The sequence below is a fragment of the Mugil cephalus genome, chromosome 5, assembly GCF_022458985.1.
Source record: "Mugil cephalus isolate CIBA_MC_2020 chromosome 5, CIBA_Mcephalus_1.1, whole genome shotgun sequence".
In the NCBI taxonomy this organism is placed as follows: Eukaryota; Metazoa; Chordata; class Actinopteri; order Mugiliformes; family Mugilidae; genus Mugil; species Mugil cephalus.
In genome coordinates this window covers 16,671,762-16,897,583 of record NC_061774.1, presented here as the reverse complement: position 1 = coordinate 16,897,583, position 225,822 = coordinate 16,671,762, and the positions used below count along the sequence as shown (strand labels likewise).

The 225,822-nt window shown below is 42.4% G+C and overlaps 1 protein-coding gene and 1 long non-coding RNA gene across 8 annotated transcripts in view; both read right to left on the bottom strand.

Annotated features, from left to right (window-relative positions):
• Positions 1-1,076: 1,076 nt before the first annotated feature.
• On the bottom strand, positions 1,077-135,555 carry unc5a (unc-5 netrin receptor A). 7 transcript variants are annotated; one of them, XM_047585064.1, is made up of 16 exons: positions 134,779-135,555; positions 71,246-71,461; positions 46,029-46,172; positions 44,331-44,434; positions 42,961-43,141; positions 37,635-37,802; positions 30,923-31,087; positions 25,372-25,602; positions 24,338-24,637; positions 20,599-20,686; positions 19,969-20,137; positions 17,628-17,861; positions 9,448-9,597; positions 7,471-7,635; positions 7,171-7,376; positions 1,077-5,032 (listed from the first exon to the last, which is right to left on the bottom strand). In XM_047585064.1, exons 1-16 carry the CDS (start codon positions 134,873-134,875, stop codon positions 4,867-4,869), a joined length of 2,784 nt encoding a protein of 927 aa, XP_047441020.1. In that variant the 5' UTR covers positions 134,876-135,555; the 3' UTR covers positions 1,077-4,866. The 7 variants fall into 7 exon arrangements, with proteins under 7 accessions (XP_047441020.1, XP_047441023.1, XP_047441022.1 ...); XM_047585067.1 differs by having other exon boundaries at positions 25,414-25,602; positions 134,779-135,554; XM_047585066.1 differs by having other exon boundaries at positions 7,171-7,349; positions 134,779-135,553.
• An 80,261-nt stretch (positions 135,556-215,816) lies between these two features.
• LOC125008372 overlaps positions 215,817-225,822 on the bottom strand; it is a 20,231-nt gene continuing 10,225 nt past the window's right edge. The window contains exon 2 of the long non-coding RNA XR_007112881.1: positions 215,817-216,309. This is a non-coding gene — a long non-coding RNA (uncharacterized LOC125008372). The remainder of the gene's footprint in view (positions 216,310-225,822) is intronic.

Here is a 225,822-nt window from a genome sequence, read left to right as displayed (position 1 = left end):
GCGTCTCGTTAGTTTAGTCGCATCTTCCATATCAACGGTTAGCCACACGAGAAGACGATTAGCATAAAAGCGAGAAGCTATTAGCTTAGCCTAAAAACAGCTAGCCTCACAACAATGTGTTGTTTGAGTGAAAAATATGTTTTTCTTCCCAGTTATTGAATTACTAACAACACTGTTAGTGCATGTCCTCTACAATCAATTGTCATTTTTTTAGGATTTAAACAATAACATCAACAGGCAACTTTTTAACCTGCTAAACAGAACCAAGATAGCTACCAGTCTTTATAGTGTGCAACTTCTAATTTTAGCTCAGGTGGATCAAGGATAAGTTCTTTTTGTGCAAAGAAGAACATGCAAATCAGTAGAATGTTCACATTTAATAAACTATCCTTCAAAAAAAGAGAAATTTCTGAAGAAAAATAAGTGCAATTTGGGTCAATTGCTGTCTGCTCTGTCCACTTCTGACTAAAATTAAGGGTAGAAAAAAAATGCCTGGTCTTCTATGTAATTTTGTCACTTTGCAAATTCATGTTATGGGCCAAATTAGACCCTCTAGTGGGCCGCTTTTGGTCCACGGGCCGCATGTTTGACACCTGTGGTCTAAGGGGTTAGAGTATGATATTTTTTCCCAGTTAATTGTGAAAGACTGCACAGCTTGATCTGAAGCCCCTTAAGATTATACAAAAACCTTTTTTCCCCCCTGAACTCAAAATCTCTTACAAGCTTTTTCAGAACTTCTTTGGTGACCAGATTTACGACCTCTTGTGAACTGATGAAAGAGAGAAAAAACCCGAGAGCACTCCAAGTCTAAGAGTGATGCTGGATATGGACGGATGAGAAGCTCCATCAAAAGTTGGTAAAAGAAAATGTACTTTTAGTCTTTAATATTTTATAACAGATTTTCTGGCTGAACAGCGCAGTTTTAAAGGGTCATCAGATAAAATGCTGGAAAACACTCGCGGGCTTCTATTTCAAATCACATAAACATGTCAGATATTATGTACATGTGTGTATATATGTGGTTCTTGTAGTGAATTGACCAACAAAATCGCATCACCAATTAAAAGATCCAGCCCTTGATTTAACAATATATAATTTATTTACAACAATTTCGGATTGAATTACTATACATAACTTTCTGAAATGTCATAGATAGATATATATACATAAGGCCAAGTAAATACTTGAAAGCACTTAGAAACGAATTTCCAAAATTCTACCCACAAATCCATATCATTGTCCAAAAAGTACTGAAAGTCTCCCTCAGCAGAAGGTTTTCCATTGCCACAAAAGTTTTGACAACAATTTACATTAACGATAAGGAACACAAAGGGTTAAAAAAAATGGAGTAAAGGAAAAAGAAAATGATAGAAGGATTATACAATTGCATAAGCGCTGTGGCATGTAATAAATACAGCATTTTTGACTTGCAGAAAGGCAAGGAACATTGAACAAAGGAACTAAATAGAAAAAAAACAAAAAAAACATTCACAAGTACAGAAGTCTATTAGCCCAGAAAGAAAACAGCTCTGTCAGAGTGACAGGGAGGTGAGCGCACACCTGGCCCTCAGTCACACACACACACACACACGCACACACTCACATACGCAAACACCTCGACACTGAATAGTAATGAGTGACACAAAAAGTACAGTGCTGAGATGTAAAATTTTCTTTCCCCCACCCGTGACACCGGGGTGAACTTACAGTATTAAAATCTCGAACAAAGCGTGACACACGTCTTACAGAGAAATATATCAGGCCCAGACTTTACCATAAAGGAAAAAAAAAAATTAAATAATCATCACACACGCACAGTAATTGCAGATTTGTTAGACGAGTTAGATAGATGCTGGACATCCTGGCGGCTGGTGAATTACATTACTGAAATGTGCTTAGGCGACACATCCAAGACAATGACAGAGGTGAGAAAACTTCACACACACAGTCTGACTGTACAACTGCGATGGCTCATCTAAAACGCGCCGTGTCAACGCCGGCTCGTCAGAGAACTGGTGTCCTCCTTTCTGGCAAGCCTCTGCATGGGCCCAGCGTGGCGACCGCCTTCCGCCGTCGTATTTAAATGCTTACGGTTAATAGAAATCACCAGGCGGACGTATGCAGAGAAAGGACGAACGAAACGTGTAGAGAAACTTCCTGCAAAAAACAGTCTCTAAACCCTTAACACTGCAAATAAGTCTTCACTGCTAGATCGCCAAAGAACAGTATATAGGCAAACACGTCACGGTTTAGACTTGACAAATGCTGCGCCAGTTAAGTGTCTTTTTTTTTTCTTCTTCTTCTGTTTTTTTCTTTTTTTTTTTGGCTTCATATTAAAATATAATTTACATTTGTTTACAAAGTGGTAAAATAAACGGACACGTATCACTGAAGAAAGAAACTCGCCTCAAGGACAAAAAGCAAGGGGATGGGACAAAGTAAAGATTTGGACCTAATATCGAGTCCGTGGGTTGAGAAGAGACATCAAATCTGACTTGTTCTACACTAGCTGCAGGTAAAAACTGTGCCCAAAACAATAGTCGAGTGGATACAATATGAGGATACAGTGGCCTCAAATGATACTCAGAAAACTTTGGTTACCAATTCTGCTGATATACAGTATGCAAAGTGACAGCACACGGCTGGTATAGAAAAAGTATTTACATATTACACGTGACGATGATCTGTTTCAACATGAAAAGATTCATTTAAGGTGGAGTCACTGTTGTTTTTTTTTGTTTTTATCTGAAAGGGGACCGATGCAGGGGTGCGGGGTGGTCGGTGTCTGTTAAGTTAAAGCGAATAAAAAAGTAAAAGTTGCATGGCATCTCTATAGAAAACAGTGTTCATTGAAGGGAGGCGTGTTTAAGTTCTAACAGGTGCGGAGATGCCATATATATAGATATATATATGTGTGTATGTGTAGATATATTAAAAAAAAATAACAAAAAGAAAGACACACTCGTCCCCCTCGACAAGGAAACAGAAATGTACATTCCAAACATCAGACAATCATAAAAGAGGCTCCGTTTAATCTTAAAGGTTAAAACCACTAAAGCTCGTAGGAAGGGCGGCCCTGGCTGTGTGGATGAGACGGGTTCGGATGGAGGGGGGCTTCCTTTAAAACTTTTAGAACAGACAGCTTCACATGCAACCCTGAGGCAGACACAGAGAGAACTATGGCTAGTTTGGGATTGCTCACACCTTTTTTTTAACCACGTGAACTACTGAACCAGTGGGCTTAAGGAAACTCTGTGTATTTACGCTGCTCGATTCGACGGATCAGTCACTAAAAGAATGGCCGCGTAAAATTAACGCAACACGGCGAAGCATGACGAGAGACTTCATGGGTCGTTGCCTGAATCTACTATTTTTTTTTTTTGTTTGTTTGTTTTTTTTTTTGCCATCCTGGCTCGAAATAGCAAACCGCAAACCCTTTCAAAGCATCTTTTGTGAGCAGGCGGGGTGACATTAATGAATAAGCCACTCTTAACGTTATCTGAGAGACGGGCTCCTCTCTGATGTGGAAATACAGTTTGCCACACAGCAAATAGAGAATTCCCACCAACATTGCTTTATGAATAATATAAACAAGCCGCACAATTACCCTTTCAACATGAGTAATCTGGTGACGATTTTGAAGAATTTGTCGTCAGATTTGTATTTTTTTATTTTTTTTTTCGTCCGCTGCATTATTCATGTGGCATAATAACCCTTAGGCCATGTTTTTTTTTCTTTTGCAGAGAATGAACGCAATTAAGTGGAAAATGTCAGTTTAGAAATGAGTTCTGACGACATTCAGTGTTCACATACGGTATATATATAAATATATATGCAGCTGGAATGCCTTTCGACCCTATGGCTCCTTCATTAGCTGTTGTTAAAAAAGAAAAAAAAGAAAAGCACCACAATGAACGCTCGGGGTAATGCAAGATGTGGAATAAACCCCCCGATGGATGAAAATCGCAGGCTTAGAAATGTCTTCTGAAATATGACTATAGTGAAGAGATTACTCGATCCTCGCTTAAAAACAGAGCCCAAACCTCACACATATAGATTTTAGAAGCTAAGACGCGTCTCACTGAATTAAGATGTTACATTCACAGTAGCGATACCGGCTTCACTAACAAAAAAAACAACAACACACAAACCAGATGAGACAGAGGTTACTTTTTTTTTGTCTTTTTTTGTGAGCTCTGACATACAATCTGTTCTGAAACCTGCAGGTCCAGTTTGTGCTACGAGCCGTCCGCGCGTCGAACAGATAGTGACATGATGGGTCGTCGTGCTTGAGATGGCGTCATGTGACCAAACTTCCAATTGCATATGTCGCCCGCACTCTTAAACCCGATACATCTGGCAGCTTTTGTACTATTCCTCTTATTTCATTTTTGAATCCGGATTTCAAAATAAAAGCTGAATTTGAAATATTCGCCTTAGTAATAGCGTCACATTTGCATATCGCTCCTTATTTATATTAACCATAAGTGGCATATTCAGTAAAAACTAACAAAAAAAAAAAGGCGTGAAGGTGATTCAATGCTATCATAATAGTAGAACTAAGGGTGTGGACTCATTTGAATTCATTCTTTGATGGAAAATAAAGAGTATTTTCTTTATTTTTCCTCATTTGGAGTCTTGCACAACATGGACTCAGTCCTACATAAACCCTTCAGTGTCTTCTAAAGTAAAGAAGAGGGGCGTTGGGACAGCTCTGCTCTTCGATTCCTGCTGCAGTTTATTGTCGCTTTGAGTGTGTATGCGTTTTGTTCTGTACTTTTCCCCTGCACCAGTCTCTCTCCCTCTCCCTCTCTCTTTCTCTCTCTCTCTCTCTTTCTCTCTCCTCCCGACTTTGTTTTTTCTGGGTTAGCACTCGCCATCAGAGACCAGAAATATCATGGCTTCCTGTTTTCCAATGTCAGCCATGACCGCGGCCAGCTGGTTGATGTTGCCGCTGTGGAAATGCTGCGCCTCCCACAGGTCCAGGATCACAGAGGTCGGGCTCGCTTTGGATGCAAAAAAACTCATGTGTCTGCAGAAATGGACGAGAGAAGGAGGGAGAAGGGGGGGGAGAAATAAATAAAGTTAGAGGGAAAGATTTTTTTTTTCTTTTTCAATTGAATCAAGCTACATATCAGAAAGGATAGCATCTCATTTTCTCTCCACCGACAGAGTCTTTGAAAAACCCCCCTTTTCGGCCTCTTACTTTATTGTGCTTCTTGTAACTCCGTCAATGTCAGGTTTTATTATCGTGTGGTATATTGCCACATCCCGATATGGCGCGTTGGAGCGCTGAGTGAAAAAACGATAAAAGGTAAAAGAACAACCTCGCTCTTGAAGCTGCCATCAAGTGCAGAATCTTTGGAAATTTTGATTTGGAGCTTAACACCGTAACCCCCGGTGGTCTTTATTTGATGTTCGAAATTGGCCCTAAATCCCATACAGTAAATCCTATATGGACTTTCGCCGCTAAGTCGGAAGTGACCTTTCCCCGTTTTAGGAGCGGGACCTTTACGATCAAATCCAATCAATGACAACAAAGCGGTGGCCCCGGCCAGCTGTATATTTGATGTTGAGTGGGACCCGATCCCCGTGGTACCTGAAGATGCTTGTTTGATTTAATGGCCTTTTTCTGTTCTCCAACTGTCCTGGGCTTTAACTGTTATGTAGAGCAACCGCGAAAGAGGAAAAGCACATGACAGAGTAAACCCCTGGCACAGAGACAGATTGTACAATGCGAGTGTTGTTGTGGGACGAGACGCGAAGCTTAAAAAGTCCTTTCCACCTTGAGAAAGGTCAGACAGAATGCGTTGCTTCCTCCTATCTCCTGTTTGCTTAGTGAAGCATTCGGTTTTAAACATGTGACCGCTTTGGCAGCGCACAAGCTCAGAGAACACGGTGTCACTCTGATATTTTGAGTCAATTGGATTTCATGGCGCACGCCGCTGCCTCTGCGTCGGGAGAGCACAACAAAGAGAAGTGTTGGTCAAAAACTGTCTGGGAATGAACCTCTGTGTCATTATTCAGATAAAGAAGACAGAGCTCGGCGTCCAACGTGTCAGCGCCGCTTATTCACCTCGCTGTGTGAAACACGAGCTTATCTTGTATGGCTCAGACACAGACGCCTGCACGGTCTTCGGAGAGAAAAGATCAAATAAAAGGTTCTTGGCATTTTAAGTTTTATTGATTGGTCCCGTTCCGCCAAGTCTGAACTCTTTACACACACAGAAACAAACACAGAAATGCAGCACGACAGAATGCCAAGGAGCGGCTGCCGTCTCAGGAAAACACGTTGTTAAGGACAGATCAAACAACGGAGCACTTGTTCCTTCCTAAAACCCAAATGAGAATTGATTATGTAGAGCAAAACATAGCTAATTAAACCTGTAGAGCATCAATTCGAGTTGTGATTAATCGAGGTAAATAACGTTGATTGGACAAATTAAGTGCACCTATTTGATTTCATTACGAGGTAGAAATTAAATTGGAGGATAGGGGATCAATGCCTGGCTCCACTCTGTTACTGGTACTCTGGTGATAAAGTACAGTAACCGTGAGAATGAATAGGTCTGAAGTCGGCACAGATCCAAACCTATTCCATCTTTTTTTCCCTCTTCTTTTTTTTTTGTCTCCCCGCTGATGGGCAGCTAGCTCGCTGCCTTTCCAATTACAGCAGTTAAGCAGAATGTAGCAGGTAGAAGTTTCGCCGCAGACTTTAAGCTGCTTACCTGTTTCTGAGGGAAAAACGTAGAAGGGGGTCATGTTTTCTTGCAGAAATGATAGCTGTATCCATCAAGTCCACATTAATCCTTTAATGTTAGCTCTGTCAGAAGAGGATTAGCTTGCCAAGGCGTTACCTTGTTTACCTGAACTTCAGAAAACACTCAACTTTGGTGATGCACTTTACACTGATTTTGTTCAAATTGCCAGTTAGTCCCAGCGACACGTTAACCTCTACCTTAGAGTGACCCTTCACAATCAGCGTGATTGCACGTTCGTTATTTTAAACAAGCCGTATTCAAGGGCTGAGACGCGCGCCGCGGTGCAGCCTCGGGGAGTTCGGATAAACGCGGCTCTGCTGAATTTCTTCTGAGCTTTTGTGTCTAAGCCGCTTGTTCTGACACGAGATCAGCGATCAGATAAAAGCGCCACGGTGAAGCTGATATTTACCTCTCAAGTTTGAGTCTTTGTGCTAGCATTCTCCAGTCGGCTCCGTTGGGACAGGGGGCGTCCAGGCTGCTGCAGATCTTCTGCCTGATGAGGTACGGGATCTGAAAGGCGCTGGGCCCCGCCAGAGCCGTGGCGTTGCTGTCCATTAGCAGAAACTCAGAGTCCAGCGCCCGAGTGTCCTGGTAGGAACGGGCAGAAAGCACAGCCTACAGACCTTTTTTCCCTCTTCTCCCACAATAGCAACAATCAAAATGTGTCTGTGAGTGCGGGTTTGTAAGGGAGTGTTGTGACAAACTCTACCTTGGCAATGTTAAAGTCCAGGCTAAAACTCTGTCCCTCCCCCTCCACCTGCCACACGCACAGCTGGCAGGTGAGCTCGCAGGTGCCGAGGCTGAGCCGCTCCAGAGTGAACGTGCAGTGCAGGTACCGCTGGGAACCGTTCCAGATGTGGTAGAACGGGATCTCCTGCAGGACGAACACAGAGCGCACACAGACGCAGCAGCGCGGTCAGAGCTCCGTGTCGGGAAACAAGCCGCTACAGGACCGCCTGCCTCAAACGCACCCAGAATATCATTAATTACGCCGACGTGAGCTGTCACCGTTTGGTGCAGGCGGCTAAATATGTCTGAGGCGGCAGATTGACAGTGTTCAAGTAAGTTAGAGTGGATTTCCTTACTGCCGCTGCTGACAAACAGACATTTAATTTGTAGTTAAAAGCCGTCAGAGTAGATTGTATTTATTACCACGCTGACGGCGGGAGCATCTTTATTCATGCTCGTTCAGCTGATTCTGCTCCTTTCGGCATGTATGCAATGTTTCTAGGCAACACTACAAACGGCGCTGATGGTGTACACGCTGAAACATCACACCACTACTTTGAATCTAAAGCACATCCTGTGACAAAGATATATGCTGCATGCCTAATAGCTCTGAGTACTGCTCCTGTAGAGCACTGGTTCCTGTCTAGCAAACAGCTACCAGGGAGTGTTTGGTAGAATTTATTCAAGACTGACAATTTCTACATCTTTTTCTCCGTTGCTGCATATTCATGTCTTATTTGCATAGCCCAAGAGAAGCACTGAGGTAACGCTGAAAGGGAAGAAAAAAAAAAAAAAGTGGGCACCTGACTCCTCGCTGTACCCTGAGTTCAACAGCTAACCTCGGTGTGAGATTGAAGTGGGGCTGCAGCGCACGCTGTTCGCCAAACGGGGGCACTGTTATCCAGGCAGACCGGAGACGGAGGGAGCCGGGTGAAATGCACAAAAGTCTTCACGGGGCCCCAGGGAGACTAAAGGCCTTTTTGACTGCACTGCTGAGAGGGGAATAACACTTCCAAATGAACAGGCACAGTCCAGAGGAATAAGCCTCTGTTCTGGGTGCATTGTTGCTGCTGCTGCTGCTGCTGCTTGCGTGCTTGGCACAGCCTGTACACTCTCTTTGGGGACCTGCTGCTCAATGCTCACATAGTTAAAGCCAGAACATTCTCTAGTTTTCTTTGAACAGCTCTTGTGTCCCCATCGTCGGGGCTGCAGTGCAGCTGGCCACACAGATGTGGGCAGCGCAGCGGAGGTGGAGAGGTTCCAAAATTCAGGTTGCGAAGCTCCAGATATTTACATACTGCTCTATATTTCATCTGTGCTCCCTTCGAGAGAGCGGCAGCATAATCAATCAGCTCGCCAGCTCTGGGTTAGTGCTGCTGCCCAGCTCCAATATGCACATCCATACACCCCGCGCACTCGCACGCACACCAAAAAGGCTCCCTCTACTCCGACAAATGATTTGCGCACACGGTGCCAAGAACAAGACAGTTATTGGACAGAGGAGTCCTGCAGTAACAGACTGAAAAACGCTCCTATGAGTGAACCTTTAAAGTCGGAAAAAACACGCTTAATTAAAGTCTGAACCTGCTTACATGAAAACAACTTTCCAGAGAGCAGAGAAGACCACAAACTCTCATTAACAATAAAAAGCTGCTCCCGACAACTTTTGATTTCTTAGTAACAGCACTTCTACCAGCACGTACAACATTCTACTCTTATTTAATTTCTCTGGATGGCTAAGTCTAAACAACCTGAGACAACGTGGATTTGAAATCGAGCACACACACACACACACACACACACACACACAAACACACAAAACTAATTTGAAAGCCCTATAACCGCTGCTACACATATTTGACAGATTCAGCCCGGCACTTGTATTACATCGCTGCGCTCCGGCTCTAATCCGGAGCGACTCCCCACCCCTGCAGCCCCACAGGGCAGCCCAACACACCTGGTAGCCGGCTAGCAGCTTGCTCCTCCAGTGCGCCTGGGGCATGTCGTGGATGGAGAGGCGCAGGTTGTGGTAGCTGTCTTTAAAAAGCAGAACGTGAGGCTCGTCAATCAGCCGACCCCCGAGCTGCCGCTCCATTTGCATCACCTCCTGATGAAAGAGAAAGAGGCAGGGTGAGGTGTTATGGCTCAGGGGGAGTAAATTTACCATCACACTTGCACGGGGGGGGGGCATGAGAAGATGTTCAAAACAATCCATAACTGTGTAGGTTTCCCGTTTACACTTTGTATGGTTCGCTTCACTCCTGCGGAATATTTTACAGTTTGAAACATGTGCAGACATTTTTTTTTAAAAAATACACAAAGACATGAACAGTGGTGGGGATATGGAAAAAAAAAACAGATGGACTCACACACAAAGGCTTACTTGCTCACCCACACACACACACACCGACAAAAACACAGCGTGAGCATGAGGCAGGGGTACAGTACATCTTAGGACAAGAAGATAGTGTCCCTGCATGTAGCTGCAAAGGACTGGACCGACTCATATCCACAGAGCTTTAATGTCACCACAAGGTTGATCCCCTGCCTCTCTTTGTGTGTGTGTGTGTGTGTGTACGCCCAGCTTTCAGCATCAGCATTAGCATGCAAATGCTGTAGCCGCCCCAGCCTACTATCTACCTGGGTTGAGATGAAGTAAGTGAACGAGCCATTAGTCAACTGCTCATTGTTCTCGCATGGCGAATCTCCTTAATTTCATTTTTGTTTTCGTGCCAGGAGAGATTTGTACATGCATGCTTAATATTTTAATCTCTGTGGGACTTGCTCAGTGGACCATTTGTTGCCATCCAAATGACCATCTGGAATGGGATGATAATATCCGGCACATTTTCCTCTGATTTATCAATTCGTCTTCGAGCTGGATGCTTTGAGCCGAGAGAAAAACCAGTGCTTTGGATAGCGCTCACGTGCTCAAACTCCAATCAGATGAGCAAATTACAATGAAGAAAACAGCTCCCCCCCCTCCCCTCCGTGAAACTAATCGCGTGAAGAGACCTAAGAAATAAGATATGTTCTTTTAATCTGTTTGAGGAGGGAAACAAGATGGCAGCAGAAGGAAAACAGGGAGCCAGAATGTGTCTTGGAGTTTTGGGAGAGTTTATCTCAAAGACAACAGCTTCAAGAGGGAGATGTGTGTATAGATAGTACCCATATGTTGAGCGCTGCATGCCAGCATGGTTGCCCATGGTATGATTTCAGCAAAGACGTCTAATTAAGGTGGAGAATGGCAGTAATTTCTATCTGCACAACACTGATTCAATTTTCTGCCCTCTTTCCCAGGAATGGGCCAGACTGATTCCAATTATAATGGAAAGGAAGCTGTTAATTATCCATTTGGAATCTCTACCTGCGTTATTTGATGTGCTCCATCGTTCACTGAACGAGCACTTTCCGCTCCGGCCCGGGAATTGAATTTCCATATTTGCTCAGCGCATAGCTAATTTCCATGTTTACTTTGTGCTTATCTTCTTGTTAACACGGATATTATGCCCCCCATGATTATTCCACTCCATTCCTGCGTTTACATTGGTTTATCATTATTATTTTTTTCAAAAAAAATAAATTCCCCGTAACATTAAAACTGCGCCGCGGTCTGACTGTATGTGGCTAGCTGGATTATATCTGCTGCACCGTCACACTGCAGCTTTGTGATGCTGCCCAGCCCACTTACTCAGAGAGGGAAGGTCAGACAATGGCTCTGAATCAAAGCGCAGAGGTCTAATGAGTTAATAACAGAGGGCACCGCATTCTGCACTGAAAACCCCTCCGCTATCACGTCTCGCATAGATACAAAAGGTGCGGGCTTTCCAGAGTGGTTCACTTAAACGGTTCTTAGGCACAATTATTTGTTGGGGGCAATTAGAATTGCAAATTGTCTGGTGGACTCTGATCGGGTCTTTGACCTACAGCAACCGATCTATAGGCCTGCTAGCAAGAGAAAGAGCCCAGAATGCCAATTATCTTATTATCAACATTTAGCAACTAGAATGAATACTAACGCACCCGTCGAGTAGTTTGTCGGGTTCAAGGCTGACAGGTCAGGATCACAATCAAACAGTGTCTAGGACACGAACCTCTTACCAACCCGACCGAGCTTTAGCGAGGAAAAACACATGACACGGGAGGATGGTGCACTCAACGGGTTCACGTGTCCTTACTTTCAAAAATGACACCGTCTCGCTCATGCATTGTTTATGTGTGTCGGCGCGGCCGTGTGTGTGTGTGTGTGCCAGAGTGTGTCTCTGTACAGGATTTCAGCATATGTTCTGGACTGAGAGAATAATGGCCCTCTTTACGCCCCATTATCCTGTTAACAAATGACACTGCGAGCGAGCTAATAGATGAGAAGCTAAATTTGACCGTATTATTTACGCTTTCTGGGGAAAACAATGCAAGGCTCTGAATTGGTTTATCAAATCACATATTAATCATCAGCCCGGGCGCCGAATTTAGTTTCCATTCCGCGGTGATAAGACGAGCGGCTTCTCTTAAGGCACAGTGCAACTATTGAGACATTAAGATGCATGAGACGGGCGAGAAGTTCAAGTACCGCAGGAGAAAAACCCCTTTTGTTCTGACGGAATTCGAGATAGCCCGTGGTGTGTGTGTGCGGAGACTGCGAATTTGGAGTCGGGCAGCGCCAAGACCACCCCCTGACATTCAATGAGGCTGGCTAAAGAGAGCGAGATGGAGCGGGGAGGAGTGAAAAGAGCAGGAGCAGGAGAGGAGAGAGACAGAGGCGGCTTAACATTTGTGTCTCCAGGTCACTAGAGTGGCCAGCTTTAGCGTGAGAGATAACAGGATTACTCCAATCACGGCCACAGTTTTCTATGACTTCCAGCCCCTCTCGTCTGTCCCACCCCGTCCCCCCACCCCCACACACCCCCTCCCCACCCTCCCCCTCATCCTCTCGGCACGGACCAGAGCTGGGACTGTGATGGACTGGGGCCCGGGCTCTACCGGGAAACAAGAGACACTCGTACAGCTAATCTCTTCTGGCTGGCGCTGACAGAAAGAGGTTAGTGGCTGCACCAAACTTTCTCTCGCAAACAGAGCCAGTCACCGGATGCAGGAGAGAAACTAAACAAATCAAAGCATTAAAAGAGGCATGTGTGTTAAGGAGCGGACTGGCACAAAGCTGCAGACTTCTTCCCTTCACGGCAAGGTCAAGCCTTTACTTGTGGTCTTCTGTTGTGCTCCACTAACTCCGACGGGGATTATGAGCAGCGTTTGATCAGTTAATTAGTCAAGCTACATGTCATCTGAAACATAGCGCGATCCACAGGCTTAAATATCCTCATAAACTCGACCCACCCCCCTCCTCCTCCGACCCCCTTCCCCTCACAGAGTCCACGTGTTTAAAAATGTGCATTCATAGCGACGATCCATTTCCAGAGATGCTCTTTTCAGGCAAAATGCATTTGTTTATAGAGAGTAGCCTGGCTATGTGGGCTCCATAAATCTGTGTATTTGTCAGCAGGATGTGACAGGCTTTTCCTCTCTGACTGAGAGTCTATCAGTCTGAGCTCCAGTGGCCGTGCCCGCTACAGTCAACTCTGATTAATAACTACAAATAGAAGGGACTTGTCGGCTCAGTTATAAATGGCGACCGTGTTTGCTAGGGAAAAGATGCACATTCTGCCTGATAAATCACGGCGCGGGACGGGAAAAAAACTGCACACAGGAACACAGAAATATAATATGGAAACGATTTCTCAGCTGGGCTCAGTGATAAAACCGACTGTCTTGTTTAACTTAATGCCAGCAATTACCGAGCTGCAGTATACTCTGTTTTTTTGTTTTTTTGCCAGAATTACTTGCCAGTAACTTCGCTGATGGAGGGATCAGAAAAACTGTTTGTATTACACGCTGCTTTCTCGTCTCCGACACATGAAAGCAGAGAGTTTATGCTCAAATGCGGCTGGCTGCTCGGGAGCTAGCAGGGAAACGTCATAGTGGGAGCACATAAACAGTTTATGAGGCCTTTTAAACACAAAATAAGAATCATGGCTCGAGGTCAAACACCGTACAAAAGAACCCAGGAGCCACTGCTTAAGCAGCAGGATGTCGGTTAAAAGCCCATTTAACGGTGGAACATACATTTTTACAATCAAAGAGACAAAGAGCTCATCGAACTGGCCTCATTACAGGAACAATGAGGAGGGAGTAAATGTTCGGGCCTCATGTAAAAATCTGGGGATGCAAATGGAGTTAATGTCTCTCGCTGTCTTATTTATTTTATCACTAGTAAATGTCACTTTTAACTCACTACAGTAATGATTAAACAGGACTAGATAAAAGTAGACATTCATATGCTAACTACCCCATGAGGCTTCAAAGAAGGCATGGCAGCCCTTTCAACTAAAGGCCAACATCAGCATGCTAACGTGTTCGCAATTACTGGGTTCACATGGGCACTCGTCGACCGTCAGTAATGTGAATAATAACCCAATCAGAATGAAGACTCACGGAACCGCCTCAATCAGAACAGACAGGCCCGCTCGGAAGGAAAACACGAGCACCTGAAAACCACGTTACGACGCTTGATACACGAGCATTTCTCTCCGGTTGGAATAAACACCTTTCTTTCTGCATGTTTGCATCACCTGGGTAAACATGTGGTGATGGGCCGCGTTTCCGGGAGGGACAGAGACATGGCAGTGGCAAAAAAAAAGAGCGTTTGAAAAGATAAATGAAACTGGACTTGATGCGTACAGTTGAAAGCCCATCTCATTCATCTTCTTCTACTGAATGAGTTGAGGGGGGAAAAAAAGGATTCTGCTTCTTCCGTTACATCTATAGCACATTATATGCTCCACATCAGGCAGAACCTCTTTGCACGCGTCTAAAAACGTGACACTCAGACATCCCGGGGCATGTAAACGCATATAAATTATGTCACGGAAGAACTTTTCGTTTTGAGGGAATTTGGTGGTGAAACACAGCTCTGAAAAGATGTGAGGATCAGTACAGTTGATCCTCTGGGCGACGTGGGTTTCTGTAGAAAATATCAGGGAAATCCATCCACTAGTTGAGGAGATCATTCAGCGTGGCCCAAAGTGGTGCATCCACCAGACCAACGCTGCCATCCTTCACCAGAGCGATGCCGAAAACCAGGCACGGGAAACAAATTCCTATAAAATATTTATCCCTATGTTGTTTTAGTATTTATTATGGTCCCTCAAAGCCTCCCGCTCAATCCAGAGAAACTGACTTGTGCTTCAAGCTCCGTAAAAAATAAATCTGACAGAATGTGGGTGGTTTATAAATCATTCTACATCTTTTTTTTCCAACTCTACAACGACACCAGCCTAAAATAAAAAAATAAAAAAAACACACACACATACAGACATGTGGGTGTAAAGGAAGGACATTTAGTTATCAATAAACCCTTGCTATTGTTAACACTATTCAAATGTGGATTATGCTCGACAGAAAAAAAAAACACTTTAATCTTTTATCTTGCGTACCAAAAGCTGACAGATTCTATCACTGATGAGCGCACAAAACAAAGTAGCTGCACCATATTCCAATCAAAGGCACCTTTGTCGGCACGCTTCCAGTTAATTAGATGTTGGCGTTAGGTGCGTCTCTCTACTGTGTGGGAGGCTTGGTTCACTGCAGGTGTTTCAATCAGTTGTGGGATGGCAGAACATCAGTGATGCTCTCCCACAGGTCTAGCTGAGAACAACCAGGAGCACAGTGAGGGCGCTACCAAACGCTGATTATGTCTCCTCTGCTGCTGTGCCAGCCTTGGCTGGGCCCATCAAGAGTGGGACACACATTAAATATTAACTTAATTGGTCCCGGCAGAGCCCTGCTAACATACGGAAAGCATCAGACGAAAATGTCACTGTTTCCCCAGAGCCCCCGCACACTTAGGATCAAAGACAATAACATTGGTTCTAATCTGCTGTAATTGGGAGATAAGAGATTCTGTGGTACCGCATATATAAGTGTGGAGTACATGCGCGTGTCACTCTCCCTGACGGAGGCTTGTCAGAGCAGACTGACAAGCCAGCGATGGGAATGGAGAGAAGAGCTCAGCATCCTATTTGGTCTCGCAACCGTTTTTATTATTTTTTTTTCTCGCCACTAAACAGCCGCAGCCATTTGTTTCATCTCCCATCAACAGAAAAGTTGACTTCCTCTAAAAAAAAACAAAAAAACAAGGTTCAGTGCTTGGCAGACTGAAAGTACAGTCATAAAATTCACATGTGCGGGAGGTGTACGGTGCATCAACACATGCATAAAAAATACACAGCTGTGCCGCCGCGCTGTACTGCCTACTGCCACTTCACCACCGTCGCACACCACAATTAACTCTAATAGCGGCTATAGTCAAAGTCTTATCATAAATGGTGTATTTTAAAGATAGTGATTAGTGATTAGACTGAACCTCTCCAGGGAAGTTTAATCTCCACTCAAAGTAGTTAATGTACTTGCTAAATGAACTGCTCCCTCCCTAACAGCACCACGAGCAGTGTGGAGCCGAGATTACTAAACAGTGTGGGCCGCGTTCTTAAATCACTCGCTAAAAACTACAAAACCCCGGAGACGCCGCGGCTTACCACAGGACCGGGTTGTGCGAGAGACGGGGAGTTAATGCACTCAAGGGCGCTGAGGGAGCTGCGGAGTATGGCAGCACAAGTGCAGGAGTCAACAAGCTCAGATGTCCTTTTCCTGGCTACGAGAGCGGGAGAATGGCAGAACAACAGCTAGCCAAAGGGAGAGGCTGCGTGAGTGAGACAGAGAGAGAAAGAGAGAGAGAGAGAGAGGGAGAAGAGGTGGGGAGAGGGGGGGGGCGGTTCTGGTGCACCAGCAGCCTTCCTGCATCAGGACGCACAAGGTCATTTCAACAGTCACACTGCAGCAAAAACAGCTCTGGGTCAACTGATGATCCGAGCAAACAGAGCCCTATCATTAGAAGTACTTACGTAGCAAGAAAGAAAAAGGAGAGAGGGGGGGTTTGGTATCCAGCTGAAGAAAGCATCAAATCTTTACGTCCTCTATGCCACATTTTACATTATTCCCCCCCCCCCCCCCCCCCCCCCCCCCCCCCTTACATTAGAACTCCCTTGAATGTCAGCCGGCAATTTTCCCGAGCACGCCTTGCTTTCATACAATAGCTGTCAGAGCGCAGAGAAAGAAAGCAGCAGGGGCAGAGCTGAGCCACGAAAAAGACAGATGTAAGCGCGGAGAGGTTTCTGTAATTCCCAGCCACCGCCGCCGCCGCCGCCGCACAGATTTCCATCTTGTTTTCAGCTCCCTGAATGTGAGAGTGCTAATTTCAGTGCCGGGCCTCCGGTGACTCCCATTGTTTATGTCCCGCAGCCGTCCATAGATTGTGCCGGTGGCGAACCTCTGCGGTGGGGGTCAGCCGTTATAGCTGCCAGGAGTGGACTCGAGCGGGGAAGTGGGCACTTGTAGCTGTGGGGTGGTGTCAAAAGAAGAAGAACAGCAGCTCGAGGAGAGAAGGGAAGGGTGTGGGGGGCTGTGAGGGGGGAGAGGCGGGGGGTGCACGGGGGTTGCTGGGAAAAGATTGGGACAGGCTCTCCTTTTAATTTACTAATTAACCATGCAAATGAAATCTTAACAGGCTACTCAGAGGCAGTCCTCGGGGGAGGGAGGAAAGCATTAGTGCTTGATTATACTCTGTCCATGTGGAGGGGAGAAGAAAAAAAAAAGGAGAAGCGAAATATGCTGTTGAACAAAGTGATGGGAAACTTCTTGGCCCACGGCAGCCAAGCAGAACCACTGACAGCATGAAAGGAATGAAACATCTCTGTTGGCATGCGCACACACACACACACGGAAAAACACACAGCGATTGTACAACGTGATTAACCTGGATATATGCATTATTTCAACTCGCACAACCCTGGACTCCACACGATGTAATCAGGCCTGCAATATTGCTCAATCTACCGTGACTGTGGCTTACCCCCGACACGTCTGCGCTGATTTCTACTAACTTTCCAATGTGACAGACAATGCTATTACACATAATAGTCCACCTATCACTCAGCTGACGCGGCCGCCCGGTGCAATCTCAGGCTTCAGAAGCGCGCCTGCCAGCCGGAATAACAAGCGGCGGCGCATTTGTCACAGCTTTACCTTGAAGACGTCCTGCGTGTCGTCCATGCAGTACACCCTGATGTTGTACTCCAGCGTGGAGCAGTACGCGTCCGAGAAGAGCACCAGCCTGAGGCGCTTGGCCGCGCCCATGTGCAGCGACTCCCCGACCAGGGCGAAGGTGCCCAGCTGCTCCGAGAACAGCCGGCACGTCTCGGCCTCGAGCTGGCAGTAGTAAGGCTCCGTCACCAGCTCCTCCCCCATCAACAGGACGTCCTGGAGGGGGCGAGAAAAAGGCGCCGATGAAAGGTCAATTCGTGCGGGAGGGAAGGGGTAATGTGTTTGCCTAGGTACCTGATGTGAGGATGTGCGGGTGTGTTTGCGAAAGGCTTGTTAGGAAGGTAAGGTGGCACAGTGGCAAGTCCCTAAACTCTCTTCTTCCTGCTGCGTGACAAAGTAAGCCATAGGTCTTTAAGGTAATGTTACAAGAGTAGCTATGTAACCGACTGGATCAAGAAAAAGAGGGGAAGCTTTGTTCTTGCCTCAGATTCCCTTTTCACCGCAGCACAGCTTCCTACCTACAGACATAAAGACACACATTCCCTCATACAAAGACACACATCCTATAGAACGCCATCAATTTACTTAATAATGCATGAACGAGGTACTCAGCTGACATGAAAGGAGAGTCGAATAGATTCCTGGCAAGAACAGATGGTTCTAGAGAGAGAAAAGATTCGTGGACTCATGGTGGATATTGGATTATTGGGATTTCTGGAGTTTCCTCCAGTATTTGTTTGAGATCTTGCGAAGGAAGGGGAAAATAAAGTGTCCAATTTATCTGCAAAACAACACTGCTGCCTGACGGTGGAAAGTGTTGAAAACTCTGACGGGCTGAACAACGATTAATTGCCACTTTAATTTGCCATGGAGGGATTTAAAAAAACCTTGTACATTCAGTCACGTTACAGAAGCAACACCTGGCATTTTCTTCAACGTTGTTATGTAGCTTAAGTCCTGTAACACATTTTTCCTAATGAGGTTGACAGGCTTGCGAATGCATCCCATTCCATCACAGTGTGGGCCACTTTTTATGAGATGATTCCACCAGTCTCTGGGCTAATACGATGGAGAAAAATTGGACCCAAGGTGACAACATTTGCTCTAAAATCCCATAAAGCCAGTTGACTGACTCTTCCCGTTAGCCAATCAAGCTGAAGAGAGCATTCTGCCTGCCAAATGCACGGCGAGGCCCTCAAGGATCGATTCAACCAGACACCATTTACGTCAATGGAATTAGTATCGACACAATTCATTTGCTATGCAACCACAATGCAGTCTCACTTTTTCATCGTCTTAATATTTCTCCGAAGTGGGACGGAGGAGCGAGGTGGTTCAGTTACGCCACGGAGCGCTTGATCTACAGCTTCTCCATTTCTGCCCTCACTTTCTCCCTCTATGTTTCCCTCTCTTGCAAATATTTCCTCTGCATCCGCATTACCTGCTTGTCTACTTCGCCTCTGCGTGCCTCCTTTTCTTCCTCCAGCTTTCCGTCACACTCTGTGGTTGTTTCCACTCTCATTCTCTCGTCCACCTGGCGCTTCTTTTCTTCCGTCGGCGGCCACGCCGTCAGGCCGCTGGGCTATATTTGGTCCGGCCGATGATTAAAAGTGCTGGTCTAACCTCTCCCTCAGACAGGCCAATCCATCCCACAGACACCCCACCGTTGCCACACGGGGGGGAGGCTGAATAATTTATGCACAATATCGAACATGAAAGAAGACCTAGTAACACTCCAAAGCCCACCAGCACCCTTTCCACTCTCTTTGGATTGTTGAGATGGGTATGCTGCCTCAAACCGCATTTGTTTGTGTGTGTGTGTGTGTGTGTGTGTGTGTGTGTGCGTAGACACCAAAGGTTCTTCCCAGCTCTATCCTGTTGGAGTCTGGCAGTTCTGGTTACTTTCAAATTTCATGGATAGAAAAACGGGGAGGGAACTCTGTAATTGGAAGCAGCGGTCAAAAATGGTCAAGGAGCACTCACAAGAGTACTTTGAGGATGTGTAATTTGCTTAGAGAATTTCTGTTTTGAGAAACACGTTGCCTAGCAACTCTCGAGCTGGAGAGAGCTACAGCTTCCAGGCTTTTGTTCCAGCCCGATGAGAAAACACCTGATGGTCAATATAATTTAAGCCCTACGGAGAAGATGAGTGCTGGGCCAGAGCTTCTTCCTCTATACGGCGCAGAGTGGTTTTCAGAGAGCGTTTCAAGCTGCTGCTGCTGCTGAGCGAGTTCGGCAAAAAGCTCTCAGTAAGTCTCAACAAATTCGCCGGGTGGCAACTTTTGTCTTTCTACAAAGGGCTCGAGTTATTGAGCGATCTCACCTCCCAAGCACCCTCGTAGTTCTGTTTCTTGAGGCGGACGGCCCAGTTGTCCAGGCATGCGTCAAAGCAGTGGTCCATGCTGAGGATAACTGGCCGGCTCAGGACCACTCCCGGAGGGCCGCAACTCACAACGGGGCTGAGGAGGGTCTGGCATCCGGCCAGGGGTAGCCTACACCGGGGGGAAAGAGAGGCAAATGAAGCCGGACGAAGTGTTTCTACTCATCGAGTTATTACTGGAGAATTTACTGGTTTCTCGTGAGCAGGATACGACAGCGTTAGTCCAGGAAATTATCTAGCAGCTGCAACAGAGAATAATTAAAGCCTGCTGGACTCGCTGACTAGCTGGCCCAAGTTGTGATAACTGAGTAATAACATAACACCATCACAGCATGCTGCAGTGACTGGCCCCCCCGAGAGGCTGCATGCAGAAAGCTAGATAAACAGCAGACAATTCATTTAACTTAAATAGTGAACATCCTGGTAAAACGCGGCGTTATTTATTTACATCCCTCCTCCACATCACTGGCACGCACTCTTAAGCCATTCCTAATGGAACAGTAGAGCATCAAAACAAACAGCCTAGTGGCATCCAGGGAAAAGTGCCAGTTAGACAGTGTTAAAGAGACCCACCTTAAATCTTCCTTCCTCTGAACAGTGAGATAAATCTCATAGATCTTTCCTCTGGGGATGGCCTCGGGAGGGATGAGCAGACTGATTCCTAATGCAAATAACAACAAAGGGGGAGAGAAGGAGGAGGGAGGGTTAAGCAGGACGGGGACAGGCTCGTTTGTTCTGACTGAGCAGCGCTTTTGTCATCTCACAAAGGGAAGCCAGCCCACTCAACAAAACGGCACGGCTGCAAAAACAAAAAAACAAATCTATCCTGAAGGTCAGAGGAAGCCTCCTTCAGGTACAGTAGATGCAAATCTGCGCACTGGCAGCCGAGGCGCTGCACGTCCCCACGGTCAACAATTAGCGGAGACAAAAGCACACGCGGCACCGCAGTTTAAATGTCCTCCGTCTGCCACCAAGTAGATAATTGAGACCATGGAACAGACTACTCCAGGAAAACTACACTTCCCCAGGAGGATGTAGGAATGCGCGTTGGGAGAATAGGGAGCACTGGTGGAGCAGTTTCAGTGTGGCGGCATTTCTGTTGTGATTTTCATGCCAAAATTACCCACTTAGGCAACCCAATTTAAGACGCAGCACAGACAGCTACTGTGTGACACAATCTTAAGAGTCCCCGGTTTGTAAACTGGGTCAAAAGAATACAAAAAAATAATCATCTGTCAGAATAAGATATAGGTGCGTGAATGCCGACAACCTTTTCTAAACCTATAAACGACGTCGGCCATGTGCCCGCTCTGAACCTGTGCTAAATGACTGTATCTCTATTTTTTTTTCTTTGTCCCTGCGAGAAGATGGGTGCCAGTGCGTGGTATAGTCTACATGCCTGGAGTTAATCCTAGCATAAAATATCTGTAAAAGAGTGGAAAAGAGGAGAAATGGAAAAAGAGGCAGAGAGAGAGAGAGTGGTGGCAAGGAAAACAGGAAAAAAAGAGACCCCTTTCCTCCTTCTCCCTACTGGCGTCGGCTAATCTGCGCAGCCAACAATGAGCCATGTGAAAACACCGTCTTCCAGTGTAATTATATAAGCGCTGAACTCCGCTAATGTGAAGAGGGGAAGCAAAATAGGCGACTAATGATGGTGGACTTTTTATATCTTGTGTCAGGCTAATCTTCACTAAGACTATCTTTATTCTTCTGTGCTCTTAGCGCACAACTGACACTTGTGGACATCAGCTGCAAATTCAACCAGCTCTGTCATTAGCGTGGGGCCTAATTGGAATAATTTGTTCTAGGTTTTATTCCAGGGATCTTTCAGGGTACAATGTATTTGGCACACGCTCATTTCATCTCATCTCATCACTGCGCTGAACTGATTTTAACTATTCATGCTGTGCTGTCTGGATGTAGGTTAGCGTTTTACAGACTCGTGCCGTTTTGGAGAACGCAGAGGCAACAATCCTGCCCCGTTTGTGCAATTTTAACGTCAGGATTAGTCACTTTTAAATAAACAAGTGAACCTTGGTGCATTTTTGGCACCCCGTCTTGTACCCCCATCACAGTTATACGCTAATTTGTGTCCCAGACAGAATGACAATTGGTGCACTAAGCCGTTTTGTATGAAGCTCTAAAACACTTTTATGTGCATTATCCTGGTGCAACCCTATTAAAGAATCCGCATGCATGAGGTTTAAGGCTGAACCGTCTGGGTCGGTTTCAACAAGACAGTGAGATGTTTATGGGACTCAGCTGTTACTGATAAATTCCCCCTTGTTAATGTCCAGACAGAGACATTAAAGCAGGTGTAGAAAGGCGAATAAAACCGACTTGTTTCGCATTATTTCTCGGCAAGCGGCAAACAGGACATCCTACAGAGGATTGTTAAAATCGCGCTGCACATACACAACGCAGACAAAAGTGTTGCAGAACTACAGAACTATTGTTATTCTTGCTGTCTAATGTCTGTAATCGTAATTTTTCTAAATCACATCAACACAATTGAAAGCAGTAAATTGGAACTTTTAAGCTGGATGCTAAAAGTTCTCACAAATAAGCCATGCACTGTCGCATGTTTCATGGGCGCCATGTTTGCTACCTCTAACCAATATTCACCCATACAAAAGTGGCCATAAAAGACTGTAAAATTGGATTAAATATGAATTGTAAAATTGTAAAATATGCCACAGTCCTCAGCTTATGGCTCCAGCACAAGACCAGGAAAACACGGGGGAAATGCCACCGTGAACAATCAACAAAAACAGAGAAAGTTATGGGAGTGGAAGGTTAAAAGGAAGAAATGGATGTGAACTGATTTCTCCCAATTATGTGAGGTAAATGTCAATGTCTCTCTTTGGCGTTTGTTAAGATTTTATGCAGGAAAAATACAGTCATACTATCATTAATGTGTACCTTGATCCCAAAAACGCCCAACACCGCTTTACAAACAAATGATATTTGAAGTTAACCAAGCTTTACGCTAGCCTTATGCAAGCTAGTTATCTGGACTAAAGGGTTAGAAAAATAGCAGCTACCGTCATATATACTGTGAAACCCATGTGTGCCTTTAAGTTATGGCCATGTAGATTTTAAAATTTAATTTACACGTAACTCTGCCCTTATGGCTAACATGCTAAACACAGCTCCATGACTGGGCTACAAAGCAATACAATTTTGGAAACTGACAGCAAGTATTTCCACACTTCACTGCCCATCATTTGTACAATTCATTTGTCTTGTCCGTTGTACCAATGTATGTAATGTTGGTTTAGACAGCAAGCGGTTCTCAGGTTATAAATAATGATGGACGGGCAGAGATAGCATGAGCTGAGCCTAACGCTCCAGCGCTCCATGGTATGTAGAGACGGTATCTAAGAGCTAAAATATAAAACACCCTCGGGCTGAGTCAAGCTCTGGAGCAGACAAAACAACTGGACCAAGGAAGGAAAGGAAGGTGTGCTTCAGATCGGACTGTGGAAGCAGAACAGACCAAACATAGGATTTCTGATAGCTGACATGTATATTTTATAATGAATTAAAAAGCTACACTGGGTTTAAAGCTTTATTATAACGAAAAGAACCAGTCCCTCCTTTATATTGCCACATCTGCACCTCCCCTGAAGCGTTTCCAACAGGTTGAGAATTTGCTTGTTGGCACAGCGCGTGACTGACCTGTGTGAGCAGACTCGTGCACTTTTAAGAGTGAGAGCATAGCCCCGTTTAAACCAGGCACAGAGGAGAATTTGGATGCAATAAAAGCACAGATATAGCAGAGTGCAATATTTAAAAATCCAAAATATCATTCGCAAACAGGCTCAACAACAAAAAGAAAAAAAGAACGACTCAGTATCTAAAAGGAGAGGGGTCATCAGGTCCGGCTCCATTCAAAGAGCTTTAATTCCTATCATTACGTCGCAGTAACACAACGTATGAACACCACGCTGTGATGGTGCCGATTCCTGCGGATCAATCTGAGAATAAACTGACATTAAACTTAAAAATCTATTAAAATTGTATCCTACAGCATGCAGTTTAGTTGGCATATTAGGAGTGAATTGTGGTGAGCACACATTACTTATCCCTGTAATGGTATGGTAGGAAACACCTCCTTTCTATTGTCTCGTACTTACCCTGTCATTTCTTCTGAACTCTTCACAACCTTGAGAACATAAACAAACATACAAGGTGCAATGCTCTGCAGCACCCACATGGCTGCATTGTGATGCAAAAGGTCCCAGATGAAGATCACTTCACATGACTCGTTAATAAAAAGTAATTTAGTTTTGGTTTATTTGAAACCTACCTGTGTTGGGGATCGTCAGCCTCCCACCTAGGAAGTTAAAGGTGCCGTAGGAGGTGTTGGCAACATCGCGGGGCAGCGTCTTGAAGTAGGTCTGAGTGGACAGGCGGCTCACGAAGTCCGAGGGGTCGGAGTTGAGCTTGCCATTGTGCAGAGTGTGCGAGCCGTTCGGAAGCGGGTCCAGCAGGGGCCCGTTGGTCATTGAAAACTTCCCGGTGGTGTCGTGGCGAGAGCGCAGCGTGCCCTGGTAGCTGGTGGTGGTGGTGGTGAGGTCAGGCTGGATGGTGAGCAAATGGGAGTTCTCTGTTTCAAACGAAACGGAGAACGGAAAACAGACAAAAGCAAATGTGTGACTCTCCGCGAGTGGCGGGTGGCGAGGCTCCTACATCACAGAGACAGGCCTCACACTCTCTAAAGCTGTCGCGACTCGCGCACAGAAAACTGAAACAAACACGCAAAAAGACACATGGTGCAGAAGAACGGAGTGCTCTTGACAATACACAAACACAAATTTCACCAGTCAATTCTCATGCCCTCTCCCTTCTCTCGCTCAGTCTCTCTCTGTCTGTCTCTTTAGCAACCACACAATCAATTCCAAACACAACTCACACACAGCTTAGCATCCAGAATATATAAAAGCTTTTTTTTTTTTTCTTCCACAGTGAATCACAGGCACAGCAACCCAGTTCCCCATCTCCATCCAACTCAGACAGTTGTATTTCTATTACTCGCTGTTAAACCTCAGAGGCTCCACACAGGCAGTAAACAGAGTGGGTACATTTCCTGACAATGAGGTGGTGGCGAAACATAATGTGTCAGGCAGGCAAATAAACAGCTCGTGCACCTCACGCACACAAAGGAACGCGCGGCATAATAAATCCTTCTTAGACCGCAAACCACTCTAAACACATTCACACCACCTCCACAACAACAAACAAACAAACAAACAAACAGGATCGGCGGTACATGTAGATGAGTGCTGCACGGTCACAGTGGAAGACGGACGGACGAGGGTAGAACAAAGAACAGTGTCCTACTGCTGTGGGGGGGAGGCCTGCGTGGCCGCGGCGCCCACACACCTGGCTTGCTGGGCTTGATGCCCATGGGCTGGAAGCCAGTGGTGAGGATGGAGGAGTCCGCCACGTCGGCATCCAGGCCCTCCTTCTTGCGACGGTAGACGAGGACGACGACGATGAGCAGCAGAGTCAGACACAGGGCCACCGCCACAATGCCCACGTAGAGCGCCACGTCCTCGGCCCCACTCGCGGCTTAAAGGGGGGAGAGACACAGAAGGAAATTAGTCGAGATTGAAAAAAAAAAAATCTTTTATTGTGTTCACTTGAGTTTAAAAGCATGCCGTTGGTTACGGATGCCTTCACTGCCACTGAACGCTGCAATGACTTAGTCCACGACTGACCCAGAGTTAAGAGCAAAGCATCAAGTATTAGCCAACCTGTGGACTATTAAAGAAAAAAAAAAAAAGAAAAAAAAGAAGCATTACCTTACTTTATTTCTGCACTAGATAAAAATATCTTAGTGAGTCTCAACATGTTCCTCCTCTCTCCTGTCTTTTTCTCTCTTTCTCTAAGCACACAACACCCCCAAGAGAGACACAGGGAAAATGAAGGATTTGCTTATGAAATTCTAGCACCTCTTATTGAACGTCTCTCTCGCAAAAGCACAGGAGCGTCTTCCTCCCAAAAGTAGAGTATGAAGATGACAGCTAAGCCCAGACAAACATCGGTGTGTGTGTGTGTGTGTGCATGCGTGCGCTTTGCAGGAGAATGGGATTTTCTACGGCTGTCTCCCTGGGCTGGGGGAATTTGGTGGCGGAGGTGGAGGACGCTCCTGGGGCCCTTGTGGAGGGCTATTGTGCCGGGGAGCCACGGGGGCGTAGCGCTGTCATCTGAACACAGTCGAGGAGGGGATGCGTCGAGCGGTGCGGCTCCGAGGGACGGAGAACAACAGCAGAGGTTAAAGTGCTGCTGGCTGAGCGTGCGTGTTGAGCTGACAACAAAAGGAGCAGGCCAGAAGCGGCGGGAGAGGAGCCAGCGTACGAGATGAAAAAAGAAAAAATTGAATTAAAAGACGGCCGTAAAGGGAAAAAAAAAGGCTAACAAGAGCACAGCGTGTGTCCCCGATTGTGCAGGGTGCATGTCAGCAGCGAGCAGCGACGCCACGTCCAAGAGGTTCGCTCGGAAATCCACCTGATCAAAACAGCGTTTGTCATATTTTGACGAACATCTTCAGGCTGCCGCTGTGTTTTTCCACCACTGTGTAATCCTAGCACTTGACAGGAACCGCACTCAACCTTGGAAACACCGATTTGACAGGTTTTAATTGGTGTTAGTAAATCTGTGACATGAGAACGGTACAATTAAATTAGCCAAGTGCTAACAGAATTGAGAAAAAAAAAAAAAACCCTTTCTCTTCTCTCTTTGTCTCTCATCTCTCTTCACCCGTGTGTTTGCCCTTGACTAAAAAAAAAGAAAAAAAAAGAAGAAAAAAAAAGAAATCCATTTCTTTGGACAAAACCGCCTGACATGGCCGCATCTTTAAGAGGAATGCCAGAATCTATTTCATGGGTGATTATCTTAGCACAATCTGATACTTTAAGTAGTGGGATTATTTGCGGCTAACGTTTACGGCGGCTCTTACTAATGCCAGAGATCTCTTGACATGTAATCAATTCTGAACGACTGGTTGAAGATAAACATAAGATGGTGCGTTTTGTACTCGAAGGCGTACAGCGCAGCATTCGCACGGACCGGACTTCATTTCATGAGCGCGGGATATATCCAGCCTCCAACCTCTCATCTATTTCGTCTGTTTGCCCGCTCGCGCCTCCATCCGCAGACTCCCCCTCTCCGTCTCGCTCTTTCCCCTCCTCGGGGAAGCGTAGAGGTGCTTAACTGCAAGCAGCCCGGCTAAACCTTCCACCTTCCACAATGAGCTCCAAAAAAGGTGGAGAGACTACGGCTGAACCCCTCATTAAGGTTCCCAAATCCAATTGTCTTGGTGAGTCAAAGGCCAGATGACGCTGTGATATTTCGACTTCTGGTGCCGCAGTCTACTGAGAGATCCGCAGCCTGACTAAAGACAAAACAACACCCGTCAGCAAGGAGAGCGCTCTCTACTGATTGGATAAACATAGCCTTAGATTGGCCGGTTGCTGTTTACTTTCTAAGGGCACACCAAAGACACCTGGCCAGCTTCAGATGCAAAGATCCGATATCTCTCCTCTTCCCTTTTTTCCGCCCTCACGCTGCAGTCTCGCGCCCAGAGAATAAAGTCAGTCAATCAGACAACTCTGCCTCTCCTTCCGCCTCCCTCTTCCTCTGTTCTGGCCGCAATCTCTGGTGGCTTATCAGAGCATCGCTGAGTGAAGTTTTATCTGACCCGCCAGGTGTCACAGGGAAACAATCCCGATGCTCACCAGAACCCCCTGACCAGCAGCTCCCCTCAGCCAACGCTCCCCCACTCATTGATTTCCATGATGCTGGCCAATAACTGAAAGGACATCCATCACACTTTAATTGACGTGGCTAATCAGGTTTTATAATTGGATGGGCTTTACTTTAGTCCCTCTTTAACATGCCCCCTCTCTTTCCACGCACACACTCTATACCAATTTACCTCTCTCCCACCCTGTCATCCGTCATTCCATCGTTCATTTCCACTTGATTTAATTGCCGGCAAAGAACTTTTGATTCTCTTTGTGTGTGACCTCTCGTTGAGATCGACACCGGCCTGGGGATAATGTGGATGTGATGAGCTTTTTTTTTTTTTTTCTTCCTAGAGCTGACCCCAGGCCAGAGTCTGTTTGCTCCCCCTGCTTTCTCTGAGCTTTCAGCTCAGCTCCTCAGACTCCCTCCAGGGCTGTCTGGCTGGTTTGGGATCAGTTTCTGAATTGAGATGGGCCGGTATAATTCATCTCCTCTAAGGCAGCGTATCCGGCTCCTGTTGGAAGTTTGGACCCTCGCCGTATTGACAGTCAGCACAATGTCCGCACCTGATAGTCTTCAACTCCTTTCTCTCTGCTGCATTGATAAATAAGAGCTTTGGGGGCTCCCGCGCCTCCTCCCTGAGCATTTATCAGGAGATCTGAGAATATATTTCATCCCATGGCCAATCCTAGTCACATGCCCGAAGATGAATAGCACTGGAGTTCTTAAGGTCAGGGAAATATGGCTACTAAAACTCTCAAAGTGAACGTGACCATTACTATTGCCCACAATACAGTCGTCCCATCCCTCAGCGGCTCCTCGTGAAATATGGTCCAAAATAAATGTTGAGCCATTTTTCACCCGGCGCCGCGACCCTGCCCTGACAAACAACCCCGTGACGAAAACATCAGCTTCTCCGCCACCAAATTAGCCCCCAAAATCCAAAAAAAGCGTCTACAGATAAATTGATAGTTCGACGTGCCTGGCACAATCATCTGAGACGCCCCCAAAACGGGACGCTGCTCAAATTAAGTTTATTACCTTCATTACACGCATTAAGCCGAATAATTGTGTTTATGTTGTCCTAATTTCCTGTGGCTCAAAATACGATGCGATGTTATTTCTCCCACTATCCTTTCTGTGCCCTCTAACACCTGGCTGCCATTTTGGCCCTGGCCTGGTGCCAGCGTGTTTATTATTTCGCCGCACAGACTTTGCATTTGCTACTTCATGCGCCTCACTTGTTTGCTTTATGAAACCGATCCCAGCTTGGTCAGATCTGTTTATTTTCACACTGTAACACAAACCTGAGATTCTCAAACATGCAATACTCAAAACAATAAGCTCATCCAATGCAATTTCTGGCTTAATGAGGGAGATTAGAGATGTCTGCGAGGACAGCTTTTGTTGCGGAGTGACTGTGGTTCACCCTGCAGTTGTTGTGTTGGATTACACAGGAAGAGAAGGGTGCCTTTTGTTTCAGGGGGGAAGTTTTCCATCTCGGCTAATAGTCTGCAGACATGGTTGAAGTATGGGAGTTGCTGACGAGCCAAAACCCATCTTGCTATTTTGCTTATTATAATACTTCACGCAGCAATTGTCTGTGGAGACGCATCTGCTGGGAACAGATTGGGACAGGCATTCTTCAGAGGACAGCACTCTGCTCTGCACTGTCAGTGTAAACACCGAGTGTCTCCGTGTGTGTTTGTGTTTGTGTGAGGAACAATGACTGGCATCTTTGTGTATATATCTTGCCTCTCTGGGGAGGAGCTGCTGACCTTTGATGATAGGCCGACTGAGCTCCCCGGTTCACTGCACCAGCCACACTCAGCCACGGGTTGACACGTGCACATGCACGCACATACTGGCATGGTGCTAACACGTATGCGCAATGCAACATTCACATGCAGCAGACCCTCTGCAGATATTGCGCGACCCTCTCCCTCTCCGCCCCTCTCCCGTGCATCGGTCCATTTGATCATATCAATCAGCGCACAATACATAATTTAGTTTATTAATTCACTGGCCCACGTCGGCCGAATCCCCATTAAAGCTCCACGCGGATCAACCAGACAGCGCACTATTTATAACATTTTCTCTGTGAGACGCCACCCCGAGACTCATCGTCTGTGGATGGGAAGCTGCAATATCTTTCTTTGATATCTGTCGGGAGTCACAGAGCTCTCCCTTCATGTCCATCTGGTCGCCAGCGGACCCTGTGGTGCCACTTTCCACTCCACTGCCGGTTCGGCCGGGATGAGCCTTTGTGGTTTCTAATCCTGACAGTGTGCACGTGCCCTATTAATGGCGCGCAGGGGAGTGGCGCCACAGTGTTCGCCGCTATTAAGCTACTTATACATCTGTGCATGTGCAGAGCATAAATACATATGCATGTCAAAATAACGACGCCCAGGCCATGTATGTTTTCACAGCTGATTTGACCCATTGCATTAACCAGATGAGAGATGCTTTCATGCTCGACTCTATTAATAGGTCAGTGAGGAACACTGCACGGAACCATGTGGTAAGGTGGTGTATTATCTTAGCAGCAAGTATCGTACCAGTGTTAATTAGATATGATCGTATGAAAAGGTCAAACAGGTTGGAATGAGCCGGCGGGCTCTACCCGTGTCTGGTGAGATGGACGTCATTCCTCGGTAAACCATTTGTGCGATCTATCACAAGATGTTGATAGTGGGGCAAATTATTTTTTTTTTATATAATAAAAGGAGGAGGGCTTCTCTTTCCTAAGTGGGAAATGTTTTACGAATGAAAATCCCATCCTTCTCTGCAACCCTCACTACAGGGGCTATTTGATGCTCATCTCGTACACCTGTTTTTCCGTGTATCGTTTGTGATCTACTTGTCGTATCTGATGAAGTCTCTTAAACTGATCAGAGTTTCATTTTGGAATACATCTTTCACTTTAGCCTCCAATGTCGCATTATTATTATTTTCTTTAATCAGCTGCATATTCTCTAGCTATAGCTTTAAAATGTTGTTCGGAGCAGATTTATTGATTTCCATTTCCATTTGCCCCTCATCAGCTAAGTTATAACGAGCAAGCACATAACAAATCAAACAATCCCATCTGCAGAGAGCAGCTAAAGAGTTTGCAGTGTGTGGGCGGTAGCGTACTCACTCTGTGGGCACTGCTCACTGGTACAGTTGAGAGACTGGAGGTCGACCCCTTGGCACTCCTTGCCCCCGGTGCCAGGTGAGGGCTGGGTGCACTCTCTGCTCCTCCACATGGAACAGTCTGCGCCGCACGCTGACCACTTGCTCCACTCGCTCCAGCCTCCGTCCACTGGAAACATACAGAAGAAGAAGAAAAATGCATGAGCACAGCAGCAAGAACCTCATATCAAACACTGACATGTGAGCGCACAGGGAAAAAGCAATCGATTTGAAAACATGCCGAACAGTTGCAATAAACCAAACCGAATCTTCTTTCTACAAACTGAACTGATCAGACTCTACAAAGAGAAGCTCAGAAGAAGCAGCAGCGTAAAAAAGCAGCGGCGTAAAAAAGCAGCGGCGCCTTCGCGTGCGAGACGAGGAGAAACGTGTTGGATAACATCCACTTCCTCTAAAATGGAAACCTGGTAAGGAGAACCTTAAAAAGACATGCAAATCCACTTGCAAACGCTGAAATCCAGCAGCTGCGCACAGGAAACCAAAGCGTGTAAAACCGCTGAGGAGAGCCACATCGCCTCTGTTCGTCTCTTCTTTGTTTATATTCGACATGGAAATCAAACGCAACGGAGTTAAACCTCACCGCTACGAAGGGGTTGTGGATGCCGCTGTGGTCTGGTGAACCGAGCAGCTAAAACAGAACAGTGAAAAGAATTTGACCCCTGGGAAATAGGCCCGGCAGCCCACAGTGAAGCGCACATGTATGCACGAATGCCTCTGTTTTAAAAAATTCTGCTATAAATCAATATTTGTGGGAGGAAACAAAGGTCAAACAAGGTGTTACTGTGGCGACGGCAGAGCTGTCTGCACTGTGACACCCGATACAGGTGGCTTTGGCCTGAGAAGAGAAGAATGTACATTACACTGGTGGTGTAACTTCAAACATCCCAACATCAGCACGAGCAAAATGAAACAAACTGAAATGGTGATAGTTTTTAGTGTGGAGGAAAAAATCTGCAGCTTTACCCTACACACACACACCCACACACACACACACACACACACACACACACACACACACACAGGGAGGCCATATTGCCTAGGTGGGGGTAATTTGCCATTGTGGCCGGCGGGGGGTGGAGGCTCGGAGTGATATTGAGAATGACACAGTGCCCGGCCTGGGGAAGGTTACCATAGGGCTAATGGGGGAAAAGACCAGTAATGAGGTCTCATGGGGGAAAAAGCCAGTGTCTTGCTCTTTCTCTCTCCCAAATGTGAGGGTGAAGGGGACCTGACGAGAATCACCTCTCTCTCACACACACACACACACGCACATGGTACGTGCACACCTCTATGACGGCAGCAACCCTTCCCCTCACCGACCTAAGGGCAAGGAAACCTTAGTGCTCATTAATCCGAGCAATAAGAGAGTTGCAGGGGGCATGACCCCCGAGGAGCAGGTCTGACAGGTCATGAGGGTTTGGTTGATAAAACACAAGTGAGATGTTACTGTGGGCGAGGCTACCTATTAGCGCATATCTGCTTTTTTTTTTTTTTAAATTTTGTCATAATGCCATGCCCTATTTGGAAAACCAGATAAAAGCCTCTGTGAAGCGTATTGGAACAAGTGCATGAATTAAACCCTGCTCCCACACGAGCCTGTTTGTCTGTGCGTGTCCTCGAATGATTCCTGGAAATGAGAGCGAATTTGCAGTGAATCTACATGTGTGTGTTTCGTGGGATGCTGACACAGCTTGGGCTTTTTTTTTTTTTTTTTTGCAGTCAGATCCATTTGGCAGAGAGAGCAGAACCAATCAGATAATTGTCCTTGTTTGGCATTGAGTGGACCCATCCGTGGGCCAGTGGGCTGATTATCCAGGCTGGGAATGAGAATGATTGAATAGCGAATTACAACCTAATGAATATATTATGTCGCCCCTCAGTTTATCCACACCACTGTGAAATAAAGAGATGAGATCAACATCTGCCCTGATGAGGTGATGAAATTCAACTTCTCTTTTCCACCACAAAGCAAGACTAATGGCCATGCAAATGACATTTTCAAACAAGGAGATTGGTGTGGAAACAAAGTGATGCTCATGAGGATGCGGGCGACACGCAAGCACTGTGACCCAAGGCTGAGGAAAATCAAAGAAAGATGGCGATGCATAAACAGCCCTTGATGGCCTGCGTCTCAATACCGACTGTGAGCACACGCTTTGCATATTTTCAGAAAGTGAGGACGAGCGGAGACACGGGAAACGTATGGGCAGCATGAAATGAACTTTCTGCCGGTAAGAAGTGGAAAGAAACGCAGCGAAGCGAGAAAATGAACAAGCTCCTTGATTTAGGTTGTTCAAATTTAAGGCTGGAATTAGGGCCCAACCTCATCCTCCCATTTTGTCACAATCCACATAAGAAAACCATCATCCGCAGCTACGTTTTTTTCTTATCAAATCTCCAGAAAGAGATTGTTAGCGCCACTGCAAAAGGCACCTTAGCTGATTTTCAATCACGCGGCACCGCAGGTTTCAGGTCAAGCAGGTCTCCGAAGAGGGACAGTAATACAATAACCCAGTGGCAAGCCCCCATTTGGACATGTTGCCAAGGGGAGAAGAAAAAGGAATCTGACCATTCTTTACAGGTTGGTAGGAGGGTCTGTTTGAGCCTTTGCTGTTCAAAATGACAATGGCCGCTGATGCACGCCGCCTGAGATCGCCGGACACCTGTGGTTTCCATGTCCTTGAGGGGGAACACAAGGAGCGGAGAAGTGCCACTGAGACCAGCAGGCCTCCCCTCTGCTTTCACTGTCCTGTAAACACATGTGCACAGAAGCAACCCTTAATCCCAGTGTTCAAAGGATGATGGGGGGAGAAAAAGAAGCCACAAACCCATGGAGGGCGCTGGTAGCTTAGTCAGGGAAGTGCGCGTGATCCAGCAGAGATTAATCACCAAATCTCAGCCCGCGATTCTGACAAAATCTGATGGAAATATTTATATCAGATTGTTCTTGCCGATTGTGGTGTCGACTGTAATCAATAACCCTTCTGTTGCCTAAACCGCTGAAACAAACCAAACTGAGACAGAATGAAATATGAAGAGGCTGGGCCAAAACAAATGGCACCAAATGATTAAAAATGATGCGAGGCTGTCACCAGATGGCTACCGTCTTTTCACGAGCGAACTAATGTGTTTTTCTGTCTCATTTATTAGCCATAGCCTTTATTTATTCGCCGCATAAAATATGGAGACTTCGGAGCGATCTATATTATCTAGAAACACGAGCACAATACAATTAGATTTTTGCCTGCAGTGCAGACAGTAGGCATACGGGTGCTAACTTGCATGTGTACAACACACAGACAAGCACGCATGCACAAATCCACCAGCCCCGAGTCTGTTTATTTTCCATCTAGTAGAATTCTCACGACTCCTCTGGCAAGCCTGAGGGATCAGTGCTATATTTAAATAATTCACACGAGTTAGACATCTCTTCAGGTTGTTTGGTGTTCTCTCTCATATCGGGCAACAGTTCAGCTCATTTGTGTGGGGTAGGTGTCATCGTGTCGCTTCCAAAACTGGGGACTGACTATTTGCTTTTGGCTCAGGTAGTGTTTGTCTTTGTTGGAAATGTTGGAACGATGTGACATTTCGCCATGACTGCTGGCTCCGACCACAAGTCAGTGCAGGCCAGGGGAAGAGTCAATGAAAGGGTGAGGGATGGACTGCGGAATTATGTGGGATACTTTGGCGGGCTACGCCGAGGCGGAGACAAAAGGAAAGACGAAGGCAGAGAGAGGAAAGAGAAATGGAGATAAGCCCTTGCATAGTTTGGCTACTCGATGTCTCAAGTGTTGATCTGCTCTGCTCTGAGCCTCCGGCTTTAGCCTCAGCCTCAGCCGCCGCCACCTCCTCCTCCTCCACAGTTCCCTGCGTCTCTCTCAGCATGGAGCCCATCTGATCTGCCACACAGGCCTCTGCCAACTCTCATTAAACACTTTGGAGACTTAGACAAAAATACAGATGAGCCTCTCTCGCTTCACACTTTCCGACGAGAGGTGGGAGCTCACTTTTTGACACATAAGTCATCGTGAACGGACTCGTGGAGGGCTCGGTTGCCGAACAGGCCGCCTGTGTCAGCTCGAAGAAGCCGATATTATGCATGCGTAGGAAAATATGCCTGCGTGTCCGCACTACTCGGGGAAGGAACCATGCTACTTTTTAAATGTGGAACAACAAATGGCCATCGGCGGGTCCGCGAGAACCACACAAAGACTTCGCCTCGGAGACGCAGAGACAAATTACAGCCTCGGCATGTTGTTGGTTCCAAATTTAAATTGATTTGTTTCCAGCGAACACTCATTCAGCTGACAGCGTCTTTTATCCCTAAAGGATGAATACGGCGAATCCGAGAGGCCATCAACGCGTTCAGGACAAAACAGGCTGCAGCTGCAAATAACACAGCATAAGCAGCTAAAAACAAAATCTATTTTTTTTCTGACCAATTTCAAAGCCGTGATGCTGTCAGTTAAATACACCAGAGAGCTAATAATCAACAAAAAAAATCTTAGTCTGGATAATTAATGAACTCTTGAAACAAGACCAGTATTAAATCATGCAATTTTAAAAACGCAGCTCCAAAAACAAAGACAGTGTAGAGGGAAAAAGCCTCTCAAGGCCAACTTAAAAAAAAATATATATATATAAAGTACACTTCTTCTGAATCTAAATGTCAGCCGTGTCTAAATAAATAACACAATGTCTATCTGCAGCATTACAGCTCCACATCCAATCCATCCCTCTCAAGTCTCTTTCTTCTGAAATGGACTGCAATCGCCATTCAGACATGTGACTGCTATAAGCACGGTGATAATTAAAGTTGTTATCCAGCGTGGAGTGCTCTCCGCAGGGCCGGGCTCTCGCCCCTCGCTGAATGTGAATCCTATACGATCGTCTATTCATGCATTCAGGCTGATGATTCATACACGTGTTGATCACGTATCTGATGAATCGACAAGAGGGCTCGCATGTATGCGGAGGGGTTTGGTAGCAGGGCTGTACGTGTGACAAAATGACAAGAGCTGTCAGTTCATGTTGGGGAGGGGGAGGTGGGGGTTGGTGTGACTTCAAAGGCGCGTCTGAGTGCACAAGAGCCTCGGTGCCAACCATGATATGGAACAACAGCTCGTCAGCCCCTGCCATGGGGCTGCCGCGGCTTTAGGAGGAACCTTTCCGGGTGCAGGCGGTCGGGCAACAAGTGAGAAAGGGAGGCTGAGACTACCCTCTGTTGTCGGACAACAGGACTGATGGAGGTGCAAGCGGGGTCGCGTTTCTCTAGGATCTCTCATCAAGAGAGAAAAATTGAGTTCTTTCTCCTCCGAAGTCTCTGGAAACTGTGTTCACGCGGCACAATGCAATTTTTGTCACAACGCCTTAATGGCTGAAATTACACACTTTCTCCTAGCGGAGCAAGAGAATGATAGAGGAGGGAGGGCTTTGGTCTAACAATAGCAGCTTGGACTGACATTAATCTCTTTAAGCTCATGGAGGTCAGTACCCTGCTTTGCTGCGGAGGAATGTCAAGCATCCCAAGGCACCATCTAATTCCATTACTAGTTGCTCCAATAATTTCAGATCCATCCAGATCCTGACGGAGCGTCATGCGTTTCCTCTGTCTTCCTCCTCCCGCTTGTATTCCAGAGGGCCGTGTTACTTACACTCGTGCTTGACATCTAGTGATGTCTTTACATGGGGGATGTGTAACGCGACCCGTTGATTCACTGTGGAAGATAACCTCTGTTTTAAGCGGGGAGACGCTGCCCCTGCTTGAGGTGTTGTATTTCCCTCTCTGCTATTTACCGAGCGTGGGAGATTTCTCCTGCGGTCAGCGCGGCTGCAGCGCCCCGACTATACGTCCGCCCAGCAGCCAGCTCTTGTGCACGCTCGGGCCTTTTCTACTTCTTTTTTTCAGTTCGCCTCGCTCCCTCGCTGCTTTGTTCCTGCCTTCCTTACACTGTATCTGATTCCATCTGTCTCCATCCCGGGCCTCCACCTTACACAATCCTTTTCCTGCCCCCCCCCTCTTCCTTTCGCTATCTCTCCCTCTGTCAGGGGGCTAATGTGGGACTGCAAATGAAGCAGCTTGACTTTCATCTCAGGCTAGCACAGATCAATATGTGTTGCTCACTATCAGGCAGGACACTCTCTGCCTCTCCGACGCTCTCGTGGGGGAGAGCGGGCAAGCAAATGAAATGCCCTCAACTCCTCACACGTAAACGTGGCGCGCGGGCCGCCATAATTCTGATTTTTATTGCCCATATTTACTACGCAGCCTGAGCGGCAAACAATAACAAATGCACTAGCTGGTGCGAGGCAGTACCACGGGACCATGTCTCTTCCAGCAGACACGTCTCGGAAATAAAAGCGGGGTCTGCGTACAGTGCACATGAAGAGATATGTGAACAAAGCGTTTTTATTAGTACATCACTTTCAGGACGAGGCCTTGCTGTGAAGACTAATAGGCTCCGACACTGCAGTGTAAGCGGACTAATTACAGGAAGCAACAGAAGCCTGACATCTAAGAAAGCGCCTAGGAGCTGCTGGTACAAAAGGGCAGCCAAAACAAAGATGAATTGATGACTTCTAAATGCAAAAGAATGCACAAAGAAAGCCACAGGAAGCCAAGCGCCACAGGACAAACAGGGTTGCCTGGGAGTTACCTGGACAGGTGGCCACACAGGCACTTTTCTGGACGTTCTGCCCCTCACAGGATGTGCCTCCATTCAGTGGCGTGGGGTTGGTGCAGCTCCGACTCCTCTTCTGCCAGCCACGCCCACACACGGCACTGCAGGACGACCAGGTGGTCCACGTGGACCAGCCGCCGTTGACTGTCAGACCAGTGCCAAGGGGAGGGGAGGGGAGGGGGGTGGCGGTGGATGGGTTGAGGTAGGGAGGGGATTGGGGTTGGATGGAGGAAGGGAGGGAGGGAGGGATGGATGAAGGGACAGAGCAGCCAGGATTACCCGACATGCACCAAGGAAAAATGTGTGCTGTGCTAGAATAATTGTGACTGCTGTTACACCGCAACAATTGGAAGAGCTGGAGCACGAGGGGCCGCTTCCTGTGTTCATGTGTCTGAGCTGGAATTACAACCAACTGCGGCGAAAAAACAAAATGGCTCCGACAGGGAGCGGAAAACATCACAGCTTGCCATCATTCACCGTAGGAAGTCAAAGTGACCAGTGGACATTTGAAATACTCGACTAGAATAACAGAAGGATATGATGCATAACCTTCACTGATGACATTGTCAATGTATAGACCGTGACATTTGAAAGGCAAATTTTCACGGCCATACATACATAAAACTACAAAACATCATATTTGTCCCAGTAATTCAGATCGCGTCCTTCACACGTCCACCACTGACTTCACACCACCACACATCAGTCGTCAAACTCAAGTAGAACTGTAGAGAACACCACTGTATAATTTATTCCCCTTTCATATTTGAAACTCAAAGTTCAGGCGGTTCAGAAACTGCACGGTGAATTTCCATTATTCTGAAGCAGCGGCCATGTTCTAAACCTGGTCCGCCTATTGGCACATAATTGGTGCTATATCTCTCCAACAGGGCAGGTGATTACATCAAATCATGCTGGTTCTCTTCCTGTATCTACTGTGTTTCCCTCAGCTTACAAGGTACAGAGATTCCTGATTTATTGACTTGAACAGCTCCGTCGTTCCTCCTCTGTACATACTCTCTTCCTAATTTCCCCCTAACTCTCTCCTGCGCTTGTCGTGGCTGAATCATTTCCTTGGCCTCTCTTTGCGATTGATTGCCCGCCACAGCGAGGTAAATTGCCAGGCATCTCGGCCCCTGATTACCTCTTAGCACAGAGTGCAGTCACACCAGCCAGGCCTTGTTAAAATGCATCTCTGGCCCCCTGTTGAACCCCCTTTGAAAAGTAGCGGTTATTAGGACTTTCTTCAGCTAGCTAGATTAACCAGCGTGGTAGAGGGTGATGCTTTCAGCTAACTGGATTTGTTCTATTCTGCTATAATTTTCAGTATAAGTGGAGTACAGTAACTTGTATACTTTTGACCAGTTTATAGAGTATGCGCGATTTAACCTCTATTAAAACAACAATTACGTTGCATTTGTTGTCTTATCTAACACATAGTGCAAAGAGCAGAATTAAAACTGCACATCTAGGAACCTCAGCAGTACGTTTTTCTTTTTTGTTGGGGGGGGGCAACTCCACAAGTGAAAATGATTGTTCGACAACACAAGACGGGCAAAAAAGAACTCTGTTCGCCTCCACAGTCAATTTAACTCCAAATATCTTCATCAAGCTTTTTAACAACAAGCTAATCAATTACAATCAACACTTGGAATGATTGCGCTTTTTTTTTATTTTTATGCCGGGGGCTCAGGGTAGAGAATGATAATTGTGTATCGACTGCATGGCTCAAATTAACAGTTTTCATTTGAAACTATTCACACTGAAAAGGCACGTCGGAGTTTTCAACTGCATTTACAGACGTACAGCGCCGTTTAAATGTTTGGACCCCCTTCAAGGTTTGGTTTATTGAATTAAAAATTAATCTTAAAAGGAAATTAATTGCACTGTTTTGGCAAAGAATAAAATACAATCAGCTCTGTAACAGGCTAATGCGTTATTATTGTCAAATATGGATTTGTTAATTACATTTATATAAGGAAAAATAATGAATGAGTCATATCAAATGCAATGTGTGCAAGCTTGTTCTCCCTCTACTTCATCAACATCATATACACCAACCAGGCAAAACATTATGACCAACTTCCTAATAACGTGTAGGTCTCCCTCGAGCCCCATGGGCACAGTGGGCCCTCTGAGGGAGTCCTGTGATCTCTGGCAAAGCAATGTTGTTGCTATGCGGTGGGGGTGTTAAAAATATGTAACTATGCAGTTAATATATTAACAAAGCTAGGAGCTCTTTCAATTTAATTTAATTTTAATAATCAGAAGATGGTCAATGTTATTTACTTCACATGTCAGTGGTTTTAATGTTATGCCTGATCGGAGGATTTTGGTTATAGTAAACAAATTGTTTTTTTAAATTTCCTATCAAACATAAGGACACAAACACGACACCATGATTGTGTGTTTTTTTTTTTTAATTTGAGGTCACCCAACAACCCAAAATTCAAGTACTTTAATTTGAATATGACAACTGTGTCATTTTAGTCAAATGAAAAACTAATCAAATCCATTATTCTCTTAATACAAATTATTATATATAACAAACATATACAAGAAAACTAACTCTCTTAATTTTCTTAACAAAACTACTATTTTTTTTTTCAAATAGAAGAAATTCCCGCAAACACTTTGTATTTACACGTGGCGTAAATACTCACAATGTGTCCCCCTTTCACAGCACCAGTACTGCACCACTATCTCTAAACAGGTGTGCACACGTATAGATTATATAACAAGATTCCTTTGAAATGTTTCATTCAAAATATTCACATAAATCCAATTAATTCAAGCAACATTATTGAAAATCGTATTCTGTTCTCATCATCAAGCGAATATTTCTTTCTCAAAAAACATGTGTGCTCCTGTCATTGGTAGCCCATCATTTATTCATTTATTTATTCATTTATTTATTTATTTATTTAGGAGCCTGCTTTTGCCAAGATAATAACTCTGAGGCTTCTACTATAATGCGTGCTGAGTTGGGTGAACACATGGCGTGGGATCTGAGACCATCCCTCCATGCAGCCTCTCTCCAGATCTCTAAGATTCAGAGGCCGAGGCTTGCGAACACTGTTCTTTCCCTCCCGCAGATTTTCTGAAGGGTTTAAGTCAGGTGGCTGGAAAAAACGTTTATTCAGCAGAACGGTTTTAGTGTAAGTTTATAAGGGGTCGTATCATTGTTCTGCTGGAAGTTACGTCCTAATCCTTCCTGTCAGATGCTGTCAGGTTGTCATGTAACATCCGCCGGTAACTGATACCATGTATCCTAACAAAATGGGTTGGGGTGATATGGGGGGAGACTAGACAACATCAAAGAGCCACCACCACACTTCACAGTGGGTTTCAGTTTTTTTTTTTTCTTTTTTTTTTTCTGTATGGCTCGCTCAGTCTGTCTATGCCAATCCCGCCTTTGATGTTTGTTGCCAAGAGGCTCTATTTTGGTCTCCTCTGACCATATAACCCAGTGCCACTCAGAGACACAGTAACAACTGGCAAACTGTAGACTTTGTTCTGGATTGACATTTTTCTGGCAACACACCCAAACTACCTGTGGTGGTGTGGGTGATGCCTCATTGTGGGTTTGAGGATGAACCATCGTCCTTGTTGTGCGTTCACATGTCATGTACGCCATCTTCTGTGGTTTTAAACTTCTTAATTATAACCCATACCGTGACTTGTGCAGCTCAGCAACTTTTCATCGCGCACTTATGATCTCACACCTTTCCAACGCTGGCGAATGAGAATTTGTTTCACCTTATATTTATATCCCAGAGACACAGGTGGTAAAATATATCCGGCTCGATTCCGATCGTAGGATTTTCTGTTGGTGCCGATAATTGTGCCAAACGCATGTTTTGGAGAAAAGTAATTTACTTTTAATGTCAAATCTATTTTTCCATCATAAAATCCGATTTCAATAACAAAAATAAGATTTTTGTGAATAATTTCAGTGAAAGGCTAAGGGGATAGGTTTTGGAAGCGCTTCTGCTCATATTCACTAGGGACGACAATAATTTGGTTTGTTTATTCTACTCATACCTCAGGTAATAAACAAGAATTGCTGTTGTTCCTTCACAGCATGGCATCTTTTTTTTTTTCCTGGATACTTCAGCAACAAAAACAACGACAAAAAGAAGGGTGTGCTGGGTGGCGTTTTTTTTTGTTTGTTTGTTTGTTTGTTTCGTTTTTTTTACTCACGAGTTGACTTCATGAATCATCCCCCATGTTTATATGGGATGTAACTGAGAATTATAAACCGCGCTGTAATGAATGCAAAACTTTATGCCGAGCCAGGACCCACGGCACTCTCTGTGATACCAAATATGCTGTTTCTCTGCATTTTAATAAAGGTCAGTGTGCTTATCAAGCCAAGTCATTATTTATAGTTTGCTGTTAATTCAATTTCTCTTCTCATGCTGGATCCACTACAAAGGAGGAGGGAGATGGCAGCACCGGCGTCAGAGACTGCCAGCATTCGGCCGAATGGCTGCCAGTAACATTTTAACTATAGCTAATTAATGCGCAGATACGCTACTATCACTTTAAGGCGTTATTCATGACAGTGTTGCTGAATAACAGAGCTGACCTGCGCATGTTGTGAACATATGGCACATAACACTGCACTCGATACTATTATTAAAGCTACACTGCCAAGAACCCCCAAACTGATGGAGAGATCAAGCAGGGAACCCCTACCTACTACATGCGTTCTATATTAAACTCAGCCTATTTATAAATATACACTATTATCATAATTTTGCATTCAGTACTGAGCTATTCAAATAATACACAGACTCAAATAACCTTTTTTTATTTCAAGGCTCTCTTGGCCAATTGCGAGGAAACCGACAGTCCGTGTGTAATGTGCGGCCTCGTGATTGGCTCAGCAGCGGTAGGAGTGAAGTGCTGACTGAAAAGATAACTGTTTGCTAAAACATGTTGGATTCATGTTAATGTGTATTTAAAGAAATGTATATTTGTAGGGTAAAATAAAATATATAAAAATGTCTAATCAACCAAAGATTTTGTGACCCCGCCCCCGCAGTACCTCCGCGGAACCCCTAGGGGTCGTGGACCACCTGTTGAAGACCTATGGTTTAGAGCCATATGTTACATGCGAAAGAGCATGAAGAAGTCAATGTGGGAAGGTGGGATAACAGAAGCAGCATGCAAGCATAAAATGATTCATCTGATCTGAGTTTCTGTTCTGAAGCTCAATCATGCCTAGACCTGCCATTAGCCCGTGTGTGTGTGCGCAGCAGAGATTTGACATCAGTTGAGAGAAGTTATCACCTACCATAGACTAGGACCGTGGCGGAGGTGCTTTTGCGGCGAGCGACAATGTTTTTGGCCACGCAGGTGTAGTTGCCCGTGTCCGCCAGCCGGGCTTTTCTGATGACGAGATTATGATCAGCCGTGATGAAAAAATTGGGGTCACTCTCCGGGTCGATCACATCCTCGTTTCTCTGCCACTCCACCTGAAAATATATTTCTGCGGTCAAAAAACCTCAATAGAAGCCGCACCAGGCCCCCTCCCACCACCACCCCCAGAGGGGTTTGTATGCGGACGAGGAACTTCCTTTCTGATGCAATCAAACATACAAAAAAAAAAATAAAACATGGCTTGGTCTGATACAGAGATGGATTTCATTTATTTATACGCCCTGCTGATTTGAATATTTATTCACTAGTTGTGGGGAGCTTTTATTTTGTTGCTGCTGGGTGTCTCTGTAGCCGGTGGTGGTCTGTGAGCAAAACTGATGACGCTTTGTGTAGTTTCTGCGGCCTCTCGCTGGAGCCAAAACTGATGTTATTTATTTATTTTTTTATTTTTTTTTGTGTACACTCAGATTGGCTCTCGTGTTTTCTTGCTCTCGGTTGACCTTGTGCTGTCTCGAGAAAAGCAACGGTGCGGCAGCGCTGTTGTCGGTATTACGGCCGGTTGTGATACCGCATATAATTGGACTTTCTTCCTCTTGTGCACTATCCCTTGTTTTCTCCCGTGGTGACTTCTGCTCTGATGTTCTTTTCTGCTGAACTGTGGATGGCACCTTCCTCGTCGCTGCGCAGTCTGGCTGTGATTGGCCAGTCTGCCGTGTCTTGGTCTCTGGTCGCTGCTCTGAGTGGCTGGCCTAAGCTCCTCTTGTGTTGTTATTAGAGCAGTTAGTGCCTATCTGGGACCGGGTGGACACGGCGCATGAGGTGAAACAGCTGGCCCCAGTCTGGCCCTCTAAACACAGACACACACCACTGAGAAATGTGGAAACAGAGGGAAAGAAAGAGAGACTTGAGCAGAATGAGCGTACGCGAGATGCAGCGCAGGGAGAGATATAGAATTAGATAGGGAGAGAGTGAGGCAAATAGACCCATTAATTATGGATAGGCCTTTAGAGATGCCAAACAGGGAGTGAAGCCTCCAAGCCCGTCCTGAGTTATGTGACGAGACGATGTGATATACGGCTTCTGAGAGATGTACGAGAGATAATAAATCAATAGTTGGGAATAATTAGAGGTGTAATTTATCCGTACAGGGTTTTTCTGCTCCCTGGTGGAGCGGAGAAAGATGTCGGGGAGCTGTCACTTTTTTGCGCCGTGTCCTCCCGGTGAGGAAAGGGTAAATGGATCCTGGATGTGAGCCTAAAAATATCTTCTGTATCTGTGTCTCACCTCGGCTTGTGGCACTCCCTCGGGGGGATGGCAGCGCAGTAACACCTCCTGGTCCAATGCCACCTCTTTACCCTGCGGCTCCTCCTCAAAGTTCTTTCTCAGGTCTTGGGGAAAAAAATAAATAAATAAATAAATAAACAAATAAAGTTAAAAAAAATGTGGAGAAACAAAACCAGTTAGGACGTTTGCAAGGGTTTTCTGGTGAACTTTCTACACTGGAAATGTCCACCCGTGGCTTCACTGAGCATGTCGCACTCTAGTTGGCCCCTAAGCCACACTGGGGATCGGTGGCACCAACCATGTTGCTTATTACAGGCTGCCTGGCTGGTTCAGAGATGCTTGTCTGCTGCCAGAGGGGCCCGGCATCAAGCAAAAGCAATTGCATTACCCCTCACTCCCACCCACTCTCCTCTCTCCGGCATCCGCCAGCCTCTAGCTTCCATCTGTATGACGGCTTGGAGCAGCCACATGAAAACAAAGCCCCGAGGCGCCTGGACAAGAGCTCCTGCGAGCCTGGCTGACTGCATGGGGCTTCACATTACGTCTCATTGAATACTGCTGCACCATGTCCCGCTTTATATTTGCCTGTAAGCCCCTGCTGTGAATTACACAGGTAAAATTGCAGACGCTTATTTCTCGCGCGGAAAACAAAATGCCGAACTATTTGTATCAGACGAGCCAGACGGGGCCGTCGATGGCTGGCGGGCGGCTCGGTGGAAATTTGATGTGTTCACCCCAGGTTTTGACTCAGAGCGGAGCAATGTGTTAGTGTGTGGCGAGTGGCTGACGGCGCGGCCACGAGCCACTGGTGAATTCCTTTAAACAGATGTGCGCTTGTCCTCACCGATCACGCCGAGAGAAACGTTAAGACGAGCAGAGAGTTCGACGACATTCGATTTAATTAAAGCCGATACAATGGGACTGGAGGAGACGGGAGATGTAACGGTCTTGGAAAGCTCAGATGTATGTGATGGAACACGGGTGTGCGTGTGAATATCACCAATGCGTGGTTAAGGGTCGGGCTCGTGTGCGTCCTTCTCCTGCAACAATCTCACTTCGCAGGGCTCCCAAACGAGGGTGGATAATGAATGTGTGTTTAGCGGTTTGGAGGCTGTGCCGCGTTAGGCTTTGCCTGGAATAATACATATTTATGTGGGAATTAACAGGCAGAATGCTTTAAAATACTCAAACGTAAAAAAAAAAAAAAAATGGCTCCTTCTAATAAAGCTGTTGGGGCTGCGGCGAGGGATGCGTCTGTGTTCCTGGGACAGATTTACGATTGCAGCGCGGCAATAAATTTCAAATCTGTTTTTATTCCAGTTACTTTCATTGGGATCATTGCTGATATATTGTATCTGGTGAGAAATATGCTCATGAATACTCAAATTTAATGTTTCGCTTTTTGGAAAAAAAAAGAAATAAACAGCCTTCGAGGAGATGCATTGCTCTCTTGTTCTTCTCTGTCAGAGTTTGATATTTCACAGGAAGATGATTTAACTAAACTCTAATAACAGTAATACACTGTGGTGCGTAATGTCCCTCGGCTAATTGTTAAATGAAACTCAGCCCCTCCCCAACCACCCAAAGTAAAAACACGATCTCGTTAACATCTTCTTCTTGCACACCGACATGCAACACGTAATCACCTCGTTGCGAAGCCTTTCTAAAGACAAGGCGACGGTTTTAAAGCGCACTCACAAGCAATCCTGATGTAAGCTTTTTGGCTCTTCTGGGTTCCCGTGGTGCTCCAGGCGACACACTGACACCAGTACTCATCGAGACCGAAGATCTTCTCCACCTGCTGCCTGGTAATTTCAATTGTCACCTCCATGACTGGCAGCGCTGCAAAACAAACACAGGAATAGCAGTCAGGGAGGCGCACGCGGGAGGCCCGGGTTTATCCCCAACAGCTTGTTTGACAGCAGCAAAGAGTTAAATGAGAAAAAAAAGTCTCACCGGGAAAATATAATTATAATAAAAAAAAAAACTGCAGAACATGAGCCGAACTAAAACCTTTAGTGTATTTTGTACCTTGAGCTAAACCAGCAAAGTAATTTGAATAAAAAAAAAAAAAAAGAAAGAAACAGGCAGAATAAACAAGCAGAGAACCGTAATCATATATAAACCGAGTTCTTGTTAACTGAGGAAAATGAGTAGAGAGCCTCACAGCCATCCTCGGTGTAATTTGGAGGAGGTTAAAATAGCAACAGTTGGGAAGGAACATGGAAGCGCTAAACAAACACTCCGCAAACAAAATTACTCCACATACACAGCGCTTCTGCCTAAACTCAGCGAGGGGAGAGAGTTCACAATCTACGCGCAACAGTGTCGACGTAAGTGACGAGGCATTGAAAATAGCTTCATTGTTTTCTAAGCAGAAAATAAAGGCGAGTCTTCTCTGAGCAAAAAAGGAAAACAGGGGCACGGCTCGTTCTGCTAAACCAGTCGCGGCATCTTTTGGGGTATTTGAGAAGCAATCTTTCATTTCATTTTCTCTCGACCTCACATTTGGAACGTGTAATCCAGAGGTATTTTTTTTATATATATATATATTGAGCTGCAACCTTGGTTCCCACCATGTGCCCTACTTTGTCTTCGCTCCGGTAAAGAGATTGCCTTGTTTTCCTTCGGCTCTCTACGTCTCATCTTTTCCCGTTGTTGTCTTTTCATGTGAGCGCAGATCATTTAAGAGTCGCGGAGGAGACATCCTGGAGACTGACAGCAGTCGCATATACGGCGCAGTATATTTAAATCTCAATGGAAAGCCACCATTCAGCTGTCATTTACATAAAAGCACTTTATGACACTCTCGCACTCCCCTCGCACACTTGATCTTGGTCTGCAATGATCATTTCCAGCTCCAGAGTGAAGCTCGACTAAGTGGCACCTATCACGCCATCAAACCTATACAGCAATTACATAAAGCACTTGAGCATTCATCAGACCAAAAATGGGGATATTTTTTCGTAAACAATTTGAGGCAAACTGCACGCGGCTCCGCGGAAGGCTGTGTAAAGTGCAGGCTGTCGGGGATAAAAGTGGAGTGGCTCCATCGCCGGGGGCTACACACGGTGATAAGTAGTTGCAAGGGTCACTGGCAGACCCCCACGTATTAGCGTCTAAACGTGGCAAATTTTGACTCCTTGTGATATCACTACATACGAGTGCACGTGCAGCGGATCCAGCTCCGAGTTTCAACAACACCTTGCGATGATTTGTTCTTTGAAAATGTTTATATTGGCTTTGATAAGTCTTCCAAAAAAAGTGAAAATGCTTGATTCAGTCCAAGGTTGGATTGAGAAAACCTCGTCTAATCTCTCTTTCTGAAGTCCAGCGCTTTCTATTAGGTTTGTGCGCGCAGTGATAGTGTTTGGCACAGGCTGAGAGAGCACCTAAAAGCTAAAACAAATGGCTAAAGTAGCAAAATGGGCACTACAGAGAATGAACAAGTGGAGCAGAAGAAATCCCTCTTCTTCTCCTTCTTCCAAACCAGCAGCGTTGGCCTTAAAAGAACCGCAGAACATACACGGCTGCTGACGACGGGGCAAACATTCAAATTTATTTTCTAGTCTGGCAGTTTTACTGGTTAAACGATTTCCTTCATAAAAATGAAAACAAGTATCTATTTTTCAGAGGATGTATTATTTTCTGAGTGCTTTGGGTGATTCACCGGTAAATAATATAACTATCATAACTTTAAATAATAAATAACTTCTGCCATCAATATTTGAAACTTTGATTCAAACTTTACCTTTTATCTCACGATGCTATTAATCACCAGCGTTAGACTCATTGAGCGTAGGTCTGAAGAGGAAAGGTGCCATTCAAATCATTCAGCTGTGAAGTAGCAAAGTTGTTGAGTTTGATTTGACCTCAGTGACTGGTGCTGATTGTAACGGAAGCAGCACCTGTGTTATTTATCCGAAAAAAAGATGCTTACAGCGAGTGTTCAGAGCATTTCTGCAAACTTAACAGCTTACAAGATGCAAATGTAGTGGGAAGCCGCATAGCCATACTAGCCATTAGCGTCTTTAAAGTCTTTGTTGAGTCCTTGAATGCAGCACGACAAAAAGGACACAGCTAAAACCCTCAGGCGCTGACCACCAACTAATAATAATCAATAAAAACTCACTGTAATATTCTAAATGCGGATGTGGCTGAGTTGTTGGTTTGTGGTTGGAAATTCCCAAAAGCTTGACTTTCTGTTTCCCACACAAGAATTCCCACACTTCTGAAGACTTGGTTTGGGCTTTTCCCATCATTTACAGCATGCTCGTAACTGAAGCCATTTACGCGAAGCCGGCTGTTGTACATTATAATGCATGTGTGGAATTATTATTATGCATTAGGGGTTAATCAGATCTATAAAAATAATCACCTACGGGTATGCGACTGCAAGGCAAAAGTCGTCAAATCAAGATGAAAAATCAGAAATAAAACTAAATCCCGAGGAATCCCTCCAGCCTGAGAAGTGAGGAACAACGAAAAACATCTGACGGCACTGATTTAGACCGAACTCACAGCAGTTTATGTGCACAGGAAAGAAAAAAAATATCTGAATACATACATCTGAAATGTGTTCAGTGCTCAGTATGGCTCTACTTACAGTAGGAATTCATTTGATTAATGCAAACCTTTCTTCTCGTTGGAGCTGGAGGGTGAAGGGAATAAAGATCAGTATGGAGATGCAAAGCATGAACAATAGCAACCCGAGGTGAGAAATCCTAAGAAGAGCAATTTGAAGCTCTGCTTGCCAGGGTAATTGCATTCTGTTTCCTTATCTCTTCATGTCTCCATAATTACCTGCTTTCTGTGTCTGACACCTTCCAGTAACACTGTTGTGAGTCACTCTGTCCAATTTCACTCCAATTAATAAGTAGGACAAATAATCTCATCAGTTTGGTGTACAAAATAACGGCTGTAGTATTTAAGCGGCTAATAATGATCGGACCTGCTGTTTTCCAAAGTCTCCTCCAATAGGATGGCAAAACAAAACTTCACGAACATCGATAGAGATGACTGAGGCAGAAACTACAATATTGATTCATAGGGAAGCCGTATGTCTGGAAACGGGGGTTTTGGCACGCTTAAGACTCAATTATATTATTATTGATTCATAATGCTATGCCCAGCTGCCTCAGAGGGACTACAAAAAAAAAAAAAAAAAAAGAGTGAGAGGAAATTTACACTTCCCTTCCTGCAAGATAGTGAGCGTGCACTTAACATCCCTGTTAAATGATAATTAAAACATGACACGATTCCCTCAGCCTTCGGTTTGATCTGCGGCCCATTTATAAATGAGCTCATATCCCAAACCACCTAAAAGTACTGTGAAAATTTTAAAGAGTGATTACGTGATTGACACTGTATGAATCCTGGGCTTAAAGCTGGAAACGTGGTGGGCTTATTATTCTTATTGCAGGGCGACGGGGCAACTTACTAAGTCGTGTTTAAACAGAATTCATTGTGAAAGTACATTCACTTTATAATATTACATGGAAGTCATTATGAGCAACAGAACAATACACACAGTGACGGGTGTGTACACCATTTTGCAGCTAAGCTTCCTGTATGACAAGCATTAACAAATACCGATATTCATCTTGGCAAACTGATGTGTTACCGCTCTGAGTCATATAACATTTAATTTTCAGGTTTCATTAATACACAGACAAAACTTAAAAAGCATTAATCACTAGCTGACAACTACGGTAGTATTTCCAACAGTTCTTCGGGGAGATGTAGAGTCCTTTTTAACTACATTTTTTTTTTGCCAGGAAATTCATGCATGAAAGGTGGCCGTGCCCTTTTCAGCAGTGCCTGTACACAAGCTGAATACAAACCCAATTTCCAGTGATTTGAAGGGCCACGGCTACGTTGCCTATGAGGCGAAACCCAGCGAAGAAAAAGTCAACAAATCACTCACTGCTGCCGCTTGTAAAGCTTCGGTGTTGTAGGCGCGCGGGGATAATGGTAGATTAGACCGTTAGTGGAGATTTTGGAGAGTAAATCAAAACTGAACCCGCGAGGAGGCAAGTGGGTTTTTAAAAATGACCTAATTATCCAATACAGGAATGACACTAATGATGTCCCATCATTTAGTTCACCTGAACGCACGCAGAGAGGAGGCATGCGGAGCTCGTATCTAAAAAGCACCATCTGTAAAAGCATCCAGGCTGTGGGCCAAAGAGAAAACGCCGCGCTGCCTCAAGACTTCCTGAGTTTTAGAAAATGAAACGGACGGAATGAAAAGACCGGAGGAAATGCAGAGTGGCCGGGTTCATGAATAAAATGACCTTACTATTGTATGATTGAGCTTGATGCAAGGTCTTCAGGCAATAGACTACATTACAAGCTATTACTAGATCCACCGACACACACACACACGAAGAACACACACTCACTGGATTGTGTTTTGTTCTAATCTTTGGCAAAGACGAGATTATTTACACATCCACCATATTTAAATGTGTGAGAAGAAGAATAAGAGTTAAGCGCAGACGTCTGTCTCTCAAATGAATGAATGCGCGCGGGTGGTGGTGGTGAGGGGGGGGTGGGATGGATGGATCTCCCTCTGAGCCAACAGGGGCTCAAACACACACAGGGTAAACATCATTGGACTCAATCCCGTGTGAGTCGATATTGGGCTTGACTGCGCGCAGGACTTTATTTTTCACTCCCTCACTCTTGTTTTCGCAGGCTCTGACCTCAATTCCATAGGGGTCATTTGCTTATCAAAGGCAAGAACTGGAACTCGCAGGTCCTGAGTGTGTGTTCATTGTGGCCAAGGAAATTCAATTAGGCGGTGCCCCAACTGTGCGCGTGTCTGTGTGTGTGTGAGAGACTGGGATTCATCAGTGGATATAGGAGGATTAGGGCTGGGTGACTCTACATCAGGAGAATGCTGCCTTTCAAGGGACATAGTTCACAATGGTTGAGGGGAAACATCACAGATGGACGCTTTTAAGAATGCACCGCCTGCACATCCTGGCAACCAGTCAAAAGCATACTCTAAGTGTTTCATTTCCTCCCGTGGTTCTTCTTTGTACCGGATGGCATCAGTGTCATCACCGGCGCCGCAACTGTCCTAAGCTTCTTTTCAAAGACCTAAGAATGTGCTCCTTGACGGACCAATTTACGTTTCCGACATGAAAGAGATCCTGACACTGAGTCGGGCTGTGGAAGAATAAAAAAAAAAAAAAAAAAAAACTTTGAGCTAAACTTTGAAGTTAAAACCAGTTCAGAAACAGACACCTGCCGTTCCGTGAAATATTTCCACGTGTAAATATTCCAAAATTAACCCCGCGTCACAAGGCCAACGGTATTACAGGCTTATCATGACGTCTTCAAACCTCCATTACCATATAAAGAAGCGCAGCGGCGGGTGGCCTGTGCTAGCTGATGTGGAGAGTCGAGAATGGCATGAGGCACCGTAAGTGTCTGTCTCCTAACAAGGATAATGTGGCCTTCCGAGTGAAGCATGGCTCTATTAAAGAAGGCAGCGGATGGGAATAGCACGCGCGAGTCGAGTTCACAAGGAAACGCACTAGGACCTCCCGTTCGGGGGTGCTGGTGAGGTTGCGACTGGAGTCAGTGGGACGGTGTTCTGGGTCAAGGCTCTGCCTGCGGTTATGACTGGCTTTTCAAGAGCTCCTTTTGATTGAGCTGTCCATTTTCCACAATGAATGCACACTGCAAGGCCCCCGCCGATGCTCTAAATGTCGTTACAGATTATTCATGGCTGACAAACGGGCGAGCAGGTAGCGCTCCAATCAATCCAGAAAGGTTCAGTCCAATGCCGTCCCAAGGAGACTCGGTTGGAGCTTCGTAGGCGGAGTGGGAGGAGTGAGGGGAAGCAGATAGAAAAAAAAAAAAAAAAAATGATGATGGAAGTCACGGGTCAACGTGTCTCTTCTGAAAGTCTGGTATTAAGTGACCGGTCTCGGGTTTCCATGATTCCGTGCAGAGTAAAAGTTAATGGTGACCGCACTAATCTGAGAGATCAGACTTGAAGATGAATGAATAAAATAATGATAAAAAAAAATCGAATCCGCAGCACACGATCTGAAAATTGAGAATACACTGTGAAATGCAATTTTCTACAAATCCTCATTGACTTCGCACATTCAAACTCCAGATTATTTCCAGTACAGTTTGACTTGCTCAGATCTGTTGTTATTAAATCATTATTTCCAGATTTAGCAGCACGCGTGGCACCGGGGCACCTGGCTTATAGGGCAGAAGTCATGCTTCTCATCACATGTATTTTAAATGAAATGGTCGGAGTGAAAAACCAGGGAAGTGGAAAATCTGACCCCTCCACCGTCTTATATGTCGCCTCTTTCCTTCCTTCCTGCCATCACACCGATATTTCGGACCACCCATGGATATCTTCAGCCAGAGACCAGTTTTCACGGGTCTGACAACCGGTCTAACAAGATGAAACAAGTAAACAACATGGGACAACTATGTTTACACCAAACTAATTAAATATATATATATATATATATATATATATATATAAAAAACATCAAGTCAAATTGTCAACTTCACCATATGCTGCCAGTGCCTTATTAAGCCCATACACGCACCGTGTGTCTTCAGAAACATGTGTAAACTATTGCATTTACTAGGCAGGATGGCAAATTATAGACAATGAAGTGTCTTAGAAAGCCAAACAGCATGACAGAAACCAGCTCATCTCCGGTAATGATGACACTGAACTGTCGCTGCAGGCTACACTCTCCTGTCCAGTCCATCCTGTAAACCACCTGACCTGCCCCCGTTCCTGGATCCCAAACAACAACAGCATCATCGAGAGCTGCCAAATGACAAGAGCCCTGCAGGTTTGCCTTAATGCAGAGTGTAAGCCTCTGAGTAGCACCGGATAAACACAAAACATCCACTGTTTAACACTTTATTCACTGAATGGTGACAGCTTACAGGTCGAAGTGAGCTTCTTAGATAATTATGTTTTAATTTACTTCAACACTTTATTAGGTACACCTGTAAAATCAAATGCAACAAAATACTAATGTATTGCCCCTCTATCTTGTGTTTAAATTGTACGTTTATTTTTGTTATTGTTGTATGTTTATTGTGGATCAAATATGAAAATATACGGTAGCGTGAACATTAGAACTGACAGCTCAGTCATAAAAATACAGTATAACTATATATATAATATAATATATACTATATTACAGTAAGTCTATCTAACGGTGTGACTTCATAATCTTAGTCTAATAAATACATAAATAAATGTCTATATGCGTAACCCACTGGAGGACGGGAACTGCCAACATCAAAGAATTTAAATAGAGAAAGTGGTATAGTATTTAGACATAAACTCGATTTTTCTTTTAATTTATTTTGGCATTTATTTACCTTTGAATCTGCTTTCTATTTTCTTTTCCCACTGATTTTATACTTTATCCATTTCATTTTAACTTTTGTCTATTTATCATTCATTTCTGTTATTTCATTCATTTCTCCCACCTCATTTTCTGCCCCAAATAAGCTGCCTTGTGCCTTTTTGTCTGAGGTTATTATGCATCTGTTCTTTATAATGCAAACGAGGGAGTCTGTTATTATCAAGTGCGCCACGGTAACAAAGTTTTACGTGTGATTTGGATACTCAGACAGAGCAGAAGTATCCTTTAAGTGCTCTCACCACAATGAATGGAAATTAAATCGGAGAAAAAAAAATGTGTCATTTAAACATACACACATACAAACACCAATCAGACATAACATCATGACAAACTGCCGGGGATCAAGGCTCCGGGGATCAGACTTGTTCCATCCCACAGATACTTGATGAGTTTGGGATCTAATGAATTTGAAGGCCAGGTCAACACCTTGTGTCGTTTTTCATGTTTGTTTTTTTTTTTTGTTGTTCCTAAACTGTTTTTGTGTGTGTGTCTGTGTCAGGCTGCACCCTGCTGGTGATGGCTGTGGCCATCAGGGAGTGTCACTGCTATGGGGCGGGGGTTGTCTTGTCTGGTAACATGAATACCAGGTCCAAAAGTTTCCCAGCAGAACACTGAATTGTCACAAGGCGGTTACTTCCCCTGTTAGAGGTCATAATGTTATGCCTGATCAGTATATAACTATTATTAGATGAAATTACAACGTGGTTTTCAATGGAAACATTTTCTACATTTTTCTTTTTATTATAATGCCTCTTTGAGAGGATTTTCTTTACCTTAATGTTATAAAGCTATTACACCCATTTCAAGGTCTAAAACTTAAAAAAGAAAAACCTATTAAATCTCAATAAGACTTTAAAAACCGATAGATGCCAAGAGTTTTGTCTGCAGCTTTAACTTCTTGTAGAGCAGCCACCGCACACTTCAATAAACTGACGGGGAGGATATCATCATCGCGTTTTTTTTTTTTTTTTTACCACTCACAACGTGCTGTCCTGTACCAAACCACCCAGACACAAGTGAGGGGCTCAGATGTTGAATGAAAATGATTGGATCTCCATAGTAATAAGCAGAGCAAGATTTTCACCCCGCAAGAAATTTCACTGCCATATTTGCCTGTGACACAACGCCGCGGCATGAGCTTGCGGAATCTCACAACAATGCAGAAGGCAGGTTGCGTTCGGTTTAGCCGCGCAGGTGTTCGCGGCTTTTGAACGTGATAATGAATTGATTAACAGAACTTCAGAATAGCTTTTCTGTGTCGCAGAGCAAAGACACCATGCACCTGACTTGAAAATTAGGTTTCAATTGATATTTTCCACGTCTGTGTCTGCTTTCTTGCACCATTCAAAAGCCACAACTGATTACATCAAATGGACATTAACTCAAAGCAATGGTTTTTTCTATTTACACTGTCCCTCTATAATTAGTTTGCCTAACCTTTCCTTAATAGGACACACACACACACACACACACACACACACACACACACAGTCACGCACATACGCAAAGGCAGCGCTGTGATTTACCACAGTGCCCTTACCAAAGTGCCCTCGGTGTAATTACTCTCCATCCAATATCCTGACCCTGATGATTGGCAAGAGCAGAATGTTGTAGATGCCACAGTCTTCAGGCTCGGAGCGACTGGGACCTGGCCCTTTATCTCCCACACACACCTTGTTCTACCGCGAATGAGAACACGTCAGAGGTGAAGGCCTTGAGCGCTGCGCTTCTCCTTCCACTACGTTTCGCAGAGTGGGAGGATCTGATAGAACGTTAACTCACATGAAAGCCGTGATAATTTGCTTGGACTAACGTGTTTCTCTCCCCCTTGTCTGACATGGCCTTGGGCGCTGAAGTAAATAAGGAAAGCTGCTTCAGGTAAGCCAGCCTGGCTCCCATCTGGTTGCCGAGCGCTCTGCACCATACAAATTGCATTAAGGTTTTTCCCCTCCCTTCCTTCCTGCCTCCCTCCCTCCCTGGGTCCCTCTTGGGCCTTTGGCCGGCAGTGGCATGTACATTAGGAGGCAGGGGTTTTTGGTAATCCAACGAAGGTGTGTAGGCGAATGTAAATATTCAGCACAACAGCAAACAGCTTTCAGTAAACAGCCTGGGGGCGACACAGAGGCTACGAACGTCACTCCACATTTTTTTCTCCATTCAATATTTTTGAAGCAAAACAAGAATTCGCTTTTGTTCTTCTATATTTCCTACAGTACGTGTGCCAATATTTGAGTCTCGCACTGCTGCCGTTGTTCAAAAGTCTTTAAGCTCGCTCCTAAAATTAACCGATGTAAGCGAAATGCAGCTTCGCGCGCACCTCGGCGCACGCCTTGAGCTCCGACACCGAAAAACACTCGTCTCCCAGCAAGAAAACCGAGAACAAACTGACCTAAAAACACACTAAAAAACAGCAGCGGCGACATTACAATATGTATAACTGCCGTCTTTGAAGTATAAGTCATTATTTTATTTATTTAGACTTCTTGCATAATCCACGATTTCATTAAAAGAAAGAAGAGAGGCAATTTTATTTTTTAAGCAACCGCACTGTACGTGTTAACCAAAGTATGCAAGTTTGCGGAGTAAAAGTGAAACTAATAACACAAAGACAGTGTGCACATTCAGTATTTACTATGCGGATTTGTAGACCCGTGCTATTCATGTCGACTGCATGTTCTACATTTGGCCTGATCTGGCTCCGTTGTCCCCTTTTCTCAACAAGCATGTATATTTAATATATTATGTTGTAAGTATATTTGTAGTTGGACATTTTTTCACGAGTGCCTCAAATGGCATTTTTATGGTATGTATCCACAGAGTCCATCAGTCCTACATTCTTTCTCCTGGCCTTGAAATTCTTATGCTGGTTGAGGATATTCATGTCGGATGCTCCTCATTAGCATGAAACTGAGTTATAGTCGTAATTTATGCAAACCAGGGACATTTAGTGCATCTGACCACCTCTGGAAACTCTCTTGGAAACGTTTAGGCTACCGCTGCCAATCCAAAATCGAGACAGACTCAGCAGATTCTTATTTTGGGTCTCAAACGCTCCCAGAAACACATTTGGATTAAATATTTTCGGATCGTAAGAGAAAGTTTCCAAACGAGACACCGGTTTGCGGTCCTCGAACAGACGTCCATCCAATCTGGTGCAGCCAGGAAGTGTTTGTGGGAAGCTGTAGACTGTATGTTTTCTTGGTTTGGTCGGCGTTCATGTATCTGACACAGTATCAAGCATCCAGTTAACAGTATGTTGGCGTTTATGTTCAGTTTAGATTTTGTAGTAGCAGTTGAAAGACCGACCAACAAGTTCAGTCCACGCTGACTTCTGCTGTGTCGATTGAGTTTGGAAAAAGTGACTCACAAATAAGTGTTGGCATTTTAAGCAGGAAGAAAAAAAAATACTTGAATTTGTAATTATCATTTTCTCTGCTTGTGCCAGTGATTAAACCAGAAGCCCGTTAGATAATTCTTTTGGAACATTTTTTTTTGTGCGGTAGGAAAAATCCTTGTGAATATCATGGTTTTGATTTCTTGCAATTTCAAAACTTAGTGACTAAATTCAATTAAATAAGATTATTTCGTCAAAAATTTGATTATAGAGGATAGATATAGTAGATATGAAACACTATCTTTCAGAATATGTGAATGTTTTAGCAAATACCTTTAAAGACCTAAAGTCAGACGGTAGTATTGTATCCAAAGAATGATGACATATAAATAAATAAATAAAATTTAATATGATTGAATGGATGATTATACAACAATATAATTAATAATTATTCTTGGCTACGCTCTAATCATCAATAAAGGATGCCAGACAACAATAAAATGAGATGAAATAATAATGAGTTGATATAAATAATAAAAAAAAATCTGAGCAGCAGCGACTGGAAGGAAAATGGCAGCTTAATTCCAAAACCTGACATAATAAAGTTGCAGCATGATATAAAAAAACAGTGTAACCACTGGGGCTTGCGTGAAACCTCTGGACAGTGATTGTCAACATTGTGCATCGACGCAGAAACAGAACGGTTGTCTCAGGATCAAGCTCGACTGAAAATGTTTGGAACAAAGTATTATCTTCAAGTGTCACCAGACTTAAACGGTGACAGCGGCTCAAGTACGACGTCTTAAATGAAACACGAAATGAGAAAGTTTCACTATATCCGCTTCCTTAAGATGCCGTAAGGTCAAAGGAAGAAAAAAAAAAAAAAGATGGGAAAGGGTATAATTTAAGTATTAAGGACATGTCCTGCAGTCTGAGAGACGGAAGGTAGACCTGAAAATAAAAGTAATACCTGGAAAATATTTGCAGCCTCAGCGTGTAATCCATCTTAATCCCCAACTACCCCGGCGGTCACATGATGCCGAGTTTACACGGTTCTCATTCCAACGCGGCCCTCGCTGCTGGGTCCAGAATCCACTATAACGTGACACACGAGGGGGATGAAGTGCTGCAGACCGAGCACGGATTGAGCCTTTAAATATTAATTTCTTTGTTCAAATGCGACTGAATTAAATATTGATAGAGTAGATGCAAGACAGAGAATTGTGGACTTTATAAATAACCTGACGCCAAAAATTTAGAAAATAAAAAACAGAGTGGACCCATTGAGCTTGTTTTGAAACCACAGGTTGTAGGTGTTAGGTAGTGGGGTCAAATAATTGCAAATATGCACGATGCATTGATGCAGAGAAGTAATGATGAAGTAAGATATGGAATCTCAAAGACGTGTCATCAATTAGACTATGAATGGTTTGAACCGTGGGAATTATCCAGCAGGGTAGCCGACACATTTTAATCAGACATTCTTTAAATACACGTTACCCTGAGATTTCCTGAAAGATATGTGGCAGATCAAATATAAAACATTTCCTCTGAAAACACATTGGCGGCTTAAAACAACACATATGAATTATTCATCTGAATCACATAAAATCCCCGAGACAGCTTCCTGATGGCTCCCAGGCCAGGACTTTAGCTCTGTTGTTGTCAACACGCCTCATTGAACACCTGCTCTGATGAAAAGGTTTCCTCAAACACGTGCGCCGCCTTCTCTGCATTGTCCTGCCGAGCAAACGCACTTGCGGTCAACAGATGCGAGATGTGGGCAGCGGGGGAAATGCCGACTTGGGTTTTCATGCCTTTAAACATGTGACGGAACACATTCGCTCGGTTGTTTTTCACTCACATCACCTGCCTGACACAAACTCTGACAGCCTCTATAATGCAGCGCCGAGTCCTTTCGCTGTAGATTTACTCGAGACCTCAGTATAAATAAGTACAGTACTGACTAAAACTGTTTTGGATGCCTTTGCTTATAAATCCCACCTGCATCTCACTTTGTATTTGTGACACTTCCAGAGGAGATTCGCTGTGCTCCTTTTCACATTTTGCACAAACGCTTCATGAGGAGATTGAAGCTATTCTTCATCCCTCACTGCATAAAATAGTCCTTTCAGTACAGCACCACTATCCAACACCCAGGACACCCTGCAGCTTTTAGTGTAGAAAGTCAGAAGAACGGAGAGTTGATGTTTGTTTGAGGGCCGTGTAAAATACCTACTGAAAGTCTCCTCAGGGGCCAAACACGCAAAGCATTAACTGTCAGCCACCGAGTTCCTCTGCCTATCAAAAATCTCCAAGGACTATTTAGCTGTCAGCTCCCTCGCTACACCTCCCAGCTTCACTATTTTTAAACGAATTTGAGCAGAGCAGGTGTTGATTGACACCACGAACTCCCACTCTGTCTCCCTCTGTCAGCATAACACTGCCGTCTTTCATTTTCAAGGGATGCGGTGAAGGTAAGTTGAAAGATAAAATTACATTACAGTGAAAGAAGAAGAAGGGGGGAAAAAAAAACAACAGAAAGCGCTCATTGCCGTTAATCAAAACAGAGAGGCGGGGAGGAAGCTTACCGGCTGTACTCTGCTTCGTTCTCAGTCAAACCATTCTTAAAATGACAAATTTGGAGGCACACTGTGGAATCCAAGCACATTTGCAACTCTGGTCTCCATTTGCTCAGCACAAGGGAAGTACAAGAGGTCTGGGTAATGCATGGGTAATGCATGTGCTGCAGCTTACTGACCACATTTTATTCAGACGTCTTGGTTAAGGCATGGAAAGCTCAAAACTGCGGTTCCACGGATCAGGGCCAATATTTCCATGTAACTGCTAGAACCTAGCAGCTCTCCACAAATCTTTGGACTTGCACCTTTGGAAGTGTGCTTTAAATGCATGTTACCAACACAATGCAGCAGAAATAATTCTCCGTGATCGAACCTGATCACACGCCATTATGCACATTCCTCACAAATTTCAAAGGCAGAGTTGCAGGACTATTGATAACATGTCTGTCTGCGTCTGGAAAGTATTTGCAGTGTTTCACTTTTTCCACATTTGTAAATTCATTTTTTCCCCTCAAAATTGTACATAATGACAAAGTTTTTGAGAAGTTTGCAAACTTATTAAAAATAAAAAAAAAACTGAGAAATTGCATGTACATAAATATTCACAGCCTTTGCCATGACGCAAAAAATGAACAAAAAATGGTGCATACTGATCGTCCTCGAGATGCTTCTACAGATAGGAGTCAGGCTGTGGTAAATTCAGCTGATTAGACATGTTTTGGAAAGGCACACACCTGTCTACATAACGTTCCACAGTTGACAGTGCATGTAAGTGGACAAACCAAGCATGAAGTCAACGAAATATATACCTATAGGCCTCACACCACACCTCACACAAATCTGGGGAAGGGTACATAGTCGCCTCTTTCATCCATAAATGGAGGAAGTTCAGAACCACCAGGAGAAGAGCCCTAATCAGGGAGATGACCAAGAGCCCAATGGTTACGCCTCTGTGGAAAGAAGAGAACCTTCCAGAAGGACAACTTTCTCAATCAGTCAGTCAATCAGGCTTGTATGGTAGGTACTGTATGGAGTGGCCAGACCGTAAACACTCCTTGCCAAGGCACATGGCAGCCAACGTACAGAGACATCGTGGATTAAAACCCGCTCCAGAGCACTCTTGACCTCAGACTGGGGTGACAGCTCATCTTCCAGCAGGACAACGACCCTAAGCACACAGCCAAGATATCAAAGGAGTAGCCTCTGTGAATGTCCTTTAGTGGTGCAGCCAGAGACCAGACTTGAACACGATTGAACATCTCTGGAGAAAATGCCTGTGCACCGACGCTTCCCATCCAGCCCGAAGGAGCTTGAGAGGTATTGCAAAGACGAATGGGCAAAACTGACCAAAGATAAGTGTGCCAAGCTTGTTTCACCATATTCAAAAAAATTTTAGAATGTAATTGCTGCCAAAGGTGCATCAACAAAGTGTTGAGTAGAGATATTTGTATTTTTTTTTACTGGTATTAGCCGATATGCGGGTGCATTTGCCGATATGTATACATAAGACAGGCACATCCACAGACAGCCCTGTGCTGCTGGAGACGCTGTGGACCTGTGCAGCCCATACATCGGCCCTCCCCCACTCGCGGAGTACATGCAGCCAGAAGCTGCTTGTACTCACAGGCGTGTCAACTTGGGCACCCCTAAAAAAACAGTTATCAAACAAAGATCTATTTACTTTATCACTCAGCACAAACACATTATACATTCATTAGTAACAGCCCTACAACTTTTACTGTTGTTGTTGCTCAGTAGGAGTTTGCTAGCTGACGTTTTTTTCTCTCTGGTATACTAACACAGATCGTCGATCAACCACCGTCCACAGTTCAGGTTGGAGCTGTTGTGCTGTTGTTAAGCTTTTGTTGGGAATATGTGTTGATGTTAAAGCCAAGGTGTAAGCTAAACATACTTGGTTGAAAAGACCATGAACCAAAGCAGACTCCAGCTGTGATGTCCATGGAGAAGGAGGCGACTGAGAGTCAAGCACAAAAAAATAATCGACAGATTTGCCTCTTTCAAGGTGAGGCGGAATAGACTGGAGTCTGCAGGGTCTGTTCAGTCCAAAAGGATAGAATGATGTGTCTCAGGCAGGGTTGCCGACCTTTATTGCTCCTTGTGCTCTATCTCTTCTTTATTTTGTATGCACAAGAGCTTTAAATATTCTTGAAGTTCAACAAATTAAATAAATTTGCAAAAATCTCAAATAAAAAATTAATTCAAAATTTAAAATGCATAAATAAATCATTATGGGATGCTGTGTGTAGAATTTTGAGGAAAAAAAAATTTAATCCATTGTGGAATAAGGCTGTAACATAACAAAATGTGACCCAAGAGCTGTGAATACTTTCCGGATGCACTGTAGTTGAACTATTGTAAAAGAAATAGCCACTGTGGAATGCATTCCAACTTGCAGCAAGGGCACAGCTTTTGTGAGACTGACAAATGTGAAATCATTCTGAAGAAAGCAAAGTGCGGAGCTGACTTGGGATATGTTTTGGTGGGAGGACAAAGGCTGCGCGTGTGGGAGAGTGGAACGGCAGCGTTGTTGTTTGACAAACGGTAATTATCTTTTTTTTTCCTCCCACTTTTCTTCCTCTAATTGCAGTTAATTTTAAAATTCATTATTTCCGCACGTCAAGACCAATTCAAAAGGAACAGACCCGGCGCACTCCAAATTTCTCAATAAAAACACAACTTACGCTAAAGTTGAAGACACCGAGATGCGCGGCCCTTCGTATGAGTCTATTGGCGAGATCAATCAGCACAGCTGGTTGGTTTTTAATTCTGCCTGCCTCGCTTTACTCCCACTGCTCCAGACGCACTTGCAGTTGTATCAAGGCCAGACAAACACAGGCTTCAATTAAATCCACTTTGACTCCCTTCTCGCTCTGAGGTGTGTTGCCGAGCTTGGAGAAAAGTCTGCCTGCTCGCACATAAACACACAGGCGGATGGAGATACGGAGCTGACCTGTCTGAGAAGTCTAATAGAACACGCTGGCAGATGTGTCACGGGAACAATTCACCTTGCCATCTGTTTTTCGGTGCTTCATTGCCAAATCTTTCCCCCCACCGTCCCGCAATCAAGGACAGGATGAAATACAAGTCCCATTATGGGGAGGCAGCTAATAATGCATTATCAATTAGTCCCTTTGGCTACTGATCGATGCTTAGCAGGTGGTACAAGGCCATTTCGTTCATTTAGGACTATATTGTCCTCTTCCCTCCTGATTCTCTTATTTCCTTCTGCTCATTAGATCCTGGCTTGCAGACATATCAGGTTCAGCTCAAATTGCAGCAGGGCTGTTCTTCAATATTCCATTAAAAATCTTGTTTAATTACTGTGTTGGATCTCTGCAGCACCATTAGGGCGACTCTGTCCTGACTTCACCTTGACGGCAACAAAATGACAGCGGGCCGCTTTCAAATGTCATTCATGTTGAGGGACGCTGCTTCCTTTAAAGGTAGAAGCATTTATCAGCGTCCATGACCTATACAGATGTGAAAGAGGAGGAAGGAAATGTGCAATACGGGGACAGAGGGAGCAGAGAATAGCTGAAAGTTGGTGTGAGAGAGGTGATTGGCTGCTATAATACCACGGATAAGCATTGTGGTATTAAAATAAAGGTTACAGATCATTCCGGCTAAGCCTAGCTTATCCCCTTCCTTAGATCAGAAATTAAATATGTCATCACATTATGATCCAGGATCTAGTCAATCAGAAAATACATATTTTATACAAATGAATCCTAGCTGGTTTGCAGACGCCGGGGTTAGCCCTATGGTACCATAACACATTATTAGTTCTCTTCAGAAAGTGATAGACGGCTTTAAACGATTTACTGACTACGTCATGCGTGGTATTTAGAGTTCAAAGGAGTGACAGAGGACAGGAGCCGATGCTGATAAACCTGAGGATTATAGAACAGCTCCATATTCCAGTGCTTTAAATGATACCTGCAGTTGTAGAGGGATAGTAAATTTAATAATATTTTGTATATGATTCCACTGTAAACGGTTTCATAATGTAGGGTGCACCAGGGTGTTTGACTATTTTCTCCATCATCTTCTGTTCTCATTGTAGAAGTCTTGTCGACATCCGGTTCAATCAACGGGGAAAATATAATCTCCCATCTTTATAAAGCAGTAGCAGAGGTTTATTGAAATAGGAATGTGAAATGCATGTATTTTCCACCTGAGAGGGCTTGCTGCCGGGGTGACAATGCGAAGCGTGGATCAAAATCGTTTCCATCAATGCTGGCAGATGAAATGCAAACACAATCAAATCAGCCAGGCCAATACAACAAGTCTGCGCTCAAATGCCAATCTCCCTTCTCCTCATCATGTGTCTGATGAGAAATCATAGTGTGGGAGAATCTCCTAATCTATGCAAACACACTGTCAGCATTGATTTGTTCGGAGGGGATGTGTCTTTATTAGGACTCGCCAGACGTCTCCTCTCCCCGACCTAGGGAACGTGCAGAGCTGGCCGAGGCTTCGGAAGCAGTCGCAGCCATAACAATTGAGATAAGTTACTGAGGACAGGTAATGAGAACTGATAGACTTGAGGATGGATCGATACTGGACATTGAAACCAGGAGAGGAAGGACAAATTGTGACATCCTTTCCTTGACGTTCAAAGGAGTTTCTGAACCAAGTAATCTTGTGAGTGAATGTACAGGGATGCTGGCCTGTGTGCGTTAAGGGTTGTAAGTACGTCTAACTGTAACCGAGAAGCACACTCAGGAAGTTGGTGCAACTCTTTTGTCTTTCCTGCAGTGAATCAGTTTCGATAAACACACCTGTCTGATGAGGCCAAAGGTCACGTCTGCTGTAGAGAGGGTCCACATGTCATGTCTTCCACCACCTGAGCTCTGAATACTGAGCAGTCTGCACTTCAGGCATGGCTCGGTTATTAATTTAAACCCTTCCAGTTACTTTGACGTTTGAGTCTGCTGGGACTGAACACGAACGGATGAATATTGCCTCTGCTGTGCAGGGCCAGACCGGTCCATCTCCAAGACAGCCACATTGGTGGTATTTCTTCAACTCTTGTCTGCAGCGTGAAGGTGAAGGGATTATCGATCACGGCTTTGGCTCTCTTTGATCACTTTGTTTTACCCTTTGATATCGTCCACTAACAAAAGCACGCACAAAAGTCATTAGAACTCTGGGAATCCCTTGACGGCATATCACAGAAGACGATGAAAGGTTTCTCCAAGGGCGCCGGTGATCAGACAAGCATTTGAAAACAGGCGCTCTAGTTTGAATTTCAGTTTAATTCACAGACATTACCTCATATTTTGAACAGCAGATTATCACATATCAACATTATGTTGCATCTGATCTCTTTAATATTGTAGCTTGGTAAGATTTTACACTCTGGTATCAATATATACTGCAATACAGTAATTTATCCTACAAAACAATTATATCTATTATGGGTTAATCCAGTGAATAAAATATCAATGTGAGATTAAAGTACCGATGCAAAAAGGGGAAAAAAATAATTATCGTCCAATATTTCCATAATGGAGTTTTGCTCAGTGATTTGCAACGTTACCCACACTTGTGGGTCTGATACAGTCTAATGTGAAATGTTAATGGAGAGCTGCGTTGGTATAAACAATAGACAAATTAATATTGTGCTACACAGCATATAATCACACTGCACAGTCCCATTAGTGAGAAATGTTCATTAGATTTACTGCACTTACTGTAGGTGTGAGCTGACTTCGTTTGTGACTGGACTAAACAGTCTGCAGCCAGTGGCTAGCTGGCACATACGTTCAGCGTCTGCGTGAAGGGAACCAACTCTTCTCAGAAACCTGAGGAGCTGCTAAAAGCTGAGAAGCTAAGAAGCAAGGATGCTCTACAAACTATATCCAGCCCTTTTTTTGCAAGTCAAAAAATGTTTGTCTTTCAGCTCTTAATCCCAAAATCTTCGAATGAGCACAAATTTATACACAATAATGTAACAGTCCTTAGTATAATCCTCCGCCTATTTGGTGAGAATAATTTTCAATTTTTACCAAACAAAATGGTTTTAATGAAAAATAAACGTAATGTAGCTTATTACTTGCTACTGCTAGGAGTTGTACCAACTACTCGATTAGTCGACCTTACTGCTGTGCCACGACACTTTAAGCATCATGTTGACTAATCACTGATCACGTGACAATTACAACATACGGCCGATTTAAATAGGCTATACGTATCTGCAACGCACAGTATGTAGCACATGAGCCATCTGTTCTCGGCATATGTATTCAGGTCAAGAATATAGATGTCATTATTGCAACTACTGTGCTTTATTAGTGACATCATCAAAGATTAGTTGGTGTGACTTTCATCACATAATAGCCGACTTTAAAAAATCTGAACTGATGCAATCCCCAGTTACTGCTTATCCTCTTTGCAGGAGTCTATCCCTGGTGTCATTGGGTGAGAGGCACGGTACACCGTGTACAGGTCGTCACTCTATCACAGGGCTAACGCAGAAAGACAAACTCAGAAGCACACCTACAGCCAATATAGAATGACCAGTTAACCAAACAAGCATGTCTTTGGAGTGTGGGAGGTCTCTGGTCTCAGGTCAGATGAGAGATTTAATCCCTCCATCATGGCCTGTGTCGGCCCCAAGGCCCCCTTCCAGTGGGACATGCCCAAAACAGGAGGAGTCCGGGAGGCATCCTTACCAGATGCGATAGCCACCTCAACTCACTCCTCTCGATGTGGAGGAGCAGTGGTTCAACTTCGAGCACCTCCCATGTGTCCAAGCTCCTTACCCTATATCTAAGGCTTAGAACAACCATCCTGCAAAGGAAACTCATTTGAGTCACTTGTATTTCGGTCATTACCCAAAGTTCTCGAGCATAGGTGAGGGTTGGAACATTGATGGACGCCTTTCAGCTTAGCGCTTTGGGCATAGCTCTCTCTTCACCATGACAGACTAGTTAAGCACTCGTATCACTGCAGATGCCACATCGATCTCTCACTCCATCGTACCCTCACTCCAGAATAAGGTCCAAGGATCTGGAACTCCTCCACTTGAGGCAGAACCTCCTCCCCGACAGGGAGTGGGCAATCAACCCTTTTCCAACTGAGGACTATGGCCTCAGAGTTGGAGGTGCTGACAAGTGTGAATCACACCCTTCCCATGTGAGCGTTGAGGTCCCCCAGCAGGACAATGGAGACTCCAGTCAGGGAACAGTCCCGGTGTTCATCCTAGAGCCTCCAAACAGGACGGGTACAGTCAGGACCCGTTTCCCGACCAGCTAAAAACAGGGTCCAACCCTTTCAAGGACTTCAGTTCCAGAGCCGAAGCGATGTGTCAAGGTGAGCCCACTACATCTAGTCGATAATGCTCAACCTCTTCCACTTCCGCATCTGGCTCCTTCCCTGCCACAGAGGTGACATTCCATGTCCCAAGAGCCCATTTCTGTAACCAAGGATCAGACCACCAAGGCCCTCACCTTCAGATGTATGGCCATCAACCCTGTGCATTCCTGCTCTTTGCAAATTAAAATAACTACTGTTGCAAATGGATTCTGTCTTTTCAGGATTCTAATCTTTTGTGATATTTTAAAACATGTATTAGTGTGGATACGTTTCTGGATTGGAATTTGCAATTTTTTATAACGTCGGACAGACTCGCTGTTTCTTAAAATTCCATTTATTAGTGCCATTGTGCACGTTCTCCTGATGTGTGTCTGTCTATCTTGACCAGGGCACTGTTTATAGTTTCAGCAAGGGTCTCTAGGTTAAAAAAACATAATTAAGTTGTGTTTAATTGCTCATTAAAATCATGTAGCTCTACAGTTTTGTTAATGAAAAGTGTTAAAACCAGCCCAGAAATATTATTATCATATCATTCAATTCAGTGATGTGTCCAAACTTTTGACCGGCAGCATACGACGGCAGGAATGTTTGTTTCTCTTAGTTGATTAATAATAAATCCTCAGACACACACAAACAGGTTTATTCTATAGAATATGTGCAGTCTGTTTATTTACACCTTTGCACCTTATTAGTGAGTTTTGATACAGGAAGTAGCAGCATAATGATTGAAAACTGAATAAATGGCAATGGCAACTGCGGGTGTGCACGCCATCTCCAGCAGTGACTCTTGAATGTAATGTTTCAATATTTCTTTCCACCGTTTCTTCGAGAACATTATTTCTCATTTACATAACAAAGAAATGAGGATCTTTGATGAGAAATGTCAATCAGTTTGAACATGCCAGCCAGTGAAACTGAAGCGGACATCTCCGCTTTGAGCGCTTTGACTGGTGTTAGCTGAGTCACATGAGAATATGGTATTTACATGTAGTTGCTAATAGAGAAAACGAGCGCAGATTGTACAAAGCATGGATAGTGGCAACCACTAACTCTGAAGTTTCTCTCAGGGAAATGTGTCACTTTGAGGAGGTGATTTTTCTCTGTTCCCTTAGGTATAAATTGTCAATCAATTTTTTTTCAACTTGGATATGTCGCCAAACTCCTCATCCCTGCCTCCCTCCCTCCTTCAGGCGAGATGTTGATATCAGGCTGCTTCTGATGTGACAGAAGTCCTGGTTGCTTGGTAACAGGTACGAGTTTGGAGTCCAGTGTGACTGTGACGACCGGGGTGAGAGGACAGCCTGACAAGCCGGCGCAGCACACACGCGCACGCACACACATATACACAGGCACATGCACGCACGCGCAGCTTTACTGCGGAGTTGGATGTGTGCGACTCACATGATTCTTGCGGGAAGGGGGGGATTAGACGGAGCCATCAGTAAACTCCTCAGGGCAGTGGTGACATTAAACAGCACAAGTGTTTGAGAGATCGATGTGGGTACCTTGGAGGAGCCGTACCACTGGACAACCACACGTCCTTCATAACTGCGCAGCCCCACATTTGAAACATTCATCATCAAAGGCAGCAGGGGCACAGAGTTATCTGCAGGGCACCGAGGAAACCTTGGATCTACACCGGGTTTCTAAAGACGGAGCTCCTCGCTGCTGCAGGGGTCCGTGGCGCCCAGCACGACAGACTTGTTTCATAGACAAATAAATGCTGACTATAACAGCCCATAACCACATGGCAAATGGTCCATCTTCATTAAACGTTGGCAAAGCAACGTTGCGTCAGTAATGTGATGTTCCCATAAACTCAGCGGTTTATGGGCCACATCATGTCCTTCAGCTATTGACAAAACACAATTCATAATCAGCATGTCAAAGTTAAGGAACAGCCTCCACAATGTCACCCAGAGTGAAAAGTAGTTCCTCTGATGTACTGTGCAACCAGAAATCAGACGTGTTTGTAGCTGTCGTCAAAAGTCTAAATATCACAGAGAGGGACGATGGAGGGCTGGTATTTTATGAAAATGGGGATAACAGCGAATATTTCTAGATTATCAAGTGAGACACTGACAGAGTTTCATACATGAAATCATCAAAACTGGCCAGTGGGAAGTGGGTGGAGGTGTTGGACAGACAGCACACAAGCCCCCAGCATCCAGGACAGACTAAAATGTATTATTAATAAATCTTTTCTTTTTATTTCCTGCAGATAATCAGAATAATTGATAGACGTCGCCGTGCGGTAAAAGTAAATGTTGAAAACAGTAGAAGGCTCAGCTGACTTAAGACTTCAAGAGGCCACTTCAAAGTTCCTAGGGTGTTTGTGCCAATTTCACTTGCACTTTAAATGCAATTATTTAAATTAATTATCTCTCCTTTCTGCCAGCTGCACTGCTGTCAGACTTTCCTTGGCTGCTGTCTTTTGTCATGCACATCTGTGCCTGTAACGAGCTGCGTTGAAACCTGGTTGCTCGTGCACATGGCGAAGAAATCTGTTTTCTTATGAGGAAAAAAATCTCCAGGGGAAAGATTAGCTTCTCTATTTTATCTACCCTGAATCAGGAAACCAGATCTCTCATTAGCATTATATGTAAGAAAGCAACTAATTGGATAAACTGACTTTAATCAGGTTACTTAAGTGCACGCCGACTATGAAACAACAAAGGCCTTGCTTACAGAAACGTAATAAATATGTAATTCTAATGCATGTCTAAGCAGTGTTAAGACTTGTACCTGTGGTGAGCATAATTTCCAAAACCTTTTTTTGAAAAGAATAAGTGGGAAGGCTGAATGTTATTGCTGCTGACTCACTGACAGTTTCTTCCTAATAATGGAAATCCACAAATGCTCCCCTGAGTGCTCGCTTTCCATTCTCCACACAGAACTACAATTAACTTTTCATACTCTTTTCAGCCATTATTTACAACGCTCCAAAACGGCTCCAGCATCCAAAACCGCGCCTCGCGCGCCAGTTAAAACGAACGGAGCGACAAGAGGGCTGCGTGTGAGTGACAGCGAGGTTGTGGGGCATGACAAGAGGAGCGATAAACAAGATGTGAGGCGTACCCACACAACAGCGACACAAACTAAACTGCGGAAATACGGTCATATCCCACTTTCTTCTAACTTCCGCAGCACGAGGAAAAAAAAAAACATCCCGTACCGCGGAGAGCTGAGGTTTAGATCACCCACAGTGTCTCAGAGTCACTCATATAGAGAGAATTTAAAGGAAATATGGGATTTTTTTATTTTTTTTTACTAGAAAAAAGAGCACCAAGTCAGCATGTATGCCAATCAAAGCCTCAGTGTGGCAGAATATTGTATCACAAATCCTCACCTACCAATGTTTCAGGTCGAACTGATGCTTAGGAAGTAGATACCCGTGACATTTTTTTTTAAGCAGTTTTTGGCTGCACTCGCTAAGCTGCTGCATGTTAATTGAAAACCCTGTAGACCAGATGGATAAAATGTCAACACTGCGAACGCTTTATATTAGAACAAAGAGGCGATGTGTGCATATGCATTGATATTTCTGGTAGTGAATCTTCCCTTCTGATTCTTTCCTGCTCTGTCTTTTTGAGTGCACAGACGCTGATTGGCGACTGTTATCTTTTTGTGTAGATCTCAGTCGAAGCCCATTATCCTATTTTAAACTGTGTGCTCGTTACGCATATCTGCAAATCTGCGTGTGCATTTGTGTGTGTGTGTGTGCGTGTGTGTGGTCCTGCTACCCCAGAAAAATAAATAAATAAATGTCATTTTCCCATTTCTCATTCCCAATCAGCTGTCAGGCTGTGAATGGGTGGTTTAAATCTGCAGATCGCTGCTGAATCACGCCACATCAGTGTCATACATGTTTATGACACTGATGGCGGAGGCGGGGGATTGCAGCACAACAGAGAGAAAAACAAACAGGTCTCCAAGGTGATCGAGAAGATTTCTGAGACTGAAACCAATGTGCTTATTATGAGACCGGCTGGTTAAATGGGCTGAAAGGATGAGCCAAGAGCCTGATGGAGCATGGTAATCACTAGCAAATTGCGAACCTTAGTTTCAGCGCACAAACACTTTACATAATGCATCTATGAAGTCACGCATGTCACACATTTGTAGTCCAGCAGCAGGTGAAGCCGTGGCTCATCTCGGCTGCAAAATGGCCCAGGATGAGCCCAATCAGAGACTGAAATTAAAATGAATTACTGTTTTGAGTACCTGTAGCCGGGTCAACGGTCCGCACAATCGAGTGGTCGTCTTGGTGAACCCACTCGCCGTTGCATTTGAAGTAGATCTGCGTGGCCGGGCTGGAGCGGCAGGTCAGGGTCACCGGCCTGTTCTTCACGATGTACTCGTCCTCGGGCTCCACCAGGAAGTGAGGTAAAAGGTCAGAGAAGGCGGCGGGAAGTGTCGCTGTGGCGGCATGCTCAGAACCTTACACAAAACACAAAGAAAGCAGAGGTTTTAGAAGAATGCCAAAAAAAAAAAAAAAAAAGCAGCTTTCAAAGCTTCTCAAGTTGTCATGTTGAAGGTAGTGGCTAGAGCTTTGTTTCTTTGACTGGTGCTCAACTAGCGAGCAAAAACGCAGCAAATATCTAACACAGACGTGCTGAGTCCTTGGTGAATTTCAGCTCATACATATGCATACGAATGAGGCAGGAGAAGACAGGGACAGATGGACAGACGGAGTGAAAGAAGAGAGACAAAGCTGTATGGAGTAGAGCTGGCAGTGACAGAGCTCGGCCTTGTGCGCTCTTGGCCGGGTCGCGGGGCAGTGGAGTCGGCGCCTTTACTTCAGCTCTTTATCACGGGCCCTTTAACATCACCGCTGATGGACCAGCAGCCATAAATCCCGTCCCAGCGACTAGGCCACTTCACAGTGTGTTATACGGCTCTTCAACCAGGACTCTAACTCTACCCACATTAAGCCCGACAGGGCAAGAGGCACGAAGGTTAAAGATGACTGACAGCTAGACAGCCTGTTAACTCAAAATCACTTTTTATATCCAGCAGATGTTTTTATATTCCATCAGAAACTTGTGACATACAAGACATGTGGGAGAAGGAGAGCGGAGAAGATACGTCTCCACTCTGCAGATACAGAACCTGTCCTTGCACGGACGGAAAAAAAAAATAAAATAAAATGATTTACAGCAGACTTCTGTGCTTACTGAAAAATGTTCAGTACAAAAACTGAATGACACAAAAGAGCCTACAGCGCGCGCATCCTTCCTCCATGAACACATTTCTCTCTCTAAACATATTAGCCTCGTGTGCGAGCTAGTGAGAGGACACAGACCGGAGTGGAAAGAGGGAAATAACCTCTTTACACCACCGACACTCAGGGGAGACCAGTAAATCCCAAAATAAAACCCCTTTAAAACGAGTGTAATATTAATTTACTGCAATGAATCCAATATGGCTGACAGATCAGGCATTAACAACCTTCTCCATCACTCCCTGCGCTGCAGCAGAGGACTGGAGTCCACATCTCTCATAATGAAACGGCAACACTCACGCTGACCTTTCTCTCCTCTTGTCTTCTCCTCCCTCACCCAGCCTTTGTTCATCCTTACAGCCCTGATGATGCCCTGGTCAGAGATAATATTACGTTGCATCATAAATACCGATCTTTAGATAAAGACATTATCTGTCAGCCCCCCCCCCACTACACATTATATTAATGTCTCTCTTTCCTTTCCATTTTTTTCTTTTCCCCCCTGTGTGCTGAGTTGCTAATTCATCAGGATGAGATACAGCGAAGCACGCCACCGCCGCCGCCGCCGAACCCCATTAATGTTTCGTGTACATGTTTAACTCTTAATGAAAACTAAATGTTCTGTGTCCAATGAACGGCATACATCACTTGGTGACACTTTGCCATTTTCTCATTTTCCAAGCCCATTTTCTTTATAGCACGCATTTGCAGGGACAAATATGGCAGCACTCTATGCAAGACACCCTAACTACCTGACATTATTTACTATGTATGGGAGTATGTGTTTTTTTTATCTCGTGGTGCTGAGGGAAAGGCCACAGTTCATCATGAATAGTGAATATAATTGCTCTAAAGGAGAGCCAAAACTTTGCTAATAAACAGCGTGGGACCAGTAGGTCAGGATGTTTGAAAATGTGTTGGTTCTAATGACGGAGGTTTCTCCTAATGGGCCGGCTTCCAGCTTTGTGACCATGGCCATTAGCCGGCTGAGCTGACCCCCTGTACTCCCTGCAGAATGAAGACTGCGGCTCACTAAAACAGTGGGCGAGAATCACCTCACACCTGCCAGGTTAATCATCTCATAGAGGACAGATGATGTTGAAACAGAGAGCAAAGCCACCTGAGAAGCCTGACAAGTTGCGAGGACGGTGATGAACTCCTGATGTTGTTAACTCGCCGCTAGCTTCTCATTTGCAGGGGTCACATTCAGCGTGCACTTCTGATGATGCTTCTAATTTGTGTTTGTGTGCGTGTGTTTGTGTGTGCGCGCCATAAGGGGTGGGGGTTAGTCTCCCGTTTTAGTACACATGCTTTAGGTTAATGAGGTTAAACACGTAATTTCTTGAGCGGAGTAAACTGTCGTTTTATGGAAGGGCATTCTAGTCACGCGCTGCTTTATGTCAAACCCATAATGGAGGGCTGATGCGTAGTAAATTGGCTTAGATTATTGTCACGACACAACATACTTCAAAGTCAACATGCACGCACACACACACGCACACACACACACACACACACACACACACACACACACAAGCACACGGGGAGTATCAGCCACTTAACAGACTTCTTTCGGGTCAATGCACAAATCAAATAGACATACAGCAGCACTGCATTAGATTCCACCGAGTGCGATTGGCTGAAGCCGCCATTTATCGTAAAAACCATCACAACCCATTGCCAGATCATTTTGTACACAAATAAACAACAAACAAAGGACACTAAATGTCTCTCTCGTCGATCAAAGGCCAATGAGAACGGTTTAATTGACAGAGCGAGCTGGATGCGCTGTTGTGGCCCGGTGACTGCCTCCCGTCCTCCCGCACCGTTTTCAAACGCTTCCCTGAAAAAGAATCCATTCTTGTACTTTTTTAAAAAGAAACACCACAGGTTCTGACCTGATATTTATCTGCAGCTGCTATTCTCTCGAGAGATTATTCAACTGACCAAACGCACACGCACTCACACAACAGGGGTGCACCAGCTGTCAGTGTGCTGAGCCATGATGTCCAAGGCAGATTTCCTGCTGCACACAGACCCCCGCGTCTCATCTGTCCAGCTGACCACGTCAACTCCCGGGTCAGGAACCGAGCACATCCGCAAGACGAGGGGATGATGAAGCGGTTATGATGAATATAAATATATAAATTTTTTTAAATCTAAAAAAAAAAGAAAAAAAAAAGGTCACATTCCTGTAACCACGGAAACTGTATATGCGAACTACGTATTCTTGCGCTCGGCTGCGGTTTAAAAAGCACAGAGGATTAGATTTTCACAAGTGTTGCAGCTTTGTAAATGTCTTTTGTTTCCATCCGTCTTCAATATTTCTTAATGATTTTTACTTTGATGTCACTTACTGTATCACTTTCCAGGAGCAGGTATCATTTTTTTTTTTCTGTGTAGGCCTACACACAAATCTCAAGTCTCATCTTGAAATAAAATTCCACATACGTGTCCTCACTTAACCTCTGCTGGCGCGCTGCGTCTCTTATCTCTTCTCTCATCTCCGGCGCTTGTAATAATAATAATTCTTTATTTATTTATTTTTTAACATTAGTCATATCTGTTAGGAAAAAAAAAACAGACCTGCAGAATGCACCGATCAGCAGGGAGAAAAACCATAGCATGAGAGGAAATAACCCTTTTTTGTGTTTGTCCCTCACACCACCAACACATCATGTACCCTTTGGAGCCAATTACATTACTTTTTTTTTTTTTTTTTTTTTTTTTTTACAACATCATGTCCCTGAAGGAAAGCATCATTGAGCAATCACTGGGCGTAATTTACATCACAGTGATGAACAGCAGCTATAACAAGTGTTTTATGACACCATCAGTGCCTTACGATGCCCTCTGAAATTAATTCAATTAAAGTCACTATCCAGAATATTAAACAATTTCATGTTTAGCTACCATTGACAACAGAGCCGAGATCAAATTTGCTTCAGCCACACTGATGGTTGAAATATTCTTATGAGCGCTTTTGCTTGTTTTAAACCACGGAGTGTATTTATTTAGCAATCAGCCTGAATCTAATGTACATAAGGGTTCTGGGAAATGCATTGTTCGAAATCCTATCAACAAGCCTGGGACAACATTTGCACTTGGAGCAATCAAACACATGGAAAGAAAAGAAGAAGAGAGGGGATGCTGACGGAAAAGGAAAAAAAAAATGCAGTCACCATCATATATAATCTGCAGCGTGGCTGACTGATGTATATTTGCCTCCAGATGACAAATATTTACATCACCACATGTCTGGGCTTTGGAATAAATCTTGAAACTACCACGCTTCAGCAAGCACACCTTCAACCACACATGCTTGTTTTGTGTCAGACACAGAGCACACACACACGCTCCCACATATACCGTACAATGTGCAAAAAAAAAAAGTGCATGTATGCAAACTATAGACTGCATGGATGCAAAAGAGGAAATAAAAGCTGCAAACAACTACAGCAACGAAAGGTTTACACCAAAAGGACCACACAGAGGTAGAGAGGGGAAAAAGAAAATTCCGACAGCATTCAATATCCCTGGCCATTAGGCAGGTTCTGGAAAACAATCAATTACCGTCAACGAATATGCATGTGTATGGAAACGGCTTTGGTGCATTAAATAAACATGCAGGAGAGCCGGGGCCCATAGGCACCTGAGCTCCATCACGTTTGCATCGGCGGTAGAAGGATATAGGGGGGGTCTTTACGGAAAAATGAAACCATAGGAGGAAGGACAGCTGGAGAAGAGGGACCTGTGAGGACGGGGGTTGAATATGCAAATTGTCCTCACACACGCCACGTGTGACGTTATTACAATCTTCTCTCATTTAATTGAATAGAAAATTGGCTGATGTGGGGCTGTACATCTGTTTGCACATATTCATTCAGGATACTAATAGCACGCCGTCTACAGTGGTGTCCCTGACAAGAATATTTCCCTGATAGATGCACTCCTGAAGCTTGGGGTCACATCGTCAACTTTGAGAATTGCCACCAAAAGCTGCCGACATAAATCACTTCTCCTCCAGCGTGCAGCGCTTTGAATGATTAAATGCTGTGGGGTTTTTCTTTTTTTTTTTTTTGGAGAGGTGTCATTAAACAGTTTGTCAACGAAAGAAGAAAAGTTGGAGCTGTTGTGTTGTGTAAATATGGCGCACAGCAACACCATTAATGAGCCTTACACCTTTGAACAGGAGCTTACACATCTGCTTATTCCGGTTTGTTAATTCCAATTTATTAATATTCTTGTCATCCATTCGAAGGGAACAGCTCAGCGGGTGGGACCTAGGCTTTGTGTGCGGCGACGGGGCAGAAACACCTTCGCTTTAGCTCGCGTTTCGAGGTTAACGCCGCCTTGAAAGACGCGTTCGCCTTGAAAGACGCGTTCGCCTTGAAGACTATGAAACCATTTTTAAGTACGAGAGTTGACATTTTAAAAGCCGAGTATAAGAAAGACCGTCTGAGTGTATGGGAGAGCATGTTTGTCTTCGTAAATGTTCACGTTTGTGTAAATGTGTGCATATAAATGCTTAACAACAGGGGTCTTTAACGTTTTACAGTAGGGACCGTCTACCTACTATAGACTATGTGTTCTATATTAAACTTGGCCTAGTGCAAATTATAAATACACATTATTATTATCATCATTATGCATACAATATTAAGCTATTCAAATAATACACAGGTTCAAATATATATATATATTTTTTTAGTACTATTTTTTGTTCAAGTGACAAAGCAATCCATTTTGGCCTTAGTAGTTGGCTGATGGGAACAAGCTGCACCGTTAGATTTGATTCTGCCATATCTGCAGCCAGCTCTCGGAACCTGACAGTCAGCGTGTAATATGCGGCCTCATGATTGGCTCAGCAGCGATAGGGGCGGGGCCTACTCTGTACCCCAGACCTAAATTGACAGGTGCAGTGTGGCGCTCTGTGTGAAACAGGGCCCTGTTGAGACGGATCCTGTATCGCTGAATGGGTGAAGTGCAAGATAACGTGTTCTGCCTTCATTAAACACTTTACTAAAATATGTTGGATTCATGTAAAGAAACTTAAACCCATCAGTAAGAGCCAGAGATTCTGAGACCCCAAGAGTGAGTCTCAGAAATGGAAGAAATATCCATTTCTTAAGTGTAACAGCTGATTCACGTTCATTTTTTCCACAGACTACACAGCCTCTGAAATCACATATATAGATCAGAGGCTTTATCACCATCCAATAAACTCCATCCAGCTCTATTTAACTATATCTTGAGCACTTTACTCATGTTACATACTATATGTTGTCCCTTTTAAGTACGAATCACAACGCCAAATTAAGTACGAGAGGGCTTAGCTGCTTTTTGAAAAACTTTTGATCGTGACCTCGCATAAAATGGTTTCTGCTTAAGAGTTGAAGAGCTTAGATTCATCTGCAAATACATATCTCAAACCCGGAGGAGAGCAAAGATCAAGTTGCATTTCTAGTTCTTTGAATTGTGTGCGCGACTAAAAACGTCTCTTATCACAACAGCACAAAAGGCAGAAGAAAAATAAAATAAAATCTTGTTCCAGAAATATTTTGCATAATATTAAACCGATTAACGTTGGGTACTCCAAGTCTTTAAGGTCATTTAAGCCCGGCAAAATATTCAGATGAAAAAAAAAATTCCAAGATCCAAGACTGTAAAAATGATAAGTTAAAAAAAAAAAAAAAGTATTTAAAAAATTGCTTTTCTCATCTAAGACCCTTTCCAGACACGAGACAGACATTTGACAGATTTGGCTCATTTCAGAGGAAGACTCAAAATGCCTTTCTGCAGCAAAACTCATGATGTAAATGCCTCATATTCTTCAAAGCTTCACCTGTTTGGCACTTCTCTGCATGATGTTTCTCAAAAGAGCCACAGAGATTTAAACGCATTTGACTTAATAGCTACACGCAATCCTCAAAGGAACTGAAGATATCCTCAGCCGTCAGGAGGGGCAGATGCAGTCACAGTCTTTGCCATCCAAGGCACGCACACGCTCGTGGATTTGTCGTCCCCTTAGCTGGAAACGAGGTTATCCACAAGCAAGTTGATTATAGAAGTCGGGGAAAAGAGAAACCCGCGCAGAGGATGGAAAAGAGGCAGCCTTAAATCTTTGAAATGGAAGTTGAGAAATAATGGGTGGAAGGAGGAAGAGAAAAGGCAGGAGACAATTTAGATTACCAAATTAATCCTCTAATTACTGGATTTGCCTACAGCTAACACGAGAGGTTTCACACACGCTGCATTTTACAAATGGGGAACAATTCGAAGCGCAAAGTGAGGCAGACTGCCATAATGATCAAGAGCCGCAAACCTTAAAGTTAATGGAATGGCAGCATCACTGTTAATCAATATTGTTTATGATGCTGGAAAAGCTGAACAAAACACCACAAATAGCAATTCAGTGCTGAAATGAAACTCCCTCCATATCCCATTTCTCACACTACAACGTTACTTTGAGAGTTTTAAAATTAGATAACAAGCGTTGGGTCTCTAAGCTGGATGTGCAGCACAACCCCACAGAGAAAATACCAGTTCAGGATTTGTCCGAAGAAACATGTTGGCAAGGTAACAAAGCAAACGGATATACAGTATAACTGCTGATGTCTGCAGGAGCCCCATAAACATATTCATAGTGCTTCAAGGGCTTCTGACAGAAAGCATTGTAAACACGGTCCGGCGACACTCATCAACCACCTCAACCTGCCTGCTCCTTTCTCCCATCTCATCATTCACCATCCGCCCAGAGATCCGGGCAGAGACAGAAACGGCATAAATAGAGGATGACTTGCACTTATCTAATTAGTGTGACGGAGCTCCAAGGCTCGTCTGCATCGGACTGAGAATTAGAACACAACACAAAGAGATGATCCATAACGAGGCCGAGATAAAGCTTCACCTGTTCAACTCTAATAAGCGTAGCTCCGCCGCCGCCGGCAATTCTCCAATTTACCGAGCCACCAGCTCTGTTTGCGGTGACACAATGAAACACATGGACATAACTCGTTTTTGAGAGGGAAAAAAAATAAAATAAAATCTCACTGGTGGAGATTTCCACTCTGGTATTTACAAATGGTATTAGGATGTGATCCTCTTTCTAGGCGCCTTACGCGGTGTGCACACAGGAAGAGGGCAGCAGTGATAAAATATTAATGAAATTCAGCAAGTTGAAGAAATGATGGGCGAAAATAGCTTTGGTGACACATTGTGGGCAGGTACCAAGTTGAACTGATCCCATATTTCAAGACAACAATCGATGGGAATGACAGCGGATTGGCATTAAGCTCAAACAAATTCTCTATGCGGCACTAATTTCTCCACGCTTATAGTTTGGGGTAATGGATGAATCCAAATGGAACAGCAGCATCCTTGATGGTACATTATTTTCTTTTCAAACGCGATATAAACTCTGGAAGTCCGCTAGCAAACCAACTACGGCTACAAAGCAACAGGCAATGAGCAAATCATTTATACATGGATGGAGCATCATGCGGAGAAAGAAAAAAAAACACACGGGAATGTAAGGGCCTCAATACGCACGGAGCACAACGTGAATGGAATGTGAAGGTCTGGCTCGTGGCTGGATCTTAGGTAGGTGAAAATATAACCCACACAGCCTGATGACATTCTTAAGAAAACCTTCGGCCGTGCAAATTGAGAGATGGCTTCTTTACGCCTCTTTCTGTTAGCTCAAAAAGCACGCTCAAAGCTTTCTTTCACCGAGGATGTGCCATCGTCAAGCCTGGCACCCAGCTTATTTGTAAACGAAGGTCTGATCACAACGCAGGCGGAACTGAGATAACATGAATGCTACTTAACTCCAGGTGTAATTGAAAGGGACTGTATGCCATTATCCTTATGTCACTTTCTTTACACTGGTCTGTTTATACCAGATATAACTGGGGCCTGCATACTAAGATTTTCTAGGAACTTCTTCTATTTGGTCTTAAACAAAATACTTAAGAGATTTCTCTTTTTAACTACTAAAAAACAGCGTCAGTAAATTCACCCTCTGGGCACCACACTCTGAACCAAATGCCATGGATGTCAATTCAATTATTGCTGAGATATTTAAGTCAAAGTTGTGAACAACCATCTGTTGCAATCTTTATTACCACTGAGCCAGTGTTGCGAAATGTTCCCAACCCCACATTCTAAAATCCATGAGTACGGCGACAATAACGAACACTGTAACTGTAAGAAACGCAGACTTGCCAACCCCATTATCCAAAGATGTGTTTACCACAATGCTGCATGTTCACAAGGGGGCGAAGACTCAAATCCAGAGTCTCCAGACCTGAAAGAGAAATATAACTGGGAATTATGTAGATAAGTGTGAACCTGTCTAGAAATGAAAGGCAGAGCCGTTTATCTTATATGACTTTCCTTCCAAAGCAAACCAAAGCACATCTGAACTCTACGCATGTTTAGGGTATCAGTCGAATGCAGCAGCGGCGTGCACAGGGGGAAACTCATTTCAACCTGAACAGCTTTCTGATTATTCTGTTTTTATTTATTTATTTATTTTTTATTTATTTTCCTCCCAGCTTCCCCTAGTCCTTCTGACATCACCAACCAAAAGCAAAGAGTGGCGGCTATGGCCAAGCAGCGCATGAATACAAATCGGTTTGAGAAGGAGCGCTGCTTTCATTACTTGAAAACACACCTTCTCCTCCATTTCACGGTAATCTACATCAAAAAGTGAAGTTAAATTGCACACAACGATCAGCCATAACATTATGAACACCTGCCTAATATTGTGAAAGTCTCCCTCGTGCCTTCAAGCCAGTTCTGACTCAACAGAGAATGGACATTTGCCTTACAAGGAAAATTATGTCGTTAGTGGGGACCTTTGGGTCCAATGGGTTGAGGGGAGGGGCCTGTATGGATCAGCATTATTCTAATGCATCCCACAGATACTTGATCAGTCACACTGCTCTTCAGCGGGGGTACCTGGTCTGGTCAGGTCCACAAGTTTCCCAGCAGAACATTGAATTAGATGGTGAAGGTGGTCAAAATGGATCCGGATTATTTGTAAACCGGAACCACACCTTTTTGAATCCATGTCCCAGGGTGAAAATGTGTAGAGCCTGTGCGGTTTCCATTATTCATGTGTGTGGACGCCTGATACAAACACAATGACAGCTTGTGATGGCACTGCATCAGATATTGATCCTTGTTGGGTGGCTAGGGCAGTAGATACTATTGTTTCGCCACTACGATAACCTAGGACTACAGACCGTAATCAGGACCATATGTTTGTATATGGAGCGCAGGGTTGATGCGCAGGTTCTGTGGTAGAAACAGCGCCACGCATAGGCCTAGTGTATGTACTACAGCCTTTCTACAACTAGATGCGGTTCTGCAATCCCTTGTTCTTTATCTTGGCCTATGCAACATCCACATACTATGTTCAAAAGAATGGAATAAGGATCCAAATAAGCTTCAGGCTCAACAACTACCTCAACTTAATGAATATTACGTTACCTGGCCTTCATATGTGCGTTTGCGATCATTCTTGTAATGTGTACACAAATCCTTACCTGGTCACGTGCATGAAGACTGTATCCACAGAACATGAGGTATAACCCCGTACACTGATGGGTGAATAATAAAAATAATGACGTAGGCTGTTTCCCAGTCTCTGGAGGCGTTAGATATTGATGAGGCAAAAATAAAAGAAATTGCACATGAGGCTGAACGAAACAGTAAACGGAGAATATGACCAGCTGCTTGCCAACACATCCACATAAAACAACCTCTCTCTTCCCAAAATTTAGAGCTTCTACTTTTCTTGCCCCCTCCAGACAGTCTAATTTATTTTGCCTTAACTGCATTGAAGCTGAGAGAGAGGGAAAGATAAGATGGTAGCGCACTTGAGCACAGTGCTTGTTCTGCCTTAACCCTGCAGATCAGATGTGATGTTATAGGCTTTAAGCTACTTCAGGCTCCGACTGCCGATGCCTACACAATGTAATTTCCCACACCAGTAACACGCAACTCCTAACACTTGGTCTTGAAAGAAGAATATTTCACCCCATCAATATTTCTTCAAGTAGATGCCTGAAAAGTGAAAGACTAGAATGGTTACAACATTTTAAAACATGTATTTCTAAGGATTAGAAAGGTGGAGCTGTTGAGTAACTGGCCTCAAACAAGACGATATGTGCGCTAGGGACACCATTTTTGCAGCAAATTAATACACATTGAGCGCTCTAGTGTTTGTTTATGGTCCCAGATCATTGTATGTGGACTCAGGGGAACGACCATGAGCACGTTGACAAAGGAGCATGTCACTCTGTCACCAGTATGGCTCACTAATGTGCTTCTAATAGTTTTTGGACAACAATGGAGCTCTGCGGCGCAGAGGAACAAGACGCAGCGTGTCAAGCTTCGGATAAATTCTTGATAATAGGATCAATTTACTGCTAATTTTCCAAGGGATTTGTTAACACAAGATAAACAAACAATATACCAGCAATAGCAATCCTGTGAGTCTCACACAGAAAAAAATCTGCATTAAAAATGTAAATGTCACACAAACATAGAACAGCCGTTACTCGAGTGATGTTAAAGATTTATTAACATGTTAGCAGCTCCGGAGCTACTTTACACACCTCTGTTTAAACTCGAGTTAAGCAGCTTGTTTAACTCTTTATTTTTTTTTAATGCGTTGCATGTTAAATCTCATTTGAAATACGGAATATTGTAGAATACACCAGAACCACAGCAGTGCACAGCAAATACACCAAGTTATTTTCCTCCTCTCAACGGGACCAGAGGCTGTGTGTGAACCAGATAAGCAGCACATAGGGATCCTCCTCCTGGGCCAGCGCGGCAACTGATGATCCTCTGACAGATAATGTGATGAGGTGGGACAGCGCCGCTACGCAGCTAATAACACCTCACCGCAAATAAGGGCTGAAGACATGCACCGTCTGATAACAAGGAAGCTGCTCTCACTGCACAAAAGGTGCCTCAGTCTCCATTGCTTATGTTTTTATACTCGGCACTGTCTCTACTCTTTGTCATAAAATTTTAAAAAAATAAATAAATTGTAAAGAAAAAATGCAGTTTTTCAAACGTATATAAAGTGAAACGCACGGCGCAGCGTGGTATTTTTACACGTTTCCCTCTTGTGACCGTACTGAAGATGTTTAAAACTCAATTATTCAGTTCTGTAGTAAACTAGAATGACATTTGAAAAACTCATCATGCTGAACTTGTGCGGTGGCTGTTTTCCAACACTATGAAATTGAAAATCATTTACTGTGCAGCTATGCTAAAAATGGAAAGATGTAATAACATTTCCGGAGTTTTATTTTGTTGGAAATAAACACAGCAAGTACGCCAGGGTAAAGCTAATAAAGACGCCACCCACAGCGATGCCGGCCTCCCGGCCCGTCTGTCTTTCTGCTGCCCGTCTTTCTTCCGCCGTTAATAAGCTCAACCTGAGACGTACGCAAATTTGTAATTACGGTACAATCGTATACCTTTTGTATCTTTGCTTTCAAATCAGTGCGAGTCCAACAAAGTCTCCGGTGCATCTAGCTGAGGCTGAGCTACAGTCGATTCAGACGTCTGAATTTATCAACACAGTGGTCAACTACTTCTTCCTCCACGCACTTACAGAGGGATTTATGGCCTCGCGCACAATACACAAATTCTTTAAGCTGTCCTTGAGAGCCTTCTATTGAGACTCATGCCTTTCACTTTGTCATCTGCACTGCGACTAGTGGAAAAACACAGTAAAAATTCAGTGTGTTTACTTATTGTTATTACAGTATACATGCTCGGCAAAGCAGGCCCTTTTTCTCCCGAGTTCCCACAACAATGGCAACAATAGCTGTTCTGGGGTTTTTACCCTCTCTCCTTCTCCCTCTGCCCCTCCCTTCCCAAATCCATAAAGAAGTTTGATGGCCACGCTCTACATTACAGAGACAGAAATGGCTTCCACATCCAGCCCAATAATGTGCATGAACAATAGCAAAGCATTAGGTGACTGGCAATAAATATATGAAAAGAGGCACTTCGGTCCAGGAAAATGTACCAATGGCATCCCAGCTATGGGGACGGTGGAGTAATCAAATGACTACTGCCGACGAATGCCCACAAAACTGTGAAGAACGGCGGAAAGAGCTTTGCCGTTGAGAAAGATCATTATCTAAATTAATAGCAGCGCTTTTTATGAACTGCGTCAGCATGTCACCTTGTGTAGAAAAGGGAGTCCTAGAGACTAACAGCAATTAGTGCTTCCCTGGTTTGACTGTAAAAGTATCCGGAAAATGGGAGTCGCAAAATATAGGTTCACCCTGAGAGCATTTGAATGTCATTTGGATAATGGAGGCATTCAAGGTTTTTTCGGGCGGGGGAACTGCTTTGAAATGCAAGGCAGGTGACTATCGTGGCGGGCCTACGAGGGAGGCAAAGCAGTGGATTTGGTTGAAATTGCAATTCACAATTTGAAAGAGGAAAATGTTACAAGCGACGGAGGAATAAAGTGGAGCAAGTAAAGTCAATGAATAAAATCTATTCAAAAAATGAAACAAATAAAACACAACAACAACAACAACCAAGGATGTGACCTCTTGGCTGCAGTGACGCTGCCAAAGTACATCAGGGAAAATTAATTTATAGAGAGCGGATGAAGTGCTTTCATTGTGCAAGCTATAAAAAAAAAAAAAAAATGTCTGTCTCTATTTTGCATCTTTGAAATCAATTCCATTCACCTGTACATAAATAAAAATGATCAACAGAACGTCTGCATCGTTTTCCACCGTTTTGAGGTTTGACTCAATCATCACCATCAGATACTATGCCATGGGGCACTGGTTAACAGTTAATGCAGAAGTAGCACCAACGTCTGTTTTATCAATTTTATAATGTCGACAGTAAACACCCAGAGAAGCTGCTTTTTCGAAATGGTTAAAAAAATAAATAAATAATAAGCAATTATAGAAATCAATTACGGAAAATAATTGCAATTGTTCGCATGTGGAGTGATATGCATTGAACCTCGTGTCTCCGTATCAGCTTATTATTGCAATCAACTTTCAGTTTAGTCTATTCTGACTAAATAAGAGGCAACACAACATTGTGTTGACGATCGGCACAAAGGGGAGGAGGAGCGGGAAAACGGCGAAACGCAGAGCAGAGATACTTAAGACAGAATTATGTTTCGCAGACAGCGCTGTCATGTTATTTTCATAGTTTCTTAGATCCCACGAACAAATGACAGGATTGTTAAAACATCTCAGCAGATAAAAGCTGATTGTATCCACGGTTCTCAGATTTAGTATCAGGGAATTAGTTTTTTTTTCTTCTTCTTCCCTTCCAAATTTTATGATGACCTTAGTCATAAAAAAAAAATAGTCTAGTATTACCGAGACACTGGGTTGCTGCTTAAGTTCTGTAATTAAATCCACACTCGTAATAAATGTTCTGGTTATTATCTTGTCTGCTCTGAATAAATTTAGTTTCCAGACTAAATGGTGACTGTCGGATTTACTGCATCAGTACATGAGAAACAATGAGAAATTTTATTATATTAGGTTATATATTTTAGTTGTGATCCAACTGTAACTGAATGAGTAATAATGAGATATCAGTACATTGTTGGTAGAAAAAATAAGCACCAGGGAACTGGTAATAATGAATTTGAAGCCACACAAGTTTTCTTTCTTCAACTACAAGCCAGGAGGACTGAACATTATTACGTAGCCTTCAAAACACACAGTTCTCACAATGAATCTCTACTTTCAACAAACCATAGCCTGTCTCTGTGTGAAGTACAACATAAACGATAGCTGTCAAAAGCACATGCACAAACTGCCTGGTGATCGCATACGATATATGTTAATAGTAAACAGGCTTCATTTGACGGCGCGAACACACAAGTGTAGCATGAGTGGTAGCCATAAATGACACAACCAGCCCGACACACAAGGCTGAACACCGGCTCAGTGACCACCTGGCTGCCTCCTGCAGTGATTTGAGGAAAGTGCTGCTGGTCGAGGTTATGAATGTTTGTCGTTGTGTAAAACAGACCTTTAGGTCTTTGTCGTGAAGGATCAGAGCTCTGATGTCCTGTGGCAACCTAACAACCCCCGCACCTCCTTGCCCCCCCCACTCCCGCCTCAAGCCCCTCCAGTGTAAAAGACAGATTGCCTATTTTCCTATCACCTGTGCCGGGGCCGGGCCCGTGACACCTGCTAGACGAGCACAGTTTAGTGCTCTCCCTGTCACCTAACGTATGGGTGTATTGATGTGCTGTGACTGGGCCGGGCTGATCCTACCCAACACGCATTAGGGCCAGCTGCTGTGCCTCATCTGTCTCCGTGTGTGCTCCGATAGCCACAAACAGACAGTAAACACTGGCTGCTCCAAACATAATGCACCATCTACCTTCGCCCGGCGTCCCGCCACTCGTGATGCCGTCATCCCCCGCCCCCCCTCCACCCCACCAAAACTAAATGCCTGCAGAAGTGTCGGCTTTAATCGAGTCCGAGAACGTGACTAATGGGGAAAGAAGTCGAACCACTGCGAGCATTGTAATCGCAGTCTTGATTACACCCGTCTGAGAAGCTAATTCTAGGATTTAAGATTCGGCGACACTTAATAGAGTGGTTTGTACAATTGCAGTCCGAAGAGTTAACAATGCAGCCTAAACACTACAAATCTCGTGCTGCTTTGTTTGACACTGATGATTAAGGTTAAAGAATTCGACGATGATTACAGTAAGTGCACGGAAGCAAACAAAGCGCCTTGATAAATATACGTGGAAACCAATCCAGACTCATCAAGTAATCAGCAGAAACAGCAAACACAAAAACACTACAATTTCCCATTGTAACACGAGCCAGAAGATGAGGCGAGCCTACGAGATGAGGAGCATGGGGGGAGACTCTACCTACCCTGTTGAGAAAGATGAGGGAGACGCCCTTTTCAAAGTTTGAGCCCGTGAACCCCTGAAAGGTCTGTTCGTGCCCCTGCCGGCATGAATAATCACCCCCAGCTCCCCAGTAATGTGCTGTGGATGATATATTGGGCCACATTTATTACTGCTCCGCTTCCACCTGGCTAGGAGCGGCAAGTCTTCCATTAATAAAAAAAAAAAAAAAAAAAAAAAAAAAAAAAAACAGGCCTGCAACAAGATTTCTGCGCAACCTATGACTACAGGCTTAGAGCCACTCTTAAGACTGTTTTACCTAATTGGTAAAAATTAAAATGAATATAACAATATATGATACAGAGCTCCCTTTGGGTTCTACTTGGACTGTTAATACTGGTGGATTCCTGCCATCTCAGCAGCCCTTGAAAGAGTCAAATCAAGACACATCCAGCTTTAGTTTGTCAACACACATGCGAGACATGCCGCTAGTGTCGACCAAAGATGAGCCGTGCGTGCTCATTCTTATTTGAATGGTAATATGAGATTAAAGCTAGCAGCGCTAGCAAGTGCAAGTGGTTTCACGGGATTAAAGCACCATTACAACAAATCTGCCCATTACGTAGACGTATGGATGCGGAGACATTGTTACAGGAAGGTTTTCGAGGCGAATCTCGAACGTTCACGTTGGGTCATGACAGTGTTCAGCGAGGAAAGAAAGAAATCAAATCATGAAAATACTGTATACCGCATGAGGCAACATGAGAATACATTAAAATCTTGGCAGTGTCTTCTGACAATGACTGTTATGACCTTACTGGGAAGCTACATGATCAAAAGTCTGAACAATTGGTGGAAATGAGACTTCTTTTCAACTGGGCTGGATAATTTTAAGCAAAACAAGTGTAATATTATAGAAAACACCTTCAACATCTTTGGCAGATTTACAGCAGCTTTTACACCTTCTCATGCAGCCTCCAAAGGTTGCTGGTTTTCTCTTCGCCGCTCTCCCTCTTTTCATTTCCCTGACGCTATAAGCTGCTAGGATTGCAAATACATGTCCTGCAGTTGATAAAGGTCAACATTGTTAACTGCCTGCATGTATGTGGGTATAGCCTTCAGTATTGTACTAGCTAACTCGGCGAGCCTAAAAGTAAAGATAAATCTTGCCGGCAGCAACCGAGGAGCCGTTGAGTAAATGTGCGCGCATGTATAGTGTTTGTACAACCGTGTGCACGGAACATGCGTCTGAGGTCGCAACACGAATCAATTTAGATCCGTCTTCCACAGTGAAATTATTTGTCCAATTTATTACGGAGTGTTCCATTCGATTGTGAAAGGCCACAGAATTCACATGGCTCTTGATTGAAATGATTGCCACTGGGAGAACGTGGCCAACACCCTCAGAGGAGCCGCTATTCTGAAAGTGAGTGAATCATTGATTTTCAGCAGGAAATCATCAAGGCGAATGTATGTTAAATGAGAGAGTAGAGGTGGCAAATGGTCCGGTTCAGCGGGACATTCAGTTATCACCGTATTCTTTTATAGACGGACCACGGTGTCCAGCTATTTTCAAGCTTGTGGTTAAGTGAAGACCAGTCACTCACAGAGGGTGTTAGTTCCTGCACTTCGGGAGAGTGCAAATGGAAAGCACCCTCGAGAGAACAAAATTTTCTGAGAGAGAGTTTGAAAGAAATTGTAATCTTGCTAAAAATAAAAACCAGACAAGAAAGCAATAACATCCTGAACCAACACAGAAATCCTATTGTGGGTTCTACGCCAAAGGGTTGCTCTATGAAAATGAGCTGCTTTGATGTTTGATTAAAAAAAAAAAAATACCCTCTTTCGTTGAATCCCTGTAAGAATTGTTTGAAAATTAATAAAGCTTGAATTAGGAGATAAAATAAATGGCTCAGAGCTCGAAGCCAGTTTGTTAAAAACAATGCACATTCTTAGATATGTTTTTTTTTCTCCTCAACGCCAACAGATTTGACATCATTGTGAATTAATCCCTTCTTTTAAGGACAGCATTATCCACACTTCAACAATTACTCAAACACAGCGACAGTCTGTCATCTGTTTGGTTGAGCAAGTTTTTTTTTCTTTTTCTTTTTTTTTTGCAGGACAACACAGATCCAGTCGAAAGCTACACGTGAACGTTACAAATGGCAAAAATCACTTTGCGCCAGCGCCTCCAATTAATCAAAACACTTCTTTGTCACTTGTCAAATTATAAATATTAGGCAGGAGAAACACATTAAGCAGTGACAGAAGCAGCAGACATGAGAATAAGGCGCTGCTGACATAGAGAGAGATAAAGATTAAGGCGGAGAAAGCCTCCTTGTTCTGAGCGTGGATGCCCCTTGGTATGGAAATGTTTTTGGAGGATGAAGAAACCAAGATGATGATACTTTCCAGCACCAGACCTGTTTTCATTTATCCGTGTAAAGCAAATAGCGCGGGAACGAGAAGGTCAGCGCAGGAACATAATATAGAAAACTTTTGAAATTCAGCTGATGTCTTAAAAAATGAGCTCGACAGAAGCGGCACTGATGCAAACTATGCAGTCATCAGTAATGACTCAAGCATACGAAGAAAATGCTGGGAGTGCTTTCGCATTCTAAGCTCCTTTACAACCCCATTTAAATAAATAAAATAAAAAAAAACAAACACATTTTAGATGAGCCATGACTCATCTAAACATTCAACCTTTTGAGCCTATACAACCGACTGACTTAGCTGGCCTGAGGCTACTTGTTAGATGGACCTGTGCCAAAACCTGACAGGAGAATTCACAGAAAACATATTGGTTGAAATATCCAAACGCGGGAGCGCATCGGCGTGTGAAGCTCTCTCCGTTTTGAGGTATATTTTCACGGGAGGGAAGAAGCGGTCAACAGGACAACAAGCCTTATGCTGCTCTGCACTGAGGTTTATCCCCTGCTTGCAAAGAACAATAAAAAGGGCTGGCATGCGTTATGTGGGCGTGTGTGTTATAAGTAAAAGTGATAAGCAGCAGGAACCGGGTCCTGCTATTTACAGGCTGCTTCCAATGATCGCTGGGAAATCATTGCTCTTTCTTACTGTCAGGCGGGAGGAGAAGGAGGAAAGTGTATTTAAAGGATTTTCACAGTCCTTAATGCTATTTATTACATCTCACCAGCTGCACCAAGGAGTGGTTACGTGTAATTGCAGCTATAGATCTCTTGGCTTGAAGACAACCAATCAAGATGGATTCCTTTTCAGTAGCTAGGATTGACCGTGAGTGAATCCCGGTGACTTAGAGACGGGACATTATTTAACATGGACCCAGAGTGACGTTAAGGAGCATTAGGTTCTGGGATTGTTAAAGCACTTGTCACACTCCAAAGGCATCCATCTGCAGAACGCTGGTTTCAATCAATAGATAAGTAATCGGCTGCAATGAGAGCAAGCACGCTGTATTACTCACCGGCTCTGTCCTGAAGCAGCCTCACCGCCCAGCGAGCGGAGCAGCACAGAGCACGCAGCTCCACCACGGAGGGAACTTATCTTCCAGCTGAGCATGACGGTATCGACACCGCAGAGCTAAGAGCAGCTTTGTATTAGCACGCTCTCTTTCATGTAACAATCTTTACTAAAAAGTCGATGCGACGCAACAAATAAAATGGCTTCGCCACATTTCACATGAACCATGGCGTCCAGATCATTTACATGCTGAACTAGCCTGACAAACAGCAACACAAGTGACAGCGACTTCGCCTCCTTGCCGTTTAGTTTTCTATTAGGAGGTGTGAACTGCCGCACGTGAAATCATGGAAGGAAGCGCGTTGGGAAAAGATGCCACCCGCGCTCTTGCTAAGGTGACGAATACCGCACCAACCTAACGGTCAGTGTTTGAGCGGGGTCGACGTCTACCTCCAAATCTGAGCTCCCAGATCCACTTTCTCATCAAGCAGGACATTTATAGACACGTCCAACAATTATTCTCGTACGGAAACGAAAAGTAGGACAAGAGTAATTCCTTTCCTCTTTTGGGTAACCTATAAAAAGGGCCATTATGCGAGTGCGTGATGAGATTCGGACTAATTCAATTGCACCTTCATTATAACTGCACTTCACATAATGCACATGGCATTTCACACTCACTAACGACGCATGTAGAAGCAACTAATGACATGACAAGCTTTGTTTAGGTCATCATATAAGAGCCAACAAGCTCCTTGGCACACAATGGAGCCTATTAGTTCTTCTAAAGACCGGCTCTTCTGCTTGGCTTTCATTGTGCATTAACATCCTTAGAAGAAGAAAAAATCAGGACCGAGAACTTTGATCTTCACTTTCACAGACCACTGAAAAACAAGAAAACACCATCATTGCACTTGAGCTGACATATTATTGATCAACGCTGGAATGTTCAAATACAGCTACCGCACCCTCTGACTTCTGTGGAACATTGAATCAACCTAATAGATTTTTAACAGTAATAGACGAGTTAGGTTTTAGAAACATCGCCGGGTGCAGGGCAAAACCACTTTGGTAGGCTCGAGTCAACTGTTGTTATTAATGGCTGAGTGGTGTATTTAATAGGATTTCATTTTCAAATGAAAAAATAACTTGACTCAACCCTTAATATACAAGACAAACATAGATATGCGAGGTCAACGTCTGCACCACTTCAAAACCTTGGTTCAAATGTGTTCCACTGGTTGATTTTTCCTACCAATATCGATAAATATTTTGCCCTCTTCACTCCTCAGCTTCATGAACTTCAGTTCGAACTGAACGGCGCGCTCCCTCTTATTGACCCGTAACATTAACTGGTTCTGGCTGATAAACATCTCGCAGCTCTGGTTTGATATACAAAAAAATAAAAATAAAAAAGGTCTGAGCAGGGACGCTTTTTGCAAATGATGTGTTTCTGTTGGCTCCATCAGACCGTGACCTTCACCACACACCGGGATGGTTTGCAGCCGAGTGTGAAGCGGCCTGAATGAGAGTCAGCACCTCCAAGTCCGAGGCTCTGCCGTGAAACAGTGGATTGTCCCGTCGAAGTTGGTGGCAAGTTCAAAGAATCTAGGGCTTTTATCCAGGCGAAGCTTTTTCAACTTACATTCCAACCCTCACCTATTGTCACTGTTCCTTCACGTCGAAAGTTTCCCCGTTGAGGTGGTTCGAAACATCCGGTGTCGATGCCTCCTGCCGCCAAGATCCTTGCTTCCTATTTCCTTTGTCTTTTTTCTTTTTAAGAGTTGCAAACCAGAGCTGCCAGAAAAAGCTTCAAAAAATCATACGACTTGCCACATCACAACTGTGTAGTCAAATGAGTGAAAAGTGGGTTTTGTAACGTCACCTCTGGAAAAGAAAAAAACTAAGCAATCTTATTTGAAATGAGAAAACTGTGTATCCACCCACCAGTGTCTAATGTAGGAGGCAGTGATGCCTTGAGGCTTCACAGCTTTCCGCAGAGGTCCTTCCATAGGAAAAAATGAATCTCACTGAATAAATGGCCTCAGCTTTGTGGAATGAAAAAAAACAAACAAACATGAACTTAACAAACAAAACAGGGATATCAAGAGTTTCCAAGGGGATGGCAAAAGGTTGGCTAATGTGCTCCACTGCATAAGAATGCATTAAGTCTTCACATGTTGTGCATACTAACCTTCTTCCCTACAGACATGATTACTGCAGGCTACTGTGGTCAGACTTAATGTCTGCGGCATTAAGAAAATAACAGCAGCTTTTTGAAGCCATCTGATGATGTTAAAGGGTGTACAGCGTTTATGTAAATTGTAAATTCATCCTTGTGTCTTTGTTAAGGCATCTGCTTTAAACCGTGCATTAGCATACACCACGCCATAAATCAAATTAATACCATGATGTTGATGCGGTCTCCTGCTGGGATTGTTTCGAACAGACGTGGACAGCAACGCAGCATGGAGGCTGCGCGGCAATTTACTTTAAACACAACAAATATGTGCTGGAGATTCTCCCAAAGAAAATGGAATGTCTAATTACTAATTAACGTTACCAAACCAATGTAAAAAATACCCTGGCTTACTCACGACGAGGCTGTTTGCATCGAGTATAGTTTCAAAACAAGGTCCAAATGTATTTGCCTCAAGTGTTTTTGTCAAAGACAACATTTCAGTTTGTCTTTTTAACTGCCCTTTAGTTGGGAAGGAACGAGTGTAAGGGTGTTTCACACATACGCTGCAGGCCCAAAATTTTCTAGACGTCACCCAGGGGGGCTGTATTTGAGAGGGGATACGTTTGAATCAGCCGAACCGGACATTAAAGCTGACTTTATCTTGAAAATGTCTAAAAAGTATGAAGTCTAAATGAGCCTGTTTGTGACTGTCTGGAGAATACACGGCGTGAATAGGCACGTTGATGACATTTCTATCAAGCAGCTCCGCGGAACTAAAAGAATACAAACATCTGAGGCTGATAAAGAAGGTTCATTGATGCAAAGTCAAAACAAAACAAGAAAAAGATGGATACACAGCCAGATAAAGGTACTTATGCCGGTACAGGTCGGTCTGGAAATTTTCAGGAACGAAATGAGACTTGGTTATTTATCACAAAATGACAAACTGGCTACGTGCCGTAAACAAAACACTGCAACACTGGACTCCCAAAGCACGGCCTGAACCAAAAAGGAGCTGGAATACGACTAAGACCGTCTGAAAATACAAAACGGCACAAAATGGGTCAAGCCACTCCAAGAAAATCAATGTGGTCACAGATAGGAGCAACACTATGGACAAAGCTTTAATTTTTGTTTTGGATGAATCTCATTTTGAAGAATCACACTGCTGTGCACCCCAACTGCTGTTTTAATCAATACTACAACCAAAAAAAAAAAAATAAAATAAAAAAAAAAAAAACAGGACAACAAAAAACAGCCTAATTTTAACCACACATAACATGTCTCTATGGTAAAATACAAAAACCTACACACTAATTGATTAGGCTTCTTAACAACACAATTAGACTCTGGTCGTAATCCGGCCCTGCTCTATTTGCCTTGTTTAGTAAAGACGTGCTATTCTTTTGGTGACAGTGGTTATTGATTTTCCAGACGCCCCCGCTCTAAATATCACACTTATACAATGGAATAAGCACAAAAGCTATTTTGCGGGTAAGAGCGCTGCATTCAGTATCCGCTAGGAGCACTGCTCTAGAAATTTGAAAGCATTTTCTATGTCATTCTAAAAGCTATTCAACAGGCCAATTGTTACTTGACGAGTGGTATGTACCTCTAATAGAAAGTCTTTTCAGTTGGAGACACTGGAGAACGGGAATTGTGATGTGCAAGTGTGAGGTCGCGATTAACATAAGAAAAAAAAAAAAGCTTCAAGGACTGAAACCAGTCGACTCATACCCACCGTCTCGCCCCTTCTTTCGTCCTATACTCGGCTTAACCGTCCTGCCTCGGCTGCTCTTTCCATATGTTGTAGAGATTTGATTACTTGCCATTTTCCAGCTCATTAACGAAGACTTATGCTGCGTTTGTAATGAATGTGTCCTAGCTGAAACACGATCAAGTTTCTGGCCTCACTGAGTGCTTTTCACATGATTACTTTCACCTCTGTGGTCGGTTTTACTGGTGTGGCAGGAGGAAGCCACTGCACAAGCCACTGTAAATGGAGAACAAAAACGGAATTCTAGCACAAGAACCTAATTACAAAAGGATTCTTTGGAAATGTTATACAGAAAGCATGCACGGGAGATTCTTAAATTTAGAAGGTCCTAGGATGTAGTGAAATATGATCATTTGAAATATCATACATTCAAAGTATTCAATATAGCCGGTATTGGAATATAAACAAAGCATTAGCAAAAAAAAAGAAAATCGGAACCGTGCAGTGTATTAACTTTTACAATCCCTATTTAACAAGGTGTCACATTTTATAATGACGCCAACTTGCTGACTCATTATCTCACCACCGAAAGCAACTGTGTTATCAGAACTCCGTTAGACAAACAACCTTGTAAAGCTCCCCCCCCAACAAGGGTCCTAAACAGCTGAAAAGCCAAACATTCAGCTACGGCTTTCAACCGAAATCTAGCTGTATTCAGACGCCGCAGATGTGACTGTTGATGCACATCAGCAGCATTCAGCCAGAGGCAGGATGTCAATACCGACATCCGCTTGCTTCCATATCCTCAGTGCCCATCATCCTCAAGTTATTGTTACGAACGTGTTCGGTAATTACAGCTTATACCACTTGTGATTTATTGCAAATTAAGTGATCAGAGTCTATTCTTCAGTTTCTGGTTTTTGGCGGAGATTTCTGGCGAGTTTCTTTTTAAAAAAAAAAAATAATAAAAAAATTTAAAAAAGTATCTGTCAAAACTGTTGCTCAAGTATTTAAAGGAACAGGTTGAGATTTTGGCACATACACTTTTTGGTTAACTAGTTAAGCATAAAGGATTTTTCCTAGGCTCTTTAGGTAGGTAGCTCCATCCTCTGCAGAACATCCCAAGCTCTAAATAAGAAATCGAGATCATTGAATACCTCTACTAAGAAGCATTAATATAGGGTGGAATGGTTATCGGACGGCCCTCTCTTGGCTTGTCTTGGTTCTACGGACGCTCATTTGCAACTTTAATTCCACAAATGGACTGTAAAGCTGTGTTAACAAGAACCAAGACAAGCTTTAACTGTGACAGCTCAAAAGCAGTTTCCCGGTAATAAATAGACTAATGCTGCATAATCAAGTAAGACGTACACTAATGTCTACTTGAAAGCTCTTCAGAAGCCCATGTCGTTGCAGAGTTGGATTAAAAATTTAGCTTTTGTGGTTTGTTTTATTCCTTGTCTGCGTTACTCAGAAGGAAGCATGTGGTATTAAATCAGAGCCTCGTAGCTACTGATAATAACGAGTAATAGGAAACGGGTCAAGAACTGACAATAGGGAGTTGATTGCACATGTTATTCCATTGCCCTATAGTACACCAATGTTCTCAGAGTGTAACTAAATACATCAAATCTCGGGCGGAACCCAAAATGCTAATGGCGTTTCCATCGTGACTGTTGGGTATCCCACCCCTTTTTTCTCACCGCTAAAAGCTCAGCAAGTGTGGGGTCGAGTCACTGTGGAGAATCGTGTCTTATATGTGTGCGCTGGTGATGCCAGGGTGAGACAGTGAAGAGGTGCTGGCATCCCACGCCGGAAAACTGTGGAAATTTGCAGAGCGGAGAGAATTAGCGACTCCCTGCTGGGGCCAAACTGATGGGTGCAGAGGAAAAAAAAAAAGGGGAGGGGAGGTGAAAGTTAAAAAAAAAACTCCATGGCGGTGCAGAGGATGACCTCTGAAAGGAGAAGCGCGAACGAGAGGGGCGGGGAGAGAATGGGTGGGTGGCTGGTTGGTGGGGGGTCCTCTGGGAGAAGCGCAGTGAGGGATCCAAAGTCAGGTCACCTTCTCCACAGAGAGCAGCTGTGAACACTCTGCCCCTGGGAGGAGGGTCACAGTCGAAAGCGCCGTATCTTATATACCAAAGCTCAGATTCTCTCTCGCTGCCTTCGCCCTGCACAGGTCTGCAATAACAAAGCCAATTAAGAAGCCCAAGAGAAAAGATAGCGCAGTCTCACAGTCGCCTCTCGCTGACTTGGCAACCAGAATTATGGCTCAAGAGAGTACCTTTCAACATCAAATACAGAGAATACCAGCAATTACCATTCAATACCTCCATTCTCTGGCTCCTTTTCTCCAACTGATGATAAAACCACTAAATTTATCCCACATGGATGCTAACCCAGCATACTGAAATAATGGATGCAACAGCATAACACCACGCGTATTCAAGTGTAAACGCTGCTAATCCCCGGAGGGTTTCTTGTTTGTAATGATCGGGCCGCTGTCGGGTTGTCCTTATTTACTGTACGTGGCATTTTAGGTGGCATTTGTTTCATCTGGATGTCACACTGCATGACATTAATTCAGATTCAGCTGCGAGAATCGATATCACAGTATTGTTCGGGGAGACAAAACGGGGAAGCTGGCGAGATGCTGATCTCTGCCGCACGCGCTCCGTTACCTGGAGCACATCGAGTGAAGTAATGTTACTGTTGCAGATGAGGTCGCGGCTTCGTGATGTACCTTTTGTGGTTCAGTAGCCGAGCAGCTCTGGCAGTGCGGTGTGTGGTCGACGCCATAAGGCTGGTTATCATATAGCGCCATATTCCTTCTGTTCCAGTTATTGCTTCCAAATTGTCTTTCTGTATTGTTGCAGTCCCCGTATAAGAAAAGTGATTCTGAAGAGTAAATGCAGGGCAAGATCCTTTTCATGGGTGGCCGGGCTTAGCAATGCGCTGCTCTGTAACTGTCATCTTGTAGATTTGAAATCCCTGCCCGATCGATCGTACTAAAAGCTCTAATCTGATTGTTAAAAGAGCTGATTTGACAAAGCTGTTATCAAACTGATTTAAGTACCAATCAATACTGCATTATGTGCGGGTGTCTTTTTTCTTTCAGGGGTTTGAGCAACTTTCCTGACGGACGGGTTCAGGAATGTATATTTACTCAAAAATCACACTGAAACACGCACACAGGATAACATATCGCGCCATTGTCAAGACAATGGGGGGAAAAAACTAATAACACACAACAGCTCAAGAGAACAAATCATGTCATTCCTTTGTTGATGTTTTAACATTAACTGTGTGTCTATTGAAATGGGCTTCGAACTCAAGTGTGATTGTATTACTCAGGATAGCGTAATGACCCATGCAGAGTTGTGTGCGGCTCCCCTGAAAGGAGCATTTCTCAATGAGAACGGGAACGCACATAGACAGCCATTTGATTCGCTCTTCCATCTTTTCATGTCTTTCAGCATTCATTCCACACACGTATTCAACATTAGAGGGCAAATAAATTGATTGCCAGCAGCTGAACGCACTTATCTCCCAATAAGTCAGCTTTGCACTACAGGCACCAATACCGAAACTGGGAAGCACTCGATTAAGTTGATAATTCTTTTTTTTTGTTTTTTTAAAAAGGTTTTTTTTATTGATTTTCAGGAACATACACAAGACATCAACAAATGCCACACTAATTGCATAGTAAGATGCAAGGTGACCTCACAGCACACATAGAAAATGTATAAGATAAAAAAAAAAAAGCAAAAAAGGAAGCTGTCACACTCAGTAGCCTTACAGGGAAGTGTAATCTATTACATAGGTCATCTTTTCTAATCTAACACACATTGCCATCTCTCTAATCCAGGATTGTGTAGAGGATAATTTAGTCCTCATCCTCCTGTCCCGCAGGAGGACAGAGTTGATCAGAGCCTTACACTTAGAGTTAATAGAAAAGTTATCAGGATATATCCCATTACATTGATTCCTAACAGGAAGAAGAAAAAAGACCAAACGCTGGGACAACGCCAACAGACTGCGGTCACAAACACACCGAACGCAGTAAGACCAAGATGGAGTGCGACACAATGATCAAGACCTCTGGGCTAAACTGTGTTCATTAGTGGCAGCAATGCAGAATGAATGGAGCTGCTTACGTATTCTGCAGGCATCCTGGTGGAAGTGAGCAGGCAGGAGCAGGGCTAGCCTTAGCCTCATGCTCGCCTGGGTAGTGATGCCCAATTAAGCTCCTCTCTGATGAGCCATGCCGAGGCCCGGCAAGCAATTAGGAGGCCAGGAGTCTCCGCTCATTAGTGCTGCAGAATATCGAGCATTGTCCTGCGCAGCACACCCATGCAGCCGCGAGATTCCAGAGATCACCATTAGATGTCGGTTTACATAATTCAATCTGAATAAAAGAGAAATCGCCCCGCAATAGCTGCTTTAATGGCACAATGCTGATCTGTCAACATCGGCGCCGGATGGGGAGCGCTCTCTCTGCGAGCACACCAGAAGTTGTTTGTGAATAGAAAGCTCCTTTGATTTGACATTCAGTATTGTCTTTTCAGATGTGATTTGTCAATATGATGTAGATAACCAATGAAGGGGCTGACACAAACTAATGCATCACAAGCGATATTGTCTTGTGACTGACAGCTGGCGGCCTCCGGTATTGATTTTGCACACAGTTTGGGATGCAACGCTGGTGTGGAGGAGGAGAGGTGGGGGCAAAATCTAGATTTAATACAGTCAGGAAGCCAAGAGACAGAGTGTTATTGTGAAGACAGTGAAGTCTGTTAATGGAAGTGTACAGAATGAAGTTAAGGGAGAGGATTCTCAAATGAACCATCGACATAAACGGCAAACATTTATCTTCGTTTAAACAAGGGGGAAAAACAAGCATCATTTATTGCCGACTGACGTCGCGCTCGGTTAAGAATCCTGTTATGATTTGTTTAAAACCAAGGAGTAGAAATGCACCTGCTGTAAGTGAAGATTTTAATATGCCAAGACAGGAGATGACTTTTATACCAGATGGCACTTGGGTAGAAATAATTGCATGTTTAGAAGCCTAAGTACAAATAAGTGTGATTCATTTTTAAGTTCTGTGTTTATACAGTAGTTTAAGGGTATTATAATCGTTTGCTTTTCAAAGGGCTAGGGGCAAAGATGGAATAAATGAAAGCCAAAGGTACACTAAATAGTAGTGCGTAGCTGAATTACATGCGGGCACGGAAAATACCACAACAATGTTAACACTGCTGCAGAGTTCCGCTGCTGAAAGGCTTGGGCTCCAGTCGAAGCCCTCATGCGGTACAGTAGCCATCCTTAGAAGCAGACAGTTTCCAAACCTGCCAAGGTCCGGGCGGCACTGAGCATTATCCATAACGCTACGCATAGAGGTACAGCTGTAAGAATAACGGCGAGCAATCAGCTCCAAGAGCTACACCACGATGGCGATCAATGACAGGTATTTATCATCCAAGGAAAGGACCAGTGTGGGTGTTTTTGTGCTCTTCATGGACACAGGTTTACAACAGAGTAGCATGGGCGAACAAGGCAGATCGGAAAGAAGAAAAAATGAATGTCAGTCAATGGTTTTGTGATGAAGCTCGGAGAGAAACGCCGTGGAGCTACAAGTCTAAATGCGTAGTTTGATTGGACCGCTGGGAGTACTATGTACAGAGAAGCCATATGTGAGAAGAGGAATGTGGCTTTTTCCCCCAAGAGGACTATTCACTAATACCCAACCTGTGGCAGGCTGCACATATGAGGAATCTTGCATGTACACACACACACACACACACACACAGACAGAAGAAACATTTACAAGCATTACGATAACCGAGTAGCTTTTATGAATAATTACACACAGTACTTCTTCACAAAGCACGCTACTTTTTCAAAGCACATTCACATTTGTTGGCGCTATAAAACCATTGTGCTAGAAACTGGCAGACCATAAACTCAGCATCACAGTTGTACAGAGACCAAGAGGAAGCATTTAGTTAAATAACTTGGAACATGGATCACATCGAATCATAATAGCTTAAAAAAAAAAATCACCCAAAGAGCCTTCTATCCAGCTACAATACCTGGCTGCCGACATCAAAGTAACAACATGAATTAACAGAACGTTAGCATTATACGCAGTCCAATAGCGTTTACTGAAAAGAAAAAAATAATAATAATGCGACATCGGAAATTTATGGAGAGTAATTGATGATCAAAGTACATAAGGCAACTGTGGGACCTTGCGTTCATGCTTTGGGTGCTTTTTTTTTTTTTTAAAATGGCACAGTGACTATACTGCCAATTACAGAGTTTTCATTGGACCTCATTATCTTTTTGATAATCTTCAGAATGCATTTCACATAGACTTCTGCACACATGCAATTAACTTTGCTAAAATTAGCCTCTTGAGTGGAGACAGAAGGGTTGATGAGAACGGGACCATGAGCAAGTAAAAAAAAAAAAAAGAGGGAGAGATGGGAGTCTGTGAGTGAACCAGAAATGTTCAGATTACCGACAGACGCAGCGCTCAGGGACCAACCATAAATAAATCCTTAAATCGGCTGATTTCAGATTTACTGTCACGTTTCAACACTAAACATCAGTTTAAATACCTTTTAAGGACAGACATTACGTCCTGCAGGGTCTTGTCACAGCGTCAATCAGTTACTGAATGGCATATGACTGAAAAGCAGCGAGGTGTCCAAGGGAGCGGGAGTCAGGTGCAAACGCGAACATATGGAGATTAGCATAGTTCGTCGGCAGCCTGCCGTCTCTCAGACTGTGCGCTGGGACCGTCCTACCTGATGCTGTGCCTGGCTCTGGTTGGAGAACAAGCAGCCTGCTGGCACGGCTCCAAGTTTGACTGGCCAGCTAAGAAGCTGGATGTTGGCCAAGGTCATTTGTGGAAGTTAACTGACACACTATAGTAAAGAGTGACAGCACACTTAACTAAATATAAATGAGTCCGCCTTAACAAGGACAGTCTGAAATGTTACAGCTGCTTTTTAAAGCCCGGACAACAACAGTGCCCTTTTGCTGCGTAGTCCCCACATTCCCAACTCAAGTGAAATTTTTAAAAGGAGCACTGAAGACTTTTTGAGGAGTTAAGAGGCTTTGAAGGGAGATGCATCAGTCGCTCCTAGCATAGGCTTGAGGCTGCAAGGGCACGAGCACGGAGAGTCATGATACTGCTAATGCAAAGAAGCAGCTTATTAATGCTTAAATACAGCAAATGTTTTCAAACAGTAACAACAAAAAATAACTACCTTCAGGTAAGAGGAGTTAAGTTATAAGATGAATTGCTCTGACTAATGGTAAATCTAAGGCTTTTTGCATATTATTACTGTATGTAGCAGCTTAACGATAACATTGAGTTGAAGGAAAATTAAATCGGATAAGTTAAAATTTTCATTTTGGAAAAAGAACCTTCAAACCCCAGTAGTTTTCTCTGGTGGTCTCACCCAGCTTAGTTTGATATGAACCGACTGTAGGAGGAAATGGGAAGTTAACGCTGACATCCTCAGAGCCCTGAACTCTCGCTGGTAGGCCTAGGAAGAGAAATTAGTTTGTTATTTCCAACGAAACCTCTAGACAACAGTCAGTCAAATTCGCAATTAATAATCCTTGACAAATCTAATTGTATGACATCTTTATTAAAGAAAAATAATGAATTGCCGCTGCCTTTTCTCAGCAACTAGTGTCGACTATAGCTAATCTGAATAACAGAACTCGAGGAAGGATTGTGTTCGTGTGTGTACAGGCATTTGTTCAAGCTGTTCTTTGGCTCCTGTCAGTTAAGCAGAAAATTATATATTTAAACCAAGTTCAAGTGGGTGGTTTTGTGGGATGATTTTTAATTTTTAAAACCGAGTCCCCAGACAAACGACGAGCTGAAGAAATTACAGCAGGCGCTGCCAGTTGAGCGATACCCATTCCCTGTTTACCCTGTAGGTTTAATTTCGAATTTTGATTTTTGCCCACGAGATCATTACGTTGAGCCAGTTTTAACGCTACCAACTTTACAGCAAAGTATACGCGCTACTACCCTGGCTTCACATTCACAGCCAAGTTACACGAGTCTTTTTAATAAATACATTCATGTAAGAGAGTAGGATATCAAATACGATGTTATGTAGAAATAAAAACAGTCGGGGGTGTAAATGCAGTGGTTCAGCTGGCAGCAAAGCACAACTGGAGGAAAAATAAGTCCATAAACACACCTGGCTGGATAACAGCGTCTCTCCATCACTTCATTGTTGCTCAGATTTAGTGAGAACTAAAGATCCCCTATACACGGCAAACCTTCCTGTTCGAGACATGGGACACCTCGTGTCAGTGCGGGTGTAGAGATGCATAACAACTCTGGCATTCTTCTGACAGAAATGCCACTACGAAAACATTCTGTGCCGCCTACGTCTTAGGAATGCAGAGTTCTTGTCTAGAATGTAATATTTATCTTGTAAATGTCTTGCAGGCTCAGCTTCCGCCTCTTCCTGCACTTGATATGTGTGCTTAGCTATGCAGCTAAGCACTCCATCCATGACACATTAGGTGCTCTGTGGCACAGATACAGCAACTTAAATGCAGACATTTCAGAGAAGACATTTCAACATCAGAGAGGCATCCATTCCATCTTGCACTCACTTCCTCCAATGCAGTGCTATCAGCATTGCAGGATAAACAGATACAACCCTTGGGTATTGCAGTGGGCAGAAATATTCAGTAGCACACACAAGCTAAAGTTGGAAAGGCCTCCTTGGGGCTGGTGTGCCTGATTCACTTCAGGCTGGCTTACTTCCACCTCTGGATCACTTTATGCCTCCATGTCAGAGGGAGGATAATTACGTTTCACCTCAAAGAACAATAACTATGAGGCCACAGTTTGGAGGAGGTACCACGCTGAAGGTTTTTTTTTGTGCACCAGGTTACACACCCCAATGATCCTGACTATGATCTCGCCTCCCTCTACTTCTCCCAGTTCTAATGTTCAATTCTGTATGCAGATAATCGCTCCCTTCCCCCCTTGTCACTGGGGCGTCATCTGATGTGCACCTGCACTTAGCCACCATGTGAAGGGCATGACTAAATGCAGGATGTGATCCCCGGGTCGTGGTGCCTTTCAGATTTACATTCCATTAGATGACTTGATTAAATCCACCTGCCTCGTGCACCCATTCACCCCAACAAACCTCTGCCTCTGCTTAAGCCATCTGGTAAGGTAACAGACTGTCCATTGACTGAAACTAGACGTGAGAACAAAGCAAATATGCTCTGGGTCTTGAGCCACCCCTGGCTTAAAATTATGTGATGCATTTATATATTTTTTTACGTCTATTCTCCATTTTGGATCAATGCCTTTAATCCCCCCCGTGACAGAACTCTGTGGGATATTTCATGTGGGAGCAGTGCAGTTCATAAATAGCATCTCAAAAGTTATGCTTATTTGGAGCTGACCTCAGCATGAAGAGTTGTTGTTCGGTGGAGCTTAAGAACTATACTTTGTAAAGACGGGATACAGGCTGGAAACACATCGGTGCTCACTGCATGCGGTATTTAAAGACCCAAAAACTGAACCAGGCTGATTATGTCATGGGTTATATAAACTAGATCCTCTGATGGAAATGCAAAATGGCAAGCTAATTTCTTCTGTTTGGAACGTAAAATGCCACCTGTCAGATACATCAATCAGTCAAAATATTATGACCACCTTCCTAATATTGTGTACGTCTCTAAAACAGTTGTGACTCATTACAGAACGGACGTGGGTTTTCTGAGGGTGTCCTGTGGTGTCTGACAACAGGATGTTGTTAGTGGGGGGGCTCTGGGTCCTGTGGGTTGAGGGGAGGGGCCTCTGTGGATCATCGCAGAGACATTTGATCAGTTTGAGATCTTAGTGCATTTGGAGGCTTCAACTTCTGCTGTTCTTCATGTTTGTTTTTTTTTGTTCCTTGTGTATGTGTCTGGGTCAGACTGCATCCTGCTGGGCACGGGGTGGTACATGTCTCAATAACATCCACACAAATGTCAGGTCAAATCGTTTCCCAGCAGAACATTATATTGTCACCAGATGGTTAAAGTTACTTAGCTCTCCTGTCAGTGGTCATAATGTTGTGGCTGATCTGTGTATGTTTCTCTGTTACAAAGTCCCATCATGTGAAATTGAAATAAAACTAAACTGTTAAAAAACAATCATTGTAATGCTCCTTCCATTGACTCTTTAACAGATATTATCTGTAATGAACATGTTCCTGAATAACACTGATTTACAGTAGGAACACTTAGAACAAACTGTCTCAAAACATATTAAACTAGACAAGATTTCATCCCCAAATCCTTAACGGGTGTACATCATTACCCATCATAATAGTAAAAAGTGTTGTTTTCCTGCAGCGTTTATTCCAACTAAGCAATCATTGGTCTGAACAGACGGTTACTTGGGTCGACAATGCTTCTATCTTTTCTGACTGCTCTTACATGAAAAATAAATAAAAATGTACTCAGTTTAACCTCTGGAAACTTTAACTTGTGAATTTATATATAAACACTCATTTAGTAATACATAAAAAGGTCTCACACTTTCTTCCTCTTTATGGCCCAGACTCAGTTTATTTCACTGGTGCTCTATTTGATAAGATATTTGGAAGGTTGGAGTTGTGCAGCTAAATTTAACCTTTTGAAGCACTGGGTTTCTCTTCCTCATGGGAATTCAGGAAGCTCCAAAGAGAATCCAGGACCACATGGATGTATGCCTGCTGACTTTGAATTTCCAATCAGCTCCAATAAGATCTTAAGATCTGAGGACATCATTTGTCTTCCACTCATCCAGTATTTGAGTCGGTAGACGTGGACAACACAGACATCTGGGGAGGCTGTGGGGTTTATCACAACAGCATTTGTAAGAGCAGAAACTAAACTTCCCCACCAGAGGCGGCTAATGGAAATGTGCAGTTTCTGTATTAAGAGTGGAATTGGCAATTGCTACAAAAAAAACAAAGCTAACTTACTAGAAATAATTAATTTTTCAATCAGTGGATTAACACACGAATAAGTTCCATCTTTTGATAACATCACCTGGCCTTTAGGCAACTGCTAAGGCCATCTGTCAATATTTTCTGACATTTCAAAGAGCAAATGATTAGTCAGCATTATATAAATAAAGTGAAAATACCACACTATTATGCTATCATATGACATTTGTGCTGTTTTTTTAAAGAATATTGTGTCTGCCTCTTCTACATAATCAATGATTGCTGAATACAAATGTTGTTTCTTTTTCCATAAGTCATAAATCCTGAAATAAACTCTACAAACAGGGTGGCTTCTAAAGGCAACATCCCTCAGGCACAAGTGCAGCTATAAGACGATTATGATACATGGCATTTAGTCAGAGCGCCTCAATATAAGACGGATGCATAGGTGCAGTTTTGATTTATGATGTTTTTCTTTTACATGGGTGACCTATGCGCATTAACGCGCATTAGGAAACCGTTCCCTAGTGGAAAAGAACAGCTCTTACTTTGTAAGTGTTTGTTGGTTCTTTACAGGCCTAACAGATGTAAATTAACCATGGCTGCATTTCTCAGATGCTCCTCCGATGCTTAGGATGAATGGAGACATTACGCAGAAGTGGCTGAATGTTTTTAATATTACATAGCCTATGATCAAATGGAGTTTTGTTTTTTTTTCCCTGATTTGCTCTTGACATGAATCTCCTTCTACTCGGATGCGACTGCCTTCATTGAGAGGTTAATTAAAAGACATGGCTTTATTCTGCAGCAATTAACTTCACTTCTGTTTTATGCCATTTGCTTTCTGCCACTGACTGCAATTTGTCTAATTAAATAAAACGCATTATAGGAGCTGGTAAACATTATGAGTCGGTGGTAGCAATACATGAATATTGATAAGCCTAAATAACAGTAAACATATTAAAAAGTAAAATAGCTGTTCAGCCAGTTCAGAAGGGAGACGCCTTTGAGTCATGATACTGAATGAGCCGTCACTTTTATTGTGAAATATTAATTAAAAAAAGACACAGTTCGAACCCCATTGCTTCCTTCAACTACTAAATAAAAATAATGAATACGAATTAGTAAGCTCATCTAAACCAAAAGCATTTGTCCTAATAATAGCTTTAAACCCAAACCCTTGAACCAGTTCCAGCAGCTCACAGCTACCCCACTGGGGGTCCTGATCCCCTGTTTGTCTCTGCGGGACAGAAGCACTGCAGTACATGAGACCTGGGCAAATGTTTGTGCACGGAGGCCGACTTAGATCATATTCATAACCATCTTGATTTACGAGGCTGGATTTACTACCTATGGAGCGCAATTACAAACAGCACGGGCAGCATGCAAACAAAGCCTCAGACAGCAGCCATTTTGTGCTCAAGAAAATGTGAACTAATGGAGACAAAGTGAGTAAAATGAGCAATTTGTGTCCAAGGGGTCTTTTCTAAATTCACTAATGTGAGTGTAAATTAATAAATGGCACATAGAAAGCTAGTTTGAGTATATTGGTGGGGTTCTACTAAATACTCACGGTTACCATCCAGACGTTTCATGAGCAGAGAAACGACTCTCTGTAAGGATTTATCAATACACTGGTGGATTTCTAAGTGCTGAGCTAATATATCACTGAAATAACTTTGCCCAGGCTGAGATTAACCAAACAGCAAGACATTAAGGTTGAAAACAATTAATCCATGATTTTTTTCCAGCTTACCCTTCAATCAGTCTTACAAACATTTTCTTATACTGACAAACTGTAGCGTGATTGTTCTTCTCAAATGATACAATTCATAACAAAAGCAGAACATTTTCCATTATATTATGCCATTAATTATCATGCAGTTTGATTTAACTTCAATGACTTGTCCAAAAATCTAATCAGGATCAAAGTCAAGGGGACTTGTGCTGATTGTAATTGGAAATACACCTTTATTACTTAACAATAGGTTTCCGACACCCACGTAGAGGTTAACATTGATGGAAGTCTAAAGTGTTCTGTTTTATAGGACTATATGCACAACAGCAGTGATAGTACACAACACAAACATAGGCTGTATGAAGATGAATGACTGAACAGGCTGCACATGGCTCCACTCTCAGGCATTAGTGATCCGACTCTGGCTCCAATTTCGCAAGATGGCGCCGCCGTTATCCCTTAGAAAATAGGCTTTGGGCCTAAATTTTTGTGCTTCCAAAAAACATTTTGGAAGGCCAGTACAAGAAAGATGGGTTGTCCATATTTAAGGACAAGACAAAACCCACTGTAATAGACCCCTTCATGACCTACGTCGCTGTAACGTCGCAATGTTAGCTGGAGGCAGAACAGAGGGAAGCTTGAGGCAAACAATGTCACTTTCAACCATGAAAATGTCGTCTTGTTGTATTTTTGGCTGCTGAAACTGAAAAATTAAAAATGCTAACTTGAAGTTTTATCACATACCAGCCACTGCCAGTCGTACACAACTTTGGTTTGGCTTTGCTGGTTAAAAGAAATGATTGGAGTGAGACTCACACTTAATATCAGTAAGATTAATATGTAATGTAAATTTAATGTTTAATTTAACATAATATAAATTATGTTAAATTAATCCTTACTTATCCTTACTTGTAATAAGAATCCTAGTGGATTCTTATTACATGTTAATGCTAATGCTAACCGCAAGCTACCACAGCACATTATTGGAGAGGCTTCATTTGATAAAGACAGACCAGACTTCGTCCCGTTTCCTCCTTTGGTCAAATTGTCCATCCAGTGAGTGAGAGGGATCGGTGAATATAGTTCAGTCAGAGTCAACTTTTTAAAATAGCACTCACGGTCTCGGACAGTGAGTGTACTGGTGTATTCTCTAAAATATGCGTTTTCCTCATCCACTGAAATATGCTAACCGCCGTTTACAGGCTCTAGTGTTTGAGATGTGTTGCATCCACTGAAGCCCCGCCCTCCCAAAAAAGATCACATTGTTTACAAACCGGGAAGGGGTTCGTTATCTCAGCCGATGCATCATTGGTGCACATTTCTCCATTTTCACCTTGGCTGAATTTTAAATAAAACTTTGATTTTGCTTTAAGTTCAAAGCTCTCTGTATTGTTATTGATATTTCCTTAACTATCTATTCAAATACAACAGCTACAAAATTTGCACCACCAAGTTAAAGGTTTTACAAATGTGTCCATATACAAAATACCCAAGCATTTCTAACAAAGTGAGTTGTGGCTGAAAGGCTGTTTCGAAATCTAAATGTCACTGAAGTTATTCACACAGAAAGCGTCTTCTTTGAGAATGTGGCTGTCGTGAACTTTTATGAAAAGAAATGTATCACACCATTTGCTCGATAATTTCCATTACCATCAGAGGCAGCAGCAGGGGGAGGAGAGGTCCGTGCTCCTGATCCTTAAACTCACTGAAATGTGCTGCTTGTCCATTCACACAATTCATGGATCATAGTAAGACAGATGACAGTTGCTTGACCTGTAAAAAGGTCCATCCCATTAACAGGTGTATAGCCGAACTATTGTACTCAGGAAAATAGCTCAATTTATTGCCACCTTTATATGAATTCAAATGAAGCACAATCAATATGTCCAACTCCTGACATGTCATTAATAATAAACGCGCCAAAGAAAAATGTTAACGCCAACATGAATAAAAAGGCACCAATTACTGAAGACATAAATGAACAAATCTAAATGAAACGGGCATGTTTGTAAGTGGACAATAATCACACAGCTTAATTTTAACATTGCTGTTTAGAAATCTGAAAGGTGTCAAGTAAAACAGCAGCATAATGGCTCCTGCAGTTAATTGTTATCCTGTTATAAAGCCAGATAATATCACCAACCGCTATGAATGAAGTCCGACTAATGGAAAATTTAAATCACTTTCCAATCTCCTCCTCTGTATTCTGACAGCCATTGAGATATCAGCCACAAAATACGATTTCTAAATGACAGAAAAAGATTCCTCTTTTCATGGATTGGCCAAGATAGGACTCAAGTCAAGAGGAAAGAAAATGGAGACAGTCTAACTGTAGAACAACAGCAGGACTGAGTGAGTGAGAGATTCAAGGTGGCGGCAGAAAAAGGAGGAGTGAGAGATTTATGCTAAACGTGTGCCGACTGACAAAGATACGTCTTCTCAAGGCTCTGCTGGAGATCGGCCTGAATCCTGCTCATAAATTTTATATTAATGCCAGAGGTAACCAAGGTTGTTTTTTTTTTTCCCAGTATTTCTCCAGGTCCATTAAACACATCTAATATATTTCACAATTCTCCCATTTCCCCACCTAAGTAGCTCAGCTGAATTGCAAAACTTACATGAATGTTTATTCCTCGCAGAGCCTGATGAGACTTCAGCGGCTGTGCTTCTCAGTTAAGGCTGACTGGTTTAAAGATAAAAAGCTAACACACTCACCTTCCTCTGCACCTGTAGGTACTGTAACCTTGCCGTTTCGGGAGATAATAAGACAAGCCGCCTAAGTGGGGAGGAGGTGGGTGGGGAGAGGGGGGGACAATCTTCCTCAGATCTCTCCTGCCGCTCTGTTGTCCTTTATTCCTCAGGAATTCCGACTTGATAAGATGCCACAAGATCTTTTATTCCCAGAAATTATGAGAGCTGTCATTCATCTCTTTGGCTTTGACTAAGAGAAAGAAAAGGGTGCAATTTGTTAACTTTTGAGAACAGTCGGAAGCAGGTAAAGACACGCTTCTCCCATCACACCTTTGTCGGCTTGGCCTATTTTTAAGATGCAGAATGCTTTCCCTTATTAATTCCCAGTACAAGATAGTAAATCCCAATGCAACAGAGTGCAGGAACTGCCATCAAGTATAGAGGCTACCATGGAAACTACAGCTTCCATATACACCATGATAGTAAAAACACTAAAATAGTCTGACACACCAAGTCATTAACATAATATGCCACATGAATAATAGGCCTACATACGAGGAATGAGTTCTCCCTCCCTTAGTGAACAGATATACTGCGTTCCACTGTTGTTCCCTGACAAACTATATTAGCGCATAACTTAGTCACTGCACATGCCTCAAATGCATTCTAATATTTTGCTCTAACCTACGAGGCACACGCAAGCTGGAGATGAAAGTAACCGAGAGGAAAAGTACAACATGGATTTCGACACGCAAACCGTCTCCTCCGTCAAAATGGTGGCTCACTCTCTTTTTCCACGCTCGCAAGAAAGGAGAAGGCATGTCTCCCAGCTAGACAGGAGCAACTGCGGTGGTTTGATCTCTGCTTGAGCTCCACTTTCCAATAGCTCGTCACAAAGATGTAAGAGCAAATGTCTGACATTTAGCAGCCGTGAAAAACAGTCATGGAGGAGGCTGGGTGAGAGAGAGGGCGGCTTTGCTCGGAAACGGGCCGTCAAAAAGACGCCGATAGACAAAAAAACATGCTAATGGGGAGATGCCCGCACACACACACACACACAGGCAATTAAAAAAAGCTCAGGAGACGGCGGAGTGATTGTTTATCTGCGTCGTGGCATTGAGAATTGAAATCCACAGCCGTAGATAAGACATCAATCTTCCTCAGTGGGCTGCGTAAATAAATCTGATTACGGACAGAATCATTTCCCCTTCAGAATTGTTTTATCTGCTCATTCCATGCCTCAGCACCAGATAACTCACAAAGTGCTTGGCACAAGGTGACGGTTTGCCTCGCGCTCGTCTCACATCAGCGTCGCAGGCCTGTCGCCAGTGGAACAAGTCATGATCCGTTCAAACTTGAAACTGTAAGAGAAACGCGTATCTACCTAGCTGGCATTACCACCATTATGTCTCATCTTTTAATTGTTGGAAATGAAGACAAACGCCAGTGATTCATGGACGCGTGGAAGACAGTTGGCCAAACACAAAGAATTCTATTTTTATTCATACATATAATAAATCTTCATCAATGGTATTGATTGACTAAATGATCAACCAGTTAATCCGCTGTGTCATTAATCTGAGGTGCTTCCATCCATAATAATGAGATGCTTTAATATCTAAATGTATTCTGATTATGCGCATAACTGCTGAGAAATTTGTGCATCTACAACTATTTATATCAGATGTACTTTAAGTCAGTCCTTCCAAGTGTCGCCTTATAATGCGGGCACACTTCAGGCCTCTGAATAATCAGAGCAGCCAAGGAAGAACCCCTTCACAAAACGAGATAATGTAATACTGGAACGTACAAAGCTTTTACACAAATCCCATTGTCTCTTTTCCCCCATTTTGCGACGTCCTGGAATTCTATCCCACCAAAACAGAGATCTGTTAGATCTGATAAGGCATTAAAGGCATTCAGACTGAGGTCAGCTCTCCTCGGTGACCTGAATAAGCATCGACAGCCACTAAAACGGATTTGGGCAAATCAGACAAGCCGGCAACTGAGCACATCCACAGAGCGCAAGCCTGCATTCAGCAGACAGGCCTGGTGACAAAGCATTCCTCTAAAACACACCAGATAAAGGACTAATTTGGTCCAATTTTGCTGGAGGGATGCTTATCTCAGAATTCAAATAAGGTCAAAAGGGAAAAACAGTCACAGTCAGTGATAAGATCTGGGTGGAAGAGAAAAATAAACCTTGTCACCCCTCTGAAATGAGTTATGCTCTGGATCCTTGTAGATGTGGTTACGCCTCTTATTGCCATTTACCTCCAGTGAGGACAGCGTGAGTCACCACAATAAAGGCAAATAAATAACTGATGAGGGCAATAAAACAGAAATGCAGAAGTTGGGCTTATCAGAAGAAAAACAACAGCCTAATTTCTGCTCCACAAAGGCTATGATAAGAGAGCTGGACCTCAGTGGAAATAATAAAACGCGAATCATAAATCATCACAGATGAATGTTAGCATACTGTAGTTTGCCTTAATCTCCTCAGTGGCAGGCAATTGTTGCTTCCACAATTTATCAGGAACGATGTGAGTGTGTGTCTGCAGCGAAAGGGAGAGGGAAACTTTTCTGAAACACCTCCAGTTGTAAATTCAGTGCTACATGTGGTCAGTGGGAAAATTATATATATATATGAAAGTTTTGGAATTTGTCAAACTACTTGACAAATGATGCCAAGAAAAAGGCGAAAACCGCGAGAGTATATAAACTAAACGACTAAGATCTTACAGACGCCGGGTTCATGTGCTGGCAGCAATGAGCCGGAGCGGAGAAAGTGCACAGCGAGACAATAATGGGAAAAAAAAAAAAAAAAGATGCGTTTCCATCAGCTTCACCTTCACTTTAGACAAAGACAGAAATGAAAGATTGCTGCAACAGAACTGTCTATCACTTATGAACAGCAAGCCATCACAGCAGAATTCCTTTCAGAAGACAAAAGGTGGATCGCAAGAGTTTCTCAGCTCAGTTCCTGGTTTTTGATCAATCATGAGAGATGAAAGCTGGCTGAGACACAGGAAAATATGAGTTGGAAGGAGTAGCTGATCTGGTGAAACTTTTTAGATGTAAAGCATAAGACACGCACAAAAAAAAAAAAAAAAAAAAGCATTATATAGGAAGCCGCCCTGTTATTTCTATTTATGTCCATCAATGTAGATTGACTGCTTGTAAACAATGAGGTGTCCTCACTCCTCCAACATTCATTCAAGGATGCAAAATATTACTCTGGTCACGATTACAGCTGCAATTAACATATTTTAATGATAATTAATATGTAGACACAGCTTTTGATTAATCTCCTACTCTATTGGTCATTAAAGTCATCAGAATCAATCAACTCAAGACTCACTTTCCTAAAAAAACTTAATTAAACAAAGTTTTGACTTGCTCATCCATAATCCAATTCAATATCACGTTTTCAATAGTGTACCTAATGAACTGGCAAGTGAGTGTACACTGCTGTTGCCCAACTTCCTATAAAGGTAGATGACTGGCTCTGTATGGCACTCAGTAACTCAGGAAATAGCAGCAATGAACCCAGTTAGTCAATACCAACAGCAATAAGCGCCTGTCCACCAAATTCAAAAGGCGTTTAACTAAAGGCAGCTGGATTTGTAGAGTTTTGAGGTTTTGCTGCTCATCCGAATAACTTCTTTAGCACTGAGGGAATGGTGGGAAGTTTAAACAGGAAATTCTGTGGGTAAAAAGATCTTCCCACCAGTCCCTCAGTACAGTCCAGCTGCCTTTTTTTTTGGATTACCATGACCTGAATTACTGAGAACCTTCACAGAAATGTTCGCTAATTCAATGCAACCAAACTAGACGAAATTGAATAAATAAACTCTTGTTCAAAAAAATAAATAAAACTCTGCACAAAGGTCCGCGCATTAAGTTACGGCATATTTTGTCAGACATGACAGTAACGACTGTAGCTCGCCGACATTAAGAGCAGCGCCAGCTCGGGTTATCTGCCATCTAGCTACATTAACCTAAACAAGATAACATTAACCTTTGTGATCGCTGTGTGTGGAGCATAGATAACAACAGATTCGATTTGCAAATGATGGCAACATTTCAGGAGGTTTCAGAACATAAAGAGAAAGTCAACAAGATGTGTCCACCTTGAATCGTGTACAAGTCTAGACGCCGGTTTTTGAGGTGCTCTGATGAGTTTTATCTTTTTTGTACAAATTACTGTTTGCAAACTGGATTCTTATAATGTAACACAAGTACGTAGCATGTCTCCATGCACTTCCTGCCGCCACTCCATATGTTATTGGCAGCACCATAAAAAAACAAGAATCTTGGTGATCATATGCACCCTCTACATGTGTTCTACATTAAACTTGGACTCGTGCTTTATAAATATACATAATTATTATCATCATTTTGCATTCAATATTAAGCTATTCAAGAAATGTGCAGCAGTAGGGTGACCATACTGGAAAATTGTGGGGGAAAATTTAAAAAACAATGTATAAAAAAATGTTCAATCAACTAAAGACTTTGTGATCCCCCTGCAGTACCTCCATGGACGCCCTAGGGTTCACGGACCCCCTGTTGAAGACCTATGTTCTAGTGAATTTCTATGAGCTGTACAAACACTAACCAAGCTCACACCAAATTGTAACTAGCTTTCAAAATTACATCCAACTTGTCAGGTCTGACTGATTTCAACAAAAACTCTGACTCCTTAATTTAGCCTTCTGTTGGAGTTTGGCATTATTCATGTGTCGTGGTTCTTAACAGATTTCCAACCTTGGAACCACAATGGGTATGAAAAAAAAAAATCATCCTTGTAATAAAAAATGATCATGAATCTAGAAATCCATGTTCCATAACTTCGTAACAGCTTGATTTGCTTAAAATCTGGAATCGGCTCAAGTTCGGTAAAAGTTCTCGCTAACAAACGCTGCTTCGTCTGCTTCTCACTTACTCAGCTCCACAGTATCTTTCACACATTGTTTAATTGGGAGATTTCTCCATTGTGGTTACAGTTGCTAAAAACGATGCACTCACTTTAGTTTTAGTAGAGTAGGCCAGTGGATGACTCAGATGTCCACTGTTTATCTAACAGAGAAATGGAAAAAAAAGAAAAAAGAAAAAAAAAACTAATATAAATACATTATTACAAACGTTTTAGTGGTCAATCATGTCTGCCTACTGTTTTCTGGGAAAATAAACCTAATTAGCCCACTTCAGTTTTTATGTGAGTAAGTCAGAAAAGAACAATTTTAAAGCTTTATCGTTAATCACTGGCTTGATAGCTAAACACGTACAGCTGCAGACAAAAATGACAATTAAATCTCCAACACAAGTAGCACACAGCTGCACAGCAGCCAAGAGCAGGAGGAGTAAACAGTAAACTCTCAAAGCTAGACGATCTCTCACAGCTGCTGCGCTGACAGAAACTCAGTCGGTGTGGTGGTCCATAAACTGAGAGGCGAGTGCAATTTCCCCTTGTTTTGAGACGTGCATACATAGCGCGCAAACCAAACACAAACCAGTGTATTAGGCTGCCGCACCACATGTGATTAATGATGATAATGCAAATGACGACATGCCTAGTGAGTGAATCGCTTGCACCTGTAGGCCGGCGGTCATTTGTTTTTAAGTGATTGCCAAGGGCATAATGAGGAATATGCACCCTCTGCCAGCGAGCCCGATTTGGTTTGCCCTTTGTGCATTATATGGCTGACCTGTCACAGCTGTATCACAGGGTGGTTTATTGGATTTAGATACCAGGCTGTCGCGGTTTACATCCATACCCTATGCTGTCACGGGCGCTGATCAGCATTTCCTTTGCGGCGTGCGAGTTACCGCAGTGTCCTCTCCAATGTCTCTTTTTAAAACCTGTCTGCCGTGACAGTACATGCTAATGACCCTCTGAAGATATTAGTTAGTGAATGAATATTGTTAGGACAGAATATTTAACTAGATAAAAACCTTGGCATGCAGGGCTCGTAAACGAAGCACTGAAAGAAAAAGTGACACCCACTGCATGGACCGTGGTATGAGAACATCTGAACATCAGATCTATGTCAGGCTGTTGAAGATATCGATCCAAGCAGCTGGCTTTAACATCCCACCATGCTGCCTTCAAGGAAGGCTTTCCATAATATTATAGAACCTGGCTGCAGACATTTGCTCTCATTCTGCCACATCTCTGTTGCTCAGGTCATTAATGCTGGGTGATGAGAAGTGCCAGGGTTCAAGTGTGGCCCAAACACTGTACCGAGTGGTTACGGTCCGACTACTGTGTAGGCCGGCGACAGTTCTTTAACCCCAACCCTGGAACACCATTTAACTTTATTGGACCTCGCTTTGTGTATGTTGGCACTGCCATGTTGTAGCAACGTTGCAGGCAACGTATTATCAAAGTAAATGGTTTTCAATTCTAACCTCACAAACACAGGGGTCGCAGGAGAGTTAACAAAATAAAAGCTGGAAAACATTTTTAAAATGCTATGCATTGTAATTTGTAATTGTGTGTACAATTTTGGAATTTAACACAAAAAAAACAATACAACACAAATGGTAACAATTATTACATAACTGCGTGATCACAGTCATTTTCTCTGTGTAAATAGTCTGGTTTCCATTTGCCTGTGTAAAAACAACTGGATGAAACTAACAATATTTCATCACTATTTCCATATTCTTTCCCATCGTTTGAGATTTGACTGGAGCTCTTTCAGTTGTTGATGAGTCTGCTCCTTATATTTACAGACAACAATTAGTGTTTAAGTCGAGGCACTTAACTTCTTATATGATGGTGGTGGCATGCTACAAAGCCACAGACATCCAGGCAGTCAAAATGTTTCAAAAACAAGTATTTGAAGGAGGGTGACAAAAACAATTAGATTGTTAGTTGTAATTGTATGTGTGTCCTTTTTATGTCAGGAGACAAAAAGTGCGTACTTTGCAATGTTGAAAAAGAATAGGAAAACAAATATATACAGCTACATGCACAGCCAGCAGTCTTGCACTAAATCTTCATGGAGGTTATGGTATTCAGCATTAGTAAAATAACTGAGCTGCTGATTCAACTGTTTTCATTTTGGAGGCTGTTTATTTTTTTCAGTACTAAATAAGTGTAATGAGTCGTACTGACTCATGTTTCTCTTTTTTCATTTTTTACTGCACAATCTCAGTTTAGTCAGTGGACTAACAACACAACCCACATCCTCCAAAAATGGTCATACAGTTTTCGACACTAATTCAACGTATTCGGTGCATTATAACATTCATGAATGTTAGATTTAGTGCAGGGCCATTATTTTAGGATGCATTTATTTTCACTAGTGTATCTAATGAATTACCAAGTGAATGTATATGGATGGTGGGTATCCATATTGATTTGGCCATGAAGTACCTTTAGCTACAAATTGCATAATGAGTATGAATACTGTTATTGGCAGGAGGGTAACTTGATTCCTCGCTGGACCATGAGTCATGTGTTTTTCAGGGCCACAGGTAAGCTGCTTAACTCCATTTCTCAAAGTGGGACTAATGAGGGATAATTCAATCAAGTGTAGCTCTCAGAAAGATCTTGACTTCGGGCCTCTGCCTCCTGCAAACCCTGCGCACAGCCTGAAATCTCCAGTGACAAAACGGACAGCTGTTGACCGGGGACGTGGCGCTGAGCACAACCGGATCCGAGCGTGCAAACTCATCCTGGTGCCTCTGCATCATCGCAGTGACACTGCTTAGGACCGGGAGGGAGGGAAGAGGAGACCGGAACGTTAATGTTTCATTCATCAGAGCTCCACACCCATCGTCCGCTGCAGTATGAAAACATAACTATAATGAAAATCCTATCGATCGGCGCCCCTTCCTTTTAGACAAATTGCACTGTTTTCTCAGCCTTTCTGTGTTCGGAAGGCAGATGTAAAGAGCAAAGATGAAAACCCCAAAGACATCGCCGCCGATGCTCCATCATAACAGGACGAACTTGTGTCAACTAAAGGTTCACACAAAGCCTTTTGCTGAACAGAAATCATGAGTGAACTGGCCACTCGAGCCTATAATACAGAGCACACGGCCTGAGAGATGGCAGTAATCTTCTATGTTTTATGACTGTGCTGTTTGATTAAAAAAGGATTTGAGGCAGATGTCATATGCTGGGATGTCATACATGTTTGCTATAAACCTGCATCAGTGTATTCTGTTTAAGTTAAAGTTCACAGCCAATAAGGAACGTTCACCTCCCCAAAGCCACCTAGACAATTCTGGAGGCAGGGCAGGCTTTGTGGTTAGAGAGAGAGATCACCCCCGCTTTGATTTACCTACACCCCTGCAGGGACGTCCTTGATCAGGATGCAGTGACAAGGGAGCTGTACCGCTTGCTCCCCCTGCGTGTTTGCCCCTTTGCTGCAACGCGAGCATCGCGTATCTCGGAGGAAAAGGCCTAAAAAAAGAATAAAGTTTATTTCAAAGCCACATTGCTTGTGCCAGTGCGCTGGTTAGTTAGCTGCAGTCTCAGAGGCCTCAGAAGCATCAAGATAAAAATTTCTGACTTCATCACCCCTGCCAGAAGTCATTAGGGAAAGAAAAGACAAAGAAAATCATTTTCAAGCACTGTAACACAGCTTCTTATGTGGTCCCAGAGGACGCTTTTGCAGCACTAACATGCATGAAGAAACAAGACAGACAGACAGAGAGTAGGGATAACCATCTTGCCCATGTGCAGTCCTCCCACATTTCTAAATTAAAGATAGGGAGATAGTCGGGCGGCAATCTCCACGTGGGATCTCCATTCTCTCGGGAAGTAAAGGGGCTTAAAGGAAATAGATCAACCCAGCATCTCCAGGGTCAAGGGTTTATTTAATGAAGTCATATCAGTGAAGCCTACACATTTCTGTTATCAACAAGTAGCGTTTATACCGAGGGGTTCTGTGAAGTTCAAGTAAATAAGCACTGAACTGTTATAAAGGCCAGTTTAATTATATTTGTTCTCAGTCACTTATCACGATCAGGTATTTTGATTTAAAAGAAAATGTATAGTAATGTAAGTTAATCTTCAGTCTGTACTACTTCGAAATAACTGAGCACCAGTTGCTATTTAAACCCTCAAACTTCCAACTGGGGAGAAAATTTTTAACTCAGAAACTTCAATTTCTACCGCTGTGCCGCCAACTGTTCATGGTGAAAAACAAAATGTGTAGGAGGGGAGCGCGTGAACAATCCGCTTTCTATAAACACATCGCGAACACAACTTTCGAATTGACAGAGAGAATTACAGCTTCTCCTTTTTTGGTATTTGAATGTTTATAGAAAGACTAAATGCGGAGAGACACAAAAAGCAAATAAAAGCACACGTAGTGCGGATAGCGGGCTAAAAATGACAGGCTGACATGCTGAAACTGAAAAAAGGTAGGAAAAACACAGTGTCTTTTGTGTGTTCGCATCTCTGCGTGTGGGGCATTCACGGCAACACAGAGCAATCGGTAGAAATGAAAGAACAAGCCAGAATTGGAGGATGAACTGGCACAGGAGACACGCAGTGAAATTAACCAAGGTTTTACTGTTAAACCTGCAGGACTGTGCAGCTTCCGTAGGGTAAACTTCAGATACATCATACCGGGAGCAGAGAGGGTAAAGAGGCAATATTGTTCTGCTTTTGAAGAAAAAAAGAAAGGTCTAATCTTTCGGTTGTAAATATCTGCAGCATCACTAAATTATTAAGTGACTTTCTTTAATCCCTTGAATTTTGTCCAAAACATTTGCGGCTCCCGTCCAGAAAAAGAGAACCACGATACATCTCGATACGGGGAGGGTTTGCATTTCCAGGCTCATGTTTTGACTCCAAGTGTCATGGAGACAGAGATTTAGTGTGACAACGCTGATGCCAAGTGTTGTACTCCTGCAATGCTTTGCAGAAACATGGCACATACAGCATTCCTGGTATGAACACGGGAATAGAATTAACAATGGGAAAATCTTTCTTCTCAAAGGGGAAGGGAGAAATCATAGAGCTGACAGAGGAACAAGAATTTATTTTACGAGTCAGTCTTAAAAAAGAAAGAAAATAATAAAAAATAAAAAGAGACATGAAAGGTAGTTCGAGTACTTCCTGCAGCTGAATCCGTCAGTCAATTTCCCTCTTAGTTTGCGGCTATACGTGCGGTTTAAAACAACAAGAATTAGCAGTCTTTAATCCAATTAATTTGGGATGCAACAGCCAATGACAGTAAAATATGTGTGCGGATGGAAAAAAGGCAAGATTAGCGGCTGTAGTTTAAAAATACACTCGTTGCTGACATGCTTCGTCGTGGTCTTAAAGTGTTTAGTGTCTACACTAGAAAAAAAAATATGCTATCAGTTGTTGAACACATTTAATTTGCCTCCCAGTGACTCTTCCACGGCAACCGAGATTGAGCGAAGATCAAGTTAGCGCGCTCCTGCCGTTTCACTCATGCTTTCCCTTCGGCGGCGACGCCAAAAAAAGGAATCGGCATTTTAGATTGATTACTGACAAATTTTAATACAATAAGAATTAATTAAAAAGCGAGTCATTATCAGGAGAAATATTCAGTTCAGTCAATAGAGTTCATTCATTTCCGGAAGCCACAAATTACTCTTCATAACATTTCGTTTTGTTGTTATTCTGCATATGGGTTTGTTTGCTTAACACGCTCACCTTTTCAATTCAGCTTCATGAATAAAACAACACAGGAGAAGGATAACGTTAAAATATGATTTCCCCCCTTAATTTTAAAATCTTTACCAGCCGAAAACGTCGAAAGATGACACCTGCATGTATGTGAATGCGCCTGCGTGCGTCTTTCTGCACGTCTCCGTGTGCAAGCATGCCTCTGCTGCGCTATTCATTCAGCACATTTTGCCTCTTTTTTTATGTTGTTAAAAGAACTGCCAGCTTAGCTTCAAGCACATCACCCTGTAATTGTTCCTTGGTTCATATCTGTCATGACACTTCTATAGGTCTGCAGCCACTGTCACAAACCGCAGCCTGCAGCTCCTAATGGGGTCGCTCTATTTTTTCCTTCAGTATCTCATACAACCAGCCTTTGTTCCTCATAGCACAATCTGGAGATGCCATTAGTGGGGAGGAAGACAGTGATGTTTAGTGACAGCCAACGACTCCTCTGGTCAAGAAAGTGCCCTAGAGTCACCAGAGTGACACACACACCCCCTCCACTCCAACTGAACACAGCCCCCGGCTCCCCTAGTTCACCTTTGTTCTAGCTATCTGAAAAGCAGAAAGCTAATTGTGTGACAGGGGTCGGGGCGGGCAGCGCCTACGACAGGCTGCGCTGTGCCGCTGCATAACACTGCCAGCACTTCTTGTCAAACACACTGTAGAAAAATTCAAAAAAAAAAAAAAAAAAAAAAAAACTACTTAGGCAAGTGGGGGGAGGCTCTCATTTTGCTGCAAGTGGCAGTTTTTGTCTTTGTGCTCTGTTCATGACTATTGTCATCACATTTAGGGCTGAGCTCAAAAACATGCAGAAATTCTGCAAGCGGCTGGGTAGGATGATAAGAGAGAAGCTACACGGCCTGTTTGGGGCTGATAACTCAGACTCAGCATAAATCAAACACCTTCTGGCGATTCAAATAATTTGTACAGTTGGGCATCATATGTTGAGAGGGGATTGAAGAATTCAGAGGAAGGCAAGATCATGCCTCAGTGCCCCAAAATGAAATGATGCAGACTTGTCAAATTACATCTTCCAAGTCAAATGCTAATGCCAGCATTACTGTATACTACACAAAACATTTATCTACATAGATTAATTAGAACTCCAGAATCTCAAACATCTTCCAACTAAGTGTTTAGTGATGTAAACCAATTTCTTTGAAGCTATAGAATGAGTGTAGTGACTCCTCCGTGGTTGTTTAACATAGCCAAGACAAACAGTCCATTAGCTTTTGGTTCATTTGGGAATGGTATCATGTGGAGATGACATAAAAACCACTCTATAGGCAGTTAATGGGTTTACTTGGCTGCTTCATACTTGTGGGACCTCGGGCCCTACTGTTTGCTTTAGGCGTCTGCAATTTCCAACAGGCTGTGGAGGCTCTCTGCGCCAGTGTTGGCTTAACACAAAATGGCAGTCTGCTACAGAGGGCAGGCACAGACAATGCTTTAGTTTAGGTTGGAAAAAAGTCAAAACATGAATCTCAGTGTGTGCTACTTATCTCAGTGCTGGAAATGTGTTTTGCTGAATATCTGAAGTCTAATTTGATGTTTTCCGAGGATAAAGCTGACACGGAATAGCAGACAAAAATCCAAATGATGCACTGTCGGCCTCTCAGACTCCTGTAAAGAGTGAGGAAAGCTGAGATGTGCTGTTGATTGACGTATTAGAAGCTGGTAGTGAGGCAAGCTTGAAAATAGGAAGCGCTACTGCGAGGACATGAGAAGAGCACCTTTGTGAGAAGTGTTATCCAAGTAAAGAGGTCCTTCCTTTAAACATGGTACTGATTTGTTTCACAATTTCATCTTGATCCCTTGAACATGAGTTTGGGACAAATCCTTTTATACAAATCAGGGACTTCTCTAGCAGAGTGCCTGAAGATAAAAGACTTTTTGGAGCCACATGCGATCTTCTTAAAATGATTACCCTTTTCTGTGTTAAGGCTTAGAATTTCACAGAAATCCAGGAAAGATGGAATTTAACAGTGACATTTTCAACAACTACCAGCTGGCCAAAAACAAGTTATTATTATTTAAATAATACTATTGGGGAAAATGACAGAGCAAAGCCAAATGCAGACCGAGAAATTAGAAAATAAGCCAAATTGCGTTAGGCTTTGTGATGATTCAGTGCGAAACCAATCTGTCCCAAGTTTTCAATTTGGTAATTGAAGAACCAGGAATATGATTTCAGCAAAAGTATGGGCCACTCAATTTCTCAATTCTCACAATGGCACTACCATCAGACATTTAGGAGGGTGATTCAGGGACATGGCCTGAAGTCTGGCTCCTAGAACTTGTGAAAGAAAGAAAAGAAAATGAATCATGCAAACACTCTCAACGGAGGAGCAGTGGCAACAGTGGAAAAGGTTACTCAGTAGCAAACAAAGTCTAACACATAGTAACATCTTTTTGCTTTGGCGAGCCGTGTGAGGCAAGTACACACACGTACCACACACTGTGTAAACTTAGCAAAACAGAAAGAATATAGATACAGGTTGTACAGACGGATTATCAAAAGCTCAATACATTTACCAAGCTCTCCGTGAGGAATCGCAAACATGGTGCGCCGTCATATACAACAAACACGTTGAAATGCTGCACTGCCTCGTGGTTCAAGGTAAGAGTTTTTTTTTTTTTTTGCTGTGTCTGTGTACAATATGTAGATATGTTGGGGGGGAAAAAATGAAAGCGAAGCAAGGCTTTAATTTAACAAACACAGGAAGGGGTGGGGAAGGGGTCATAAATAACAGAGAGCACGGGATAATAGTGTTCTCTTTACCGTTTCCATATAAGACACTAATAACGAAAGAGAAGGGTAATAAGACTCTCGGAAGGGTGCAGCCCTGAGCAAGTTGGTCACCCCCAAACCCTCCAGAGAGAGACTTTTCATTGTGGATTAATGTGCTTTTTTTTTTTTTTTTTTTTTTTTTTTTTAAAGTTGTCACGCCTGGAGGAGATTAAGGAGACCTGGTTGTCCCTTCCCCCCCCTCCCTCCCTGCTCATGTAGCGCCACATCAGTTTGGCCCAGTGGAGCCCCCTGGTGCCATATGGCCCAGATCAGAGGAGTATGCCACACAACCAAAAAAAAAAAAAACTTGGCAAGATTCATGTAGCACATCCCTACAACTAAATAAAAAGTAGTTCAGGGAACAGATTAAATAAACAGATGGTGATGCATAGTCACTTTACTTCTGAAGGTTGATAATTACCAACACAAAAGTCAACATCTGGTGTTTCTTGAGGACTAACAAATTGTGCGTGAGTGTCTCAAACACTCCAGTGAAGATGAAGGACTTTTGTAAAACTTGCCTGTGCTAGCTTCTGACAAGACAGAGAGATGAAGATACTTTCGTCCTCGATTGCATTACAACCGGGGACGCAAGAGAAGACCTTTGAAATCGAAGCTCCGAGTCACAAATGTTCTCCCGCTGGATTTTTATGAGGAAGGACACTGTCTTGTGTGGTTACACAGGAAAGACACATTCTGCTGATTCTTGACATGCCACCAACATCAGGAGTGAGGATTTCACAGAGCTCCATCTTGACACGGATCAAAACAGCCGTAGAGGAACGCAGCACGGCTCCGTCTCACCGTACTAGATGACTACTGTCGTCGTAGCTGCGTTTACAGCAGCTGGCAGGCTCACTGATTCAGAGTGACTGGAAATGCTGCTCAGTATACATGATTAAAAACTACACCATCAGATCAATGAAGACAGACATTTGGCGACATTTTCGTGACCACTCCTGGGCCGACGCTTTGATCCGCACACCTCACAGGACTTGTTCGGGAGCATGTGCAGATGTCTGAACAGGCTGCAAACATCAAAACGAAGCTAATCATTTATCAGGGGTTTAAAACCAAATGCACGAGCACCACTGCGCTTCAGACCTGGTATACGCCCACTGACATTTCAGACCTAATCTGCAATAACGGAGTTGACTCATACTCGAGTTTGTTTAGCATACTGAATTAGGAGTAAGGGGTTGCTTCGGTCCCTGAAACACTAAGAATGGAGGAAGTCATTAGAAGAGCTGTTAACGATATCGCATGGACCGAGCTTTGTCCGAGGCAAGCATACGTTAAATCACTGCTTGAAACAGGACACCACCTCACATTCATTTAGCGGCAGACACATCAAACAAATAACTCCTTGTAATCTTGTTTATTGGTCACCAGATGTCTGCCCGCCCCACTGCATGTTAGGCAAATTAATTAAAAGAACAAATTGAACTGAGCTTTGTTGTTTTAACCGAATGTGTCAAACAGTGCCAACTCCCAAAAGAAGCAGCGGCGAAATTACAATCAATAATCTGTAAAAGCACTTTCGAGTCCATAAACATAAGAGAAAATACACATTATTCAGTGTCCAATTAAGTTAAAGTAGCATCTGTTAGGCTAGAGTGGAGGCAGTATGGTGACATCATCCTGTCTATTTAACAGAGGAGGCCTGTACCCTGACTGCAGTGTATCTTCTATCCACCCACACGAAATTTTCAAGCTGATGTCAATAACTATCAAACGAATTGACTGCACCCAGTAGACTTAACCCGTGGCCTGTGTGCTAACGAAAGGTGTATCAACTTACTGTACACAAGCCTGCAGCGGTTTAATTAAAAATAAATGAGATGAGTTAAAATAAATAAATAAATAAATAAGACCGCCTTAGCTAACAGCCGTTGTTTCACATGGTCTATCACCACAAGACCAACCTGTTTGGCAACGTCTTTGGCCTGGTAAGATGGAATTCACAAAAACATTATCAAAAGACTGCCCAAGACCTAAAGAATCTGAGAACCATGTGGAAAAAGTTGAAAGCAATGGAGAAATATTCAACAATCTGACTAGACTTGTTAACCAAAGAAGAAGCCCTGGTTTAGTGGATTCATTTTTGTGTTTCTGATTCTGGGTCGGCCTAAATTTAATGTCAAATGTCTCAGAAAATGTCGTATAATTGTAGGTAGCTATACGAAAATTGGCCAATTAGTCATTTCCAGAGTGCTACATAATTTAAACTTTTTTTTTTCTTTTTTTCAAATTTAACAGCTGATTCCCTTAGGCTTGATTAAACATTTACCAGTGTCAGTTTTTAAATGGATTATAGCGAGTTGTGTCTCTCTAAGCGAATAGTACATATTGGATCTTGTTGGCTGCCAACTTGTAATTGAGCAAGTCCAATATGGGGATTTAATGATACAGTAAATAGTGCTAAGTGTAGGCCAATAAAAAAAAAAAAAAAAAAAAAAAAAAATCAGCCAACTGAATGCCACAAGGAGGAAGAGGACATGATGAACTTGTATTGCGCACAATTAAAAGAATGCCTTAAGTGGCCCATGATTGGTTCTTGATTAGCTGGAAAATAATTACTCACTACACAGAATAATTATGAAACGCCTCACCAAAATAACCCAAGGTTTGTATCTATCTTCCAATAACCAGTTACTCTATATCGCAAGAGTTTATCTCTCTAACATCAATACATAATCAGTATTAAGTCTGTAAATGAGTGGATAATTAACCAAATCTCAGAGCAGAGCTGCTTTGCCCTCATCTTTTAAAATGCAAACATTAGCGTGAAAAAACTGCAGGTATGACAACACTCTTTGATTCAACATGAATGCATTGTCAGTGGACATAAAAATCCATAGAAACCATAATCAAGTGCAAGGTGTGCCGTAAAAAGGAAAGCATCCAGCGTCACTGGTGGCAGTGTTGTCATGATTAATTCTATCGGAGGGAGGACTTGAATGCATTCTTCTGCGAGCCTCGTGTTCCTGATGGCCTTGCCAAGAAATCTGCTGCTTAGCTTTAAGCTTTGAATCTGTAATGTTCAGACCTCATTTCACATCAGGAAATTGTACGTTTGGGAAAAACAATAACGGAGGGGCCTACATAGATCAGAGAGGCTGTTCTCTTGCCGCTACACATTTACGGCAGATAGTAAATGGTTCATGTTTTGTGGGAAATCAACCCACAAAGCGAACCATCAGAACGTTTTCTGGAGGTGACGTCAGGTACAAGGAGGGGTGGGCGACGTGCAAAAAAAAAAAAAAAAAAGAAAAAAAATCTTGATTATGTTTTTGAAATTTTCTGATAACCTGACGATATCCTTTCTTTGCAAAAAAGAAAAATGCTGTTGAAATTCTTCTTGGATTCAATGTTTCAGAACAAGAGCTCTTGTTTATTTTCTTTAAACCTAAGCGTTCAAGCGACTCCCAGTAAAACTTAAATGTAAAGACATTAAATGGGTAAACATTCAGGTTATCTCTCCTCTGAGGTAAACTGTGCAGCATACAAGCATGAGCAAATAATACTTCATCATTTCTTAATATTGTTAACAAAGTGCCTCATCTATACATATTCTGTGACACATATCTTACGGCCTTCTTGCCGAACAGTGTTCTGGATGTTGAGTCATGAAGTTTCACATATTCCTCATACTCTTTTGTGTGGTTTGTTCACAAGCGGGGGAACAGATTTGAAGCTGAGCTGCTCTCCACAGCGACGGTTTTACGGTACATCTTGCAGGAACCGTTATTTTCACCGACGTCCGTGTCCAGTCTAGTGAGGTAGACCGACGTCTCGCTGCTAAGTCATCCACTTAAGTCGTTGCTGAGTCTGGAGATTCCTGCATATTTCCTCCACTTATCTATCATCAGCGGGTGTTATGTTGCCACCGACACTGCTTGTGGGAGATCACGTTATCGCCACGTGACTGAATCCTGGCCGCTTATTGGCTTCTAAGACACAAATTCAGTAAATGAGGATTTTCATGTACCTCTCCGCAGACTGCAGAAAATAACACCTAACTCCTCCCCTCTACAAGGTTCATCCTCCATGTGCCAAGGTCCTCTGAAAGATAAGGCGTCTGGGCATCACCAACTGGAGCGTGCTCCCCTATTGTTTAAAGATGACCTGTGCTGACATGCACCGATTACTTATATTCTCAGCCATTATCTCGGCCTTCATTAACCAACATAACTCAAGCTAAAGAAATTACTTTTCAGGACTTGGACAGGAAGAATATTAACTCAATTCATCTGTATTCTTTCAATTATCAATTCCGTACTGCAAACAAGAAATTCAACTCACTCCGTCACTGTAATAGTGTACACACCTCTCCTTTACCGTCTATGTGCCTTTTGTGTTCTTTGAGATGTTGTAAATACTCTGTTTCCGATACTATCATAGACGATCTATATCGTGCACCTCTAGGTTTAAGCGTAAAAAGAAGGCAGCTTGAAGAAGGCCATCTGACCCTAAGTTTTCTTTACATATCTATAAGTAAAGAGAAGACTGCACAAAAAAAGTGTAAAAGGGTGACACAAATAACATTAATACTGTTGTGTCAATACTGAATTATTAACAAGTTCACTGCTAAACCCAGCGTAGTCTAACCTTACATTATACAACATGGTGTCTGGGCTTGAATGTGCTCCGAAAGTCAGCGCTCTGTTGACTCAGTTGAATTGCTTGCCTAAGGCATCGGTGCCTGGACACATACACATAATTAGGAAAGGTCACTGTGCCTCCTGTCTTGTCAACAAAATCACTTCAAGATGACAAATTCTGGCTCCGACTGAGCCAGACCTCCCTCAAATACCCTTGCCAATCACGCGCCAGCAGGGCCGCCTGGGTAGCCTCAGGTGATTTCTAATTATGTATTTTACATGCCATGCTAAAGAGGGGAAAGCATAACAATGAGCCATACATTGGTTGGGTGTGTGTGGCAGACTACATTTGGAGAGGAGAAAAAATAAAGTGCTGAAAAGGTGCAATGTGAAACTCTGAAAATGTATCTTTATTAATTTAAGACATTTTTGAAATGTATTGTTTACCTGCGGATGTATGCAAAAAAAAAAAAAAAAATTTAAGAAATGGGGAGAATTACTTATTTTGTTCATCTAATCCTCAAACAGCCAACTAAACCAGAGCCTTAGGAAAGATCTCTCAATGGATGTTCAAGTCAGAAGGCTGCAAAGACTATTCTAAAAGCTTCTTTTATCTTTCTTAAAGTCGCTCAAGGTGGATCTTAAAGTATTCTCTTGGTAATTGTCCTGTTGTGTTCAAGTTTCTCAGTCAGACTCTTGACAGCCTGCATATCATGTGTATCCGCAATTTGCTGATATTAAGCCGAATCTGTCCGTCCCTCCATCCATGCAAATCCATTCCGGTTTTTCCTCCATTATGTTTAACACATTGTGCCCCCACCCCGCAGAAAAAAAAAATAAACATTTGGTGATCGTGGCTCATTTTCAACTTCATCCATCCACAGCACTTGTCATCAAATCCAGATGTTATTTTGCATACTGAGAGTACTGCAGGTAGTTCTTTCTACCGGCTCTTCCATCTACACTGTGTTTGTGCATCAGTGCTGCACAGCAGAAAGGTGCACCACCGCTCCTGTGTGAACTGCTCCTCCTTTGCAGTCTTAAGGGGTTTTTGCTTCGCTTCTCTTCCCAGCAGACGTGTAGTTCTGTCTGAAAGTTTTTTTTGTTCACACCAAATCTATTTTTCTAGCCTTCCTCCTCGCTTTGTAGGCTTCAATTGGTTTTATTTTCAGATGCTCAGGCAGTTTCACAGAGGAGGCCGCTGAGTGTTACCACAAGCTATGAAAAGTTTATCAAGCTCTGGGAATGACATCAGCCCGCAATTCCTAATGGGTGTTCTTAATCTTTTCTACGTGTCCAAATGAGTCAATAAAGGCCTAAAGAGTTAATGGTATTCAGAGACTTCCTCAACTTCCTGAAGCAAAAAGTACATCTGAACATTCAAAGAAAGCCTATTTATTATAATGTGTTTTCAGCTGGGGTTTTATTTCCTTCCTTTCAATTCAAAAACCAACTAAATCTGTAATCTGCCACAGACCAATCCACAGACTTCTGGATATATCTGTACCTGCCAGAGACACACAAAAGAGATTTAATGAAATAAAAGGAGGATTTTACACAGTAAGATTAAACTAATCAAACCTTTCAAATGCCAGCTCACATCAAATGACCTTCACACCGTTTCAGAGTTCCTTTCCCACCTCATGCACTGTATGATGAAGTGGAAGTGGCTTTCACATCACTCCCTGGTGGCCTTACTAAGGAACTATTAATCTATGGCTCTCCATATTGCATTCAGATCCACCATCCCCAGCCACCACCTGGCCTGAAGTAAAGGCCAAGAGAGGACCCAGAGGACTGGACAAGCTCTTATTATGAGCTGCACCAAGACACCTCTGGGTTTCTAAGCACTTCGTCTGACGGTGACTGATGGCCAATTAACCATTTGGAGAGGAGTATTGATCACCAGAAGAAGAGGAAGGCACTGAAAACATCTTCTAACACACCACTATTCTCACTGTACAATGTGAGCAGCCAGACAGTACATCATGTATACTAAAAACAAACTGAAGAAAGCATTATCTTTCAACACCAGTCCCCAGAGGAAGGGTTTGCCTTCCGTCCACAGCAAGGTTAACAGTTTGGAAACAAACGCGAGGCAAATGACGTGTGAAATTCTGGTGTTTTGGATACTCAACGGCCGCTTCCAGCTGTGTGGTGAAGAAGCATTATCTTTCAACACCAGTCCCCAGAGGAAGGGTTCTTAGAAGTGTCTTTGACATACATCACTCACCCGCCTACTCCGACTCAGACGGACGTCACCTTGGGCATCTACTTTCATTCTGGTGGTCTCCACAGAGAGCTGCTTAATATCAAACAAATCTGAACTTGATGGTATCTGTGATAACTGATCAATGATCTGAGTTAACACTATTAATACACAAATGCAGTCAGTGTGGTGAAGATAGCTTGTCCGACCACTCTCTGTACATCTCCTCTGCGCTGCCGGCAGCTGGTACTGATGACACTGGAACAGAGGTCAAAGTCAGGGACTGAAGCGCTTGAAGCGTATTGTGGACTGCAAGTAAGGCTAGCCAAGAGCAGAGCCGTCCAAAACATACCGGTGTTCCAGTTAACAAGATCAGCCAAGTCAGCTTTAGCATCTTGTAGTGCAATTGACTTCCAGGACATTAACCTTAACCTTCAATTGTCCCATGCTTTTGCTGAGGTAATTTTTTTTTCCCAGCATGAGAACACGTTGACATCCAAGGTGGAAGGTCAGATTTGAGTTATTCCTCCTCATGACAGTGTGAAAGCCAAGAGAGCAAACCAAAAGTGAACATTCGATTAGACCCTCTAGGGAAAGTCTCTGGAATCAGCTCCACAAACTCATCCCAACCTCTCACTGGTGGCCCCTGGATGTAATGTGGTTGGTCACTGGTGCAGGTTGGCTACCAGCAAAAGCAACACAACAGGAGAGATTGAAGGCACTCTCCCAGCTGATACACCGTTAGATACTGTGACCTTCTGTAAATGATCACGCGGGTTTCTGTGGAGACACAGGGTAAACTCATCCCGCGTCAGAGGTGAAAGGTCAGATTTATGTTACCAAGATAGAAAGGCACAGATAGTGTCTGCGATTTTCAGAAAGGAAACGGCCCAACTTCAACCCTTAAGCACTCTCACATACACCTGAATCTTAGAAATGGGGTAATTGAAACAAAAGGGCAGGGTTTGACAGAGATGTAGTGCCTTCGCCAGGCCTTTGCAGAGACTGCAGAAAATAACACCTAATTCCTTCCTTCTACAAGGTCCATCCTCCATGTGTCCTCGGCAACGCCTGTGTCCTTCCTTTGCTCCTCAAGATAGTCTTCTGCAAATGACCCCTATTGTTTAAAGATGACCTGTGCTGACATGCACCGATTACCTTTTATTCTCAGCCATTATCTCGGCCTTCATTAACCAACATAAGCTAAAGAAATTACTTTTCAGGACTTGGACAGAAGGAATATTAACTGAATTCATCTGTATTCTTTCACACAAACAAATGAAAGATATTTGATCAATTCCGCACTGCAAACAAGAAATTCAGCTCACTCCCTCATTGTAATATCGTACACACATTTATACACATTGTGTGAGCAGCATAAAATTGATAAACAGTATTTGTAGTCTTGATTATGGAAATCATTTTAATATTTTACAGCTCTTTGTGTAATGGCCTCCCCTGCATGGTATGTCCTGCATTTGTGCATCATGCTAATTTATTGCGAGTATAAGCAGCTAAGAGAATAAATCATTTTAAGTAAAATTTCCTTCCCCTACCTTTCAAATCATCCAGTTGTCAGCATCATTTGAATTCATCCCCTTTGACTAGGGAGAACAAAAACTCTTTCTGGTTGTAAATCATCGCTTCCCTACGAAAGACCACATCCCTGCAAATACATGGGGATCATTTGCCATGCATTAGCTATGGGACAAAAATTAAGTGGTTTTAAATTCCTTTGACCAGAAGGCAATTTCCCCCAATATATTATGTTAATTTTAGCTTTCGTTCTCCTCATTGCATTCTTTAGTGAGTCAATGAGGAGAGACAAAACTGGCTGCGAGAAAGACAACTCTGGGATGATTCACAATTGGAGTGATGAGAGACGTCTGGCAAAAGAATCCCTCATATCACTCCACTAAGAAATGGGAACTCGCAAAATACTGTATTATGCAATAGATTTCTGCATGTTGTCTCTTAATGGCCAACTCCTTGCATCATCACAAGGCTTACACCCCATGGAAATTGCTCTGAGGTGACTGTTCACTGAAGTAGGAAGGTGCCTGATACCAAATCCCAAGCTCCCTCGTTGAACCAGACAACAATTGCTTGGCAACGCTCTCGCCGGGCAGAGGAAAAAACAAAACAAAACAAAAAGAAATGCAGGATTCTTATTCTCTCTGCATGGATAGTTGGGTTTTTGAAGCTCGTTTCTGGAGAAAGTAACAAGAGACTAGCCAGCGGACCAAAGTTCAAATCAATTGTATACAACACCAGCAACAGGAGATGAAATAATCTGCAGATATAAACTTAACGTGCTTACGCACAGAGCAGAAATGAAACCACGGAAATCTTTGTGGAAACACCCATACGCACGCACACACACAGACACGCACACATGCATTTTGCATACTGAAAACATCAAGTGGTGTGCACACGCAGGCAAAGCAGAACAGTTCTTTGTTCCTAAGGCTGAAAGCTGAAAGCTTACCTACCCCCTCTGTCCGGGCCGTCAGATCACTCACAACACAGTGAAAGGGAAAATGCTCAGCTTGCTCAAACCTAGATTGACAGCCTTACCTTTATTACTGACTGAGTTATGTTTCCCTGCAGAAAAAAAAAAGAAAGAAAAAAAAGACAAGCCAGCTTTGATACGGACGGATGCCAAGTCAGCGCCTTGCCTCTCTAAAGAGGATAGCTCGACTGATCTCAGCCGAGACTGTCCCAGTCATGATGTAGAAAGAATTGGCAACCAAATTACCTTCAGATCCATTTCTGGAACTCAGTTTGCCCTATAAAAGTAGCCTCTGAGCTGCAATGGGTGTTTATAAGGATGCTTGCACTGGCCTAATATGACAGGGAGTGAACAAAGAGACAGCATCACACCTGTGGGACTTTGGTTTTAAAAATCGACCGACAAGTGCTGGTCCCCGGACTGTGGGAGGAAACCAGGGCACGCAGAGGAAACCAAGTGAACACAGCAGGAACAAGCTCCACAGCAAATTGAAGCGCCCAGTAACATCTTACTGTGAGGCAACAGCGTTGAACCACTCAACCACCGCACCACTCACATAACCCAGCAGCCCAATCAAGATACATCAGTTTCAGCATGCATCACGAAATGACTTGTAAATACCACCACACTTAATACCGCTACTTACTTAGCTTGATATATGAGGTCCCTCGAGCATGATTGTTTATTTAAACCTAATATATTCATAATTATGCACTAATTAATGCAAGAGAAAGGCCCTCTAAATTCATCAGCTCGGTGTCCTGGAGCAGGAGACACAATTACAGCAACTTTAACATGTTTGCCTTCCGTCCACAGCAAGGTTAACAGTTTGGAAACAAACGCGAGGCAAATGACGTGTGAAATTCTGGTGTTTTGGATACTCAACGGCGCTTCCAGCTGTGTGGTATAGTGGGGATGACATTTAAGAAGCAGGCAGGATGAGTAAAAGAAGCGTTTTTTTTTTTTTTTTTTTTTAAATAAATAAATAGTGCATTATGGAGGACAATGAAACTGTGGCCACTGATCAAACAGCTAATTTGAATTCTAGATAACTGGTTTGACAGAGCAGACCAGATATTATGGGCGAAACCTGCAGATGATTGTACTTGATTGCTGGGGGGGAAATGACCTTTACGCTGTTATGAGGCTAATACTAAAAATCTAACAGACTATCTCATAGTCTAGATATTAAATGGCTTCCATGTTGATACTGGGGGAAACTTGTCTTCGGTGTACTTCGGCTCACTTCACAGTCGGTGGCGATTGTTTTGTGCATCAGTGCACATTTGCATGCAATCCGGAGCGTCTGACCAAGAGGCTTCATCATAAAATGTAACTCATCAGCGCGAGTGGGTCGTCTACCAACTCAGTAAAGCTGTCACCATTCTGCAAATGCAGCAGGAATGGGTCCTGGCCGGAGAGAGCAACGTGGAGTTGAGGGCTTTGCAGCCAAAGCAGAGAAACCGCTTAGAGGGACGAACGATGAATGCGTCCCCCAAACCTACCCACACAGCTCGAGGATAACAAAAAAAAAATAAAAAAAATCATGCTGAATTATGTGACAGGATGAAAGCAGCGCAGCGGCGGCCAGCGCGGTCTTTTATTGCCCCCTTGCCCGTCTGTTCAATCACCTCTTATGGTGCAGATTGGCTCCTCTCAAGCAGGTGTAGCCCCTCAACTTACAGTCACGACAGCGGGGATAAAATACACGCTATAAACTTCTCCGCGCCGCGTGGTGTAAATGTATAAGCAGCAGCAGAAAAGGCAGCCGACATGTGCCTCAAGTTTTAACCTTGGTAGACGGGTTCTGAGCCGCAGACCCTCTCCGTTGTAACCTTGAAGGTGCGGGCTAATTGACTGTTAGTGCTAGCAAATTAGAGAACAATAACCACTGCCAGCAACGTGCTCCGTCACGCGCCCCTGCAATTCGATTAAAAATATAATATATATAAAATAAAATAAAACAAACACCAGCAAAACAACTTGTAATGCGTCTTGTTTGTGTGTTATCTCTGATAAGAAAACAACATTTAAAAAAATAATAAAAATAATAATAATAATAACCGAAAGCGTAAATTGAATAACTCACCACCGGTACAGGTGAAGCCAGCAAACACGAGCCAGAGCACGAGGAAGGTAACGCCGAACCCACAGCGGACAAAGGGGCCCAGAAGTAAGAAGGGCATCTTCGCTTTTGTTTTTCTTCTAACACTTAAGTTTCAAAATGCGGGGAGCAGAGAAGAAACGCTGACACGCCGTGCTTTCTTTTTGAAGGTCCGGACGAGTGTGTCCTCTGTGGCACTTAACGCCTTTATTTTCTCACAACGCCCAAGTCCGTCCCTCAGCACATATCCTCCTGCCGTACCGTGGCCATCAGTATCCCGCTGTCGTGCGTCTTCGTTGCTCAGAACAACGCATCACAGGTGTGGTAAATAAACTGCTGCCTCGCTCGCCGCCGCGGGCTTCTTGTCTGCTACTGTAGCTCACTGTATACGTCTCTCCGAAATAATAATAAAAAAACAAAAAAATAAAATAAAAAGCCCGCTATCCGTTCACAACTCTCCCTCTGCCAGTTGAGCCGAGGAAGGGGGGTCGGTTTATCCTGCTTCTCGTCACTTTTGCAGCCTTTCGCGCAGGAAACGATGCCTTCTCCAGACGCGAAAACGGCGAGAATTGGCATCGGAGGAGGAACATCTGCTTGCACAGCAATGCTGGAGTGGTGAGAGTCAGGGAAGGTGTGCGCTGCGATGATCGGAGGAGCAAAACCAGGAGCGGACTCTCTGGGAACGGAGCGCCCCTGTGCGCGCCGAACCGCTCTCTCTTCTCAGGGAAACATTTCCATGCCTCGAATAAGCACAACTAACCTAACCACACGGCGACAGTGCGCGTCAAGCATGGAAAACACTCCATCCTTGCAAGTGTGCTTTTCATATCTTTTACCTTACATGAAAATGATGGATGCATGACATTCAGCGCTGCATGATGGGAATCGCATCGGCGGTTTTGCATATAAATGCGCGCGGATCGCATCTGCATGTCATTGAGTTTCTGTGGTTGGTCTCGAGTTCTTAATTTATTTAATTTTTTATTTATTTATTTATCTTCGAGCTGTGGTATACATCACGCAGTGACGGACAAACAAAGACGGGGAAGCATGAGGATTAGCTCTCCCGTGAGAGTGTACACCTGTCAGCAAACTCAGACCACTATGTGACTTATGTCCCAGAGAGCTTTTCCTCATTTTCTGAAGGGGGTGTCGGTGGAGCGATTATCACACCGCTCAGCCATGCCTTTCACAGAGCCGCCAGAAATCGACGGCACATTATTAATACAGTTGAGAGGAGGAGGGATTTTTGTGTCTTTGTTTACCCATTCCTCCACTCCCACATACTAGTCAGCAGAATAATAAAGTGGAAGCACACGACTGGACCACTGTCTTACCAGCTAATTATGGGGCTCATGTAGATGGATGATTCCTCAGATACAGCTCAGCCATCGCACAAACTCATTAAGCCTCCTCCCTACCCAGCATCCTTCGCTGAAAGGTCACGCTCCGAGCGACAGTAAAGCGCATGCATTGCACACGCACGGGCCCGCGCAGTTCACGATCCAATCTTGACAGGCGCCGTGACTGTGAAGGGCCGAGGAGGGCTGATGCACAGCGGCCAAACGGAAGAGTATGACTCAGCCTTGGTCACTTGTGAGGTTGCTCATAATGATCTCTCTCATTCAATTAATCTGCTCTGAGTCCTATCGGGAAGTGCAGCTGGAGAGCGTCTCTTCCAGTCATTGCATGTGACTTTCTCCAGGGGAAAAAAGCACCAAAGCTACATGCATTTGAAGTGAGGATGTGAGAACACGTACACAAATGCCTAGTCAGTTATATTATTCACTTGCAGGGATGGATATTTGCTGTTTAAAGGAACTATTAGAGTGTGCATATTTTTTTCCCCCCTTGCTGTGGTGGTGCGTGTTTGCTGAGTCAAAGCAGGGCACAACCTCCTTCCACAGTCCTCTGACTGCAGCATCTTCCTCTTTTGCTCTCTCAATCAGGCTACAATGAACAATCAGGGCTCTTCGGGGAGTTGACACATTCAGTTGTTCATCGATCTGTGGTGTTGTAATTAATTTTCTCCCCGTCATTGGCTTGAGTTACAATATCCTGAGACTTGGAGCAGCTTGTTCGGCTGCAATCAATCACAAAACCCAGACATTTCACTTGTATCATCTCGAAACATTCGCAGCCGCCCTGATCCGGAGAGACCCGGCGCACAGGCCTGTCGAGCATTAAGAAAACGCGCGACTCCTCCGTGATTATTGCAACGTTGGTGTCGCTGCATCCTTCCGTAAACTGCGCAATTACTCTCCCAACATATGCGAGCCATAAAGACAACTGATTCAACCAGTCGATACGCATCGACCCCGAGAAGGTGTCCAGCATGAAATTAATATTATTTATTGTTTACAAACAACGCTGGAGGTCCCATGAGGAGGATGCCGACTGTCGGCATTCCAACACAGACTTGGGGGGGGGGAGGGAGACAGGAGGGTGTATCAGCTTCCATCATGACCACAGCTTCACAGCCTATTGTTTTGTTTATATCAAATTAAACTGCAATCCTACTCCAGAGAGATATAATTGACCACAGTCTCAGATTAAATGACTGTAAAGACCTTAATAAGCCATCAGCGGATTGCATATTACATTGCAAACCACTTATGAGGATGCAATGTAGTCCGATGAGAGTCAAATTGAGGCTCGGATTTGCATGCCGCAGCATTTTAGCCCATAATTGCAATGCAAAATGCTTGTATGATGATCAATATGGTATCAATTTAATTAAATATTATTGATATGGGGATAGGGAAATTAATTAGAAGCCAAACTAGTCCCTGTACTGCGGGAAGAGCGTTATTTGAACATCATAACATCTCCAGTGGCTCTTTCAGACATAGATTATAATGCAGGTGACCCAAGTCTTTCACCTTTAGTGAAATGTGAGTGGATATACTCGGGATTCATGATAAAGATGTTCAGTTTTATCTGTGAGCACAATAGAGGCTATCATCGTGACATTAGTAACATAACTCCTGGTTATTGTAGAGGCTATCTGCTGCAGCTACTGAAAATGTTATCATCCGGATGTGCCATGCATACCCGTGGCTTTGTTTAATTAAATTATTTCACACAAGTGGAGTTAAAATAGCCTCTGTGTAATCTCACCACATCTTGTGCAGTTGAGTGAGGCGCAAAACCAAATGAGGGTGAGAGACGGAGGGTTTAAGAAACAGAGAAGAAGAAAGTGAGGGGAATGATGGAGGTGGCGGCGGCGGCGACGGTAGCGGGGGGTAGGGGGGGTGGGGCGGGAGATGAAGGAGCCCACTGAAGGTCTCTCATTTCAGCGGCACAGACTGCTGATGAAGCTGAACTTCCAATATCCCACTACTTCGGCTCTGATGGTTTCTCAATTTTACAGATATGGCCCCAGAATATGATTTGATGAAAATGTAAAATGGGATAACCACCAAATCATATGAAATGGGCTACATTTTATTCCATGACTATAAATCAAAAGCAGACACTCTGGAAATTAGAGATGATTTCCTGTTTTTGATTCAAAGTGTAACTCCCCTGACTCGGAGGAATCCGTGGTGTCCAGTCGTACCCTCAAATTAAGATTTCCTTTGACTTTGGAACTCCTTTGTAAATTCAAGTGCTTGACTGTCGGAAGAAGCCCAGGTGACGTTTGGGCACGGAGAAGTTTTGAAATGGAACAATTTATTCATGGAATGTGTTTCCATCCTAAAGAGATTCCCCTAATCTAAAACACTGCAGGAGTTTTCGAAAATATATGATGATTTCATTTTCTCTCTGTCTCATAAATAAATTTGCATTCTGTCAGCAAAACGGACTAACTGACTTGTAATTCATCAAACCCACTGCTTAGCGCTGAAACACTTCAACACATGGTAACCTGATTTCCTGACTTATTTATTTATTTGTTGTTGTTTTTTTATGGAATTGCCTCAAAGCTGTGTTCTCTAATATGTGCACAGAGTAAAAGAAAGTGGGCACTTAGACTTTAAAGACGTCATAAAACAATAAATTAAAGGATAAATGAACGCCGCGAATGACGCACTCTCAAGCCGACTTTAATTTGATTTGCATGAGGAACACATCCTGTTTGCCATTTTGAATAAAACGTAAAGAAAGACAGGCCGTTAAGGTCTGTCATCATGTCCAAATGACGTGTCATTTGCTGAGAAAGGATGTAGAGGATAAACAGGATGCGCAATCCTTTTATACTTCAGCTGGCGTTTTATTAATTCACAGTCCTGTGCACTCAACAAAGAATAGCATTCTGACTTCATTGCCAACGTTTCAGCAGACAATAGGTGACAGTAACCCGTCAAACTCCACCGGCTTTTCCCACATGTTTTTTTTTTCTCCACCCCTCATCTACATTTCAGCATTCTCCAGAACAGATTTCCTGAAACGTGCTTCCTGGACCCGATATTCTCTTGTTGTTCTGAATGTCACATTGTCTAAGCGTGCACGGAGCGAGAGGAGACTTTGAATGACGATGAAAGTTTTATGACTCCTTGCTTTTGTGTCAGCCCTTTCCCGAGCGCGCTCTGAGACTCCGATAGGAGAAGCTCCGCTAACGCAGCTGAATCCGACGGCGTAGGAGGAACGCTCAGGCTGGCCACACTTAACATTTGAGGAGCTTTATTTCAAAATGCCATGTTTCAGCACCAGGAATACGTTACCTAAAATGCATTACTTAAGATCCAAAATGCTGCATGTCAGTTCCCGTGCCAAGAATTTTAAGATCTGTCTCTTATAAGATCTCATAATACTTACTGGTTTCACCTTCCAGTATTCTTTACGTTTTGGCACCATTGGCGATCCTGTGTTCTAGGGGCCCGGAGGGAAAATACCACCCAGTCTAAACCAGGAGGGGGGTTTAGAAGAAGTCTGAGGGGCTCTAATTGCTCTCTTCTGCTGCTGCTTTCACTTACCCTTCCAGTTCTACCAACCTCCGAGAATCACATCCAGGCCCCAGGTCAAACTCATCAGGTCAGGCCCTGAGGAATCCTCTTCATCCCATACACATCGGTCAGGCATAACATTATGACCACTGACGCATGAAGGGAATAACATTGATTATCTACTGATCGCAGCACCTGTTAGTGGGAGCAATATAATTGGGAGTAAGTGGACATTTTACCGCCGTAGTTGATGCGTTGGAAGGAGGAAAAAGTGTTAGGATTTGAGCGAGCTTGACAAGGGCCAAATTGTGGTGGGATTGGGCTTACCTGGGGAAAACAGCCAGCCAGCGGAGGCAGCGTGATTCATCCTGCCATCCATGTGGATGATCCTCAGCACATGAGCGCTGTTGCAGACCACGTACGCCCTTTCATTTAAACGGTGTACACTGATGGCCGTGGCCCCTTTCAACGGGATAATGATCCCTGCCACAACGTCCGGGAATGGTTTGAGGAGCACAACAGCGAGTTTGAGGTGTTGACTAGGCCTCCAAATTCCCAAGATTTCACTCCAATCGAGCGTCTGCGGGATGTGCAGGACAAACCGATCCTATCTATGGAAGACCTGTCTCGCAACTTACGGGACTTAAAGGATCTGCTGCTGATATCTTGATGCCAGACACCACAGCACACCCGCAGGGGTGGAGTTCATGACCCGATGGGTCAGGGCTGTTTTTGGAGCAAAAGAGGGGTGACAACACAATATTAGGAAGGTGGACATAATGTTATCCCCGATCGGTGTTCATCTACGTTCATCTATCGCCTCACCATATGTTCCTCAGTTATGACCGAGTCTAACCACCAAAGACTTTTTCACTTATTTGCACATTATCAAATGATTGAACATTATTTTTCATCAGTTACTCTACAAATGAATGTTTAGTGGTCTGCCAATACAGGAGTCAGAGTATGGTGGTCACTTTAAAAATGTGCCAAAGGTAGCAATATGGGGGGCCCCTTTCTATTTTTTTTTCATAGGACCCCCTATTTTTTAAAATTTTTAAATGTACAAAATAGTGAATACTTTCCAAAGTACCAAGGGACATTTCCAAATGTCTACTTTTTTTTCCCCGTTGACAGAAAAAAAAAAAAAGTTGTCACAGTAGAGAAGGCTCAATTAATGGACTCAATTAAGAGTCAATTAATAGGCGACGTATAGTAGGAGCTGAATAATTTTCCGTCCATCAACTAATCCTTTCAGTTCTTTTACACATATGACATATTGCTTTACATTAACAACATGTCATCATGTACTGTGGCCATAAATGAACTCTTTTAAGCAGCTGCAGCTATTTAAATGCAGATGAATGCATATGACGCCGACAGAGGCATATCTAAAACCATAAGTACCTATATCTGCTCATTCATGCCCGTTTATTTAAACAACATTTTAAATTCAGGACCTGTACAATTACGACTCGGAATGGCGCATTGGCGAGAACGGTTTTGAAAGATCTGAATCCTCCACCTCTTCACAACTTAACTTGACCACAGTCGTTTAAAATTAACGTAAACTGGTGAATATCTAAATGGTAGTAAGATGTTACGGCTATGGTGACATTTCCTAAGGTAGCCAACGGCTTCAATACTGGTAATGTGTTCTCCATTCATACCAGCAATCATTTGGTAGCGCTTGACACATTTTTATATTCCATGCTTTTTTTTTTTTCTTAATAAAGAAAAAAATGTTTTCGAATCCAGTGAGCCATTTAATTAACAGGCACATTGTACATATGCACCTCACCTCCCTCCACCAGCACATGTTCACCCCTCCAGAAATATCCTGGGAGAGTATCTTTTGTACAATAACACACCGTTAAAAATAACCAATCAAAACAGACGGAGGGGGGAAAAAAGTGCACAAAATGTTTCAAATTCTCAACCAGTGACCTTCACTGACTCAGACTAATCATTTTACACTGGCGAAAGTGTCGTGTAACAAGAATAAATTAGACACGTATTTGTCAAGTCACGACTCAATACTCTCTTTGACATTTGACATGCAAATAGATACAGTTACTATGATAATGGAATGAATGGATTTTTCTGTCACACAACCCAGCTGGCTCAATGGCACTTAAATTAACAAATATTTTCTGAACGCACAGGTATATGAGCAAGTTCTCGGTTAGATTTATGCTGCAATTACAGCCCATCCCATCAGACGGGCATTTCCTGGAAGCCTCGTTCAACACATTGTGACATCCCCTTAATGTGATCCATTTCTGCCCCTGACCGCGTCCATCCAAAGGGGAGTCTAAAGATAAACAGCGGACGACGCATGTATGTGTTTAAATCTTTATTTTGCCTCTCAGCCTCTGTTTGTGAGACGTCCAATCTATTTGTCTGAACACATTCTTGGGAGCTGTGTCAGAACGGTATTGACAGAGACCGATCGCGAGGCGAGTGCACATATTGTTCAGTCCTCACACATCCTGCTCATTCAATTCTGGGAAATTGCTCTGCCTCAAAAAAGGTTGTCATTATTTTGTCAGTCAGCATCCCAGGTGACATTTACAGCAAATAACCTCACCGGCTAAAGGGGACGCCGCAGAGAAAATATGAAGTCATGCCACTTGAATGTCTCTGCACAGAAGAAGCAAAAAATATTGACTGTAGCATGGTAAAAGTAGTCTAATTAAAAGGCTTAAATGAAAACTTAAAAAAAAAAAAAAAAAAAAAAAAAAAGCGGCTGTAATATGAAATATTTCACTCGAATCGAGAAAATGACTTGAGTTTTAATTTTAACTGAGGCTCTTTAAATAAACATTAAATTTGTATTAGTGGAAAATTAAGCATTTTATCACTTGATTTTCTGCAGGGCAAAGATTAAAGGCATTTCATCTTTTTAAACAAAATTAACTCAATTTCCTCTTTTCACACAAACCACTTGTTATCATGACATTACTGGGGTGTTTCAAAATAGGCATTCTGGATGTTCTCAAGGCACTGTGGAGCGTTTTAAAGGTGCTATTAACTCGGGATGGATGACGTCTCTCATGAAACGGGCCCAGATTTCTTTTGAGTGCCGCACTCATGCGTCCCGTACTGTACCTGCCAGGATGACAGATGGCTGCATTACTGATGAAGCCAATTCAAAAAATGCAGCCTTCAGTTTGATGAAGGGTAGTGGCGAGGGCTACAAGGAAGCCTACCTGACTTGTTCTCGCCTGCTCCACGTGCGGGATCGAAGGAGAGGACATGTGGATCAACTCTCTGTATCTCTGTAACGATAATGTACCTCTTATTGTACTAAAAGGGCCTGACCTGATATTTAACATCTATTTAAGATGAATGTATTTTCAACTTTTTTGTGACCATAAAATTTCAGATTAAACAGTTTGCGTACGACCCAGGCTTTCCCAATGGCTATGTTTACATAGAGACCAATATTTCGATAATAACCGAACAGAAAGCCCAGTCTGAAGGTTTTATTAATCACAATGAGCTTGGTGGTATAAACTTTTGATAAAGGGAAATACTAGTAAGTAATAACCATCTAAACCTAAACCATAGGTCTTCAACAGGGGGTCCGCAACCCCTAGGGAGTCCGTGGAGGTACTGCAGGGGGGGTCACAAAATTGTTGGTTCATTAGACATTTTACCGTATTTAAAAAAAAAAAAAAAAAATCCCACAATTTTCTCCAACAAATTTAAATTTCTTTACAAACACATTAACATGAATAGAACATTTTTGAGTAAAGGCATAAACGGAGGGAGAAGGTGTTATTCAGAGATACAGGAGCTGTCTCAACTGGAAATAAAAAATGAATTTTTGAACCTGTGTGTTATTTGAATAGTCTAATATTGAATGCAAAATGATAATAATTATGTATATTTTTTTAAAAAAACAAGCTCTCCATCAGTTTGGGGTTTTTTCTCTGATATGTTTTCACACGGCGACAGACACACAGTGGCAACAAATCAACAAGTTGTGTTTGAAAAGAGCCGGAAAAGCCGGAACCGATGTAGGCAGCAAAATTGGGAACATGGGTCCATCTTCTTCTATTGAAGGAATTCAGCATTGTCAATTATGTCGGGACCAAGTAACTTCCCCTCCTGTTATCTTCCTGGCAGATTAGACACTCGGAAGCAGTCTAAACCACTTTGGACAAAAGTTATTTTCTGATGGACGTTGAGGGCCACGTGAATGCATCATGTATCTCAGCCTCCTTGATGATCAGGATGAGTTCAGTCAGGTTGAAGACATGCTGTCCATGTAAATGTAGCTGTCAAGGCATCTCGATTGTGATTATTTTTCCACACCCCCAATCACCGGTGCCGTGTTCGTGGGTTGTGGCCTATATCCTTCAGTCAATATAATAGTCTACCATTTGCACAGTACAGAGCTATTATTCCGCTGAGCTTGAAGAAGACCTGAGGGCAGAAATGCCATCCTATTAAAGGAAAAATGCATTCAGAAGTAGACACCTTTTTCCCCTACACTTTAATCTGCCTTCATTGATCAGCAGCTCACTACAATTATTGATGCACATTACTTGTATTCTATTTTTTTATTTATTTTTTGCATTGCAGTTCAAAAAAACAGCCTTCAATTTGATGCAGGGCAGGAAATGACAGGCACAAATGAGCCTTTCTGAGACGTCCTGCTATTTTACAGTTATAATTTCCCACCTTTCATATATATGTATATATTGCAAAAGTTGAACTTGCACAGATCAAATGTATTCAAAGAAAAAACTTACATCCACTCAGTGTTGACACTGGTGGATTTCCAGCTGAGATAATGAGTTTCTTTGAGCTATTCCAAACTCAAGGCATCACTTGCGACTCTTAAACTGCGGGCATATTAGAATATTAATGGAAATTGGAAACACTGACCCCAGCTCAAGAGCTTAATCACATGACCCAGGTCAACAGGCATCAATGTTACAGGCCTAATTCATTAAAGTAAATACTCTGGTGTCCTCCCCGGGTCACGTCGAGTGCTAGAACCCGCGAGTCGCATGCGCGTCCCGGTAATAGACGGCAGCTCCACCAGTTTAGCCTTTTCAATAGCGCACTCTGGAGATGGGGGACGGCACTCTAACCGCTCTGTTTGTTACCTGTCCTCTTACACAGATAAGATTTTTATTATGTTTTTTATTTCATATGCACCGTTGTCCATAAAGCTGGATTTTTTTTTTAACCTCTTCTCACGAAATGAATTGTATAAACAGGAATAAAAAGAGGAACGTGTCTGAAAAGAAAATTATTCCACCTCTATGGGCAATTGTGTAATTGAGTTCCAATCAAGCAAAAGTATATTATGAAGAAGCTATTTTTTTTTTGCCCTCAGTATATTCATCAAACTGCAGGTTATTGTTGAATTTATATATATACACACATTTCACATTTAGCCATTTTAGAATGAAAAGAAAACGTTCAGGTTGGTTTGATATGCATTTGAGTCGGTTTTACAGTAGAAAATAGCCTTTCAGTTAGTTTACTGTAATACATTAGCATCCAAAATGAAACAAGCCACAGAGTCCTTGTAAGAAAACGTCTTAGATGAGTTGGCCCTTCCAGCAATCATGGAAAATAAGGCAGTAAAAAAAGTTGAAAGAGCCATAACAGCGGTTCTCAGAAAATCCCTTTCATCATTTATCTGCCGAACCTCTCCATCAGCAGAAAGTGCTTTGCAGGTACTGTACTATCATCACAAACAAAGACAGATTTAGCTGAAAAAATAACAAGTAAAAACTATATACCTTCGCCGCTGATGTTGCGTGCTCACCAGCCGGGAACGGTAATGACAATTCAGCAAAGCTCATGGAAAGTGATGGATGTTGATGAAGTGCTGTCATGGTTACGATTGTATGCGATCTGGGCGCCTTAAGCGTTTTTTCGTTGTCAACACCTGAGGCATTAGAAAAAAGCCTAAAGTGTGGGTTGTCGGAGATTGTGACATATTGTTAAATGTCTGCGAGCTATTGAGCTCTCGGCGTATCGTCTGGAGCCCACAAACGGGGCTGAAATTGATGAATGATGCAGCTTGAAAGGACTTGTTTAGAGTTCCGTGAGACAAGCTGTCCCAAATAGATTCAGAAGATCACATGTCAGCAGGATACAGAGATATTCTTACTGGACCAAGGTTGTGTGTGTCAGAGAAATTGTATCCAGCTTCCTGGTGGAGTTCATTTTTCCTCCCTCGTGCATCTGCTCCGCGCCCCTTCAGAGGATGGGATGCGAATTTATGAGGGCAGATGACATATCAGGACAAAAGTTACAGCGGCACGGCGAGCAAACACGATCCAGGCGTTGACTTTTCACGTGTCTGTTTTTTCCTTTGCTTAAGGTCCAGGCTACAGCGCGAAGAAAAATTCAGCCACAATGTGTCACGGGAAAAACAAATCATGTTCCCTTCCTTTTTAATCTCCACTCCAAATTCTTTTTGTCATAGAGATGGGAATTTTATGGCCACCACCCACACGATCAGATGCCTTTCTTGGGTGCAGCATCTCCTGCGTATATCTGCGGAAGATGCACTTGGCATAGATGGATTGTTCTCAAACCGACATCAATGCCACAATAAAAAAAAAACAAAAAAAAGAACAAATAAAGATCTAATTCATCCCCAGTAATGACTGAGGGCGAAGCACCTGAGACAGAGGGCAGTAAAAGGACCTAAATCAAAGCATTCCATCGTCAGAGACAGTTCTTAGTCTATTAAAGTCAATACATGCCACTTAGTGTCTAAGTTACAGCCCATCTGTGTGGCATTCCTGTTGCCTGCATTAACTTTGGGGCTCGTAAATCACACCAGCGCTGCCCGGACTTTAATGCAGCTGACAAACTTTAGCGCTGATTCAGTCTTTATTGTGCAGCCTGCATATCACCGATTCAGATGAGTGATTGTGAAAACACTATCCGGTGCACAAACATGTGTGCATACTGTATGAGGGGGGTAGTGTGCGCGCGGCATGCCTGCTTTTTTTTTTTTATTAGGTACAGAAGGAAAAATAAATCCACGCTGGTTCATTTTAATGGGGTTTGCGGCGTACATTACAAGATACAGTGCGTGTTATCATTAATATGTGCATTATTTAAGTCAGGTCACTAAAGTAGTTAGGTAGTGGGAAAAAAAATGTGTACCCTTGGGCTAGTGGTTAAAAAGACAGAGGTGTGAGGCAAATCTATTTTTCAAAGCAATATTACATGTATATTATTTTACTATATACATTACAAATATGGATTTGCCTTTTTTGTACAAAACTAATAAGGAGGAGGATTCTTCTGGTGAGGTCAACACAAGGAAAACAAAACATTTTCCTCGGGCTCAAATTGTCTGGATGGGTTCTATGGGCAGAAGAATGACAGCGACACAGTCATCCACATGTGGTGGCCATGAGAGATCAACGTGCCGCAGCTTGAGAAAACATACAGATAGCGAGAAAGCAAACCTGCAAACACAGAAATGTGCTGCAAGAAGCACAAATGGCAGCGCTAGAGTTAATGGAACCCTATGACTTAACGAACAGCCCGGGACAAGACGCACTTGTCGTTCATAATTCTATGACTTTTGAATGTGTTGACACTTGTTACTGGCGAGTGGAAATGAGCAGTAGCACAAGTTGGTTTTCTGCTCATTATATCAACATGATTCTTAATTATTACATTGCTTATCCATGTCACGTACCACAAAAAGGGCTCCGATTGGCTGTAAAGCTATCCAGCTGAACGCGCAGGTATTTATCTTCTCTGTATCAGTTGAAACGCGACCTCCAATGAAATTACAATGCAGTCCCTCCGTATTATCCTGGTCAAAACGAGCCAGGAGCATCTCAGACAGAAATCAGAATAGTGTTCAAATGAAATCAAAGATTTGGATGCGTATTTGATTTTTTATTTATTTTTTTAAAAACAAGGTTGTAGGACAAAGCTCAATGGAAACGACGCCGGATGCACCGAGCTTGAGAAAGCTTCCTCCTAATTCATTCGGAAGCGGGCGATTAATGTGGGAAAAACTTGCTTCGTAATGTTGTTAAATGTCGTTAAATATAAATGAGACGTCATGCTTCAGTATCGTGGAGGCTGTGGCTATTCCCTTCTCTGTAAATAACTCATCAAGTTGAGTGGTAAAGCTTAGTTAAATATATAATATAAGCAGGGTGCAATGTAAGGACAGGCAAACCGAACAGTAGTGTGGGGTCCCATTAGAAAGAGAGGAAGAAAGAAAAGAAACAACCATCCTCCCCCTATAACAGCCCCACAGTGTGACAGCACTCAGGCCCTCTAGTGGCCCCCTGTTATCTACCCTCCGACAGATTTTGCTAGTCTGGACCAGTTTGGACTGAGGAATCCCCACTGAATATAACACACGATAACAAAGTACAAACGATGTTACATAAACAATGCGTCAAGCACTCAGCAATGTGAGAATTGGTCTGTTTGGTCTGGATTCAGAGCGTTAAGACAAAACAGTATATTTGTATTCAAATAGCCTTCAGGTTCCTATCAAATTTTGTCATATTTATGTGAGGATCATCTTGAGATAATCTCACTTCAAAGGCTGCCACCTCTGTGAATGTCTGTGACTCACTCACATTCTCGTGTTTTTTCCTCACCAAATGTGTTTCGGAGATCAGTAAAAAATAAAAGTGACTTTAAGATTTAATTCAGTGGTTGTCAAATGCTAAATTCAGTCTCCTTTGTAGAGCGCCACACAACATAAACTGCGTTAGTTAATGCATGTTTTATGAAATAAACAGATGGCAGCTATGAGATGTATGGATGTCCAATTAAAAGTGTTTTAGGAGGCGAGTAATCTTATGTGACTCCGAATTTACATAAGCAAACAAACAGCTGTGATTATCTTTATGTCTACATCATCATAGAACACGTTTAAATAGTTTGTTACTTAACCTGGGTAAATATTACATTTTAGTGAGTTTGACTTGAAAAAATATTGACATTATGTGGGTTGATTAATACAGACATTTCTAACAGTTTATAGACAACGTAATACAAGAGGAGTCGACCACTGACACGTCAGCTGCTTGAATAGAGAAGTTTATATTAATCCTGGGGCAGGGGTTGACAACCTTCAACCCTTAAAGAGCCATTTGGATCCGTTTCCCACAGAAAAGAAAACACTGGGAGCCACAAAACCCCCTTGACATCTAAAATGAAGATAACACTGCATATATCGTTTTCACCTCTATGCTAGGCCTATAGTATGTTGCATTTATGAAATGAAATAACTGCTTCAGAGAAAACGAAATTGCATTTATGTAACATAACGGGGATTTATCCGTGGTTGTCTTACCTGGGGTCGAAAAGTCCAATATAGCGGGCTGGGCTTACCGGCGGGAGTCGCACGTCGGCATTTGTGACGTATATTTTGAGCGACAAAAAATTAAATACATTTTATTTTAATGTTAAAAGATCACCATCAGTTCAAATTTAGAATTATATTTAAAAAAAACTAACGCGCTAAAATGAAAATACATTTGAATTAAATTCTCGACAGCAACTAGTAAATGTGCTGCAATGCACTGTGGGAGTTCAGTGTTTTTTGGTTGTTAGATGTTACAACCGTGAGTGTGGTGTGGCATTCAGTGTCATTCAATTGTTGCGTAACTCTCGCTCGTTTACTGATGAGTGACTCGTTGCCGCTATTCTGAGGCAGTTAGCGTAAAAAAGTGAACGGCTTTGATCAGTGTCCTTGCTCCGCACCGCTCGCCACAGAGAGCCGCAACAGAGGAACGAGAGAGCCGCAACAGGGGAACGAAAGAGCCGCGTGTTGCCGACCCCTGTCCTGGGGTCTTCAACGTTTTTCAGACCAAGGCCCCCCCCAAGTGATGGTGAGATTAAGTAGGGACCCCCCACCTTCCATATTAAACTTGGACTAGTGCTGTTTATGAATACACACCATTATCATAATTCATTCAAATATTAATTTTTTTATTATTATTTATTTTTTTATGACACATAACGAAAATAAAACAAATCGATCCATTTTGGCTTCATGGGAGCGAGCTTCTCTTCGGATAATATTGAAGGCTCTCAGCCAATTACAGGGAACCTGACAGTCAGTCTCTAACATACAGTCTCATGATTGGCTGAGCAGCGATAGGGGCGGGGCCTACGCTGTACAGGAGGTTTAGATTGACAGGTCTGGGCTAGTGTGGCGCTCTGTGTGAAAAGATGCTGTTGAGACAGCTGTTGTGTCGCTGACTGTGTAAAGTGCCGACTGAAAGATAACGATTTCTGTCTCCATTTATCCACTTACTAAAATATGTTGGATTCATGTTAATGTGCATTTAAAGAAATTTAAATTTGTGGGGGAAAATTAAAAAAAAATATATATAAAAATGTGTAATCATGCAAAGATTTTGCGACCCCCCTGCAGTACCTCTGCGAACCCTATTGAAGACCTATGTTTTGATTGATGGGAGGGGTGGAGAGGTTATTTCCTGTTGGAGCACCAAACTGGTTCCACTTAGTACGCACACTGAAACACACACAATTTAATCATTGATGTTTTTGCCATGCGAGTCACGACTTAAATGACTTTTTCCAGATCAAGCAGCCATATTGATGAGTGCAAAATCCTATAATAAGCCACTATGAGCTTGGCATGTATATATATATATATATACATATACATATACATATACATATACATATATATATGTCCACTGTCTTACTCTTCCTTATCATGCATTTTAAATTTCAGATACTGAATGGAGTTGGAGAAGAGGGCAATACGACCAAAGTATTCTTGTGGATTGGTTATTCTACAATGACATCACAAGTGAGCAACATGATCTGCACACACAGCATGACATGATGGAAACAACACCAACAACGCAGGTGTAGAGGCAGCGTCGACGCTGTAAGCTCCTGCTATCTGACACTGTATTTTACATCCCAGATTACACCATCTAAAGTTAATGACGCGGCGCATAAAGTGTTTTTTTTTTTCCCATGCAGCGCAGTCCAAATAATTACTCTTCACATTCAGGAGCATGAAATTATGATTTCCAAAAATGGAAGTGTGGAACATGCCGATGTGATAAGATTAAGGGCTCTGGACAGCATCATCTATTATCCAGAGAGAGGGAGGTAAGTGAACAGAAAAATAAGTGCTGTTTCAAGCCCGTCCAAGCCAAGCCCAAATTAACTACTAACAGCTTGACCTACTTCAAACCCAGTGAGGCTGATGTTTTTTGTGTGTGTGTGTTTTTTTTTTTTTTTTTTTTTTTTTTTTTTACATATTTGCTGATGAGGCCAAAGAAGAAAGTTGCATTAAGTGCAGGGAAGCTGGCTGAAAAACAAATAAGTGAAAAACTGGATAAATACAGCTAAGAACAACATACTTAGTATTAACATATATAAAAACCTTCCCATGACCTTCTGACCTTTGCCTAATTGGCTTTGACTGCCTGGTGATATTTTGCAGTACTACGGAAGAAGTTTAAAAAATTGCAGTTCCTCAAATGGCCACTAGAGGCTTCCGCTACAAGTGCGTCAATCCCCGTAGTCCTCCAAGTTTAAATGACCAACTTTCAAAAATGTTTTTGGTCTCTATAGTTAATACTGTAAATTCACTCATTTAACTAAGCTGCAGATTTAACTGTATAGTAATTCATCCCTTTAAATTGTATTAAGGCTTAAAATTATGTATAATTAAGGGCACAGTTAAGTGAAATATTATCAATCAATCAATCAAACTTTATTTATATTGCACTTTACATACATAAAAGACGCAACACAAATGACACAGCGTACTACACACATGCACAATCCGATAAGACAAGATAAGATAAGATAAGATAAGATAAGATAAGATAAGATAAGATAAGATAAGATAAGATAAGATAAGGCCAGGCCAGGCCAGGCCAGGACAACCCCCCTGGACGACACCCCCGCAGGCAGGCCAGACACAGCTCCTGGCTTGGAGGGGCCCTATGAGGAAAACACTGGGGTAAAAACTAAGAGGCAACAAACAGAATAAAATGTGAACAATGCTAAAAGGAATAAAATACAATAAAAACAACACATATGAATGTTAATGAAAAAGAGTAAAAACAAAAGAAAACTTAATGACCAATTAAAAACAGCAAAACAGTAGAAACAGCATACATAAATAAATGAGTAGATTCATAAATGTTACTAAAAAGAATAAAAACAAATTAAAAAAATAAGAAGAATGAAACAGCAACAGCATAAATAAGTAATAATAAAAAGAGTGAAAGGGGACTTTTAAGTTAAAAGGGTGGTCTTGAGTCAGTCTGCCCTTAAAAAACATCGGCGGTTGCCATAGGTTTTGCTTCTAGCACCGAGAACATAAACAAATATTATTAATAACAATATTGCATTTTATTTGTCGGCGCCTTTCAGAGCCCTCAAGGTCACCTTATATAAGACGGTAATGCATAAAACATAAGTTTTATAAAACAAGTGTGCAACAACAACAAAAAAAGTAAATAAAAGCACATTTAAAAAGCATAAAGTGAGTGGAGGGTGCAGTCAAGGATCACAATGCATCTGTTTCACCCGCCCACCTCAGCTTCACTCACTTTCCAGCTCTGTGTCCATTTTTGAGTTAGCTAGAAGTTAGCGAGGGACTAGCAAGATGGCCGACGACCGGAGCCGACGTGCTGAACTTCAGAGCCGCCCTTAAAAAGTTCTGCGCGTGGTGCCGCCATCTTTACACGAGGTCGGTGCTGAAATAATATTGTGCTGAACCGCTTTAGTGAATTATGTAGTAGTATTTGCCTTGTTTACTATTTATAGTAGACACCGGGAAATGCAAACATTGAAACCTGAAATAAATGAATCGTAATAATAATGATAAAAAATTTTAAAAAAAACTGACACAAACTTCAGCCACGGTGAGGCTAATCTATTTTTCATGACACAGAAGTCGACAGGGATTTAATTTTTATTACTGCTAGGCATCCAATTTTAGCTTCAGATCTGTGAAAAACTAATATAAGCACAAGCGCGCACACATACACACACGCCCCACAAAGTAAACAATGTTTAGGAAAAACAAACACCACTGGAAGCCCCGAGAGGAAATCGAGGCTCAGAACTAAATTGTTGGATGTGGTGGCGCTTTCCCCTAACGGCAGCCCAATCTGCTGGAACCCATCCCTATGGAGGTTTTCTTATGAGCCATGTGAGCTCCCAGATACACACACACACGCGGGCAGACACACTCACATATGCACTTTCTATTACGGGATATGTAATCATCAGACCGTGGTGCCATTAGGGCAAACTCAGGTTAGCTTTCTTTTTTTTTTTTTTTTTTCCATGAAAGGCTGGCATCCATCAGCAGGTTGTTATGCACACCTCGCTGCAAGCATCCCCCTGTGAACTGTGGTTTTTTGGAATTCAAAACGTCACCTCTTACACTGAAAGATTTCTTTTACTCATCACCACCACCGCCGCGGCGGCTTTACAATAAATAACCTCCCGATGCTAAGATGTCAAACTTTTTGACAAAGCTGGCCAGATGCTTGATCCGTTCAGCTTATTGTGTGATATTTCACGAGGAAATCTCATCTCCCCCCTTCAGGGCATGAGCCAACGCATCCTGCATTATCCCCCTTGACCCCAAAACAGCTTGGAATAGCACATCCACACAGTGTGTATGATAAGATAGCTCTGTTTCAGCGTCGGTCGCACATCACACACCTAAATATTAAACATCACTACGCTGACAGAGAGAGCCCGGGCCTGAGCGTGCATGACTTACCTGCTGCAGTGTATTGCGAGTTAACATTTAATGATTTTTTTCACCGCGTAACCGCGCGTCAGCATTTTACCCTCCGGAATTTTGCTAAATGGCACGACACATTAGCTCCGCTGTTGCGTAACACGCAAACATTGTGACATCCACAAACTCCTCCGCCGACAATAGGAGAAGCTGAAACTTGCAACGCGCGGTCTGCGGCTTGTGTTGACGGTGGCACCTTTAACTCATCCGTGGAAACTCCACACGTGTGCGCGCGAACGTGCGAAAGGGCCGCTAATTGTGAGTGACGGGATAAAGCGAGATGACGCGACTTGCTTTTGTGAGACAGTGCTGGGGCTTTTTTCTCTTTTAATAACCTGGAATGAGTCGTTTGACCAAGGTTTGAACCAGCCGGAAGCCCACTGCCTCTGAACCTAAATGAAACCTAAATGAAAAATGTTGTCGCATGCTAGAGTTTGCTATTAAGCTGTTCTCTCATTTACTTAATTAACCCGTGGAAATAAATCCCAGCCTAACCTGTTAATTATAACATAAATTAGATAAATTGCAGGCAATTACCTGAGGGCAAGAACACATTTGCTGTTTTGGGTCATTTTGGCTTTTTCTTCTTTTTATATTCTAAACAAACAAGACGTGGGACAACAGCAGTCTTGCTTCTTTATGACACGATTATTATAGTATAATGTAACTTGAAGCTTGCTTTGTAGTATTTTCCCTGGATAACATGCCAGTGTGAAAATGTGACGGTAGCGGCTGCTGTGTAGTCATAATTCTTTCAATATGTCCACATACGCACTCAAGAGAACATGGACCGGGAACGGCATGTGTTAGTTTGCAGAAACGACACATGCAGTGCAACCATTTATAATTATAGAAACAGGTGAGGCGGTGTAAAGAGTAGACGGGTCCGCGTTCTGAGGTAGACGGGTGGAGGGCGTGTAAGTGAGATGCTAAACCGTCAGGCGTGAGACTTGGCTTCGGGTTAGGCTTAGGCGACTAAACTAGCCTGATGCCGTTTGGGTTTGGCTAAAAGATGATTTTCACAACTTGGAGCATATGTTACGAGGCAAATTTGTCTGATCTCTTACGCGCCTCGACATTTTCTCGGCTACCATGGTGACAAGTGCCCACACAAACTCAACACAACTCAAAGAAGTTTCTGATTCTTTTAATTCATTTGCAGTTCAGTTTCAGCCGCATCTGTGTTTTCCCTTTATTGAACTCATCTAAAAATGGACATGATGTGTCTCCGTGAAGTGAAGAAGAAAAGAGGGTAATGAGTATGAAGGTGAAATAATTCTACCTAAAACGGTTTGATTTTAAGAGCCCCGCTAAAGTGGCATTTAACTACATATTAATGTAATATTAATCACACGGCATTTATTCATTAAACCAACCACATGTGGAGATGTCCGCAGTCGGATCGGTTAAAAACTCTGGCGGAGAACATCAGGTTTGCATGGATGGCACTTTGACTCCTCGCAAGAGGAAAAGCACAGGTGTCTAAATAATGTCTGTATTCCATTTAGCGAAGGCCCTGCCTCTTTGCGTGCTGCTCCCCTGTCACGGCTCGCCGGGACACTTAATGGAACCGAGCCATCATTAATTCCACATGTGTTTTTCCTACTGTGACATCCAAATATCTGCAGCGAAAATGGTCTATTGATTACCAGTACGCGGTGATAAATTAAGATAATTTTCGCTGGACTTCCCTTGAGTCTTAGGTTTCTATCATTATCTGACAAAGATTTATCAAAAGCCTGTAAAGATAAAGATCATTTTTGCAGCGCTGTAGATTTTGCTCGCTTTTTACGATTTTTATAGTAGTGTAGGAACAGCAGACAATGGGCAAAATCTCCAAAAACTCTCTTATTGACATTTGAATATCACAAGACAACAGTTCTTGAACTATTGAGATTCATTTAGACAACAGTCACTGTTAGCTTCTCTTCTGCCAATATTGCTTCTGGGTGGATTTCATCTGGGGATTGAAAAGGCTCTCGGCCAATTGCAGGGAACCCGACAGAGTCAGCTGTAATATGCAGTCCTCTGATTGGCTCAGCAGCATTAGGGGCGGGGCCTACTGTGTACAGGAGGCTCAGATTGACAGGTCTAGTGTGGCGCTCTGTGCGCAATGGTGCACTGTTGAGACAGCTCCTGTATCACTGAGTGAGTGAAGTTCTGATAGAAACATAACTGCCTCAATTTATTCCTTTACTAAAACATTGTGGATTCATGTTAACGTGTATTTAAATAAATTTAAATTTGTGGGGGAAAATTGTGGGGGGTAATTAAAAAAAATATGTAAAATGTCTCATCAACCGAAAAATTTGCGACCCCCCTGTGGTACCCCTGCAGCAGTATTCTCACAACTCCTCCTGTATCTGTCAAACGCGAAGTGCGAATTCTGACTTCTGATGTCTGACTGTAGAACATTTCTACTGTTTAAATACACTGCAGCTGCATGTCCAATATTGTAAAGTGACAATTTTCCCCCCGATGTCCCATCTTTTCCAACTGTTGTCATTTTTTGGCTCCATCCCTCACCAGCTCTTGCCACTAAAAATAACTTGCGCTCGACATATCACGCAATTGCCAAACTGCTGCGCTTTACATACCTCCAGTGCGCTGGCGGCGCCGCTCTCCAACACACGCCCGGAGGACCCTGCTCAAACAACACAAAAACACACCACAAATGTGCCCTTTCAATTCAGCAACCGCACTCTGGGGCTCTAAGATGTTTGGACCGTTCACAATTTCCTGCTCGTTCCCCCTCATGACGTCCCGGCCTAATAGAATTTATTCTGAATCAGCCATACGGAAAAGTGTAACAGCTGATTACATTTAGTGCGTTAAAGTGCTTTAGATGTTTGGGTTTTCTTTGCCATCAAGGGATACCCTCGCTTATTTATGCTGACACCCACTGCAAAAATAGGAACATTAGACCCTCGGAGAAAATAACTACTTCCATCCTTGGAGACACTCAAAACACACATAGTCTTGAGGAAACGGTGCCACAAGAAGATGACCTGTGAAAATACTTTCCACCTCCTCTTTTGGTAAATGTTTCCTAGACACGCACTGCCATTTGCGCCAGGAGACATTTTCATCAAAACAGTATTTTCTACAATTGTGTGTTTTTTTTTTCTTTTCAAACACAGCAGTCAATGTGCAAAAAGAAATGAAGATGCATGTAATCACTAAACTGTTTCTCTTGTGTTAATGCATTATTGAAGTATCGACTGAAAAGAACGCTACCAATAACCATGGGGGATGGGGGCTTTCGAGGCCCCTTTGAGCACCTTTGAAGTAAAATCTGTATTTTTTTTGTTTGGCGAGACCTCTGAGGTGTTTTACGATTCAATGAAATTGCCTTCTGTTCTCACCATTTGCCGAGTGATCCCCGCTCCCCGTCTGACGCGAGCCGTATTCGGGGTAGGACCTGATGAATCTGAATTCCAGGGCAAGCTCACGGCACCTGGGATTTGTTCTCTCGCAAGACGCAGTTTTTCAAATTCAGATGAGTTTTCCCCGCTGGAATCTGTTGGCAGGGGAAGCGTAATGTTTTCAGCAATGTACAGGGTGAGGAAGAGTCATAATTATCTGGGGAATTTCCAGTATCAAGGTAGAATGGTTGTGCCACCACCCCCCACTGAAAGAATTGAAAAAAAAAAAAATGAGGAAGTCATCACTTGGGGATTCATTAAAAATGTACTTCTTCTGGGAATCAACAAGAGCATACAGCCTGCTAGCTTACTGCAACATAGCAAAGGCATTTTCACACCCAGTTATATTATTGGAAGCAAACTCCTGGGATTTGCTCTCCAATCTGACTCCAGCGTTGTGTGCCGCAGCAGCTTGAAGCCTCTGGAATATTTGGATTTTTACAGCCGGGCCTGGTCATAACTGGATGACTTCATCAGCACAGCCAAGAAATACACTCTGTACTAATGCGTCTTATGTTAATCAGCTCTGCTATGCTGCATATTTACAATGAATGAGCATAAAGTTGAGGAACTTGCCGGCAAACAAGAATTTTGGCTCCGGTGTGCTTTGCCGTGAGTTATGTAATTGGCTGACCCACAATATGAGAAGCAAGTTACGACTCTGGCTTGATCTACAGCTGTTGCGTTGCTTAAGTATTATCATTACACACACGGCACGCCAAGATTTAGCGTGAGCATCTACAATAAAACTGCTGGCTTGTCTTGAACTGAGGTTCAGTGTGAGTACAAGAGAATCCTCGCAAGTACAAGGTTTATATGCTTTGCTATGCTATGTTGGTTAAGTATGAGTTAAACACTGGGAACAGGTACACTTATAGCTTAAATGGATGAAAATAAGGAAAATTTTTATTTTCCGTAATAATAGACTAAGACTGGCTATGCTTCAGTCATGCTGGTGTATAGATGCTATAATAAGATAAGACAAGATAATACTTTATTTATTAATATTAGCCCACCATGTCCAACACCATAGACTGTGAGACTGTTAGTATTCTTTTACATTTAATAATCAGTAGCCTGCTAAGCACACACACTACGCAGGTGATACAGATGAAATATGAGCTGTATATCAAAAGGGATAAACCCTCTGTAGCATCATGCATAGATTTCCTGAAGAGCGGTGAGAGCCTTTCTGTGAGTGTCTACGGCCTCCAGCTTCATATTTCTCAGAATCAGAATACTTAATTAATCCTTCAAGGAAATTGTTTCGTTGCTGGTGCTCCCTTAAAGCGACAGTTGCAAGAAGACAGACAAATACAAATAGAATAAAAAATTATACATATATAAAAATAGAATGTAAGAAATTATTGAAGAGTCACTCAGGGAGTTAGAAAGTTTGATGGACACAGGCAGGAATGACTATGCTGTGGTGTTCTGTGGTGCATTTTGATAAGTCTGAGGAGGACTTGAGGTAACTATCCGATACTGTGGTCAGAGAGTCCATCTCCAGCCCTACAACCTCTCTGGATCAGTTTGTTCAGTCTGTTATAACAGAAGTCCTCCACTCTCAGCCTGCTGCCCCAGCAGACACGGCACTGGCCACTACAGATTCATAAAACATCCTCAACATATTGTTCGCCAGACGTTGAAGGACCTCAGCCTCCTCAAAAGTGTTCCTCAACCAGTTCAGTTTATTGTCTGTGTGCGCTGCCAGATATTCTTTTAATCATCTGTGGTCCTGGCCCACCAATCTTCCTGCTGTTTACAGTTATCGATTCTACTACTACCTGTTATGCATAATTTTCTGATCTGCCTATGATTCCTTATATATGTATACATTATGCCAAGATGTAACCACTATCCTTATTGAGATTCAACTGGGCCCTTCATGTGAGCAGGGTTATGCTCAAGGTTTCTTGCTTCTAAAAGGGAGTTTTTGCTCTGCTTTCTGTCAAATGCCTTGATACACTTTGAAATGTTATTGACACTATTTAAATAAAATAAACTGAAATCAGATTTGAAGCTGGAACATCCCTCAAAGCTCTTAGCTCACAAACTGTGATGCGTTCTGATGCCTTTGGAATATATGAATGAAGAAAATCCATTTATTCTCAAAAGCCTGATCTTCTCATTATTTTGCACGCCGTGCACCTGCTAGTTTACATTCTTCTGGATTCCAACAGATGACACGCAGCAGTATTCTCACAACTCATGGCTGATATTGGCCACACTCAAAATTCAATAGTCAACATGTTAATTGTCATATGCACAGAAACAACAGCAGTTTAGATCATAGGATGTAATTCTTACTTTGCAAGTCTTCCTTAGTAACAACTATTAAAAACAAAAAAATAAAAGTGGACGTCTTTAAGCCTTAATACACAATATTGAATGAGTCTTTTAAAGATGACATGAACACAGAAGTCAGGTATCATCCTGTGAATATGTTCATTTATGCTGTAAAGTTGAACATTTTAACATGGACCGTTAAGGGGATTGACTCAGCCCACATTTACACAAATACAATTTTTGGGTGAAACCACATAAGTCTTTCACGTTTCAGCCAACCGTCACGACGGACCCAGATTTTTCGGCAAGTGGACCCCTGAATACAAACACAATGATACCATCATCTCGTTCCTCGACATTAGCCTCCGATGTCTCATAACAACAACAACAACAACATTAATGGCGGACTAGAGGCTGGGGCTACAATGAGTTAAAAAAGAGATTATGGACTGTAATCCGGACTATATGTTTGTATACGGCACACAGGGTTGAGGGTCTTCTTCTTTTGGCTGAGAAGAAAGAGCGACATGCATAGAACAGCAATTTGCACAACAGCATAGGTCTTCAACAGGTTCTGCTAAATCTTTGGTTGATTAGACATTTTTATATATATACTTTTTGCAATTTCCCTCTCATAAATTTAAACTTTCTTTAAATACACATTAACATGAATCTAACATATTTTAGTAAAAATCATTTTGGTATGTGTGGACGTGGCCTCAATTTCAGTGCCAGCCTCGAGTGGCCATTTGAGGAACTGCAGATGTTGGACTTTTTGCACTGACTTTGTTCTTTTAGACGAGAAAATTGCTGCTTGCAAAATATATGTGGACACAACAATATTGTTGGATAACGGGGATTTACTGAACAGTAGTATCACATTTAACTTATTTGAATCCCTTTAAATCCCCCATGAGTGACCAGCATCCCATTCTAATAAAAAAAACAAGTGGATAAAGAAAAGAAAATTTATGACCAAACTCACACAACAGCTACACAGTCATCAAAGATTAGGGATGTTTGTGAGGTTGAGGAGATGACTAAACACTGTCATCGGGCCCATGCACACAGCCAGACGCGAGAGCTTGGACGCTCTGAACAACAACCTGACATGCACCCGTGTGCTGTCGATGTGATATTATTCCTCTGCCCCTTTGCAGCCGACCACCTGTTCCATTGTTTACTTGCCAGACTCTTCATAGATAAAAAATCGGCCGCGACAAGAGGGCTTGTACTACACCAGACATGATACTCTTGCTAGCGCCTGCTGAAAGTCAATCTGCAGCCAGATTACTGCACCGAAGAGTCAGTGAAAACAAACAAATACTTATTTCCATAATTAATCAAGTGCACATGAAAGTGCTTCACATTTGCCGTGTAGACGAAGATAAGCTGCTGGTAATGGTTGCTTATTCTTAAATGACTTGCAGTCTTTGCTTGACAAAAATATCACCCAGCAGGTACAATTTATATGTTAAATGTATATTCTACATTTTATTCTACTTTTAGCCTAGTTTTGGCAGAATACAAGTTTTCCTACTCGTGTTCGGTTGCCCTCATTTTCAATTCAAATGTCTCGTGGAGATTTTATTTTCACCCCTTTTATTATTACTTCCTCACCCTCTCTTTCTCCTTTCGGAGTTTCGCTCATTTTCCCACCTGCCATGCCTGTGCGGCTTTTGGCACCGAACAGTTGGGCTGTGATTTTCTGGCAGGCATGCATCAACACATCTCCATCTTTAGCTGTCTGACAATCGTGTCTCATGAATGGCGTGTTGGAAAGCACCCCCCAGGAAAACAGCACCAACTCAAACCTGAGGGGGAGCGGCGCCCCCCTCCCAACGCGCACAACCTGCCTTGAGTAGCGCCCTGGTGTTCTTTTCTCTCGCCAGCTCGGCTCAAAACATTGCGAAAACATCTAATTTTGAAGAGAGATGCTTCTCAGTGGCATGTCAGCAGGAGAAGCATTCAAGAGGAGTACAGTTTGGGCTCTGACTAAATACTGCTAGCACATAATAATGCCTCTAGTTATCAGATTATTCACTGCTCTGTACTTACACTGTAGCAAGAAGAAGGATCAACACAACACAACACACGGTAACACAAAAAAATGACTAGAAATGTAACTGGACTTACCAGACCACTATCAAAATCCTGCCAAGAACACAATGTCGGTGTTTTGAAAGCACATTTTTGACTAGGTACGATCTACTTTATTCCTTCTTTATGGTTTCCTTCAAAATGCTACATGCTTACAGGTAAGAAATCTGCATAACCAGTTTGGTCCTTGCCTTTTGAAAAGTGTTTCTGTTCCAGATATGAATGGACAATAAGAACCACAGCACAAGGCTGTTCTAGGTTTCTTATTTTCAACAACAACAACAAAACAAAAACTCAACTATGCTGGATTTGTCACACAAAAAGTGTTGATTCTGCATCCTATCACATTGTGCCACAGACCACAATGAGGGGAGAGAGAATTGTTGTCCTGAAACTATTAAAACCACATTAATGACTACACCTTTGCACGGGGTGACATGTTTTTCCATTACAATAAACAACAACACAGACAGATTTCATTGATTTATTTTGAATAAATCCCACAAAAATAGTCCCGCTGCTGTAAATACTCCAGCGGCAAACGTGTTTTCAGCAATAAATAGCCTGCAACAAATCCACTATTTACTCCCATTCGTGTAACATTAATAAAAACTACAGTGACCTCATGTTTTACAAGATTACCATGTGTGACTTGCTTATGGGAATCACAGAGAGGAACTGGCTTGTTTTGTTTGGTTATTTTAGTGCATTGATCTTCAACAGGGGGTCCGCAACCCCTAGGGGGTCCGCGGGGTACTGCAGTTTGGGGTCGCAAAATCTTTGGTTGATTACACATTTTTCATATTTCTTCCCCCACAATTTTGCCTCACAAATTTAAACTTTACTTTAAATACACATTAACATGAATCCAACATATTTTAGTAAAGGGATAAATGGAGGCAGAAGACGTTATATTTCAATCAGCACTTCACTCATGCAACAATACAGGAGCTGTCTCAACCATTTCATACAGAGCGCCACACTAGACCTGTCAATCTGAGCCTCCTGCACACAGTAGGACCCGCCCCTATCGCTACTGAGCCAATCACAGGGCAGCATATTACAGCTGACTGTAAGGTTCCCTGCAATTGGCCGAGATCCTATTCAGTCCCCAGGTGAAATCTCAGATGCTATATTAGCAGAAGAGAAGCTAACAGTACAGCTCGCTCCCATCAGCTAACTACTGAGACCAGAATGGTTCACTACCCCTACCACATTTAGCTATGTTTAAAGGTAACGGTATGTACGGCCACCCTACTGTTGCACATGTTTGAAATTTGAACCTATGTATTATTTGAATAGCTTAATATTGAATTCAAAATTACGATAATAATTTATTTTTATAAACAGCACTAGGCCGAGTTTTATATAGAACACATATAGTAGGTAGGGTGTCCCTAGTTAATTTCGCTATCAGTTTGGGGCCTGAAAAACATTGAAAACCCCTGTTTTAGTGGATTTCGTAACAGTAAGATGCTATGTTAATACTTACACTAGCCTCATCTACTAAATGAAGACTTTGTCAGTGATTTCTGCTGTTTTGTGTTTATTTGCGATACCATTATTTGTCCATTTTTGATATGCCTGTGTGGATTTTAGGTTGCGGTGCTGCAGTCAGCTTCTATAGGATTTCCCACCTGATGCGACAGCTGGATCAAAAGGCAGTGATCCACAGCCTGGGGTGAAAATGGGCAAAATCCATCCAGCAGTATTTAAACGCCCTCCAAGTGCCTATTTATGTTGGATTAAATTCATGTAAGATCTGAGGCCTTTTTGTCTTACTTAATGTTGTTGACAGATTGGCAACTCACACGCCCCTGCGGGAAAATACCTGCATTTTTTTACTTGAGGCTACAATAGATTGATCTGTTCCTGAGTCTCACTAACATGCCATAATTCTCTCACAATCCCCTCTCTATCTCTCAAAACAGCAGACTCCAAGGCCAAATACCTCCAGCTGTCTATCTTGATCACCGGGGAACGTTTTCAGGTTTGCTGTAATTCTTTTTAAATTGTGCTGCAGATGTGACTCTTTAGTGGGGTTTACAACAAGTTTAAGATGACAATCCGGGTGCTGTGCAGAGCTGCGAAAGCCAGACAAAGGCTCACAGTGGATGGCACCATTTGCATGGAGCCAGTGCAGAGAAGCTGATACAATTTCAGAAAGTCTCAGGAAAAATGTTCTGTACATCCTTGACTTATATTTGGACCCAGGCAATCAATAGGAACAGAATTATGAGGCAGTGAAGCGAGTGATTTTAATCTGGGACTAAATATCCAGTAGTGGATTAGTTTCAGACAATTTCATACCTCCAGAGCTCTTCATGAAATATGGATAAGGTAGGACAGAGAGAGAGAAAGAGAGAGGGAGAGAGAGAGAGAGAGGGATTATGAAAACTAAAGGCATTTTCCCAAACCTGCTCCTTCGATGGAGGCCAGATGAAAAGTTTTGCAGCTGGGCAGCTGGAGGATTTGAAGCCACTTTGCATAGCAGATGCCCCAACTCCCTCCGCCTTAGTTTGGGCACCAGTTTAATTAGAAAGACCCCCTGCTAAGATACCTTTCAACACAGACAGCGGAGTTCCTAAACATGCCCAGATTCTTCCTCACTGTTGGAACTCTCATGGTCATTGATACTGATGAGCATGGGGCGTGTGGAAAAACAAAGAGATGAGATGCAAAGATGTAAAACGGGTCATTTACATATAGGGATCATTAACACAGATCCGTCCTGCCACCATAGTCATTTACTTTGAAATATTATTAGCGTTGTGGTCTGGGGCGGTAGGCACAAGGTAGTAATGACATCCAGTGGGTTTAGTGCAATATTGAAAATTCACATTTAAAATAAGGGCAGTGCAGTGTTCAAGGCTTAAAACTAAAACTAGGTGTGAGGAAATTCACATAAATAAAAACAAAGCTTTACTTGAGAAAAATGAAATAAAAATATAAAGGAAATGTCTTTGGTCTGGTCAAACACAACATTGGTGAGGCTTGGTTCATGTCTTCATTGAGATGGGGATGACTATGTGGCACTGAGTGAGCTGCCTGTGCAAGTGTAACCCCCCCCCCCCCCATTTATAGTAAATATATTCATAAATAAAATAAAATACAACTACAATAACCCAAGTTCTTTCTTTCAACACAGTACAACCCCTGAATCTGTGCACGTTACCCTTGTGCACAACTTTTTTTTTTCATTCCAGGGTAAATCTATCCAGAATACAGATCATGTTCTGTAAATCCAGTCTCTGTATTGGAATGCAGTATATACTAGTCTGATCGAAGTTGTAAGGTTTCACCAATGTAAGATATCACTGTATGAATGAAAACTATAAAGCAGTCTGAAATTAAAATTTAATTTGGTCCTGACTCATTTCTGTTTATTCCTTATCTTTTGCCCTCCCTCCTGACTATTTCCAGCTGTAAACTGCTGGAATAAAGTTCATTTCGACATTTGTCCGTGGGAATCCCTCCCCATCCATTTCATCTAAACTGCTGGGTGCCGGGGCATTACACCCTGATTACACCCTGCCTGTTCATCTTCTTACTGTCACAAAGGCTTCAAAGCACAGCGAGCTCTGCTTGAGCACAAGTCGCAAAATATTAAAAATACTCTTATATAATTTAATATTGGAAACAAGGATGCCTGCGTGACACAACTGAACTCCACAGACTCCAAAGATCTTATCCATCTTTCTGGTCGTTAAAACCCAGAGTTGATTCATTGCTTCGGTGACACTCAATATGTGGTTTCATTTTTTAATAAAAGCCAAGCTCCTTAATTAATACCCAGAACATTATTGATTAGGTATCTGTAGAAGCTACATACCAACCATTTACATCTTAAAATAGTGGGCTAGTGATGATATAATGATATATATAATGGTGGTTTGCATTAGAATGATGCAGTGTATTATATTGCAAAAGCAACGTCACAATGAGTAAGGAATTATCACCTATTATCACCTGAATCTGCAACTTCTCTACAGAGATCTATAGCGAGTTATGTGGATGCACAGATCTATTCATTTTGTTTTCATTCGCAGCAGGCAGCATAGGAAAGATCTAAAGCTGCACTGTACTGCAAGTTGCTCTGCACCAGACTAGTCACACAGCAAAGAGCTGGTGGAAATACTGGAGCAAATAAGCACCAGATAAAGAGAAACTAATTCTGTATTAATCGGAATCAGAATCAGAATTACTTTATTGATCTCAAGGTTGGGTAATAGGTGGGGTATATTAGCGTAAATAACATTCAGGTGGGTTGTGTGACTAACATGCCAACTCATGTCGCCTGATATGAAAACACATTTCGTATTGGTTTTATTGTCATTTGATAAACTCAGTGAAGGGCTGTCTTTAGCCCTAACCACAACATTCTCACCAATGATAGGAATGAGAAGTGTTTCAATTGCATGTGAAATGTGCCAGAAGGAGCATTTTATTGATACACAATTCTGTATCACATAAAAATACCATACCATATCGTACCATGCCATACCATACCATACCATACCATACCATACCATACCATACCATACCATACCATACCATGCCATACTGTACCATACCACACTATACCATACCATACCATACCATACCATACCATACCATACCATACCATGCAAAAGATTCTATACCATACCAAACAATACCACACCATACCATTCCATTCCATGTAATAGCACACCAAACGATACCATACCATACCATACCATACCATACCATACCATACCATACCATACCATACCAGGTCATGCCATGCCACAGTTAAACATACAACACTACACAAAATCATACACGCCAAACCATAAGAGGCCATGCCATACCATACCTTCCAAATAATACCACACCAAGCATTGTTCATCCAGATCAGTCAGCATTTGTGCAAGGATAAACCATCAATGAGGACATTACTTTTCAAGAACCATGTATATTATTAATTGCAGATCTTAAGAAAGATTTGATGAAATATGACCAAATACTTTTCCCAACAGTTTGCATCACATCAATTACAGATGGAGAACTGGATAAAAGTATTACTAATTAAAAAGCATCGAGCTTGTTCATTGTCTGCTTACTTATTCATCACAGCTATAATACATTTAGGTTCAGTATCCGAAATTCAGTAAAATGGAATCAAGGCTGGCAGTGTATAATGATATCAAAGTTTTCAAAGCCATAAAGCAAACCAGACTATTAAGTTCATATTCATTATCAGGTAGCATATGTAAAGGAAACATTTGAATAGGCCCTCTAATTCAGTACTTCTTTCATCTGGAAAGCTGAACAGTAACAAAAATATATATTATGTCTTAATAATCTGTAACATAATATAGGACAATAGCCCCATTAAACTACTTGATTTTCCCACAGTTGCATACAGTATCTATTGCCCACTCACAAAGAATGTGTAAACATTTTTTTCAAAGAATATTGAAAAAATAATCTGGACAGTTTGTACATAATAAATGTGAAGAAACTCTTCACCGTGAAAGGTTATTCTATCATGCAAATACGTGGCGTTTCTAAATACTCTCTTTCATTGTGTACATCTAAAAGTGGCCAATTTCAGCCCTGAATGATGACGTGAATGTTCCATGAAAAACACCATCACAAATTGGTTGTATTATCAGCATCACCTCCTTACGAGTGTAGTTTATTATTCATGTTCTAGATAGGTGGTCACCCCTGAGGAAACAACAAAAATTATCTATGAAAAGGCTTTATTTGTAATACAGTTAATAAATATGAGACTTCTTGAATGTAGGACAAATATTGCGTACAAAGTACAAACAACTGGAAGAACAACTAACATACTGAGGCAACAACTGCCCATATATGTTGCCCATATGGTGTAGATGACAGATTGGGAAGATTAATGTAACTTCATTGCTTGAATAGCTATTATTATAATACAGTATTAGCTATATTTCATTATATCTGCATCTGTACAACACAGATAACAGACTATATAAATTATTGGTCACTCAAAAGATGCTGCATATTTGAGCCCTTGAAGAAATCAACTTGTCTAGATTTAGAATTGCAAATAACAAGAATCAATGTTTCTGCTGTGATATTGTCTAGAGAAAGCCTTATTTTGACATCAAGGGGTATAATTTAGTACATGAGTAACACCATCAAAGCAGAACCTGCCACTCTAGATAACTTAAGTAATAACAGATTAGAAACAAAACAAATAGACAGAAAAGCAAGAAGAGAACTGGGATGGGATGAAAGACAAGGTTGCATGGACGAAATAAATAAATGATTAAACATGTGGAGGAGAACCTGCAACCTGTGCTATTTAGTTGTGGCTCATGCTGTCTCTGTATGCCTTTTGCCCTTTGTTGTCTGCCGATCGACAGTGCAGGAGGGTGGTGGGGTCACTGGGGAGGTCACGCGCCACATCATGCGTTTGCTTTTGTGCTTTTGTGCAAGGAATATTGGTTGTGAAGCGTACAAACTGACGTGGGATTTTGTGGTGCCTGACCTCATCCACGTCTTGACCTAAGCAAGACCTTAAATAAAATCAAAAAGCTTCCATGGGTCTGCGCATACGTGCATGTTGCTGGTACTTTTGAACTGGACTCTAGATCTTTGAACTGTTTTGTACGTCACAGGTATGTTTTTTTCTGAAGCAGCCTAAAAAAATGAGTTGATGTATTTCTTAATAAAGTCATGGATTTTCCTTTGGTATGAACAGGGCATGCCCAGAGCCTTTCTTTAAGTATTTGGGTTTTTTTTATTTTTATAAGGTGGTGAAATGTAGCTGTAATTTCTCAGAACATATATAACTTGTGGACTTATTCGTCATATCCCCAACAATATAGTACTAAAAAAATATAGTCTAACTTACTTAAAATAAATTATTCAACATTGTCAATACTGTAGATTTATTAGGCATGTATAGTCAATATATACAATGTTTGTAGGTTAGGGGACATACTACAAAGTTTCAGATAATGTACTTGACTTCTATCAATGAGAACTGCAGTTTATATTAACTAAAGAAGTTTTATGCTAAAGAAGCACTGGATGCTTGGCAGCTTAAACTGGCTTTTGATGTGTTCAGCATGACTGACTCCCACTGTAAGAATGAATCCTTTTTTCTTTCTTTTTTTAATTTTTTAACATAATAGAAAGTCTTATGGTAGATTTTGTAAGAGCACATACCACATTTTTTTCCCTTATAAATCCTCTAAATTCTGTAAATAACCCGACTCGTCCTGCTGCGCCCCGCCGCGCACAGACTGGTGTTAAAACTAAGAAGTGAGTGACATTCAAAGGATTACCAAAGACAGAGATCTCAATGGTTGATTTGGGATCAGGCTGGAAGTGAAAATCTCCCAGATCCTCATCTAGCTTTGCTTCTTAGAGCGTGAGATTAGACAATAATGCGACGCTTGATTGTGAATGGGGAAAATAAGTCACTCTGATGCCTATCGCCAAGAGACTGAAAACTACTAAAATATATAGCTGTGATAAACAGTGTTAAACTGATCCGGGTAATAATAGAACTGAAGTAGTGGATCAGATCTAGGGATGCGCTATCACTCCGTGTATTGTCTTTATCTTATAACATACATGAAATCAATTAGCTATTTAATGAAGCAAAGGCTCTATCCAGCTGCTGCAGCCCGCGGAGCGCAGAGGTGCTGCCGTATTCTCAGGAACGTACTAAGAAAAATAAGCTTTAATTTGCTGCGCTCCAGCGGAAACATGATAACTGATTATATATAACGTAATGAGAAAGTTAAGTTTAAGTAATAATTCACACCTCAATGAAAGTGACGGTTACTCAAGTCATTTCATAATAAAGATGATAACAGACTACTGTGTTCCAAAGGTTTCTTTCCAAAGGTTATAGTCAGAACATTTAGTATATCTGACCTGATCTTAACATTGGCTTGATTGTATAATAATGATGGTTTATGGGCACATTATGCACAGTTTATTTACTTTTGCCATTTTAAACCGAGACACTGCAAATTGACCATTAACTGTTCCTGTAACTGCAAACAGTTTATATTTTTCTCTGAGCAGCCAGAATTGTCTGTTTATTTGTATAAACTGTCTTCTGCAATTAAAGGAAAGCAAACAACTGCAGCTTCTACAACCTCTGCAAGGTTTCACTGCAAACTCTTGGAACGCTTATTGAATCGTGGCAGCCTTGATGCGAGTTTTTTAAATGCAGTAATTTTGCAGGTCCTATAGTCTCATCTCATCCGTTACTCAGCTATCCAGAAATGAGAGATGCCCTAATGTTTCCTTTTGTGACTTGATTATCACTACTACATCATCTGAAATGTCATACAGTTTAAGTGGATCCCAAATAACCAGTGAGGTATGTTTAAAAATGAGTATTCCCTTAAATATGTTTGTGTCAACACATATCACTGATCACTACTTTTTAGTAAACTTGTCCAGGCTTTGGCTTGCTCCAAAAACTTCCTCTGTGCAGGAGTTAACAGCATGATTTCAGCCTGTATCATTAGTGTTTAGCTGGAGAGCCAAAACAACATGTGGAGAAATTTGGTAAAACTCAACAAATATATGATAATTATTCTGGGCATACAGGGAGGGGGAAAAGACACCTATTTCCTCACTCTGCCAGAGCAAGACGGCCCAGCCCCCATCAGAGCTGCATAATAAATGTCCTTGATAAAAACATACACAACCAGAGGACTGCCTGTGATGAGAACTCCCCTGACCTTAATTAGCTGTGTTCATGGCATCGCATGAACCCATTACGAAGACTTTAAAGCATATCCATTTCATTTCTCGCCATTTGTCTACACCTCTGCTCCAGCTAATGAGAGCCAGAAACGACTGGAGGGGGCCCTGTTTGGGTTTTGGAAGATAGACTGTCACACACGCAAAAAAAAGGAAAGGAAAAAAAAATAAAAAGTGGAATAAACTGGGATTACTTGCTGGGTTGATCTTTTTAGCCTGCAGTCAACTTTGGAAAATTTAAAAACGGTCACATTACTTCAGAATGTTACTTAATTTGCATATTGCACTGCTTTAATAACACAGATTAAATGTATGGCACATGCATTTCACGAATAACATTTGAATCAGGTTAACACGTTAAATTTCAAAGAATTCTTACTAGAAAGACATTTACATACATTTGCCGGCCACTTTATTAGGTACACCATGCTAGTAAAAGGTTGGACTCCCTTCTGCCTTCAGAACTGCCTTAATTCTTCATGACATACTTTCAACAAGGTGTTGGAAACATTCCTCTGAGATTTTGGTCCATATGGACATGATAGCGTCACACAGTTCCTGCAGATTTGTCGGCTGCACATACTTCTATGATGCGAATCTCCCGTTCCACAACATCCTATTGTTGCTCTATTGCTCTATTGGATTGAGATCTGGTGAGACCAGGCAATGTTTTTCCAATTTGCTATTGTCCAATTTTGATGAGCCTGTGTTAACTGTAGTCTCAGTTGCCTGTTGTTAGCAGACACCCGGTGTGGCCTTCCCCATCTTCTTCAAGGTTGAACATGTTGTGCGTTCAGAGATAGTATACTAACACTGTGAAGCCATGTTGCTCTTGTGGGACAACACTTCCTTGTTACTGGAGGTTAAAACCTTTTTACTTTTACACTTGAATGTAGGGCAAAAATGGGAAGGGTTATGGTTCTGTAGACGTTAGGGTTAGGGTTAGTTGAGATTGTTAAGGTTAGGGTTAGAGCTAGGTCTAAGAAATGCATTATGTCAGCGGAACAACCTCACAAAGAAAATGAGCTGATGTGTGCGTGCGTGCTAAGACAGAAGCTCTATAATCATCCCGATATCAAAGCATGTGACACTTAAGCTGGAGATTTCTCCCCCAGGGCAGAGTGAGCAGAGTTGACCCTAGAGTGGCCATCCATTGCATTCCTTTGAGTACACTCCAACCATAATAACACTTCACCATCTCTTTCATCTATCAGCACCAAGCTCTGAGGCTGCTAACTTAGTTTCCTGCTCAGCACTGTTGCCAGTCACAGTAATATTAATGCAACAGACAAAAAAAATTAAAAAATAAAATCAATGCAACTGTGGGATACTTACATATTTTAAAAAACACCTACAATATATTTAAATAGCAGAGCAATAAATGATCATGTAGAACTGTTAAAAAAAAAAGCAAATAAATGTTTTTTGTTTTTTTTTCATGCCACTGCCATGGACATCAACAGCTGTTGATACCAGTTACGTAAGCCAGGAAATTTCTCCGTCTGTTCTCACAAGGAAATGAGCATCTAACGTTCAAAAGCCCACATCTTGACAGAAATTGAACTGACTGTAATGGAACATGACTGACAGCACATGATTTTCTGATTACATGCCTGACAGCTTGCACTTATTGAAAATGAGGAGGACAGATGTTTGCTCCGACTCACACGCAATTAGGGTTTGACTTCATCAAAACGAGAAATTAATCGATAGTGAAATATGGAGAAAAGATGGTTTTTCTTCTTACCGGCGGTGTGTGTGCGTTTGCCATAATGGTGGGCAGGCATGACTGGCTTGTTTGGTGGTGAGAAATCGCCTCTTTATGTCGTGCTGTGTTTGCCTTGAATGAACCAATATGTATCCACTCTAATTACTGCATATTGAACATGAAATCCATGGCCTTATAATTAAGGCATTTTAAACCATTCTAGATCAGACATTTGTGCAAAGGGTTTGATGCACATTTGTGAACGTCCCCCTCTTGTGGAGTTCACAACGAAGTGGCACGTTTGCCGGGACAGTCTCACCTCTACGTTACCTTTCTCTTTTCTTTTCTTTTCCTGTATTACTTGGCCCAGATGCTTGTTATGCCTCTGCGGCATCTATCCACTGACAGTTGCCTAACAGCTCAATCACGTCTTACGGCTGACGTTCCCACTTGAGCAGTAAGCATTTTGTGTACACAACCTTCCATGTTGTTGGCTGCCTTCAAATTGGGTCATGTTCACACGTGTTTATGATGAAAGTCCATGTGGACGGCCCCTCATGTGGGTTTCATGCAAGTGGAAATTTTATTATTTAATACTAATATTCCCAGGGGCATCCATCTATTATGTGGCTGCATTTCCTTCATTAGGATACCCATTGTTCTGTCTAGATTGCAGCATTTGCTTGGCAGTGGTGTTCTCTGGTTGAGCGCCAAACATTTACTTCACATTTTGTCACCCAAAGTTCAAATTTGAAGGGAGCAAAAGTCTAACATGATTCCATAAGGTTGACCTGAGCACCGATCATGGATCACAGGAGCAAAAGCCAATCAAGTGAAACTGTGCACTTCATGCCTTTTTTGTCATTAGCTATAATGTTAAAGTTTGAACTGTTACATTTAAAATTCATGCAGCAGTTATCTTTTTTGCAAGAATTTATTTTAACATTAGAGTCAAACCTTAAATATCTCCGCAATAAAGGAAACTACGAGGAATGGAGAGAACTGGAGGTTCCTGTGAAAAAGTCTTTCCAGCTAGATCCGATGTGGAACACAAGCTTTCAGAATCTTTTCCTTAAGTTTTATTTGAAATCCATCTGATCTCAAGTAAACACATAAAAACGGTGATCTCAAAATATCCCCCAACCGCTCAGATCACAGAACCCTATAAGTATAGCTACAGTATAAAGCACAGATGTCACACCAAAGCAAATATAATAAAAAAGTGGGCTCTGAAAAGAATTTAAAGCAAACATAACTCATAATTCATTTGGCTCAGTGCACCATGGAAACAAACCGCAAATATAATTTCCACTTTGTTACAAATATGATTTATAAAAGACACCTTATTCTTACATTTGTGCAATAAATGGCAATTTAAGTCACCCCTGTGAGAGGTGTAATGCAGCCTTTAGACAGCCACCTCTCTCAGATGATAAAGAACTGTTTTCCAGTTAAATTGTCGCAATGTTTACTGAAATTGCTCCTGTGACTTTTCCCATTAAACAAACTACTATTGACGACAGCAGCTATCAACACACACACACACACTCGCACGCATGCAAGGCATAGGAACACCTGAGCAAAGTTCCTTGGAGACAAAGCATTTCCAATACGTGCAACACCCCTGGCACAGAACTTTTGAATGCCTCCATGACATGAACACTCAGAGGCCTAAAACCCAGGAAGCTCAGACAATCAGAGGCGATGGGGAAATAACGTGGTTGGTGTCAGCTGGGTAATTTTGTTTACCTAAGAACTTTGCAAGCATGCAGCGCTGCTGTGATTATTATGGGGGTTATGATTGTTGTTATCCTTAGAGTCATTGTGCTCAACCCGCTGTCAGTTTCAATTACCACTGTCTGTGGCTCCAAATCCTCACACAGCCTGTACACCAACCCCCTGACGGTCTTATTACCGTTAAAAGAAAAATCCATAAGCATCAGGTTGTCTTTGTGTCTCTGCGCTGTAAGCAGAGCATGACAGAGAGTGGAGGGTAAATTCGTGTTATGCCTTGTGGGTCATCAAGGATCCCATGTGTGGATTGACTCTCTTCCCTTCTGGTTTTGAGAGACACAAATGTCTCTCGGGTTGAGGACGGGCAATTCAAGTTTTCAAGTTCAAGTGGTGCGCCTTTGATGTGCGGCTCCAGCTCTGCCGAGACAGCGTAGGTCTGGAGTGGCAGGTGTGTGTAGGTGAGCTTACTGACCTCTCAACAGATATAAGGTCTGCCAGCTGTAATTGGCCTCTGTTCCATTTACTTTCGTATCTATTTGTCTGCCAGTCTCTTGACAGCCAAAGACAAATTATTGATCCGTGCTTTAAGGATATAAAGAACACGTAATTCAGGTGCAGAAACTGAACACACAGTATGAGCTCAATACACTGTGAACGCTGGAAGAAGATACAGGTGATGTTTGTTAAGTACCTGCAGTCGGATCCTTCCTCGGATGAAACATGGAAAACGACCTGCATGCTAATATGTCATCAAATAAAATATGAAACAAGATGGCCAAATGCTTCCACATGCTTCCGCAGTATTGCTGTAGAGGAATCAAGGCATACTCTCAGCTGGCTTATATCCCTTTTAGGGCACTTTTTTAGGCACAGGTACGTAACAAGCTTCCCACTAATTAAAGCAAAACTTATTTTTCTGCTAATTATTTGTAGAATAATGAACCCAACATCCACATAGAGTTTATTTTTTATCCCTTTTTTTGTCCTTTCTACAAAACTGCCTACTGTGAGGAAAAAAAAAAGATATATTTCCTTTCTCAGAGAAATTAATTTAATTGCATTTGTGTATTTCGGCCTCAGGCAAGGTTCACCCACAACGGTTTAATCCACATGCAGAGTGGAGTGAAACGTACATATATAATGCATGTGCTGCGTTGCACTTAAAATGAAAAGTAATTAAAAAGAAATCATTTTAATTCAGCGCACTTATCATGGCAGGGTTCTGAAATTGGTGCAGATGGGGATGATGGAGGGGGAAGGTGTGTGGAAAAGGAGGGGAGCGTTAAGACGGGGAAAGGTAAAGGGAAGGGGACAGATAAGGTGGGAATGGCACTGTCAGAGTGTCACATAGTACGCGAGTGGAAACTCTCCTGCTCCGAAAAAAGAGACACCTCCACGTCCTGCATCCTGAGACTGTAGACAGTCTCATCACTACACAGAGAAAGCATTAAATCCTGCTAGATTCCCTCTGTGCATTCAGCCCTTGAAAAAGGATGAACTACTATTTATAAACAAACCCAATCTTCCCTGTTTAACCTTGGTACCAGAATTTCAAATAGGGACATACATAAGAAAGGTCCCTGATTCATTTGTGGCTTTCAAAACATGCCACTTCACACAAATAAATGTGTTTGGCTCCCCGAAGCAGCTCTTAACCATGCTATTATTTCTTCATCCATTCACAGATGGCTGCCCTCGGCCTCCCTGAGAGGATTGCAATTATCTAGAGGTGTATTGCTTTATATTGACACTCTTTGGAAGAATTAACACCAGGTAATAACTCAAACATGTGTCAGACAGCGACAGCAGCAACAATATGGCTGCTCCCCAGCATGCATTTAAGAAAAGGATTTAACACTGGGCAAAGTTGCTCAATCAAAAGTTTTTTTGCTTCAGTGGAGCATATTTGAAGTACAACAGGGCAGAAGCTCAGGAGGTAGAGCGGTCGTCCAATAACTGAAAGGTTGGTGGATCGATTCTGCCATATCCGTAGGCTGTCCGTTATGTCCTTGGGCAAGACACTTAACCCAGCAGCTCCCTTGCTCCCACCTTGAACTCCACTGGTGTATGATGGCGAGTGAGTGATGTTTGGTGGTGGTTGGATTGGTAGCCATTAGTCTGCTCCAGGGCATCCGTGACTACTGAGGTAGTTTACCACCACTAGGGGTGACTGTGTGAGCTATATAAAACCAACGCAAACCAAGGCATTATTATTAAACAATATTTATATATAGCCAAGTGTATAGCATACCAGTAAGTAGCCTCCAGCTGCAACACACAAGTGATATTAAATGGATCTGACAATACTTCAGTCCCATTTCACTTGCACTACTTGGTGACATTCCTGATCCTGCTTGTCAGAGCTGAAGCTCTTGCTAGATTTTCATATTAATGTAGCATTATAGTCACATTTGCAATCCTGATAATGGATGTGGTTATACTTTCTGGACAAAGGTTGCCAGAAACCTCCATGATGAGTCAAGCAACAGCAAAAGGGAATAACAAGTTCAGCTCTCCTGGCAGTGTACCTTGGCCCTGTTAGGGAAGAACATGCTCCACTCTGCTGCCCATTTACTCCACAGATATGGGCTGCTCAGCTTTTACTGAATGTTTACTCCTCGGGGAATTGGCTCCATCCTGTTAAAGTTCAGGTCACTTCTTTCCCCCTGCTCGGTTGCTGCTGCTGCTCTTCTACCACTTTAGTCACCTTCCTTTTCCGTACATTGCATCCAAACCCGGATAACATCAGCGTTACCCTTCAGGTTTGGTCAGAAGGGGGAAAATGATCATTTAAAGCGTCTGTGAGCTGCCCGTGTGTTTTCAGGCACTGGGGTTGTGTTACCGGCAAAAAAAAGGTGCAAAAAGCCATTCACACTGTTCTTTATCACCTCATGCTCAGTGTATTTTGCACACTTCGTCCTTCAGAAGCAAGGCTGTACCACAATCGGAATCACTTCTCAATAACTTACATGTGATATTGATAAAGCTGCAAAATCTCGACAAACAAAATTATTGAGCAATTTATCTCATCAGTATCAAAATAGCTTTATTTATTCCTCCATTACAACAGGTGCACAATGATGGTGGCACAAAGATGATGAGGAAAATAACAATTGCAGATTGAAGAGGATGAAGACATTTTCCAGATGTAATTTCCATTAGGATGCAAAATTATTATTATTTTTGTTACCCTACTCCAAATGTGCGATGCTCCACATTGATAAAAATTACCATCTTGGTTGTCTTTAGATATTTTTTTGCACCCCGTGTTTTGCCTCTCAGTCTCTACACCAGAGGTTGAAGGACTTTTTTTTAAGTTGACTATTATCTTGTGAAGGAACTGTCAATGTTAACTACTCATTCATGACGTCACTGATCAAAACACATTAGAAAGTAACGCTTTGCAACAATAAAATCTATATTCTTAGCCTGCATATATATTGTATAGTTACTCACAAAGGAAGCTACGGAGGCTATGCTACACGTTTACTTAAGCTTAAACACGTCCCTACTGCCGACCGTAGACCACAATTAACACCGTCAGTCTGTCACTTCTAACTCAAACTCCGAGCTGTACCATAACTTCTGTCTTTCACTTGGTGTGTTCACTGACATCAAGGACAAAAAATTCGCTAGTCACTCAAAAATGTCAACTAATAGAACTGACCAATAAGGATGTTCCAATAACATGGGCTTATCAAGTCTTGCAGGTATAGCTCTAATAACTTTTACAATTAAATAAACTGGCAAATGGTTCATTTGCAGCCTCCCTCTCTTTCTTACCACAGGGCGTTTGGTTAAGTTGTTAATTGACTACTGTTGAGATAATTTGGATCATTTGTCTGCTAGCAAATGCCTTTTCAGATGAGTGTCAAATGCAGTAGTACTTTCAGGACTTACTTACATATTTTGTATGTCATCGTAGTATGGTCTTCATCTTTAGTGAAGTATTTCCAAACACCACTGCTAGTTTTCTGCAATAACGCACTGGGTCACTCACCTGTGCTCGTGGAGAGGTCCATGTTTTTACTATCTTATGATGAGCTCCTAGTCGCCATGATGCTTAAAGCATCATAGCACAGCAATAAAGTTGAATGACCAATCGACTAGTCTGAACAAATTCGACTCTACCTGTCCTAACCCTCTGACTGATTGTACTTTTTGTGTAAGACAGTCAGACATTACTCAGGGCTGAAAAAAAGTATGGTGACCAACCTTTTTTTTATGCAGTTAGAATACATTTGTCATATATAGTAAGGCAACAACTGAGTCTTTTTTATCACTTTGCATCAGCTTTCAATTAACAATAACATTATTTATTAATGTCCGTATACTACATTTTAGGGTTGATATGGATGCATAATGTGGGACATAGAATTCACAGTTTTCGATATTTAAAAACGTGCCTGCAATTTTAGTGGCAACAACTCAGTTGTAACAGAGCTACAAACTCAAGTCATGTACTGTAGATAAGATTAGGCACAGTCACAAACTAAGAGAGGCAGCCATTGTGTCATATAGGCTTATTAATTTTTCAGTTCGTGGTTTTGAAAAAGTTTTTCTCGAGGGTCTTGAGAAAATCCTCACCATCACTTCAGTTGATGATTCAGGAATATTAAGATTAAGGAATTTCACACTAGAGTGGCATTACAGATTACAGGTTGAGTCAGTGTGCAGGTTCAGGATGAGGTGTGATGCTTGCCTTCCTCAAGCACATAGACCAACAACCCAAGCCCGTAATGTCTTCACAATTAGGACCAACATCAAACCGTCAGCTTTCTGACGGCAAACAAAGCGGCATCAGCGGCACCAAGCTCCTGGCATAGATCATGTGTGTGAACATAAATCTGTAGTGAATTCCAAGTCCTCCCTCTTGGTCCCATCAGGGAGGGCACGCCACATACAGGCTTTTCACGCAGTCTGCTGGACAGGACAGTGAGGTGCGAAGAAAATCTGCTTAGTTACTTTATCATGAAGTGTTACATGTGGGGCCGCAACACTTGTCAAAGTGAATATTGTAGGAAAACCCAGAGTCTCATGACCATGGTCCCATCATTTTGTGACCTTTATGGAATGTGTCTCTTTTCAGTGAAAGTATAGTTTTTTTAAAGTGACTGCTAAAATCCTGAAATAGTAGCCAGAGGATGTTACCATCACTAATATAATGCTAAGCTATGGGTTTCCCCTTCCCCCTTCTACTGCAGTTGTATGATCTATATTGCCAAAGGTATTCGCTCATCTGCCTTTACATGCATATGAACTTAAGTGACATCCCATTCTTAATCCAGAGTTTAATATGGGGTCAGCCCACCCTTTGCAGCTATAATCGCTTCAACTCTTCTGGGAAGACTTTCCACAAGGTTGAGGAGTGTGTTTTGGAGAAGGCCTGGCACGCAGTCTTCACTCTAATTTATCCCAAAGGTGTTATATCGCGGTGAGGTCAGAACTCTGTGCAGGCCAGTCAAGTTCCTCCACACTAAACTTGCTCATCCATGTCTTTATGGACCTTGCTTTGTGCACTGGTGCATAGTCACGTTGGAACAGGAAGGGGCCATCCCAAAAACTGCCAAACCGCTCCCACAAAGTTGGGAGCATAGAATTGTCCAAAATCTCTTGGTATGCTGGAGCATTCAGAGTTAAGGGGCCAAGCCCAGCTCCTGAAAAACAACCACACACCAGAGAACGTCTCTATTGCTCTAGAGTCCAGCGGCGGCATGTTTTACACCACTGCATCCAACACTTTGCATTGTTCTTGGTGATGTATGATTTGGATGCAGCTGCTCGACCATAGAAACCCATTCCGTGAAGCTCTCTACGTACTGTTCTTGACCTAATCTGAAGGCCACATGGAGTTCGGAGGTGTGTAGCCAGTGACTCTGCAGAAAGTTGGCGACCTCTGCACACCAAGTACTGATCCTGCTCTATCATTTTACGTGGCTGAGTTGCTGTCCTTCCCAATCGCTTACACTTTGTTTTAACACCACTGAGAATTGTGGAATATTTAGTAGCGAGTACATTTCATGACTGGACTTGTTGCACAGGTAGCATCCTATCATAGCACCATGCTTCAATTCGCTGAACTCCTGACAGCGAAACATTCCTTCACAAATGTTTGGAGAAGCTGCCTGCATGCCTAGGTGCTTGACTTTATATATCTGTGGCCGTGGAAGGGATTAGAACGCCTGAATTCAGTTATTTGGATGGCTGAGCCAATACTTTTGGCAATATAGTGTATGTTTAGTGTGTAGTATGTTAAGCTAAATATTATAGCATTTGTGACAAGAGAGCTCTTGGGTTTTTAAATTCAAAATAAATTCTAAATTCACACGGAGAATAAATACACAGAGGCCCTTAGTACATTTTACCCGCAACTGAAGGCTAATCTTATTTGACATTTGACTATAGCTAAATTTCTTCCTTCCCTCCCACATGGTATGAATCAATTATCCAACGTGGTTAGATCATCTGGGCAGCACTCTGAAATCTTATGAATATTCTTTGAAGGCAAGACAAGGCTGAATTAGGTTGGTTCAAAGTGTAAATCATGACGGAGCTGTCTTCTACTTCACACATACAGTAGGTTGATCAAGTAGACTGACCTATGAAACCAACCTATCTGCTCATGCATTTATATCAAATTTAGAAAACGTACCAATCGGTGTCCACAATCAAATCTGAGGATTTAGCAAATGCTAAAATCCACCTCAGTTGGATCTGAAATGACCTCCAAAGAACACAATGGCTGCCTATTACGACAGTAGCACTCTGATGTTATAACCGTTGCTGCACACAATGAAAACACAGTCAGGGCTGTGCGGCCGCAATCAAGACTTGAAAGGTAGCCTATTCGTCTGGCCAGGTAGCCATTAAAGTGTGATACGACAAAAAAAGCCATAGCTCCTTCACTGCACTATTACAGGTGTTCTATAGGATCTATAGTATAGGAGAGATGATGAGAAGAAAACACAAGGTTAGATGTTGATAGAAATATCAACATTCGTCAAGTACCATTATAATATTAGGAGTACTTATAATGAATGTTTGAGCTACACAATGAGAAAATGATTTTATTAATACTAGACACTTTTATGTATGTTTTCTTCTCTCGGGTCCAAAAAGTTTTGTTGGAATAAATTACAAAAATGATTCGCTAGAAGTCACTCAATCAGTGACTTTCAATGGAGATTCGCCTCTCCCTTACCAAAAGTAAAAGTCTCACACAGATGTCTTCATCCTTACTTTTTCTATTTGCAGGTAAATTGTACTGCTACTGACTGTGGCTTTATCTGAATGCCTGCAGGTTCCCCGAATTTAAATTTGCTGTTTGTATCTCTGTGTTGTGTTGGTCTATGTCAGGGTTATGTTAATTGACTTTCAGCAGGTGGTTTTGTGCCGTTTGCAGATGGGGTAAAAAAAATAAAAAAAAAACAGACTTTCGACTCTCGGTTTCAGCTAGTCTTCCCTTTTAGGTCTCAGGTTTTCTTTTCAGGTTTTTTTTTAGGTCTCAGGTTTTTATTCCACCTCAGAAGTGAATCTGCTTGGAGATAGTTTCATCCAACTTGAAGGCACGCTACATCATTAAAGTGCGGGGTTTTTGCAATTTCATTTTAAATTTTGCTGCAGTGCTGCAGACTAATCATCAAACAAAACCATGTCAGGCATAATTATAGTATGTAAAACATGGGTTAAACTGATCTTAACCCCGCCAATGAGTATGGTTATTTTCAGGTCATTCAATTAAACAGAGAAGCTGTTTGGACAGAATGAGCCTGAGGAGTGGAATGATTAATACAAAGGGAAATAACATGTAAATGTGGCTCATAAGAAGAAGCACTTGAAACCAGTAAATTCAGATAACCGATAAATATGATATTTATAGAAATAAGTGATAGATTCAGATGAATACTGAAATGCGGATTACTTACAGTGTGACATACATGCCCGTGGTCATTACCCAAAAAGATATGAGTAAAGCTGCGCCCCTCTCTATTCTGCTGCTGCAGCACATACGGGAAAATCCACAGTATTCATGAAAGGAAGTGTCCACTGCTCGACTGCTCTGCCACGTCCAATGCATTATCTTGGTGTGAAGATAAAAAGGTAGGGCGGGGTGGGGTTGGGAATATTATGGAGACAGATTGTGCGCTGAGATCATTTGGACCGGCTGCGGGACCCGGCCCGTACACAGCAGTGAAGCTGATCAGTGATACTGACAGAGGAGAGAGGGCGTGAAAGCAAGCAGCGAAAGGTCAGGAAATAAAGTATAGCGCTCACTCTCATTGTGCCACCAATCAGCTTAGCTCAGCTGCCCTTTGCCGCCTGTCAGCCGTAGATCCGGGCTTGTTTTGATATCCCAACCTTTCATGTCATGAATTACACATACACCTCTGGTAATGGTGGCCGCAGTGGCAACTGGCATCAAATTACAATTGCCGTTTGAGTTAACAAGAATTTGAATTACCTGTGATTAAATACCGTCCCGTCTCTGAATGGCTAGCTGTACGGCTGTATAGAGTGAAGTTAAAGGTGGTATTTGTGGTGTCAAACGCACAGTGTGACGGATTAAATCCAGTAAAATGACAATTACAGAGCAGCGATGACATTTGGTGGGTTGTTGTGAGCCATTTCTCCAGCGATATTATCTTGAATTGAATTTACATGCAGGGTTTCCAGTAATTACCTCACTGGATGAGAGAGAGAGAGAGAGAGAAAAAAAGTGAGAGAGGGAGATTGTTTTAATTGGATATTTGGCCCCTCTGGATGTGGACTGAACCATGGAGCAGAATCATTATAATCTCTCATCAGATTCTAATTTGAACCCTGAATGCCCACTCCCCACTGTGCACCATGCACTTGAAAGTGCTGGCAGTCTGCTTGAATCTTTTCTTTATTTATTTATTATAAGATGATAATAAAACTAAATATCTGTCCCATGTTTAAATCATAACACAGGCCTTATTCGCTCTTAACGCAGTTTACGAATAATTATCTTCCCGCCACACAGGTTCAAACATCAGACCGTGTTCCTGCCATCACAAACAGATCATTTTGTCACAGCGGCTTTCCAACAGACGGTAATAGCAGATTTGGAATCAGCTGCACATGCTGAACTTTGGCACCCGAAAACATCACAGCCACACACTGTTCGTCCCTGTGTGCATAAGCAATTTAATTCACCTAGCAGCCGTCCTACTTATCACCAAACCACCGAGCTGTGAGGTTGTTTTTTGGCTGGTGGTTGCAGACAATGTGGACTCGCTTGGGGCCCCTCCGGCTGTAGGAACACAGCTCAGATGAACCCTGTCAACTCCATTACCTGCTGATGTGAAGCGACCTAATGACCTTCGAATCAACACACGGGGATAAATCCAGTATTTCACTGTAAACCCTGTCAAGAAAGGCAATGGCAACAGCAAAAAAAAACAAAACAAAACAAAACAACAGGTCAGCAGTAGCAATGCCGTCCAGAAAATAATATATGAGAGCGTCTTGAGAGTCATTTGTTTTCTTTAGCGTTTCCACTGCATCTCTGAGCTTCCGATTTATTCTCCGAGCTCACTGCAAAATCAGTTTTTATCAACTTGGAAATGAGGCAGGAACGCAGCTAGCTTAAATCAATATGCTATAGGTTAGCCGAGATTCTTGTATCGTTACAATCAATACTCGCACATCAAAGGCATTTGCCATTGTACACACTTAACAAGTGCAAAAAGGCCAAACCCTGGAGGATCAACTCAATAAGTAGGTCAAAAAACACTGCAATTGGGTCAAATGATAATGTGCAGGAGTCCCTCTCAAAATTCTGTGCATGTGCGTGGATTCGTGACGCCGCGTTCATTTAGCAGTATACTGCTTTTTGATCAATGTTCGAATGCCCCCTTTTTCATTATTATTGATCGAAACGAAGTTGCAATCACGCCTCCGAGAGGGAACCACCTCTATTTCTTTCCACCATTCAGCATTTCTTCACACGAGCCCATGTGTAAATTAATCTACTCAGCTGAGTAAGTGCTGTATTAGAAACCTGCGAGCGCCTTTGCTAGCCAAGCAAGTCAACATAAGTGATGCAACAGCAGTAATTTCATTGCCCATAAAGCAGCAAGTTGTTCTCCTTAATGTAAGATGTTGTGAGGAGCCAGCGGGTTCAGGAATGATTATACGTGATTTGTCTGCTTGGACGGCTCATGCAGCTGATCATCGGTGACTGATAGGAGGTAATCACACTGAAATCTTATCAGGACGCGGTGTTTTGCAGATACTGTAGGCGTCCTCTGTTATCTGCACACGCCACAGGGAGCACACACCGCATTCGCACACTCGCGCTGCCTGTCTGTGCACCCTGGGCACTGAGATAATTTCACTTCTCTTTCAGGATTTGTAAGGATCTAAGTTTTAGACCTGTGTAGGTGTACATGTTAACATTCGAACTCAGACTGTAACTGAGGGTTTCTCCACACCTGAGAGGCACGGTGAGATAAAGGGGCTCTTGAGCATGCTCAGATGTGCTGTCTCTCAGCGAGGGCAGCCACATCGACCCGTTCACTTCAAATACCAAATAAGATTAATAGGATTTAAAACAAGCTCCGCGGACCCGGGATTCAAAGCAGGATGTGAACCAGTAAAGAGGAACTTTGTAATAGCATAGTTGCAAGAAATGATTATCAGAGGTGGGACATAATCGGCATCATTAATTAGCAAGACATGAAAAGGAATTTTTGAAGTAATATATTGTTTTTGAAGTCGGAGCCTTTTTTCTCACGCACTGTTTCTCCTAGAATTACAAAGGTTAATTATATTTTGAAATAAGTTTACCATGAGAATTAAAGAAAAAATATATAACCACAATTATTTCTTGTACTTTGTTGAACACAACTTGTGCTGGACAAGTTTGAAGGCACTGCAATAAAAATAAGTGTAAATATACATATATATATATGTTTTACAGGAATTCTATTTATTAAGACAAGCTTGACAGCATGTTCAGACATGTTGTTCACACTGATTGCACCATCTGTACAGTTTCTGCTTATTTTCCGTTTGTAGCCAGGGACCTCTGGACTGGAAACCAGCCAAAAATTTCCTCAACCACAAAATATTGGGGATAGTTGGGCTGTAGCGGCTCCATTGGGAACTGATTATGCTCTGAGCGCTGTTGACTTGAATTTATTTACAACAAGGTACCTCTGATTGGTTGCAGGACTATCCAACTGCAGGCAGAGATATGTTTTTTTTTTTTTTCTCTCTGAACAGGCTGAAATACACCCAGTGATAAAATCCCAGTGGCTTGACTTATATTCTGATAGGAACTGAGTCTGACAAGTAAGTGATAAGTGATAAGTAGTAAGTGATCTCAGAACTGACAAGAAATTCCCATTGTGTCCATCACTGGCTTCTCTTTTCTCTGTGTCTCAGACATAAAACATTGTCATTTTGCACCAGACGTATCTATTGTATGTCTTAATACACACTGAATTGTCTCACCCACTCATGGGTTTACATTAAATCTATAGTCAGACTCAGTACCCAATAAAAAATAAAATTGACTGTTTGAACACACCATAATAGCCACTCTGTGAAGTTTTATTTATTAGGCACAATTGTACTTCCAGCATAAGAGAGGGCTTTAAAGTCCTGTAAAATATATATTCTGCAGAGACTGAGAGAGACCATGTCTGCAATTAGATTTTTAAAGGGGACATGAAACATTAAATGTACTTATAATAAATTAAAGAAGGCCTCTCATACTAAAAAGGATTATTTAGATATTAACACAGATGGCGAAAGGAATTTCAAAATCCTTTCACTGTTAAAACACAGGGCTGTTGTGCTGCTGGAAGTGACGCCACTGGAACGGTTGGTTCAACTTGCGGTCGCACTGACAGGGAAAGAGGAGCAGATTACAAAACCAATTAAAGAAGGCGTGTTTTTGCATTGCTCCCGGATGTTGACACGAGTTTTATAAAGTTAAAGACTGGGATAAACTTGTTCATTTCTGTCAATTGACACTGATACGATGTTGCTGCACTCAGAAGTAGAAGAATCTTGAACTGGAATTTGCATTTTGTACCGTAGAGACTGTGTTCATTCATCAGGTCAATTAGGTCATCATATCTTTTTCATCACTTAGATCTTTATTGACAAATTATCACAATCATACAGATTATTGCATCCATCGATTATTAATCCGGTCCAGTATCATCGTTTTGAGGCTTGTAAATTGTCCATTTTCCCATTTTCTGTCCAGTTGTGCTTAATGTAACCTCAGTATGAGTGTCGATTTTTCCATTAAAAAGATTTCTTCCACAATTGTTATCCATTGATCTTTCGTTGGTGGTGTTTCCTTTCCCCAGTTTCTCGTGATGGCCCTCTTGAGTGCCAGCAAGAAGCAGTATTTTGATCACGTAACCGTCGCAGGTTGTAACAATCTCTTCTGAGAATTTGCATAAGTGTAGCGCCGAACAGATCTTAGGTACTCCATATCCTAATATTTGTTGCAGCTCCTTACATGTCATTTCCCAAAACACAGTTATTTTTTTTGACACTTCTGAAAAGTGGTCTACATTAAAAGATCCACATCCTCGCCGACATTTCAGCTACTTATTTTTCGAAAACCAGATAAGATTCTTCCATGCAAACTACCTCCAAATTCGTGAATTAGTGGATGTATGATGGATCTTCCACATTTTATGCCACTCCACATCTGAAATTTCTATGTTAAGTTCTTCTGATCAAAAGTTTAAGAATGGGTTAGGGTTAAAGAACAGCGGAGCTGCTCATTACCGAGTCGATTTTTGACACTTTAATTTCTGTATTGAGGGGGCTTTCGGGTTTTTTGAGCTGTGGTCTTAAACTTTTGAGCATGTACACCTAATTGTTGCTGACCCTCGCTGCTGTCTCCATCCTTCTTGTCAGCGGCTCAAACGCGTAGACCACTGGGTTAGCTGAGAGAATAATCTCCTTTCTGCCTCGTCCTCTGACATATTTTCTCCTAAACTGTGTCTTCTTCAATAGCGACCAAAGCAACTAACATATCTGATGACTTAGGGAGTGATGTAAAATAAAGATGGCGGAGAGCACGCCCCTAAACGTATCAGAAATGCATTTAAAAAGTCGATTTTCTTTAAAACGACTGATTTTTACGTTTTATTTTGGTATCATGTTTAAAATATGTACACATACACTATGTTGGTGTCTGTTCCGTTTGTTTCATGTCCTCCTCTTTAATGCTGTTCCCACGATACCACAGGTTATCTATTCCATTATCTCAAAACAGCAACGCTTGTTGTTTTTGTGGATCATTTATTTTGTTACAAACTGAGATTTGAGATTGCTGGAAGAAAAGCCTTAAATCTCTAGATTTAAGACAAAGTTGAGAGGTGCGCCTCTTAACTGCTTCATCAATGAGTGGAAGCAACCTTTTGTTTTCTTGTAATGAGAAAATAATTGACTTGTTATCCTGACAACACAAGCGTCGTTTTCTGAAGTTATTAAAATAATGAACTTCAATCCCGGCCTGTCTTGTCTCGATTAGCCTCTTATTTGGAACAGCATTTAAGTGGATACAGTACAAGGGACATGTGCATTTCTACTAAACACAAAAACAGTTTGACTATCAGTTAAAGTGTAATTATTTCAGCTATGAAACCAAACATCTTCCCTGGAAATCCAGACCAGATGATGGTGCTATAGATAAAAATTTCACTAAAACGCTGATGTTTCCAATTCCTAACAGGGGAGTGAATTTATCTCAGAGCCCAGTTTGCACAGGCAGCCAGATGGCACAGGGTAACAAATCCACTGCTCTCTGTGTACCGCGTGCAGCTGTCAGTGCAGGTATTTTAAAGCAAGAACTGGACAAACAGAATATTTTACTTAATGACCGTGCTGGATGAAAAGTATCGGTGTGATTCCTCTTATAGCGATCACAAAGGTTTATATCATTTATTTACTTAGTTTTTACAAAAAACATTGAGCAGAGCATGGGTCTTCAACAGGGTGTCCGCGCCCCCTAGGGGGTTTGCGGAGGTACTGCAGGGGACTCGCAAAATCTTTGGTTGATTAGATAATTTATATATATATATATATTTAGTTTTTTTTTTAATTTTTCCCCACACATCACACTGACTCTGAAAGGTTCTCCACAATTAGCTGAGATCCTTAAACCTAAAAATACCTGACATAAACACCCCCCAGATTTCACCTGGGGGCTGTTTATGTCAGGTATTTTTAGGTTTATGGCAGTTGCACAGCCACCCTACTGTTGCACATGTTTGAAATAAAAACAAAATGAATATTTGTACCTGTGCATTATTTGAATAGCTCAATATTGAATGCTTAATGATAATAATAATATATATTTATTAATAGCACTAGGCCGAGTTTGATATAGAACACATATAATTAGGTAGGGGATCTCATCAGTTTAGGGATCCTTGGCCTGAAAAACACTGAAGACCCCTGGAGTAGAGCTCAGTGTGATACATTTTAGCCAGTAGGTAGCACTAGAGGAACAGTCTCAGAGATTCATCTTCTGGGGACCATGAGGATGTGTTAGCATCATCCCAATCCACCTGAATGAAAGGAACATCCATGCAGATTGGGTTACACCACAAGCGACAGAAATCTGTGGCGCGACAAAGGGGTGACATATTGTTTTGTGTCTCCTCTCTGGCTTGTATCCATGATCGTGGAGTTTACTGTCCCTGGATACCTGTGCTCGAAGACTCCAGGTGGTTACGCACACGCAGGGTCGCTCTTAGCACACACTCCATCAAATACGATCAATCACAGTCTTCAAACATTCTGAGCAGGCAGGAAGGATGGAGTTTCAAAATGATGGGGTTGTGCCTGATCCACAGCAGATAACAAAATCCAATAAATTGGGATTTAAGGATTTCAGGAGCTCTGTGTCCGGGCTTGTCTTATATATTCTTTATTAGTCTGCTGGCCATTGTAACTTTGCTACATGGCTTTAGTGTATCGTGCTGAAATGTCAGTCATGCAATTCCGCTCCTAGCCTTGTGCTTTTTAAGCTTCTGTGGCAGCTAAGCATACTATTGCCATGGGATTGCATCTATAGCAACACCATGGCAACGGCATGTGGCCCTTATGCCAGGAGAAATTTTATAATTAGGGTGTCCAGACAAAAATGTGGATTCTGTAGCGCCTGACATATGGCTGGCAGTGTTACCTGTTAAGGCTCTGCAGAAACTCTATAATGGACTCCCATCGCTCCTGAAGCTGCCCTGCAGGCTGTCTCCTTGCCTTTCAGTTTCTCTCCCTGTTAGTTTTTCTTCATGTAAACCATGCAAAAAAGCAGGCATTATTAAAAAAAATGCGTAATTACATAATTGCAGCCGTCACACTCATGTGCAATCAACATCCAGAGCATCCCTTTTGTTTATATGCTCTATTACAGGTGCAGGTTCAGTTTTTTTAAAATGTCTGGATTTGAAAAACAAGGTCCTGGAGTGGCTATACTAGTATAGAATGATGTCCTGTCAGGCATGAGATGATCATTATACCACATTGTTTGATTGGCTCCTTAAAAATGTTATGTGAAAGAAAAATATATTGGTATGGCAGTTCTAGAAGGACCTTAATAATCTGGTGTACGAGGCCCCGAGGATAACTCCCCCGCCTTAATGGTGTTGTTAGCAGTCTGTTGAAATCCTCGGCCAATACTAAAGGTTGCAAAAGGCTAAGGAATGTGTAATTTAATGCGCCGCGTTTCTCTTCTAGTGCACGCGCGGCTCCTTTGGTCACACAAGCTTTCTGGACATCTAGATTGGCAGTCACAGCCCGCAGCATCTCTCAGGGGAATCTCTGACTCCCTAAACCAAAGATAACCGAGAATTAACATATCTGGTTAATTACGTTGGTCAGTCAGCGCTCATTTATCAAGCGAACGTCTAAATTACTTTTTGTCAAGGTAAATTAATTTTGATTGCACTTTGACCTTTAATTTTTTTTCTCAGTTTGCCTCAGAGGAACAAAGCACAACATGTCAGCTGGGTGAAGATTTACTGTATTATGAAGGAGATTTATTTTTTACCAGACTTAAGACTTACATTCACCAGCCACTTTATTAGGTACACCTTGCTAGTAAAAGGTTGGTCCCCTTTTGCCTTCAGAATTGCCTTAATTCTTCATACTTTCAACAAGGTGTTGGAAAAATTCCTCAGAGATTTTGGTCCATATTGACATAACAGCATCACACAGCTGCTGTAGATTTGTCGGCTGCACATCTATGATGTGAATCTCCTGTTCCAACACATCCCGAAGGTGCTCTATCTATTGGATTGAGATCTACTGACTGTGGAGGCCACTGGAGTACAGTGAACTCATTGTCATGTTCAAGAAACCAGTTTGAGATGATATGAGCTTTGTGACATGGTGCATTATCCTGCTGGAAGTAGCCGTCAGAAGATGGTCCACTGTGGTCATAAAGGGATGGACATGGTCAGCAACAATACTCAGGTAGGCTGTGGCATTCAAACCATGCTCAGTTTGTACTAAGGGGCCCAAAGTGTGCCAAGAAAATATCCCCCACACCATTACACCACCACCAGCAGCCTGAACTGTTGATACAAGGCAGGATGGATCCATGCTTTCAACTTGTTTACGCCAAATTCTGACCCTGCCATCCGAATGTCGCAGCTGAAATTGAGACTTGTCAGTCCAGGCAACGTTTTTCCAATCTTCTATTGTCCAGTTTTGGTGAGTCTGTGTGAACTGTAGTCTCAGTTTCCTGTTCTTAGCTGACAGGAGTGACACCCGGTGTGGTCTTCATATTCTTCAAGATTGGACGTGTTGTGTGTTCAGAGATGGTATTCTGCATTCCTTGGTTGCAACGAGTGGTTATTTCAGTTACTGTTGCATTTCTATCATCTCCAACCAGTCTGCCCATTCTCCTCTGACCTCTCACATCAACAAGGCATTTTTGTCCAAACAACTGCTGCTCACTGAATATTTTCTTTCTTTTTTAGGCCATTCTCTGTAAACCCTAGAGATGGTTGTCTGTGAAAACTCCAGTAGATCAGCAGTTTTTGAAATACTACACCAACATCCATACCACGTTCAAAGTCACTTAAATTCTCTTTCTTCCCCATTCTGATGCTCAGTTTGAACTTCAACAAGTTGTCTTGATCACCTCTACATGCATAAATGCATTGAATTGTAGCCATGTGTTTGACTGATTACCTATTTGTGTTAACAAGCAATTGAACAGGTGTACCTAATAACGTGACAAGTGAGTGTATATACTTATATATTACATAATTTAGCTTTTTATGATAAGATGCTTACTTTTTACCAATGCACTTCAATGTTTGCCTGCAGCAGCTTCATGTCCGGCTGTTTCTGAATGCTTCTTCTCAGCTATTACGTGCCAAACTGTGAAGACAGTTTGGGAGCGAAGACTAATTAGTCTATGAGTGGCACTGGTGGTGTTTCTGGGAAACAGTAGTTACTCAATCTTAGTTTAATTTAGCATTTCACTGTCGATATTTTAAAAACCAGAGGAGTGATCGAATGAAATTAGATTATTGTGTTCTCTGACCTCTCGTAGTCAGATAAATGGATCCCATCTGTCTTTTAAATCTGCAAAGGAAACAGCTGAACATCCAAGTAACATGAAACACAGGGAGCTGACGGTTAAGGAATAGACAGGCTTTTATGAACAGATACATGTCAGTCACTCAACCAAAAGGGCTGACAGCTATGAAATGCATATTCTGTGACCCGCAGTGCATTTAAAGAGAGCCGTTGCAGGGCCAGGCATGATATAGAGCCGTTATCTGACATTTGCTGGGCACTTTTTCTTCTCTAGATTCAAGCAACGTTAAAGGCGATATGCAAAATGAAGCTGTTTTTACATGTAAGGACATATGTGAAGTGAAATCATCTGATGAAAACGCAACTGAAGCCTGCTTTTACATAAGAACAAACCTATGAGATTATACAGTAATAAAAGCTGCCTTATATGCATTTGTTATTTTCAAATAATCTTAATGAGCAGTGTGCAGGGTTATCAGTTCTATAGAGCTGAACAGATGAAAGAATCTGATTGTTATTACAAAATGGGGAGAATAATTTTGTAGATAAGAAGAGATTAACTGAAGCCGTTTGATTTAAACAGTACAGGCTGACATATTATTAATTATTTTTCATTATCATATATGTACTTATATGCAAATATATTGCACATATACACTGAATGGAATTAGTTATATCATATATTACAAAGGGATCCTTTTATTTCTTTATAATATTCCATATTATAAAGGGAGTCCTGCGGATATTAAGACAGTATAAAAAGAGGTCTTCTGAAGTAAGCCTTTGGTGAAAACCATTTAATTTGAGAGGAATTAAATCTTACAACATTTCTTATGTCTCATCTGCATAGGTTTTGACAACTTTGTGCACAGTTTGAGTGAAAACACGATAGGTTCATTTAACCACAATAGACATCTCCAGAATACAAGTAGGAGTGATTTTTGAAAGTTTTAAGTGCTACTGAAGTGGACATCTCAATTTCTATGAAGATGTGTAGTGCAATATTCCATACAGTTTTTATTGGAACAGATATATGGATATAACCACAGTGAAAGTGGATGTTTTAATTAAATTTTAATGCTCAGTAAGGCACGGCATGAATTCCTTGTTTTGCTTTGTTCATAGTTTGATACAGGTTTTTGCACAAATCCGACCCATGGCCAAGAAAATAGATTTAATATAATATTTGACCAAAATGCAGCGCTACTAACTTTCGGAATATAGACAGGCACAAATATGGAAGCTTTGGTGTTTGTAATGTAAGTGCTACTGAAGTGGAATACCCAAAGAAAACCCACGCAGACACAGGAGAACATTTAATCTCCAACGGATGGCTGAAGGATTCGAAACCAAAATCGTCTCGCTGTGAGGGATGAGTGCTAATGACTGCACTATTGTGACGCCCATATATGAATATATCAATTGCAATATGCTATACATTTTTATTAGAAAGGCTATAATGATCTCACCTTTAAACTTGTCCTGTACATTTCTTAGATCGGATTAGATTTTCTTGGTTTAATATGGAAATTGGAAATAATTTAACAAAAAGAACCCCCTCAAATTTGCATAATTTTCCAATTGACAGAACGCAGTAAAAAGCAACACCTAAATGTGTATTTTGGGCATTTTCTTTCCACTAGACTGAAAGAAGACATTTAGGGGAACAAAACAAAAAGTCTCAAACTTGACCAGTGCATGAAAAAAACAGTGTCTTGCCTGTGCTCTTCCCCTAAACAACGAAAGTGTTGTTGTGTGATGATGACAGCCGCATCATGGAATGGAACAATCGAGCAGCATTTTCGTGTGGCACAGTTGTGTTGGCAAACAGAGTTGAGCATGTTTCCCGTTGAGAGGGACTGTTTCTGTCAAGTGCAGCACTTGAGAGCCTATCCAGCACCCATGCTAATAAATGTCCATCACTCTGGCTATCCATCACCAACACCCAGTAAAAAAGTGCTCACCGCTTCATTGTCAAATTAAAGCAAACAAGCTCATTTGACTGGAAGATGCATGCAAATGAGCTGCAATAGACCGTCGGTGCACAAAAAGGCATTTATAAATAAAAGGCGTTTGAGAACCCAAAATGCCCTCCCCACCGTCTCGCACTCTCTCTCTCTCACACACACACACATGCATAAAACATGCATGCACATTAATAGCCGTGCATGTTCACATGTGCACAATCACAGACTTTCATGTAAATTTGCAGAACTTGCACATCATTACAGCTATTTTCCACGAGTACTTTGATTGCGTTAATTATAGTTAATTGGCTGCCTCGCTCAGTTGATCCATCATTACCGGTTATTTGTTTGTAACCAGATTCAAAGTTTTTTTTTTTTTTTTCTGTCTGAAGTTGCTGTAGCTTGCCAGAGATTGTGCTCTCTCAGCAGGTTACTTGAAAAGGCTTTTCAAAAGTTTCAGCATTGTTTAGGTGGCAGAGTGGCTCAGAGTAATCACAAATGGCTAGGTTATTGTTTTACTGACAGAAACGCTCAATTTGTGCATTAAAAATGCCGCCTAATAAAATATTAAGGTGCACTGCTGATGGCATAGCGGATCTAAAAAAAAGTAGATTCTGTTTTTTATTTTTTCCTCCTCTCTGTGCACCTTAACTCTGGCAGCAGCTATGAAAGCTCCTTGCAGTTTGCTTTTTTTTTTTTTTAACTTTACGGCAAGCTGACGGAGATGATTTGTTAATATTTGTGAATCTGTGGCCGGTGTCACCTGTGGAAAATCTGACTGATGATAAGTAGCGCAATTCCTTTAACCGAGCACCGTTTTTCCTCTGAGATATGTTAAGAGATAGCGGGATACATTAGCACAATGTACCCTCAGGTGACATCTGAGATAGAGTACCTCGCCCTATTTCACTCAATCAGTCAGCTAACACATCCCTGTGGCAAATCAGTGTACCGATTCCCAGCTCTTGGCTCACAGATCGAAGCTAACAGCACACCTAAGTGCCCTCTCAAACAACATTTGAGCACAACTTAGCCTGAGCTGAGGTGTAACATCCAGTGCTTTCTGTTGTACTAGGATTTGAAGTCGTAATTCCGTTAAACATTAACTTGTGCCTTTGTTTTTCACAGTAAACTCCAATGTGACCATTGTTCCCCCGTAAGTTGTCTTCAGACCAGGTTTGGCAAGAAGAGCAGATCTCCACGAGGTACCGCCCCTCATTCTGGATGAATGATCTGCGCTCCCAACTGCCTGGCTCCCTCCATCAAACCTGGCCAACACTCATAATAAATGATAGTGCGGGACAATGCCCTATTTTCACGGCAGAGTCATCCGTCATGCCAGGCCAGACAAAGCCCCCAGAGTTTCATCATTTTCAACTATTGCTCACGCCGAAGAAACAGAAAAGAACCCTTCATCTGTTCGGTAATGGCTGTGAGGTGCTTTGAAAACACACTCAAATGGGTTTACAATATCATAACATGTTTTATCTTTTGGAGTCTACCTGGAGTTAGACGAATAGCCGAATGTTTTCAACATCAGCGTTTCTGATGCAACTGTCACGACCTCTCTTTGTCAAATATTTTCAAGTTACGGAAAATCTGCGTACGTTCCTGGTCAACATCTTATTATATGGTTCTTGCACTCGATTTCATGTGTTTAGTGCTTAATTAACCCTGTAAATTACATTAGGTGGCATGGACAGGCAGGCACTTGATGGTTAATGTCAATTTGCAGGTTAATCGGGTCACCTTCCATCATCTGCCACAGCGGCGGAGGCTCTTTGGTCTTGTCGTAATTGTACACCGGAGACCGCCTCGACAGATTGCTACTGAAATCCATTTCATCTCTAGCCGTACAGTTAAAGCAGGGGTATGGTCGCGTGCTCATTTGCAGGATGTTAACACGAAAAAGTACCAGTTTCTTCACAAAGCTTCCCTTGTTGTATTTAAAGCTACAACAGAGGCACAACAGGGGCTGTCTAAGAATCAGTTTCAGATTTTAGAGCTTGTGAATAATCTGTCACTGTTGGAGCGGGCTCTATATGGCGGTTCAGTGGTGCCCGGAGGAGTAGGTAGGTATAGTCTTATTTTGTGACCCCTTCTTTTTTAAAGCACCCTGTCCGGCAAAGGATAAATGTTCCATGTTGCAAACAGTGACATGTGAGACTACTCTTGCATATGTAGTTCAAACTGAAAATGGGCCAGTATTTTTTGCACAGCGCCCCTTAACTTATGCTTCTGCTTGGCTTCAAAGTAGCAAAGACAATGCAAATAGTACTGGCCCACTGACTATAGGTTGACATGATTATGAATTTTGAGAGAATTATCCCCTATTTCTGTCCACGCATGACTATTCTCTCAACTAGTAAATCTGTGGACCTCTACGGTTTTCTCGTGTAAACAGTCTCTTAGAACAGTGTGTGGATTGTAGGTCAGAGTGTGCCACAGTGTTATTTGTTGCAATATTTATTAGTTCAAAACTTACTGGCCCTACAAAGGCTTAATGCGTGGTTATAAGCTGTGGTCTGAGGCAAACATAGTGTTTGGTTTAGTCACATTCAGACTGACTGTGAAAAAGATTAGTAAGACTAATACTCATGCACACATCACACTTCCACTTCCTAGGAGGGCAGCGGTTGAACTTTGTTATTTTTTTTTATTTTGGTCCTAAGTTTTGGTTTCAGCTGCCGTTTTCCCTCGCTTCCACTCACTGCTTTGTATGTGGCGTACTGCTCTAAAACAACTGCACCCAAACGCTAGACAGCGCTGTGTCTTCTCTGCCCGTCGGGTTCACCTTTGTTGGTGCTTCCTGCTTCACTCTCAACTATGATGACTGAAAGAACATGAGCCATACAAATGTCTCTATCTCCAAAACTCTTCAGTTAACCTTTCTGATTCATTATTGATCCAAATCAATCAATTCAAAAATCACAGAGATGGAGGAGCAGCTGGAAATACTAAAGCAGAAACATGCTACTCCCAAGCGGACCAATCACAGCTCTTGCACTCTGCGTTGGCGTTAATCTTGTGAGCCAATCAGCATTACAAAAGGGGAAGAGAAAGACAGTGAGTTAAAAGCAAATAATTACAGGAACACAAAGAAAAGGAAGAGAGGTTGCGTTTACCACGAGTTAACTCATAACTGCACATTTTTGGAAGACTGGCTGTGATGTGTTTGCTGACTTTGGAGGTAAATGTTAAGTTAATGTATTTTCATTCAGCTGTGTAGCATATTCTTCACAGTTTTATTAAAAGTGACGATAGTCCCAACAGCTTAAAGTTACCCAGTCTTTGCATGCTAAATGTCAAGACTGCTTAACTAACTCTTATGGGGATTGGGCTGCACCAATCAAAACTATTTACCAAACCTCGTAGAAACAGCAGTCAAAGTGTGGTACTGACTCACAGAAAAAATAGCTGCAGGATTTCTAACATGACTGTGTTATCTTATGTCCTATTTAAAATGCTTGCTGCGTTTTATTAACACATATATTATTTTAGATCTAATCTGATCTTATAACTACTTCTATTACAGTAATGCAACTGGAACTTTTAACCTGCAGCTTATTCTTACTATCGCTTCGCATACTGAAATGAGAGCATACGCTCAGCCCTTAAAGAACAAGACCTCTTTCATATGAAGTAAACAACGGCGTGTATAGAGTTATTAAAAATGTCATCCACGCCGTTCAGGATGAAGCTTAATCGGGTATGCAGACCTCCATCCAGACTCAGAGGAGCAGTAGTGTCTGCAGAGGGATATTCAACAGAGTGAGTGAAGAAGATGACCCTGACTTTACGATTTAATGTTCAAGAACAATGCCCCCATTTTTCAAACCACAGACTGTATGTATGTGACGGATATTTCTTCCCAGCCACTGCACATATCACCTCAGGTCAGTGCTGTATGATCAGGTGCTTCCATATAATCAACTAGAGAGAAGATAATGTTGAGAATCGAATCAATACGGCCGGTATTGAAATAAAAAGAGAGAGAAGATTAATAATTTGGATTTCTCTGCTTAAGAGATTTATTTATGTCAATACATGTAATGAATTGCACAACTTCAGTGACTGCAGTCATTTTTTGGTCCGTTGTAAGTTGTTTTCCTTCTTGAGAAAATACGGGATTTATCACTTGGAGAGTCCAATGCATTTCACAGTCCATTTCACCGCTATGGGCAAATCCATTGTCCATAATATTTTGCACAGAGTGTGACATTTGATCACATGTGTCCCCCGCCCCCCTGCCACACACAAATTCACACTGCATAATGCAAAAAACGAATGATCTCACCAGCTAACATTTGACAAAACACGCCGGTGCGATCTTTATGTGCAATTTGGCAAAAGTGTGGCTCTCACCCTCTTCCAGCTGCAACACCCCCACCCATTCCTATACTTCAACCTCTTCTCCAGTTGATAGATACTATTTACATGGCAGAGGAAGTGCTGTGAATGCTATGAGTAAGGCACCTGGGCGCTGGCAGGCTAAGACAGAGTGCCTCGAGAAAGAAATGTAACAGCACTATCTATCTGGGTTATTAGAGTCCCCCCTCAGGAACCTTTTCAACAGAACACTGGCCATTATGTAGGCCACAGAGAAACAATGCAAGAAAAAAGTCTGGCTGTGGCAACACAGCAGAGGAATTAACTCTGCAGCCATGAACCCTCTGCTTCCCTCACTACACCTCCACCCGCACTAGACTGGATAATGAGAGAATGGGCAAAGAGTTGGAGTGTTTATTAGGGAGCAGGGCAGAAAGTGACAAATATATTAATCACCGCCTTTTATACCTCTACACCATCATGTAAAAAAAAAAAACCTTTCAACTCATTATCGCATCTTTACTGGTTATATAAATAAAGTAGAAATGGATGGCTTCGCTTCTCCTGAAAACCAAGGATAAACTTTGAATCAGAGTTATTTTTCCTTGAGAAATAGCACCAGGTATTCCACTGACAAGTTCCGCTGGTGAACCTTTTTCATACGAAATTACACTGCGAGGAGCAGAATTACAGTGTGCCATTGATGCAAAGAAAGAGGTTGGCACGAATTGAAAAGAGGCAGCGGGAAAAAAAAAATAATAAAAGAAAAAAAAAATAAACGGAAGAAGCAGCATCGAGAAAATGAATGTGTGTTCGCACCGATGTTTGCACAACGTCGTGGACTGAGACAGCAGATGAAAGTCTGTAATTGATCATGTTGCAACCTTCCTGGCTCTTGCTTTGAATGTTCAAAAGGATTAGTCTTCAGGTTGATGGATTAAAGCAAGGTGGGAGGAAAGAGAGAGGGCCTGTGAGAAAAAGAAATGAAACATGTGCTCGCTAATCCTCAGTAGGTTTGGTGGTGCAGAATAATGGCACTTTGCTAATGTAAGAGTGATTGTGTGCATGTTCCTATGCTAGACAGCTACGCCCCCAGTGTTCCTCTCGCTCCCCAGCTCCTTACTGTTTACTTTTGACTATTGAATTAGTGGGTTAAAAATCTCATTAAATAGCCTCCCTCTGCCCTGCACTCCCAGGTCTGCACACCTCCTTTTAATCAGATGTTTTTTTTTTCTTCTGTGGTTCATATAAAAAGTCTCCACAGTGGCTTCCACAGCCTTAACTCATCGGCAATGCAATTACGGACATGCAGGTTAATGAAATAAGGAAGTAAAACAAGCACGTATGTGGTTGGGACTTCCACACGCAAACCAACAACCACACACACATCATCATGCTGCAGTTACACATAATGGTTTATATTCAACCACCTCCCACATGCACACGTACTAAATCTGCCCTCGCCCATACACTGTGCGCACTCCGCGCCGCATAAAATTTGGTGTGGGGGCACGCATGCGTCTGCACCAACAAGTCAGCAAAGCTGTGCTTCGACAGGGAAGTCATTAAGGGAGTATTTAATTAAGGCCGGGAATAAGGTCAGTGTTGGAAGGACAAACATATTCTAATAAAGTGTGGGTGCAGGTTGCATGAGGATCCCACTGCACTCTCATACATCAGGCCAGGCCATAAGACCACGGTTCAATTTTGTAACCCACCTATTTCTATGCAGATTAAAAGCTCATTCATCAATTCCACTGCACTCTCCTTTTGATTACTTCTCTTCTCTTCTCTTCTCTTCTCTTCTCTTCTCTTCTCTTCTCTTCTCTTCTCTTCTCTTCTCTTCTCTTCTCTTCTCTTCTCTTCTCCATGTAGTAGTCCCTTTGGCCTTTCTAATACCACTAGAACAAATGTGGAACCATATCCTTAATTAAATCAATCTGCAAGGGCCAGCAGGTGCATCCACTCACCTTTGCCGCAGCTAACTCAGATCAACACACTCCAGCCGACCTTGACCATGCTAATCTGTCGCACCTGTACCCGCCGGACTAACAGAGAGACATGAAGCGAGTGAAGTCAGGTGTCAGACGTTGACAGGGAGAATCACAGAGTACACCTCTTCAGAGGCAATGAGTAAAACGGGCTGACGGGACATACACTTCTCCGGAAATACGCTGTCCTCCAAAACCAGGGTGGAAATGACACACTTTAATGCTGTCGCATATATGCGATCCGAAGAAATTTTACACCCACGCACTCATGTCAGTACATCTGACATAACATTTGCGTGTTGATTAGTATGTGGTCATTTAACAAAACCTGATAATGCATGAGTGGAAATGTGAGCAAATTTGAAGAAATTCCCTAAATATGTTTCTGAGATATTAGATTCATAATAATATGGCCAATGGCAACAGCCATGCCAGTGCACAGACATAAAATGTACGGATGGTATAAACTGAAGAAGACTAATAATTCAATTTAATTCAATTCAATTCAATTTTCTTTATATAGCGTCTATAACAATACAAATTGTCAAACAATATAAAACAATACAAAAAACTTCCTGAAACCTTCAGAGAAGCCTGAAGGCGACGGCAGGCAGGGAAAACTCACTTTGAACAGGAAGAAACCTTGAGCGGAGCCCAGCTCGTATGAAGGAAACACAGAATCTAATAATATAAGACGTACCATACTATTATGTCAAAGGAGGATATTTTGTTATACACAGGCCCAAGGCCTTTCTTTACTCCTTAAAACCCAACAATTACTCATATTGTATGTCTATACTACTAATACACATACTATATAAGACAAATTTGCAATTTCAAATATATTGGAACATTTACCTACATTTCACTTTATCTGTAGATCCATAAATTTAAAATTCAACAACCTGTCCTCACCACCATTTACAGCAGGACAACAACAATATAATGGAGCCTTACCACTTTTCAACCTAATTACAGCAGCGTGCTTTACATAACTTGAGAGATTACTATACCTCTGTTTGAAATTAAGTTTATAATAACAATGGAACAAGAGCCAAATTAAATGTTTTATGGTTTGTCTCTTTTTGAAAAATACATGTTGTGTGTGTGAGAGTATTTTGAGTGGATAAACAGAGCAGCCTGAACCAAATACATACATGATTGCTTTCTACTGTACCTGCAAACAAAGTGAATAATGCAACGTGCTGTCCTCTTACTGTAAGATGAGTAAATGTCATGGCAGATCTCCTGCCATGAAATTAACAATTAAAGAGGCATTTTTACACACTGCTGCTCACAGCTTTATGTGGTTGACTACTGTGGTGTTTGCACTCAGTGTTTTTGGGCCTTGAGTTGAACTAATTCATGTGATATCTGTGCGTAGTCTCACACCAACGCCTTCACAGAGAATCTCAAAGTAGGATGAATCCATCTTTAGGTCAACTCCTTGACCATTCTCTCTATAAATAAAATCTCTCTTTAAAGACATGTTCAGCAACTGTAAGAGAGGTTACGAAATAGGTTTTATGAAACAACATTTTTGAGTTGTTTACAGTATTCTTCTGTTACTTTGGCATGGAGAGTCTTGGCTTTTTTAGTTGTTTGGTTTAGTTTTAGTAGCTCAGTGGATTTTAGCTGTTTCAGCTTTTAAGAGTTCCCTGACAAAGAAACACGACTGCAGCTCAGACAAGCCAAGAGTCAGGGAGCCAGAATCCATAAGCACTACAAGTGAATTTTGGATTGTGTGAGACACCTGTCGATCATGCAGCACACCTCAGATAAACTCCTCTCCTCTCTAAGCTGTAATATATCTGTAAGACTTTTGAAATTGGCATTGAAAAACACAAAAGACCGGGGGAAACTTCTGACATACAATGTATTGGAAAAATCTACTGACCTTATATGTCAAGAAACTTTCACCTCTTAGTAAAAGATCATGAAAGCAATCTGTAAAAAAGTACTGCCTGATTGGAAAACTGCAAAACAAGTGATCACGCAATCTGAAACGTATAATTCAACCACTGGAGACACATATATCCAGTGGCGTCTTTGCATTAGAGCACTACTGTGCAGGGGAGGATTAAATGCTTTTATAAGTTTTCCTGTGTAAGGTAATAATTAATTCAACTTTGCCCTCAATTAATTCCCTCTGTAGACCCTTTTTGTAGTGTAGTTGTGTGAATAGTTCATTGTACCTGATGCTCTGTCTCCTCTGTGATGCCAGGGGCATCACACATTCACAGCCGAGATGCCCGTGGTCTGCAGTTTTGTGGACTGGTGAACGTCTACGCTCTGGGGCCACGAAGTTCAGGGCCTCAGAGGATTTTCATTGGATGATTTGAAGAAAGGGCTAACATAGCTAATTCACGTTTCATTCATTCATTGCATGATGAATCGAGACAAGACAAAACTAGGACATTCAACCAGGAGTGGTTTAAGCAGAAAACTTGGTTAACAGGGAGCTCATCAAAAAGGCCCTTGGTGAGTCTAATTTATTTTTAATCTAAATGGAATTGATAAGGAAGTTTTCATAATGTTTGAATTACAATTAATTAATGAATTATTTGTGTAATGTGTAACCGGCGATGTGCATGTGGGGGACACAACATCAGAGAGCTGTTTACCTGTCTGTGGAGCTGAAATGGCTGTTTGGCTGTGGTATATTGTGTGTGGTTGATTTGTATATTGATTGCTGTGTATTGGGTGTGCGCTGTTCATGCCATGAGCCATCCAGTGTGTATTTTATTGTTGTTGTGTTATTGCTTTCGATTTTGAATATTTGACATAGTGAGCTCTTGAACACTGCCATTTGATGGTGCTATTGATATGATATTATGCCATCATTGGCACAATGATGTGGTGAATAGCACTGACACCTCCCAGCAAGAAGGTCCGGGTTTCTTCATACTATTTGTATATTTTGTGTTTTTTTGCTGGGTACTCCGGCTACTGTGTTTTTGTTTTGAGGGTATTGATTATGGTATTTCTGGATTGCATTATTTTTATATTGCTTTTTCTTAATGGCGCCACTGTGAAATATCTGTTACAATATCTATTGCAGATTAAATGATAATAGTTGGACCAAGGTAGTGGACTGACCGTCAGTTATGTAACTTGAAATAGTGTTGTACATAAGGGGATATCAGAAAGGTCAGAGTTCATGTTGTGAGGTGTTTGATGACCTTTCCAGAGATGCCGGAGGTGGATGGTAAGTTAATCAATATTAATTTAATTGTACAGCGTTGTAGACTCCAACACTTGCCTAGCAGTGGTGTTCTCATGAGTTATGGCTAATGTAATCAGCTGAATGCTAATCATTTTATATACACAACTTCTCATGTTGCAAGCGTTTTTAATATTGCCTCCATTTGATTGTGACACTACACGATAGTTGGATGTCCAGCTTACTGAGAGAAACAAGGGAATGCGAAAATTCTCTATTTTTAGCAAAATCATAGCAGCATGACTTGGAATGTTTTCATGCAATTTTTTATATTGTCAATAGCAGCACAAATATCTGTGAATTGGCCAGACATTTATTTTGCTGCATAAAATGTTATCACTTTATTAAATAACTAGTCCAAACTATATATGAAAAGTCTGAAGTCTGCATCAAACTGTGTTTCTTCAGTCACCATGGACTGTCTTGTGACACCAATGTTAAACAATGTTTTGCTTCTATTTTTATTCTTTTATTTGCCGCTAGACTTGGTTTCTTGTTGCTTTCCAAGAGTGTGTTTACTGTACACTTCATTCGCCTCGTCAGCAGCTTTGGCTTAGTATGTAAAGCAGGTTGTCCATAAACCAGAGGGATCCCAACTGGACCACATGCTGCTTTGCCCTTGAGTTTCTCCAAGTGCTTGGCACTCTTGTGTGAATGTGCTTGTATAAATGAATGGGAAGATGTGTAACTGGGGCTATATGGTGTTTTGAGTACCAACGAGTGGAAAAGCGTTGCATAGATACATGATCATTTACTTCTTCTGATGGACTGAGGGCAAACTGGATACTAGTGAATGACTTGGACTAGTACAACTACAATGCAGTCACGTCACCTTCAGAAGTTCTCAGATGAAGGATCTGGTGTGGACAGAACCATCTTTTCATGAATATAGTTAAAACCAATGATATGGTAGCGGATTTCCAGAGGCCCCACCTGCAGCCTTTAACCATTAATGGGGAGTCTATAGAGGTGGTTCGGAACTATCTGGAACCACAGCTGGATCAAAAACTGGACTGGTCAGCTAGCATAGACTTAGTATAAAAATGGTCAGAGTTGTCTCTATTTAGGAGACTAAGGTCGTCTAATATTTGCTGGAAGCTGCTGGACATGTTCTACCAGACAACTGTTGCCAGTTTAAACAAATACGACCGTTCGTAACACTTGGTGCAGCTAGAATGATTTTACATTCAGTGATTCTATCACACATTGAAAGTATTACCTTGTTTTACACGTTTATCGCTGGCAGGTGTAAATACATGCAAAATCATAGAATCACTCTGAAAGAAAAATCATTAAAGGTCTTTGATAGAAAACCAATGGGGACTGTGAGGTCCCACACACAAAAAAACAATGGACAAAGTGCTCTTTCTGTAAAGGCCAGTAAAATCTGGACCAGTCCCACGGTACAAACCTTCAAAACTTACCTCAAGTAGAGGTTGAAATCAAACACATCTTGTAACCACTGACTTTTAACTTATTAGTAATGTTCTGTCTTGTTATCTATTGTCCTGTTGTATGTCTTATGTTTTTATGTAACCTGCCTAGGGACTGCAGATCCAAATTAGCACTGTTGCTATAATCTGACATATTTACATCTATTGCTGTCTGAATAGATGTTCAATAATGTGCACTGTCCCCATTAAATACATAAATCAATACAAAATACAAAAGTATCTATCTATCTCTTGTGCTACAAGGTGGTATTACAAAATGGGACTGGCCAAGGGTAGCTAGTAACCATGTTAGCGTCAGCATCCCTACAACACAGATGAACGTCTTTGACATGAAGTTGGAAATGTTTCTTCAACTCTTGATAATTTTAGTTAATCTTTTAAAATGTTAATAATAATAAATCAGATTTATATAGCGTCTTTCAAGACACCCAAGGACGCTTAACAAGAACAGAGAAGACAAATTAGACAAAACAGACAGCACGAACAGCACAGGGTGAGCTGACTGTAAAGAATGACTGACTATGGGCCAAAAGCCTGGGCAGACAGATGGGTTTTGAGGGCAGATTAGAATAAGACCAGCGTTGGGACGATGCATATCTTGGGGAGAACGGAGTTCCAAAGGGTGGGGAGAGCCACGTTGAAAGCTCTGTCCCCGAAAATGCGTCGGCTGGACGCATTTAAAGCTTCATTTAAAGCAAGATACCATTAGATGTAATAAATAAAACACTAAATCTGATTTATTGTGGGTTGATTGGCGACAATATCAGTTTTTGTAAGGATAAAAAATATTGTGGTTCCACTTGAATTGGCATTTACTGATCCGGCCAACTAATATGTTGGTGAAAGGAGACAGAGTTACCAGTGGGTGTGGAAGAGAACATTCACACAATCACATGAGTTGAAAAACATAAAAACCGTTCAGACATAATGATATGGACGCAGTGACAAAAGTGGTAGTGAAGCATAAAGAAATTCAGCCTGAGGTCAACTGTTTGCCAGAAGTTGGCAAAGTTGGCCACCCTCTCACGTAACACACAGAAATTGACGGAAAGCAATTTGAAAACAAGTTCTATTCCTATGCTGCAGTAATAATAAGAAGAAAGACATTTATTTCAGCAAGAGTCTACATGGCTTTGAGGCATATCGACAAGTAAACAATTTTAATTGTATAGCAATTTGCAATACATCTTTACTTTGTGTTCAGCATGTTTAAGCAGACTGCCTTCTTCGAATAATTAGAGGTTGTCACGGTCTTAAAGCACTGCAATGACCAGCCGCCACTGACTTGAAATAGACTTTTTTATATCACTGAAGATTACAAACTCTTTATCTTTTATAACTAGCTATGACATAAGGAGGGTCGTGGAGGAGCTGCAGCAGAGAGCAAAGCATGCACAGAAACTCAAACAAGGATCCCGACACTGCTGAAGTCTAAAATCTGATGTGAGATGCTTTCAACTATTCTTCTGCTGGTTTGGTTCCACTCTGGTGGCAACAAAAAAAAAAGTCACTTTCTCTTTTATGTTTGTATCCTGACTTTATATTTGAGTTAAAGTTGGAAAGTTCAACATTTTAATGAAGTGTGTGAATGCCGTACCCTTTTCATGAGAGAAACTTTACATTCTATCAGCTGCACGATTTTTAAAACTGCTGTATTTGGATTCTGTACCCGTTACTGTAAAACAACTCGCATCTAACACTCACGGCTCAGCTCCATTCAAGTAGCTGGAGTGAATTTATTTTTGGTGGAAGAAGGCGCAAACAAAAACATTCATTATGCTGGCAACCTGCACAGTACACTAATGGCAAACATGGTATGCACAATGTGCATTATTTTATTTGTTTCTGGCCAGTTTAGTTCTGATATTTCTATGATTAATCACATTCTGCTCTTACTCATTATACTAATCATATCAACACATGACTCAACATAAAGTGTATTCACACATCCCTAAAACCTGAAATGACAGAAACACTTATGAGTCAGTGAGTCAGTCTTGCTGGCACACTACAGTTTCTTGCAGATCTCTTATGTAGGAATTTCATTAAAATTTCACACGGCTATGTGACTATTTATCTGATGCAAGGTTCTTATGTACCTCACGTTCCTACAGTTCTACACAGACCGAGTTCTCACTGAGCTGGATTTCAAGGTTATCATTGCATAAAAGCCTTCAAATTAGGTACTTGATGTGGTCCAGGGACGCTACATCTGGACATCTTATCCGAGGAAAGTGTTTGCGCTTATAAGGATCACGCATGGCTCAGGTCACCGGAGACTCTTGCATCTCCCTCTCTTTAATAAACGAATAAATCAAACTTTGCATGGTCTGCGGGGCTGCATAAAGCATTCAACATCCCAGTCTCTCTCTGCCCTTATTCACTTATTCAGAAACCATGGGAAAATGTCCCAAAGTGCGCCAGAAGAGAGTACAAAAAGAAGAAAAATACATTGATATTGAAACAAGGAGACATATATTTGTGGTGCTGGTGAGAGGGCTCGGCTGGGTGCCTGGTGACGTGGCGGAGTTTGCCTGTGAAGAGAGTGCAAGATGTGAATGGCCTAGCAGGATCCCGGACAAAGACCCGCCATTACAGTTAATATGCACCCACTGCTGCTGCTTGAAGAGAGACATTTAGAAAACTGCAGACCGCTGTGATAAGGGTAGATATGACAGTTCTCTCTCTTGCCTTCTTTTGCTTTAATCCCTCCAGCTCACTCAGTGTCTTTTAGCTCTTCCTCTGTGTCTCTTTCAACATTTTCCTCCCTCTGTCTTTTGCTCCCTCTATCTCGGCTCTCCTCCCCTCCTTCCACCCGCTCAACCGCCCCCATCCTGTTGATGGCTGTCCCCGACACCTCTGTTCAGTCAGCCAAATGTCACATAACAGAACCTGAAATATCAACTTGGCAGTCGATACGGCTGAGAAATGATGGGGTGGGGTGAAGGTGTTTCTATCTTGTTGTCCACAAAGGTGCTGTGAGCGTTTCTGGACTCCCTGGCTCCCGGAATAATCATTGTTTGCTCAGTTTTTGCAGGAATAATCACAATGAAATGCAACAGCCACGTGTTGAAAACGGTTTGTTCTAAATTCCACCCATTATTGGCTTAACATCGGGTGCAGTCTTTCTCTGCGTTTTCTATTTGTGCTGCAGATGAAAAAAAAATTTCAGCAGAAGAATGAAAAAAAGGGGGGGATCAAACAGGCACGAAAAAGACAGCTTTAGTTTGTTTCGGGTCATATGGAGGACGACAAGCCCAGTCAGTCAGCTAGTAGGAGTAATGCGTCAGCTACGACAAACACAAATATCAAAACGGAAAGTTACCACACAAGCCAGCTAAAGACTGAACGCAGCTCACCACACACATACAGTATGACTCCGTCAATCATGTCCTCGACACCGAAGGAAGAAACATCCGAGCTTCGTATCATTAATATTAATCAGCAAGTGGAATGAATGGCATCTTCTCCGCGTGCGCATGTGGTTAATGAAGAGAAGCGGAAAATTAAGTATTTACTGTCCTCCAGGAATTCAGGGGCATCTTACTGTCATTCAACATGTGCACTTCTTGCTCTGTTTTTCTTTCTATAGTTGCCTTGGCTTAAAATATGCATACATAACCCATCCTTGTTATATACAGTGCATTGCGGTAGAAATAAAATTAAATGGAAGAAAAGTTAAGGCGTGCTCGGCTGCTGCAGAGTGCTTCGGATATAGTTTAACTGTGGGAGATCACCCAAGACCTCGACAACAAGACGGGGCCAGATTGATCGATACGGAGAAAAATCATTAATAATAATCAGAACACTTATTGGCATCCTTACAGCGGCTATTAAGAAATCCTGCTTTTTTACACACTGTCTTCATTTGAGGATCCAATTTGTTCTGACCTTTAATGACACAGCATGTAACTCCTGGCTCTGGAGAGAGACATTAATAGACAAGAAAAAACTATTACCAGCCCACTCTACCTAACTGTTAATAGCGGGGAATAGAAAACCTCCTTGGCTGCATATCAGACTGTAGCAGCTCATTCTGTCACATACTAACCCCCGAGCTTAATATCTACACATTTCAGTTTTTCTTTACCCAAAATGCTTTTATTGCCATTTTATGAAGTTATATGAAGAGACATCTAAGATCTCTCCATGCAGGAAATTGGAAACAGTCATCATCCACATAGCAATAACACTGGGTAATATTACAGCATGAATTATTGCAAGTATACAGCACATAGTACATTAAGAGACGCTGCACTTTATTACTGTGTTATTATTGTTATCAGATATAAATAATGTATGTGGAAATGATGGCTTTAGAGTCTGTATGATCTATTGTGAAGACTTTCGATTGTAACCATTAAACATGGTGCTTTTACTCCACTCGGCACTGAAGGTTTATTTGTCCTGACCCCTATCAGAGGCTTTGTCCACCGCAAGATCCTCTACATGCTAATTATGGCCAACTTGTTTGTCGTGGAGCCGCTCCTGCTCTTGTTTACTAATGAACACCATGTGTGTTGCTGCTGTAGCCTTGATTAGAATGGATTAGGTGACCCCTCTCCTCTTCTGCTTGCATCCATGCATCCGCGAGGAGAGGCTAAAATGCGCATCCAGTGTAGCTATCAAGCAGCCGGCACCTTTAAAGTGCATCCCTGACACGTCCGGTGGGATCTGGCTCCTTTATCTGGCGTACATGGCGATTCTTTTTACCTGCTGAGGTGCTTTTGTGTTCACTGGGAGTTTGGAGGTGAAGAGCAGCCAAAGAGGCTCAAGGCCCTTTAAAGTGCACCTCGGTCGAATACCTGAGGGGAGCGTGTGACCTCCGGGGTCCTCCAATCCATGCACTATTGTTTTGTTCTGCTAATTAAGAAGCAGTGTTCAGGCTGATTGCTTTCCAGTGTGTAATTACTAAACCGTCTGCTGAGAGTGCTTTCCATCTGAGTGCCAGACTCTCCCCCTCGACCATGAGGAAACTATGTGAGAGCTTGGCGATGCAGAAAGCCAGGGTCATGAACCTCATTTACCCAAAACAGACCCAAGGATTCCAAACAAAGACGAAGGACAAGGAGAGGCAACGGCGCTACGCGGGGGCCAGGCAGAGCTCCAGACAGGTGCAAGTGCCCTTACATTGCTCGTTTACGGCCAGCACATGAGCAGGTGAAATATGACAGGCAGAGTGCTCCGTCTAAAAAGGGGCTTTACTTCCCAATTCAGCCTTCAGAATGGAGAGAAAAATATGCAATAAAGTTTTATATTTCGCAATCTGGAAGTTATTCAAAACTCAGAAGAAACTAAGACAGAGTGACTCAGGAGCCGGGCCTGAAATATCATTATAGAGGATGCCAAAAAACACAAGCAGCCCAGTTGGCCAGACTCTTATAATAGTAGCACATTTACAATGACGGCTCATTAAATGAAGGAAGTTTGCTATTACATCACTCTGTGAATGTGAACACAGCCATTACAACGTGTCTAAACCACAGTGAAGAGCTTGTGGCGAATGTTCAATTCAATAAACATTTACCCCGAGCGTCACCACTTAATAATGACACAATTGCAGGTGTCATATTGTCTGCTACACTCCCATCCACCACACGCTGGAACACCACGTTCGTTCTGTTTGATCTTTACAGTGCCATTCAGCATTCACAAACCCGCAAAGTGGAGCAGGATATCTTCATGCGAGTTGCTTCGACGGTATCACCGCTTGCAGGGAAGTCTTCCTTTCAAATGAACGGTGAACAAACGGATGCTTGATTTCTGGCGAAAAGGGAGGAAATGCACTTATCTGCCCTCCGGAATAATGAACATGATAAATGGTAAAACTGCTTATGAAGAGGTACCCATAAGCAGGGGTGCCAGCAGGAATTTTGGGCCCCATCCAAAAAAAAAAAAAAATCACTTTGGGCCCCACCCCCTCGTTGTAAAGGCTGAAGGTCCGTGTACCATTCGTTCTTTTGAATTTCAATTCAGACGGGGAAAATCTATAAAATGGACTTATCGAGGCTTTTTTTCTTTTCTGTTTTGTAAAACATTAATTTTCAAGTAGAAAATCAAGGTGAAGGAAGGGACCATATATGGTAACTTGCCCTTATGTGGTAAAACCAAGAAGTCCAAGAAGTTTATGTATAAGAAATACAAGAAAAACACATAGAAGGTGAAAGTAATAAGCATTTTATACCATTAAGACTTAACATATTGAATTAATAATAACTATGCACATTATATATGTACATAATAGACATTAGGCCACTGCTTGTGGTATTGAATGAAGCGGTTACATTCAACATACATGTAGAGGTGGACCCTGAAGACACTGAAGATCACATTTGACCTGATAACGTCGCCTGAACCGCTCAGATGACATCAGGTTGACAACTTGGGCCCTGGTCTCTATGGCCCAGTAGTCTTCAACAGCTGGAAGCTCAGCAATTCCCATATAAATGAGGATGACCATTTCTGTCCTTCTGTGTGGTGTACAAAGGTTTGATATGTGACATGCCTAATTACTCCAGGGCCTGAGTACCTCATGGAGTCCAGTAAAGGGATTTCAATGTAGTCAACTGAATATTAGAAATGGACATTGAAAAACGAGCAATGAAATCACAGTTTTTCCATTTTATTGATTTTCTGGTCAGAATTTAAATTCAAATGAATGAATGGTACCCTAGCTCTAGCCTGTAGCTAGCTAGCTTATTTCCACTAGAACAACAGGTTAATTTCTGTCATTCACAAACTACAGAGGGTACACACCTTTCTTGCAGAAGAATTGGCTCACTCCTCTTTCTCCTTTCCTTCTTTCCTTTTTCAAAAACCCGATTTTCCTTACTGGGCAGCATTGCGACAGATGTAGTGTAGTCTTATTAATAACTTATTATTTCTATGGATTTAGCAGACCTACAGACCTCTGCCTGCACAACCGATGCCTTAAGGCACGACCAAACCATTTCATGCAGAATCACAGGGGTGGTTGGTCAATATTATTTACCTTTTGATTAGCAGATATTTAACTTTCACTGCCAAAAAGACCACTTATTTTACTACTACATTTTATTATTATATTACAAAATATTTGTTTTTATGATGATGGTTTAATAATTTTCTCTCTCTCCTTTTTATTACCCATCTTTTGGGGCCTCTGTCAGTCATACTGCCCACTGCCCATAGAGTAACTATAGCTACATAGAAATTCTTAATTCAAGGCAGATGAATTGGTGTTTAGTCCTCAAGGGCGCTGTGTGATAATTTATGGTTTCAATATCATAGAATCGTAATGTAATAGTTTGCAAAAAAAAAATTATCAGATTTTTTGAATTTTTAAACGGTCCTTGGAAAGAACTTTGCAGTAATAGGAAAAAAAATGTATTGTTTTAACGCTAGTGTTGTTTTGATGAATACATTCTTTGTCTGAAAGTTGTCACTGAAAACCACAACAGCCAGGAATGTCTCTCTTACAGCTGGTGGCTCAAATGGGTCCACCTCTGAGATTGAAAACGCCGTGCACACATATAAAATGAGTCGGGCATAATGTTTGTTTTCAGTGCTGTTGTGTTATTACCCCTGGAGGAAAAAATGATATAGGTCTGACCCAAATAAAAGCTCAGAAATTGAGAAAATGTTATCAGCCGAGCGACATCGGAATTGCTGTCCGTAAATGTCTCAAGCGCTCTCCGAGTTGGGGCAGAGTGCTTAGCGGATGTCTGCGTTCCCTCACATGCTGGAATGATGATGTCTTTCAGCGGCATCATCAGCCGTGGTGTGAAAGAGCTTGAAAACGAGGTGAAAATGTGGACAACTTGCAGGACCGGCTATACATGCCGGGATGCATGGAGCGCGGCGACAAGCAGTGCCAGATGCTAAATGAGTCAACATGAGGCTGTCAGAGCCATCTCTCACACAGCAGTACGGCATGCAGGAGTGTGAGGAAGAAAGGACGGACATGAGGTATGTTTTACATAAATGTCTCGCGCGTGACAGCCTGTGCTAAATGATATGCTGAGAGCCCCAGATGCACTGGTTCATCCTTTCCTTTCCTGAGCCGAAAACTTTGTCCAAAGTTACGACCAAGTCATCTTTTCAGCCGCACTGCGAGACAGCGTCCAATTGCTTGACCCATAAAGCCATACAGCAGCAGATGGCCACTCACCATATATTGTCTCATGCTGGAAATGGATGATGGTGATAATTGACCAAGGCGAGCCCTACATGACAGGTTCATCTAATGATGAATGCGAGAGAAGACAGCAGGTGGACAGCAGAGTGTGATATCTCGTTTCTCCCCTTTTATCACAGCGTGTGTCCCCCGCACAACATCCTTCCAGTGCTCAAGGGAATGAAAAACACAGTAATCTTTTCTGTCTTTCACCGCAGTCTCTCGCCTTCTATCCTCCCTTTGTGTGCATGTGTATGCTCAACACAACTGTTCCATTTCATCAGGTTTTAGTCTCTGCTTCCCATTTAAAAAAAAAAAAAAGTAAATAAATAAAAAAAAAAAAATCTCAAAACAGGATTTCGACAGAAGACATTTTTCACGCAAGCCGCTCAAAAGCCGGAGACGCAATCTTCAGTGCAACGGCAGAGGAGTCGACAAATCACTCGGCTATGAAAACAACAAGAGTAAGAGCATTCAGAAATGAAGTAAGCAGCTTCAATTTCAGGATGTGTTGCAGCTCTAATGCGTGCAGCATTGTGTGTCATCCACATTTCACCAATTACGCTCACTTCAGTCATGCCACAATGCTCCCATCTGTAATTCAAATGAAACATTTTCAACACTATCATCTTAAACATGAAAATCTCTCTGTTTACTCCACACGGCTCCCAAGCCACTATATCGTGCCTAATTCAGAGCTAACATGTCAAATGAGATCATTCGAACCACAGGGCTTGGGGAAAATCACCTCTGGCATATTCTTGAAATTTTTAAAGCAACAGTATAATGGAAATATGAAGACAGATCATTATTATACATTGCCGTTAGAAATTAATGTATCCGACGGTCTTTAATTGCTCATTCATAGCATGAAAGTAACAGTTGGATACAAATTATGCCAGACTTAAGTCCCCGAGTCCCTGAGCTGAGATCTATTGAATGAGATCTATACTGGCCTGCATCAGCCCAACTAACAGTGACAGCAAAGCAGTGTAGCTGCAATGGCTGTGGAAGCGGGGACAAAACAGATTTAAATTAGATTTGGATTGAAGGAAAAGTGAGTGAGTTTGAAAAGTTTCCCGAGCCCGGGCCCGTTTTAATTTCCATGTCTTAATTGTGCATTGATGTGACGTTGGAATAATTGGAGAAATTAGTTCTCATCTGGGGAAATTGAAGCAAACACTCTCGGACGCACGCAATATGGCAATAATGTTGGTGCACGACTTGCTGAATTATTGGTGGAATATGGCCTATATGAGCCACCCTAACCTGAACTTTAATTTTAACGTCACTTGCATGTTGTATGTTCATCTTGCGCAGTCATCTAACACCCTAATTAAGGCAAAGACATTGACATTTTTTTGAGATTTTGCTTATGTTTGAAATTAATCATATGTCTTCGTAAGCCAGAGAAAGGGCAAGTCGGGAATGTGAATTAGGGAGGTGCGATACCACTATTTTTCCTTTCGATCTGATACCAAGTAATACCAAGGCTAATATATTTAATAAAAATTAAATAAGCTTAATCAGAGCAATTAAAAAAAGACTGAGACCGAGCGAATCTGAGCAAATCACAAAAAAAAACTCTCTCTAACAAAAAAGAAAATAAGAATAGTCCCTCAAACTTTGATATAACTCTTTTTGGACCAGACATAGTGGTCTTCAGGTTAGAACTTGACAGAACTTTGACAACAAATGTCACATCCTGCACTCTCCATCATTTCAAAATTTATATATTTACGTTTAGATCGGAAGTGTCGACATTCATGGATCGACCGTTATGTGAAACCGGATTTAAACAGACTGTTCATATTAGATCATTTAAATGAATGTCAACTGATAAGCTAAGGGCAGATTTTGTTAGCATAATGTTGATTAAAATCTTTTGGCACAGCATCCGTTTGCTGATGTGTTTTCATAAGGAGATTAAGGTGCTACACCTAGCAAGCATTACAGCAAACTAGCCTTCTAACTTAAATTAGGTTTACACTTTGTTGGATTTATGCCCTTTGGTATCATGTGGCGACACAGCGACTGTGTGTCTGTGTCGCCACGTGGCCTCAAAGGCCGGACATGCACATGAAATTCCCTCTGCCTCGACCTTGTTGGGTGATTTCATTTAAAGTAACTGTTGCTCAACATTTATAAGCTTCAACTGCAACGTGAGCAATTTGTGCAATTACAAAAAGTGCCTCAAAGATTGGACAGAAATCACTCCGCCGACTAGCGCTTTAGTCACATAATTACAGAACAATTCCAAAATATAAATGACACTACAGCAGAAGTAGGGCCTAGGCTCTATCTAGATGAATAGCAGAAGCACTGTGTAAACCAAGTGCCAGCAGTGTAGTCCTTGGTGGATTATTGGATTTTAATATCTTCATCTCTATCAAAAAGCCCAGGTGTAAACAGGATGCGTGTCTTTGTAGATCAGGGGTGTCATACTCATTTTAGTTCAGGGGCTACTAAAAGCACAATTTGATGTCAAGGCGGCTGGACCAGTGACACAATAGCATGTAAACCTGTAAATAACGACAACTCCAAATGTTTCCCTTTCTTGTGCCTGAAAGAGTAGCTGCATATCGCCAGTAGCTCCATGCTGTAACCTTTTTTGGGGTTTTCTTAGTCTGTTATTGGTTGTTTTTGTCTGACTTGTTGTTGTTCTTGTTTTTTTCTGTGCCTTGAACCAGTCAAATTGTTCTTGGTCATTTTATTCTTTTTGTGATGTTTTTATTTTGTTTTATCTGGACTTCTTGGTTTTGTCTGTGTTGTTCGGTGGAGTGGCCATTGTGTCCGGTGGTGTTCATCCCCCCCCGTCAGCGGATAGCATGATCCATGCCGCTGTTGCTATGCAACTGGCCAAACAACCACATCACAGTGGGCACTGTTTTTGCCAAGTACTTGCTAATTTGTTTATTTTGCTTGATAATAATTTTAATCTAATTTTATTTTATTTCATTTTTTTGTGTATGTGTGTGTTTTTAAGAGTGTTTACTTTTATGTGGAACAAAATCTGTCCAAGTCAAAGTAAAAAAAAAAAATAGATGAAAGGGTTTACATTTAACCCTTTAAAACTGAACGGATCGCCTGCAATACGTTAAAGCACGCATTTTTTTTTTTCAAAAGTACCTTAACTCACAGTGGTTTGCGCTATTGACAAAACTCAAAGTGTGACTGATCACTGGGAAGTTGTGCTTTTGTCTGGAAGACATTCGTGACACCTCAAGGGTATAACTAACTTTGTGAATTTTGTCCATTGGTGAGTTACGGTAATTCAAATACTGTAAGCTCTTGTTTTATCGACAGGCAGATGTTTAGGTCTTAAAGGATCAATGAACTGCACTATTAGAAAACATGTAATGAACCGGACATTTTTTAAGAAAACTGCAGTTACTTTATTGGAAAAATTGCAGTCAATGCGTAATTTTTGCGCTTTCATCCCGTGGGCCAGATTAGACCCTCTGGTGGGCCGCTTTGGGCCCTCAGGCCATATGTTTGACACCCGTGTTGTTGGTCACACAGGCTACTAGAAAGAAAGTTAATGTGCCATCCAGTTGTTCATCACTGTCTAACAGTGATATTGCGTGCAAATACGGTTTAAAATGTATTTTTTTGTGTAGTCTACCTAATGAAATGGGGGACCAACGACATTCATCACCAGTTAATGTAGTTATTGCAAATCACGACATAATAATGCAATAATAAGCTTTACTGAGGAAGGGCTAGACATATCACATACACAGCAGCACTCTGCTGACAAGTATGCTGAAGGAAAAAAAAAACAAAAAAACACCACCAAGTAAAGTGAATTTTCAGGCGGATTTAAAAGCAGCACAAAATGTACAGAGTAAAACACAGTGGGAGGGAGGAAAGGAGGAAAGGAGGGAGGGAGGGAGGGGTGAGAAAGGAGAAACAGAGGCTGAGAGAAAAGGACAGAGAAGCCAACTGGTTGCTCCCTGACTTTTTCGGATGTTGTAGCTGCAGTAGCTGTCATTTTTCCATCAGGAGGGAACAAAGTCACCTTGGCCTGCGTGAGGACAGGTGACAGGAGGAGTGGGAGGCTGCAGCGCTGGCGCTCGGCCCCTGCTGACGAGGGCCGGTGTTAGTAGAGGTGACAGGAGCGAGGAGCTGCTCACCGGGGGCCCCTGACACCACACAGCACCTGCCCCGGGAGATGCAGCGTCAGCACTTTTTTTTTTTTTTTTTTTATTCCATAGGAAGTTACAACAGAAAAAACAGGGAGTAAGAGGTTATCTGCCTCCTTCCACTCCCACTTTACTCTTACTTTATGTTGTTATTCCTCTAACTCCTGTGTGAAAGACAGACAGAGGCATAAACTATTGATGCAACCTGATATGCCTCTGTAAGCGCAGGGGAGCTTTCATTAATAGCCTTCAGAGATACACCAGGGCTGAAGTAGATGTATGATTTTAATCTCTTGAAAATCCTCTTACTGCATTGTCTTACGAGTGTGTGCTTTGTATTACTGTATTCAGACCCCACTTTCCCCTCATCTGCTTTCCTCTCCTTCCCTTCCTTCTCCCAGGTCAGCATCCATCACCATGCAGGAGGCCACCTCTCCTCTGACAGCTTTGTCAATGTAAATTACTGCGGCCTGTCTGGAGTGGTCTTAGCCCAGGGAGAGCAGTACCTGCAGGGCTGCCCATCGCCTCCTCAAAAGAACCCAGAATAATCGACCTATGGGTCTGCTCCTTTTGGGCTCAGCCATCTCTCCTCGCTCTCTTTACCCTCAACTACTCTGGATACTACAGAGGGTGTGCTGTTATTTTATTGATCTAATCTTCCCTTTTAACTTTGCAAACATGCAGTGCTGGATGTGTTTTGAAGAAAAGCGAGAGAGAGCTGTTGCCTGGTTATCTCTCTGCCTAACCAAAAAATTACAAGCTGCCATCCTCAGAGTAAACAAGGCCGTGTGGTGCTTTGATTTCCTCCATTACATGACTGATTTGGTTACATATTTCCCTTATGGAACTTTGTTCACACAGTGCTTTCTACACTTAGAAATATGGCCTATTTCCTGCTTCAAATGAGCCCCCTTGGGATTTATTTACTAAATTGCAAAGGACGAAAGATAATTCATATCTCAGTAATTAGGCATGCAAGAAATACATCACAGAACCCAATACGCCTTGTTATTAAAAAAGAAAAAGCTACAGTTTGATATTATGTAGATTTAAAAGCCCTCCCTGAGGGTTTTTATTCATTAATTATTTCTGTTTCCCCCCCCCCCCCCCCCCTTTATTTTGACTGTGAATAGAACAACAGTGAGAGCAGGTTTACTCCCACATTGCTGAGCAAATTAAGAACAAAGACGACAGAGGAAAGAGGTGAATCCATTGTTCTTCCCATTCGTGTTTCTTTGAAGAACTACAGTGCTCAAGGACTCATTTGTGCGATATTAGCACACAACAAAGAAGAGCAGTTTTGTGCATGTGAACAGCCTCAGACGACCCAGTAGGAGAGATTATCGTGATGGGAGATTTTGTTTTATCCTGCTAAGTGGCCGAATCTCCCCAAAGTCTGGAGAAGCCATGGCAACCTGGATGCAGAGTTAAACTCCTGCCCCATCTGGCAGGATCCTGTATCCGTGTGTGCGGTTGTCTCTGTTTGTGTATTTACCTCCATGCACACTCCGCTGTGAGCGTGCATGCATACACAAATGCGTCTCAGATGTTGCAGCGGCACACGGCTCCGTAGAGACGAATTCCAATTATTTTCTAGGGAATGGGGCGCATTTTCTGTGTTTAAAGTTATAGCGCCATCAATATAAAACTCACTTGGATGTGAAACTTCAGGCAAACACTGTGTAAGTACACAAAGTGGGTCCTCCATTCATGGTCAATGAAGCTTCTCCAAGCTGTATATCAGCATGTCATCACAGATTAGAGTTTTAGTTCATTGTTGTTCTAGCTTTAGAGGAGAACTGCTCATGAGAAAACTCTGGGAAACTTTGGAGCCTGTAACCTGAACTGATCAGATTCAGAGGCATTAAGTGTCGTCGTTTCCAAAGAAGAACATAAATTAACCTAATGCCTAGAGGCGCAGCACTAGTGTCACTTAACGTTTGAGTGAAGAACTATCTTGAGATCCTGTGACAAATTCGATGGCATTTTTATTAAATCATGCCTGCAAATGTGAGCAGTCCAATGCATATATTGGAACGTATCAAAAACCCGGCTTGATTGAAATATAGCTCTTCATATCTGGCCATAAATAAGTGATGATGTTGTGAGATGTTTGCCGATCACGGCGGAGGAAGGGGGCACACGAGCAGATAGCAGGAGTCGGGGAGTGGATTGAGTAGACCAGCTCTCCTTCAGGCATGGGAGCACAGCCACCTGTCACTCCTCTTCAACTCCAGCAAGAAATCATCCAATTTCATCCTCATGCTAGCAGAAGGTCACCGGGATGGTGGTCCATACTTTGAGGGAACAGAGAGAATCGCTCTTACTTAGAGCTCCGTCTCCTGGGACCCTTGTTCCTCTCAATCACTTCCCGGACTCTGGACACGCTCAGCTACTTGGCTTAGATTGTGGCCATTACGTGTATTTGCCGCATCGATAGTAGACAACCAAGTCTAAACTCTGGTCTGAATCTACCTTTAATCCTTAAAAGCACATTAAACCCTTTTATAGAAGTATAATGACCCGTGCATGTGGAAAAAAAAAAAAAAAAAAAGATTATATGAAATTGAAAATTAACACACACAAGCAAGTATCGGCTCTGGGTAAAGAAAAACATTCACAAGTAGGCTTTAAAATGCTTGAGGATAATTGTTTAAATAGGCTGAGAGATTTCAATTTGAAAACTCTTTCATGCTCTTTCATTTGATAACTCCACCTGTAGGGACTCAGCACTAACACCAATTACTATTGTATTTAGATGTGCCCGTAGGGTAAATGCAGGACGGTCAAATCATTGGTGAGCATCAAGCAGAGAAAACACCTAAGGAGATTGAAGCAGAAACTACTAAAACTGGGTTAAGAACTGGATTAAAAACTGGAAGGGTAGTGGGAAAGAAATTTGGTCAGAAAAAAATCCTCATCGATCGGCGATCACTTAAATGGTTCGTGAAATCAAATCGAAGAAAAACAACAGCAGAACTCAGGGCCATGTTTAATAGTGAAAGTAAGAGCATGTCCACATGTGTAATGTGAAGGGAACTCAAGGGACTGGGACTGAACAGCTGTGTATCCTGAGGAAAACAACTAACCGGTAAAAAAAGGCTTCAGTTTGCTAGGGAGCATAAAGACTGGACTACTGAACATGATGATGATGATGGGGCATCAGGGTAAGAAGAGTGACAGATGAAGTGATGCACTCATCATGCCTAGTGTCTACTCCACAGGCCTGTGGGGATACACACACACACACACACATATATACATACACACACTCCCGAGACCCTGCGTCCTCATATGGGGACGTAAAGTTTTAGATTTTCTTGCAGCTTATTCTGCTTCATTTAAACCTGTTGTCCTCATTAGTGGACGACTTAGTCTGCTAAATGGTTAAAACGTATTTATTTATGTTTATTAACATCTCTAGTTTGATATGAGTCACAAATTTAACACATTTAGTCAAGCAATGAGCTATACTGTTGCTAATTAGCATGTTTGGGGCTGTTGGGATTTCATTGTTCGCAATTCTGCCTTTGCTCATGTTGAGGTATTAAAATAAACAGTTTTACATATTGTCATACATTGGTGACTTTTTTTTTATAACATAAATAATGAAATATACCAGTGTCCACATATGATGACACCTACTTTTTTTTTTTTCCAAAAACTTCTACTTCCTGTTAAAAGATGATGCTTAGTTCATATATATATACACACACATATAATACACATACACACCGGCCAGACGTTCTGGTCTTACCACTGCTGATCTGTCTAGTAATTAAGGCAGTTCTGAAGGCAAAACGGGGTCCAACCTATAGATATATATAGTGTGTGCAATACCACCATAACCAAGCACAGAATCATTTAAAAAGGTTTAACAACTGGCAGAGGATCTGGTCACCACAGGGGCCAAACCTGGATTCTCCCATATGCTCACACATAAATGAACACAGATGTTTCTCCACCTACATCGATTATGATTTAATACCAGTTCATTGTCTTTTTCTTCTCATTTTACAACCTAATTAATTAATGAAAGTCAGTAATTTATTTCATGAACATGGCTCTACTGGGGAATTTAGAGCAGTCCTGACTACAGCGGTGCTGCAGAAGCAACACTTCTAACCAATTTCACCATGAACACTCTGCTGCCAGGTTTATTTTTAATCCCATTGCAAACATCAATAAATCACTTTTTTTTTCGAGTATCAAGCCTTTCGGTTACGTGTCAGTGTTAAAGAGAAACGACTAAAAAGTCTCCTCTCCCACAAATGAAAACGACAAGCTATTATCTTTAAAGAGTTTTTTTTTTTTTTTGCACCGCCCGTGTCGTTTAAATCCTCCTGTCTGGCACTTGCTCCGACAATACAGCTCGGTGAGAACAGCTTGCCTTACAATGCATGGCTTAATTTGTCTGCGTGGAATCCCTTGTCTCTGCTGGTCCATTGACTAGTGTCACAGATCAGAGCCAGTGTCCCAGTGTCAACGTGAGTGTGCCCGTGCTTCCTCCTCGGAGTGACACACAGCATGAGGGAGGCTAATAAATAAATTAATGAGGGCCGTGCAGCACCCTGAATTTTAAGGAGTCATCATTGTTGTAGATAAGCAGAACAAGGCGAATGTGAGTTCTGGGGAAAACCCTGGCCTGTAACACATGTTGCTGTGCGCTTTGATCCAGCCTCATAGGGGAGGGGAGCTACAGAAGACAGGCAAGGCCGACCGTGATCAAAGTCAACACCAACATACCTCTGCTTTCAATATTTCATGCAGCAGTGGTGGATTACTAAAATATGTCATCATAAAATATCTGACTTCTTTTGATTGATATTTGGTCAACTTGCCAAAGCTCTTATGTGCTTTCGAATCTTTAAAACCCACATCAAATTCGATTTTTTTTCATTACTCTTCAGACAAAAAATAAAATAAAAAAATAAACTGAGGAGAGGCTGATGAGAAACCATGTTTTTTTTCTCAATCCAAATTGACGCAATGACCTCAGTGATCGGTACTTCAGAGCGGGGATGCTGTGTCTCATTCATCACCGCTGTTTCGCCTGCGAGACAAAAGCTGCAGTGACGGAACAAAATGCTGAATGAATCGGGGGAGAATTCGACACGCTACTAGTGCAGAAATACAAGAAGGTTTGTCCCTTTTGCAGTGGGTTGTGGCACACTGTCAGTGTTTCGCACAAACTCAGCACCTGCACTATTATGACCTTGAAATCAAATCCAAATGGAGGAAAAATACTGCAAAAAAAGCACAATAATGATACCAAAATATATGACGACAGTCTTAGTTTTGCTGATAATGACATTTTTATCTGAAATATCTACTATTATTGGACAGTGTTTGGTGGAAAACATCAGCTAACCAAGGCACAATATGTGGAGTTTACTCACCGGTCAAGAATAACAGTTGATAAAAGCACATTACAGTATGTTTTGGTCATAAAAATACCACGGCAATATAATAAAAGTTAGAAAATATTGTGTGTTTGACAGAGTAAATGAAAATAGATGGACAAAAGCAGGATATGAATCTTATTCGTGTCAAATTCTTTCTCAAAGAACCTCAGCAATTCCGGCTTTCCAGTTTGAATGGAACACATCACTAGCACAGTAGCACAATAAGCTAAAAACGTGCAAAAGGAACCTTATAGAAGCTTTCTTGTTGCGGCCGTTCATATAGCTGTTACTGTTTTATTGCAGAATGTACAGCTCTTGGCACTGCAGCACACTGACGATGTGCTGATGATGAATTGCCTTCAGGGACATCATTGAGTGCAATGCATCACCAGAACTCAAAGCTAATTTTGGTCTAGGTTTTTACTTTTGCAAATAGCAAATGCAGAGTAACATCATGCAGTGCATTTAATGACTTATCCATGTGTTGTAGTAAGTCGGAAAGATTTGAAGTTGGATTAGTTTTACACCGAAAAGTCTTTCCTGACGGAACGTGTCTTCATCTAAATATCCCAGTCATTACAGAGTTAAATTTAATAAGTAAAGTCAGTAGAGACTTTCACTTTCCCTTGAATTTAATCTGCTGTTTTCTTTTCTCCATTTCAAGCCCGGAGGGAAGACACACATCAGGTTCTGATGAATTTTACAGCAATTTATTGTAACGCATAACAACTGTATTGTAGGATTTTGACCTCTGAGGCTTTTAGTAACAGGAAGATTGTTAGCACCACTGCACAATATCTAATTAATTAGGAGTTTATCCTAACATGAACATCACCTCTCCATAGAAGGAGACACTTTGTTTCTTAGCAATTAAATACACTTCCTCGAAGCTTAAAAAAGGTTCACCAAAGAACAAATCTATATGTTTTCTTATTTATTACAACGGATCCATAATGACACCCTGTAAATTGGATGATAAGACAAATATAAGCAAGGAAAATACTTACGCAGTTAAGAGTTGCAGTTGGTTGTCAAATGTTTCTCTAATTAACACCAAAACAAAGGTCATACTTTTCTTTCCGAGTATAACAGTTGTGCTCATTTACAACCGTCTGATTTAAAGGCAAGTCACAGTTCGCACCAAGTTAACTTCCTTCTCTTTAACCGTCTGAGATTTAACTTCGCTACTGTAAAGACAATAAGCAAGGCAGTGAAAGGCAGTTTCACAGCATTCTCAGCCCGCGATAAATTCAAACGTAATATGGCGTTTGAACGTTTTAGATGGGGACGTGAGCATTTTATAGGTTTTAAATGCCGATCTAACGCTTGATTCACGGCCTCATTTATTAGACCAAAACACACACACGACAACATTTTAAGTGCACGCTGGCATCCTTGTATTATGGTCCGCATATTTGGAGAACGGCAATAAGCCTTAATAGCCTTGAAAATACAATTGTAGCATTGATTGAATGTAGTTATAATACCCCTTGCAGCGGTCCATCTTTTTTTTTTGTTTTGTTTTCCACCCTGATTCATGCTGTCATGATGACGCTCACCAAAGGTCATTCGAGGAACACGGCCAAGTCTGCATCGGCAATTTGTCACATGTAGCTGCTATAATCTGCCCATTGTCTTAATGACACTGTCAGTGTCCCCTAATGACCTGGCTCAGACGTCGCCTGCTGCACTGTATTAATTCGAACAGGCCCCACACTAGGAAGGTTATTTTTTATTGTGTCTGTCAGCGTCTGATAAACCCCTGCACATCATCCATCCTTTAGAGAAAAAGTGAGGGGGAGGAAGAAGAGACAGAAGCATCTTAGAATTCTTCTCTTCCCACTCTGTTTTCTTCCTTCTTTCGGTCTCAGTAACCCTGTATTTATGCTCTTTGTCTTTATTCCTCATTTCTCCCCCTGCCTACCAGCAGCTTACCTCCCTTTTCACCCACCCATCGCATTTTCTTTTTTTTCTGCTCCGCATGGAGGTCCTAATATTTTCCCGCGGGGCGCCCACTTCTCTCAAACGGTGATGAATGGCTCTGGCTTCTGTATCGATTTCCAAACTGAAACAATTTGGGGACAAAACAAGTAGCAGTTTATCATATCGATTTTCTTCTGAATTCAGGTTCTCCCTTTAAGGTGACACTGCATCTGAATGAACACATGAGTGAAAATGCAGATGAGCGCTTAATGTTTCCTCGTTGAGCAGTGACTGAGATTCAAGGCCAGTTGCACATACGCCTACGTGACTGAGTCTCCTCAAAGTGCTTTTTAAGTGAGAAGTCGATGTGGCAGTGGGAATACGTATGAAAACGGGTTGCCAAATCTGGAGCAAAGCTTCCCTTGAAGATATATATTGTTGACTGTGTTGCTGCATTTTAGTCACGCCCAACCAACAGTGAATGCTGCACATCAACTCTTCACACACAACTTCTCGCTGCACTGTGGTGCAGATCAAAGGATCATTATACACTCTATTTAAAATGTCTAAATATAGCTTGCAATCCATATTATGTTTCATAAGGCGACCAGAGGCAGAGAGATCACTGAGGACCTGTCTGAAATCACATTATGCCGACTAACTTTCTCTGTTTTCTTTTGACGGAGTCAAGTGTCAAGATCGTCTTTTAATACCAGATTGGATTTGATTACAATCTGCTGACGCTGCAGCCTGCGACACACCTGAAAAAGCATGTAGCTCTGCCCTGAATGCATTAGTGCTGACAGTGGAGTCACAGGCGAGCGGACGTGCCCTTGGTCGCAGCGATCTTAGCCTCACCTCGAAACGGCGACCGGCGACGACAGCACAGCCGAGCACGGAAATTGCTCGGGAATGGAAAGGTCCATTAAAAGCCTTAAAACAAACAAACAAAAGAACAACAGAGGAGACACGAGGGATGGCAGCTTGGTAGCGAGCACATTATCTGCTTAACCTTATGTCCTTTGCTCACGCTGGTTCTTTTCTCCAGCTGGTTAAATTAGCCCGACTCCTAGGACGCCTGAAATAGAAATTGCTTTTACAAGAAACATCTGCAGGATGGTGACAACAGCGGGGAGTACAGGCATTCAGATGGACACGTAGCTAGGAAAAGCTGTTTTCGTAAGAAATTATGTTAATGGAAAAACACATTACCACTCTTATGATAAAACTCACTGTGAAATCAATATGAAGGAAATGGGAAAGGGCATTGCTAAAAGAGGACCTCTAACAGTGGTATGTAATATCAAATGGAATACGCAGCCTGCATTTTATTCGAGATTATTAATTTACTGTGGCATGAATTAAGGAGTTATTTCCTCTTTAATTTAATTTCATATATTTTTTAATGGAAAAAAATAACTTTTGCACCAAAAGCATGTTTGACTTTTAACACAGAAACGGATCAAGCAGGTGTAATGGCAGTAATAAGCCTTTGCCAGAAGGCAGCTCTCATGGTGATGCACCAACAATACACCCACTGCTGTTATCAATAGCACCATCATATCCTCAGTCTGCAGCGGTGAGTGATAAGGCAAGAATGGAGCTGCACTTAATTTCAGGTCTGTATTACAACAGACACATTGTTCTAGATTCTTTCGGCAGCGCACTTCCTGATATTTCGATATGAAAACTTGTTTGTTTATTTTGCAGCACGGCTGTGGGGTGGTGATAAGTCAGCTGTTAACACTTATCTGTTCAACGTTTTGGGCCCCAGAGATATTTCTACAACAACTGCCAAAAAATTCAGATATTTACGGTCCTCGGGTGACGAGTCCTTGAAATTTCCATCAACTTTCACCTAGTTCCATGACAAGTTATCAACTAATTAGTCTCTAAAGATAACCCGCGATATTTATGGTCCGCATACGATGAATTGCACGATCGCTGCCAGGTCAAAATACCAACTTTTACACAGCAGATATGACATTTTGATGGGAAAACAGTTTTAAAGAATGAAGCGCGTGCATGCTCTGTAGAGGATGAACTTTTACTATACTCTCCATGAGCTTTCCGTTACTCGTATTATGACCTTGTCCAGTGCTCCCCTGATATCAGTTAACAAAGAAGAAAGAAACACTAACTGGTCTTATTTCTTCAAATACATTCTGTACCAACATCTTTAGGTTGCATTTATTAGACAGG

What these genes read in the sequence shown, in the direction of transcription:
- unc5a (XM_047585064.1), bottom strand. Translation starts at nt 134,875, where the DNA reads ATGCCCTTCTTACTTCTGGGCCCCTTTGTCCGCTGTGGGTTCGGCGTT. An exon ending in TGGCTTCACCTGTACCGGTG is followed by an intron (nt 71,462 to 134,778) that starts GTGAGTTATTCA and finishes GTTTTGTGTAAG; the next exon opens with GTTCTGAGCATGCCGCCACA. An exon ending in GCTGACGATCCCCAACACAG is followed by an intron (nt 20,687 to 24,337) that starts GTAGGTTTCAAA and finishes TATTTGCATTAG; the next exon opens with GAATCAGTCTGCTCATCCCT.